At 34.5% G+C, this 209,130-nt stretch overlaps 2 protein-coding genes across 4 annotated transcripts; both read left to right on the top strand.

The window, feature by feature from the left end:
• The first annotated feature begins 41,427 nt into the window (after nucleotides 1–41,427).
• LOC118206011 (inhibin beta E chain-like) lies at nucleotides 41,428–62,491 on the top strand. The gene is made up of 2 exons (XM_085807335.1): nucleotides 41,428–41,977; nucleotides 59,117–62,491. Exons 1-2 carry the CDS (start codon nucleotides 41,545–41,547, stop codon nucleotides 59,857–59,859), a joined length of 1,176 nt encoding a protein of 391 aa, XP_085663461.1. The 5' UTR covers nucleotides 41,428–41,544; the 3' UTR covers nucleotides 59,860–62,491.
• A 10,471-nt stretch (nucleotides 62,492–72,962) lies between these two features.
• Nucleotides 72,963–189,374, top strand: LOC118179673 (protein O-glucosyltransferase 1-like). Of its 3 annotated transcripts, XR_015038428.1 has the most exons (10): nucleotides 72,963–73,212; nucleotides 73,470–73,569; nucleotides 92,988–93,125; nucleotides 139,729–139,861; nucleotides 144,439–144,557; nucleotides 163,074–163,233; nucleotides 178,452–178,678; nucleotides 178,760–178,816; nucleotides 180,959–181,085; nucleotides 189,188–189,374. XR_015038428.1 is itself a non-coding variant. In XM_085807338.1 (9 exons), exons 1-9 carry the CDS (start codon nucleotides 73,104–73,106, stop codon nucleotides 189,330–189,332), a joined length of 1,188 nt encoding a protein of 395 aa, XP_085663464.1. In that variant the 5' UTR covers nucleotides 72,963–73,103; the 3' UTR covers nucleotides 189,333–189,374. The 3 variants fall into 3 exon arrangements, 2 of the variants coding, with proteins under 2 accessions (XP_085663464.1, XP_085663465.1); XM_085807338.1 differs by lacking the exon at nucleotides 180,959–181,085; XM_085807339.1 differs by lacking the exons at nucleotides 72,963–73,212; nucleotides 73,470–73,569; nucleotides 92,988–93,125; nucleotides 180,959–181,085 and adding an exon at nucleotides 135,063–135,763.
• The last annotated feature ends 19,756 nt before the right edge of the window (nucleotides 189,375–209,130 follow it).

The raw sequence follows: 209,130 nt of genomic DNA on the forward strand, positions 1-209,130 counted from the left end.
TGTTTCTGTCTATGTGTTGAACACTTCCTCCTACAATCAAAACACTAACGTGTTAAAATTCAACATACGAGACCTCTTAACACACCCTAATTTCAACTCTAGACCCTGAGGTACTATTCTGAAAGTGGCTAACTCTAAAGTGTAGCGTCAGAGAGCCTAACTACATCATTCAACCTTTAACACATATTCACCATGATTTAATCTTTACAGTCACACGAATAACAAATTTTTTTAACATTACTTTCACTTTTACCATATCACGGTATTTCTAAACATTCAAAATAACAGTTCACATGTATACAAGAACATATCAAGATGCCGTTAATTTTACACATTTGAAAACATACATTAGTAGTACATTGTTAACTTCTATTCTTTTCAAAGCAAGTGCCAATTCTTTCTACATTGAAATAATACTACATTTCAAAAAGTCTTTCAGACTAAAACTTCTTTCTTGTTAGAATGTTTTAAATAAAATTTATACAATAACTTTTTACAATATTTAAGTCTTTAGACAACGCTATTATACATCAACTTTAGTTTTACGCGCGAGTAATTGAAAAACATAATAAGAAAATCGGTCACAACTCATTTCTCGCCCTTTTGGCGATAAAGGTAGACCTCGCATGAGGTAAAACTTCTTCAAATCTGCCACTTGCAGTAAGAATGAAAGATTAACTTAAGTTTGTAAAGTAACACAAAATTTTACTTATCTTTGTAATATTCAGACATCCTTTTCTGGGCCCAGTCTTTAAAGGTGCTGCAAACCGTAGCTTGGTTGATCCTCCTTCTTGTACGGGCTCGCCCTTCAGTGCTTTCCTCTGGAAGCTTCCGTTTTTCACCACTACGGCCACCCTTGAACATCTTCCTTTTGTGCTCTGCTTGTGGTCTTGGCCGTTTGAAGGCAGCTGGTCTTGGTGGAACCGGGAAACTTCTGTCGTGATCCTGCTTGGACCTCGTTGTTGGCCGTTCAAATTTTTCTTGTACTTTTTCCTCCGCCGCTGATGGCCCTTCCGCAGTTCGGCGACTTTTGCTACGGAGAGTTCTGTCGGATGAGTCAATCTTCCGTTTCACAGCCGGGTTATAGTTGCCGTCCTTTCTCCCGGTCTTTTCCACATACGTCGTCCTTCTCCCTTCTTCATTCTGGGGGTGTTCGTGAACTCTGTTTTTTGGACGGTGGAACGGCTTCTTTTTCTTTGTACCTTCAATTTTTCCGCGGGGCAATTTTCTTTTCACTTGCTTCTGTCTCTCATTGGCTTGCCCTTGTACTTGTCGTTTTCCCACCTCTGGAACTTGTACCTGCGGTGTCTGCCGTACCGGATCCTGCAAAAGATCTGAAAAGATTTGCATTTTATTACGGTCATAGAATGGTTTTATCTGGTCAATGTTTGCGGAACAGGTTTCACCATTTCTTGCCTTTAATACTACAACAGCGTGAGTTATTTTTTCTATAACATATGGTCCTTCAAAGCGTGGGAAAAATTTGGCAGTTTTATCTTCTGGTGCTGAAGAAAGTGAATGCTTAATTTTTAGTACTTCATCCCCTACTTTATAAGTTACTCCCCGTCGTTTCAAGTCATAATACAATTTTTGTTTTCTTTGTGCTACTTCTGTATTCTTTTTTGCTTCTTTTATTAGTTTTTCTATATCACCCATTTTAAATTCTGGGGCTCTTTGTTGCACATAAAATAGTTTATCTAACGGTGTTATAATCTTTCTGCCTAGAAATAACTCAGCAGGAGTTTTTCCCGTTGTATCATGTTTTGCGGTCCTAAGGGCGAAAGCAAATTCATTGACATAGTTATCCCAGCTTTTATGAAAATTTTTAACATAACTACGGATAATTTTCACTATATTTCTGTTGACCCGTTCCGCTATATTTGATTGCGGCCGATACGGGACCATTTTTAAATGACGTATGCCCAGTTTCTGGCACATGTCTTCAAATATATTACTAACAAATTGAGGACCATTATCCGATATAACTTTTAGGGGCTCCCGTATTTTAAAATATATTTATTTAAAATAGAATCAGTAACTAATTTCGCGGAGGCTCGTTTTAAGGGAACAATTTCGGTCCATTTACTAAAATGATCAACTATAACAAGGAGATAGCGACTTTTGTTTAACTGACTTTTTGGGAAAGGGCCCAATAAATCGATACCGATTATTTCATTTGGAAATTCGGATTTAATACTATTTAGAAACCCGGCCGGGCGGAAATTAATATAATTAACGGCTTGACATGTTGGGCAGGACTGGACATACGCCCTTGTTAACTTTTGCAGTTCAGGAAAGTAGACTGCCTCGCGTACGCGTTGAGTAGTTTTTCGAATACCAGCATGAGAAGCTAAAGGGCTGTCATGGAGCTCTTGCAGGATATTTAATCTAAGACTAGCTGGGATAACAGGTCGAAATTCGTTGTTGGAATTCGTAGTTTTTGTATAAAATAATAGACCATCTATTAGTTCGTAATGGGCCGCCCTATTTCTTATCGCCACAATATCTTGGTGGCTAAAATTTTCAGGATCCTTCAAATACTCATAAATACTTCCAAACTCAGGATCCTTACCCAGTTCGGTTATTACAGTTTCTCGGGAATTTATTGTACACGCTGTCAGCATTGCAACTTTTACGGTATTACCCTGTTCGTCTAATTTAATTCGTGACAGGGCATCTGCTACGATATTTTCCTTTCCGGGGGTATGCTTGATTACCAGATTATATTCTTGCAGCTTGAGTGCCCATCTTATTAACCTTGGGGATAAATTTTTTCCAGAGTACAATCTAGTTACCGCCGCATGATCAGAATATACTGTTATCGGCGCCTTTCCAAAATAGACTCGGAACTTTTGCACTGCTAACAGAACTGCAAGTGCCTCTCTCTCGGTCGCGGAATAGTTTCTTTGTGTTTGATTTAAAGTTCGGCTAAAAAATGCTACTGGCTGCTGATTTTGCGAAAGTACCGCTCCTACCGCATAATCCGAAGCATCCGCTGAAATTTCTAAATTTTCATCCTTTTCAGGAAATTTCAACACAGGGGCTTGCGTTAATGCTTGTTTTAATTTTTCGAAAGCACTATTGGCTTCGGCCGTCCACGAGAATCTTGCCTTTTTCCTTTTTAATTTTAACAATGGCTCAGCGATAGCCGCAAAATGTTTTATAAAGGACCTATAATATGAACAAAGTCCTAGAAAAGAAGAGAGCTTCTTTGCCGTGTTTGGAGTCGGATACTTTTGTACAGCGATTATTTTTGATTCATCTGTCTCGATCCCTTTTTGCGATATTTTGTAACCTAAATATTTTAATTCAGGGGCTGCAAATTTGCATTTTTCAACATTAACTTTTAGACCGGCCTCATTTAATAAAGAAAACACCTGTCTTAAATCCTGTACATGTTGGTCTAGATTATCACTAGTAATAATGATATCGTCTAAATAGATAAATGTGGACTTTCCGAGAACAGGTCTTAACACAATGTCCATGCATCGCTGAAATGTTGCTGGGGCGCCTGAAAGGCCAAACGGCATTCGCAAAAATGCATAAGTGCCAGACTTGGTTATAAAAGCAGTCTTAGGCACGTCCTCAGGCCTGATCCCTATTTGAAAATAACCATTCGTTAAGTCTAAAGTTGTCATAAATTTGGTTGATTTTATGTTCCTTAAAATTTCTTCTATAATCGGTAACGGATATACCGGATATTTCGTTATGGAATTTAATTTACGGTAATCAATAGCGAATCTCCACCTTTTTGGATGCTCCAAAGGATAATCATTATTTTTCTTACATAAAACCACCGGACTAGCATAACTACTTGAGATAGGCGTTACGATCTTTTTACGTAGCATATCGGTAATATGCCATTCTATAATTTTTTCCTTATTCTTATCATACCGGTATGGTTTTTGACGAACCGGCAATGCATCTCCGGTGTCAATACTATGGTTAGTAACCTGGGTAAATCCTGGAATATCACTAAATAAGGAAGCAAATTCACTTACCACTTGTCGGATTCTATCTTGCTCGTCATTAGGCAGGTGGTCGAGATTTACCCTTGGCGGTTCAACCTTTTCTACACGCACTGGTTTCATCGTCAGTTTAAGAGACGCTTCATTAAAATCCAGTGTAGCTTGTGCGTCTGAAAGAAAGTCTATTCCTAGTATTAAGTGTGCTTGCAAATTCTTTACTATAAAAAACATCACCTTTACTTGTTCGTCCTTGATACGGATGTACAAAGGTACTTTACCTACGCACTTACATTGTTCTCCTTGCGCCGCTAATACTGTTGTATTATCCGCATTATATATGCGGTATTTGCGAAAATACTTTCTAAAAAAAACTTCTGCCACACAGGAACACTGCGCGCCGGTATCCAGGAGTGCGGTGGCCGGGATATTATTTACCAAGACTTCAATCTTCGGAAGAGTTAAATTTTTCACCATTACTGTATTTAACTTGTAGGAAGAGGGGTTTTCGTGGCCTTCGGATTTCCGCACCCTCTCGTCAGCAGAAATCCGTTTTAGTTTAAATTATTTTTTCTTTCGGTGCTTTCCTTCTTTCTCCACTGGCCTTGAGACTTTTTTCCTGGGTTGCTATTGAACTGTCGACGTTCGCCGGCTGTTTTTGAATGCTCGGGTTTCCTTGCCCACTGATTCGCTTTTTCTCCGTAGCCATGTGCTTGAGTTTGCTGTAGTCTTGGCGTACCAAATTGGTTTCGCTGTTGATATTGGCGTCTTCTTTCGACGTCCGCCGTTCTTCTACTTTCAAACTGGATTGCTAGCTCAAATAATTTTTCCAGTGTAGTCGGATTTCTCAATTCAATAAAGTCTTGCACTTGGGGTAGTAACCTCGGCAAAATCACTTGAATTATTTCAGGATCCGGACGGTTTCCATACAAGAGCTTGAAAACGTGAATTTTTCTTAAAATAAAGCTCGAGAGGTTTTCGATTCTTTGTTGATATATACTGAAAAGTTCTGTTTCTAATTTCGCACGATCCCTTACAACAGGGAAGGCTTTTAGTAGGGCAGTCTTGAAATTTTCGTAGGTATAGGTGGGACTTCCTGCTTGACCCAAGAGACTTCTGCCGATACATTTGAACCAGTTAAGCGCTTGGCCCCTCAAAGCGCTGGTAGCTAAGGTAACTTTTTGAAACTCGTGCACGGGGTAGAGCATGAAGTGGTCATCCAATTTTTCCAAAAAACTGGTTACCTGTGAGTTTCCATTAAACGTTGCTTCTGGTTTCATCGAAGCGCGCATGGTCTGGACAATATACCCAAATCCTTCCAGGGCGGCAGCTGGCATTTCTGGATTCTGAGCTGTTTCTGCAGGCAGCACAGGTTCTTCTTGAAACTCGGCCATGGTTATTCTTCGTCGGGCGCCACTATCAGGTTCAATGTTTCTTCTTACCTTCTTCGGAAACATACAATGACCTGACTAGAACAGAGAGCTTACTAAAGCTATGTTCACTAATTGTAGTAAGTAGACAGGATACAGACGAAGGGTATACAAAACCCTTTATTTTTTTTCTTTATATACAATGACTTCCGTACTTCGGAATACAATGACCCTCCACTCGGGGTCTAACTTAAAAGATATCAAAATAAAACTAAACTCTAATTTAACTTTAGAATAAGATTGGCCTTATAATAACAGAAAGCGTATGTAGCACAGAGACTGTGAACACTACAATACGTTTAATTTATCAAGAGGATTAAAACCTCTGGCCTGGAAGGCAAAGTAGCAACTGCGTAACTTCTAAGGTAAGCGGCCTGCTTCGAACTCACGGCTTCCTCTCTTCTGCTTGGCAAAAAGGCCACACTTAAATACTTGGCGTTCGCCAGACAACTTTGCATAAACTCCTTCACGCTTATAATTCTGGCCGGAAGTAGAAAATAAGAAGTGATAGTAAAGATTTAAAATAAAATAAACGTTAGTAAAACTTAAGATCCTTACAGTGTGTTCTGACTTTTGGGTAAGTTGTAGATTTTAAAATGCATCGAAATCGACCCAATATATGTTACAAATTTATTTTAATATAAAGTAATTAAAAAGATTTTCCTAACTCATGTCGAGTAGCATTTCGTATTTTCAAAGTAATTCTGATGACAGATGAAATCTCGCAAACATTTTACTTTCTAGAATATCACTTAGTAAAGATGTTGTAAGAGATAAATTTAATGCAGTTGACTTGTAGAAAACAGATTTTCGTGATATTAAGAATCTTCAGAGTATCATCTTTAGCGATTTTCATACCTGGGTATAAACGATTGCAATTGATTCATACCATAATTATCATTCAGGAGGAAAGTGATTTTAACTATACTTCTTAATGTTTAACGAGACTCGCGATAATGCAGAAAAGACGTGAAACAGTACGTCACTCAATTTTTAACTTCTTTACGTGTACTAAGAAGAAAGTTAAATAGAACGGCCATATTAAAATTTTACATTTATGCCATATATCTATAAAAGATGACAATTTTTAAATTTTTATTTATTTATTTTTTATTTTATTTTATTTTATTTATTTATTTATTTATTTATTTTGTTAAACTCAATTAATTTTCTGACATTTTTCGGAAAAAAATGCAAAATAAGTGATATTTCAAGGTATTGCTGCTTACTTTAAAAATTCAAACTCTTTAATGGAATTAAAAGCATAATTAATTTGTAATATCAAAATAACTTCAGATGTTCAAAGTGATGTCGAATGACTAATGATACTAAATGATGTCCACTTTTAAATTTATACAAAATTCATCATATCTCCAGAGAAATTTCACATGTACTTTCAAAGAATTATACTGAGATTTCTCTTCTTTAATAAGGCAAAATAGCCTGGGGTATTATGGCATGTTTCTTTCATTAAATTCATAACAAAAACAGATAAATAAATAAAAACTTACGACAACGCCGTGTTTCCTCGCAAGGACTATTAATTTGTATTATTAGATCGAAACGTGTTAAGTCCAACGGTAACCGGAAAATGAACACTTTTTTTTTTTTTTAATATAAGAAGACTCAAAAACTAGAAGGGAAAAAACACCTCAAAATCAGATTTACTCTTTTAATATGAGAAATATTCACTTATATACATGTATGATGCAATAATTGGTTACAGCAGAAAACATCGCTGCAAAAGCATATTGGACAAAAACGTCGCGGAGGAAACAACGCAAGGCGAAAACGTCGTGGTACAAAACATCCTGGGAGAAAAGAAAGCAAAGAGAAAACATCGCAGTTCTAGAACATCGTGGTGGAAAATAAAACAGTTCAAAAACTTCGCAGTTTAAAAACATCGTCGTCGAAAATATCATGATAAAAATTAAAGTACCTGCAAATTATCGCATGACGATAACATCGCACACATGTGTTTTTTAAATCCCATACTGACATATTATGTAACTAACTTTCGTCATAACTAACAAATCGACATCCAAAAAATTGATTGCACGCTATACATGAAAATGTTAACGACACGTTAAGAATGAACGGAAACAAAACAAAATATAATTTTCACTAAAACTATATGAGATTAAAAAATGTGAAAGAAAATAATTTGATAATTAACTAAGCAATTTTTATAGAGGTAACCTGATGCAATTATTTACACTGGTGAAATAAATAAAGAAAATTTTCATATTTGTCCTACGATCTCCAGAACTACTGGACAGATTTTAATAAAATTTGTTATGAACATAGGTTGATATAATACAAACAAAATAAACATTCAACAGTTATAATAGACACACATGTTCGTGTGTAACACTCATGGGAGTCTGAAGGTCTGAAACAGCCGTTGCAGAAGAGACAAAAGAAATGAGTTAATAGGGGTTATGGTCCCCTCTTACAGCCATACAGGCCTCGCAGCGTGATGTCACACTGGAAATATGGCAGTTTATCAGTGCCTGGGGCAATTGGTCCCACTCATTCAGCAACGCAGTTTTCAGTTTCTGGATGGTTCTCGGAGGGGTTGCGAGTTGCAATTGCCCTCCGCCCAGAGCGTTCCAGACATGTTCGATAGGATTGAGGTCTAGAGACCCGGCTGGCTAATCCATCCGGCGAATATCCTCACTCTCGAGAAATTCGTCGACCAAAAGAGCTCTATGTGGCTTCGCGTTATCGTCCTGTATGATGAACTCGGGGCCCACTGCACCCCAGAAATGGCGAACATAGGGCTCCAAGACCTCACCCCTATACCTCATGCCAGTCACAGAGCCTCTGTGAAAGACGTGGAGAGCTGTGCGGCCACCCAACATGATGCCTGCCCAGACCATTACGCCGCCATCGCCATAATTGTTGATATCGCAGACATTGGAGGGTAGGTAGCCGGTCCCTGGCTCTCTCCATATGAAAGGACGGAGAGAATCGGTGTTTAGGCTAAAACAGGATTTGTCGGTGAACAGAACGGTCTCCCATTGTTCTGTACTCCAATCACTATGCTGCCTGCACCTTGCTAATCGGACTCTTCGGTCCGTAGACGTGAGCGGGATGCAAACAGCCGGTCTTCTGGTAAACAACCCTCTCTCATTCAGTCTTTTGGGAACAATCACAATTACACGGGTTCCTGTGGCTGCATACAGGTTCTGAGAGAGCTGAGAAGCTGTAGCCCCTATGTTTACGCCTCGCTAAAATGGACAAATAGTGATCTTCTCTGGCCGTCGTTTCTCTTGGATGACCTTGTCCAGGCTTTCTCTGGATGGATCCAGCATCCTGGAACTGTTTCCATAGGTTACACACGACGCTGGGCGTTAAATTAAACTCTCTGCATATCTGGACGTGCGATTGGTCTGCCTCTAGCCTCCCCACAATTCAGCACCTCATTCCATCATCTAAACGTTGGTGGTTACTCATTTTTACTGTTTCGATGTGAATTCAATCGATTGCTGCAAGATAGCACCAAGAAATTCGCCGAGGTGTGCTAGCGAATGCAAACCCTCCACGCGCTTATAAAGCCTGTTTCTCTGCTGGCTCAACCTACGCATATGTGTACGCTTACGTATTTGCCGTACAAGACTTGAATTTTTATCTAGAAGCAGTGGTGTTTCCTACAGTTCAGTTATTTTCATGCAATTCGATAAAATATACAAATTCTCTTAATTTATTTCACCAGTGTATCTTTCTTTTCTTAAGTACTTTTAGACTGTATTTTTCATAAAAAACTATCAGTGAAACTTCATAAAATACGGTTATTTTCTTAATTACCTTTGTTAATTAACTATGTAAATTTAATATTCTATTAAGTTCTATAAGTTGCATCAATTTTCTACTCATTTTCAATTTTCAATTTTCCTTCTTAAATTTTCAGCATAAAGTTATTAGTTCATTCAAAAACATGAAATGTAGAAGTAAAAGAATCCCTCTCTCCTTCTTGCACTCCCAAATCATTATGCGAACATGCATTTACAACTTTTAAAACGTGAAAACGCATGTGTGCGATGTTATCATTATGCGATGATTTGTAGGTACTTATATTTTATCACGATATTTAAACCGCGAAGTTTTTGAACAGCTTTATTTTCGATCACGATATACTTTGTACCATGATGTTTCAGAACTGCGATGTTTTCTCTTTGTTTACTTTTCTCCCACGATGTTTCGTACCAGGGCATTTTCGCCTTGTATTGTTTTCTCCGCGATGTTTTCGGCGGACACCCATTAACTTTATGGGAGTTTTAAAAATTCATAGTTCTGTGAATACATATTAGAAATAAAAATAATACATTTTAGCAGGAAACCATGCAAATATTTTGCATATATTTAAATTTATTCAATACCCACATTCCCGCCTAATTAAAAATATCTTTGCAGTTTAAACAAAGTTAATAAAAGCACATTATAATCTATATGTTACTATAGAATTTTATTGCCACATTTTGATTTTATTTTTATGCAAAAGATTGTATACATATAGCCATGACATTAGACAAAAAGTTTTTTTTAATTAATTTGCTAATGATATAGGTGGTAATAAAAAAAAATATTTGAAAGACGTTAACATTCTGTGAGTAAACAAGAGAGTAATCACTGCATAAAATGCAACATAAAAGGTAATATCCCATTATAAATCTTATCGCCATCGAAAAGGGTCAAAATATAATTAAAAAGGGCTTATTGTTTCGATATGGTAGAGTTTCTTGCACTCAAGCATTCATAAATAAAGTATTATTGCTATTCGAAGTGAAAATGAAAAATTTAATGTCAGGCAAATTGGCAACAGCTTTAGGGCATTACGTTAAGTGGAAAAAGTCAATAATAGTTACAGATTTGGGAAGGAGGGCTTCATCTATTGAGCGCATCCGAAGGAGGGAGGTAAACAGAAGAGGAAAAAATTGTTAAGGCTTTAAAACATTTTATTATTAACTGAAGTCAATGAATTTTGATGCAGTGAAAAGCTATGTGAAATTTATGTCGACTGAAATCAACTGAAAAAGAAATTGGATAAATTTTAACATGAGAAAAATTAAGTAAAAGATTAAATGGTTTGCAAAGGCACTTTTTTTAACGTTAAAATTCATGATCTTCAATGCGAAATTTTAAAGTTGTTTTACTTTGACTGACGCACGATAAGCCACAATCACTCTGAAAAGAAATTTTTCAAACCCTCTATAAAATTACATCGGCTATAAAGTATTTTCTCCCTCCTTCCAGCTCGCCTTCGTGGCATAACGGTAGCGCACTCGGCGCGTATTTGAGAGTAAAGATTCGAGTCTCGACGAGGGTGCTACTCATTTTTCCCGACTGCTGCTACGCCCCCCCCAAAAAAAAAACACTTTATGACTCTCCAAGGGTTTTTAATGCCCGCAATACAATTTTATTAATTAGGAAGAAAATAATCTGGAATTTGAATCAATAAATAAGCCATGAAATTTTGTCAATAATAGAAGGGGAAGATCTCAGATGGTAAGATTATTACAATTGGTTTTAATAGAACAGGGTTACAATTAAAAGAAAGCCTAAAGTTTTCAAAAAGTTTATACAAATGGAGTAGACCTTCTATCAGTACTAAACGTCCTCAAATAATAAAGTTTATAATTAAAGGCAGATAAAAAATCTAAACATTAAGAAAAATGCTAAATATTAGAACTTGAAATTAAGAAAAATATTAGAATTCTTGGTTGTTTTTAATAAAATTATCAGATTTATTATTATTATTTAGGTGTTCCGGCCTAAGGGACTACAAGGAAGGGTGGGATTTTTTTCAAATCTCTGATGGAGCTGTCCGCGTTCAGAGACTTTTCCGCTTGGCTGCTGTGAGCCAAATCATAAGATTTGGCAAACAGAAAATCTTTTTCAATAAACTATTATAATTCACAGATGAAATTAAATTTATTTCAATTATTTGAAATTCAAGTAAAGGGGGAAAATAAGACATTTCGTATTTTTGAATATGAACCGAATAGGGATATTAGTGGAATTCGTATTCAGTAAGACATTCTTTTGAAAAATTATTTTCTTGCCATCAAAATATGCATAAACAATATAAAGAATAAGAAGCAGATATTTAGATTTCTTTAATATTTTGGTCTCTACTTTTATTCTAGATGGAATATTTAGAAAACATCTTAAAAAATGAGTACAAATAAATACTTTAAACACAGAATATGAAACTTCATATAGTGGAACTGGAAAATTAATCATTGTTAATAAAATTTCTCCAAATTAGGCAGATGTTTTTAACCGCATGCACTATTTTTATACAAAACTGTACAAAACGCTTTTTCCATTTTTTATTTCCAAAAAATCTCATGATTTTCACATAACACAAATTAGTTTAAAATGAAAAGAAAGAAAGAGATTGTGAAATAATATTACGTTGTTGTTTGCTGAAAATTGAATTTGATGTAGAGAATTTTCTAGTGATGGCCTACTGCTTATCAAGATCTTATCAGGTTCAATGTTCCGTCTTACTTTCTTTGGGAACACGCACAGACCTGACTCGGAACAGGGAGCTTACTAAAGCTATGTTCAATAACTGTGGGAAGTAGACAAGATACACAGGAAGGGTATACAAAACCCTTTATTTTTCACTCTTTACAATAATTTCCGTACTTCGGAATACAGAGACCAACTACTTGTGGTCTGAACGTAAGAATACAAAAATATAACTAAACTCTAACTTAAATTTGGAATAATCAACAAGGACCTAGGTTTAAGATTGGCCGGATATTAACAGGAAGCCGTATGTAGTACAGAGAACTGTTAACACTACAATACGTTTAAAATTATCACGAGGATTAAACCTCTGGCCTGGAAGGCAAACAGCAACCGAGTAAAACTTCTAAGGCAAGCGGCCTGCTTCGACTAACTCCTTCATCTCTCTCGCTTGGCAAAAAGCCACAACTTAAGTACTTGGCGTTCGCCAGACAAATTTTGCATAAATAAGTTAACGCTTTTAATTCTGGCCGGAAGTAGAAAATAAGAAGTGATAGTAAAGATTTAAAATAAAATAAACGTTAGTAAAACTTAAGATCCTTACAATCTACACTCACGTTTGTGAAAATTGCAACACCAAGAAGGAATCGTCATAATTGAATGCAATTTAATACACAGTTGAGTGGTAGTGGTACAAATAAGTGATTAAATGTTCAAAGCAAACAAACAAGAACAAGAGATCAGAATCAGTATTTTGTGTGGCCACCACGCGCCGCAATAAGTGCTGCTACACGACGTGGCATGGAGTCAAACAAAGTTTGAATGTCTGACTGAGGAAGAGCATTCCATATCGTTTGTACGCGTACCCAAAGTTCGTCTGCAGACGCAACAGGACGAGGATCACGAGCAAGACGCCGACCAATGACATCCCACACATGTTCAATTGGCGACATATCCGGGAAACACGCAGGCCAAGGAAGAAGCTGTACCTGCTGCGCTGCAAAGAAGGATTTAACAATCCGAGCAGTATGAGGGCGGGCATTGTCCTGTTGAAATACAGCGCCTGGCAAGCTTTGAAGGAAGGGAACAGCTTCGGGCTGTAGAACTTCACGGATATACCGGTTGCTGTTCAGATTGCCCACAATTCGTAGCAATTGAGATCGTATATGATATGCTATGGCGCCCCAGACCATAACTCCGGGTGTTCGTCCACTGTGGCGTTCGATAATGCACTCCGGAAGGTGGCGTTCACCGGCATAGCGTCTGACACGAATGCGGCCATCATGGTACCACAAATTAAAGCGGGATTCGTCAGAAAACACGACATGCTGCCAATCAGCACGCCAGTCTCTATGCTGATTGGCCCATTGTAGCCGCAGGCGGCGATGGTCGTGCGTTAGGGGGATCCTGTATAAAGGAGTCCGTGCGCGCAGTCCACACTGCAGCAGACGTCTACGAATTGATGAAGCACACAATGAAACACCTGTAGCTATTGACCACAGTGCTGCCAATTGTCTAGAGGAAGCTGTACGGTCCGTCCGCGCCATGCGGACCAGGTGTCTATCATCGCGAACTGACGTCACATTTCGGGGTCCACTCCCGGATTTCCGAGTTGTCCGACACTCATCCGTCCACTGCTTCCAAACGCGCATCACTGTGCTGCTGTTACGCTGCACACGAGAGGCTACTGCACGATACGACAATCCAGCTTCACGAAGGCCGATGATTCTCCCTCGTTCAAACTCTGTAAGTTGTTCAAATCTCGCTCTCTTTCGTCGACGAGGCATAAGTACAGATTGAGTTAACGTTTACCACTAGCAGATAACCACCGATAACCATACACGCCTCGCTACAGCCGTCTATTTATTCGGATCCATCAGCCGTTCAGAGGGCGCTGCTCAGCATACGCATGCGCTACGGATTTGCAATTCTAATCATTTGCATATCATGCGCTACTTTGCATTTCCTGAAAATTTCAGCTCACTCGCGTAAGTCCTTCATGGTGTTGCAATTTTCACAAACGTGAGTGTAGATCAAGTTTTGTGAGCTAAATTTCTTTCTACTTCACTGGTAATCATTATTTAAGGAAGAATCACAAATATGACGATTACCCAAGAAGTTACAGGTTGAATTTAATGAAACTGACCCACAATATACAACACATAGTAAGATATAAAATAACACGAAAAGAAATTACTAAATAGTTATAGTATTATAGAAATTAGCATATGTATAAAATGCACAAATCGGATGTGTCAGTTTGGTATAGGAAAATTACCTTCAATATGATCTTGCCTAGAAGTAATACAACACATACAGCGATGTGTGATGCTGTCAGTTCCATAGGAAGTGAGAGCCATTGCTTTTGCAAAGCTACTGGAGATTTGAGGGTTTGAGGAGGAGGCTACAAAGGGTTTGAGGAGGAGGTTTAAGAGCAGTTACATGTCTTTCTAAAGCATGCCAAACATACTCGATAGGATTCATGTCCGGTAATCGAGCTGGCCATTCCATGCGCTGAATTGTTTGCTTCTGAAGATAAACATCCATGATGCGAGGCCCCGTGTGGTCTAGCTTTGTCGTGCTGTAGCAGGAAATTATCACCTATTGCCCCGGCAGAAGGGCTCACCATAAGTATCAAGGACGTCATTTCCTACTGGCCTGAGTATTCGTGGTTCCGCGTGGAAAAACATAGGACATTTTGGGTGGTGCATCCACCCAAAGAGATACTACCCCAAAGACAGACACTGCCTCCTCCGTCAGCATCTCTTTCACTGATGTCTGATGGACGATAACGGGTTCCAGGTTTTCTCTAAATCACATAACGCCTACTATCGCTTTGGAGGCTAAACCTAGACTCATCCTTCAAGAGAACAACCCTCCACTGCTCCGCCATCCAATGGATATGTTGACGTGCCCACCTCAAACGTTCCCCTCTATGATGTGACGTGAGCGGCACGCAAATAGCTTGTCGCCTGACATACAGACCTCCTTTGTGAAGCATCTTATGCACAGTTGACGCTGACACCAACCTTCCAGAGGCTGCAGCAATGGAGGATCTGATTCCGAGTGGAGGTTCTATTCGTTCGTGCGTATAACAACAAATATAGGTCATCAGCGCTCGTGATAGCGCTTGGTCGTCCTTGGCTGAACCTCCTGGATACCGAATCTGCTGTTAAAAATTGTTGCCAAAGACTATGAACTACAGAAAGACTCACATTTATCCATCTTGCCACTTCTATCTGACTTTGTCTTGCCTCTAGTCTGACAGTAGCTTTTCATCGCATTTTTCGGGAAAATGATGCCTGGAGGTCATTGTTACAGTTTGGCTACCCCAGATTTTTTATCTTATTATCACAGCGAAATTTGAAGTCTTGCTCTGAAAAATGCAATTTTATGCTCCTCTCAGATGACGCATTTCGATTGCAGAGCCACCAATTTCATATTGCACTTTTACTCTGCAATTCTTATTTGACAGCATACTCAACTTTATACGGATTGGCTTATACCACTATTTTTGTGATTTCTCCTTGATTTTTGGAAACCAGTGTATTAACAAGTACCTGTGAGCTTGACTTAATGTACTCAAATTAGGATAGAGGGCTTCTTTCTAAAGAAGTAAGATGTTCTTATAAATCATAATTTTCTATTATTTTATAACTACATATGCAGGCCTTGCAGCTATTTGTATGTAATATATTTTTAGTTTATGTAACATTATATTGGTCACAAATGAACTTAAGTTGCATCTTATTTTTATTACAGAGTTCCTCACTTTTATCCTGCTAGATGAAGTGTCGAGGAACCTAGTGAACTGTTAAGAGAATTATCGCTTAGTTCAAAGAACATAAAGCATAAACTCAAGGTTAACTACCCTTTATTCATTCAAAATAAGATTAACAGTCGGCCTCTTTATTTGGGCTTACAGCAAAGCCTCTACTTGGGCTTAAACTCAAAAGTAAGAAACAAGAACTAACTATGGACTAACTAAGAGATTTAGCCGCGAAGTTAACACAATTTTAACGTACGCTCATGTCCATAAATTAAGGATAATGTAAAATCAGGCAAATGAAGAGTTAGAAGCAAAACAAATTTGACTTATTTGTAAAGCTTATTTATTAAACAAAAAGTAAAGAGCAAAAAATGATGCTATATGTTTGATATTATTAAAAAAAATTAGCGATATTTTCTCCCTGGAGCAAATTACAAAAAAAAAAAAAAAAAAAAAAAAACCTATTTACAAAAAACCAATATTACATGGTTGGTATGATTGTTAATACATTGTATGTCTCCCAGACGATGCAATACAGTCCGTACAACGCCTAGGCATGCTGAGCATCAAATTATCGATCTGATCTTGGGGGATATTACACCACTCAAAAAGCAATGCTCTCCGAAGTTCCGGTAGACATGTAGGAGGAGGTTGACGGGCTGCAACTCGTCGGCCGAGCATGTGCCACACGTGCTCTACTGGATTCAAGTCCGGTGAGAATGCTGGCCAGACCATACGGGTGATATCCTCCGATTGAAGGCATTCGCTTACGATGTTTGCACGGTGAGGACGGGCGTTGTCATCCATAAACACAAATTGTGCGCCCATGGCGCCCCGAAACAAAGATACATGCTATTCCAGAATGATGTCCCGATAGATTTGGCTTGTCATGGTTCCAATTTGAACACGCAGGTCAGTTCTGGAAGCCAGAATAATTCCACCCCAAACGAGCACTCCTGCACCACCGTAACGGTGTCGTTCAATGATTTTTTCTTGGTGGTAACGGGTACCTGGAGCTCTCCATATGAAAGTACGGCGAGAATCAGACTGCAAGCTAAACCTGGACTCGTCGGAAAACATCACACAAGCCCATTGTTGCGGTGTCCACAATGCATGCTCTCTACTCCAGGCTAACCGCAGGCGACAGTGAGTTGCACTAAGTGGAACGCATCTGACAGGTCTACGAGCATATAGACCAATCTGCTCTGAGCGTCTGTACATGGTCTGCCTTGAAATTGTCGTACCAGTGGCTGAAGAGAGCTGACGAGACGGGTCTGAGGCTGTGCTCCGCCTGTTCCTATTGGCAGTAACTGTCAAAAACCCGTCCTCATTCGGAGTTTTAACTCTGGGGCGACCTGTGCCGTAACGTGTACTCACATTACCATCATCTTGGAATCGTAAAAGCCTGGAGATGACAATCTGGGCAATTCCAAGTTCGTCTGATACTTCCAGTTGAGTACGCCCACATTCCAGACGGCCGATAATTCTACCACGTAAAAAATCATCCAAATGCCTCCTTTGTGTCATAACTATTCGGTTATTGCACTGAAATGCTTATAAAGCGCCTGTGAACAATTTTACTTCTTTGCCTGTATTCCTTATATATCACTCTCTTACACTCTCGTCATTGTGACGTACCATCGGTGTCATCTGGTTACTTCCTGAAATTTGCATATGGTTCTTGAAGATGTATGTAGTGATTTTACAGGTGATATATTTATTTTAGAGTTCGATATCCGCGTGACTCCGAATTATCCTTAATTTATGGACATGAGTGTAGTTGGCCCGTAATCTGAACTAGCCGGCTAACTATCAAAAGGCACACATTAATTCAGCCGAGCGTAACAACAGCTTATAGAGACGTAGCCTAAAGGCAAACGCGCGCTACTTAGGATTCCTAACTCTCTCTCGTTCTCTCTTGATATCAGTTGAACTTTCCTTAAATGCTATCTGTTTATCATTTGCATTCAACGTGATTCTAAAAACTCATTCAAGTAGAGCGTTGTAAATTAAAAGAAGGTAAGATAGGAAAGATTCACAAAATTAAAATAACTGTTATAAAATTAAAATATATCTTACATTTTATTTTATATACTTACTGATTTATTTTTTCCCTATCTATGGCAATGTTAAATTTGAATTCAGTTTGAGTTTAGCTGAGTATAAAAACTCGTCAGCGACAGACTGCAAAAATCGAATTTAAAGTTAGCTGCAAATAGGAATGAAAACAATGCTATAGCTAAACGTTAAATCACAATTTAAAAAGTATATCTGATATGCATGACTAAAACACACATAAATGAATATTAGGAAATTATTTGCAGTTTAAAGTTGTATCAGAATGTGCGTAGAATTTCTTATGTACTAAAAAAATATCCGATAATGTATAACTCACAAAAGCTAATATTATCAAACTCTGAGCAGCAATGGGTATTTTCAAGAATTTTCGAAGAGGGTCCTTTAAATGTGCCAAACATATTTGAGTTTTTATTTGTATCTTAAATCTATTGAAAATGCACTTTTACAAGCTATAGGTAAAATGAGTAATAATATTGGTTAAAGAGAACTTTACTGATGAAACATAAAGCATATAAGCACACAAAAATATCCATGTCTTTCCCTATTATCAGAAGAACGGGTGAAAATATAAAACGCCTGTTTGCTGGTTATTTTTTCTGTCCTTTGTGAAAGCACAGAAAGATCGTTAGTAGCATATTCATAGAGGCTGTGGGGTTTATCTATTTATTTTTAACTAATAGTTAGCTATAAGTTTTAGCTCTTTCCTATCACTCCCTTTTTCACCCACGCTTTTCATACCAGAATGTAAAAGAGACAACGATCGTTTATTCAGATTAAGGTAGAAAGAAGTGCAATTTAAGCAAGAGTTTCGAAAGTTAGTGTTAGAGCTTATCTGCTCATTCCAGGTCACATTCTGCCATGATTATTAGCGATTTGATTCTGTAGTGTTGAGTGCTTCTAGCCATTTAGCTTGTCTCGCCGGTGTTTCTACAAACCAGAGCCTTTTCTGCGCGTTAAACTATTCTGTGAGCCGTTAAGCTACTCTATCACATTTTACATTGTTCAACGTTACGTACCTCTGTTAATACAGAAATGCTTGCCTTGTGTAATCCCAAGTTGGGTAATTGTTAATTTTGGTGTTCGAATAAAACACCCTTCTTCTGACTTTGTTTCACAAGGCTAGAAGATAATTCTTCAATAATCTTTATTAACGTCTATAGTGTATGCTGTCTAAGAAAATTAGACTTTGCTAAAGCACAGCAGCCTTTAAGTTGGAGATTGTGAACATTGTGGATAAAATTGAAGCTGAGGTATAGATTGTAAAAGTTGAGGTTGGGGAGAATAATACCGCTTGATTTTTTAATCACGTTACAAAAGACTATTGTATTGAAGGAATATTACATCCAGTTTAATTTTTTTTTATGAATTTGCTGTAATTAAGCTATTGAAAATGAATAATTGAAGCACTAAAAAACAATATTTTTTCAAATATCTATATTGAGGTCTATTCTTTTTGCAACTTTAAATTATTACTCATAGCATCATTGATTATAGAATTCACTTATAGAGTTCAAGTGGATTAACTTCTATCTGAAATTGGAGTCGCAGGAAACTACACAGGAGAAGGTTAAAGTACCCTTTATTAACTCTTTAAAATTTACAATGCGTCAACTCGACGCTAACAAACTTCGCCTCTGCTTGGACGGTAACTGAAAATCACGGAATTAAACTAAAATTTGAAGATATTAACAAACGATAGACCTAGACTACAGGGCTCAGCGAGATCCCGTAACTTAAACCCCCTTTGAAGCTAGTGGCATCAGATAAATGCACTTAAGCCACTTGAACCAGCAATAAGCAAACGTACCTATGGCAGAGACGGCAGCTAGAGCCTAACTCTCCCTTTCTCCTACCGAAACTCGGCTTTTAACTACTTAATTTAAAGTAGCAAATTTGCATTTCCTTCCGCGCGCTACAACATTTAACTATTCTGGCACTGACATTTAGGGGAATGAAGGCTTACAGGAAAGGTCTAAACTCTAAATTGATAATTAAAGTAAATATAAATCCCTACACAGTAATTATTAAACAACCGCTATTAATTCATGCCAAAATTAATGAATAAGTTTATGCTGTATTTCATGATAATAAATTGACGAATCACTTAGCAAAAGACTCCGCTGAAAGTTATAATGTAGTAAATACTTCTATTGTTTTATACCCTGGCCCAAATTAAGTCTTAAAAAATATCTTACAACAATCTCACTAAAAGAAATGGTATACAGAATTGTAGATTTGTGAACAGGGTAGACCCGCATTTAATTATCTCTCAAATCTGATCAAAATCGAAAAATTTCACTACCACAATTTCCAAGATATTTAATTGGAAACTGTCCTTTCGCGCTTGTGATTATAAGAATTGATTACTCTACATGTGCAGACATACAGTCTCCGTATCATTATACACTGGAATCAAATATTCAAAAGACAGTTTGTAGAGACATTAGGTTATTTCGAAGACGGAGATATGAAAAATGTGCAGTGTCCCCGCCGGGGCTCGAACCACGGACTTCTCGAATACGCACCGAGCGTGCTGACCACTACACCACGAAGGCATGTTAAGAAGGCGGGGTAAATACCTTATATACTGCAATCGCCAAATCCTGGCGGTGGAAAATCATCATCTACCACCTCTTTTAGTTCAGGCGCCACTGTAGAGACATTAGGTAATTTTGAAGAAGGAGACATGAAAAATATGCAATGCTCTCGCCGGGACTCGAACCACGGACTTCTGGAATACGCGCCGAGCGTGCTGACCACTACACCACGAAGGCATGCTAAGAAGGTGGGAGAAATACCTTCTAAGTTTATTAAACAAAGATACCTTGTTCATAAGGTATGCAGAGTAAATAAATATCAATATACTGTCGTAGTATAGTTGACTCTATCATTTAAAGTTTCATTATACATATTTGTTGTTCTTTCGATATTTCATTCCTACACTGACACAATGACTTGGACAGTTTCTTCATTTAAAACATTTTAATAGGTGAAAATACACGCAAAATGCCGAGTCCATCAGCTAAAAAAGGTTATTAATCCATAAATATTTTTACCAATTAATCCAGGAATGGCATATCACATTGACTGGAGGCATTACTAAAACTTAACAGCATTTAATGCGAAGTATTCAAATTACATTCAACGACGTGCATGGGCAATTGAAACGTTTGTGTGCATGCTCGCATTTAATACAGAAAATGCTCTGACATCTTATGGCGACAACTAGCGAATAGTCAGAATGTTAAAAATGTTAAAAATGTTCAGAATGTTAAAAATTTACAGGCATTTAACAGATATTGCATCACACATACACGTTTTGAAATAATGTTTGATAGCTTTAAAATTCCACTCTGTCGTTGCTAACTCTAATCACATATTCTTCAAAATACAATCATTGCTATTGCAAGACAATGATTCAACTTTTGCCTATTCGCACCTATATGTGCATATATAGTCACGCATAGTGAATTTTATATAACGTATAAAGACTTTAAATTAAGGGTCCTAAGGATTTTTATGAACTGATGAGCTTGTAGAGACATTAGGCTATTTGAAGCAGGAGATGTGAAAAATGAGCAACACCTTCGCCGGGAATCGAACCACGGACCTCTCGAATACGCGTCGAGCGTGTATACCACTGCACTAGGAAGGCGGGTTTAGTTTGGTTTGGTTTATTTAATTATGGCAAAGCACACTAGGGCTATCGGCCCAGGGGGAGGGATGCCTTCGTGGAGGACTTTGGAAAAAAAACTGACTCGTATACACGTTCCACATGGGGAAAATCACGCAGACGCCTATGCAGCCAGCCCGTTCGCGGGATTCGAACCTCGGACCGAACTACCAGTGTTCAGCGACTTTATCGCTCGGCCGCTGGTGGGCGAAGGCGGGAAAAATACCTTATAAGCTTCACAGATTTATGAGCTGCGAACTTTTATGAAGTCTATAGGTTATTACAATTTGTTTTAGTTTATTTAACATTCTTCATTTGTGTATCTTTTTTTTTTAAACTTAAGACCTTAAACTGTATAATTGAATTTTATTAAAGGGGCAAATGTTTTCCACTTAGCAGTAATAAATTCTAGTTAATAATAGATGTGATACAATACCAGTTAATCCTCAGTAAATACAAGATATCTCAATTGATATCACATTTATTAGCTGTTGTATATTAGTTGTCGTCGTAGTTAGTTGATACCAGATACCACAGCATATTAATTGTCTCAATTTATTAGTTGAGCTAAGTTACTGTTCAGCTCAACTTTTCTAATCGATATTTCCGAATTGGATCCAGTTTCTGCCGCTATGCGAATGAATACAGGTAATCAGATTTTTTTTTTTCCTCCTGACGAAGAGGGAACTGCACCTGTTGCCCTTCCAAATGAATACAGTTTCGAACAAGATTGTTCCAAATACAAGGTTGTTCTTTTCCTTAAAACGACGAAAAACTCGATTTTAAGATTCGTGATAAGTTTTATTACATATAAATTTAATAGTTTAGAGTTCGTACAAATGAAAATTTGAAAACCATGTTTGCTTATTTGACATATAAAATATCTTTTAGAAATTTTTATTCGAAATCCTAGTAAGCATAGTTGTTTTGCAATGTTCCTACGTGATCCCCAAAATTTTAGTCAGTTTCTCGAGTAATTTTGGTCCTGTGAGTCTGAATACTTTAATTATTTGACTAACTCTGCTGAAATACCTTTCTCAGTGGCATTTTATTTTAAGGACTTAGTTTTCGCATACTTTTTGTGAAATGTATCATATGATCAGTATTGTAGTGGTTTATTTCATTCATTTCATTTGATTCATTTCTTAAACTCCGATCGTAGTTCTCTGGCCGTCGTTCAAGAGATATTTAGTCGTGCAGTCTTTTTCAAATACGCATTATAGATTTCCGATTCAGTATAGTAGATATTTTGCTTAAGTTAGTAAATAAAATGAATATCAAAGCCTGGTTAAAATGAAATAGAAATTCAATTATATATACATCCATTTATCCTTTCCTTAGATAATATTTCATCTCCCAATTTGGGTCACTCAATTTTGTCTTTTAAGATATTCAGAGAGAACGTAATTTATTTATATTTGCTTGATATTTTTACGATTATTATCACATTATTATCACATCTTATGTAACAATTTCATCAACTCATTCTTATCAGCGAATTATTACAAGGATGTCTTGTCAGAAATTACAACACACGTTCTAATCATTTTTAACCGCTTTGATTGTGTTGATAACTCGTAAAATTTGTTTGAAATGCGGAAATAATTTAAAACACTTTTCCTCATCTACCCTTAATGAGATTGTAAGACGCAAAACATACTACGCATCACTTTCTGTGCTAGTGATTAGAGGCATTCTTTATTAGCAGCTTTGTTTTTCTAAGCTTTCATTGCAGCTTCTCTAATAGCTTGTTCATTATGCACTTAAATAAATTAGAGATATAATTCTCTGTTGAATGAACAAAATCTACTTAACTCTCGATCAAATAATGAGAGCTACTTACTGCATACTAAGGTATCTCAAGAACTTTACTAGTGGTTCAGTCGCTAAGACCGTCTGAGAAACGACAGCTCATCTTTGGTCTGGTTTTCAGCTAGCAGGTTTGGCTGGAGGGAATTCTTCTGTTTAACATGAAAACGAGGCAGTTTCCCTTAGAAAGGTACCCAAGAAGACATTCATTCCCTTAGATAGATAGATCTCGGATACTTCCCCTTACCCAAGTAACCAACTAGCCTCCCAAGATTACTTGAGAATTTTTAACGAACTTAAACCAAAATAAAATTCGCCGCGCTGTTCTCGAAGCTCCAAATAATGAGCATCTGTAAAAGTTAAGAAAACTGGAAAACAGGCGTTATCACGTAATATGCATAAACTTTCCGTTTTGAGCAAGTATTCAAATCAACCAAGAAGTATTTCTTAATCATACAAAAGCTAGATTTGTAAGATCTGTTTATATTATTATTTATCATTTACCTTTTTATAATTACTTAAAAAATTCTTATATAAATCCCAAAAATTTATTTTAAGATTATTTAGATATATGAAAACTGTTTTAAAAACTTCTACCATTTACAATACGAGCAAACAGGGAGATCAAAAGCTATTGATGAATAATTAGAACTGCTCATTTAACAATGCCTAGAATTAAAGATTGAGAAGGAAGGGTGGTACTGTATCTTTCCTATTCCGGTTAAATATTTAAGATAATATTTCCCACGCAAAAACACGTCTTATAAAATTTGATACTTTTAAGATTCATTCCTGCAATATTTTTTAAAACGGGTTTTCTTTCTTCTCGCGATATTTTTAGGACAATTTTAAACGTGGGAGATTTTGCCGCCTCTTTCTTTTCTACCACGATGTTTTTGCTCGTTGATGTTCTTTCATAGCATTGGTTTTCCAGCGATGTTTCAATCGGCGGTAGACATGAATCGCAACAGAAAACAATTGTTCTTCGTCGGAAGTTCAAGTTCTCTAAGAGTTACATATTCTTTGGACAACGATATCTGTTTTTTACTGGTGAAACAAAAATGTCACCCATCTTCAGAACAGCTCATATCTGACTTCGCAGCAAACACTAGCCTGTAAGAATAATTCCTGCTCACCGAAAAATGCATGAAAATAACCTGAACGCAATGTATCCAATGTGTTGCATCCCTCTGTTTGTCTCTTCCAAACAGACAGAACTTCGTTAATGTTACCTGGGTCACAAATGAAACTTAAATGATTTGGATTTTTTTATTGATGAGTCAAAATACTCAAGAAGCACTGATTTGTAAAGAGCGTTTGTGGAAAAAGGATCTAGTTTACTCAGCGTTTCAATGAATATCCATGAAAACCAGAGTTTTCATAAAGGTGGCCTTTTTATCTGAATCGGAATAAATGGCTGAAATTATCTATGTATATCCAACAGAGTTTCTGAAACCAACCAGGGGTACAACGAAAAGGTGCTACATTACGAAATAAGACTAGAGGAGTTACAGGCTCGGAGTTTCCCCAAGGAAGGCTAACGTTCGACTTCATCGAGCTTGTCTAGTAGATGAATGCATTGAAACTTAAAATACCTTTCAATTGACAAGTGTACTAATCGGACCTCGGGCGTAAAGAACATATGTAGATTGCCTAAGACCCTCACTTACAGCAGACTGTTCCAATCAATATAATGTCCAGGATTTGTCATTTGATCCCGGAAAGTGCGCGTGGATTCCTACTGGATCTAATTTCATATGGTAAATTCCCTGGAAAAATGTTAGAGCCCTGAATTTTAACTCATAATGATCAGGCACTATGACAACTGTTTCTACCTGGAATATTAATTTTTAAATAATGCATGCATTTCGCAAAAATAATGTCGAGGAAAATATATTGTCCTTAACAATTATTTATTGCCAAATCCTGAGGCATTTGACAGCATTTTATGTGTACATTAAAATTTGCTCGAAAATAAAGCATATTTCTTTTCATACATAAGTCCTTTAAATTTTGTACGTTATCCTTTTTTATATGTACCGATATAGAAAACCGGTAAAGTGAGGTTTGCTTTCTGTCATCCACTGTGAGTGAGCTGAAAAAGAATCCTTACAGTGAATCTAAAAGGAGCTTGTGATCAGGGTAACATCAGCAGAAACCTTTTGGACTAAAACACAAGTACTATATCTAGGCCAGCGAAACAACTACTAGCAAAAGAACACAAGTACTATATCTAGGGAGGAAGCATTAACTCTATATTTGATTTTTGATTTGATTTTTGATTGACTGTGAGTGAGCTGAAAAAGAATCCTTACAGTGAATCTAAAAGGAGCTTGTGATCAGGGTAACATCAGCAGAAACCTTTTGGACTAAAACACAAGTACTATATCTAGGCCAGCGAAACAACTACTAGCAAAAGAACACAAGTACTATATCTAGGGAGGAAGCATTAACTCTATATTTGATTTTTGATTTGATTTTTGATTGACTGTGAGTGAGCTGAAAAAGAATCCTTACAGTGAATCTAAAAGGAGCTTGTGATCAGGGTAACATCAGCAGAAACCTTTTGGACTAAAACACAAGTACTATATCTAGGCCAGCGAAACAACTACTAGCAAAAGAACACAAGTACTATATCTAGGGAGGAAGCATTAACTCTATATTTGATTTTTGATTTGATTTTTGATTGACTGTGAGTGAGCTGAAAAAGAATCCTTACAGTGAATCTAAAAGGAGCTTGTGATCAGGGTAACATCAGCAGAAACCTTTTGGACTAAAACACAAGTACTATATCTAGGCCAGCGAAACAACTACTAGCAAAAGAACACAAGTACTATATCTAGGGAGGAAGCATTAACTCTATATTTGATTTTCTTTCCCTCATTTTAGGGCATTTAACAATATTTACAATTATAACAAAGACAACTTCAAAATGTTTTTTTATTCACATATTTTTGTACAGTGTAAAGAGCAAGTATTTGCATGTGGTGGCATCATATAGTAGTTGCCACCACATGCAATCATATAACATTTGCAATCATAACCACATGCAATCATATAACATAACTTTAATCAATCATATAACATTCATTACTTATCATTATTTCAGATTTAGAATGACGCACATCAGAAAGAAAGTTTAATTACGAACATTTTACTGTTTTTTGGACAGGAAGGGAAACAGCCAAACTGAAAAAACTTTCGGGGTGTTATAAAATAAAATTTGAGCTTATCTATATATGAGTAATTGCAACGTATATGTTACTAAAACGCTTCATACATATCTTAAGAATATACTGTGCATAAGAAGTTTAATTAAATATTTCCCCATCATTATGCAGTTAAAATCTTTATAAGATGTTTTCTTCCGTCTTTCCACATGCCTTGAGGTGTAACTGGAAGCACGAGCGCATCCAAAAAATTCTAAATTACTCTGTAATCTTTTATATATATTATTCAATTTTTATTGAGCTCGCTACTTCAAGTCACATCCTATTCCTGTCAGCATGCTAGATTGCTAGATTTAAGAAATTCAAAAATTTTAGTAAATATCGACGGTGATGACAACATTAAAGCTGAAATCTGTTACTATTGTAAGCTTCTTACAAACAATATGTCAGTTCATTCCGTACATTAAAGCAACAAGCCAAATTATGTATTTGATCTTCAAAAATTTTGATCAGCCACCGCAGTGTCATGGTCTGCAAGAGCTCTCGGGATATGTGTTCCATTACTGGAACATAAGGGTCTACAATAGATATGCCAACCAGGATATGAGCCAGAAAAAATATTTTGTACAGTAAAATAAGAAGCGAAATTACATATTTCATCTTCTAAAATCTGAAGCATCCAAAGCAAAATCATAGTGTGCAAGAGTTCTCAGGGCTATATGCTCTGTTATTCGAACAAAATAGATATGCCAGCCAAGATACCACACAGCAGAAATACTTCGTACTAACTTAAGTAACAAAACATTCAGGAAAAAAGTATTAACTGTAAATTTGCTTTCGTTTCAGTCTCTTTAGGGCCTTTTATGATATTACTGGCTAATTATTATAGAGAAATTTAACATAAACTCATACTGTTCGTTATAAAATTTTTTAATTTTCATATAAAGATTTAACTCATTTTATAAACAATTTTATAAACAACTTATTTAATAGCTTATTACGTATATTCTTATATGCAAAAAAAATTAAGTGTTTATTCATCATTTTTAACAGATTTTTGTTAAATTAACTTTTAAGGAAAAGTAGAATCTGTCGTTGATGAATGGTTTATTTTTCTTCTGTTAAAAGGATTCATTTTCAAGGGAATTTGTAGTTGATTTCTTTTCTTATGCATTGTCATTTCTGAAAATATACTTTCAGTTGGTTGCTTATGGAAACGGAAGGCACATATAGATTTAAATGATATTATGATTGCTATGGGATATTTGTTCTCCTTCAGAATCTTCTGTTTCAAAAGCTTCATGCGAAGATCTGATCAGTTCTTGAATGCATGTTTCAGTTTTTCTGTACTCTCTACTATTCTTAGATGTCATTTACTATCAAAATCCTCATATTAGTTTCTTCAGTAAGATCTAGGAAAATCGAAACTAATGGCAATGTAAAATTGGAAGAATTAGAAGAGACTGATCTTCATATTTCAGAATTCAGTATTGTTAAATTTTTAAATACAGTATCTTTGACATAACTCGTTTGAGTAGCTCCATAAGAACTCACCCATAGCTTGAAAAATATTTCATCTTAAATTGCTTTTCTATCTATTCTGGAACCTTATTTCGATCTAAACTCATTTCAGAAAATTTCTCTTAGGCTTACATTTCCTATATTTAAATTTGTTTGTTGTGGTCCAGATTTATTATCTCAATCTTTCAGTTTCTGTAACACGTTTAGATATTTATAATGTAGTTCACGATTTTATTTTATATTTGGCTGATAAAATTTGAAGACAGAGGCGATATTCTGTAATAGTAGTAATCAAAATTTAGATATACTACTTTTAGAAAAGGGAATATTAAGAAACGAAAATGCGCGTAAGGAGCAACGTAATGAAGCTAAAGATGTTCGCTTGTTAAATACCTTCTTCTACTGCACTCATATCAAGGTATACCTAATTCTTCGATGTTATTTATATTATTGGGAAAAAATAAAGTAATAGATCTTACAGTAAGTATATTGTTGCGTTCTACGGTTCGTGGATTTGGAGTGATTGATGATAACACTTGATGAAGAATCAAAACACAATTTATTCGTCAGTATTGCACAGAACATTTCCAAAGGCACGTTACAGTCGCCGAAAAGTTACGATAAACACGCTGAAGGAATCAGCAACACAGCCTTAGGGCTATCAGGCTATAACGGTGAAGACAGCCTCACGGCAAGGCAGTAAAGTACCACTCCGACTCGGCCGATTACTCTCAAGCTCATCTCTGAACTCAAAGCACTACTACACTCAAGATATTCTTTACGCTAAACTCAAGATACACTGCTACTGCCAATGCCAATAAGGAAAAATTTCGAAGTCCCTATGGTAATCAAACCATCTACCTCCACATCAGAAGAGTAATGATAAGTAGGGCTTGGGGAAACCAGAATAGAAGGGAAGGAGGAGAGGAGGAAAACCTACATGGTTGGTAAATTCATGATACAACAGGAGATCCTCGTTCAGAGTGAGGTGAGAGTTAGGAAAAAATCATAGCTGAGTGAAAAAGATGATGAAGAATCATTGGCAATGGCAAATCTAAGAAGAAGGGTGGTAGGATGAAAGAGAAGAGTGAGATAGAACAGGCAACGTACTGGAGCGGTGCCGGCAAAGAATCTCTAAGGAGAAGTAAAGGTTCCCCGAGGCAAATGTGGCTCCGTCAGACCGAAGAGACACATTATGTATATCCCTGAAGCTTACTTTAAAGGGGCAAACCAACCCAAAGCTATCCACCCTCCGTACCTCACTGCGCATGTGAGAAATAACATCAGGAGGCAACAAAGCAGCATGCCGTCGGCCATATTAGCAATCTTTTACCACGTTGTTCGAAAAGGTTGTTTGTTGTTTAGTCAGAGATACTTGGTGTTAGTTATGTGAAATTCTTTTAAAGACTTTTTAAATCTAATGTAAAATGGTTTTGGGTATTGGGTGAAAACTTTGCTCTTGGTTTTCACAATAGTCATTCCAAATAATTGGATTTCATGGTCTTTGAAAATTTGCATTTTATTACGGTCATAGTATGGTTTTATTTGGTCAATGTTTGCGGAGCATGTTTCACCATTCCTGGCTTTTAACACCACTACAGCCTGAGTTATTTTTTCTATGACATATGGTCCTTCAATTCGTGGAAAAAATTTGGCGGTTTTATCTTCTGGTGCTGAAGAAAGTGAATGCTTAATTTTTAATACTTCATCTCCTACTTTATAAGTTACTCCCCGTCGTTTCAAATCATAATAGAGCTCCTGTTTTCTTTGTGCTACTTCAGTGTTCTTTTTTGCTTCTTTAATTAATTTTTCTATATCACCCATTTTAAATTCTGGGGCTCTTTCTTGAACATAAAATAATTTATCTAACGGCGTTATAATCTTTCTGCCTAAAAATAACTCAGCAGGAGTTTTGCCCTTTGTATCATGTTTTGCGGTCCTAAGGGCGAAAGCAAATTCATTGACATAGTTATCCCAGCTTTTATGAAAATTTTTAACATAACTACGGATAATTTTCACTATATTTCTATTGACCCGTTCCGCTATATTTGATTGCAGCCGATACGGGACCATTTTTAAATGACGTATGCCCAGTTTCTGGCACATGTCTTCAAATATATTACTAACAAATTGAGGACCATTATCCGATATAACTTTTAGGGGCTCCCGTATTTTAAAATATATTTATTTAAAATAGAATCAGTAACTAATTTCGCGGAGGCTCGTTTCAAGGGAACAATTTCGGTCCACTTACTAAAATGATCAACCATAACAAGGAGATACCGACTTTTATTTAACTGACTTTTTGGGAAAGGGCCCAATAAATCGATGCCAATTATTTCATTTGGAAATTCGGATTTAATACTATTTAGAAACCCGGCCGGGCGGAAATTAATATAATTAACTGCTTGACATGTTGGGCAGGACTGGACATACGCCCTTGTTAACTTTTGCAGTTCAGGAAAATAGACTGCCTCGCGTACGCGTTGGATAGTTTTTCGAATACCAGCATGAGAAGCTAAAGGGCTGTCATGTAACTCCTGCAGGATATTTAATCTAAGACTAGCTGGGATAACAGGTCGAAATTCGTTGTTGGAATTTGTAGTTTTTGTATAAAATAATAGACCATCTATTAGTTCGTAATGGGCCGCCCTATTCCTTATCGCCACAATATCTTGGTGGCTAAAATTTTCAGGATCCTTTAAATACTCATAAATGTTTCCAAACTCAGGATCCTTACCCAGTTCGGTTATTACAGTTTCTCGGGAATTTATTGTACATGCTGTGAGCATTGCCACCTTTACAGTATTACCTTCTTCATCTATTTTTATTCTGGATAGGGCATCTGCTACGATATTTTCCTTTCCGGGGGTATGCTTGATTACCAGATTATATTCTTGTAGCTTGAGTGCCCATCTTATTAACCTTGGGGATAAGTTTTTCCCTGAGTACAATCTAGTTACCGCCGCATGATCAGAATACACTGTTATTGGCGCTCTTCCAAAATAGACTCGGAACTTTTGCACTGCTAATAGAACTGCAAGTGACTCTCTCTCAGTCACGGAATAATTTCTTTGTGTTTGATTTAAAGTTCGGCTAAAAAATGCCACGGGCTGCTGATTTTGCGAAAGTACCGCTCCTACCGCATAATCCGAAGCATCCGCTGAAGTTTCTAAATTCTCATCCTTTTCAGGAAATTTCAACACAGGGGCTTGCGTTAATGCTTGTTTTAATTTTTCGAAAGCACTATTGACTTCGGCCGTCCACGAGAATCTTGCCTTTTTCCTTTTTAATTTTAGCAATGGTTCAGCAATAGCTGCAAAATCTTTTATAAAGGACCTATAATATGAACAAAGTCCTAGAAAAGAAGAGAGCTTCTTCGCCGTATTTGGCGGCGGATACTTTTGTACAGCGATTATTTTTGATTCGTCTGTCTCGATTCCTTTCTGAGATATTTTGTAACCTAAATATTTTAATTCAGGGGCTGCAAATTTGCACTTTTCGACATTAACTTTTAGACCGGCCTCATTTAATTATGAAAACACCTGTCTTAAATCCTGTACATGTTGGTCCAGATTATCACTAGTAATAATGATATCGTCTAAATAGATAAATGTGGACTTTCCAAGAACAGGCCTTAGCACAATGTCCATACATCGCTGAAATGTTGCCGGTGCCCCTAAAAGGCCAAACGGCATACGCAGGAATGCATAAGTGCCAGATTTGGTTATAAAAGCAGTCTTAGGCACGTCCTCCGGTCTAACCCCTATTTGAAAATAACCAGTCGTTAAGTCTAAAGTCGTCATATATTTGGTAGACGTTATGTTCCTTAGAATTTCTTCAATAATAGGTAACGGATATACCGGATATTTAGTTATGGAGTTTAATTTACGATAGTCAATCGCGAAACGCCACCTTTTTGGATGTGTTAATGGATAGTCATTGTTTTTCCTACATAAAACCACCGGGCTAGCATAACTACTTGAGATGGGCGTTATGATCTTTTTATGTAGCATATCGCTAATGTGCCATTCTATAATTTTTTCTTTATTCTTATCATACCGGTATGCTTTGTGGCGAACTGGCATTGAATCTCCGGTGTCAATACTATGGTTAGTAACTTGAGTAAATCCTGGAATATCACTAAATAACGAAGCAAATTCACTTACCACTTGTCGGATTCTTTGTTGCTCTTCCTTAGGCAGGTGATCAAGGTTTAACATTGGCGGTTCCGATTTTTCTTCTCGAACTGGTTTCATCGTCAGCTTAAGAGACGCTTCATTAAAATCCAGCGTTGCTTTTGCCTCTGAAAGAAAATCTATTCCTAAGATGATATGTGTTTGCAGATTCTTTACTATAAAAAACATAATTTTTACTTGTTCGTCCTTGATACGAACGTATAGCGGTAATTTACCTATGCACTTACATCTTTCTCCCTGCACAGCTAACACTGTCGTATTGCCCGAATTATGTATGCGGTATTTACGGAAATACTTCCTAAAAAAATCTTCTGCCACACAGGAACACTGCGTGCCTGTATCCAGGAGTGCGGTGGCTGGGATGTTATTCACCAACACTTCAATCTTCGGAAGAGTCAAATTTTTCACCATTACTGTATTTAACTTGAAGGAAGAGGGGTTTTCTTGGCCTTCGGATTTCCGCACCCTCCCGTCAGCAGAAATCCGTTTTAGTTTAAATCCTTTTTTCTTTCCATGCTTTCCTTCTTTTTCCACTGGCCTTGAGACTTTTTTCCTGGATTGCTATTGAACTGTCGACGTTCGCCGGCTGTTTTTGGATGCTCGGGTTTACTTGCCCACTGATTCGCTTTGCTTCCGTAGCCGTGTGCTTGACTTTTCTGTGGTCTTGGCTCACCAAATTGGTTTCGTTGTTGATATTGGCGTCTTCTTTCAATGTCCGCCGTTCTTCTACTTTCAAACTGGATTGCTAGCTCAAATAACTTTTCCAGTGTAGTCGGATTCCTTAATTCAATAAAGTCTTGTACTTGGGGAAGTAACCTCGGCAAAATCACTTGAATTATCTCAGGATCCGGACGGTTTCCATACAAGAGTTTGAAGACGTGAATTTTTCTTAAAATAAAGGTGGAAAGATTTTCGATTCATTGCTGATATATGCTGAAAAGTTCCGTTTCTAATTTCGCACGATGCCCTACGACAGGGAAGGCTTTTACTAGGGCAGTCTTGAAATTTTCGTAAGTATAGGTGGAACTTCCTGCTTGACCCAAGAGACTTCTGCCTATACATTTGAACCAATTAAGCGCTTGGCCCCTCAAAGCACTGGTAGCTAAGGTAACTTTCTGGAACTCGTGCACGGGATACATCATGAAGTGGTCATCTAGTTTTTCCAAAAAACTGGTTACCGGTGAGTTTCCATTAAATGTTGCTTCTGGTTTCATCGCTGCGCGCATGGTCTGGACGATGTAACCAAATCCTTCCAGGGCGGCAGCTGGCATTTCTGGATTCTGAGCCGCTTCTGCAGGCAGCACAGGTTCTTCTTGAAACTCGGCCATGGTTATTCTTCTTCGTTGGGCGCCACTATCAGGTTCAGGGTTCCGCCTTACTTGCTTGGGGAACATTCAAGAACCTGAGTCGGAACAGGGAGCTTACTAAAGCTATGTTAAATAACTGTGGGAAGTAGACAAGATACACAGGAAGGTTATACGAAACCCTTTATTTTTCACTCTTTACAATAATTTCCGTACTTCGGAAAACAGAGACCAACTACTTGTGGTCTGAACGTAAGAATATAAAAATATTAACTAAACTCTAACTTAACTTTGAAATAATAAACAAGGGCCTACGTGGAAGATTGGCCGTATATTAACAGTAAGCCGTATGTAGTACAGAGAACTGTTAACACTACAATACGTTTAAAATTATCAAGAGGATTAAACCTCTGGCCTGGAAGGCAACCAGCAACCGAGTAAAACTGCTAAGGCAAGCGGCCTGCTTCGACTAACTCCTTCCTCTCTCTCGCTTGGCAAAAAGCCACAACTTAAGTACTTGGCATTCGCCAGACAAATTTGCATAAATAAGTTAAAGCTTTTAATTCTGGCCGGAAGTAGAAAATAAGAAGTGATAGTAAAGATTTAAAATAAAATAAACGTTAGTAAAACTTAAGATCCTTACAATATTCACAATGTGTTCCTCCTTTAATTTTAGAATAAGCCATCCAAAGGTATTCAAATAATAATGTAAATTTAAATTTCCTGTTCATATTTTCATTTACAAATGGAGAACTTGGAAATACATATTTTGCTGTTGGATTCCAAGTGTTGTCAGAAAATTCAGTTTTCCTTTCTCAGTTAATTTACGATGTACGAAGTTTGATATTCCGTCTTATTTTTCATTTTGGAGAGGAATTTAATTTCAGGTAAAGGTTCCGTAGAAGTTTCTGAATTAGAATCAAAAGTACTTGTAGAGCTTTGCGAATGAGTTTCACTTTCAAATTGCTGTTAAGTCTTACATTCATCGCTTAGTATGTGATAGTTCTTTACTCACATTTCATTTTTTAGTTCAGCTTTGTGGTAGTTTTTAAGATAATTTGAGAGGGTATGATGTTTCTTCTTATTCATTCTGAAATTAGTGGATCAACCCATATTTCCTGAGTGCGTCACTCTGTCTGGGTTGCTCGACCATAAGATTAATGATATTATCTAATCGTGTTACTCTTAACTAACTCCACAAGTTACGAATAGTTCGAGTCTTGAGTCTAAGTCTAACGAAAAGATGAAATAAATGCGCTCGTATTAGCAAACTGCTATCTGATATTTAGAAAAGTTGTAAAATGAATGACAGAAAAGAAAGCTAAACTAATAACCAATACCGTTTAACTAAGAATAGCATATGACATTTCTTTAGAAAGGCATATGGGATGAGAGAAATAGAAGGATTGTTGAAGCAACAGGACCTTGCTTAAAGGAAATCAAATGTCAGTTTATCTTTTTCTAGGGACTGTTTTGACAAATGATCTGTCATGTGTAGGTTGGTGAGTCGACTTAGAGGTTAGCTGCATAGCCATGATCTACCAATACATTTCAGATTTGGATTGGAAATTGGGTAAAACTGACGCGACTCATCACTTCTTATAGCGCTTTTATAGCAAATGCGAATAGCAACTTCCTTACCTATATTCAACCGTCTTCCTACATTCATTAGCTTGACCATTACAGTGGCTATACGGTGTTTAGTGAATAACAGGCATTAGCATTAACATAATAGGAATATGTGACCTCTTTCGATAACAGAAAATCCAAAAAGCAACCAAAAACGAATTCCTTCTATATTAAAATTAGAAAAAAATGTCATCTTTATTTTTTATAAACTATTTATTCACAAAAATATTCTGGAGGGTGCGTATGGCCCTTCATCCCCCCCGGGTACGCCAATCTCACAAATTGCTTTAATTCATATACTTGTAGTTTTACAACCATGCCTCAGTTTAGACCTTAATGCATTCAAATATGATTTGCAGATATTATGCAGTCAGATATGAACATGTACGTTAAAAATATTTGAAAATTAGCTTCATAATCTCGGAACTTATCCGAGAACGTAATTTTTTAGTGACGATGAAAACATTGTTACCATAACTAGTTTCCCCAAAAGCTGGTGATTCTTTAACTAAAACTGCAAAACTCACACTAACAATTTATTTTCCCTGTTTGAGAGTTATTAACTTCCGTTAGACTTAAAGTTCAATGATATCGTAAGATAACATCTTCACAGTTTTAAATTCCATATTTCCTTTATGTCATCCGATAACAATTTCTTTGCATAGTGACTATAGCTTAATGTTTTCGCCCTTGACCTTCAAATAACATTATACACCAAAACGAAGAGCTCACTTTCTTTGTTGAGTGATTTAAGTTAATTTTTATGATAATAAAAGTAGAGATAACCTTTATTTAATCGTTGCATGCCCTAGCTGGATTTACATTTAAAGGAATTTGAAGTTTCTGTAAAAAACTGTAGAGGAAACGATATAATAAATTAAATAAAATAAATATCATTGAAAAATAATTTTAAATATTTTGCTTGCATATGTAGACTAAGAGGAATGATAGAGTTCGAAAAAAATTACTGATAGATTCAAATATGAGTCTGAATCAACTTAAACTGAGGAGAATAAAATGAAACTGCTCAGCAACAAGTTTGTGACCTCGTAAACGTCAATGGTTAAAATAGTATAATGGGAGTTTCTTTCGAATTTGTATTCATATTTTCTTGTTCTGTAACTGAAACTAAAAAACATAAGTACTTGACTTTAAAAGACTTTTTATTACTTTTAAAATACAATTCTGTTTATTTTAATTTAAAAGCAAGCAAAAAGCAACCTTAGATTGGTATAGATTTTAATTAATATTCTATAAGTTTTGAGAGTGATCAATTATAGATCCATCTTCTTCAGAAGAATAAATCTTTTGCAAAAGTCATACCTTGATACTGCTGTATTTATTTGACGTTCTGCTGTTTTTGTTGCTCTTTCCAGGACGTTCAAATAGTTCGGGTGCGGAACTGATATATTGCTCTTATGTGTTGAACCTGATAAAAAGCCCAATAATATAGTAGAATTATTTCTGCAATTGCGACATAAGCAATAATTATACATATAGAAAGGACGATGGGAGGAGAAAAGCACCACATGTCGCGGAAAACAGCAATGAAACGTGAAGAACTAAGATGTTAGAATTTTAAAAGCGTTTTGAAGAAATGAATTGTAAATAATATCATGAATTATTTAATTAGGTAATAAATTAATAAAAAAGTTAATTATGAAATGAAGACTTTAACATTCACAATGTTTACTTAGAGAAAGCTAAATTTTTGTGAATCTGAAAGGTTTCTAGAACATTCAGTTCACCAATTTGAGAAGCTTTGTGATAATTTTACCGAACCTAAGTCAAAATTTTGTTTAAGTGAATGAATTTTGATTACCTATCGAAAGTCTGTTTACATCTCCTTTACGGGCATAGGATCCATGTCTTAACTGCGAAATTCCCCAAGCTCATTTCATTAGGGCGATAACATATAGCAAATTACATTTACAAGGTATGCTATAATTTCAATAAGAATTAAACTCAGATATGGAATCATTAAGATTTAAGCAACGAATTTTAGTGACAGGTGTATGGTAGGTCGTAAAAATAATTTTAGAAGCCAAACTCAAACAAACCTAAACAACAATAAAAATCTATTTTGTTTTCTTCTGTCCTCTTTTGTTTCATACTGCAGTATCTGGATTACCTCGAAAAATGTCATCAGGTAAACCTTTGAGGTGTGAGTTATGAAGTAAAGAATTATCACATTCCCTCTTGCGTGTTCTCGTTATGTAAATGGTAGCTTGTAAACTAGCAGTTGGAAGATCCATAGCGCCTGTCCACTAGCAATTAGAACGCCCAATCATCCATCCATCCTTCTTGAAGAGAGCACATTCGATTTTTTATAATTGCTACTCCGAAAAAAACTTCATGTCTCTATAACATCAGAATTTAAAAGGAGATGGGCAATAATTCGTTACTACCTGAATTTGGGCGGCTGGATCTCGTACAATTTCCCAGTACCAAGAAAAAGTTTAGAATTTCTCGTAAGTTTCCCACCAAATTTTATAAAATTTAATATTTAGGCATAATTTTAGTATTAGAATCGAAATGCGAAAAAAAAATAGATATGGCATTTCAGAAAAAAAAATTGTGTCAAAATACCTAGGTTAGAGAAATGCTATATATAAATCTAATATGTATCTTATGCCGCGCTTTCGAGACATAAAAAACGCAAGTTAAATTTCGTCAATCGGCTTAGTGAAACGGCGGATATAGAACTGCTTGCTCCCTCCCCCCTTTTTTGCGCCAATGTGTCCATATCCCAAACTCGGGTTTTGGGGGATTGCGCTTAAACCGACACAAAATATTCCATTTCACTGCACATTCTCTTACTTCGATTCTAAGCATCCAGGATTGCTTTTCATCATCATAAATTTAAAAATATGATGGTTATAGAAGCTCATTACCACTAGTTTTTCTGAATTATTTGCATACAGGGAGTATAAATAGTCTTTGCTTATTATTAAACGGACTGTTATTATTACGACCTTATGACTAAGCATTGATTAGGAGCCACATTCTCAAATGAATAAATATATACGTACATCAGCTCAAAAAAAGTGTGTGACAGTTCTATATATCCCTTCTACGAAATTCGATTTACGTGTTTCATGTCCCAAACGCGCGGTTTAGGATACACATTACATTTGCATGTAACGTTGCTCTAGCCTACCTATTTTGATACCAAACTGAACTTTTTCTGAAATGAAACGCCATTTTTATGATTGAATTATATGTCTCAAATTACGCCAAAGTTTTGTAAAATTCGAAACAGCAGGGTTTTTTTTTTTTTTTTTTTTTTTTTTTTTTTAATTAGCAGTCAATATTTATCTCCACAGTGTTAACTGAATTCCACATACATTTAATAATATCAACTTTTAAATTAAATTTCGAATTATTAAGTTCTTGCCATGTTACCATGATTTCAAAGTTGATGTATTTCTAGGAACACGTGCAAAAAAAATTAGTTTTTTATCCAAAATTCATTGAAGTTTGCAGCCTTCAAGTGAATTGCAACAGTTATTTTGAAACTTAAGTTTTGCTGAGGATTATTCATACAGATTCATATGGAATTTTTTTATTCAGAAAATCAAATGTCCTTTCAAAGGAAAGTTTTTTACTCACATGGAAGAGATGAAAGGAATGCCACATTCAATTCTTAAGCCGTGCCGAAAGGAGACCTTGTAGAGCTATTAGGTTATTTGGAAGCAAGAGACTTGAAAAATGATCAACGCCTTCGCCGTGAATCGAACCACGGATCTTTAGAATACGCGCCCAGCATGCAGACCACTACACCATGAAGGCATACTAAGAAGGCGGGAGAAATACCTTATATACTTCCCCTTTTATAGGGCGATTGGAGATTTTTGGGGATCCAGTCGCCAAGTCCTGGGTGTGGAGAATCATCATCCAGCACCCTTTTAGTTCGGGCGCCGTTGTAGAGCTATTAGGTTATTTTTTAAAGCAGGACAGATGAAAAATGAGCAACACTTTCCCCGGGAATCGAACCGCGGACCTCTGTTATACTCGCCCAGCTTGCACTACGTCACGAAGGCACGCTAAGAAGGCGGGAGAAATTCCTTATAACCTGTACAAGCCTTTTGTTTAATTACTTGTCCTATTCCTATTAGGACAGGAAATTAAATCAAAATAAACTCTGCAACTTTTCTACCTTTTTAACCCGATGGACACATGGAGGCGTAATTTCAAAAATGCTAAAACTGAATACAAATTCTTAAAACTTATTTAAAAAAATTATATTTCCAAAGAAACATGGAGCATTATTCAATTTCAATATAAGAGTACATTTGACTTACTGAATAAAATATCTTATTTCGAAGTGAAGCCACTTACCTTTGTGAATTGCAGCTGCAGGAACACTTTCTAAAAAGTAGTCAAAATAAATCCGTTTCAACAGCTACTAAAAATGAGCGCTAAATCCTTCAGCAACTATTAAAATGACATAAGGATTTGTAAACCCATTTATTTTCACGACACAATACTTTGAAAACTTAAAACAGTATCTTATGACTTTGTTTCACTTTAAAAAATGATAGAAAACACTCACCTTTCAAAATTCAAACTAATTTTATATTAATCCGTTTATCACATTTTTTTAATGAATGCAAAATATTTCATTTTTAAAGTATGCAAAAATGACAAATAGCATATATCAGATCTCTTGAATAATACACTGCATGCTTGTCATTGCTTGCAAAGCACCTAAAGTAAAAAGTAATCACGATAATTACTGTATGTAATATGGTTCATAATTAAATTTAAAAACCTGCACAGAAGCACGTGAAATTAAATAAAAGGAGTCAAACTAAAAGAAGCATTCAAAAGTATTTTAATATCTGTTATCTATAACTGGAGTTTTTATGATACACTTAAATGGATTCCAGTAAATCATGTATTTGCTATCTTTGTTTAGAGACTATGCCTTTCTAATAGAAACTTTCATTCATGCCACACTGAGAAGGAGAAACATCATGCATTCAGCTCTTACTTCGAGAGCTAAACTCAAGTCAAGCTGGAAATGTTCAGTGATTTTGTCGCTCAGCCAATTTGTAAGCAACCTGGGTAGGAATCAAAATTATAAAATTCCTAGGATAAAAAGTGAAACAAAATTATGATTATCGCAAACGCATTGTTTCAAATTTAATATGTAGACAAACAAAAAATAATAACGATGAATTTATTTTGTAACAAATAGTTGCCTTCCACAAAGGCAACAGAAACAATTTTTGGCGAAGACATATTTTCATGAAATGGCAACAAAAAATGAATAGGATATTTGCATCTGTCCATACAAGCTGTGACGACGATTCATGTGTAATTGGAAGTCACATACGGAAAACGAAATCTGTTCGTGATGAGCAGTATGCAACTTTGTACTTTATGTCCGTCTGCAGAAAATCTGTCACAAAAGCATGACTTTTTACAATAGGCATATACTGAAGATATAAGCAATAAGCATTTCAGTGCTTTAAACAATTTAAGGAGATTTGTATCTTGTTTTCAAAGCAGGGTAGTTTCGGAACTGCTGCCACTGCAGTTAACAAGATTATAATTAACATAACTGCTGCCACCATCTATGAAGATCGCTGCTTAACATTCTATCGACAAACCAAGCGTTCCCAGGTAGTGCACTTACCTTTCTGCGCAACACACATGTCTGTGCAAAATGGGTGTCGAGACTGCTAATGCTTAAATAGAAGAAGGGATGGGTGAAAGTGTTTCAAAAGATTCAGAATATGAAAGGTGCAACTACGTTTTAATTTATAAGAGCTTCGGGAGTTAGTCTGATTTGTGAAGATATGCTATAAGTTCTCAAAGTGGAAAGCATGTGGAATTTGCAAACTTCGAGAATCTGCTTTTGTTTAGACAGAACTATTATTTTGTTAAACTCAACAAAACTGTTTTGCAATAATAGAATATAACGTTGACATCTACATTTCATAAATGCAAACTTAGGTGAAATATTAAAGAATATTTTTTTCCGTGATTATTCACTACTTCTACAAAGCCAAACATTCACTGCAGTCTCAGCACTCTAGACACTTCGCAATCGGATGTTCAAGAAAGGCGTTAGGAAAGCCAAACGTAAAACTGATGAACTGATAACGGGCGTGATAAATTTTTACCAATCCACGTATAAATGAAACCTCTTCTACAGCTTTCATCAGAGTATTTTAAGGTGCATTTCAAGTTTTATTTTAATCTCAATATTTTAAAACGTGAATTTTTTTGTTGTTATTGTTGTTACTCGATACTCTGTCTTTAGAGGGTTTTTTTTTTTTTTTTTTTTTTTTTTTTTTTTTTTTTTTTTTCCCCATCTACGGTTTAACTTCGCCCTTGTCATAGCTGTAATCTATGAAACTTTGTACTCGAAAGTTTCGCACTTAGTTTGCATTAATTTGGCTGATGAACTACCTCTTATCTTTACTCGGCATTAACCTAGCGCAGTTTTCTAAGCAATATTGAAAAGGAGAATTTAATTTAAAAAATAAGCAAAGAGAGCGTTAGATGAATTGCTTTTATTGTAAAACAATGGCTCAAATTTATTACTACTGCCTTACACCTGCATTAATATCACTACTTTCATTCCTCGTGGCTACTGAAATGTCTCCTATTTTGCTATCGAATCAATCTGGTGTTCAAAGTTACAGTACTCAGCAAATCAATTTATCTACAGATGAAGAAAGGATATCATTTGAAAACGGCGATCTTCAATTAAATGCCGAAATTATCGAAAATGTGAAAACTCGTTTTTTAAAAAGACTGCACTTAAGAGAGGTGCCAAAGACTCATCCACCAGTTCCAGTTCTGCAGTCACTGCAGTTTCAAAATAATATGGAGAAAAATATTACAGTACCAAGTGGTAGGAGAGGAGGACAAGAGGAAGACAAGAGAATTAATTTCCAAGGAAGAGAAGAACATTTTCTTTCATCCGAGATAGGTATGTATACAATCACAAGCAATTTAATGATGCATAGGCTAGAAGTGTAGTTCCTGACTGTGTGTGTTGATAATTAAATTACAAAAATAATGATATATAAAAACTGCCAAGCAAAGCAACTACCTAACATTCTCAACTGATTAAACTGCAGAAAATGAAATTTAGATTTAAATGAGTTGACGAAAGTCGGTAATAGATAGTTAACAAATTTACAGTTTGGTTTCCTATCTCTCTTTCTGAAGTTTCTCTCTGTAGTTATGCATTGCTTGATTTGATAAATAATATTCGAAATTGAGCTATCGGTCTAAAATTAACATCGAGTTTTCCCTTAATCAGAAAAGTACAGGATATAATAGTCTGAGTTTTTTTCACGTTATTTCCTGACATAAATTTTAAAAGGCTTATCTTTTACAAAAATTCAACAACAGTTCAAGCACTTGAAAGAATTAAATTTACTTTTCACTTCTTTGAAAGTATATTTTATAGTCGGCTGGTATTCAAATATATCATAGTGTTCGATTTGCCTATGCTTAAAATAAGTTTCATCAGTATCTAAACTTTGAACTGGACTACTTAGTTTAAACTAAGAATTCTGCCTTCAAAACTATTAGAAATTTAATGAAAAAATAAGCGAATTGTCTTTCGAAAAGACCAGTTTCAATTGTCATATTTTTGCCTGATTTTGCTTAAAATTACCTCTTATCTGTCTTTCGTAAATTAACATTGATATTTGTTGCAGAGGCATTATTAAAAAGTCCGATTTTTTACTCAATTTTAATGGCTTCAGTAATGGTTAATTATTAATTATTTTAAGATTGATTTGATTACGGCAAAGCATGCGAGGGCTATCTGCGAAGAGAAGCGATAGTTTCATGAAGAAGTTTTTAAGGAAAAAGGCTCGTATTCGCATTATATATGAAAAAGTCCCCCTCCCCATGTAACCGGGCCCGTCCGTCGGGAGTTCAGCTCAGTTCGAATTACCAGTGTTTATAGATTTTACTCCTCAGCCACTTGGGCATTAGGTTCAAAAAAAGAATTATTACTGAACGTTGTTGAATTTCAAATATTTCTAAAATATAATATGCGCTTTCAATGAAAGCTTATAACTGAAAATATCTGGAGGTTGCTCTTTTCCTGGCTACACAATGGTCGACTAGTTAAAGCCGTGAAACACTAATAGTTCTTTCCAGGCTGTTTTCCAGGGTTAATTCGTGCTGACGGCATGAGCTGTTCGAGTTTTTACCATGTGCTATGTAAATACCAACCAGTTTCCCTTATAAAATCTTTCATGAAATAGCAGATATCTCTTTCATCCCTAGCTTTAACTAATAAATTAAATTCGCTTTTCCTTTGAGAGATATTCTGTCTTCCTTTATCATTTCTTATTTTCCATAAAACTTCAATTTATTTTTTTTATCTTACAGGTTAGGTTACTTATTATGGCAAAACATCAGATTGAGGTTGCGTATTTCTGTTATGATACTAAAAACACGCCAAATGTTTTAGTGTATTTGTAAAGCCGGAATACTATTTTTCCACTTCTCAATTTTTTAAATCATTTGTAAAAGCATTTGTTTCAATAATTAAATTCAGAGCTTCAATATTACAGACATTTTTATTTTAATTTCTAGACTGTAATTCCATTTTGTTACTCAATTTTTATATAGCATGAGTGCAGTTAATATGTCAGTATCGATTAGTAGATTAAGACAAAACAAATCGATGATTACCTGGCTAAGGGAATAGATAACTTCGTGGAACACTTTCTAATGGAAACTTGGGCGGATTCACATTACATATGAGAAAAGTCAATGTAGTTATTGTGATTCGGAGAAAGAATTAGCGATTTCACTGTAGAAATTGCAATGATAATGCAAAAGATGGCATAAAAGAAGTATATTCTTTCGTCTAGGTGCTGTTGCTTGGAAAGTGACTAAAATTAACATAAAAATTGAAAGTAAACAGCCAGGTATTTAATTATACCTTCTATTTCTTTGACGTTGTCTGAGAAATAAATGACTCCTTTTTTACTCTCCGCCCCATTTTTTTCTTTTGGTACTGCATAATTACTTCTTGTTTTTCACTTTTGCTAGTTTTTAAAAGCATTTAGTTCAAAATGCATATAAACAGCAGCTTATTTCTATTCTTGTAATATAATTAGCGAAGTTTCTGTTTGTTCAACTTTGGTAAATAATGTTAACTCCTAAATACTGTGCGAGCACTTTTGTATGCCTGGAAGCGTCATCTGGGGGTTGTCAATTTATGTTCCTAGAATGTTAACAAGCCCCTTCACATCCCCCAAAACAAGAGTTGTTGCCTATGTATTAATGAAACGGCATTAAAAATTCTTAGATTTTTTTTCCAGAGGTATCACGAGATTGAAGGTTTTAGTCTTCAGCCCCTTACCCGAAATCAGCTGTTTTATATTCTTTCGTTGCATCTTCAGTAAGGTTTTCAAAAACATGCAAAATAAAATAGTTAGAGAAACTTTTAACTCAAAACTTTTAAGCAACATAAAAACTCTATTGCATTTTAATCTGTTCGCTAGTGGATTAAGTTTATTTACCCCACTTTTCACCGCGTAAGTCATCTTTCGAGTCTAATTACATTATTTAAAAATAAAATATTCTCTCATTTATAGAATATCTGTGCTTCTTGAAAAAGAGGGTTCTCGGACCTTTCTCCCTCGAAATGCGTGCAGTCTTTTTTTTTTTTTTTTTTTTTTTTTAATAATAAAGCTGGCGTTATTATAATGTTTCGCTTTGCCTAAATTTGAATTTGAAGCTGACATTGGTGCTTCAGTTGTCTATTAGCGTTATATTGCTTCTTCCTATTATTTATGAAAATATACCTTTAAAACCACACAGTTCTTCGCTTACTTATTTTGTATATATTAGCATTGTTAATAAGTGATATTTTAAGAGAGCATAACCCCACGCTTAAGCGGGGAACTTAAGAAATACTATTTTAGAAGTAACTCTAATAAGAAGTGATTTACTGGTTTTCCAACAGTTATCCGCTAAACATACTGCCTACCAGTGGCTGAGTGTTTAAGACCATTGAATAGCGGTAGTTCGTTGCCGATTTGGTTAGTGGCGAAGGACAAGGGAGGATTCGGGTCTCGGTGTTTCACTGCAAAGATCCTGCGTGAAGACAGCCCAACTGACGCAGATTGACCTTGCCTGTTTTGCCGTAATCAGTTAAAAATCTCCAAATATTAGAAGAAATTATAGTTATCAATGCTACGCAATTCAGTGCTACTTAATAATAAGACAGTTAATGCTGCTTCATAACGACAAAGTTCATACTTGCTTAGGAAAATGGGGCACTAAATCCTCGTGTCATCCGTGGAGTGCCCTTGAATCAAAATTGAGATGGAGTTCAGACAGCTAGCCTTTATGACCGTTACCTAAATCAAATAAAACGAGCCAATCTATTTCAAAATTGATCTATTCAAATGTTTTTATGAACACTCAAATGTTTTGATATTCAAATGTTTGGATGACAAATCTGCTGTTTTAGGGTAACAATATAAGGTATTTCTCTCGCCTTCTTAGCGTGCCTTCGTGGTGTAATGGTCTGCATGCTGGGCTCGTATTCCAGAGGTCTGTAGTTCGCTTCCTGGCGAAGGCGTTGCTCATTTTTCACATCCCCTCCTTCCAAAATACCTAATGTCTCTGCAGTGGCGCCTGAACTAAAAAGGTGGTGGATGATGATTCTCCATACCCAGGATTTAGCGATTGGGTCCCCTAAAAACCCCAGTCGCCCTTTAAAAGGAGAAGTACATAAGGTATTTCTCCCGCCTTCTTAGCATGGTGGTCTGCATGATGGGCGCGTATTCCAGAGGTCCGTGGTTCGATTCCCGGTGAAGGGGTTGCTCATTTTTCATCTCTCCTGCTTTAAAAAAATACCTAACGTCTCTACAACCAAGTGTTTGCAAGTAGAAAATATCAGGGGGAATAAATCATTAAGTGCTAAAAGACAAATCTGAACATCTTGCGCTTCACGTTTTGAAGTTTGCATTCTTTCACTTCGTGAACTCAAAAATTTCGAAAATAAGTTGGTTCTTTCTTTAAGTAAACATTCTTTCTTCCTGAATACTGAAAAACGCAAAGCCAACTGGCACTTTTGAAATTTGAATACTGCGTCAGCGTTATAGCTTATTGCGGTTGGTGTGAAACGGAATAGTAGAGATGAGGATGCCATTTCATACAATCAGTTTCGTGTGAGTATTGAAATATGCAAAGATGTATTACCAGTCTTCGCAGTTGTTGCGAAGCAAGATGTGTGACATATGTTCAATGCTACCTTGCTGTACGAGATGTCTGAAATACCATGGACTTTGAAGGCTTATCATATGTAGTCAAGAGCATCCAACAAATCATTTCTGATGAAGATGAAGCAACTGATGAGGACATGTGGAGATGAGCATACGGCATTTTCCAGACACCCTTACAACAATGCATTGCTATCGGCTAATATAATTTTCAGAAAATAAGTTTGCAATTTTTAGGTAACAAACAACATTTGCAGATATGCATGCCATCAGATTGATAGAATTTTCGCAAAAATAGCTTACAGTTTGTGGGTTAATTATTAGCATAACTTGAAGTATTTCTAAACAGTTTCGCTTATTTTTCTTCGTTTCCAAATATATCTATGGCCATTTTGAATGTTTCACTCTGCTCTGCACCACCTTGCACATTGGGAAAATATCACTTTTAAAATATGCTATGCATAAACTTCTGCGGAGGTTCCACAGTTCCATGCCAAAATTCTTAAATTCTGAAGATTTATTAGAAGTTGTTAACAATCTCGAATATTCAATTTTTCCGGAATGTATATTTGTTTAGCTCTTAAAAATTTTAATATGACAATATTTGTTCTAAATTAAAATCTTTGAACATTAAAAGCTTTGATTATTTAAATTCGTATCTCGAATTAGTTTTCTTCGAGATTAATAAGTTAATTCTATGTATCAAAGAATGGTAAAAGTAGTAAAAGTAAAATATATTATACACCTTTTCCAGATGTCGGCCTTAGTTCTTTAGAAGAGTAATCAAACTTGCTGTTTTTCGTTAAATAAACCTCCAAGATAATCTAGCTTCTTTCTAAAACTCGGCATGATTAGACTCTAATTGTACAGCTTGCATCTGAAAGTGTGATGTTTTGTTTGGAATGTAATTAAAATATCACCATTTGATGAAATTAAAGCTTAATTTATTGTAATGGAGGGTATAATTGATAAAACTTGTCTCATGATTTTAATGTGAACAAAGGCGATTGGGTTTTAGTAAATGATTTCACTGAAATATGAGGTTTTCCCTAAACACGGTGCCACCAGAGTCTAAGTAATTTCTTCATAAAAATATGTTGCTATTTTGTAGAATCTAGTCTTTCTAGCTATCATAAAATGTGACTAGATCTATTTAACTGTTAATCCTTTCGAATTCTCGCGCAGGTTTGAAGATGAACACAACGAGGGTTAGGGTGTAAGAGGCCCTTTTATTGAGCGCAATATAATTTACAGACGGCACGAACTTACGTGCTTAGAAAAACTGGCCACTTGCGTTCAGACCTTAAAAGAAACGTAATATACTGACTACCAATAAGTATTTGGACACCTATGCAAATGACGATATCTGCGGTACGTCTCGGACTCCGCCGGTATATATCGTGTAGGAAAAAGCATCGGCTTTAGTCGCATGCAAGATGCCTCGCAGTTCGGAGCTCTCTGATTTCAAGAAAGGTATAATTATCGGGTATCACAAATGTGGCCGATCCTTAAGGGACATATCTAGCGATCTGAAGTACCCAAAATCGACAGTGGCCTATGTGATTAAGAAGTGGAAGGTGAGCGGTGATTGTCGGAATGTGCCCCGAGTCGGCAGACCAACGAAGCTGGGAGATAGAGACCGACGAGTGCTGTCCAGAGAAATTCGAAAGAACCGCACCCAACCGATGGCCCTCATCCGCGAAGAGCTTCAACAGGCATCCGGGAGTATTGTTTCAATTATTACCATCCGTAAGGAAGCTCATCTGCTTGGTTTTCATGGTCGTGCTGCTGCCCATAAGCCTTTGATCACAAAGTCCAACCGCGCTGCTCGGTTAATGTGGTGCAAAGCACATAGAAATTGGACCGTAGAGATCAGTAGAAACGGGTTCTTTGGAGTGACGAATCAAGGTTCACCCTTTACCGTTCGGATGGCAGGGTCTGTGTCTGGCGTCTACCTGAAGAACGTCTCCTGCCAGAATGCATGGTGCCAACAGACAAGTTCGGCAGAGGTGGAATTACTGTCAGGGGTGTTTCTCCTGGTATGGGCTGGGACCGTTGGTTCCCATTCATGGTAAGCTCAACTCCGATGCCTACTACATTATTTTGGATGAAAATGCGCTTCCTACGTTGGGGCAGTTTTACGGGTGGGACCCCTGTTACTTTCAGGACGACAATGCCAGTTGTCATGTTTTGACGTCAACCAAGGCTTGGTATGGTGCCAATGGAGTTCATCGAATGGACTGGCCTGCCCAGAGTCCAGACCTGAACCCTATCGAGAACCTCTGGGACGAGTTGCATCGCCGAATTCAGGGGTGCACTACTCGTGCAAAATCGGTGAATGAACTTCTATGTCTTCTCCAAGCCGAGTGGAAGAAAATACCACTAGCTGTCATACAAAGACTTGTGGAAAGTATGCCCCGGAGGGTCCACGCTGTAATTACCTCTCGTGGAGACTCTAGCAACTGTTGATTTTGAATAAAGTTAATTTTTCTTTTCTACCACAGGTGTCCAAATACTTATTGGTAGTCAGTGTACTAAACGCAATACTAAATAAAGGAGTAGTACAGGACTACATGATTTGATTTAAGGCTAACAGGGTGACTCAGAAGCTACACCTGCAGAACCGTAATTCGGCGGAATAGTAATTCACATTAAATGCGCAGCCTATATTTAAAGTAAACAGCTGGAAGAAAGTAGCAACGTACGCTCACACTAACGAAATCATGCGCTGTTTAACTTTTCGCTTCAACAGTTTAAATACTCTTGTTCAACTTAATACATTAACATCCTCGCGAGGAAACGGGATGGGTATAGGATAAAACAGAAAAGGCTCACAAATTAAAATATATATTAGTAAAAATAAATGAAACCCTACAATTTTACATAAAGCAATTTATTAACCATTTGTACCTATTGTCTTATGATGTTCTTTGCTTAACTTCAATGATCTCAACCTTAGATTTGAGTAGAGTTCAGGAGTGAGTAGAGTTAAATTTTTCAAAATAATCCTGCAGGGGTCTCTTTGACAAGGAGCAACGATGTTCTGCCAAAAGAAAAGAAGCTATCCTAGCAATTATAATTCAATTTATATTATAAAAGAAATATTATCAGAGAGAAATAGTATAAAATATGCATTTTTGGAAAATTATTATCAGAACGAAACATTCCCAAACTAGAGATAAATTGATAACGAGACTGAGAAAAAGAGATTTCAGCTTTAGAATTTTTATTTAGATTTAAACTGATAACCAGCTTTCTCTGAGAATAACATAATTTTCGTAGCCTAAGCATTTTCTGAGTGTTATTCTTTTAACTACAGTTATTATCCCTTTGTTTCCTTGCGCTCTGATAAACATACTCATTGAGAATAAAATTTTAATATTTAGTGAAAAGATTATAAATTTAAAAAGTAAACAGAATGCATGGAAAATTATTCCATATAATTTCACTATTATAGTATCCTGCGGTATGAATTTTAATTCAATATAAAAAGTAAACTGCTTGCACAGCAGAAGACTGTTATACTGCAACAAAATTTGCATTTAATATTGCGTAAAATTATCGATATATGAAGCATATTCTTGTCAAAAAATATCTTTGTTGAGAAAGTAATAAATGCAAACGTTTATACTAGAGCGTATAGTCATTAGGCTCATTTTGAAGCAGGAGACGTGAAATATGTGCAATGCGGGGACCTCTCGAATACGCGTCGAGTATGCTTTCAATTACACCACGAAGGCATACGAAAAGGAGGGAGAAAATACCTTATAATGGTATAGATAATAAAATGTGAATTGTGAAACTATTATCAGTGCCATGTGTATAACTGTAATATTAAATAAAAGGAAAAACTCAGAAATTAAAAAACAGAATGAGGGCTATAATGAAAAATCACTAACTTCCATTTTCCTCTGCAAATACACTCGTATAAAACAGAATTACGTACTCATAATATTTATGCAGAAATGGTTGTACAGGTTACAACAGCAGAATACTTCAGACATAAAGAATAATATCCTACTAAAAACCGAAACTTACTGTATAGTAAATAGAAAAGTATTATTTTTATAAATATACTTCATTTATGCAAAACAAAGAGGCCAAACAATGTTTTACTAAGCAAAAGATGGCTTTAGAAACACTTTTTGTTAACTATGATAATGCTACAAATATTGATATAAAATTTTCAGTTACATGTTATAAATGCATTACGTATATTATTTAAAATACAGTAAATATTTCAGTTATTAGGAAATAAGTTTATTGCGTTAAAGTCAAGGCGACCTAGTACACTGCTTGACAATTGCTAAGGAACAGTTAAATTTTACGGAATCATTAATAATAGACATTTATTGAAGAAATTAAACTAAGTACATATTTAGAAGAGATCGTGTTCATTTATTATTATTCAAAATGGTATAGATATCGCCACATCAAAAAATAAGAAAATTAAAAACAAAAAAGATGCTCCTTGGACAATTTTCAAACAGCCACATGTGGGATTACCTCGGGCACTAATGCGCATTTTGCAACTATTATTCAAGCTTTCCACTTAACTATTGAGGAGTCCTTGGAAGATATTTCCCCCTCCTGTCTCAAGGTGGCTGCACGCTTCGGAGAGGGAGTTACGAAACAAGACTGCCAAAGGCATCCTGGGCATGTCCTATAGGATTTAGTTTCGTGGAGTTAGCAAGCCACTGTATACGGACAATATCTTCACTCTCTAGTGTGTCCGACACCTCAGCGCTCCTGCGTGGTCCCGCATTGTTATCCATAAACAGAACGTGTGGACCTACCGCACCACTAAAAAGACGAACATGATTCAAAATAATCTCTGTGCAATACTGCTGCGATTTTACGCTATCTCCCTCAAAGATGTGAAGAGGTGTTCTGCCATCGTACATGATGCCTGCCCACACCAGCACGCCTAGGCCATACCGATCACGTTTATGGACATACTGTTGGGCATAACGTGTTCCCCTCTCTCTCCACACTAACTGGTGGCCAGAATCACTTGTCACAGTGAAACGGGATTCGTCGGAGAATATCACTCTGGACCGCTGTTGACGACCCCAATCAGCATATTCCTTACATCAACGTAATTTTTCTCGATGATGGCGTAGTTGAAGCGTGATGCATGGAACAGGCTCCCGTGCACACAGACCAACTGCATTTAATTGCCATGAGATAGTTCTGGCAGAAACATGTGTACCGGTAGCGACTGCAAGGTCTGACCACCGGCATGTTTCACATAGTATTTCCACCCTCAGCGGCCGCTTTTGGAAAATTTCACCTTTGTTTGTGATATCCGAAAACCTTTAAAATTAGCGGCTATCATCATCAAATTTAGCTGTCCTTCAATACACATCATGAGCTTGGCAACTAACGACAAGTTGTTCCGTTAAATTTATCTTCCTTCTATCGCGCGCTAAGACAATTAAGCCTGAATTGTATTAGTTATTTTGTTGGGAAAATCTTCAAATAATTTGTCGAAGGCGACTAAGAAAGCCGTCTTCAGAAACTCACCATCAGAAAGCAGGGTTCCCATGCTGTGTTGTGCAGCACTACATATGGAAATCCGCTTTTGTGATATATTATTCTTTGCCTTGATAAAAGTTCAAAACAACTTGTTTGCTTTGAATATTGTTTCACTTTTTGTGCAATGAACTCATCTTAACAATATATCGGCCCTTATTTACGTAACACACGGAACACATGAAATCATGTACAGTTAACCTGCTCAATAGCAGGGAGCAAGATCAAAGAGTGAACTATCAATATTTGCTGGCTGCAAACACTCAGTATTAGCTCCACCTCCCTCGAATTAGGATGATATTTTTCCAAGAAAGGCTGAAACAAATAAAACTTGAGGATTGCTTCTGAGTTCTTGGTTTTAAATATCCAGCTTCAGAAAGAACAAAGAATTCTATATGTTGGAAATTTGCGTTCGTGTTCGCCTCGAAACTGAGGATGAGGTCTGAGGAATAAGTGCCTGTAAGCGGAAGCAAAAAACGTTTCCTGTAGAAATCTAGATTATGGCAAATTACTGGGGTCCCCGTCTTCCGTTACGTGTTACCTGTAGAAAAGAAGTTACGTGTTACCTGTCAGCCCCGTCTTCCGTTACCTGTTACCTGCAGTCTTCACTGAGAAGTTTACAGAGACAATGTTTCAGATGGTTCCCAGAGGTTGTAGGTGCTTCTAGTGCTATGTTAGCCAACTCAACTGGAAGATCACTGTTTCTTTTCCATTTCAAAAACCTGTAAGAATGAACGAAGATTCCCGAAGAACGATGGATAGCTGAGGAGGCAGTCAGGAATTGTCATCTCCACTATGGCTTGTTATGTTTCATTTTCGAACGTATACTCTGATTTTCTGGGTTGTTTGCATAGACTTTCCCTTTTTTATTATTTATTTTTTCCTACATTACACACAAGTTGATCAACAAAGATTTAAAAAATTTATAAAAATCAAGCAGATTTTTGTAACTAGACTCGGTTTGCCAGCAAAGTTGCAAGAAGTGAGATTTTAGGCGAAAGGCAAAAATCAGTGAGCTTTTACCGAAAACCGGCTTTATAACATCAACTATTTCTGTCAGAATTTCATTGACATCTCAGTATATTAATAATTATCAGATTTACTATTACAAGATTTCCTTGAAATTCTATTGTTGGTTCCATTACTTAAACACAATTTTACTCGCATTGCGTGTCTAAGTGAATTTCTTTCAAACTATTTCATTGCATACTTTTTTATTAAATTCAGTAAACTGGAACCTCCTTCACAGTCAACATTAGACCCCGAAAATGTTCTGCTGATATCCATTAATTTTTATTAAAGTTTGGAAAATCATTCTTCTGTAATGGAAACGTAACCAAATTTGTAAAATTTTGTTATCAAATTATATTTGACTTTTTGAAACACGTCAAATTATAAGTCATTATATTGTTCTAGTACACCTTTTTTGTCTGTTAGTGTGTTATTGTATTTTACGCATAATTTGTCGGCTAATTCTGAGCCATAACTGAAATTACATGCACTTAATGTTGTCAAATCAAGCGCTGTCTATTCCTGTACTTCATTTTCAGGAAATCATTATTCTAAATGAGAGCAAAGTAAATTTATAAATATTATCATAGAATCACTGTCAATTTCAATAATTTTCTCCTCGCCTATATTACACCACGTAACGCTGGTGTGATTAATATAATGCTATCTAAGTTTATTTATTTTACCACGAATCAAATGAGAGTATTAAGGGATGTTAGACTGCGCCACTGAAACAGTTTGCTCAGTGCTGCAAGTTCTTCAAAAACGTCTTTCATAATATATACTTATATATGAAATTCAGTACTTTCCACTTTCCGTAAACAGCATATTAAGTCAGGATTACTTGCTTCATCGTCTTTAAAATATTTAATTAATACTGCGTAACTTTTTAATTCTTGTTTTCAGAGCAAAATGTCTATACATAATCAGTTAACTTTGTTTAATGGTTTAAAAGTAATAGCTTCATTTTCTAAAGCAAGTGGTAATATCTCGAAATTTATCTCGCTTTCTTGTAGATGTAGAAAATATGGCGTATGTGATTCTCATCATTAGTTAAATATCTTTCATTTATTTAACTTCTTTTCAAGAATGTTAAATACCTAAAACTTCGTGATGTGCAGCATATAGTGTTGTTGAGCCAAAATGTGGTATATTTTCATTCAATTTTGCTGCTGCTCCATTTATCTTACTTAGAATAACAGCAGTCCCATCAGAAGTAAACATAATAATTTTTTGTAAATCAGTATTTTCTCTATAAAATTCTTTTGTTGCAGAAACAACCAAAAAAAGCATCACAAGATGTCTGAATTTTTTCACCAAAAATAATTTTATACTTTTTATTCTGTTGACATCCAAATTTTAAATATAATAATTAGCATTTCGTGATAGAAATGTTGGTACTTTCAATTGACGAAAATTTAATGAAACTACCAACAACTATTCACTACAGAAAAAATTCCTGATAGTTACGCTAAAATTAATAAACACAATTCTCTTATTTTAACTCACCGTAATGAAAGAATAATTGTTGAACACTTATCTTCAGGTACGACAAATTCGAAGGAAGCTCTATTGAATAGTTTTCTAATTCGAAATATGCACTAAACATCAAACAAAATTACAAATTACGAAATATTTTAAATGAAGATAAACATCAATAATGTGCAACATTATGTTTTATTACTGCATAAAGAAGATTTAAAATCAAATACGTATATTATGTTGCATAGTTATAATAGGTGACAGTAATTGATGCAAATATTGGGTTGTTGATTGCGGAACAAAGCAAGCCCTGAGCTTTAAATTTGAAAGTGCGAAAATTAGATGCCTTGAGTTCTTTTATCGGTTTTCACCATGGAATTAATAATTTCTAAAGACGTGAAAGCATAACTCTTACTTCTTCAATTTTCTGGAATTTTAACATATTTTAACATAAGATCATTTATTTCCTAGACTGAGTGCAAAAAAAAAATGTTTATTTTAATTTCTAGTAATATATTATGAATAAATATTTTTACTTCACCCGAATGGATGTTTCCTTTTGGCGTTCATCGGGGATCTTATTTAAAAAACGCACTAATCTTGTTGCCGGTAGCAAGGGATATTTCATCTTAATAACTTCACCGTCCTACAAAACTCAAATACTTGCTATCTTTTTTCCCTGCAAAAGATAAAATTTTTAACTCTATGATGTTGCGTGGCCCCAACTTGTCCGCAACAGTAGTAGTGACTGCATATGAACTGTAAACTATACAAACTCGTAAGAAGGGTTTAAATCCCTTTTTATTTCACTTTAGAAATCACAGTTGCGTTCACTTGACGCTCACAAACTACGCCGACCCGGCGGTGTAACGAAATAGAAAAATACAACTAAAAATAAATGACAGGATGAATAAATAACGAAGTCACTATCTACGAGGCTCTATAATCGTAACTAACTTAACCGCGTTCTAAGATACAGCTGAGATTCAGCAAACTTACTGATCAAGAAGTTGAAAGATTCAACGAACTGCCGAAATAGGCACAGAGGCCGAAACGAGCGGTTCTTAAAATTTTCTACCTAGCAACCTTCACGCTCGCGATTCAAGAAACACACTTACAATCTCGTTTCCCTTCTATTTAAACTCAACTTACTTCTCCTAAGATTTGAATACTCTGCGCGTTCTACTAAAATTTACATACTCTGGCATTGGCAATTCTAGGGGAAAGTAAAGGCTTGACAGGAAAGATAGCTTAAAATAAATGTTAGTTAAAATAAATATAAACCCTACAACTCTAAAACTGCCCTCTGTTTACAATAGAACTGTTCCTTATCCCCCTTTCACCAGGTCTCAACACCTGTTTAGAAGTTCGCGCCAAATCGACTTCAGCAACCTACTTGTCACACTCAAGGATGTTGAATAGCGTCACCTTATGCAGCAAAATAATTCTTTTCTGTTTCTTGTCTTTTATCTAAAATTACCAAAAGCGATTCCCTATTAGGCAAGCTTTCAAACTAGCAGTAGTTATCATTGAAATGCCGAGGTTCAAATGCGAAGTTTCTATTTCGCGTCTTTTTAAATGAACTTTGCTTTGTATGATCCTTATACATCCTCCGCTCTGGAGAAAGAGTGACCTAATCACGCCATAAATCTTTTCTTTTCATTTTCGTCGCATTCTGGGGATTGGAAAACAAGAAGCGACAGTCTTTCTCTGGGGGTAACGATCCAAGCCACATTTAACACGGAAGATTGAGTCTTGTTGCAGACGCCTGACGACCCTTTTTGAATCGACGAGTCTGTCTAGTGGAAACGGTGAAGTGGTTAATTTTTGTACTCTATCCAGATGAGATTTATTATTTAAATGTCCTCACAAAACTATCCAATTTTTAATTATCTGCCTATTCCCCCCCTCTGTCAAAATCAGTATTTCCATGTACATCTCGACAGTAAATACAAATATCTCCATTTTCTTCATCGTATAAAAATATTTCCCATAACGGAATTCATAATTTATTTTTAGAGTTTGGTGTCTTTGTTTCAATTGTTTCATTAAAGCATTTGATTTTAAAATCACTTTCTGTTTTTCTTCTTTTTACAAAGTTTTCCAAGATTTATATATGTAAGATAAAAAAATATGTGAATCAAAAATATAATTTAAACTAAAGGTAAAACATGAATTCTCACTCTCTATTCTAAAATTCGAAATAACTTCTTTGGATTGCGTCATTTCTCGATCATTCTATGGCCTGCGCAGCTCTGACGACGTAATAATTGGGAACTGAAACAACCATTGTAAACCAAAACTTTTCTCTTCGCGTGCTTCCATCCTTCATAACTACGCACTTGAGCTTCTGTCTGTGCTGTGCTTGAACGCAATTTCGCTACGCTGTTTCCTATTGCAATAATATCGATAATGTAAATGTCCTTGAACAGGCACGATTAGGGTGCCAAGTGATCTGTGGCCACATAACGTCAATTGGAAATAAAAATGGAATTAAAATCGCCTCGACTGCCAAGTTCTATTTACGAAGTCAACACATTAGCTTACGACGCAATCAGAATACTTCCCCTTCAATGTAGGATAACTACGCATCGACAGTGTTTCGGCTTTTCCTTTCATTTTCTTTTACTATGTCAATTATAAATATGAACATACAATACAATGCATAAACGTACAGTATATTGCTAGCTACTCTTGCGAACAACGTACCACTTTGCTGTTTAACAACGCTCGCTTTACTTACGTCATTGGGAGATAGCGCAAACGCCTCAGCACCATTTTCTGCAGTTGTATGGAGCAACACAAGCGTGCGTATTAAGTACTAACAGAAATATAACAAACATTTTTAATATGATTTATTTTAAAATTGATGTAAAACTTTAATTATTATTATTGTTATTATTTTGATTAGTCGCGTGTTTGTGTGAGCGCTTGTTAATTATCTTTGGGCTCTAATTTTTTAAAAGGAGTGAGTGCGAACACGCTCACAGCTAGAAGTATCTCTGTTTGTGATGTACTTTAAATAAATGAATGTCTGTTAAGCCGTATGTATCCGATTGGTACAGGAACCAGCTCCCAAAACTCTTTGCATGCCTACGTTTATCTTCCAATATTATGCAAATCTTCTAGTTTCCCCCCGAAAGTCAACATATTTATTTTTCGACGAAACTTTCTTGCTGTTACTTTAATTTTAAAAGCGTGGCTTTCAACTTCCGTGTATTTCTACAATTAGATTTTTCATAAATTGCTTTCTTCGTCTCAAGCATTAAACAGTTTCATTTAAAAAAATGGTCTAAATGCAAAAAACGATCGACCCACCAGCGGTCGAAGAGTAAGGTTCCTGAATATTGGTAGTTTGACATGGATTTAAGTGCCGGCGAACATGTTGGAGCTTTTGTGGTGTTCCCCAAGCGTAATATGAATATGAGCCAGTTTGCCTTAAAAAAGTTCTCCACGGAAGGAAACTCCCTTTTAAGCAAATAGCAAATGTGAGCTTAGTCGTGCTCAATTAATGTAACCTAATCCTGACAGAATGTCGGTAGTAGGTGCTGTTGTGTCAAATGGCCGGACAATTTAATGCATTCGTCGAAAATGTCCAATATCCTTCGGTCATTTAAGCGTCTCATCACCGAAAATGTTGCCCAAGATGCATCACAGGGTGAGACAAATTTTACATTCGTGAGAACGGAAAATTTCTATTTCAGTTTGAATGGAGAATGCTCTTGGTGATGGATCCAAGTTTTTTCCCACCTCTGTTTACGAAGCCCGGTGGTGTAGTGGCTAGCGCGTTGCGTAACAGCACCACAGGTCCAGGGTTCGATCCCCGGGCTGGGCAAGGTCGACTCAGCCTTTCATCCCTTGAGTGGGTCGATAAAATGAGTACCAAATTCGCTTGGGAACTAAACACCAGGGGTCTCGCGACAAACTGACCACTTGCTCAGGGCATGTGCTCATGCATCCCGTGACCCATGGTCAAAAAATAGATATGAGGGCAATGCAGGCCTTGGCCCACTAGGGCTGTTACGACACTGAGTTTTTCGCCCACCAGCGGCCGAGCGGTAAAGACGCTGATCACTGGTAGTTCAGTTCAGTTCGAATCCCGCGAACTCGCTGGCTGCATGGGCGTTTTCGTGGTTTTCCCCATAGCCAGTTTCCCTTAGAAAGTCCTCCACGAAGGCATTCCTCTCTTTAGGCAGATAGCCCTGGTGTGTTTTGCCATAATTGAATAAATTTAATCCATCCTCTATTTCCAAACCACGAAGCCTTTCCAGAGAACTTTCGTCTTTCCAGTATTGTGAGTGCCCCCAGCCACATAGACAATATACGCTTATAAACAGGGAAGCCTTCTCTGAGATTCAAACCCAAGCCACATCAACCAAGCCCGCTAACGACTAAATCGATCAGGACTGCAGACTATCGGTAGAAAGTTATTAACCTGCATAAATCAACTTCAGCGTTAAAATGCAAAACCTCTTGAAATTCGCAACGCAATGATTTTATTCTGTATTATAAACGAAGATCATTTTTCAGAAGTATTTAGTATAAAATACAAAACATTAAACACTTCATTATAAAATCCCTAAATCATATTCTTCCATTTGACTCCTAGATTCTTTTATTCATAACAGCTGCTAAATTTGTTCTATTTCGATTTCAGTCATGTTATTAAAATTACTTAGTAGTTATTAAAGTTTGCATGAATAATAAAATCATACGAGCTAAAACTTTTTTTTATTTATAAAATCTATTTTATATAGTGTCAGATATGTTTTTGAAATGCAATGAAATTTACTGAGCCGTTTTTTCAGGTACTAATATTTAGTTTTAAATTTCAGGTAACTGCACTAGCAACTCAAGTGATGGAGACCTATGCCTAAAATTTCGTATCAAATTATCGCTTCCAGTAAGAAACAACTCCGATTACCATTTTGTTGAACTATGGCTATACAAAATGTATGGAATAACTGAATTCAATATCACACAAGTCATTGAATCTCCTCAAAGCAATAAGTTTCAGAAAGAAATTCTTATAAATTGCCAAAATAAATCAGCTGGATGGACAAGATTTGAAGCTTCAGGATTGCTAACAGCACTACAATCGAATATAATCGAGTTTGAAATCCACTCTAATTCATTAAGCATGCCCATAGAGACAAGTCTAGAGAAAAGACCATTTTTGTTTGTATTGATCAACACCACTGAACATAACAGGAGAACGAAAAAATCTATAACTAATTGCGATAATAACTCTACGTGCTGTAAAAAAGTTCTTCATATTTCATTTAGTGATATTGGTTGGGATGAATGGATAGTGAGACCTGAAAGTTACCAAGCTAATTATTGTGCAGGTTCTTGCAACAATGATATTAATTTAGCAAGAAATCATCATAGTAACGTACTAATGACGCTTTGCGCAAGCAATCCTGCAATCGCCAGAAGACACGGTCTTCAAGATGCCTGTGCAAAGTGCACACCAAGTGCTTATCGGTCAATTTCAATTATATATTTAAGTGAAGAAGGTGTAAACGTCAAACGAGATCTCCCTGATATGTCAGTTACAAGCTGTTCTTGTGCTTGAACTGCATGGATCAATGGTTTAACGTTATACTATGAACATAAATTTAAACAACTCTATAATTTCTAAATATTGCAACTAAGTGCTTAACAACAGACTTTTCCAAGTTAAATTTGAAAGTAAATGTGATGTTATTTACGTTATTATAATTTAATTAATCGTTCTTATTCACTTTACCTATTGACCACTAACTGAAGAATTTCTGTTTAGCTAATATCTTGATATATAAATTAATTTTTAAAATTTAGAAAAAAAAAGGAGTTTACACATCACACATTACTTCAAAGATTATGCTTTTTTGAATACGGCAAAGCATTCTAGAACTACAGATGCCCCATTAATATTGGTACAGACTTTTAAGGGGAGGTAGGACACATCAAATGAATTGAGAACTGCAGAGCAACCCATGACCAGAAAAGTGATGTGAAAGTGCTATCAGAGGTACAAGAAATGAAAGTATACAAAGATTACCAGAGGTATTTATTGCTCATAAATATTACGTATACTGTAGAAAACGATACCATTTTAAAATATTACAAAAGATGTTCAATGTTTCCACCATTACAAGCGATACATACGTTACACCGAAGCACTATGGATTGCGAATATGGTCAAAAACACTTGGAATTGCCCCCGATATCTGCAGCAACGCAGAGCATTCTTGCGACCAGATCCATTTTTGATTCGACAGGTGGTTCATCTACATTAGCTTTAAGTGCTCTCCGCAGAAAGAAATCCAGGCTTCTTAAGTCTGAAGAGCATGGAGGCTCAGGCAACCTGTCCACCATACCCAATCTATTGTTGACCAAGCGACACTCTCATATTTCTTCAAACACATCTTGCACAATGAGGAGGCGCTCAAACATGTTGAAAACATATATTGCATCGCATATTTTGTGTCACAGGGCGACATAAGCTGTGATAAAACCTGTTCTAAAAAGCTTGAATTATTTGCTGGTGTCACAGGTGATGGCAGCAGGTAAGGCTCATTAAGCAGCCGCCGACCAAACCAGCCCGCTGGACATCAGGCGGTTTCACTCAGTGGCGCTTGGCGTAATGCGTACTGTATTGGTTAATCACACCATCTTGCATGAAATATGTTAACAAAACATAACATGGGAAATGAGCATCTTGATCACATTATTGAAAATACCACTGCGCAAAACGCATACGTGCAGAAGGATCTGTGAGTAGCAGGGACTGTGCCTTTTGGAATGATACGTGTTTACGGATTCGGTTTGTAAAACACGATGTACGCTATTCCGTGAACCTCCTACGGCAGCAGAGACGTCACGTATGCTGGTACTCGGTATAATTCTCTCTACGGCATCAAACACACTATGTTTCATGAATAGAGTACGAATCGCTCGTGGCCTGCTTCTCTACTCTTACTACTTCTTAAAGACCTATATTCACACAAATTGTGATGCACATACGAAACCAAACGGCGGTCCGGTGTGTCTGTCTGTGAGAACTGTTTTCGATATAGTCGCTGAGTTGCTCGTGCATTCCCATCAGCCAATTCATCCATTAAATGCATATCTGGCAGCTTCTTCTTTATATAGCGTCTCATGCTCTTGTTAGGGCGATTACTGCTCGAATGATGAAAAATCGTGTAGCTCCTCTCCAACGCCGTCGTGAGCAGCATCACTTAGCGGTGCACGATGACGTTTGCGGTCATAGGTAGCTATTCTCAATCCATTTTCTGTGCCTGTCTCCTCTTAAAAGTCTGTACCAATATTTATGGGGCACTTTGTACGTGCCAAAGCGGGGGTATGCCTTTCTTGAGGTCTTAACATTAAACTGGTTTATATTTAGGTAGAAACACATGGAGAAAACGGCGGAAACGCCCAAGTACTAAACCCATTCTCTGAGGTTTAAAACCAGATAGAACTAAACGGTTTTAGCAGTCTTTTAGCATCCAATAGGAAAATGGTGAAACTTTCCAGCTACTTAGCACTTTATCTTCCCGCATGCTGATTTCGTATCTTCTACAGGAAAGACAAGAAATAAATTACCAGTGTTTGTGTGTTTCTTTACCTGAATAAGAAATACAGTATCGTCATACACAAGTAACTAACCAAATTTCTCTGTCATCTGTGGAAATTTTTGTCCGTCATCTAATCGAAAAATAACTGGTTACTTGTTTTATTTAAAAATTGTGTTTACATGATCGCTGTATTTGCCTCAAATTTTTATGTTGTAATGGAAAAGAATTATTTTGTTAATACTTAGTTTGCCTGTAACACTCAAGAACTGTGTTTTTTGTACAGTTTTTACTTTCTCACCAAAAATAACTGAAAAATGCTGTGATAAGAGAATGTTGCGAATATATTCTTTCAACCTGAAAATTTCTCATGGTAATTTTGATGATGAGTGTGTATATATTTATTTTTACTTTTATAAAACGTTTTAAAAGCAGGGAATTTTAAAATATGTATTGTTTAATATATTTATTTCACTATAATTTAGTGGTATAATAGGTTATGAAAATGATGCCACTTCTATATCATACTGTACTTCATACAAACTTCTACGTATATTTCAGTATATGATAACAAAAAGTATATGAATTCATTTGATTTCAGGCGTATCGCATTCTGTTATAATTTCAGTACTTTATCCACTGATAATAAATAAGTTAACAAAGTGTGTATATGTTGTTTTTCAATAAGCAATGATCCGAGTATATTCATTAAATATGAAACTATGCTATGATTTTACTTTTGGCCTTAGAAGTACTCAGACTGACCTGCGCTAGTACGCGAAATTTTAGTCTATATCTTTAGGTTCTTTAGAGACTGAGAAAACTAATAGATAATTGCTAGCCTAAGCAATATCAAAGAACTTTAAAAAAGTAAACATGTCATGAAAGCATAACATGCATACAGATATTAGTTAATTTTTTCGTTTATTACCAAATATTAAACATGAATGTTTGAAAACTGTTCAAATTTATCAGAACATTAACACAAATATTCCTGCAGATTTCACATAGTGTTATTCGCAATATGGTAAATTTAAAGAAACTTAAAGTACTGTATTATATCATATTAAGATAAAATGGTCTGCCATGCAGATATATATATATATATATATATATATATATATATATATATACAACTTATTAAGCAAGTGTGAACCTAGAGGTGCGATATGAAAATTAATGAAGATAATACACATGCATTATATAAATGCCAAAAAATAGTTATTATGTAAGTAAAGATACTACAAATACAAAGTACATGTCAATTAAGGCATACAGGTACATTAATCTGGTAAGTTGCCAAGTATGGTCATTAGTCACTATACGAAGGGTCGTTTACATCATAATCATATAGCCTGATGACAGGATTATTAATTCGTTTTTGATCACTAAAGACTTGCGAGCGGTACGGCAATAGAATGACTTAAGCTGCTCCATACGTAATTTGTCATATTAGTTTAGATTTCTCACGTATCACGGAGAAGCAGTAATCTGCGGCAGTACACAATTCTGAGCAGTTTGTAGCTTTGTTCTGGCAGATTTGCATGAGTACGCCCAAAGCGAGCAGGCATAACAAAGTACGGGACATAACGTGGATTATAAATGGGTAACATGTTGTCTATAGAAAGTACTCTGTTTCGAGCAATTAAGGGGAACAGTGAACGTTTACCTACTCGAAACGTTTTAATGATAGATGAAATGTGTGGGTGCCATGAAAAGGTTTTATTGAGGATCACCCCAAGATAAAGGACGTGCTTGGGCCCAGGGGATAGATACTCCATATAACTGCAGGTTCTTTTTGAACTTCTTTTTCTTCGTGAAGAGTACATGTGTCTTATCGACGTTCAATCTTATCTCCCACTTGATCAGCCAAGTCTCAAGTGTGTGTATGTAATCTTGTAGAAAATACACTTTAATTACATTTAAAATACTCTTCCTTTAAGTAAAAATTACATTAGAAATTTAATTTTAAGTTGCTAAAAAGGTGCGACAGAGATTACACCAATACTCACCAAAGCGCCATCCGACCACGCTCTGAAAAAAATAGCTGTGATAGCATTGGAAATATGTTAATGCGCAGATTTTGGAAACATTTCTCTGCGCAACTTGTCGGACGTTTAGCATTTCCACCATGGAGGTAACAAGGTTTCTAAAATATCCTAAGAAAGTATTTTACTGATCTTGGGAGGTAAGAAAGGAAGTGGCCAAACCGGCACTTCGAAGCAGGTGAAGCACTGTTTCGAAGCTTAGGTCACCAACTGGGGTGTTTTTTGTTTACATGCAGAAGCTCGCTTGACAGTGCTCTGATAGTATTTCGACACACGACAGTTCCATACAAATCGAAAAACGGGACACTTTCGCATGAAAGAAACATTCATAGTGTGATGGATAATAGCAATTTGTATAGTTTAGTGACTTTTACCTAAAAATCACATCTTGGTTATTTTTCATAAATTGGTTATTTTTCGATAACTAACAACAGCGATTTTGTTTATGAATTTTTTTTATAAAATTTTTTTTATAAAATTCTAAGCTGTTGAACTACAAAAATATAGATTTTAGCAAAAATGTTATGCTTAAAGAATGAAAAATACCTTACGATACCTTTAAAATTGTATACATTTTTCGATACCCTTGATAGAGTATTCGATACTTTTATTTTATGTTCCAAACCCCAAAATGTTTTAAATAAAATAATTTTTTTCACATCCACATATTATTGTAACATGTACTTTTTAAAATTTTTTAGAGGAGAGGCTTTACTGTTGCTCGTTTTAAACTCATCATTTTATTTTTATATATTTGAAAAATAATCACTTTGGGCTTACACGTTTTACTTAGTTATTATTATTTATTATATTATCAGAGAATTATTAAACTGTGTAAAATCGATAAAAGAGGTATTGTGTGCTCTGCTAAAATATATTTACCAGAAGATTTGAATTTGATGATGAATGTATCCTAAAACGTGTTTTAAGTCAAAAGTTTGAAATTTGATGGCTAAATGTAAATATAAAATTATGCATGTTAAAATATTTGTAATTAGCCACATAGGTCAGGTTAAGTTTTTATTAAATAGAGTAAGGCATGGAAGGGCTATCTGCCTAACGGAAGAGATGCCATCGTGGAGGAATTTTGAAGAAAAACTTACCTTTCAGTGGGTATTAAAAATAATGTATATAATTTTCATTCAAATTATATTTACACATATTTCTTATGTAAAACTTTCGGGTATATGTTAAATTAGTGTAAATTACTTTACTCGAAAAGTATAGTGATTGCACAGAAATTAAAGATTTGAACATACCTGAAATGAAAAATATGAAATACGTGTGGGTATTTATGCATGTACTTGCAAAAAGCATGTATATGCCTTTAACACAACACGTAAATATTTATTAAATTATTTATAAATGTGTTTGAAATGAAGGATTTATTCATTCATAAACAAGTGAAAGGTTACTGTGAAGAAATCTAATTATTAAAGGTATCTAAATTTATAATGATTATAAATATCATCTAAATATATAATAAACTTAGCATTGAATTGTAAACATAAATTGAAATCCTGTTGACAAATACGTTATAAAACTATTTAAGCAAGAATTGTTCGTACTGGAAAGCAATCTGTTATTGTAAAGCAAATTCTATGAAATGTGTACTTAAGTAAGTAATACAGAAGAGTTTTTGGAATATGTATTGTTGAAATTATGGGTAAAAAAATCTGATAAGTATAATTAAAATAATTATTCCTCTTACATTTTATAACTCAGTTACAAGTTTTAAATAATATTTTTTAAAAAATCCTTATTTTATTCCCTTTCAGAAATATTCAGAGAAAGTTAAGTACTATTTAAAGTATTTCGTTTTTAAAATAAAAGGTGTTCTAATTTGAAATGGACCGAATAGAGCATTAATTATAAATTGACTTATAGTTTTGCATTTAAAAGATGCCTTAGAATCTAGTCATACTTGAGAAAGTATTTTAGGAAGAAGCTCCATAAATAGAAAAGAAATAATACATAATTTTAGTATTAATAACACAATAAACTTTGATCTTAATTTTTGTAATCCTTAGCCGAATAAAATCGAATTACCTTACAAAAATTTTCTAATCTAATTAACGAAAACATGTGAAAATATTTCATTCAAATTAAACCATTCTGAGTAAACCATTCTCTGAAAAGTGTAGCATTTAATCCCGTTCAAAATGAAATGTTGTTTAAAAATGTATTCTTTTCATATACGTAGGACTTTTCATATACGTAGTACTGTAGAAAAAGATATATATATTATGTATGTGTATATTTACGACGTAATTACAATATATTTACATCTGATCGTGTCAAAACCCATTAAACTTAATGGTGAATTACCCAATGTTTTGGTCACCACGTAGGGATCGCGAGTGCTTCAGAACAGGGTATGGGGGAAACCGGTTAGGGCCACTTCATCTTACTTCCTACCTCCATGATTTCCACTGCAGTTTAGCTAACCATCCGACGTCGAACACGTAGATACTTCGTTCTACGATGCATAAGTGTAGTGGTATTGAGCATCAGGGTGCCTGCGCGCAGTACACTGCCCCTTCTAGAACTAATTTTAACTTTACTAATTAAATTCATGGACTAACTTAAAAAGAGTTAATAATTTTTTCTACAATTAATTAAAAAGGGATTAGTTAATATTTTCGGATAAAGAATAGTAAGAAGATAAGCAAAATTCACCACAAAGCCGTGCGAGCGAGGCAAATTACATAGAACTGGTACTGGTTAAGGCTCTTATATACCAGGCTGAATCACCAACTTTTCCCTCTTGGCGAGAAAGGGAAAAGCGCTGCCAGTTTTGGCGCGTTTACCGAAGACACTGGCTCAATGTCTTTTTTAAAGATTGATTTTATAGACACGCGGAATTCCTCGCATATAAACTCTTCGGATAATGTAATAGCTCTCGAATAGTATACACACGTTTCCACTTAAATAAAAATTTCACGTATATTTTCTAAAACATATAAGGTATTTCTTCCATTTTCCTAGAGTGCCTTCGGGGTATAGTGGTTCTGCTCGCTGGGCCGGTATTCCAGAGGTCCGTGGTTCGATTCCCGACGAAGGCGTTGCTCATTTTTCATCTCTCTTGCTTCCTAAAAACTCCTAATGTCTCTACAGTGGCGCCCGAACTAAAAGGGTGTGTAGATGATGATTCTCCTCACCCAGGATTGGGCGATTGGGTCCCCTAAAAACCTCAGTCGCCCTTTAAAAGGGGGAGTATATAAGGTATTTCTCCCGCCTTCCTAGTGTGCCTTCGTGGTGTTGTGGTTCTGCACGCTGGGCCGGTATTCCAGAGATCCACGGTTCGATTCCCGGCGAAGCCGTTGCTATTTTTCATCTTGCCTGCTTCCAAAAAATACCTAATATCTCTACAAACATATTCCAAATAACTTATGCTTTAGATGTTTCAGTTTAGTTAGCAGAGTAAAATAAATAAAATATGAATAAAAACGTTCAATAGTGTCAAATGCGGAAACAATTAAAATAGAGTGTGCAGATAAGGTTATCTTAATGATATTTTAACAAAATTTGCAATAAGAACACTGTAAATTCGTATTCAAAAACTAACTTTAAAACATGTTGTCAATTAAGTATGATGTAAAACAAGCTTACAATCACTTTCGTTTATGGAAATAATTGTACAAGACTCTGAAGAAGCACTTCGTTTTAAATGTTGGAAGAAAAAAGTACAGTATTCTGAGTTTTGGTTACTTTTCTCCAAACGTAATATAAATACGAAATAGAAACCAGTAACAAAAAGATCCTTCCCCTCCAGCCAAATCACCCTCGTGTAGCATTGTATTTGTAATTCCAAAGAAGGAAAAAAAACAATTTTTACCTAAATTAAAAAACAATTATTAGATAAAAAAGTAATAAATTTCAATGTATAAAAATGAATTTCTGTAATTTGAGTTATGATACAAAATAATTTAAAGTTTATAAATTTTATACAAGTAATTTAGATAAAAACCTGTCCCTATTTCTTTTACAATTTAAGAATGTGTGTTCAGACTTAACCGCATGTAATTCATTTCAACGGATAAAAGAAAGCTTATTTTTGATTTTACGTAGCAACAGCAGTTTCATCCAGTCAAGTTTTTATAATTGCTAGATATTACACATAATACTTAATTTGAAAAACATTCTTAAAAAGGGAATTGTAATTGTATGTCGTTTGAAAAGCATTTCTTTGTATATATGCCCATTTTTGTGGGGGGGAGACAACTAAGAAATACACAACCACGAGGTGCGTTTTTTTTTTTTTTTTTTTTTTTTTTTTTTACGTTTTTATGACAGCAAAATAATGAAGAAACGTATTTTTTAGATATATTTACACTAATTATTTCAAAATTGATAGTTTTATCATACAGCACAAATAAATTAAGGAAAAAATATCTAATATAAAGAAGATAATATGTGGAACCATGTTAATAATCAAAAACATGAATTACTGAAATATTTCAATGATTGCTTGAAAAAAACACTCTTATTTTAATAATTAATTAAACATTTTAATTAAACATTTTAATATTTTTCATAGATTCGAAAACAAGAGCTGACAATGTAATATCATTTTAAAACATGACTGTATCTTTGATATCTTTTGACAAAAGCTCTGGACTAGCTGAATCACCTGATGATATTGCACATCAATTGTTTAGCATGAAAAATATATTTGGGAGAAAATGAGCAATAGAAGGAACACAAATTAAAGAGTTTTTTAACCTTTCATTCACAAAAAGATGACTTAACTATAGGAGCCTTAGTATTGGTATCAGATACATTAAATAAAAATTAAATTTCACAATATAGATAACATAGAGCTACAATATCTTTTTTTCACAAATAAGGTCGCTTGTTATTCCTAGCATCATTGTAGTCATAACTGTAAATACTGATGGGAGGATTCAAAATACTGCGTTGTTTAACATGAAAATTCTTAGCAAGGTGATTAAAATAAGTTCTTATTTGAAAATTTTTTAATTCCTCGAGGAGTTTACCATTTCGCACATGCCGCGGGGCATTCATGATTTGAATTACGGTACAATTCTGTGCAGTTCGCAGTTTTTCCCTGCTGGTCTTACATGAATAAGCTCAAACCGGACAAGCATAACACAGCATGGGACAAAAGATTTTTTCCCCGATGGCGGACACCTATTTATAACGGTATTGGCCACTCGTCTGCTCAGCCGGGGCTGCCCAGGGCTGCGGCCTGGTAGCTAGTGGTTGACACTCGCCGAGTTGGTAACCAATTCTGCATGGATATATCTATACCTGGGTCGGAAGCCAACTCAGCGGCTTACCTCCCCTAACCACTATACCATCTGGGCACCCGTATTCAAGATATATTTATAAATAATTTATTATAAAGAGGTAGAACTATGTTCCGTGCGATTAGGGGGAAGAGGTGAGCTTTGCGTGCACGACACTTTTGAACAATAGGTGTAATTTGTGGGTCCATATAAGTGTTTTAGTGAGGACCATCCCAAGGTAGGAGACTTTCCTAGACCAGGGCAGAGTTGATGCATAAAATAGCAGTTTGTCAGTGATGTGTTTTTCTCTTTGTTAATAATATCACAACGGTCTTATCAACATTGACTTCGATTTTCCACGTTATCAGCTAGGTCTCTAGTGTCTTAATGTGAAACTGTAACAGTTGAATTACAGGCTAATAGATGCGCTTTGTGCAAGGATCGCTGTGTCATCAGCTAACATTGCTAGTTTAGTATTGGGTGTGCTAGGAATGCCGTTCACATAAATGGGAAAATTGTGGGTTCGAAAAGTGACCCTTGTGGGACGCCAGATGAGATACCACGGTGTGTGGAATGAGTGTTAATGAGGCGAACGACAAAGTCTGTACCTGTAAGGTAGGATTTAATTGTTTGTGTAATGTGATCTGAAAAATCCAGATTGTGTACCTTGTAAATGAGTGCGTCTAGTTAGAAACAATCGAAAGTCTTAGCTGTGTCTATGAAAAGTCCACCAGTAACGAGTTTTGATTTGTAAGCCCTCAGCGATGTGTTCAATACCGCTGTAGAGTTGCTGCGTGGTAGATAGTTTGCTCCTAAATCCAAACTTGTGTGGTGTGATAATCTTATTTACCTCCAGGTGATCCTGAATTCTTCTCAGGATAATTGCTTCAAACAGTTTAGTCTGGCAGGGCAGCTGACTGATAGGCCTGCACTGTACAAGGCCACATCCGAGGCAGGCTTTCCAGGTTTTAGAATAGGCGTAATAGATGCCGTTTTATAGTCATTGGAGAAATAACGACAGCGAAGAATTATGTTGAATAACTTGGTCATCAGGAAGACTATCTTGATCGGGAAGAGTTTAACCATCTTGTTGAGTTTAATCATCTTTTCATCGTCACCAGGACTTGATCCAAGCCCAGACTCTTTTTAGTCTTAAGTTTTTTAAATAACCAAGAACTTCTGAGGGTAGAACTGGAATGTTGTTAGTGAGTGGATTTGTAGTGTAAATGTTGTAAAATCAAAAACAGTGTGTTTAGTTGTTGTATCACGTATGTTGTTTGTGCAAAACTGAGATTCCTACTTCGTTCTATTTGCTTTGCTATTCATTTATGTTGTCTCATTTTTGCGCGTTTTGGGCAAAAAGACTTAAAGGTTGCAAAAGAAGGCTACTCTGTCTATGAGAAATTCAGTTCTGTTACCTGGCAACAGACCAAGGAGGTTAGAATAGAAGGAGGGAGGGTTCGCAGTTTCCTCCACTATCGGGGAATGAAACTCCGCCGAACAAGCGGCGTCCATGTTTGTGACTTCAAAACATTGCATTACGGCAGTGATATGTACGTGTTTCTAAACTGTTCTGTGCATTTATTTTCCAGTAAAAATATGTTAAATTTATAATGAAATCCCTCGCTAGTGTTGAATTTTTTGTATGATACGGATATGCTTAGGTTAGAAAATAAATCTTAATAAAATAAAACAGATTTATGTGAATTCATTGATTTCAGTTTATGCGCATTTCATATTTATTAATCTCAAAGAAACTGCCTTTAATAAAGTTGAATTACAGAAATACACCTATATAAGTTTTTGGATACATCTTTCCACATGTTCAATGGTGTAAATATTTTACTTAATTTTATCACTATACTGCCCAGAAATTTGTAAGTTTATGCAAAAAAGTTTTAACAACAGAACAGTTTATCTTAAAAAATGAATAATAATTAATATATAAAGAAAAGCATTGCTTTATTTAACACCTTTACAATTAATAAAAATAGTAACAATTGATTTCTTACTTTTCATGAAAGTTATAAAACGAATTAACTAAAACGTTCAAATTATACAATTTAAATCCTACCATATAGCATTGTATCTTAAGGAACGAAGATACCAGCTATAAACAGAAACATTAAAATGTATTTAATATATTTTGATTATAGTTATATTAAATAACCTATTTTAAGTCCTTTTTTTCACATCTGGAAAGAAAACCACATGACATTGTGATATTTTTTGACATAGTTGTCATATTACATAAAAAAAGAAAATTAATACTTACGTGTGAAAAATAATGCCCGGAATTTTTTTCGAGAATCTATTTGTGCATCCATATGCAATACAAGCTGACATGCTTCAAAAAGAAAAGAAAAAAATGTTGCAATGACAGACTTCCTTGCACAAGTCACGGTGATAATAGGAAGATGGCCGCCAAGCTTCACCGTTTAAGTTGAACCTTCCCTCCTTCTATTCTAACCTCCTTGAGACAGACAGACAAAGTAGACAGATGTCTTGTTTTGCATCCGCTAAGTCTTTCTGCACCGATGAGCGAAAAATCAAGCATAGGTGCGAAGGAAAGATACATAGAAAGGGGGCAATTTCGTATTTGAGGAGAGTAAAAAGGAACTTCGTACATTTTGTACGAGTTCAAAAGGCCAGAAAGAAAAGATGGGACAAAATAAAATTTAAAATAAATGGCCCAAAAATAATAGGGTAAAAAAGGGCCTATAGAAAGAAAAGGAAAAGAAGTAGAAAATATCCTAAATATGATTGTGTCCATCAGTGTAGTTAAAACGAGCTCATTTGCAAAAATTAGTGTCTTTAAGAAGCAAACTTTAGCTAAGTTAAAAAAATAAATAAATAAATGAATTCCTACATGGTAATGTGTATGCCCTTATCTTGTGACCTAACTAGAAAAGACATATATCATCACAGAGATGTACATAATATTTTAACTAAAGTTATATTAACTATTACGGTTCCCAAAAAATTCATGTATTAAGACACAATAACACGCCGAATAAATACTAATTCATGTATATTTCAGAAAAACAGTAATTGACAAAATCATAAATCCATACACAGTGTGAGAGCATTTCAGCAAAAATAAATTATACAGTTTATTCTTAAATATTAGTTAAATATAAAATTAATTTATTAATTTAACCGTTGTAGTTTATTATAGTACAAGTTTAACAAATTCGGCCACACTGTATTTATATATGCTCATAATTCTAAGTTTGATACCTGGAAAAAAAAGTCGGGGATTTTAGTTACAAAAATCACAATCTATACTCATCGATTGTCAAGAGATCCCCATTTTTCCCTCTCAAGAAATTCCTAAGCACGAAAAGGGGGGCCTCCGAGGGATGTGAATTGCTGATAAGAACGGACTACTGATAAGGAATGTGGCTTCTCTACGGAATAGTTACGAAGAAAAAAACCACATGACTTGCTACTATTATTAACTATTGTATAATGCTAGAATCTTATGAAAATAATAAATAAAGAAATTTAATGGCACTTTAGTGATAGAGAATAAGATATTGTATAGAGAACAGAATGTTACTTATCTGAATATTCCGTGTCAGGGTTTCTTTGGGATTTCTCGTGTTGATAGTGAACAGCGAACAAGAAATTTGAAGTTTCGAAGAAGCGAAGTTTCGTTTTTAAATTTGATGAATGAGACATTGCATAGGAAAGGCACATTAAACTTTTTTTTTGAAAACATTTACTGAAACACTTACTTAAAAATTTCGGAGCTATGTTTAGACACTGCCTCCAGTTTTCGTGATCGCAGCGCCTGTTCCTCACCGTTACCTGGCAACATCACGACGCATTTTATTTGGTTTCATTCGGTTTCGAATGTAAAGCGCTGAAATACAGTTGGTGATGGAAAGTTGAAGTCTTTAAAAGTCGCTGTTTTATGAAAATAATTTATTAGTAAATTTCTGTGCTGAGTGCAGAATGCTAAACTTAATTATTCTGACTGTGCTTCCATTCATGCGTGTTTGTTATGGGTACGCTAATGAAAATGGGTTTTGTGATGCTCACAAACAGAACTGTGATATTACAAGTAATTTATACGCGTTGATTTTTTTAATTGTCATCAGAGGCGGATTTATAAGGTCGCGATCGAGAGGGCCTCTGGTTCCAAGGGGCTCCAAATCACTAATTGATCATTAAAAATAGTAATTATACCTTGTGTCTTAAGATAGGGAACCCAACTTCGTAAATTCGCCGCTGATTGCATTGTAGTCAATACATCTTAATGCTCATTGTTTAAAAAAAAATTAATGTTTCATTCTGAATTGTGATGTTTTCCTCCACTAGATAATCCTGCTCTTAAATGGAAGAAAATAAATGCCGTTATAAACAGAACGCTCACTAACTATGAAGAATGTTCATCAGATTCGTGTGCTTGTTTTTTAAGGTAACTTTTCGGTTTGTAACAATAATCATAAAATTGCATTTCAAAAAAATTCTTGCACCCTTATTTTGGAGGTTGAGATGTGCCATTAAATAAGACTTTTAATTAGTAAATATACTTGTTGAAGTAAGAGGTTAACTGGGTACAAGCTGTGTGAATGGGTATATTTAATAAATTAAAATAATAATGCAAGAGTATATGTTCGGAAATCTAAATAAATTTCAAATCTTATTATCAGTTTCAACAACTTTTAACAATTGTTATATCTCTTATATAAAGACAAATAAATAATAATCATAGGAATGACACTAATATCTGCAGTCTGCATAAAATTTTTGAGACATTCTTTTTTATTTTATATCTGCATTACTGACATTTGAATTCTTTTAAAAAAGGAAAATTATTGCCTTTTCGATCTCATATAGATTTTTCAATTTATTGGGTACAGTTTCAAAAGTAAAAAACATTCTTTTATCCCTCTGTTGAAACTCTAATTGAATTTAACATTTCAATAATATTCATTTCTTTTTGCTACATGCATTTTCTCATAAAGCCATTGACGTCCACCATTCAAGTGTAGTCACTGACTCAACTGCCTCATTTTCGAAAAAGTATTCTGCTGAAAGTAGAGTTCATATTATAAATTTCGATGTAATGCTGAGCACACTGTCCATTTTTCCTCTTAGTCCATTGTGCTTTTGGCTATGTAGTAAGGCTTCAGCTTTTATTTTGGTGTTAAAATATGTGCTAAAAAGTGTATTGATGACAGTAATTATTCAAATAATTCTTTAAATAATTGGGTGCATGTTTCATCAAGAATTTTTAAGCTGTTTTTAAGACCTTTTCATACTTTGTCAGCTTCAGCAATGCTGCATTTGTTCTTTTAGATTTTACTCGGTACTTTTCCATTTTGCCGGCGCAAACGATAAAATCGCCAATAATGGTACAACTGATGCCAAACGCAATATCTTTGCTGGTAACCTTTTACGCTTCATTTTCAAAACAAGTCACAGCCATTTCTTATCAGATTGATTGTTTCTTTCAATACTGGCATACAATTACATAGAATTTTTACAAGATAGTTAAATTTTATGCCTTAAGACCATTCGCGGTCATTAAGTCAATTAGGATGCATTCACATTGCCCACCGGAAGGCGAAAATGTAGAAAGGCAAAATCAAGGGTTAAATTCATCAATTCTAATGAGAATGCACTAGCGAAGTAAAACACTGTGGTTTTACATAATTTCTGAGTAAACTATTTGTATGAATTGAAATAATTCTTACATTTAAACTATTATTCCAAATTAAGATTTAAAATTAATGTAGATAATTAGAGAGAATTAGATTTTTGTAGCGTAGTTTACGTGAGATGAGATCACTTGGGAACTGGCAAATCAGGATGTTGAACCATGAAAGCACAGTAAATTCTTAAATTAATGTCTTTTTACAAATTCATTGTCTTCATTTATTGGCTTTTTACAAAATTTTAAACCATATTAAAATCAAGCCATATCAAAATAAAAAATTCTTAGAACTAACATTTGTTAACATTTTTTATGTGTACACTGTATGCTGTCGCCAACAAAGTCTGCTTGCCGAGATTTGCACTGGCGAAACAGAAAAGTACCTTTTATTCAAAGGAAGTAAGAAATCTGCATTTTATTTGACTCGCATGTTAAGAACTTTTGACTGAATATTCTTGTCTATTTCATCTCAGTTCTGAATCTCAGTTAGCATGAAAATTGGCTCAGTTTTTTTATAAAGCTTTCAAGAAAATTACATATTGACTTCCAATATATTTAAACTGTTTCCAGTGGATTTATTAAATTTGGCTTGGACAAGCTGATGATTTCAAAAATATTGTATGACTAAAATAACATGTTTGTAATAGTTGATATATATAAATCTTTAGCCAATAAATTAAGTTTTGGGGTTGAACAACCACGAGAGATAAGCTAAAAACTGTTTTCTGATTCTTTTCTCGGCTGATCTTTGAAATATGGTAACTGGTAGTTTGGCGACATTTTGGAGGCGATAAAGGTTACTACCTAGGACTTTGGTAATAATGTGAGAAATACTTAGTTCCGATTACGCATTATTTTGTGTGAGGGAAATGAGAGATCAAGAGATATGTCATGTGACATTAATGGACGAATTACAGTTCTTTAATTGGAAAAGGGGGGGAATTTGGAAAACTGTAGTACTATATTATTTTGTATTAAGCTTCATTGTGTGTTGTGTGAAATAGTGGAAGTGTGCATGCCACGTAATGAAGATTCTGAGGACTAGGTAAGTTAGTATTTTTAATCATTTGAGGATATTATTTTTATGCATTGTTCTAAATGTAAGGAGTAAATAAATTAATATGATATTATTGGAAAATTGTTATTAGCAATGATTTAGTTTAAAGTAATTAGGATTGTAATCTAATTTTTATTAATTTAATGTATGTGCTTATTTATATTTTAAGTAGTGTTTTTTAATTTAATTATATTTTAATTTAATGATCGTGATTTTGTGAGTTATATGTTTGAGTAGAATACGTTGAGTATTTTCATGCATTTTCTTGAAATTTTTCTAATTTATGAGAAAAAAAGCAGTGTACATGGAACATGGCTATAGTGAAGAGTGTGTGCAGTGCCATTTTTGTGCGATTCTGGGATGTTTTTTTAAGTAAAAATAAGTCGACGTGTACATGGTTTAGTGATATTTTGATTAAATGATAGTTATTTTGTGAATTTTGTGTTTGTAGGAATTTGGTATACGTTTCAGTTGAAGTAAACGTGCATGGAAGTAATTTAAATATTTGACACTAAGTATTTGTAACCATTTGTAATGTTTGCGGTATTAATTCATTGGTGACGTTTATAATATAATATAATAGATAATTTAGAGGTAAAAGTTTTTGGATATTTTATTTATTTTATACGTGGAAATGTTCATCCTTGGAAAGGGTATATACTTTTTCGCGATCAGGTAATTTCATATATGTGCTTTTTACCGAGTTTAAAGATTCACAGAATTTTTTTGCATTTTCGTGCAAATTTTTGTAATTTATGAGAAAATAGCAGTGTAGATGGATAAAGTTAAGAATGTATGCAATGCCATTTTTGTGCAATTCTGGGATGTATTTTTAAGTAAAAATAAGTCGACGTGTAAATGGTTTATGTGTATGTGCTATTCTGAAAAACGCGCAAGGAGTTTGCGATTGTGCACTTTTTCCCAATTTTGCAGTTAATATTTGTCATGATTAAGCAGTTTTGTTACATAAAATTTCTAGCATAAGTGTAATTCGGCTAGTAGATTGTTGGAAAAAGTGTTCAGTAAATAAAAGGAAAAGAAACATGTCTTTACTTCATGAAGACAAAATGGCGGCGAAAAAAAAAAAATAGAGGGTTGCTGTAGCAGAGTTGGTCGGCAAAAAATCGCCAAGTTACCATAATCCAAAGATCAACCCTTTTCTCATTTTTACCATATTTTCTGTACTATCGGTTACAAGATTACTGACTTGGTACGTATAGAATTGGTTTCACTGTTTTTAATGACTGTGACAGCAAGCTTAAGCAAATTTTCATTTGTATGTAGAATTAATGATCTATCAATAATTAACAATAAATGTAAAATCCAATCTGTTGTACAAATACTCATGCAGATTGTTGGCTAATTATAGGCATTATACCAGCAGGTACTGTTTGATTAACTAAAACATACTGCATTTCACTGTTTGTTATATATGTTATTTAATAATTTACCCCTTTTAGATGGAAGCAGCTTTTATCCAAGATATAGCATCTCTGTTAACTTTATGAAATGAGGGTTTTCTATACAGAATGATGACAACATATACTGTATAGTTGTGTATATTCAGCAGACCACACATTTACTTTCCTAAGCAAAACTTCTTTTCTCCTCCATAAAAGGTCAAGGCAACATCCCCTGAAGTATGCTCAAGAGCTCGGGGCATAATTTGTGGTATTACTGAAGTAGAGAGTCTTCTGTCGTCACTGTAGATAGACAGGCCTTCTTAAAAATGCATTCAGGAAATCTAAATTTAAATTGATAAAAATTGCCCTTCTCTTTCCCTGCCCCCAAATCTGATTGCTGAAAAAACTAACATTTTTATATTCATCTGAGAAATTTTATTTGTTGGATATTTTTATTAAAAATTACTGAATGTCTTTAAAAAATTATGGTTAGGCAGAATGACTACGGAGCACCAGTTAATGAAAGAAATGTTATCTTTCTCATGTAAATCAAAATTGGGAAGCAAGATGTGTTAGACAGATATCAAACTATAATCAAAGATTTATTAGACGGAAATCAGAATATAATCAAAGACCAAAAATGCATGCAAAATTTGGCTAATCTTTATTATACGGTATCCCTCCTTGGTTTTTTCCTGAAAAAATCGCCAAGGCGTATTGGTTGTTTTCCAAATCTGGAAGCCCACCGCTCGAAGTAGATTTTTCGGGGACCCTAATGTTAGTAATGTTAGCGAAACTACTGGTTACCATGATAGTTTTAACATTATTTTAGTTTTCTGATTTTGGTAAAAATATATTTACAGGTGCCCCTTGGAGAAAATTGGCAATTTTTGGCGGTGCATGGATACTGAGTTTGTATTATTCTTTGACGTGTTATTTTGGCTTTGCGTACCGGCAGTTTTTGCGCCAAAATTCGTCACTACACAAAGACAAAATAACAAGTCAAAGAATTGCACAAACTTAATATACATGTGCACATCAACCTATTTTCACTTTAAAAAAAACGAAGACGGAGAATTGCACAAACCCTTGACTTTATCTATGTACACATTGACTTATTTTCACTTCAAAAAAAACATCAGAGAATTGCACAAACTTGGCATTGCACATTCCCTTGCCTACTTGCTCAACTTTTTTGTTTAAATTTCAAGTATTACAAATGCAAAGGTTGTGTGTATATGGATGAATTTTAATGCCTAGCCTAATCAATTATTTTTCAACTGTGTATTCCATATCCAGGATAATGTGCTGAGAACTGATGATTACAATTACTGCCAATTACATGATTGTTGCATAAATTAGAAGTGACTTTAAAAAAACGTTTTGGCAATGTTCATTTATATATATATATACACATCAAATATGTCACATATTTACATACACATAGAGAAAGAAATGCAATGGTTTAGAAGTTGATGATGTATATTTATTAGTATTAATGTAATCAATAAGTTTTATATTAATGAATGTGCAGATAAATGTTTTTCATCAGACATAATAATAAATCCATAAATTTTCAATGTTTCAATATGTAGCATTTATAATAAAAATATAGTTTCTGATGTATTTATGAAAATCTGTCGTTAAAAACATAAAAATAATAGCTTACAAATTTAATGTGTATTCTCATTATTACATAAGCTATGCTTTCTTTTTTTATGCACTTTTTATGTTGTTTACAGTATGTTGCTGATTATACAATAAACAATTAAAAAGGTTAGTAATTAGTGAAAAAATGAAGTTGCATGTATACAGACAGATTTTAAAAAATTATTCACCTTAGATTTGATTAAAAAAATTCTATTATATTGCAGTAACATTTCTTTTCACACTATCAGCACAAAATATGAAAAATTTGACTATGAATAATTTGTAAATAAATCATCAAAAGTACAAGCACATCATAAAATACTGTCTACTTCTGAAATGTCCATGATTATAAATTTAATAAATATATAAACATTTCTTAAATGACTCAGACAATTATACTACAACAAAACAGCAATAGTAGCTGCAACATCGCTTCCTCACCTAGACGGGACATCGCCTCCAGTCATGCTGGTTTTTCTCGGAACCCTCCCGTTTAAATCAATGCTACTAGAATCTTGCTTCTCGGAAATGTACCACCTAGCCGTGCATGTCGCTAGATGTCGTAGGGGTTTTATGATGTTCCTACACCCAATCGTTAGGTTTTCTCGCAGGAGTGAAATCTCGTTTTAAGTTTAAATAAGCTGGAAAAACGCCTGAATCTTCTTTGTAATGTGAACAAAAACCTTTCCACTCCGAATGAGTTAAAAAATGCACCTCTGGGTACCATACAGTACAGGTACCCTCCAGACAAGTGGCTCCATGTTTACACAGATGGTTCAGCAGAAAATGTGATAAAAATGCCGGTGCTGGAGCCTATTCAAGTAACTTTAATATTGGCTGTCCTGTTGGGAAGTATTGTGACAATTTTGATGGAGAGATAGCAGCTATAACATTTGCAATTGATAAATTAAAAAATAGCCTAGTCAAAATATTGTCTTTTTCATTGATTTACGAGCTGTTATTTTGTCACGTACCAGCTGTAACTGTAATGAAAATACGCAGGTTCATGTTTGTAAAATGAAATTTATTGAGCTAAGGAAATACAGAAAGAGCATTGCCTTTTAAATGCTTGGCATAATTTGTGGCTAGCTACCGTATTTCAGGATAATAATTAGATAGCTGAAATTTTGAAGGTTTTCAGATATAAGCAAAAGGCAAAATATTCCAATTAATGGAATATGTGGAAACGTGATGATAAGTGAATGATGAATGGCCCAGTCATCAATCAGCTGACAGAGAGTGAAATCTGAAGCATTATTTTACATACAGAAAATATTGCTATCAACATCGAAAGAAGTGATAGAGAGGTTGTTGTTGAGAATAAAAGATTTTTTTTTTTTTTTTTTTTTTTTTTTTTTTTTTTTTGATAGTTTAATGGAAATTCTTGCCAACTCAGTTACAGGTCTTGAATAATGGACTTTTATAAATGAACTTAAAATTATGTCCATATGAGATTAAAAACAAAGTTCTAGCACAGAAGATAAAACAGCTTAAACAACTAACACCGAAAGAAATGTTAACAAAAAAATTTTAATGAGCCTCTTTTTTGTATATTTTGATTAAGGTCATAAATGCTTCATTATTTCATAAACAGCTATCAACTTTCATATTTTTAATTTTACACTATCTTATTAGATTTAAACTGGTCATCTACAGTCAGAAAGTTTCTGAAATCTGGAATTGCCTGAGGATTCCAGATCTTGGGCTTTGTATAGTGCTGTATGAAAGCACAATAACAATCAGCTTCACTTCAGTAGGTCTAAAACATATTTGTAATTTATGATTTTTAGCTGAAGTTTTAGACACATTGAAAAATTTTATAATAATTTTCCATTGAAGAATTTCTAAATGCTTGTGCTAAATATTTTATAAGAGATTTTTAGTTATGTGTCTAACCTAGTTACTTTCAAATATTTTTTCATGGGGTGCCATGGAGAGCAGTATTGCCTTAAAAGCTTTCTTTATGCTAAAAGGTGTTTCCCTCCCCCTTTTTTAAATTCTGTAATGAGTAAAAGAACAAAACACGTGCTAAAAGTTGTTTAAAATCACAGTATATACTTCTTATTTTGAATTTAATGGTTTTAAGAATATTAAATTTAAAGAATTCTTTTAACTTTTTGTTTTAGTTGTGTTCTTGTAAGTATAGCTAGTAAGCCATTCCTTCAATTATTTTTTATCCCTTTTAAATAGGTAAAATTTGCAGTTTTGGACTATTTGGAGGAAAATGATCAGCAAGTTTGTAAAATTTCTAGTAAAAGTAATATTTAGCAAAGAAATGCATATATTCATTAGGATACTGTAACATATTTTGCAGTATTTAACAAAATAACAGATGATCTTCTTAGTAAAACATAAATTTTATTTTTAGTTTACAGAGATAGATAATTTGAATACAGTCTTTTAGTTACAAATTTTTTATACATCTACTAGCTGGTAAAACTTTCAGAAATACAATTTTAAACTATTTCTTACGTTGCTAAGCAACAGTTACATGATGCAAATATGGCATTGCCACTCCAATAATAAATACAGTTATTTGTTAAATAATAAAATATTACAATACTTTTAAAAATATGAAATATTTGAAAATGATTATCCACTTAGAAGATTAGCTATTTGTTAACTTGACTGAATACTTGACTGAAATTCTACCTCTTCTAGAACTGATATATCTTCTTTGGCCTATGCACTGTGGCCTTAATAACAATCGGAGTAGGTTGATTAATTCCCATCTGTCAGAGGCAATTTGTTTCCAAATAAGTTTCTTGTAAAGTCTGGGCAGGAATGTCCTGCAACAAATTGTGGGTAACTTAGTCTGCTAGTGGAAAAAATAAATTTGGAGAATTCCACAAAATCGTAATCACACACAAATTTCAATCCATAAAATTCAATCTTTTAAGGAATACAGCTTCATAAAATGCAAATTTTTGCATTCTATAATGTATAATTTACATGCATAATTACTGTTATGCAAAATGTATGTTTCTGAAAAAATGCAACACTTCCTTTTCGCAAACTCCAAAGTCCCATTACAATTCTCTTCAAGGAAAAAAAAAGTTTATTTAATGCAACAGAAACAACATTAATGGCCATCAGATTTGAAGGTGGAAATCCGTGTTCATCTGTTGCGTGTGCACTTACCCGAGTTATCATATAAATGCATTTTATTGATGTCATGGATTCTCTAGTTTGGCAACATAGTGTCTTACCTCTTGAAATTTTTTAGAGTGTGCGGTTAAGCAGAATGAACTGTTAATTTGTTTTCATGTAGGTTGACGTAAGGTTAGGATTGCCATCTAGTTAGATTTTGTGCTGACATTTATATTTGGTGCTAAGTAGCTCACCATTTACAGAAAAGCACAAAAAACATTATTAATAGAAAAAGGCAATGTATAAATTGATCATAAAACTTTATCCCTGCTTAGTTTGTTATTCTTCGTAATCTTTAACTGTCAGAAAGACTCAACTAATGTAACTTGTCTGAATTTTTGACCCATTTGGGTGCTAATTATTACAGCAATCCTACTTTTTTTTTTTTTTTTTGAGGGGACGATGATTTTGAGTTATCTGTGGAATGTGATAACTAATGTTACCAGTTTTATAATTTAATTTTTTTTTATTTTTATTTTTTGAAGTTGATGTGTATTGTAAAAATTACAAATTACATAAGCATGTGTACTGCACACATTTATTTCTGTCTGCATAAACTGGAAATCATTTTATACAGTTCATCAACAGTTCTTGTTATGAATGCTTTTTGTAAAACCTTGAAAAACAAAATCTGGTGAGGGGCTGACAATGAGCAGAATGGGTGAAGAACATCGGAAGTCTCTTCTGGTAGGGCCACCCTAGGCATGAAGGCAGCTAAAACTAGTAGGTGAAGTCGGGGCGAAGTCAGCCTTCTACCTTTTGGAGCTCCACATCTCTCGACAAATAGAATCTTTACTACTTCCTTTTTCCATGAAACATAGGTCCAGTACAAATCATACTGCATCGCCTGTTATGCAGGTTATCGATGGGTGCATTTGAGGCTTAGGAAGAGGGCCCAGTCCAAAAAATAAGTGACAATCTCCATCTAAAAGAATACTAAGTATTCTTTAAAGTAATATCAACGGCTTATCGACAAGTGTCACTAGGACCTTAGTCCTATTAGATGCACTCCTGGATGTTGCGAGGAAAAAATGGTGTTCAAATCATTGCCTTTCAAGAAACAAAGCTTAAAGAAATTTCTTCTCTCAAAGACTATTATGTCTTGAGATCGGATAGATAACATAATGATAGTGGAGGTTTAGTTTCTCTTGTTAGAAAAGTAAATTAGCAAGAGCTTGATCTCTCACTGGTAATAAATTCAAGGAAAAGGTAAACCTAAAAACAAAAAGCATCTTAACATCTTTAACTTGTACCATCTGCTAAATCAAAATAGTGTCTCTAGATGATCATGCTTTTTTGTCCCTTAATGATGGATCAAAGACCTTCTCATCTTTGAGTTACAATACTGAAGATATTCTTGATTTAACTGTGGTCAGTCCTGACCTCATACCCTACTACTCTTGGACAGTGCTTCATAACACTAGAAATGAACACCTGCCCATTTTAGTGGCAATCAAGAGAAAAAAAAAGGAAAGTGAATAATACTAAGAATTTCTGGAATTTTAAGAAGGCTAACTGGGAGCTCTTTCGAAACCTTACCAATCAAAAACTTACTACAGAGCTATCTTGTTAAGATCTTGATACAAAATGACTGTTTTATAAGGAAACTATGGTTTAGGCTGCAAAACAACTATCCCAAGATGTAAAACTGAGTCCGTTTTTCATGCATAACTCTCTGCTGTTGAAGCCTCTCTTGGAAAAGAGGATACAACTAATTTATAATCTGAGAGATACAGGTAACCCTTTGATTAAAATCAAACTCTCCAAAATCAATGCAGAAATGAAGAGAACCTATGTCCTGCTTAAGAGAAAAACTGTAACAACTTGTGTACTAATATTGATGCTCAAACTCCTAATACAAAACTATGGAAGCTAGTAAAGAAATTTAGTAATAAACAACCCCAATATGAGGTTTGTAACTCCATTTATGATTACCACAGGCAGGTTGCCCCTAGTGATGAGCCTGCTGCTGATCTTTTGGTCACCACTACCAAAATATAAGTAAACTAATTACGAGAGAAGATAAAATGCTGAAGAATAAAGCCAGGTGCATTGTTCATGGTTGCCGAAGTAAAATACATAAAGAGGGCATTTTCAATAGAGAGTTCATGCTGGAAGAAATGGACAATGCCTTGCCAACACATGATCCATTTAAATCTCTGAGTAATATTCATGGTAAAATGATATATAATCTTAGCCCTAGAGGTAAGGAGTCTCTCTTGGAAATTTTTAATAAATCCTGCAAGCTAGACTGGAAACACGCTCTTGTTTTACCATTTAGAAAGCCTAATAAACCAGATGGATTGCCCAACAGTTTTAGACCTATTGCATTGTTTTGTTCCCTTGTAAGCTAATGGGAAAAAAAATATTTTTACACAGACTGACATTTTACTTGTTTTCTAATGATTTATTGCCAAGAGAACAATACAGTTTTAGGAGGGGATACTCTGCTATCCATGAAATCCTATTTTTTAGACAAAGAATCAGAGATTCACATGGCTTGAAATATACCAACCACACAGTGGCAGTGTTTTTAACTCTTTGAAGACCATAGCAGCCCAGATGGTCTTTCATTCAAATGACCACAACCATCCCAAACGGTCGAAACTCCAATGTTGTTTTCTTCCCTCCCCTAAGGTATACAATAGCAGATGCAGTTTTCCCAAATGCATTGTATCAGTTTATTGCAGACAGCTTGCCCTAAAAGGATTTATTTGTGGTTTCTTATCTTGCTTTGTTAGAAGAAAGGATATCATTTGAATCTTCACTCTTGTTTGTGCGTTAATGGATGGGGGAGAAATTGCTGTGACACTTGAAAACCATTTCCGGCAGTTCAGTATTTTAACATACAGGTTAGCGAAGGCTTCGATTTTCAAAGAATTAAACCTAACAAAAGCTTTTGAATGAGTCTGGATTAATAAGCTGATTGTAAAGCTGTTTGATACTTTTAAATCTGATGGGAAAGCACTTGTCTGAGCTGAGGATTTTCTAAGGGGCAGATCTTTCTTTGTCAACCTTAATGAATCCTGTTGTAGAGACTATAGACTAAGCCAGGGTCTGCCTCAGGGCTGTGTGATTAGTCCCCTGTTATTCTCATTATATTCAGCAGCGACTGACACAGTTATTACCCAGAGATGTGAAACTGGTCTATTTCCTGATGATCTTCATTTTATGGAACTCTGGTCCAGTTATTTAAGTGATTGAAAATAATATCAATTCTAGCCTTTGTCAAGTGAAAGTTTTCGCCACCCACCATAAAATAAAATTTAACATCTCTAAATCGTTTGTGAGCTTTTTTTACCACAATACCAAAATTAAATAATTATCATCTGCATATTGTTATGCTGGATCAGTCTTTACATTAACCACTTGTGCTACGACTAAACTTCACGGTTGCGGTGCCGTGCGCTACAATATAACAAGCGGTAAAGTGTCTCATTTACGCCGCTCCGCATCTGCGAGTGAAATCCAGAGCTGTAACTCGAGAAATAAACAATCTCGTTGTTAGGCGACGTGTGCACCACATTATTTTCATTTTTGCGATAAATGCCTATCGACGTGGTGTTCCCATCGCTCGTGGTTTGAGACAAAAGCATCTCGATGTGCGTGGCACGTCTTTTTAGCTCAAGTGGTTAAACATCCTAAATATTTGGGCTATACGCTTGATCCGGAGTTGTTGAGTAATACACACATTGAAAACCTGGTTTTGAAAGGCAGGAAAAGGCTTAACATCCTTAAATGTATATCTAGTACCAAGTGGGGGATGGATTTATCTACTCTCAAATCTACATATATCACTAATAAGACCCATTTTAGATTATGGTTCAGAGATTTACTTCTGTGCTTCTCCTACAAATTTGGCTAAACTTGAAGCATGTTCAGTTTGGTGCAGCCCACCTAATTGCTGGCTTATGCAACAACTGCCCAGCTGAAATAACACTCTTTGAATGTGATATACAAGCATTGAATTTGAGACACAAAGCTAAACTGTCAGAATACCTTAGAGTTTACTCTACAGTTATGATACTCATAACTGTACCTGTAAACTTTGTCATGATTGGGTTTCTAATCAAAGATTGGAAAGAAACAGCCCTTTTTCTTTGGCTTATCTCATGGGTTTAATAGATACAGCTGTTGAGAGATACTCACTGAAACTTCCTATCAACCCATTGGAAGGACTTTCTGGTATCTATTTTCACACAGACCTAACCTCTTATACCAATAAAAAGACAAATATACTGTATTATCTTTGGCAGATTGCACTGGAAACTTTAAATGGCATTCCCTTTAATGCCCTTCAGATTTTCACTGATGGCAGTAAAAAATGAACTATGGGAATTGTGGTAGTGGAGTCTTCATTAGAACAGTACTGAGAACACATTAATTTTAAGACCAGAAACCCTGATCACTACTCTGTTTGTCATTCTGAGCTTATAGCAATTGAGGAAGGTCTTAAGGCTGCATTCACTTGCATTGCAACAAAGATATTTGGATTTTGACTGACAGTTGCAGTTCTATCCAGCATCTGCAAACTTGACCTTGTATTGGTGATAAGACTTCACTCTCTATTTTGGCTGTACTGCAAAAACTCTCTTGCCATCATGATGTACATCTAAAAGGGATCCCTTCACATATTTATCTCAGTGGTAATGAATGGTTGATGCCCTGGCTAAAGAAGGTACTTCAGTGACTCTGGCCCCCTGACCTTTTTGGAGATCTGCTCAAGAGTTAAATCTACTATTGTCTCTTCCTGGCATTCTTCTCCACCTCATGATTGGTACTTTGGAAGGCGGTTGTTTGCTTTTGATGGTAATCGTGCTAAGTGGGCACCTAAAATGCCTTTAATTTGACCTGGGAAAAAGATCTACCCTATCCATAGGAAATGTAATACTGATCAATTCACTCCTGGACATCTTCTCACCTCTTTGGGACTAGTAAAAGAGGACATATTAAGAAGACCTACCTTCATACTGAAAATATTGAGGGCTCTTAGACTTGTTATGAACGCATTCTAGTTCAGGAGGAGTGGTGCTGCAGTCACTCTTCCCCACTGCTACATCAGTGGACAAGCCGCCAGTGCACACACCTGTACATGCTCTTCTGGTAATATTTATGTTGTAAATAAAATACTGTATTATAAATTTGCTAGTTTTCATCTCATAGCTGCATCTAGGATCACAACATGCTCATAGACACATCAGGATCACAACAGACTCATGGATTTGGTCTAGCCTGATGCCTAACCAGAAGATTTTTAGTTGACAAAAGCCATTTTGGTCTTTGTTGTAATCGACACAGATATTCTTTGTGCCAACTCTTCCAAAATTGTTGAACTATTTTTTGAATATGTTGCCATCTAGTGAGATGGGAAACTTCAATGTAATTTGGTTCAAGAATGCTTGTTAATGATCTACCAATAAGAAAATGACCAGGCGTCAGTGCTGATAACTCATTTTGATCATTAGATAAACTTGTTAAAGGTCAAGAGTTAAGACAAGCTTCTATTTGTGTGAGAAATGTTTCAAATTCTTCATATGTCAATCTCGCCTCGCCAGCTACTCGTTTTAAATGGTATTTTGTTGATTTTATGCCAGCTTCCCAGAGTCAACCCATATGTGGTGCACCTGGAACATTTAGATGCCATTTAATGCCATTATCAACCAAATATCTACTAACGTTTTGATTATAAGATGCAGATCTAGCAAGCCTTTCAAATTCCATGAGTTTGCGTTTTGCTCCAATGAAATTGGAACCGCAATCACTATATACAGGGTGATCAGCGAATAAGCCCTGATTTCAAAATTAAATATCTCTACAACAAAGATCAATGGAATTATGCGGTAAACTGTACATTCATTAGCAAAACTGTAAAAAGGGTGTACAAAAGTTTAGAAAATTTGGTTACGAAAATCGTTAACAGATGGCGCTCTAATCGCAATGACCTATCAATAGCCTTTAAAAATGTGCTTCAAATTCAAAAGTGATCAGTACGACTGTTGGCTAGTGAAAAAAGGCTAGCATAGAAAGTGAAATAATGTATTCCATTGAACAACATGTTTTTTTGGTTCTGGAATTTCACCGATTAGAACACAGTCCTACGGCAACACGTCGCATTTTCAAAACCGATTCTATGTTCCAGTTGGACCCGATGCGAAAACCATTCGCATGCTCTTCGCGAAATTCGAATGGACTGGCAGCGTAGCTGATGATCGAAAGGGAAATGTTGGGCCTAGGTAAACTGTAGTCACTCCTGAAAATGCAGCCAAAGTTTCTCGAATTGTTCAGTAAAATCCTAGGAAAAGCATCCGACGGATTGCATCAGAGACAGGTTTGAAGTACTTGATCACGCAAAAAAATATTAAAAAATAGCCTACAGCTGTTTCCATACAAAATCCAAAGTCATCAGGCCATACCCATGAAAGCTGTGCAACAAAGGGTTGACTTTGCAAATCAGATTCTAACAATGGTCGACAACGACAGATTTGATGTGAGCTGCATCTGGCTCACAGATGAGGCACATTTTCATTTGAATGGAATCATTAATAAACAAAACTGGAGATTTTGGGGTACCGAAAATCCTCATTTGTGTGAAAAAAATGCACTGCATTCGCCTAAAGTTACTTCATGGGCTGCGGTATGCGCCAGAGGCATTGTCGGACCATTTTTTGTACAAGAAACGATAACTGCTGAACGTCACGTTTCAATTTTGTAACAATTTATCAGCACTCAACTAGTGTTGGAGGATTGACCAGATATCGACTGGTTCATGCAAGTTTGGGGCTCGACCACATCGAACAGATAAAGTTTTCGCTTTCTTCATGAATACCTTGGAAATAGAGTAATTGCATTAGATTATCCGCAATTTACTGACACAGGAATAGCTTGGCCTCCATATTCTCCCGATCTAAGTCCTTGTGACTTCTTTCTGTGGGGCGCATTGAAAGACACTGTTTATCGAAACAATTCCGCTACTCTAGATGAGCTTGAATCGTTGATTGGTGTTGCATGTGATTCCATTTCCGTTGAGACATTGCAAGACGTGATGTCAAATTTCATTGTTCGTTTAAGCCACCTCATTGTTTCGAACTGAACATTTTGAAAAAATTGTATTTTGATTGCAAAGGCTGCTTCACTTTATTGTTTTTTTTTTTTTTTACTCCTTTCAGAGAAAGAATTTTTAGCAGCGAGCGCCATCTGTTAATGATTTTCGTAACTAAATTTTCTAAACTTTTGTATACCATTTTTTATATTTTTGCTAATGAACGTACAGTTTACCGCATAAATCTATCGATCTTAGTTGTAGAGATATTTAATTTTGAAATCAGGGCTTATTTGCTGATCACGCTGTTTATCACTGCCTAGCCATTTGCATTAGCATTCATTATATCTTTGCCAGAATTACTAAGTTTTCTTGATTCTTCCTTTAAAGAAATTTTTAATGCATCCAATTTGAAAAACAGCTCATGCATTTCTATTTCATACTTATTAAACTCTGCATTAGAACAAGTACCAAGAATGTTATCGTTTAAACAGTTCACTTCAACACTCAATGCACCAACATAATTTTCGTACACTTTAATGACAGAAAAAGAATGTTCTTGATTTTGTAAACCATTTACTTGTGAAATTAAATGAGTCAACTTACCCTTAATGATTCACTTTTGCTTTAAAATAGACTCCATATTCCTGCTGCTGTTCTCACAATCCAGACAAAATAAATCCATTTACCCTGCACGAAATGTCCTTCTATATCAGAATGTTAAAAATGTCTTGACACATCATCCAACTATTGCGCTGGCCATAAATCCATTTACCCTGCACGAAATGTCCTTCTATATCAGAATGTTAAAAATGTCTTGACACATCATCCAACTATTGCGCTGGCCATGTTATTGGATGGAAAGTAGACACAAACGTTCGTTATTGCGTTTATTGGCTGTGAGAAGAACAAGTTCATACAATAGATATACAGGTAGTTCGGTGCTCGCAGATGCCCTCTTCCAGAGAACAAAATCAAAATTTACATAAGGCGCGAACACTTACCCATCCACAGGCGGTACTGGGTGACCTTTTTTATCCTGTACTTTAGTTTATATATGTCTAGTGTTCTTGTTTATATATGGCTGAAAATGACAATATAACTATAAAATCTGCTTTTGCAGACAAAACCTCTGATATAAACCTTTCTTCTCAAAACAAGGAAACCCAGAGGAAATCGATCAAAGGAGCAGAAAGGAATCCTCCATCGAGTGAGGTAGAAATTACCTCTACTCAAGTTAGTCAATCACCATCTGGAGAAGGGCAGGAAGCTAATAAAAGTATGACTGCCTCTCTAGATAAAATCAAAATGAAAAAGAGAATGTCTTGAGCACGAAAAAAGGAAATCTGCCCGAGAAATGGAAATTGTGAAAGGTACTTAGGTTGAAAAAAAACCGGAGGAAAAAGGTGAAAAAAGACAGTCTCAAAGAATATAACAGAATACAGCCCTGAAGACTGCCAAAAGAGACAGACCTGAAGGTTATACCTTCAGGGAGGCTCTCATGGTGGTCAAGATGGCTGTAATCATTTAGGGACATCCTGAAAAATGTTTATTGGAGGAACAGGTCAGTGATCTTGGAACTTCTGATAATGTTGATTAGTTTAGGTATTCTCAATACTAAAGAGTTACACCTGAGCTCTTTTAAGAGGCTGTTAGACTTTATAAACAATGTGGGTTACCCAAACAAGTGGAACTAGAAAACATTGGGTTTGGTGCATTTGGCACAAAATGCTATTTAGCAGAGGTGCCTGGATACCCCTCAAACTCAAGAAGAAGTAGGTTATGTTATTTGAATATGACAAAGCACATAAAGGCTATCTGCCTAAGGAGAGATGCCTCCGGTGAGGACTTTCTAAGAGAAACTGGCTTGAATTCTTATTACACATGGAAAGACTTTCTTCATCGACCTCCCCTTGCATTTTTCTCTATAATATACAGCGTACAACATAATCATGATAAAAATAATTCCGCATAAATAACTTCAGAATTAGATTAGGAATAAGAACCAAAGTTTTGAAAAATGGTTAATTAGATTTAAGTTTTATTATTTTTAATTTTACAACTATAAAGTTTTCGGAAATAAAATCACAGATTGTAACTGCACAAAAGTTTGATTTTAATTAATGTGATGGCTTTGTTTAATGTATTGATGCAATTTTTATTACCTGACATAAAATTCCTTAACTTAATAATTAACTCACCTATTTTCAAAAGTATTCAATCTGTTTCTTGTTGTCTGTAATAAATTATTGACACAGACAAAGCCTACTTTTAGTTAAACTACTACTAGTTAAATGTTGGTTCAGTAACAACTTTTATTATGAGATATTTCTCTCGGTTGACTTCCAGAGCATATCCATGTGCTATGAATAAGACATGTGGCTTGAACATCCTCCTTTAATGCAATGAACTTTTCTCACATCATAATATCAAGATCAGACATACTACAGTTAGACAGTTCTATGAGTCACACTGGCACATTCAGCAGTGTCTTGGAAGTGAATATTGAAATTTTCTTTTAAATTTTGCAAGTGGCTTGTATATAACAATGTATCTTTTGAAGAAGTACAATCCTTTTCAATAAAGAACAGTCACATTAAGTCATCAAGGTAATGGAATTTTTTTCAATTGAGTGTTGATTTAAAACAAGTCAATTGTAGAATGAAAACCAAAAATAATCTCAAGGATAAGCTTCTAGTTTCAATGAGATTGATGTCTCTTTGCAGTTATTCAGCCAAGTAGAATGTATGCTTTTTGAATTTTATTAATTATGTCTCTAAGGAGTTGTCAGCTTTTTAGAAATGTCTATAAAATGCTTCAAACAGTTACTTTCAGAGAGTCTGTGTACCTGTGGGTGAAGCAAATTGTTATAACTTTATCATTGTGATCACATGTTTATGCAAAAAAGATGGTCATTTAAAGCTTTAGCTTCCCCCCCACACACACACACACTGCTGTGATGCATAGTATTAAAACAGTCTGAAACTGTTCCTGAATATTTTTGACCATCATAAGAAGCTGCAGTAATGTTGAACACAAGAATATTATACTGCTGGAAAGTGTCTTCTAAACAAGTGTCTAAATTTGCTCCTCGTGTGTATATTTCAAAAGGCTTTGTGCAAAAAAACTTCTATTCCTTTTTTAACATCACTGCAATAACTTACATAGGTCATTAAAATACTGTTCCTTCTAAACGTCAATTCATCCAGCTCTATGGCAAATTTATCAACCCTTAATTCGTAGATCAGCTATAGTTCAATCATTTTTGCTATTTCACATCTACCACATTCAATGATAATGTTATTAAGCAGCAGATTTTGTAAAATTGGATATGGATTCATTTTCAGGACTCTAGTTGTTACTTTCAAACTACTGGTAGTAATAAATTTTCACCAACTGTGTATGGATACTTAATTTTCCAATTGAATAGGAATATTATATGAAGCTTAGCCTCCTTGTTCATAATTCATAGATGTTGATGTGTCAAAAATTATTTAATTCCTCTCTCTGAATGCATTAAAAATTAATCTTTGAGGTTTTTAAAGCATTCCAAACTGTTTTCTTTCCATGTATGGATTCTTGTTAAATGATCTTTCATTAAAGGCTGGTTGAAGCCTAAATGATCTCTGCATTTAAGATATAATAAAATGTTTCTAGCATTATTTTTTTTAAATAAATAGGTAATGAATGCATCAGTTGTATATAAATCCCTTTACATTAATGTGGATGTAAGAAAGGATTTTTCATAATTTTGATAGCTAATTTACTGTTTATAAGCTTCTGCATTTCATGTATTATGAGTATATGAATTCTTGTCTTTTACTCTAATAGTTATTTATTTGTATAAAATTTCTAATATTTTTTTAATTCTTTAAAGTGTTATAAATGAAGATCTTCAGCCATTTGAAAAAGGCATAACGAAACAAGATATTTTTGAGAGCAAAAGCAGAGGTATCCATTATCAAGTAATAAAGCATGAATTATATCGTGAAAATGAATGCATGTTTCCTTTCAGGTATTTGTCCTATTATTTTAATTTATTTATAATTAACTTTCACGCTATATAATAAAATCTTTGAACATTTACTGGCTTTTATTCCTTACTAATATTAAAATATTTTACTATGTTTCATTAAAAATTTGATAAAGAGATCATGAAGTACTCCATTTTAATATTTTTTAGCTAATCGGTTGCAAAATGATTTTTGGTGGATTAATGAAATTATTTTTACTGAAATTTGCCATTTTATTTGATGTGATACATTTCGAAAGCCTACTTTATTTGATTCATTTCTTTAATTAGAACCACGTTTTTGAAACAGTTCATTAAAAAACATAACTTACAGAGTTGTTTTGAAATACTCATTAAATGCTTTATATTGACCCAGTGACTCTGTTGTATTTTATATATGTTGGGTATGTGCTCAGTGATGATTACCAAGATGTACACAAACATCGTTTATTCTACATTGCTCATCTACTATTCTATATTACAGTTATGATTAAAGATAATAATAGATACAGTTACAACATCTCCCTTTTTTATCAAAAATAATAATAATAGTAAAATTAAACATATTCTTTTAAATAATAAGGTTTCTTAACAGTCCTACCAGATTGAGTAACATAGTTATGTCCATTTGAAAAAGTTGATGATACTATACCTTTTTCACTATTTGGTGACACAACACTTCTGTTAGGTTTTGAAGGACTTACAGGCACATCTAAATTTGTATTGCTCCTGTTACTCTCAGGTATCTCGGTTTCATCTATAACTTCATTCTCACAGTTGTTTTGTATTGCAAACTCATCCCAATTAGTTCCTTTAAGAAGGTCTCTTCTGTTCCTTTCTACAGTTCTTCTATCTGTTCTTATAATCCTATATGAACATGGTCTTTCTGCTTCTTCTATAATTTTCCCTCTTTCATTTAGTTTTTTCCCTTTCTCTTTTATGTAAACATGATCTCCTCTTTTCAGTGGTTTTTAATGGTCTTGCATTCCTATCATAATAACTTTTTTGTAAGGTTTGTCTCTTCAGTAAATGTTGTTTATGGTCTTCATATTGTTTAGCTTGGACGAAATTCTGTTTTATAGGCATCAATCCATTTACTTTTCTTCCAAACATCAATTCTGAAGGTGATTTAATTTCATCTGAAATAGGAGAGTTACGATATTCCAGTAATACTAAATATGGATCCTTATTGTCAACTACAGCTTTTTCTAACATTCGCTTGACAGTTTGAATATGTCTTTCAACCATTCCATTAGATTGTGGGTAATTTGGACTTGAAGTTCTGGTTTCAAAATTCCATCTTCTTGCAAAGTCTTTAAATTTCCTGCAATTAATTATATTGTGGACCATTATCCGAATATGCTATTTTCAGAATACCATGTCTTGCAAAAATTGATTTCAATTGCTTTATCACTGTTACACTTGACAAATCTTGCAAATGTCCAATTTCATCATATTTGCTAAAATAATCTATAACTATTAGATAATCCCTTCCTTGAAAGTAAAAGGGATCTGTTCCCAATACTTCCCATGGATCATTAGGTATTTCTTTAGATATCATTGGTTCTTTAGTATTAGCTTTTTGTAAACTTAAACATGTTTGACAATTCAGTACCAACTCTTCAATGTCTTTCGACATTCCTGGCCAATATAATAATATTTCTCTTGCTTTGGTCTTGCATTTTACTATTCCTAAATCACCATAATGAATTCTGCTTAATATATCTTTTCATAAACTTGGTACAACAACACAGGAATTTTTAAATATTAATCCATTTGCTTCTGATAGTTTGTCTCTGAAGTTAAAATATGGTTTTGCCAGTTCTGGTACCATACGTTTTTCATCTGGCCATCCAGTATTAATTAATTTTCTTAAAACATGTAGTTCTTCATCTTTTTCTGTTTCCAGTTGAAAAACTTCCATTTTACCATTAGGCATTGGTATACATTCTACAACTAATCCAACATGAGCTTCTATGTCTCCTTCAAAGAAATCAGATCCTTTATCAGTGAATGATCTTGATAATGCATCCGCTACAAAAAGTTCTTTTCTTGGTTTATATTTTATCTCAAACTGATATGGCTGTAATCTTATACGCATTCTTTGTAATCTTACAGGGCATTTATTTAATGGCTTTTTGAAAATTGATTCCAGTGGTTTATGGTCACTCTCCACAGTAATATATTTTCCAAATATATACTGGTGAAATTTCTCACACGCAAATACAATAGCTAAAGTTTCCTTTTCAATTTGAGCATAATTCCTCTGCATACCTGTTAATGCCTTAGATGCATATGCTACTGGTAAATTATTCTGCAGTAAGACTGCTCCTAGTCCTTGAGATGCATCTACAGATAAAACTACTGGCATCTTTATATCATAATACTGTAAAACTGGTTTATTTACTAAGACATCTTTTAGTCTTCTCAATGCTTTTTCATGTGTTGCATCCCAGTTCCAGATAACTTGTTTTTTCAACAAATTTCTTAAACATGATGTCAATTGTGATACATTAGGTATAAATCTAGAAACATATGTAATCATTCCTTGGAAAGTTTCCAATTCTTTCATATTTTTGGTGGTTTTATATCTAGAATAGCCTTAATTTTGTCTTCATCTGGTTTTAAACCATCTTTAGAAAATATATGTCCCATATATTTCACTTCATTCAGCCCAAATTTACATTTATTTAAATTAAATTTAACATTCTTTCATCTGGCTCTGTCCAACAACTTCTTTAATCTTAAATCATGTTCTTTTTTATCTCTACCCCAAACTAATAAGTTATTTATATATATTTGAACTCCTTCTAAATCACTAAAAATTTCAGAAAAACTTCTGTGGAAAACTTCTGGTGATGAACTCAGTCCATATGGCAACCTCAAAAAACAATATCTACCAAACGGAGTGTTAAATGTAGTAATGGCAACCTCAAAAAACAATATCTACCAAACGGAGTGTTAAATGTAGTAATGGCAACCTCAAAAAACAATATCTACCAAACGGAGTGTTAAATGTAGTAAATTCATAACTTGAATCTGACAGTTTAATTTGCCAAAATGCTTTGTTTGCATCTAAAATACTAAAGACCTTTGCATTTATCATTTGAGATGAAATTTCTTCAAAGGTTGGTATGTGATAATGTTCTCTCAGTATATTTTAAGTAAGGTGCTGAGGATCTAAACACACTCTTAAATTACCATCCTCTTTCCTTACTACCACTAATGAATTCACTAATTCTGTTGGTTGGTTAACTTTCTTTATAATACCATCTTTTTCCATTCTTGATAATTCCTTTTTTAATGGATTTAATAAGCTATAATTTTCCTACAGGGTTCTATTTTACCAACAGCTCCTGGTTTTAATTTAATATGATATGTATATCCAGTTAAATTCCCAGTTCCTTTAAACAAATCTTGATATCCTTTTAAAGATTCTGGTAACTTTTCATTAGAATCAGGATTTACTGTACAAATCCTTTGTATAGGTTTAATTTTTGCAATGTAGGTAAACCTAAAATAGCTGGAACAGTTTTATCACATGCTACGACTTGAAATTCTACTTCATCCTTGTTCCCTTTTGATGTTTCACATAATAATTTACATTTTCCGACTACATCAATTGTAGTACCATTCTAATTATTTAGAGTGACTTTTGATTTAGTCAAACATTTATCTCTTAAATTTAATTGTTTCAATTTAGGCAATGGTAGCACATTACACTGAGCTCCAGTATCCAACTTAACAAATAAATATTTAGATATGTTTACTTTTAGTTTTTCAAACCATTCAGTTCTATTTTTAGAAAATGGATCTGTATCTTCTACTGACCCTAAAATATATTCATTACTATTATTATGCAACTCATGCTCTAAATTATTCTGTGCAACATTAACATTTTTATAAGTGCACATTTTAGAAAAGTGATTTTTCTTTTTACAGTACAAGCAAATCTTATTATAAGCAGGACAGTTGTATAACTTATGAAAAGTTCCACATTTTCTACATAGTTTTGGGTTATTGTATTTATTTCCTTGATAGTTTGAAGAAGATTTAGTACTTTGTTGCTTTTGTTTTACATGATAGTTTTTCTTACAAGGCTGACTTTTTTCCTTTGCAGGTAGAAATTTATTATGTTTGATCGCTTCTATTTTATTTTCTTCAGTTAAAGTTTTCAGCTGAAGTTCTGCTAATACAGAAGCTTTACACATTTTAATACATTTCTCCAATGTTAACTGATCTTCCCTTAATAATCTATCTTTGAGATTTTTATTTAGAATTCCACTTACTATTCTATCTCTTATTAAAGATAGTTTTATCTTCTAATTCTGCAAATCCATAGTTGCTACTTAATTTCTTTAAATCGGTTAAGAAATCATCAAATGATTCACCTACATGTTGTGTTCGACAGAAAAATATGTCTATCAACACTTTCGTTTGCTTTCGGTATGCAAAAATTTTCGAAAGCTTCAATTACTTTGTCAACATCCTTATCTTCTTCACTTAAATTAAAAGTATTCATCTTTTCAAGTGCTTCTTCACCTATAATATGCAATAAAATAGCTACTTTAATTTCAGGTGATTTAGTAATACCACCAGCTGCTAACATATAAATTTGGGAATTTTTGTTTCCATTTCTTCCAATTTTTGCTTAAATTACCTTCAAAATTTAGATTAATTGGTGGCTTTAATCCATCCACATTTAATTTAGGGCTTTAAATAGTTTATATATACCTATTTTTAGCCACTTCAAATAAAAATATACAACGCACTTACCAGCGATAGAAGTTTCGATTTCACTGTAAACAACTTATCATGTTTTTGTTTAGAATATCTTTACTGATGCTACATGGTTCTTCAAAAAAGATTTTCTTTTTTAATCTACGACCGGCTGCGCCATGTGTTGTATTTTATATATGTTAGGTATGTGCTCAGTGATGATTACCAAGATGTACACAAACATCGTTTATTCTACATTGCTCATCTACTATTCTATAGTACAGTTGTGATTAAAGATAATAATAGATACAGTTACAGTTACATATATAACAGTGACCAAGTGCATAAAAAAGCTGAATATTGATAGATTCCTGGATTTGGTTCCCAGTAACTATACTGGCAGAATGTTTTCCCCATGTACAATGTGAATATGAAGGTAGGCAGCCTTCTGTACTTTGCCATATGCTTTTTCCTGCCTAGTAGGTAAATTTTTAATTCAAAATCTGTTGAACTAAGATTTTTTTTTTTTTTTAAGTTTGGAAATTTCATTTTTGACTTCTGTCATATCTCAAAACTTTTCTTCCACTCAAGAAATATCATAACTACCTGAATAAATGGTAATCAGAAGGTGTGATGTCACGCTTATAATTTGGGTGAGATAACACCTTCCATCCCAGTTTTTTTTTTTTTTTTTTAGTTGTTGTTGTTTTATCCAGAGTCTCTGCACAGTGTGATCTTGCGTTGTCATGCCTTGTGCCTTTTCTGTTAATAAATGATGGGATACTTTTTAGTCAATGCTTGGTTTACTCAATCCAGTTGTTAACGTTAAAGGTCCTTAGTTGTAGTTCAACCTGGTTCTGAAATCCCAAAATGGATTATACCCTGAGTATTCCATTCTGTAATCTCAAAATGGATTATACCCTGAGTCTTCAACCAGACAGACAACAGTAACTTTGTGGTTGCTAATGGAGTTTGATTGGGGGAGAGCCTTTATCTTTTATGTTTGGGATTGTCATATAGGACCTAATTGTCATCTCCAGTCACCACACAATCAAGAAATGCTTCTGTGTTATGTCAGTATAATAACAAATTACAAGTGATTGAATGATTTGCTTTGTTTTCTTCCAACAGAAAGTAAGGAACCCAAATACTTCTTCTGTTAACTTTACCAATCTGCTTTAATGTTCTTGAATGTGTTGAGGTAAGTTAAACTTATCCAGTAACTCTTTAATCATTTGACAAGGATCTACTTTCACTTCTGCCTGTAAAGCATCTTTATCAAAAGATACTAGTCTTTCTGAACAAAGTAGGTCACAAAGATCAAAATTTACGAGACTTGAACCTAGCAAACCAGCTTTGACATTTACAAACAACTAATGTTGTCGGATAGATCCCAAAGCTTCAAACTTCTTTTTGGATTTTTTTTCTTTTAACAAAGAAAAATTGTTTGCATTTTCCAAAATTTATTTAAGTCCACAATTTATGCACAATATCCAGTTTAAAGTTTTTCTTGATTAAAGGAAGATTTTGCATGCTTTTTTATTATTTCAAATTTGCTGAATCTTCTTTCATCCCAGCAGTAGTTAGTGCCAGCATTAAAAATATCTTTAACCGAATTTTTAAATTCAGATGAAATTGAACTAACTTGTATTAATGAATTATCTTTAAAAGAAATAGTTTTTAGCGTCCAGAATTATTGAAATAGCCTGGTTTTTATAACTACATACTTTTTATTAAATTTCTGGAATATTTGTACATAGCTCCCTACTCTACTGCTGTGGAAAAAGTCGTAGAGTTTAGTGAGTTGTAGAGAGATGTAATTAGTGAAAAGTTTCAGTTCTTTGAGTTAGTGAAGAGGTGTAGCAGGACAGAGTCCAATGAAGATATTGATGTAAATCCCAACAATTGTATAAATATAAGTGTACTTTGATTCATAAGGTATTAGACATTAATAACTGATGGAATAGAGTGATAGAATATTCTCATTTGTCATTTTGGTGTGATCTGGCCAAAAAGGAAAGTTTACGAATTTAATTGCAGGTAAAGCATAATAATAAAGATAAGGTACCGGAGATTAATTTTGTTTCAAAACCAGCTTGAAACAAGGTGAGTGATACAGTTCCTATTTGCATGCTATTTACGAGGGCTATCCAGAAAGTAGATTACGTTTTGGAATAAAAAAATAAACAAAGTATAGGAAACAAATTTTATTATATACAGATGAAAGCCACACTCAAATACTACTTTTCTACATAGTCACCATACAAATTAAGGCATTTATCGTAGCGATGTACGAGCTTGGAAATTCCTTCGTCGAAAAATTCGGCCGCCTGCGCCTTCAACCACTTCGTTACCTCTTCTTGCAGCTGTGCGTCGTCATCAAAACGCTGCATAGCCAGCCACTTCTTCATTGCTGGGAATAGGTGGAAGTCGCTCGGTGCCCGGTCGGGACTGTACGGCGGATGAGGAAACAACTCCCACTTAAAAGATTCAAGAACTTTATGAGTGACATTTGCCGTGTGGGGCCGGGCGTTGTCGTGAATCAACAAGATCTTAGAGCTCAACATTCCTCTGCGCTTGTTTTGAATTGCTCTTCTGAGTTTTTGGAGAGTTTGGCAATACCTTTGAGAGTTTATTGTAGTGCCTCTTTCCAGGAAGTCCACCAAAATTACACCTTTTCTGTCCCAAAAAACAGTCGCCATCATCTTCCTTGCCGACATTGTTTGCATGCATTTCTTGGGTTTTTGGGGACAACTTGTGTGCCCCCACTGCATTGATTGCAATTTCGTTTCACAGTTCACATGTTTCACCCATGTTTCGTCACCAGTAACGATGCGATCGAGTAAAGAGTCACCATCCTTATGGTAAGCGTCCAAAAAGTTCAACGCTGCAGCCATTTGCTGATTTTTGTGGTCCTCTGTCAAGATTTTTGGAATCCATCTTGCACAAAACTTGTGGTAACCAAGCTTTTCGCTGATGATTTCGTGCAACAAACTTCGCGAAATTTGTGGAAAACTCAAAGAAAGTTCCGTTATTGTGAAATTTCGATTTTCACGGACTTTAGCATCGACTTTTTCGAGAAGTTCGGCGGTCACTATGCTGGGTCTCCCACTTCGATCTTCGTCGTGAACATTGGTTCGGCCATTTTGAAATCTTATGACCCACTGACGCACTCCACCTTCAGTGATAATGTTGTCCCCATACACTTCACGAAGCTGCCGACAGATTTCTATCGGTTTACAGTTTTTTGCAGTCAGAAACCTTATTACTGAGCGCACCTCGCAGCTCGCGGGATTTTCAATTAACACAGACATTTCAAACCGTCACAGTATCTGAACGGAGCACAGCACGAACCTCTCACTAGCACGGCTAGATGCAGACTGAGCTGCGCAACGCTCTGACCCCAAGATGGCCGTGCTAGCCCCGCCCCTAGCGGACACAGACGGAAACGTAATCTACTTCCTGGATGGCCCTCGTATTTATCAACATTAAAATCAGTTTTGAAGAAACAGGAAATGAAAATGTGAAATAGGAAAATTACAGTTTTGAACCAATCTAAAGAGAAGCTCATTTATTAAAATATTATGAAATTATAAATGCACAAAGCATTGTGCAGGAATTAGAACATTCCTTAGAATACAGCAAAGCTACAATTAGGTGTAAATTGAAAGTTACTAGATTCATTCAAAATGCTGTTAAAACTGAACAGATTCCACAAATTTATGAAATCAAAACTAATTACAGCACTAACTTACCATGCATTACTTAAAAGGCTTTAACGGTGATTTATGTGAATTTATGAAATTTTAGGCTTGGTGTAAAGCTGCTATTCTCAAAAAGAACACCTTTCAAGACGTTGGGAAATTTAACTATGTGAGATCGCTACTCACCAATTCATGTGCAAAAGCCATAAGGCAATTAATTACCTTTAACCCTTTGAGATTCGGTGTGTAAAAAAAATTTTGGGGGGAAAAACAACTTTACACATGGATAATTAGCCCCTAATACAATGTTATTTCATGAAAAAAAAAAAAAAAAAAACAGTTAAACCTTTAAGGTAATTCATAGTGTGGTGAGATACCACTTGTCCCACCGCTCATCTAGAGCAATAAAATGGCATCTTTGCCTGAGCGTAAATTCTCCTAATATGCTTATCTAAAGTGGTAGTTTTAGCAACCAATGAAAATGCAAGATATAAAAAACGTTTTTGAATAATTATCTAGAAAATATATATCATATTCGCAAAATAATATTTTTTAAATTAAGTAATTTTAAAAAAAATTGCTCTCTGTACAACTTTTTAGATATTTTTTAATGATTTCATAATAGATTTGAAACGGAGAAGATTTTCACTCCAGTACTTTAGTTGTTACAGGTTTGAAAAGGAAGATATTTAGAAGGCCGTCATTTTTACTTACATTTCTCCTCTCTTTCCTCTGCTTAGGATATTTTTTATGGTGAATCACACTCACATACCCATTCAGTATTCAATGACATTTCATGTTATGGAGTTATATTTTCATTTCTTTCAGAAAAAATACTAAATATTTTTCAAGTTTCAACATTATTCCAATTTATTAAAAAATATAAATTTGCATTATAAACATATAAAATGAATATGGTACTTGAATTTAAAAATATTTGAACAGTGTTGCCATCTAGTAGCAGTATTTCCTACATGTGCGGTGGGACATATTTGCCCCACCTTTCAATTTCAACCATTCTTAATTAATATATATGAATTCAAAAAATAATTTGTATTAGAAAAGGAAACTTTCACATAAAAATATTCATTCTAACACCAAAAGTTGTTGTTTAGACGATTTAAATTGCATTAGAAATTAAGAAAAAAATCTGCTTCAAAATTAGACCTGCAAAGAATTTTATTTTACATTATTTCCATGAACGAATACTGTTGCTGCCATCTGTTATACATTTAGAGAACTAAAAGACATAATTGTATGTATTTTAAATGGAATTTTGCAATTTTCATCTGGGAGATAAAAACTGATAAAAAAAAGGTGGGATGCCTGGTGTCCCACCGCCTGTCAAAAGGTTAACTGGAGAAAATTATAAAAAAGGCCATCTAAATTTTAACTGACCAATTTGGAAAAAAAAGAAATATTAGTGCCTATATGAACATTCTTCTATCCATGGAGCCTGTAAATCATTCAAGTGATGTATTAAGTTTAAAGAAATAAATTATATGATAATGTAACAGTTCAAACTAGAAGTGTAGAAACATTAGATATTAATTTTTATTCTTATGGTAATCTATTACTGCTCGTTTTATATAAATGTAGACCACAAGATTTAGTATCACAGTTTAGTAGAGAACAGAATTCTGCCAATGGGTTGATATTCTCATGTTTATTGTCATTTCTAAAGAAAAAAGTAGAAGTGGTAGAAGAAAATGGCTTCAGTGGTGATGCTTAATAGATCAGTTGAAAGGTGTATATGTGATTTTTGTTCCTAATCTCATCTTCCAAAGACTGAAGTATTACAAAGAAACATAAATCATTATACAACTAATTCAAGTGTCATTAAAAAAATCACAAAAAAGAACATTTTATAAGGTGAAATTCGTTAAATGTAGCATTTGCAAATCTCAGTTTCATCTAGAAAGCATGTGTGACTTATCAAACATGCAAGAAAATAAAAGCAGTAAAAATGAGTAGAACACAAGCAGAGTAAAAGAAACAAACATTAGCACACTGTTCCTCGAAATTTCTGAGTAAACAAATTCCTAATGATTTGATTTATCAAACTTTGAGAGCCCAACTCATTGGATATTATGTCAGATTAAGTGTTAGAATGTTGTGTTATCCTGCATCTGAAAGATCTTATATATGTCTATTTCTAGAAAGGCAGAATTGCTAGCTATTGTAGAGAAAGATTAAGAATTCGCATCTTTGCATCTTCAAATCTGCCAGTGACAGAGTTTAAAAAGAAAAGACTTACTCTAGAAAATAAAAGTGAATCTACCTTGATTGTCAAAGCACTCAAAATTAAAACCATATGTTCCAGCTCAATAGTGAGGCCAGTCAGAAAAGTTATAAGTATGTTACACAAGGAAAGATTTGATTTATCTAACAATAGTGATAGTGACATAGCAGAAGTGCAGATTTTAATGGGAAATTATTATTTTAACTGAAAAAGTGCATTGTTTAACTAAATATTAGTATTGCATGAAGGGATATTTGATTGAGCATTGAGTGACAGAGTGGGGGGAGACTGTAAGTAGCAAAGTTCTTCCGAGGAAAATTTGATGGGTTTGTTTATACAAGTTCATTCAGTAGAGGAAGAAAATATTGAAGACATTTGTCAGCTGTGTTAAGTTGAAAGTCAGGACTTGCTAATTGTATGTCAAAAAGGAATGAGTGCAGTAAACACACTATTAAGCAGTTTGAAGATAATTTGCATTGTGTAGATGGGAGGTATGAAGCATGCTTGTTCTGGAAAAGAGTCCTTACAATTTGGAAAATAGTTTAGGTTTAGTGAAAAGGCAAGTTAAAAGAGTATAGCAAGAGTTTAAAAAAAAATGACAGCTTTGTGAGGGAACACATAATAGAGATAATTAAGTATCAAATACAAAAAAGCAGTATTCAAGAGTGTAGGGATACAAAAAAGGGATATTTATATTTTGGACAGAGGTCCTTAAAGATTAAAAAGGTACTCAAATTCAAATGGTATTTAATTACAGCATTTGAGAAAGGAATCTATTGTTAAATGATTGTTTAGAAAAAGGCCCAAACCTAACTCTGAATATCTTGGATATTTTTTTTTAATTGAAATCAGATTTTATGACAGCATAGAAAAGGGATTGTTGATGAGTGGGATAACAAAGAAGGACTGGCAGTATTTAAAATTTTTGTGTTTTCGTGATAATGGTAGTGAGGACGAAAATTATGCAAATTAACACTAAAATTATCAAATAAGCAGAGTATTATTTCTGTTCGTTGCTTTCATTGAGTGCAACAATCAAATATTGTTTAAACAAATGCTCCAAAGCAAATAAAGAGTATTTCAAACTGTTAAACAGCTTTTTCAACACTACCCGACATTGAGGATGCAACACCAAGAAGGAGTGGCTAGAAGTGATGAAACTTTGCAAACCCAGAGAGAGACAGCAGCGAACAATAAGTGATCTTTATTTCAAAGTGGTATGCGTAATTCACAGCTGAGAACAGTATCAGCTAAGTACGTTGTATGACCACCTTGGACGCTGATACACAAAGCAACATGTCTAGTTACAGAGAGTACAGATGGTGTCATGAGGAATGGCTTGCCATTTCCTGTCAACCATTTGCCACAGTTCATCTTAACTTGGCAATGGCAGGGTATGGAAATGGCATCTAATCGCATCTCAAATATGTTCGATTTGTGTGAGACTGGGAGAGAACGGAGGCCAGGGAAGCATTTCTACACCTTGCAGAACACGTTCGCTGATGCAAGCAATGTTTGGTTGGGCGTTATCCTGCTGATGAAGGACACTGGGCATCCCTGAAGGTAGGGGAGTATCACAGGCCACAGCACATCATCCACATATCATAGTGCCCCGAATACGAACTACAGATGACCTGTAATCATTTGCATTTGCACCCCAGACCATGATGCTGCGTTGTTACGCAGCAGGCATTCCACAATTGCTGCCGGAATGGACCTGTCTCCACATCAACGTCACATTCGTATGTGGCAACTGTCATTGGAGAAACAGAAACATGACTCATCAACACGACTGTGGGCCATTCCATCATCCATATCGCTCAAACCCTGCACCATTGCAAATGTTGGCAACTATGATGTGGAGTCACTAGCCACCAGTCGGTGGCAAATGGTGTCCGCCGATAACATCGCGGAGAAAACAACGCAATGCGAAAACGTCGTGCTACAAAACATCGTGGGAGAAAGCATCGCAATTCTAAAACATCGTCGTGAAAATAAAGCGGTTCAAAAACTTCGCAATTTAAAAACATCATGGTAAAAAATAAAGTATCTACAGATCATCGCAGACATGCTTTTATTGCAACTTATAGCACTTGATAGAATTTTAAACTGACATAGCTAACTAACAAAGGCCATTAATAAATCATTTTTATAAAGTTTTTACTGGTAATTTTTCATGAAAAGTATAATCTATAAGTTGCATTTAATTTTCTATTCTTAAATTTCCTTCTTACATTTTCAGCAAAAATTTATTAGTTAATAAAAAAATGTGAAAGTAAAAATTATCTTTCTTTCCGTCTTGCGCTCACAAATCATTATGGGAACATCAGGGTTGCCACGCTATCTGGAAAACCGGAAAAAGTCAGGGAATTCGGAAATTGACCAAAAAATTCAGGGAAAAGTCAGGGAATTTAAGTGTTTTAGTCAAAATCTGGAAAAGTCGTCAGGGAATTTCATACAACGATCCCGCCAAAAAAGGCGAGTTTCGCGCCGACGTTGGAAGAGATCACTTTTTTGGCGAATTGTGTATCACGTGAGTGTCATTCGGGCAGCTGGCATAGAGCCAATTTTCGCAGCTCCTATTTGATTGTCTTTTAGAAAGGCAAATCAAGTTTCCCGCAACTTTTGGTTTCCAGTAACCTCGAGAATCGCATGTGCAGTGCATGAACTAAAGAAAGTACCTGTTCTCGTATAAAACAAAATGGGTTTAATCCTAGTATACGGTACCATGAAGGTTAGAATTAAAAAAATATGTATTGTAAAGAAGGAAAACCTCTCTGCAACAGACGTGGCTCGGTTCCATCATAGCGAGAAACAGCTGTGCATGCGCGATATATCTGTCGCCAAAGCTCGAAACCGGTGTCGAAGGTCACGTTATCAAGAGTTCATAAAATGAATATCGTTTAAAATTTCTTTAAACTCTAAAGGAAAAGAAAATATTTTTGGCGCAAGTGAATTAATTCATGGATTAGTTATTTTGACAAGGGGAAAAAAAATCTACGAAAATACGTTTTAAAAATTATTGCGAAAAATCCAAGGAAAAACATTCTTTGATAAAACGTTTTGTTGGAAAATATAGCTTATTTTTAAACCTTTTACTGCATCATCTCTCCTCCTTGAAATGTTTATTTAGTTTAGTCCTTATTTTAATGTAATATAGTAGTTACTTCTACTTCTTTTTCTTGCTGCCACTGTTTGCATTGAGAACGGACTGTTTCAACCTAATTGAGATGCAAAAACGAAACATGATGTTACGTCATCTGAAAAACCGATTCGTGCCGATAGCTGATTGGTTGCCATGAGATGACGTCATTCCTACTTCTGCTATAAGTATATCGCGTCGCTCTAGCTCAACCCTTCTAGTTCCTGCTTACCCGGCACTTGAGTGAGCGGTTTCCAGCCCCTTTAGAAGGATGCATGCAGTCCGGTGATTAAAGTGCATTGGTTCTGGTTTGCGAGATGATGGTTCCAGAGGCTACCATGTGAGTGACTGCCGTGGGCGGCATCCATGTTCTTCAATAAAGGCGGCAATTAAAAATACGTGAGCGGCGACTCCTTGTGCAAACGGGGTTAGGCCTGTTTTAAGTGATTTCAAGAACTTCATTTAAATTTTCAGGTGTTTTTCTTGACCATTGATTATGGACTTATTGAATGGGTAGCCAGCTTTATTTTTAGGCCGCATAATTACTGTTTAGGACATTTTTGTTTGTATAGAATGCCAGTGTTTTGGAGACCAGGTAAAAATATTTGATGAATGATGGTTATATTATATTTTTCCTAAGACTCTAATATTGTTGACATTTATTTTCTGTGTTTTTATTCTTTATTATATTGTTAATAAATTGGTTAAGTTCAAAATCTTTTATTGTCTTCAATGTCTGCACAACATATCTCAGGGAGCTTTTATTGCTACTACTGCTAAATGTTTAATTTCTTTAAACTTTAAACTTTGCTTTAGCATCATTTTGGTTATGGGCCACCAGCTCCTGAGTTATTTTTAGTGCAGACTTTTGAAGTTTAAAGTTAATTTAGGACTTAAGAGATTGGGGGGTGGTTTTTGTTAAAATTCAAATATGGCTACTGTTAGTGTCATGCATAATATTGCTAAACTTGATGCATGTAATTATTTTACATGGTCCAAAGATATGAAGTTTGTCTTGAATGAAAAAAATGCATGGCTTTTGGTCAAAGGTATTGAAAAATGTCCTGATTTAGATGATGTTAAGGGTATTGCAAAAGAAATTATTGCCGACTATCAAAATAGAAGTCGATTGGCATTATCGTTAATTTATATGAATGTAAGCCCTGAATATAGAAATTTGATATGTGAAATTGATGACCCGGTAATGGCATGGAATACGCTTGCCAAATATTTCCAGCCAGATTATTGGTCAAGACATATGTCCCTGTTTTCAGAGTTCTTAAATTGCAAAATTAAACCAAATGAAAGTATTAGTTTCTTTTCTTCTAGATTAAAACGGGTTACTGAACAGTTAGCTGATATTAATCAGGCTGTAAGAGATGTATATATATGTTTCCAGTTTCTTAGGTTCCTTCCAGATAAATTTGATCAAGTAGTTCAGAATATTTTGAGGTGGCCAGATGAAAAGTTCATTTTTAAAAATGTTGAACTTGAAATTCTAGCAGAGGAAACGCGTCTTAATTTAAGAGAGATAGATAGGGAAAACTCTAAGACTATAGAAGTTCAAAGTACTCACTGTGAACCCAAATTTAAGCAGATTAAAAGGCTCAAGTGTTATAAATGTGGCCGTCCAGGTCATATTCAAAAATACTGTAGAATGAAAGGTATTTTTTCCAGATCACCATCACCTGCTTCTTCTGTTTCCTCAGCCATATCTAGTAGTAATAAAACATCTTCTAAGTGTAAGAATAAACCCAAGTTGAGTAAGAGTAAAAATAATTCCCATGCACAGTCCCATTTTATAGCTCAAGCCAATGTTAACAATTTGGAAGAAAATGATGATAGTTGGATTTTTGATATGGCTGCATCTCATCATTTTTGTAAAAATCGTGAATTGTTTGATACTTTTTCTCCTGTGAAAAATGAGAATATGCTAGTAGCTATTGATGGGGTAACTTTTCCAATTCATGGGAAGGGTACTGTTAAAATGAAATTTGGGGATACGGTTATTTTGCTTAAAGATGTGTTATATTCACCTGAACTGAGACGAAATTTAATATCTGGACCTAGGGTGGATATCAATGGAGCAAGATTTTATGGTAAAAATGGGCAAATTAAAGTTACTGATGATGAGAATTCAACTTTGTACAAGGCTAAGTTGATAGGAAGTAACTATCATGTGTTCCCGAAAATAATCAAAAAGGGGGGCAAATCTGTAAAATTTGAGGCATCCACAGTTCAACATAATAATAGTGAATTATGGCATGGTCGGTTTGGTCATATAAATTATGATACTGTTGTCAGGACTAGTAAGAGACATTCAGTTCGAGGTCTTCCTGTTTTAAAGCACTCACCTAATTTGTTTTGTGAACATTGCCAAATCAATAAGCAAAGACGAATCTCCTATAGACCTTTAGAAGGTATTCAAGTAAAGAGACCGCTTGAAAGGGTTTTCTCTGATGTATGGGGACCTATTAACATTCCAGGTAGGAATGGTGAACGTTATTTCGTTTCCTTTATTGACGAATATTCTCGTTATGTGGTAGTATACCCCATTGTGGAGAAAAGTCAGGTGTTTGAAGTATTTGAAAGGCATATAGCATGTGCGGAAAGATCTTTGAACCTTAGATTGAAATACTTTAGGACTGACAATGGGCGAGAATATGATAATGATCAATTCAGGTCATATTGTAATAAAAATGGTGTAAAGCACGAATTTACAGATGTCTACACTCCAGAACAGAATGGAGTTTGTGAGAGATTTAATCAGACAGCTCTCAATAATGTACGTGCAATCTTACATGATAGTGGAATGAGTTCCGAATTTTGGTCAGATGCAGTAATGTATTTTGCATATTCATTTAATAGAATTTGTCATAAGGGCCAAGATAGAACCCCATTTGAATTATACACTAAGCGGAAACCATCAGTACGTCATCTTAAGGCATTTGGAACGATTGCCTATGTGGGAATTCCAAAGGCTAAAAGAAATTCTAAACTTGATCCAAAGGCAACAAAGGGCCGATTGATTGGGTACAGTGTACGAACAAAAGGGTACAAGATTTGGTTGGAAAATGAGCAAAAGGTAGTAGAAACCCTAAATGCTACTTTTAAAGAGTCAATTGGAATGCAGAAAAGTGGCAGTGGAGCTGCACTGGGCACCCTTCCTGATTTGGAATCTGAAGAAAGGGTAGAGTTCCAATCTACTGACACTCCAGTTGGCTATTTTCCTGAAATAGAGGAAAGAACCGATACCAATGTACCTTCTTCTACAATTGGCACTGACACTCAATCTACATTGAGACAAGTAACTTGGCTTCGTAAACCTGTTCCAAGGCCAGACGGCACTCGTACGGATGTGTATTATTTTGAGAGGGGGTCTAATCAAAGACTACGATCACCAAATGATGTAGAAAGGTATTGCACTGAACATAATATTCAGTATGATCCTACCTTGTTTGATTTCACGGGAAGCAGTACTTATAGTGGTGAAATCGACCCAACTGGTACTCTTTCAACGTCGTATACCTGAGATAGCTGACTAGATGTTTCAATTCCAAACACTTATAACCAGGCAATGAAATCTGCAGAAAAGCTTAAATGGATAGAGCAATGGAAGAGGAAATGGCCAACATGCGAAAGCATAAGGTATGGCATCTTGTTCCACTTCCTAAAGACAAGCCTCCACTAGGTTGCAGGTGGATTTTCAATATTAAACGTGACGAATTTGGAAACATTGTTCGTTTTAAAGCTCGTTTAGTGGCTCAGGGTTATCGGCAAATTAAATACGATAACTATGATGAAACCTACTCTCCTGTAGTCAACTTTTCAGTAATAAGGCTCTTTTTCTCCCTTTTAGTTGCACACCTTGGATGGGCAAATATACAGTGTGACGTGAAAAGTGCCTATCTCTACGCTCCTCTATCAGAGGAAATTTACATGTCCCAACCTCAGGGTTTTGTGGAGCGAGATAAAAGAAACTTTTGTGTGTCGCTTGGATAGAGCCTTGTATGGTTTGCATCAGAGTGGCCGATTATGGTACTACGAGTTGGATAGAACACTATGTAACCTAGGGTTTATCAAGTTTGAGTGGTGCAATTGTGTCTATCGTTTTAAAGATTTTGTCATTCTGTTGGTTTATGTTGATGATATAGTTGTGTTTGGAAAAAGTGAAGTTCAGGCCAAAAGGATATTAAAAGTCCTGAGTTCACATTTTGATTTGAAAATTTTAGGTAAAACAAGAAAGCTTCTGGGTGTGGAGTTTGAATATGAGAACAATAGTGTTTTAATTCATCAGCAATTATATATAGAAGACATAGTTGATCGATTTAAGTCTTTTAAAATACAAATTACTTCCCTTCCAATAGTTAATACACTAAGCGGAAACCATCAGTACGTCATCTTAAGGCATTTGGAACGATTGCCTATGTGGGAATTCCTAAGGCTAAAAGAAATTCTAAACTTGATCCAAAGGCAACAAAGGGCCGATTGACTCAAAGTCTCAAAGTCCCAGTACACAGGAAGAAACGACTGAAATGATGAATTATCCTTATAGAAATGTTTTGGGATGTCTCTCGTTTCTTTGCAATCGTACTCGTCCGGATATAGCTTATGCTGTTAATATATTTTCTCAGTTCCAAAGCAATCCTGGTAAGTTTCACTGGGAAGGATTACTTAAACTGTTAGGGTACGTTTCCAATACCAGACAGCACAAACTCAAACTGGTATGCAAGGAACTGAAGCTCAATATATATTTAGATTCGGATTTTGCTTCAAGCAGGGATGATATGGTGTCTATTGGTGGACAAATAGCTTTGTTGGGAGAATCACCTGTATCTTGGCGTACATTTAAAGAAAGGGGAGTGAGTTTATCTACTATGGAGGCTGAATTTATCTCCATGACTGAATCAGCAAAAGAATTAGTTTGGTTTAAAAAAAACATTTTGGATGAATGCATTCAGTTTAAGATTGCAAGTAACTATGTTTCGAGGCCAATATTGTTTGCTGATAATATGGCTGCTATATGTTTTACAAAATCACCCATTGAAAACTCGAGGACAAAACATATAGATGTGAAACTATTTTTCATTCGTGATCTATTGAACAGGGAAATTTTTGATTTAAGATATGTCCCAAGTAAAGATAATCTGGCTGATCCCATGACAAAACCGCTGACTAAGCATAATCTGATAAGATTTTGTGGAACAATTTTCTTATGAAATTTGTTTTTGTGTGTATTTAAATTAAGAGTTTTGTTAATTTGAAAATATGTTATAAGTCATATATGATGGATATTAGGTAAATGTAAAATTGTATAGTGTAGAATGTTGTATGAGTGACCAGGGCCCTGGATTAAAGTATTGAGTGTGTGATCATATATATGTCTTTGTATTGTTCTGTAACATGTTGGACTTTCTTGCTACGGTAAAATTTTTGAATAATGGGATAAGATTTTCCCAAAGAAAAATTTTCTTAAAAATTTCTGAATGAAATTGTGATATTTATTTATTCTTGTTTTGAATTTTGTAAAGATACTGGCATTCGGTTTTTATTTCAGGTCGGAGATGATGATGTGGGGGGCATTTGTTGGAAAATATAGCTTATTTTTAAACCTTTTACTGCATCATCTCTCCTCCTTGAAATGTTTATTTAGTTTAGTCCTTATTTTAATGTAATATAGTAGTTACTTCTACTTCTTTTTCTTGCTGCCACTGTTTGCATTGAGAACGGACTGTTTCAACCTAATTGAGATGCAAAAACGAAACATGATGTTACGTCATCTGAAAAACCGATTCGTGCCGATAGCTGATTGGTTGCCATGAGATGACGTCATTCCTACTTCTGTTATAAGTATCTCGCGTCGCTCTAGCTCAACCCTTCTATAATGAAAGCTCAAGACCACTATGAGCTAAAAGTTGACAGTATAGAAACTCATAAGAGTTTAACTGCATTACTTAATGCCAAAGGAGTGAAATATCACTCATTTATTTTACCCGAAAACAAGAAGGTTAAAGTTGTTATACGCAGCTTACCGATCGACACGCCAACCTCAGAGATATCTGATGAACTGATAGATAGAGGTTTCCCAGTTGAACGAGTCTCGCAATTAGTAAGACGCAGAAATGGAGAAAAATTTAATCTGCCCCTGTTTCTAGTTATTTTGAAGAGGAATGAAAAAGCGAGAGGGATACATAATATAACTAAATTATGTTTGCTGAATGTTAAAGTAGAAGCTTACAAAGGAAGGAAAGGGCCGGTACAATGCTTTCGGTGTCAAGCATTTCATCATGCCCAGGCAGGATGTATGCATGACCCGAAATGCATGAAATGCGCTGGCGATCATTATTCAAAAGACTGCCCCAAGCCAAGAGAAGATAAACCTAAGTGTATAAATTGCCAATTAGATCATACAAGCAACTACAGGGGTTGCCCGAATTTTCCCAAAATAAATACTCAAAATCCGCCTTTGAAGAATTTCAGTGATAGAGTAATTATCAATAAATCTTATGCCGCCGCTGTTGGCGGGCAAACAATGAATACTCTAGATGAAGCTAGAAGTATTTTTGAAGGGCTTAAAAACCTTGTTGAGGCTATTAAGGCTTCCGGCATTCTACAAGTAAATTTAGCTCCTAGCGCCAATGCTAGTAGTTTCAACGCGGTCAATAATGAACCCAATCATGGATAGGAAAGATAATAATTTTAGGCCAATCAAGATGTTAGTGTGGAATGCTAACAACATAAGAGGAAAGAAAGATGAGTTGGAGGACTTTATGTATGAGAACGACATTGATATTTGCCTGATCTCCGAGACGCACATCACCCCAGGAGACAGAGTTAGCATCAAAAATTATAGAACCTACCGATGTGATAGGTTACATCACAGAGGAGGTGGAGCACTCATCTACGTTCATTGTAAATATTCATCTTGTTTAATTTCGACTGAAAGAGACAAGGGCTATGAAATTGTGATTGCCTCTATTAGCTTGCCTAAGATTGGAGATACCTTATTTGCGGCAATCTACAACCCCCCTACTAATAGGCTAACTGAGGAAATGTTACAAAATATTATTCCGGATTCTTCAATAATGATTGTTGGTGGCGACCTCAATAGTAAGCATAAAGATTGGGGCTGCCGTAGCACTAATCACAATGGTAAAGTACTGAGAGAGTATATCAGTAACCACCCAGTTGGTATATTTGCGCCTGACGTACCGACGTTCAGGCCCAGCAACATCAGGTACACTCCTGATATTCTAGATATCATCTTGACTAATACAGGAATTAATATGGTGCTGGAGGTTCGAGACGACTTAAGCTCTGATCATACTCCTGTGATTGCTACACTAGGGGTCACCAGTATTAATTATACGAATGTTAAGACCCATACCGACTGGAGAATGTACCACAATGTTGTGAAAGTGAGGCTCCCTAAATTAGGTGCTATGAAAAGCCCTTCTGATATTGACAAGGAGATTGATAAGTTTACTACATGTCTTAATGACTCTTACTATGAGGCCACCAAGGTTACTCAAAGGTCTTGTAAAATCGCTAAGATTCCAAGGTACGTCAAATCTCTCATAGCCGAAAGAAACAGGCTGCGAAGGAGGTATAATATCACCTGGGACCCAATTATTAAAACGGAGTTAAATAGGATCAGTAAGCATATTAAGCTTGAAATGCATAAATTAAAGTGTGAGGCTTGGAATGTTAAAATGGAGGAGTTAAACTTAGACAGTGATGCCTTCTGGCAGTTTACAAAAATGTTAAAGAGGACGCATCAGTGTGATAGGCCAATTATTGACAACGGCGTCACTGCTTATTCAGATACTGACAAATGTCAGATTTTTGCTTCACATCTTGAAAAGCAGTTTTCTCCCAATCAGACACCTCGTAATATTCACTTTGAGACCCAAGTCAGAATGAAAGTAGAAGAATGGCTAGGTGCTCCCACGGCTCTAAATGCCGATGGTTTAACTAATCCAAGAGAAGTTACGGATATTATCTCCAAATTGAACCCCAAGAAAGCCCCAGGTATTGATGGAGTTACAAATTTAATGATCAGGAACCTCCCGCGCGGTGGAATCACAAGACTTTCCAGCATTTTTAATATATGCATTACGTTATGCTACTTCCCGGACTGCTGGAAGTACGCAAAAGTTTTCCTACTACCGAAGCCTGCAAAAGACATCACTAAGGCGGAAAATCACAGGCCCATAAGCTTGCTCTCTAATATAGGCAAGATCTTTGAACGAATAATTTTAAGGAAATTCCAGCCTTATTTACAGGTACTTCCGGAAGATCAGTATGGATTTAGGAGCGAACTTTGCACATCTAAACAACTGATTAGGCTTGTGGAATTTATCGGCTCTGCTCTGCATCATAAGAGTTGTACTGCAGTGCTCATGCTGGACGTGGCCAAAGCATTTGACCGTGTCTGGCATGAGGGCTTAATATATAAATTGATAATGATGAATTTGCCTAGAGAACTGATCTTACTCACCAGATCTTATATTGCAAATCGTTACTTTACAGTTAGCTGCAAGCAAAGTCATTCTGGATACAAAACTATCGCTGCAGGCGTCCCCCAGGGGTCCTGTCTTGGCCCAGTACTCTATCTTTTCTATGCGGCTGATTTCCCGCGGGATAAACTCAACAGAAATACATTGCTGGCCTGCTATGCGGATGACACCGCTGTAGCGGTCAGATCTATTCAGCCTAACAGGGCAATTTCTGTTATGCAGGATATAATTATGGACATTGAGGAGTGGTGCTCCAGGTGGAAGATTTCCATCAATGCGACTAAATCACAGCTACTTCTTGTTAGAAGGAAGAAAATACTGGTCTCAGTTCAGCCACTTTACCTATTCGGCCAACGTGTCCCGATGGTAAACAAGGCCAAGTATTTAGGTGTTTACTTGAATCGAAGACTCACGTGGAGTACGCATGTCAATTACATTGCAAACAAGACCAGAGGAATTGCTCAACAATTACAAGTACTGCTAGGGCGCAGCTCGCAGTTAGATCTGAGAAGGAAAAGACAGATTTATATTTCCATTTTAAGACCAATTATGTGTTATGCGTCCCCTGTCTGGGCGACTGCTACGAGCTCAGATATCAACAAATTGCAGGTGACTCAAAACACAATCTTACGCACCATGACAGGAGCGCATTTTTACATCCGTAACAAACTCCTGCACGATGATTTACAAGTTGAATATATTGACAAATATCTGCAAAAACTTAACAGCAAGTTCTTTGACAAAGGCTTGAATTGCAGTAAAGGAAACTTTAATGCTGTACTGAACTATGTCTGCATTCCTGAGGACTACAATATCAGGCCTTTTACGGCTCACAGAATGAGGGATCACAATTTTGTCACTTAGCCCACTCGTTTTCAAATATGTAAATAACACATTTTTATGCGTACATTACTTCACTTTCATTTGTTTATTACATGTTCAACACTGTATCCTATGCACATTTCATGTATTTTCATTTCTTTTGCATCTTCATAGCTCCATACACGTGATTATTACTCTTGTCTCAGGGGTAAGAGTTAAGTTACTTTGATGATTGGACTTTGTCACTATGGCCGATGGGCCCTCTTTTCCTTACCCGCTCCGATTTCCTGGCTGGGAACTAGCTGATAGTTGACATTCTGATTGTCCTTAGGGGATTAGATCAATATAGCTTATTAAAGCCCAACTGGGCTAATATAAGCATAAGCAATTAGCATTTAAGCAAGCAAGCTCAACCCTTCTAGTTCCTGGTTTCCCAGCACTTGAGTGAGCGGTTTCCAGCCCCTTTAGAAGGATGCATGCAGTCCGGTGATTAAAGTGCATTGGTTCCGGTTTGCGAGATGATGGTTCCAGAATAAAGTTCTTTGGTTCCAGAGGCTACTATGTGAGTGACTGCCGTGGGCGGCATCCATGTTCTTCAATAAAGGCGGCAATTAAAAATACGTGAGCGGCGACTCCTTGTGCAAACGGGGTTAGGCCTGTTTTAAGTGATTTCAAGAACTTCATTTAAATTTTCAGGTGTTTTTCTTGACCATTGATTATGGACTTATTGAATGGGTAGCCAGCTTTATTTTTAGGCCGCATAATTACTGTTTAGGACATTTTTGTTTGTATAGAATGCCAGTGTTTTGGAGACCAGGTAAAAATATTTTATGAATGATGGTTATATTATATTTTTCCTAAGACTCTAATACTGTTGACATTTATTTTCTGTGTTTTTATTCTTTATTATATTGTTAATAAATTGGTTAAGTTCAAAATCTTTTATTGTCTTCAATGTCTGCACAACATATCTCAGGGAGCTTTTATTGCTACTACTGCTAAATGTTTAATTTCTTTAAACTTTGCTTTAGCATCACGTTTCCTCTTGGATTTTTCGCAATAATTTAAAAACGGATTTTCGTAATTTTCTTTTTTGTCAAAGAACGTTTCTTCTTAACACGTGTTTCTCAATTTCCTGTACATATCGCGGAGAGGGAAATTCTAGCCGTTCCGTCGTCAAATCCCTTGGCAAATTTTCCCTCCGCTTTTTACATAGACGTTCTTTGGTCAGAATAATCTCCATGTATGGTACAGCGGGATTTGGCGACATGATGATGAGCAGTAAACGGGTCATTTTGTTCTTGGCGACAATTTTCAAAATCATGGGAAGGCCGTATCGTATACTAAGATTTTACCGCAAAATCTTTTTTTTTTTTTTTTTTTTTTTTTTTTAACCCTCTGGCTGCTCATCCCGCGATTTCCACGGGCAACTCAAATGTAGCAAATTCTGCTCATCCCGCGATTTCCGCGGGCATGTGTTTTTCTTCCTTTATTGCGGAGCGCATCCCGTTTTTTCCACGTTTAAACACTAAAATAACTTATATACAATATTAGACGATAATTAATTTACGTTTTGGCTAACAGATATCGTTAGTTGTCCACTAAATTGCGGCGTTTGAAGGCACGTGGGTATTGCCGCTCAAACTCCACGTTTTGCCGCCCTTTTCTTTCAGAAATGGCTGCTAGAAAACATTCAGCGGTTATCTTCATTATTTAATTAAATTATTGAATTATTAATTAGATTTATTGAATCTGGTGCAAAGACTGTGAAGTTGGACTTTGCATTGAACCCCGTTTTGAATTCTATCATGCTAAACTGCATTTCTAAGGTATTTATCCTCAGTGCTTTATATTTTCTTAAATTTTATACATTTTACTTTTTTATATTATGCAATAAATAGAAATTAACTGTAATTCGACTGAAAACTATTTAAAAAGTTTTTTTTTTTTTTTTTTTTTTTTTTTTTTGAAAACATTTGAAACTGGTTTTTCTGGCAACTTAGTTTCTCATGATAAAAATCTATATAAAAAATATTTTCTAGATAGGAAAACTGCATTTTTCAATTTTCCAATATATATGGATTTAACATATGAAAAAAAATTACACAATTTTTAAAGCGATTTTGGTCTAAAAATTGAGCAGTCAGAGTGTTAATAAATACCTTGTCATTTTGCAGTAAAATAAAAAAATAGTAATCAATCATCTAGGATAACCATATATAACTATATTCGCTAAAATATCGTTGATTATTCTAAATAAATTTTTAAGTAATTATCTTTACTTTTATGTTATTCATATCATTTAATGTTGCTTCTTCCCTCTAAATTTATTTATCATTAGTAAATAATATTTCCAAATTTCAGGAAATTTTCTCTGGCATAATTCTGAAATTAATTCTAGCAGTATGATGACATCACGAAATTTAATGCACATATTTTTTCCTTATGTATGCTGCGAAATAAATATAAAATACCTCAATTTAGTAACAAAATATAATTAAATAGATTCTTTCTTTCGTTTAGCTGCAGAATGTCTGCAAAAAAAGCCTTATTTTATTCCAGATTGGGCAGATTCTAATTTCAATCTTCAGTGGAGAAAACAACTCCTATTATAATTATATTTGTGTTTTCAAGTGTTAAGGTGCCTTTTAAGAATACACCTCACACAAATTAAATTTACCTAAAATCTAACCTAACTTTTAGCATTGCTTTGTGATTTATAAGAACCGGATTAGCCTCGTGTTGAACTGGGGATGATCATGAGTAATAATTAAATAAAACGTACAGTTGTTATCCAATGTATATATCTTAAATTTTATTAAGTTTTTTAAGCGGAAAAGTAAACAAAATTATCAAACAAAGTGTAACAAGAATAATTAAGAATAAATGTCCTCTGGGATTTATTGAATAATTAAGTGAATTTGCTACACAGTACAAGTAATACCATAATTAATTTACCTCTTAGCACAGCCAACGTACATTACGCGGATAGACTGGAATTTTCTCGAAACATACCTGGAAAACCTGGAAAAGTCAGGGAATTTCATTCTCCTCTTTGAGTGGCAACCCTGGAATATCCATTTACAGTAACTAAAGCCTGAAAAAAGCATATCTGCGATGTTATCGTCATGCGATGATTTGTTCGATGATACGGGATTTCAAAAACGAATGGGTGTGATGTTATCGTCATGAGATGATTTGTAGGTACTTTATTTTTTACCACGATATTTTCGACGACGATGTTTTTTAATTGTGAAGGTTTTGAACCACTTTATTTTCGAGGACGATGTTTTAGAACTTCGATGTTTTCTCCCACGACGTTTTCGCCTTGCATTGTTTTCTCCGTGACGTTTTTGCCACGATGTTTTTGGCTGTAACCGTGGCAAAAAGTTCTGGTCAATATGGGAACATCCAGGGTGTCTTGAACATGCTGCAAAATGGAGGTAGAAGTGGCTTCCGGGTGCTCCACCACTTGCCAAGGGATACATCGATCAATGCACGCAGACGTCACTGTGGCTGTATTTACACCCCTGATACTTGCCACATTTCCTTGTTCCCACCATCGGCGCCACCGCTGGTGCACTGTGGACATGTCCATGTGTGTGTCAGCTGAGATTTGCCATATGAATCAACCTGCTCTTCTCAGTCCGATCACCATGCCCCTCATAAAATCGTCTGTCTGCTAGAATTGCCTCCATTGATGATAGCCTGGTATTCTTTGCTATTACACACGACCTCTAAGACAAGAACACAGAGTTGCCAACTCTCCCGATTTTCGACCGCTCTCCCGCCAACCCGATTTACAATATATTTCTCCCGACTTTTTCTTATTCTTAATATTTCTCACGATTTTTATGGAACTTGGCTTAATACTTCGTTATATGAACACACACAAAAAAAAAGTGATTTTGGACGTCTGAAAGCAACTGAATTTTCTCTAGATTATATCTAAAATGAAACCTTGCGAATCAGATGAGAATTTTTGCTTTGTGATCGACAGCATACGTATCCAGAAACTTCGTTCTCCAGTTGTCCAATGGGCATCGAGCTCCACTGCGTGTCATCTGGCATATATTAGCCAATGAGCACAAAGCAAGCTCAAGTCCGTTGGCCGTTCTTTGGATGATCTTTCGCTATTTCGTTCATCTTGTCCTGAGTTGTGTGAGTACATGTGCCTTTAGGAAATAGTTTTAGAAATTATCGTCTTTTGATATGTCTGCGAGAAAGGTGAAATACTCGTGCACGTTTCAAAAATCGTACACAGTTGACTTTCCTTCCATTATTTCTTCAAGGAAATGTAATAAATTTGCGAGGTGTACCATCTGTCGTTGCGATTTTTCGATTTCGCTTGGTGGAAGGGCAGATGTTCTCAAACATGTGCGTACACAAAAACGCAAAAACAACATGAGTTGTTTTGAAAAAACGAAAAATTAAATTTTTCTTCGGAAACAAAAGACCAAAAAGTGATTAATGCAGAATGTCTGTTCTCTGCCTTTTTACTGGAGCACAACCTGCCACTGAATGCATCGGATCACGCTGCAGCTTTATTTAGAAAAATGTTTCCCGATAGTGAAATCGCTAAGAAATACTCAAGTGCAAGGACCAAAATAGGTGCAAATGTTAAAGAAATGGGTTTGAAAAATAAATCTTCAGTTATTGATTGCATTAAAACAGCTCCGTTCTGCCTCTCTACGGATGGAAGCAATAATACCAATTCAAAACTGTATCCAATGTTGTTTCTTTTTTTAATCCAGAGTCTTCAGAAATTGAGTGCAGTTTACTTTCTGTCCCCACTTTAGAAGGACATTCGACAGGCTTTAATATAGCACAGCTAATTATTAAAACTTTAAAATAAAATGCAGTCCCTCTGGATAATTGCTTAGCGCTTGGTGCCGATAATGCACCAGTAATGGTAGGCTTGAAGGCTGGTGTTGCAGGCATCTTAAGAAAGGCAAATTCAGATTTGCAGATTATGAGGTGCACCTGTCACCTCTTATATTTAGCAGCTGAAAAAGGGGCAGCTTCTTTACCATTAAATGTGGATGAACACATTGTTGATATTTATTATTATCTTGAAAGGAGTTCTAAAAGAAAGGAAAAATTGAAACAGTTCCAACAGCTGCATAATACTGAAATGAGAAAAATTTTGATTTTTTGTAATTTCTGCATCATTCAGCAATTCAACTGGCAGTTCTCAAATTAATACTGCAAAATATAAGCGTAAAGCTGATACAAATTTCTCTCAAAATAAAAGAAAAAATTGCTCAACACATGAAACTTTTTCCAATTACTGTAAGTTTATCTTGTGAAGAACGAATATTTATGTTTTTTTCTTCGGACCTTAACAAAGCTTTTTGCTTTTTTTGCTCTGCTCTAGCAAATGCATCTTTTTTTTATATAAGGTACTTTTTGAATAGATTTCCTGTGTTACTTCGTTTAGTCATGAAAGATGATGATATTGATGTTGCTACTGATATACTGCAGTCGCAATTTTGCAGTTTACAATTAGAAAACTTGGATGAAGTTATAAAATCAGCTAGGATTGACACCCAGTGGAGGTGAATTGGAAAACTGAAAGGTGCTGATGGAATTTTAAAATATAGTGAACTCTCTAGAATTATGTTGGCCATCTTGACAGATCCCCATAGTAATGCAGAGTGTAAGAGGATTTTCAGTGTTGTTGCGAAAACGAGGACTAAATTTAGATCTAATATTAGTGATGACACATTAGAAAAACTTTTATTAGCGAAAATATATAAAGTTTTTTATAAAAGTAAGGCCTACGTGGCAATTGCTATGAACAAAATTATGAAGTTTCTTTCTTAACGAGAGCAAAATCTGCCACTGTCCATAACATTTGTATAAAAACTGATTAAACTGCCTTTTTTTTTTTTTTTTTTTTTTTTTTTTTTTTTTTTTTTTTTTTTACGATGAAAGTAATAAAAATGTTTTTTATGTTTAAGGTATTTTTGTTTTGCTTGCATTTAAGACTTAGTAACTATTTAAAGTTAATTCATTATTAAAAACTATATTTTTATCATTTAAAAAGTCTTTTTAACATTGTGAAAAATCTCCTGATTTCTTAAAAAAATCTCCTGATTTTTGAGTGTCATAGGTTGGCAAGTATGACAACACATTTTCTACAATAATTTTCCCAGCTGATATAATGACAGGGAAATTGAATATTCTGCAGGTTCCTTTCCGTATATGTTCTTTAACATGCGCTAGAAGAGCTGTGCGTTTCACATCATTCACATAACTCGGTGACATGTATTTACCCTGAAATTTGCATAATTTTCCGGCCACTTCTTCTTGATGTTGCATTTTCAATGTCGGGTAATACACTGAAGTGACAAAAGTCATGGGATACTTCCTAATATTTTGTCGGTCCTCCTTTCGCCCGGCGAAGTGCAGCAACTCGACGTGGCATGGACTCAACAAGTCGTTGGAAGTCCCCTGCAGGAATATTGAGCCATGCTGCCTCTATGGGTGTCCATAAATGTGAAAGTGTTGACAGTGCAGGGTTTTGGGCACGAACTGACCTCTCGATGATGTCCCATAAATGTTCGATGGGATTCATGTCGGGCGATCTAGGTGGCCAGATCATTCGCTGGAATTGTCCAGAAAGTTCTTCTAACCAATCGCGAACAATTGTGGCCCGGTGACATGGAGCATTGTCATCCATAAAAATCCCATCGTTGTTTGAGTACGTGAAGTCCATGAATGGCTGTAAGTGATCTCCAAATAGCTGAAGGTATCCATTTCCAGTCAATGATCAGTTCATTTGTACCAGAGGACCGAGTCCATGCCATGTAAAAACAGCCCAGAGCATTATGGAACCACCACCAGCTTGAACAGTGCCTTGTTGACAACTTGGGTCCATGGCTTCGTGGGGTCTGCGCCACACTCGAACCCTACCATCAGCTCTTACCAACTGAAATCGTGACTCATCTGACCAAGCCACGGTTTTCCATTCGTTTAGGGACCAACCGATATGCTCACGAGCCCACGAGAGTCGCTGCAGGCGATGTCATGCTGTCAGTAAAGGCACTCGAGTCGGTCTTCTGCTGGCATAGCTCAAGTAAGACAAATTTCGCAGCACTGTCCTATCGGACACATCCCTCATACGTCCTACATTGATTTCTGCGGTTATTTGACGCAGTGTTGCTTGTCTGTGAACATTGACTACTCTACGCAGACATCGCTGGTCTCGGTGGTTAAGTGCAGGTGGTCGGCCACTGCGCTGTCCATGGTGGGATGTTATGCCTGAAATTAGATACTCTCGGCACACTCTTGACACTGTGGATCTCGGAATGTTGAATTCCCTAACGATATCCGAAATGGAATCTCCAACTACCATTCTGCGTTCAAAGTCTGTTAATTCTCGTCGTGCGGCCATAATCACGTCAAAGCCTCTTCACATGAATAACTTGAACACAAATGAAAGCCCTGCCGAAGCACTTCGCATTTATACATTTTCTACGCGATCCTACTGCCATCTGTATATTTGCATATTGCTATCCCATGACTTTTGTCACTTCAGTGTATATGTAGACAATTTGTGTTAGAATGGAAAGCGTTAAGTTAGCTTTCAATCTTTCATCAGACATGGTATCTATTTTGGGTGATGCAAGTTTTGATTTGAGAAAGCTGAATACTAATTCTAAAGAGTTGCATGACTTTTGTCTTCAGAAGGGGTAGTGTGAAGAAAGTAGTGTCCAGAGAGATAGTAAGTTAAAAGTATTAGGGCTAGTGTAGAATTTGGAAAGTGTTTTAAGACTAGACATTACTTTATTGTTGAGAAGTTTAAAAACATTGCAAAATAATAAAAGATCGGTGTTGAGTACAGCAGCTAAGGTGTTTAATCCATTCAGATTTATTTTTTCTATTTGTTGTTTGAATTAAGAGACTTTTATGGGAAATATGGAAGAGAGGTTTGGACTGGGATTCAGAGTTGCTAGCAGAGTTACAATACAATTGGATATAGTGCACAGAAGTTAAAGAATTAAGTGACTTGAAAATAGAGAAGTACTTCTTCGCGAAAGTTCAAAATAAAAGTCCATTTTTTTAAATTCATATTTTCTGTGATGCAGCAGTGATGGTATATAGAGCACTGGATTGGATTGGATTGGATTATTTAATTATGGCAAAGCACATGGGGGCTATCTGCCTAAAGTGAGGGATGCCTTCGTGGAGGACTTTCTAAGGGAAACTGGTTTGTATACATGTTACACATGGGGAAAACCACGAAAACGCCCATGCAGCCAGCCCGTTTGTGGGATTTGAACCTCAGACCGAACTACCAGTGTTCAGTGTCTTTACCGCTCGGCCGCTCGTGGGCCGGTATATGGAGCAATGGCATGTTTTAATTATGAGACTGAGAGAGGAAAGGTATATACAGCATTTATAACGTCGAAAAATATGATAGCACCATCATAGAAGAAGTCGCTTCCTATGCTAAAATTAATAGGTGTCAGGTTCATGAGGATTCTGCGTAATTTCTCCTCCAGCTGGACTTTGTCAATAGTGGATGGACAACCAACATGAGGCTTGTCTTCAAGGCTCTCATTTTTGGAAGGAAATTGGCTGAGGCACTTGAGCAGTCCGTTCACTAAAATGAAGTCTCTCCAAACACAGAACGTATTCTAACAGCCTCTGCAGCTTTGTTTCCTAATTTGTATTCATAAAGCAAAATAGGCCTCAGTCTCCCTTTCCAATATCAGGTTCTTTCGAAGATTGTGCTTCCTGCAAAACTGATAGCGAAAGGTTTGGGGCACTGAACAACTCTCTACTGAATAAGGTTTGAAAGAAATGTAAACATATGTTGTCATTTGAATCAATTTCACCACACTAGCATACCAAAAGTTACTGTTCTCAGAAGCTGCTCAAACTTTCTTGGTTACCTACCTCGATATACATGTGTTTATGCAGGGCTTCTTCCATGAAGATTGCCTCTTCTTTGGCCCACTGTTTCCATATTTGCATCACTGTCATGATATTCCATTGGAAAAAGACATGAATTTCTCAAAAAAATTGCTCTGTCAATACGCCAGAGCTCATTTATGATCATGCAGAAACATGCTATCAAATCAGAAGCATGCTGTATGGCTGCTGTTCTTTTTATGAGGTGTAACTTAAACTACCTGTGCTGATGAAAGGCAAACATATACTATTTCACTACTCTTGTTTTCCTTTCTTATGCAACTTCTGAGGCCTATTATTGGCAGGCAAGGTTTGCATATTATGTGCTACATTTCTAATTTTTTGCATGTCTTCCCATCATCAAGTAAAATCTCAATTTGGGGGGGGGCAATTTTTTTATTGGCAGTATACAGTAATTTAAATATTAATGTCAAAAAATGAGATAAAATGAAATTATGATTGAAGCTTTAAAATACAGTTCTTCATAAATATTTACCCTAATAACAAAACAATGTAACTCTTAATTAGATACAGTAAATAAAACATACATTATACCATATATGCCTCTACTCATTAAGTTTTGAACCTTATATAAACATTTAATACAGGTAATGCACGTCAATGTGTGCATCCCTGATAACATGCAAAATTTCAAGCCGATATTCATTCTCTTGCCACACATTCTGCAACATGTCTGGTGTGACTATGCTAGTGGCATCTCTAACACATTGGTACAATGTCACAATATCATGAACTGTTGTTTTGTACACAATATCTTTCACATACCCCTAAAGAAAGAAATCTAAGGGAGTAATGTCAGGTAATCTCGGGACTCATGGATTAGGCCGTCTCTGCCAATCTGCCTGTTGGGGAAGGTTTCATTAAGAAAATCATGGATTTCTAGAGCCAAATGAGGGGGAATGGCATCTCGCTGAAAGATGATAGTGTCTTGCATACCCTGTACAGAGTTGCCAACTCTCCCGATTTAGGTGGGAGACCCCCGATTTTCGACCGCTCTCCCGCTAACCTGATTTACAATATATTTCTCCCGACTTTTTCTTATTCTTAAAATTTCTCACGATTTTATGGAACTTGGCTAAATTACTTTGTTACATGAACAAAACAAAAAAAAAAAAAAAAAGTGGATTTGGACGTCTGAAAGCAATTGAATTTTCTCTAGATTATATCTAAAACAAAACCTTGCGAATTAGATAACTTTTGCTTTGTGAGTGAGAGCATATACGTATCCAGAAACTTCGTTCTCCAATGGGCATCGTGCTCCACCTGCGTGTCATCTGGCATATATTAGTCAATGAGGACAAAGCAAGCTGTTATTTGGATGTTCTTTAGTTACTTGTTCGGTAGCTTCTTTAGTTACTTCCAGGGGGGGCCCAAGAGCGATGCGCAGTGCAGGGAGAAAGTTATGCCACATACGCATGACGTCATGTGGGTGACAGAGTTAGTTCTTGGCGTTTGTTTACTTTCGTTGCATCAACAGTTTGATTTGATTTGTGTTGTTAATTTGCTATTATACCTAAGCGGAAGTGGCAAATTGTGCTATAGCGTTGTGTCAGAATTATACACGTTAATACTTTTTTTGGCGGAAAACACTTTTTACAATCAGATAAAATAACTATTTTTTTAATGAATTTATGTAGTTTTCATACATAACTGTGATGTAATTTTACATTTATTTTTCATTTTACTGCTATTTTACATTTAAATTGAAAAATTTCTCATTTTAAATCATTTTTTATCATAATCTTCATTTTGTGTATGAGACTTACATTGTAGTGAGATATTTAAACTCAGTGTCATGTTTACCAATACTGAGTACCTAAATGATTAGTTAATAAATTTGCGTATCCAACTTCATTCACATGTTTTGGTTACTTTCTTTACATCCCAAACGTAACTCTATGTATTGAAGCAGCGTCTGGGTTAAGCTTTGCGAACTAAGTAAACTAATACATGCCTCACCGTGAGGAAAGGACAATTTCTCGACCACACTATGCTGCAAACATCGAATGAGTGAGTGACATATTTCCTTCAGTGTTATTTAACTGATGCATACAGGTATGTGTGATGTAATTTAATTGATATAACTTACACATGCTTGAACCTGAAGGAAAACAAATCTGTGTATAATGCTAGAATACAAATAGCGAAAGAGAAAGTAAGATATTCTGTTCAGTGTTATTTAACTGCTGCATATGTTTTAATTTTGATTCCATATAACTTGTTTTTAATTATAAGAGAAAGAAAAATAATTCAATATTGAACACATATTTCGAGTATAACAAAAGTATTTTAAGAAACAAGCTAATAAAAATACATTAGTAATTAAAAATATTTAATTTGTGTACAGACTGAATTGAAATTAAGATGTGGTGGTGTATTTAATTATGGCAAAGCACACTAGGGCTATCTGCGTAATAGGTGTGATGCCTTCGTGGAGGACTTTCTCAGGGAAACTGGCTCGTATACACGTTACGCATGAGGAAAACCACGAAAACACCCATGCAGCCAGCCCGTTCGCGGGATTCGAACCGAACTACCCAGTGTTCAGCGACTTTACCGCTCGGCCGCTGGTGGGCCGAAACTAAGATGTAAGGCAAGTTTATTATTATTATTATTGTGTGTATATGTGTAAGAAAATGTATTTTAATTGTTCCATTTTTAATGTATGAAAGGAAGAATAGGATGCCAATATCGAAGATTATTTACTATAGCAAATAATCACGTCAGGATAAATGTTATATAGAAATCTTGGGAGTGTAAGGGATTATAAGAGTACTTTTAGATTATACTGAAAATATACGCACTTCTGCTAAAATCTGAAGTGAATCAGTATGAAGTGACTTTTCACTTTAAAAAGAATGTGATAAGTATACTATTTAAAAGTATAATGACGGATATTAAGAAATTTGTAGAATTTTATGGTATTTAAATATGAATTTGTTAAGTCAAATCTTTTTATATATATTTTTGCTTGAGATATGTAATTTGAACTGAAAATCACGATCATATATTTCTCATGGAAAGTGCATGAGCAATGAAAATAAATAGAATAATACTTTTTGATTATGTTTCTACCATGGTCTTAGCAGTTATGCCATCATGTGTTCTGTTCAACAAGATTTATTTAGTGCAAACAATACTACGAAAAATATTGAAAAATACCTTGCTTTACAATATTTATTTCCCTTAATTAACTTAAATATCGTTTTTCATTTTCTAATGCTTTCCTTTAAGAAAAGAATTTAATGTTTACAATTATTTTCAGCATTCGTACGAATTCTGTGCATAAAATAAACATTTTTTTTTAACAAAATACTTAATCGGAAAGTATATACCCGGTAGTTCCGGTATATCTACCACATATAAAATGATCATTTTGCTTTAGTTTACATTTTTTCCATTACCAAAATCATGTAGCAGACGCGTCGGCCGATGCGTCTTGTCTCCCGGGTGACGTCACTACCAGCAACCAATGGCACGCTTTTTCCGTTCCTGGCCTAACCTTAGTATATTAAAGAACCTTGAGTTACTTCTTCTCATTTTGTCCTGAGTTGTGTGAGTACACGTGCCTTCAGGAAATAGTTTTAGAAATTATCATCTTTTGTTATGTCTGTGAGAAAGGTGAAATACTCGTGTACGTTTCAAAAATCGTACACAGTTGACTTTCCTTCCATTATTTTCTCAAGGAAATGTAATAAATTTGCGATGTGTACTGCCTGTCGTTGCGATTTTTTCGATTTCGCATGGTGGAAGGGCGGATGTTCTAAAAAATGTGCATACACAAAAACACAAGGACAACAGGAATTGTTTTGAAAAAAACGAAAAATTAAATTTTTCTTCGGAAACAAAGGACCAAAAAGTTATTAATGCAGAATATCTGTTCTCTGCCTTTTTACTGGAGCACAACCTGCCACTGAATGCATCGGATCACGCTGCAGTTTTATTTAGAAAAATGCTTCCCGATAGTGAAATCGATAAGAAATACTCAAGAATCAAAACAGGTGCAATTGTTAAAGAACTGGATTTTAAAAATAAATCTTCAGTTATTGATTGCATTAAAACAGCTCTGTTCTGCCTCTCTACGGAAGCAATAATACCGATTCAAAACTGTATCCAATTGTTGTTTCTTTTTTTAATCCAGAGTCTTTAGAAATTGAGTACAGTTTACTTTCTGTCCCCACTTTAGAAGGACATTTGACAGGTTTTAATATAGCACAGCTAATTATTAAAACTTTAAAAGAAAATGCAGTTCCTCTGGATAATTGCTTAGCACTTGGTGCCGATAATGCACCAGTATTGGTAGGCTTGAAGACTGGTGTTGCAGGCATCTTGAGAAAGGAAAATTCAGATTTGCAGATTATGAGGTGCACCTGTCACCTCTTAAATTTAGCAGCTGAAAAAAGAGCAGCTTCTTTACCAATAAATGCAGATGAACACATTGTTGATATTTATTATTATCTTGAAAGGAGTTCTAAAAGGAAGGAAAAATTGAAACAGTTCCAAGAGCTGCATAACAGCAGTTTACAATTAGAAAACTTGAATGAAGTTATAAAATCAGCTAGGACTGACACCCAGTAGAGTTTAATTGGAAAACTGAAAGATGCTGATGGAATTTTAAAATATAGTGAACTGTCTAGAATTATGTTGGCCATCTTGACAGTTCCCCATAGTAATGCAGAGTGTGAGAGGATTTTCAGTGTTGTTGGAAAATGAGGACTAAATTTAGATCTAATATTAGTGATGACACATTAGAAAAACTTTTATTAGCGAAAATATATAAAGTTTTTTATAAAAGTAAGGCCTACGTGGCAATTGCTATGAACAAAATTATGAAGTTTCTTTCTTAACGAGAGCAAAATCTGCCACTGTCCATAACATTTGTATAAAAACTGATTAAACTGCCTTTTTTTTTTTTTTTTTTTTTTTTTTTTTTTTTTTTTTTTTTTACGATGAAAGTAATAAAAATGTTTTTTATGTTTAAGGTATTTTTGTTTTGCTTGCATTTAAGACTTAGTAACTATTTAAAGTTAATTCATTATTAAAAACTATATTTTTATCATTTAAAAAGTCTTTTTAACATTGTGAAAAATCTCCTGATTTCTTAAAAAAATCTCCTGATTTTTGAGTGTCATAGGTTGGCAAGTATGACAACACATTTTCTACAATAATTTTCCCAGCTGATATAATGACAGGGAAATTGAATATTCTGCAGGTTCCTTTCCGTATATGTTCTTTAACATGCGCTAGAAGAGCTGTGCGTTTCACATCATTCACATAACTCGGTGACATGTATTTACCCTGAAATTTGCATAATTTTCCGGCCACTTCTTCTTGATGTTGCATTTTCAATGTCGGGTAATACACTGAAGTGACAAAAGTCATGGGATACTTCCTAATATTTTGTCGGTCCTCCTTTCGCCCGGCGAAGTGCAGCAACTCGACGTGGCATGGACTCAACAAGTCGTTGGAAGTCCCCTGCAGGAATATTGAGCCATGCTGCCTCTATGGGTGTCCATAAATGTGAAAGTGTTGACAGTGCAGGGTTTTGGGCACGAACTGACCTCTCGATGATGTCCCATAAATGTTCGATGGGATTCATGTCGGGCGATCTAGGTGGCCAGATCATTCGCTGGAATTGTCCAGAAAGTTCTTCTAACCAATCGCGAACAATTGTGGCCCGGTGACATGGAGCATTGTCATCCATAAAAATCCCATCGTTGTTTGAGTACGTGAAGTCCATGAATGGCTGTAAGTGATCTCCAAATAGCTGAAGGTATCCATTTCCAGTCAATGATCAGTTCATTTGTACCAGAGGACCGAGTCCATGCCATGTAAAAACAGCCCAGAGCATTATGGAACCACCACCAGCTTGAACAGTGCCTTGTTGACAACTTGGGTCCATGGCTTCGTGGGGTCTGCGCCACACTCGAACCCTACCATCAGCTCTTACCAACTGAAATCGTGACTCATCTGACCAAGCCACGGTTTTCCATTCGTTTAGGGACCAACCGATATGCTCACGAGCCCACGAGAGTCGCTGCAGGCGATGTCATGCTGTCAGTAAAGGCACTCGAGTCGGTCTTCTGCTGGCATAGCTCAAGTAAGACAAATTTCGCAGCACTGTCCTATCGGACACATCCCTCATACGTCCTACATTGATTTCTGCGGTTATTTGACGCAGTGTTGCTTGTCTGTGAACATTGACTACTCTACGCAGACATCGCTGGTCTCGGTGGTTAAGTGCAGGTGGTCGGCCACTGCGCTGTCCATGGTGGGATGTTATGCCTGAAATTAGATACTCTCGGCACACTCTTGACACTGTGGATCTCGGAATGTTGAATTCCCTAACGATATCCGAAATGGAATCTCCAACTACCATTCTGCGTTCAAAGTCTGTTAATTCTCGTCGTGCGGCCATAATCACGTCAAAGCCTCTTCACATGAATAACTTGAACACAAATGAAAGCCCTGCCGAAGCACTTCGCATTTATACATTTTCTACGCGATCCTACTGCCATCTGTATATTTGCATATTGCTATCCCATGACTTTTGTCACTTCAGTGTATATGTAGACAATTTGTGTTAGAATGGAAAGCGTTAAGTTAGCTTTCAATCTTTCATCAGACATGGTATCTATTTTGGGTGATGCAAGTTTTGATTTGAGAAAGCTGAATACTAATTCTAAAGAGTTGCATGACTTTTGTCTTCAGAAGGGGTAGTGTGAAGAAAGTAGTGTCCAGAGAGATAGTAAGTTAAAAGTATTAGGGCTAGTGTAGAATTTGGAAAGTGTTTTAAGACTAGACATTACTTTATTGTTGAGAAGTTTAAAAACATTGCAAAATAATAAAAGATCGGTGTTGAGTACAGCAGCTAAGGTGTTTAATCCATTCAGATTTATTTTTTCTATTTGTTGTTTGAATTAAGAGACTTTTATGGGAAATATGGAAGAGAGGTTTGGACTGGGATTCAGAGTTGCTAGCAGAGTTACAATACAATTGGATATAGTGCACAGAAGTTAAAGAATTAAGTGACTTGAAAATAGAGAAGTACTTCTTCGCGAAAGTTCAAAATAAAAGTCCATTTTTTTAAATTCATATTTTCTGTGATGCAGCAGTGATGGTATATAGAGCACTGGATTGGATTGGATTGGATTATTTAATTATGGCAAAGCACATGGGGGCTATCTGCCTAAAGTGAGGGATGCCTTCGTGGAGGACTTTCTAAGGGAAACTGGTTTGTATACATGTTACACATGGGGAAAACCACGAAAACGCCCATGCAGCCAGCCCGTTTGTGGGATTTGAACCTCAGACCGAACTACCAGTGTTCAGTGTCTTTACCGCTCGGCCGCTCGTGGGCCGGTATATGGAGCAATGGCATGTTTTAATTATGAGACTGAGAGAGGAAAGGTATATACAGCATTTATAACGTCGAAAAATATGATAGCACCATCATAGAAGAAGTCGCTTCCTATGCTAAAATTAATAGGTGTCAGGTTCATGAGGATTCTGCGTAATTTCTCCTCCAGCTGGACTTTGTCAATAGTGGATGGACAACCAACATGAGGCTTGTCTTCAAGGCTCTCATTTTTGGAAGGAAATTGGCTGAGGCACTTGAGCAGTCCGTTCACTAAAATGAAGTCTCTCCAAACACAGAACGTATTCTAACAGCCTCTGCAGCTTTGTTTCCTAATTTGTATTCATAAAGCAAAATAGGCCTCAGTCTCCCTTTCCAATATCAGGTTCTTTCGAAGATTGTGCTTCCTGCAAAACTGATAGCGAAAGGTTTGGGGCACTGAACAACTCTCTACTGAATAAGGTTTGAAAGAAATGTAAACATATGTTGTCATTTGAATCAATTTCACCACACTAGCATACCAAAAGTTACTGTTCTCAGAAGCTGCTCAAACTTTCTTGGTTACCTACCTCGATATACATGTGTTTATGCAGGGCTTCTTCCATGAAGATTGCCTCTTCTTTGGCCCACTGTTTCCATATTTGCATCACTGTCATGATATTCCATTGGAAAAAGACATGAATTTCTCAAAAAAATTGCTCTGTCAATACGCCAGAGCTCATTTATGATCATGCAGAAACATGCTATCAAATCAGAAGCATGCTGTATGGCTGCTGTTCTTTTTATGAGGTGTAACTTAAACTACCTGTGCTGATGAAAGGCAAACATATACTATTTCACTACTCTTGTTTTCCTTTCTTATGCAACTTCTGAGGCCTATTATTGGCAGGCAAGGTTTGCATATTATGTGCTACATTTCTAATTTTTTGCATGTCTTCCCATCATCAAGTAAAATCTCAATTTGGGGGGGGGCAATTTTTTTATTGGCAGTATACAGTAATTTAAATATTAATGTCAAAAAATGAGATAAAATGAAATTATGATTGAAGCTTTAAAATACAGTTCTTCATAAATATTTACCCTAATAACAAAACAATGTAACTCTTAATTAGATACAGTAAATAAAACATACATTATACCATATATGCCTCTACTCATTAAGTTTTGAACCTTATATAAACATTTAATACAGGTAATGCACGTCAATGTGTGCATCCCTGATAACATGCAAAATTTCAAGCCGATATTCATTCTCTTGCCACACATTCTGCAACATGTCTGGTGTGACTATGCTAGTGGCATCTCTAACACATTGGTACAATGTCACAATATCATGAACTGTTGTTTTGTACACAATATCTTTCACATACCCCTAAAGAAAGAAATCTAAGGGAGTAATGTCAGGTAATCTCGGGACTCATGGATTAGGCCGTCTCTGCCAATCTGCCTGTTGGGGAAGGTTTCATTAAGAAAATCATGGATTTCTAGAGCCAAATGAGGGGGAATGGCATCTCGCTGAAAGATGATAGTGTCTTGCATACCCTGTACAGAGTTGCCAACTCTCCCGATTTAGGTGGGAGACCCCCGATTTTCGACCGCTCTCCCGCTAACCTGATTTACAATATATTTCTCCCGACTTTTTCTTATTCTTAAAATTTCTCACGATTTTATGGAACTTGGCTAAATTACTTTGTTACATGAACAAAACAAAAAAAAAAAAAAAAAGTGGATTTGGACGTCTGAAAGCAATTGAATTTTCTCTAGATTATATCTAAAACAAAACCTTGCGAATTAGATAACTTTTGCTTTGTGAGTGAGAGCATATACGTATCCAGAAACTTCGTTCTCCAATGGGCATCGTGCTCCACCTGCGTGTCATCTGGCATATATTAGTCAATGAGGACAAAGCAAGCTGTTATTTGGATGTTCTTTAGTTACTTGTTCGGTAGCTTCTTTAGTTACTTCCAGGGGGGGCCCAAGAGCGATGCGCAGTGCAGGGAGAAAGTTATGCCACATACGCATGACGTCATGTGGGTGACAGAGTTAGTTCTTGGCGTTTGTTTACTTTCGTTGCATCAACAGTTTGATTTGATTTGTGTTGTTAATTTGCTATTATACCTAAGCGGAAGTGGCAAATTGTGCTATAGCGTTGTGTCAGAATTATACACGTTAATACTTTTTTTGGCGGAAAACACTTTTTACAATCAGATAAAATAACTATTTTTTTAATGAATTTATGTAGTTTTCATACATAACTGTGATGTAATTTTACATTTATTTTTCATTTTACTGCTATTTTACATTTAAATTGAAAAATTTCTCATTTTAAATCATTTTTTATCATAATCTTCATTTTGTGTATGAGACTTACATTGTAGTGAGATATTTAAACTCAGTGTCATGTTTACCAATACTGAGTACCTAAATGATTAGTTAATAAATTTGCGTATCCAACTTCATTCACATGTTTTGGTTACTTTCTTTACATCCCAAACGTAACTCTATGTATTGAAGCAGCGTCTGGGTTAAGCTTTGCGAACTAAGTAAACTAATACATGCCTCACCGTGAGGAAAGGACAATTTCTCGACCACACTATGCTGCAAACATCGAATGAGTGAGTGACATATTTCCTTCAGTGTTATTTAACTGATGCATACAGGTATGTGTGATGTAATTTAATTGATATAACTTACACATGCTTGAACCTGAAGGAAAACAAATCTGTGTATAATGCTAGAATACAAATAGCGAAAGAGAAAGTAAGATATTCTGTTCAGTGTTATTTAACTGCTGCATATGTTTTAATTTTGATTCCATATAACTTGTTTTTAATTATAAGAGAAAGAAAAATAATTCAATATTGAACACATATTTCGAGTATAACAAAAGTATTTTAAGAAACAAGCTAATAAAAATACATTAGTAATTAAAAATATTTAATTTGTGTACAGACTGAATTGAAATTAAGATGTGGTGGTGTATTTAATTATGGCAAAGCACACTAGGGCTATCTGCGTAATAGGTGTGATGCCTTCGTGGAGGACTTTCTCAGGGAAACTGGCTCGTATACACGTTACGCATGAGGAAAACCACGAAAACACCCATGCAGCCAGCCCGTTCGCGGGATTCGAACCGAACTACCCAGTGTTCAGCGACTTTACCGCTCGGCCGCTGGTGGGCCGAAACTAAGATGTAAGGCAAGTTTATTATTATTATTATTGTGTGTATATGTGTAAGAAAATGTATTTTAATTGTTCCATTTTTAATGTATGAAAGGAAGAATAGGATGCCAATATCGAAGATTATTTACTATAGCAAATAATCACGTCAGGATAAATGTTATATAGAAATCTTGGGAGTGTAAGGGATTATAAGAGTACTTTTAGATTATACTGAAAATATACGCACTTCTGCTAAAATCTGAAGTGAATCAGTATGAAGTGACTTTTCACTTTAAAAAGAATGTGATAAGTATACTATTTAAAAGTATAATGACGGATATTAAGAAATTTGTAGAATTTTATGGTATTTAAATATGAATTTGTTAAGTCAAATCTTTTTATATATATTTTTGCTTGAGATATGTAATTTGAACTGAAAATCACGATCATATATTTCTCATGGAAAGTGCATGAGCAATGAAAATAAATAGAATAATACTTTTTGATTATGTTTCTACCATGGTCTTAGCAGTTATGCCATCATGTGTTCTGTTCAACAAGATTTATTTAGTGCAAACAATACTACGAAAAATATTGAAAAATACCTTGCTTTACAATATTTATTTCCCTTAATTAACTTAAATATCGTTTTTCATTTTCTAATGCTTTCCTTTAAGAAAAGAATTTAATGTTTACAATTATTTTCAGCATTCGTACGAATTCTGTGCATAAAATAAACATTTTTTTTTAACAAAATACTTAATCGGAAAGTATATACCCGGTAGTTCCGGTATATCTACCACATATAAAATGATCATTTTGCTTTAGTTTACATTTTTTCCATTACCAAAATCATGTAGCAGACGCGTCGGCCGATGCGTCTTGTCTCCCGGGTGACGTCACTACCAGCAACCAATGGCACGCTTTTTCCGTTCCTGGCCTAACCTTAGTATATTAAAGAACCTTGAGTTACTTCTTCTCATTTTGTCCTGAGTTGTGTGAGTACACGTGCCTTCAGGAAATAGTTTTAGAAATTATCATCTTTTGTTATGTCTGTGAGAAAGGTGAAATACTCGTGTACGTTTCAAAAATCGTACACAGTTGACTTTCCTTCCATTATTTTCTCAAGGAAATGTAATAAATTTGCGATGTGTACTGCCTGTCGTTGCGATTTTTTCGATTTCGCATGGTGGAAGGGCGGATGTTCTAAAAAATGTGCATACACAAAAACACAAGGACAACAGGAATTGTTTTGAAAAAAACGAAAAATTAAATTTTTCTTCGGAAACAAAGGACCAAAAAGTTATTAATGCAGAATATCTGTTCTCTGCCTTTTTACTGGAGCACAACCTGCCACTGAATGCATCGGATCACGCTGCAGTTTTATTTAGAAAAATGCTTCCCGATAGTGAAATCGATAAGAAATACTCAAGAATCAAAACAGGTGCAATTGTTAAAGAACTGGATTTTAAAAATAAATCTTCAGTTATTGATTGCATTAAAACAGCTCTGTTCTGCCTCTCTACGGAAGCAATAATACCGATTCAAAACTGTATCCAATTGTTGTTTCTTTTTTTAATCCAGAGTCTTTAGAAATTGAGTACAGTTTACTTTCTGTCCCCACTTTAGAAGGACATTTGACAGGTTTTAATATAGCACAGCTAATTATTAAAACTTTAAAAGAAAATGCAGTTCCTCTGGATAATTGCTTAGCACTTGGTGCCGATAATGCACCAGTATTGGTAGGCTTGAAGACTGGTGTTGCAGGCATCTTGAGAAAGGAAAATTCAGATTTGCAGATTATGAGGTGCACCTGTCACCTCTTAAATTTAGCAGCTGAAAAAAGAGCAGCTTCTTTACCAATAAATGCAGATGAACACATTGTTGATATTTATTATTATCTTGAAAGGAGTTCTAAAAGGAAGGAAAAATTGAAACAGTTCCAAGAGCTGCATAACAGCAGTTTACAATTAGAAAACTTGAATGAAGTTATAAAATCAGCTAGGACTGACACCCAGTAGAGTTTAATTGGAAAACTGAAAGATGCTGATGGAATTTTAAAATATAGTGAACTGTCTAGAATTATGTTGGCCATCTTGACAGTTCCCCATAGTAATGCAGAGTGTGAGAGGATTTTCAGTGTTGTTGGAAAATGAGGATTAAATTTAGATCTAATACTAGTGATGATAAATCAGAAAAACTTTTATTAGCAAAAGCAAGCCTACGTGGCAATTGCTAGGAACAAAATTATGAAATTTCTTTCTTAAAGAAAACAAAATCTGCCACTGTTTATAACATTTGTACAAAAACTGATTAAAGTTTTTTTTTTTTTTTTTTTTCGATGCTAGTAATAAAAATGTTTTTTATGTGTACGTGTAGCTTGCATTTAAGAATTAGTTACTATTTAAAGTTAATTCATTATCAAAAACTATATTTTCATCATTTAAAAAGTCTTTTTAGCATTGTGAAAATCTTCTGATTTTTGAGTGTCATAGGTTGGCAAGTATGCCTGTAGCTGTGGAGCAGCATAATTCACCAACATGTCTAGGTAAACATATTCACTTGCATAGTTTTCAAGGAAGAAAAATGGGCCAATCACACATTAACCTTTGTACTGTTCCAAATGTATTCTCATATGGCATGAAGAATTTCTGATCCCCAGATCCATACAATATGGCAGTTAACTGAGCCAAAAAAGGTGCCTCATCAGAAAAACACACATGCTTCAAAAAATCATTGTCCTCATCCAAATTTTCAGCATGTCCTTTGCAAATTGTTCATGTTTTGGGCAATCATCTCTTTGTAATGCCTGATCAATTTAGACCTTGTACGCATACAATTTAAGATGTTTGCGAACCTCTGTATGCATTATACTCTTTATTGTTTGAAGCTTCCACAAAGCTTGTTTAATCGATTTCTGTGGCAACTTCGTGAATGTGGTTTGAACAGCCTGCACAGTCTTCCCTAAAACAGATGGTCTGCCACTGCTTGGTCTATTTCTGAACCAACCCCACTGCTAAAAAAATTTCCATCCATGTTCTGATTAACTTGACATCAGCTGGTTTCTTTCCATAATGGGATCTAAACTTTTGCTGCACAGTAATTGGTGATTTGGGTTCTGCTAGCCTCACAACATATTGAGCCTTCTTCCGGTAGAAAGGCATTTTTATGATATATCTCACACAACATTCCTTGTGGTGAGAATGTTGAATGAGACACAACTGTACAGAAACTTCGTGGGTTCCCTAGTAGACCTGTAATAAAAAAACATCATAAATATAATTAATATTTTGTCTTGAAATCATGGTGAACATTTATAGACACCCCGTATGACGAAGTAAGTAGACCTGTTTTGAAAGATGCAGAAAGAAATTCTTGCTTCATGATTTCAGCATGCACCATGATATAGAATGAACATGATGATACCTGGGAACACAGAAGCAGGCTTGGTAGTTTACTAATAAATGTTTTGTCCAGTATGAAACCATTCGAATGAAAAATTTGCTAATTTGTACAAATTAGCAAATTTTGTTTTGTGATTGCTTATAAATTTGTTCTTAAAGCAATAAATTATGTAGGTAATAGGCTGACTAAATTAGTATATTTGTTCTTTAATATCTCTCCAAATTATGCATAAGTTAAGAAACTTTTAGATTTTAAACAATTTAGGCATATTTTTGATGTGTGAAGACCTAATGAAAAATAAGTTCCCAACTCCAGGAATCTTTCCATTTCTAGTGTTGAAATTATTTATATAAAATTTCACATCTTTTATTTTTTAAAAAATTTGCTAGAAGTAAATGTGCATCAAAAAGTAAAGGCCATAGCCATTTTTTATCAAACCTTCTGTATACATTTTGCAGTTTCAACATTCATTTGCTATGTTTTTGATTTTATTCCAGTTTCTTGGTAATGTATTTCAGTGAATTTAATTCAGACTGTGAATTTATATAATTATAAAAAAAAATGCTAAAAAGTGTTTTTATCAATTTATAGGTGCAGTGGTGTTGAACATTTCATCCTTCAGTTGATAAATGAGCTTCCTGATATGGAATTTATTCTTAATACCCGTGATTGGCCACAAGTGAATAAATACAACAAGCCTTTACCTGTACTTTCTTTTAGCAAAGTATGATAATTGATTTTTTAAAAAAAAAGAATTACTTTATTTAACTTTCTAAATACCTTTGGGAGGATTTCACATTTCTCCTTTCTGTGTTCTGTAATGCGAACTTAGATCTGACAGCGTCTTCTACTTCATCTAAACTTTATGTATGTATGGAGATGTTGCATTTGTGTACTTTTAAGAAATGGTCCCTAAGATGCCATCCCTGATGACATAGTAGTAAGCGGATACTGTCAAAACAGTGCCAACGAATGTCAGTTCAGTTTCTTTGAAAGGCTTAGTTGTTTGTGTTGCCTTTTTCCCTTTCTTGTGAGTCTTTTCTCTGAGCAAAGTTCTTGTTGATGAGGAAATGAAATGTGTTGTAAGTTTGGACACCGAGTACCAAATTTGAAAGTGCCCAACTGTTAGAAAAAGACAATTGCTTAAAACATTGTAGTTAAATGGGCTAAACATATCTTTATCAACCTTCATAGTTTCAGATTTAATGCTAAAAGCTGCATCTCTCCATTTCTATGCATATTCATTTTGTGATTTCTTTCACTTGTCTGACAGTAACATCTGAAATGCATGAATTTTATCATTGTGTGGAGTCTGTCATTATTGTGGGCCTCGGACATCTTATAAATGACAGTATGACTTATAAATGACAATTATATGTGTAGTTCCCACTGGGTTTTGAAAGAAACTCCCTCAGGAGCAGGTCCAAGAAGCTCCCATCCCATTTATCCCTACACCAAGGCATTCAAGATGCCTATTGGCTTGCTGTGTATTTTAAGTGCCTTTTGTAATGTTAATTCCGAGTATTTGTTTCCAAATGAAATAAATCTTTGATAAGCAAATATTTCTTTTATTCAGGATGAAAAGCGTTGTCTTTCAACTGTCGCATTACCCACTTGGTGATGGAAATTAAAGGCAATAACAGGATTAAAAACATGTCAGTCACTCAGCAGTCATCAACTTCAGTAGCTCTGCGAGCAGGTAAAACTGAAAGTACAAAACCTTTATTTAAAGTCTGTAAGGTGTGTGCTGTACATGCTTGCAGTGTGCCAAGCTGGCGATGATGTTTACTTGATTTGTCACACCCCCATGCCATGGAAAGATGCTGTACATTTGCAAACATCCAAGCCATCTCCTTGATTTGAGTCTGGGCCCAGCAATGCTAACCATTATCCCAGTCAGGGTGCCATGTAGGTTGAGTGTTACAATATTTACCTTGAAAATTAATGCACTTGAAAGACATCAAAGTGCTTTTTCTTGACGATCTCCATATAAGTTTTGAAAGCCCAGTTTATTGAAAGAAAGTACAGTTTGCTCCTCTGTGACTGTGAAGTGATCAAGTAGCATTAGTTTCAAACTTTGGAACCAGGAGGGATTGCTCTGAGGCATGCCCCTTTGCCACAAAAACCAATCTCAATCAAGATTTAGAGCTCTTTCTTTGAAGACAGCAATTCCTGTCTGATATAAAAACCTGAAGTCTGATTTCCAACAAGATGCTGACTTTCTTTTGCCACATTTTATAATTAAATAAAAATTACTTACTGTGATGAATAACTTGTATCATTGGATACTTTCTGTGATGCTGCTTGATGCAAGATATTCTACATTTGTGAGGCTCTTGTTCGTTTTGAAACTGTTTATGGATCTACTCAGATGTCTATGTTGATTAAACTTGATCCAGACATCTTCAAAACCTGTGGATTTATATTTGTATCTTCAGAATATCTGTGCAGAGTCTTTATACTTAATGTTTTCAAGCCATCAAATCTTCAGATATTAGCAGCTGTCTTTTTATGATTTTAGTATATGTGTCTACCCATTATGTTCAATTTGCTTGGCGTGATGAGATTTATCATTTAAATAAACTGAGTGTAACATCTTGTGTAATCTTTTGAGGTTATATATTCAGTCTCTGGTTCAAGAATATAACCTAGGTGATACACTAACCATTCAGTGAAGCCATTTGTAATATCTCCCTAGATTGACATGATGATCTAAATGTGTGTTACTGTTTCAGTATTTCGACATGAGCGATAGCACTGGTGATTATAGACTTTTTTATTGTTAAGCACTGATATGGATTTTTTAATTGTCTTATAATCTGTATTGAGGGTTTAAGACAAAAGGCATTACTTTGCAACTGCAAGGGATTCCTGGTATCTTACATTGTCATTGCATCTTCCTAGACATGATACAGTCTTTCTCATGTGCAGTTTGGTTACAAGGAGTGGGGAATCTTACTGATTTTGAAAGTAAGAATTCATTAAACAAACGAATTTCATTTACAATATATAGGCTCACCAGTGGCTGAGTGATTAAAACTGCTAAAGGCTGGTAATTCAACTTGAATTCTGATCCCAGCAAACGGGCTGCGGTGTATGACTGCTGCATGCAGGTTAGGTGGTTTTCCTCATGTGTAACATGGATATGAGCCAACTGTCATTAAAAATCCTTCATGCAGGCATCTCGTCCATCAAGCAGATAACTCTTGTATGCCTCTCCATATTCAAATAACCATTTATATCGTACATATAAATCAGAGTTATTCATAAGAAATTTTCTTAGGAAATTTTTAAAAATAATATAAAAATTTAAAATAAGGAAATAATTAAATGGAAAATAAAATGTGTAAAAAATTTAATTTCTTGCACATATAAAAAAGAAGAAAAAATGGAAAGTAAAATCTAATTTTTGAAGGAACATGAAAAATATTAAAAGACGGAAAAGTATTAAATAAAGAAAATTAAGGTGGAAAAGCTCGTAAGACATAATTCAGATGTAATTTAATAAAGAAATTTTTAAATTTAAATTACAAAACTCCTATTTATATAATGTAAAATTCTGTTATTTAAAATGTTTATAATTTCTTTGAAGTATAATAATATGTTTGTAATTACATATTTATAATTACATTGAAAGGTTTTAAATTTTCTTGTCATTATCAGTGAAAATGAAAGAACAGTTGTATTAAATTATATTATTTATTTATGTAAAATAAAACAGCCTGATAAAAATATCTTCTTTTTTCTGAAGCAGAAGAATAAACAATTTGCTGAAGATTGTAATGTGGTAGCCTGTCCTGCCGAAGATAATATAGTTCTTGTCCCAGTCTAAAGATAATATAGTTCTTGTCCAAAATAATATAGGTCTTGTCCAAAATAATATAGGTCTTGTCCATAAGTGTCTACTTATGGTGGATGCACTATAACTGTGACAATTATGCTAGGTGTATCATTTATATGACTAGTCATTACCCCGAATGCAGTAATGCAATCTTTGTAAAACTTGCTGAATTAGTTATACCATCATTGGATGGGTCTTCGAGGCACGCTTACTTTGTAATTCAAATAACATTATTATGCAAGTTGTCTGAATTCGTACAGCGGCTGAATATACCACCTTATATGCTTTTATGAATTTTGGGGTTGTAACACTTCTTTTTCTCTTTAACTCATTATGTGCATTCATCAGCTCTGTGTTTTGTATCATTTGTTTGTTTGCCTAAGAGGTATTTGCATATTAAGTTTTGAAATTGTTGGACTGCATTTCTCCTTCTGTGCTTCTTCAGTTTTTTAGGATTTTATGGAAGATTGTTGTTTGAATCAAATCATCCACAAACCAATATTTAAAATTTTCAGTGCTGTTAAAGAAGATACTGAGATTAATTTGCATCATACTTCTGATTGAAGTTCTAAGATCTTAGTTGTCTTGTGATTAGTTTCTTTTCCTGAAATATTAAATAGGGCATGTATAAAAAGTAAAGCAATCTATCAATATTTATTCTTAAAAATTGTGAATTCATAAAATGACCTAACATTTATTTGCTGATAATAGCCTCCTTTGTCACATTAAGTTTCCTTAAAAAATATTTCTGATCTTGTTATATGGTAAATACATAATTTCATTGCCATGTATGATGATCGCATACTTGTTTGTTTTGAATTCTTTTAACTTTAGAATGCATTTGATACTTTTCTGTTAAAAGAAGGAGCATCAATTTAGTAATTTTCTCTCCTAGATTTTTAGTTGCCTAACCAAATGAATTGGCAGTTGCTAGATATGAACATCTGCAAATTAACCAAAAACCCACTCACATTATTGATCTTGATATAGGATGCCATGTGCAGAATGATAAAATAAACATCAACCTGCAATTTCTTACCTGATTGAAGTAACATGTCTGCAATTACATGGAATGATGCAAATGTTTTAACATTGTTATATTAAATCAGTTTTATATCTTATATAATTTAAAATTGATCTGATGAATCTGTTTTAAATTTGTCTTTATTTTTTATTTATTCTGAATTTAATAAATTAGTCATACTTTTGATGAAACTTGACATATTTTTAGGCTCACCGCCATCTAGTTATAATTCATGCTAGTGTTTATGTTAGGTGCAAAGTATTCCCCATTAAACAGAAAAGTACCTTGCATTTTACAGAATTTTAAAAGTACATTAGTCATTTGGAATGCATTTTGAGCTAAGCTGTAATGTAATAGTAGATGTAAGAATTGGACTACCTTTCAAGACTTAATTTCATTCTTCTAACTCAAGCTACTTCTTAACCCTTTTTTCTAGACTGATCAGTTCTGGGATATCATGTATCCTGCTTGGACATTTTGGGAGGGTGGTCCAGCTATCAGTTTGTATCCAACTGGTTTAGGAAGATGGGATTTGCAAAGAGATCTAATTAATAAGTGAGTGGAGTATTTTATTTGTCTTTATAACAATGTTTTTATGTGTTTAAATATATTTGATTTAAAAGTGTATTAAACATAGAACAGTGTTAAAAATGGCAGTAATCAAATAAATAACTAACTTTGGATGTATTGGTTTTTAAGGTTGGGTCTTAAGAGGATGATTTCAGGTGATGAATTTTTTTTTTTTTTTAGTTCATTTTCTTATGTATAAAGCAGGGGGGGGAAATCGGGTTATATTTACTGATGTATTCATTCTAGTAGAAGTATTGATAGAGTCATAAACTTGCTTGAGTATGCATTATGTAAAGCAAGTAATTATTTCATACTAAAATCAGTGCTTGTAGTTTGGAGATTGCTTGACCTTGCATTTATCTCTTGAAGTCTATTATAATGTCACTAATATTGAAGTAATTCCTAAGTTATGTGCCTTCAGAAGAGTAATTTATATTTATCAGCTTCTGCATTTTATTTAAAAAGTGGTGAGCATGAATGGAAATGGGTGATAGAATTATCATCAGTGTATTATTCAAAAATGGTTCTCTTTAAGGTTAGGAATATCATTCATATACAGGGTTCGTACGGTCCTTAAAAGTCCTTAATTTTTTCAAAAATGATTTTTGGTCCTTAAAAGTCCTTAATTTTGGCCAAAATGAATATATGGTCCTTAATTTTGCTCATTTGACATTTCTTATCATTTCTAATGATTGCCATTCTATGTGTGAATTGTGATTTCTCATGATTATGGAATTAAAATTGCACGGCTCTTAACCAATCTGTTGGCGGATTTGCGTTGCAAACGATAAAAAAAAAACAATTAGCTACCCGAACGAAAGTATCGGTGTCTGATTGGCTATTCACCCAATCTTTCGAAACAGGTGTTATCCATAAATTTAGGCAGATTGTGACGAAAGCGTGAAGCCGGAAGTTCTTTAAGAGGCGAAAGTGATGATGAAGGTGCTCGAAAAAAAAGGGGGGGATTCTGAAAATATTTGCCAAAATTAGAGCAATTCCAACCTGGAAGGACACAACCCTTCCGGCGCCACTAGGAACGAGATGCCTGGAAAGTGCATTTTCAATAAACTGTGGCTTCATCAAGCTGACTACAAAGACTGGATATTGATGGATGGCAATCCTTAAATATAGTCTTTGTCTGAAACAAATTGAAATTTCTAGAATGGGAGAGTCAGCGCTGAAAATTAGGTTTCGTTTTATCAATTCAATTTGTTTTTGCACGGTTTTGCTTAGCTTAATTTCTGTGTTTGTTTCAATTAAGCCATAAATTAATTTTTTATCACCTTCTACGGAGTTTATTCTCTTTTGCACATACTAATATGTATGGGATATCGGGATTATGAGTTTATTTCTGCAGAGGGTCTGTTATCGATTTCGCGGGAAATCTGTTGGCTCCATTTCGATTTTAGGTCGCCAAGGGCAAATTCGGTAATGCTAGCCGAGAAAAAGTGAAGTTCGGAAATACGTTTTGAAGCTTCAATAGACAATTAAGTATTTGGTGTAAACCTAAGTTGTTGATATAATGCATAATTTTTGCTAATGGTGATACAATTATTATTTGAAAATAACTAATTAAAAATTTTTTAATATTTTTAAAGCTGAAAACAACTAATTGAAACTAATTCTCCTGAATTAACTAGACGCAAAATTAACTTTCATGAATTACTAAAGTTATTGGGTAGAAGTTTAAGTGAAAATATACATTTCGTATTATATATATATATATATATTATACAGTTCAAAATCCGAAGTCTGGACTCGTCGGGACTTCGGCGATCCCAGATTTGAGATTTTTCCGGATATTAGATAATTTTAAATCTACTAAGATGGCACGTAGAAATAATAAAATTGAAAATATGAAATCGTGATTTATGAAATAATGAAGCATTTATGATTTAAAGGGTATCAAAATTTACAAAAGAAAAGAGCTTAATATTTATATGTTTACTTTTTAAGGTTTATATTTATTTTAACTAACATTTATTTTAAGTTTAAACTATCTTTCCTGTCAAGCCTTACTTTCCCCTGGAATTGCCAATGCCAGAGTATGTAAATTTTAGTAGAACACGCAAGGATTCAAATTATCAGCGGAAGTATTCTGAGTTAAATAGAAAGGAAACGAGTTCGAAGTGTGCTTTCTTACTTCACGAGTGTGGAGGTGGCTAGTTAGAAATTGAAGAACCACGCGTTTCGGCTTGTGTACTTGCCTCGGCAAATTATTAATCTTTCAACGTAATATTCAGAGTTTGCTGAATTATCAGCGGTATGTTAGAACGCGGTAAGGTTAGTTACGTTTAGAGAGCCTCGTAGTTAGTCACTTGTTATTATCTCTTTTCAGTTCCTTATTTTTATTTTACCGCCTGGTCGGCGTAGTTTGTGAGCGTCAAGAGCACGCATTTGTAACTTCTAACGTTGAATAAAATGGATTTAAACCCTTCTCAAGACTTGGGTCTATTTACAGTTCTCAGCAGTCACCACTTTGTTGCATGCAGGTTGGAAGCACGCAACTTTACATTGGCGCTGGAACACTTCTCGAACTGAAATGGCCGAAAATTGGATGGAAGCCGCGGGACAACAACAAGAAGTGGCAAGCCAATTGGAAGGATTTGGATACCTGGTCCAGACGTTGAGAGCGTCAATCAAGCCAAACGTCAATTTCGACGGAAACAAATTCGGTGGCGATATTTCTAGAAAGCCTCGACCGATCACTTTCAGCTCTACCCTGTGCCTGAAAGACAAAAAGTTGCCATCTGCACTAAGAGGACAGGCCGCGCTATGGTGGAAGAATATAGGCAAATTTTTATTAGGGGAATTCGGAGGCCAGACATATACATTTGAAAATTTCAAAAAATCGTTATTAAAGGCCTTCCCCATAGTGAAAGATCGAGCAAGGCTAGAAGCCGAACTATATAGTTTCTATCAACGGAATATAGAAGAGTTGACGGACTTTATTCTGCGAAAAATTAAGCTGACGGATATGCTGTATGGGAAGAAACCCGACGCGGAGATTATTGAAATAATCTTACCAAGATTGTTACCTGCTGTTCAAGACTACTTCGAGATTAGAAACCCAAGCACATTGCAGGATCTCTTCGAATTGGCGGTCAAGTTTCAAAATCGCAGAATAGCTGGAAAAGCTAGAGGGGCATCATATTCTCAAAGTATCCGAAGGCAATCTTCAAATGGGCAGACCAGAAATGCAAACCGCTCTTATGGGGGAAAGAGCTATCAAGCTAACTCATCGAACCTTGAAGGTCAAGGCCCAAAAAGGAAATTTGAAAACAAACGTCCGCGTACCCAGAAGGCAGAAGTTGAAAGAAAAGCTTTAAACGAGTAGAAGGGCCTGTGAAAGCGAGGGTCCAGACCCCGGAAGTTTTGAAAAATCCCTCAAAAAGATACTTAAATACGGTCATCGTAAAAAACTCCTATCTACCAATTATACAAGTCCTGGTTGGCGATGTACCAGTAGAAGCCCTCATCGATACAGGAGCAGAGTAACTTTATGAGTGATACATTTTTCAAGAATTTTTATAGGTTACGATTATTTAAAAATAAAAACACAGAAATTATAGCGACGCAAGGAAAAACTTGTCAATGCATCGGGAAATTATCATTAAACATACAGGTAAAAGATGAAAGCCTCAAAGTATTAATTTTTGTAGTAAAAAATCTGCAAAATCCACTTATTTTAGGTATGGAGTTTTTAAGGGCCGCGAGGGCCAAACTGAATTTTCAAGACAGTTCTATTGTGCTGGAGATGGACCGCAGGGTGGTGGAACCAGTGGAAACAACCGCAAGTTGACCTTAGCCATTTGAATGACCATGAAAGTCAAGCCGTCCAGCAAGTGGTGAGTACTTTTTCAAACTTGTTTTCAGAACGGCCTGGCAGCTGTCAAATAGTTGCGCATCAGATACAGTTAACTGCCGACAAACCCTGTAGGACTAAACCTTACCAGTATGATAAACAGAAAGAACAAATAATTGAAGAACACATTCAGGAAATGTTGAAGAACCAGATAATAACACCCATAAATAGTGAGTACGCGAGTCCACTCGTACTATGTAGGAAAAAGAACGAGTTTCCTCCTTCAGATAAAAGGGCTTGGAGGTTTGCTATCGATTACAGAAAACTGAATAGTATTACTAAATTCCCAGTTTACCCTTTGCCGGTTATAGAGGAAATTATTAGAAAGATTAAATCTACTAGGTACATGACTACTTTGGACTTAACGTCTGGCTACTATCAAATAGCTATGAGACCCGAAGACATACATAAAACCGCATTTATAACAAAATCGGGCACTTATGCATTTTTACGCATGCCCTTTGGGTTGTGTGGGGCCCCATCAACATTCCAGAGAGCTATGGATATTGTTCTAAAGCCTGTCCTAGGAAAATCAACTTTAATCTATCTATATGATAAAATTATAACGAGTAGTACATTGGAACAACAAATTAAAGATTTAGAAGAGGTTTTTAAAGTATTAAAAGAGGCCGGTCTTACAATTAACGCCTCAAAATGCAAGTTTGCAACTAAAGAACTTAAATATCTGGGTTATAAAATTTCGCAAAAGGGTATAGAAACTCAAGATTCAAAAATAAAAGCCATCAAGAATTTCCCACCTCCCAACACCGCCAAGAAACTTTCTTCTTTCCTTGGGTTATGTTCTTATTATCGGTCATTCATAAAAGATTTCGCTAATATTGTTGAACCCGTGTTAGTAATTAAAAGAAAAAAAGTAAATTCACGTGGACAGCGGAAGCAAATACCGCATTTGAAAGATTAAAAGAAGCGCTCATCAATGCCCCTGTTCTGAAATTCCCAGAGGGGGACGAAAACCTGGAAATTGCAGCAGATGTGTCGGACTATGCTGTGGGTGCGGTTCTTACGCAAAATAGCCATTCTTTGGCATTTTTTAGTAAAACGTTGAATCATACACAAAGGAATTATACAGCTACAGAGAGAGAAACATTAGCCGTATTAATGGCTGTACACAAATTTCGAGTTTATTTCGGCAAAGCGCCAGTAACAGTCTTTTCGGATCATGCGGCTGTTGGTAGACTTTACTCGGGGAAAAACCTAACGCCCAGGTTAATAAGATGGGCTTTAAAACTCCAAGAATATAATCTAACAATAAAATGTAAACCGAGTAAGGAAAACAATGTAGCTGACGCACTTTCTCGTATAAAACTGGATGATGAAGGTAATGAACTTAAATGCACTGTGTTGACTTCAAAAATTTTAGATTCTAGAGATACAATTATCGCTGAACTGAAGGCTGATCCTGAATTTGGAAGTATCTATGCATATTTGAAAGACCCCGAAAGCTTTGAACATACAGATATCGATGCGATAAGAAGTAGAGCAGAAAACTATGAAATAATAGATAATTTATTATTTTATACGAAAACAACAAACGAAAATCTCGAGTACAAACCAGTCATCCCAGCTTCGCTTCGATTCAGCATTTTGAAGGAATTACACGACGCGAAAACAGCGGGTCATTTAGGGGTCAGAAAGACTTTAAAAAGGGTACGCGAGGCGGTATATTTCCCGCAATTATACAAAACAGTAACTGCGTATGTCAGGTCCTGCAATCAATGTCAGTTAATAAATGATATTAATTACAGCCCAGCCGGGTACTTAAATAGCATTCGCGCTACATTTCTGAATGAAATTTTAGGCATAGCTCTTCTTGGTCCTTTTCCCCCGGAGTGAGTTAAATAAAAATCGTTTTCTTTTAGTAATTGTAAATCATTTTTCGAAATGGACAGAAATTGTTCCACTTAAACACGCGTCAGCCAAAACAGTCGCAGATGCATTCTTACACAGATACATTTTAAAATACGGTGCACCGATAAAAGTCATTAGCGATAACGGTAAACAATTCATTAGTCAAATATTTGAAAACATATGCACTGGACTTGGCATACGCCATATCAAAATGGTTCCGTATAGACCACAGGCAAACATAGCAGAAAGAGTTAATAAAAACATTGTAAAAATAATTCGCACACATCACAAGCGCTGGGATGGCTACATAAATGAGTTAGCTTATTCTTTAAGAACGGCAAATCACGATACTACGGAAAAACCCCAGCAGAATTATTTTTAGGCCAAAAGTTAATTACGCCTTTAGATAAATTATTCTTTGTGCAACAAAGAGAGCAAGAATTTAAAGAGAAAGACGTGCAAACGCTTATTGACCAAGCGGTTAAAAGCTCGGATACGGCAAGAAATAGGCAAAAAGTATATTATGATAGAAAACGCCGTGAAGCAGATTTTAAAGTTGGGGATAAAGTGTTGAAGCGCAAATTTTCTTTATCAAGTGCCCCAGACAATTTTACTGCAAAGTTAGCTCCAAAATTTGAAGGCCCCTATGTAATTCAGGAAATCAAAGGAGTCGTATTGTACCTTAAGAACGAGAGAGGGGAAATCTGTAAAGCAAGTCCCGACCAGGTGAAAAATACTATAATCAAAATGATTTTGAAATCCTTAAAAGTTTCTTGCAGGACTCGAGCGTAAAAGAAGTAGAAGGTCCAGAAGTAACGTCATCCGTTCCACGTCCAGAAGTAACGTCACCCGTTCAAGAAGCAGAGAACTGAAGAGAAACCTAGCCCTTCTACAACCCATGCCACGGTACCGAAAAGATGAAACGAAAACTTTCAGACTCCAGCATTTAAGAAAAACAAGAAAGGAAAGCCGCAGCGTAAAGAAACTTTGGTAAAGAGGAAAACACCACTTACAACGTATCGCAGTAGAAATTATACATCGAGGAGAACGCTCCCAGGGCCAGAGAGTCAGGTGCAAACAAGGCCGCCGTTCCTGAAAAAGAAAAGACAGCAGGAGGAACGAAAAGACCACCACCAACAGAAGAAATTCAAGAATGACTCCAGACCGGAGGACGCCAAAACTAGAAGGGGAAAAACGGAAAAGACAGCAACCCGACAACTACCACTCCAAGAGGCCAGCATGCAGAAGGCGAAAAAGAAAAATTAACGTGGACGACACTCAGAGGTCATTAAGGAGAAGACTGACGTCCATGAAACCTATAACGTGGGAGCAGTTTTGCCAGAAAAGAATGATGGAGTTCCAATCATCGAAAACTCAAAGATAAGTTAAAATCTTCTATAAATTTTTTTTTTCTTTTGTTCCGAAATGTTATGCGTAAATACGAAGTTCTATGTTTTGACGGAAGTCAATGTGTCTCGGTTGAGACTTAGTTTTGTTTTATTTTATTTAGCTAAGGCAAAAGTATTATTTTCTTTAAGCATAAAATCTAAGAAAAAGCAGTTTCTGTTGGTCGAAAGACTAATTTTGTTATGTTAAAGCCAAAATTTGGCCGAAGATAAAAATAACTTCGTATTCTTGTATTAATAAGAACTTTAGTTTCAGTGCCGCCAGCTTGGCGAAGAATGAGTAAAGTAAAAATTTATTTTTCTCTTATTCATTTTATGGTAAATTGTAAAAATCATATGTATTAGAATTTTGTAAATATACGTAAATACTTGAAAGTTATGTAAAAGTAGAATTTAGTCTAGAAGCATAAAATTTTAGATGCTAAAAGTAAATGCTCAAAAGCAATGGATTCAAATTTAAGTATTAAACTGTAGATAAAATCATGCTTTAGAGCGAAAGCCTGCATGTCTAAAGATGAATGAGGGGGAAGTTAGAATGAATGTGTTTTGTAGGGTTCTCCACCTACACTTGAATTTTAAGAATGTTAAAGTAGCTCATCGAGTTGTAGAATGTCGAGTAAGGTGTGTCTATTTGGTCGTTGAATTCTAACAAATCATTGTGGTTATGGGAAGTGTTGCTATACTAAAACACGAATATTCCCGTTTGACACCACACATGGTGGAGAGCCAGGGTAAAGTTAAATTCATGTTTGAATACTTGAATGAATGTGAATTAAGCAGTAACTAAGGAAAACAAATCGTTTAAAAAAACAAATACTTATTCAGTGTGATGAAAGTGTAAATTATAATGTATTTAGAAAGATACTGATACTTATTCCTTCCAGATGCTGGAAGGAAGAGACCAAGATTGATTGCTGAAGTCCAGGAAAATTTGCTGTAAGAAGAGAGATTTAAATAAGTATACACAGAGGTTTATTATACCTTTTGTGAGATAACAGATTTTTTTGTGTAAACGAGGCTCTTAAGGTTTAGTTCAGAATTGTAGAAACTTTTCAACAGGTCGTTTGTAGGACCTGGTTCCAAGTTTTCCAAATTCTGGCAGCGGCAAATGTAGGGTTTATATTTATTTTAACTAACATTTATTTTAAGTTTAAACTATCTTTCCTGTCAAGCCTTACTTTCCCCTGGAATTGCCAATGCCAGAGTATGTAAATTTTAGTAGAACGCGCAAGGATTGAAATTATCAGCGGAAGTATTCTGAGTTAAATAGAAAGGAAACGAGTTCGAAGGTGTGCTTTCTTGCTTCACAAGTGTGGAGGTGGCTAGTTAGAAATTAAAGAACCACGCATTTCGGCCTGTGTGCTTGCCTTGGCAAATTGTTAATCTTTCAACATAATATTCAGAGTTTGCTGAATTATCAGCGGTATGTTAGAACGCGGTGAGGTTAGTTACGTTTAGAGAGCCTCGTAGTTAGTCACTTGTTATTATCTCTTTTCAGTTCCTTATTTTTATTTTACCGCTGGGTCGGCGTAGTTTGTGAGCATCAAGAGCACGCATTTGTACCTTCTAAAGTTGAATAAAAGGGATTTAAACCCTTCTCAAGACTTGGGTCTATTTACATTTCTCAGCAGTCACCACTTTGTTGCATGCAGGTTGGAAGCGCACAACTTTCTTTACAACTTTATTAAACATTTCTTTCAATGTGAGTTGTTTGATTCGTTTTCTCTGCTAATACTTTAGACAAATACTATAGACATATAATTTCTTGTTCAGTTATTAAGCTCCATTTTTCAAGTCCTGTAATTGCTGTGTCGAGAATTCCGAATAACTTGTCAATCAAAATTTTTTCTCGTTCAGTAACCTCTGTGTTACTTTCTTCACTATCGGGAGCTGTATTTTCTGGATTTAGAACCATACTACAGATATCGCCCTCCATTGATTGATGATTGGGCATTGTCACCGCAATGAAAAACTTCTGTTTAACTTCGCTAAATTCTGCCGCCTGGTGCGGCCATGCGAGCTCTGGCACTGGTTCTGGCTTTATGTGAATAACAAATCAGTTATTCTTAATTCAAATAGCACTAAATATAATCGTTTGTCCTATGAGTATCATTAACAAAATCTATTTTTAGCATAAGGAAAGAAATTTCTGCTAATTCTCCCCTTGTCAACATTTTAGCGCATTAAACTTAAATCTGTAATCGGATAATATTCTGTTATTTGGCATCGCTGCATGATTCATCACTCAAGTTGTCATCCGTTGATAAACATGCAGTGATGAAAGCAAAATACAATAAATAATGATTCGCGATTTCGGCATCAAGGATATAAAATATTAGTTGGTGTAAAATTAACAAATGTTTCGGTTTGAGATTATGCCAAGCAGATACGCAGCTATAGAGTCAAGTTACTAATCACACAAATTTATGCTAAAATAATTATTTCTTCAGTAATGAGATATTTTATTTAGCGCCAAACTGAGATTAAGAATCGGGATTTCCGGCATGTTTTTTTATGATGAGGAAAAAAATCTAATGCGCGTGCATAAGGCATACCCCTTCCCTTCAAAAAAGCCCTAAAAAATTGGTTGGTGGTGGCTTTGAGGTCCGGATTTTAGATCATTCCAGATATTGGATGTCCGGATCTCGGACTTTGTACTGTATATATATACATCTTTTAAAATATAACTTACCAGTATGAATTCACTCTTTTAAAATAATTCTACTTTAATTAAACTTAGGAGATAATATAATCAATTAATCAATGTTGTTTAGGAAATAAATTACCGTATATACCCGCGTATAAGTCGAGATATTTTGGACCAAAAAAAAGACTTCAAAGTGGGGGGGTCGACTTATACGCGGGGCCATAAAAAATGAAAAGAATCGGAAGTTCAAAAATTTCTTTGTATAATGCAGTTGTTTTCTTTCCGCACTCGAATTAGACGACTTATCAAATAAGTCACTTACTTGAAGTAATTTCATGACTTAAATTATATGACGAACTACAGTGGTGGCCAAAATTGTGGACACGTTTGGAAATTTTTATGTTTTTGCCCCTGAAAAATGCGAATGCCTGCGAAATACCCTCTGAATGATTATAAAATAATTTAAAAAATGTTGTATTAGCAATGAACTAGACGGCACGGAAGATGATACTGTCTTTGAAAGTGAAAATGACGACGAAGGCTGGAGTAGTGATTGTAACAATACAGAGTCCAAGATTGAAAGTATGTATGATGACGAGCCAATGACGACAGAAGAGTTCTATGAAATGTTTGGCGAATCTGACTATGAAACAGACGTTGAAGGATTTTGATTTTGTTTATTTACCAAGGTATTTTTTATCGTATATTTACTTTTTTTTCTCAGATGATTTTAAATAAATGTAGTACTTAAAAAAAATTTTTCGAAGTTTCCCGATCGATTTCGGAAGTGGGGGGTCGACTTTTACGCTGGTTTCTTATTTTCTACGAATTTTTTATGTCGAAGTGGGGGGGTCGACTTATACGCGAGTATATACGGTATATATATAGTAAAAAATGTATATTTTCACTATTCAAGTATTCACTGTGACAAGTATTCTTATCTTGTCGCATGAACAGGCCTCTGTGGAAAGGGGCTTCTCTGTAAATAAAGCAATTGAAATTGAAAATTTAATTGACTCATCAGACATTTTTCAACGCACAGTATTTGATTACATAAAATTTTCTGGAGGTGTTCTTAATATTGAAATTAATAAAGAAATGAGATCAGCAGCAGCTTCTGCAAGAAGTGGTGTTCGTTATTTAGAAGTTCAGTATTTAGAAGAACAAAAATATTTAACTAAATCTGAAAATTCAAAGAGGAAAAGAAATATTATTGAGGAAGAAATTGATTATATGAAGCAGAAGAAAAAATTTCTTCAAAGGGACATTAAAGATATTAATGAAGAAGTAGATGCTTTAGCAGATGAAGCTGAGACCAGCAGGAACATTGATTTGTTTATCAAAGCAAATGAACTTAGAATAAATTAGATGTTAAAATAGCTGAAAAGATTTCAGATTTAAAAAAAGCACAAATGTTTTGTATCTTTTATTGTACAGTTTATTATTCTAGTATCTTTCAAAAAACCAAGGAAATAAATTGTATGTTTACAAATCAGTTATTTTAATCTGCAAAATATTCTTACATTGTGATTATAATAGTAGTTGATTGTGTTTAAATAAATATCAAATACGTTAAATAATAATCATGTAAATCTCTGAAATAGTGACTGTTATTAGTGTAAAATACACTTATACATGTTTTTCAAGAAATTATGTTCCTAATTTAATGTTATCTTCTTCATAACTTGTAGTGAGTTAGTTTAATTTTCAAAATTATTTTATGATAAGTATGAAATTGAATTTAATAATAATGCATAATACACACTTCTGTTAGTTTCTTAAAGTGAAATTACAAGCAAGAAGTCGGTTGTATGGATAATTGCTTTATTCTATTCATTTTTTTTGTTTGCTGATAGGTCCTTAATTTTTTCTTTGGTGGTCCTTAAAAGTCCTTAATTTTCATGTAAGGAAATGTGTACGAACCCTGATATAGATGTTAAAATTCAAGGAGGCCAAACAAGGAACTTTGAGGAGCAATCTGCCATAATATTCTTTTTACACTGAATGTTAGTTTGCTTCATAAATTTCAGTGCAGAAATAAGCCTTTCTCTCCTTATTTTAAATTGTAGACACATTAGGTATTTTTGGAAGCAGGCAAGATGAAAAATTAGCAACCGCCTTCGCTGGGAATTGAACCACGGACCTCTGGAATACCGGCCCAGCGTGCAGAACCACTACATCACAAAGACACGCTAGAAAAGCATAAATACCTTATAAAATATATTTTAAACAAGCTTTTTTTTTTTTCCACAATGTGTTTTGATTCATTTATGTGTCTGCCTGAAAGTTATCAATGTTATAAGCTTTAAAGTTAATGTGCGCATAGTGCGTTGTCGCATTTTTTGCATGAAACTTATGTAAAATTTTTTCAAAATTCAGGTAATACAAACTGTTAAATGGCTTTGAATTTTAATTTGTAATAGATGGTAGTCTTATTTGCTTTTCTCCCTCTTGCAACTATAGGGATAGCATTTATTTTGATTTTTGTAGAAAACTGTTTTGAATCATTTCATCGAAAAATTTGTCTGAAACCTTTGTTTATTTATTTTTAAACCATGAGCGAAATTAAAATGTTAAAATCTATAGTCTAATAATTAAAAATAATCTTTGCAGATATTAGATATTGGCAATGAGATCTGCATAGCCCATTGCAGTCTAGTTAATTATTTCATGCATAGGGTCGATTTTTCATGGAATTTTTGGTGTATTGTTAAAAACAAAAATTTATGATTTATTTTTGTATACATTATTTCACATCCATATTTCTTAACTGAGCCCTAATTAAAGTGAAGATATTTCGTTATTCTTTCCAATCTGATTTAGTGGATACATAATTAACTAATTTAAATCAACTAACAGTTTTACAGTTAACAGAGCAGCTCTAAGTCTGTATTATTTTAAAACATGATGGTTCCTTCTTACTGTACAGATTTTTCTTTCATGTGTATGTATAACTTCTTTCACAGAGAATCAGTGTAAGACTTACTATGTAACACGCTCCTCTTTTTAGAGTGTTTATATGTAAAAATTCAAATCTTATTCAGTTAGACAGGGAGATTTTGTTTCTTTGAAGCGGAGTCCATGTCTGTTCATTTTTGGAAGCGATAGTTTTATTTAAAATGTGCACCATTCATTGATTGCTCTTTTTTTTTTTTTTTTTTTTTTTCATTTTACTTTATCATGTTCTTTGTCCACCTAGATCTTATGTTATCTCTATATCATGGTTTAAATCGATGTTCTTCAAACTTTGTTGATTTGGCGCACCCATAAAAGCTTTTTATTTATTTATTTATTTCCTACTATCCTCAGAAAAGTGAATGTTAAAAAAAGGTTTGGAAATATATTGCAAAACTGCCCACCATATCTGTAAAATTCAGAGAACTCTAATTTTTCATATTGTCTTTCATGCCCCTGGGAAATCTTCCAGGTTTTTAGTGTATCTGAATTAAGATATTCTCTTTCAAATGTAGTTTTACAAGAATTATTGACCGTTGAATGCCACAGGAAAAGAAGCAGTATAAGGAAAATATTGATGAATGAGTTTTAAAAAGTAAACTTTATCATCTGTTAATAACATTTTGATTTATAAAAATGCCCCCCTTTTTTAGTTTACTTTTACTTATTACATGCTTTGCCCTTAAGCACTACACGAAAAGGGAGGGATGTCCCCTGGAGGTCTTTTTAAGGGAAACTGGCTCGTATCCACATTACACATGGGAAAAACCACGAAAACGCCCATGCAGCCAGCCCATTCGCCGGGATTCGAACCCCGGACCGAACTACCAGTGTTCAGCAGCTTTTAGCGCTTGGCCGCTGGTGGCCCCCTTTTTTAGTTCCAGCATAATTTCTGTGATTAATTTCTACTCAATCTGATCTTTTTTAGCCCATTATAGAAATCTGCAAAGCATTTGAAGATTTAACTGATGTTTGATAGGTGGGTTTTAGTATTCCATTTTTCTTTCAATCTTTAAATAGTATTTTACTAAGTTTATCCTTTTGATTATGTGCATACCACAGAGTTGAAAACCCTCCACAGGAGACCTTTGATTTTTCATTACTTCACTCTATATGTCCCCTAATCTCCCAGTTTTTAGCTTTTCTGAATTTAGATTATCTTTTTCTAGTATAAATGGAGAAATATTCATAACTGTCATACAAGAAGAAATTTTGTAAACAAAATTGTAATTATAAATTATTTAAAAAAAACTTTTTTAAATGTTGCCATTCATTTTTCAAGTATATTGCATAAAATAACTCATGCTTTGCCATAATATAAAATGTGATCAAAAAGTTTCCATTAGAGGGCTGTACCACAAAGTAGATTGTATCAATTTATTCAGAATCCCCGCAGACATTGAAATAGTTATTGCATTGTCAAACACAAAGTATGCCCATTTTGATAAAATTCTTGTGTCTGCTATCTGAAAAAGGGCAATACTTCTTTCAGGAACTTTTAAACCAGCCAAAAGCAAGAAAGCCATGTGAAGGGAGATGTGAGGTATAAGATGGATGGTCATTTTGGTAGTTAACTTTTACCCTGAAACATTTGTAACAGGTGAACACACATTACTGTGCAAAAGAATGATCCCCCAGTATAGAGTTTGCCAGGGCATTTTGCTTTACTTGCCCATCGTAAACTATGTAGTTATTCACCAGCACTTGAGAGACAGAACTGCTTCATATAGGTAATTCAGCTAGAATTCAAATCTAGGCACAGGCTGCATAAGAGTTTTCATGGATTTTCCCATCTATACATGAATGTGAATTAGTTTAACTTAAAAGTCCTCCACAAAGGCATCTCTTTTTTCCCGAAAGCAGACAGCCCTTGGATGTTAAGCTATAATCTAGATCAGTGCTTCCCAACATGGGGCCCATGCCCCACAGGAGGCAATTCGAAAATGGACTCCTTCAGAATTTAAGGGGAGAAGGGACAAATTTCAAATTTTCTTCAAGAAGTCGAAATTTCGTTTTTTATTCCCAAAAATAAAGAATAATGTAAGTGATGTATACGTAAAAATATTTTTAAATTGTGGTGCATTTTAAATATTTTGTAAAGAATTTTTCCTGTAGGAATGGCAACAGCAGCTGCTTTTACCAGCCGTTTATATACAAGCAGCTGCTTTTATATTAGCAATGTGACAAAGTTTTTAATTGATCTTATTTTTATTTCTATCAGCCCTTATGAGTGTTACATGCAAAAAAAAAGTTTGTCATTATTGGGAGCAATATTTAAAATTTGGTTTCATACCCGCTGTACACGATAAACGGTCACCTTTTTGTCTTCTATGCCAAGAATGCTTGACCAATGAATCAGTGTAATGAGACTGTCTTGAGGCACATTTGAAGACGAAACATACTGTTCATATTAATTCAGATAGGAATTATTTTCAAAAATTAAATAAGAAAAATTTTGGAAAAAGAGTAACATTAAAGCCTGTGTTTACTGCTCATAATGCAATTGTTAATCGTACGCTTGAGACTAGTTATCAAATTTCATTACTCATCGCTAAATCTGGGAAAAGTCATACTATAGGGGAGAATTTAATCAAACCATCAACATCAGCATTTCTTAAAACTGTTCCAGAAAAAGATGTTAAAGCTATGCCGCTAAATAACAAGAGAAGAGTAGATGAAATGAGTGAGAATACTGGAATGCAACTTTTTGAAAAGCTGAAAACAAGAAAATTTTCGGTGCAAATGGATGAATCAACTTTGAGAGACAGGCCATACTTATAACTTACGTAACATAAGGTGATTTTGCCAAAGAAATGTTGTTCTGTAAATCATTAGAAAGCACCGCTATCTCCAAGTTATTTATAGTAAGCTGAAAAATTACTTAGATGTCAAAAATATGCCAATGAAATATGTAACATCTTATGCTGCAGGTGGTGGTCTTAATATGATGGACAAGAAAAAGGGCTGCTTAAAATTGATGAAAGATGAGAATCCAGAAATGCTTCATGTGCATTACGTTATTCATAGGGAAAAACCTGGTAGCTGAAAACATTTCATCTTTTATAAATAAAGTACTAAATTCAGTTATAAAGTGTATGAATGCTACTGAAGTGCCAAATTTGAATGTCTCTTCAAGTTATTTTGTGAAGAGTGAAATGAAGACTGTATGAGACTAATATAATAAATATACAGTCAAAAGTCGTTAATCAGGACTCGTCGGGACTTCGGCGATTCCGGATTATAGATTGTCAGTTTAAATCTGGTAAGATGGCATGCAGAAATTATAAAATTAAAAATATGAAACCGTAATTTATGAAATAAAGAACAATTATGATCTAAAGGGTATCAAAATTTACAAAAAAAAAAAAAAAAAAAGCTTAATATTTATTTGTTTACTTTATTAAACATTTCTTTCAATGTAAGTTGTTTAAGTTGCTTCGTTTTTTATGGGATAATACATTCTCTTTAATTCTTTAAACAGACATAATTTCTTGTTCAGTTACGAAGTTCCGCTGTTCAAGTCCTATAATTGCTGTGTCGAGAATACCGACTAATTTGTCAATTGAAATTTTTTCGTTTTCAATAACCTCTGTCACTTTCTTCGCTATCGGAAGCGAATTATAATGATGAGGAATTTGATTTAAATCATATCAAAGATGGAGTACATCGAGATGAAATACTACATTTAGTAAGGAATTATAATCCTAATAAAATAAAAACATCTGCCCTGAAGATAAGGATAGTGCTGACAGATCAACTTCCAATTCATTGCGCGGCGCCACGGCGTTAAAGATAAACAAAGTTTAGATAAACAAATGTTAAAGTTTAAATAAACAAAGGATATGCCTTTATCCATTTTTTGTAGCAATTCCACTTTTTGTTTAATGAACTTCGAAACATACTTTTGCTTTGTATATCATTTACATATTAATAAATATATATCAGAAATTCTATTTGACATAATCGAAAGTTCAAGCTTACTTTTATAACATTGCTCTAACAGTCTGCGAAAAATAATAAGCCGGATCCAATTTGAAGATTAAGGAACAACGCAATCTGTAACATTAACTGAAATAGATAATTAAATAATTTTAGCTTAGCTTATACCGTCCGTTTTATACATTAAACGCGCACTCGTAAACGTATTTTGCGCACGTGCACAAGCATATTCTCAGCCCTAAAGGCCTTACGCGCATGCGTCAATGCGACACATGTGCAGAAAGTTTGAAGCTTTGAGGTCCGGATTATGGATGTCCGACTTAACGACTTTTGACTGTACTAATTTGAAAAACTGAATATGTTAAATAAACACTTTCAAGGAAAAATTCTTGTCAATGCAAAAGTGAAGATATTTGGTTTCCTTACCTTTATTGAATTACCGTATTTGACAGCATTTAACATGCACCCTTATTTAGACGGCTACATACTAGGAAAAAAAGTTTCAATAGCGTGGTTTCTTTTAGTTCTCACGTTTCATAAAAGCCAAATAAACAATTGTTGAATGCAATTACCTTCACGTATAAGACGCGGGTAACTTTTTTGAGACCAAATTTAGGAAAAAAAGTGCGTCTTATATGCCGTCAAATATGGTATGTCAGACATGTATTTACAACAAAAATTTTGAAAAGTTTCATTGGCTTCAAAAATGTGAATGACTGATACTGTTATACATGTTATTGTCAATCATCTGAAAAAATTTATCGGCTAATTTAAAAAAAGGATTTTCTGATTTGAAAAAAATAAATTTCCCAACTTGGATGATGCAGCCAGTGTTATTGGTTTTGACTGATATTTCAAATATGCAGTATCAAGCAGTACTTGTAAATGTAAAATGAAAATGACGAAACACAAAATGAGTCAGTTAAAACTTTATTTAATATAAAAGGAGCGATGGCATGGTTTGTGAGGAAACTGAAATCAAATATCCAAATGCAACAAAATGTGCAAGAAAATTATTGTTTCCATTTCCATCTTTATATTTAGTTGAATATGGATTAGCGCCATAAATGATTTGCTGCCAAAAAAATTTGGATGGATGTAATAAAATGGGAAGACTTGATATTGAAGTTAGCTAAACTAGACCCTAACATAAAATCTCTTTGCAGCAAGCATCAAGCACAAGGATCTCACTAAATTCAAATGATAAATAATTATTAATACTTGAAATAATGTAGAAAAAACTTTCATTAAACTTATTTTGTACTTGAATTTCAGTTCTCCATTATATGTTCTAAAAGTTTCTCATTGTGTTTGCTCACAAAATTTCCTAGTGATGTCTTCCTAAAACCTATCATTAAAGTTTCCTTTGTGAACATTTCAATTTTTGAATATTAAAAATTATGTATGTGCTATGGAGAGCATGAGAATTTTAGAGAGGATTAGATGGGCCATAGCACAAAAAAGGTTGGGAAACACTAATCTAGATAGTCCAGTCCAGTCCAGTCCAATCTTAATTATGTAATGTTTCCCAATAATCTGGCCTAACAATTATGACATGTAGTTCCTTGAATTCTGCAAGTTGTCAGCTATTGTAATCAAAGAATAGTTACCAGTTCTTTCATGCAAGTGGATGGGTATTCTCGGTTCAAAGTGAAAATGGCAACATTGCATGCCTTTATCATGGCTTTAATATATCATCACATAAGACATGATAATTTACATGTGTGCAGCTGTAGTACCCTCATATGAAAACCGTTTGTGTTATAGTATTTTGCATCAGAATTTATCATTTTAAAAATCAATTTGTTCAAACTTTACAGAACAGTGGAAAAATGGCCATGGCCAAAGAAAAAGTCAATTGCTTTCTTTCGTGGATCACGCACAAGTGGAGAGCGAGATGCATTAGTGCTTTTTTCAAGAAAATATCCTGAAATTGTGGATGCTCAGTATACAAAGAATCAGGCTTGGAAATCTGATAAAGTAATGTCTTTATTGCCTTATAGAAGTTTTATTTCCCTTTTATTATAATAATCTATTTAGCATTTTGAAATTTGATAGATATATTTTTTACTTGCATGTATAAAAATTAAGAAATGTTTTGATTGTATGACTTAATTTTTTAGTACTTTTACAGTGATATATAAAACTTTTCATGTTGTGCATGCATTTATTTTAAACTTCCATCTTTCATGGAGATGCTGTTGTCATGAGGAAAACTCAAAATTTTCTTATTGCTAAATATTATTCTTTATTCACCTAACTGCAATGGTTCAACATAGAATGTTTAATCAAATATGACAAAATAAAATAAAATCTGATTTTTTTAACATTTAATACAATTCTTTTTATACAGCTATATTTACACGTTATTCACACCTGTAATAGCATAAAAGTTTTAAATATCTACATGTCCAAATTATGCCTGGCACTCGTTTATTTATATTTAAATCCTGTAGAATTCCAACATTGCAGTTTTAAAAACAGGGGATCTTATTTTCTGAATTCAACTAATTGAAAACTTCCCAGTTTGTGTGTTGGATTTCATGTCAAGAAGCATAAAAGAGAAGATGTTATATATTTGTTAATTGCATCCTGTTAATATTATATAGTGCATTTCCATGACAACAGAAAGTTGTCACTAGCAGATTGTCATTTGAATGTTACAGTTGTAACGGAATATTTATCTAAATATCTCTGCCAACTTAACACAATGGGATTAAGTTATGCACTTACAGCTACTTCTTAGATTCTGTTTTGTAATGTGTTAGTTTGGTTTGTAGGTGTCTTTCGTGATACCAGTATTGCTAAGAGAGTCAGTGCACTGATGCCAAGGACATCAGTTCTTATGCACTGAAACATTGATCACTTGGTAATTGAGCATTATTTAGAAAAAAAAAAAAAAAAAAAAACCTCTCCTCTTTACCATGTTATTTTTTAACATCAGAAATTAATGTCTTGGTTAGAATTTTTTTTGTAAAAGTAAATGGCAGATTCAGGGGGAAAATCTGATGCTACTTAACAAGTAAATTAAAAACAAGTAGTTGTTAGGTAATTAACAACGATGTCAATTTCAAAAACAGAAATATGTTGAATCAGCTAGTAACTGATACATTCATTCGAAATGCAAAATTTGAAAAATTGTACCATTAAGTTAAAAGAAGGTCAAGTTGTTAAAGGTTTTACTATACTATAAATAATAAATTAATAATAATAATAATAAATTATGATTAAAGGAATATAAAATTGAGGGTCAGGCAGATTTAAATTAAACAGAGCAGGAAATTAGTCGCAGACAAGAGGCTGTAAAGATGAAATCGCAAAATGGATAGGCAGATTATAAAGGAATATAAAGTTGAATTCTTATATTGAATGTAATTTTAGTACTTCACAAAATATAATTTCTCTTTAAGAGCTAATTTTGAATCATTTGGAAATACTGTTAAATTGTCCCAATTAGAAATGTCTAAATTTATAGGGAACATAGTGCATGGCTAGATTTATGAAATTAGTTTGAAGGAGCAATCTAAAACAATAAAACCTTGATCAAGGTCAAGAAATTCAGTTATTTAATGTTTTATTTAATAGGAAATGCTGTAGCTGTGGTTTCAGGATTTTCATTGAGTTATGAAAGCTGCACTTGTTTCGTAGCATTGCTTACATAGTTTATGTGGTCAAACTGACCTAATCATAAGTTCTGATATAAATGTCATATTGTGTATTTTCCTCCCATCTTTCTGGCACATGGTTCTGAAAATTTTTTAAGTATTCACATAATTTTTCCTTTCATCAAGGCATTCATAAAGTGAGCTCTTCTAAATTTTAAAATAGATTAGGCCACATAGTGGTTGTTTTCATCTCAGTAATTGATTTGCTCATGAACTTTGGGATTTTCTGATTGAGAGAGCAATTACAGTGAAGAGCTTCTAAATAGTGACATCTAATGCTGTTGATGGTTCTGAAGCTTGTTGCACATGGGAAGACATTGAACATTGATGAAGATGTTGATGATGGAAACGACTTCCAAGCTATTACAGATGACACAAACAGCAGTTCTAGCAGCATTGAATAATTTGTAGCCTGAGGAGCATCAGTAGAAAAAAATAAAGAGTGGGCTAGATTCAGGACACAGGGAAATAGAAATAAATATTATTCTTTTAGATATTATGATGATATTACTATGCATTCTTATTAGAATTTCAGGCTTCTTTTAAATAAACTATACTTTGATAGTTATAGGTTGTTACCCATGAATAGTTTTCATTTGGTTTCTGCTGTAATCACATCCTTTGGAAATTAAATTATTTCCATAATTTTCTCCTCTTAGTAAAAAAGGTTAATACGCTAGTAAATACAGTGAACTGTTAGCCATTGAGCCAGTAAGAAACTTCCATAATGTGAAAGTGTTGAGAAAGTTACACCATGAGTACTTAATGAAGTTACGAACTTTTCTTCTTAATGTCACAGCAGGTGCTTATGGGAATGTATTTATGCCCCTTAATTTGATAAAAATTTCTTGAAGAGCTGCGTTTAGAATGCAGTAGGAAAGGAGAATCACATTTAGGTTATAACACAAGGAAACTTTTGACTTTAGTAAGAAAAGTAGTGGAATGTAGAGGATCATCCAGCTTGTTAGTTAATTTTACATATAGAAACAGTAATACTAGAGTAGGCAGAAAATCATCAAACAGGTATACACCTTCAAAAGGGAATATTGCAAGTGTTGTCTCATCACAAAGTCATTGAAAAAAAGCCATATCTTTCATAAAGTCAAAACTTTTGGTCCAGAATATTGCCCATAGACAAATCCGGCTCGAAGACAAGCAGCAAAAGTACAAGAATCATCTAAATTGTTTAATTTTGTGATAAGGTACTGAAGAAGAGTGAGTGTTGTTCACCAAAAATGTAGCAGCGAAAACATTATGGACAAAAATGTCAACAGAGAAAACAATGCAAGGCAAAAATGTTGTGGGAGAAAAGAAAAAGCAAGGAGAAAACATTGCAATTTTAAAACATCATGGTACAAGACCTTGTCTTCTAAAAAAGTGGTTAAAAAACTTTTACAGTTTAAAAACATCGTCAAAAATATTGTAGGAAAAAATAAACTACCTACAAATCATCGCATGACGGTAAAAATCACAGATATGCGTTTTTCAAGCTTTAAAAATTTGCATATTCATATAATGATGTATATGTGCTAGAAAGAATGAGGAATATTTTTACTTTTATATATCATATTGTTTTAATTAACTAATAAATTTTCCTGAAAAAATGAGCGGAAAAATAATGCTAGGTATAGCAGTCACTAGAATTTTAAATGTATATAGTTAACTAATAAAAGTTATTAATTAATTAACCTCTTTTTTAAAGTTTTATTGGTTATTTTTCATGAAAAATATGGTCTAAAAAGATTATAAAATGGAAGATGAGTAACTGCATGTGGTTACCTCTATTAAAATTGTTTAATCAATTATCAAAGCAGAAAATTCTGTTAACTGCTTTAAGTAGCATTAATTTTCTACTCATTTTCAGTTTTTGAATGCATATGTTTTCTTCTTAATTTTGCAACAAAAATTTATTAATTAATTCAAATATTAAAGTAAAAACATTCCTTATTCCATCTTGTGCTCACAAATCATAAAGCCTGAAAAATGCATGTCTGCGATGTTATCATCATATGATGATTTGCAGGTGCTTTATTTTTTTACCATGCTATTTTTGACAGCAATGGTTTTAAACTTCGAAGTTTTTTAATCGCTTTATTTTCAGCGAGGATGTTTTAGACCTGTGATGTTTACTTCTTGCTTCCTTTTCTCTTATAATGTTTTGTTCAATGACTTTTTTGCCTTGCATTATTTCTGCACGATGTTTTTGCCTGTAACCAAGTGAGTCTGTACCTAAAGCAGAAAATACATCAACTTTGGTTTCTAATTTAAATTATTCACAGAAAGAGAATATTTTACTTCAAACTAGTAGTGCTGTTTAAAAGTGAGAAGAAAACAGGAGTTAGTGAGGAATTTATGTGATTCTAGATCTCAGCAGTGCATTTGTTCAAAAGAAAATTGTGAATGCTTTAGCACTAGAAGCAGTTCATAAAGAAGATATCAAGTTGATTTGGAGCATCAGAGTTCTTCTTTGGTTTACAATGTAATTCATTTGAATCTTCATAATTACTTGGCATTATAGATTACAATTGAAGCTTTAATTACCAAAAAAATTACAAATGGGTAAATAGCAGTTCCAACTAGCTAGGGGAAACGAGTGGCAAACTCTCTACACCTGCGTAGTTGACCACCACATTAAAATAGCAAATATTAGAATGCATTTAGATGTTGATGTTTTAATAGAAATCAATAATTTGTTTCAGATTTTACATGCTAAATCAGTAACATTAAGCAAGAGATTAATTGCTACCACTTATCGGTTTCATAATTCAAGGAAGAACATCTATGAATCAAGCATATCTACAGAAATTAAAAATATTAAAATATAGCAGGGGGAACATATTAGCAGTTTGGAAGTAATAAAAATATTTCATGATGCTTTTAAAATGTGATGAATATACTCTTCCTAATGATTGGAATGCATTCAGCAAGGAATATTGGATAACGAGTAATATTTTTTAATGTAGACTAGCACAAATTGAATAGAAAGTTTCCTACTTGTTAAGAGGAAAATCACTTTTTCTATCAATAACTGTTTTGAGCACCCCAAAGTGTATCTCAGTTTCAGGCACTAGACAAAGGCATCTTAAAAACTCAAAAGCCATTAAGGACATAATATACTGTAGTTTTAATTATAAATCAAGAGTTAAGATTGGATGGATTTCAATAAAATTGAAAATGTGTGTTAGCTGAATGTAAAGTTGTCCTACATATCTGAGTGCAAGAAAAACATTAATTGATATAGAGTTTCTGAAGAGAAATACTTTTGAGTGTGCAGCTGAAAATGCCAGAAGCTGCTAGATATTATCAAAAGTTTAAACAGTTTATTGTTTAACTTAACGTATCTGATGAGGTAAAAATGAATACCAGATCATCATCCTTTGAAAAGTAGGCCAAGGACGATCGTCCAATCATTCAAAAAATACTGTGCCAATTGTGGTATGGATGGAAGTGAGAATGAGATGAGATGAAATGGAGGATGACAAACAATGTGAGTGGTGAAATGGAGGATGATGCTATTCACCTAAACTTGCTTGTAGCAGAGGGAGACTTCTGAGAATTCGTCGAAAATATCGAGGCATACTCTGGGATTGAGAAGTTTAATTTATATAAGGGTTAAATAAAATTTTAAAATATACTTTTTTCAGTTAATTATAATTTATTAATTCTTTTCCAGTTACTCATTTTTGTGATTGAATTATTTGTAAGTCAGTTTAACCTCGTACATAAACAGGCTTCCAAACTTCAGTAGCCAAAATGTTGCACAAATTCTCACCTCAGATATGGAAATATGTGGTAATTCTGAAATTTCTGGAGTGCATAAAGGGGAAATAAAATTTTACAGTAAACGTATTACTGTTTTCATGAAATACTAACAGCAAGTGAGTGGTGTAATGATAGAAACAATAACAAATTATCTTCATAATACAGATTTCAAGAAATGCTTTGTACTGATGGAAGCATTTGAGTATAAGGACAAGGTGGGGAAAAAAAAGATTGGAGCACTTTAAAGAAGAAAAGTTATGATGAATGTTGAGTACAGTTTTCTGTAATTTATTTCAGTTCAAGATTTAGTGTTTATCTCTGATCATATTATGTGCCTGGTGGTGTGAATAAAATCAAAGTAGTTGTACTATATCAGGTGCACCATTGTGTATTAGATCATAACACATGTTCCTTATACTCAAAGAGAAGTTATTTGCTTAAAAAGTCAGTAGTCAGCTTCACAACATAACAGCTTTTATATTTGATAAAAGTTAAAAGAATGCATGCATCTGTATATGAACACCAGTGGAACCACACTACTTACTAATTGATATACATACATGATTACAGTTACACTCGCAGTTTCTTTATGGTTAAGGTTACAGTTTTAGGTATAGGAAATAATACAATTTAATAAACAAAGTAAATAAGAATTATGGTTACAGTTAAACTGCCACATAGGCTTAAGTCAGTGGTTCCCAAACTTGTCCTAGTTGTGGTGCCTTTCTTCAATTAAAATTCTTCCATGGCATCCTACCTCAAGTAGAAAGTATGACTGATTATATGTAAGATATAAAAAAATAAAACTTGTGTATCTTCATTATTTAATATCTTTTTTTGCTTTATTAACATTAAATTAATAATTAGCATGATAGATGAGCCACAAATCACTGCACATTTTCTCAAACTGTGGAGATAAACTGGAGACACCCACCCTCATTTCCTTTTCCACATTTATTTTTGCTCTTTACTTGCTTTTTATTCCAGCGACTGCCGAAAACCAAGCTTCTCACAAATACGGCATCGAAAATAAAATTAAAATTGCTAAGCTTTATCCTTTAGAAGGAGATATTCATCTTTTATTGAAATCCAAAATTCTGTCAATTTCATGCTGCCAAATTTTGCTTTCAAACTGTTTTCACATGGTAATTCAATAAGATTATCCTTTGCAAAAGTAAATTCAGATGGAACATTTGTGTTAAGTGGATCTTTAATCCATGCAAACCTATTGAAATTTTCATTTCGGAAGTTTTTCTCAAACCATATAGTTAGATGTGATAAGTGCCCTTCAAACATGGTTTTTATATCTTGATGAAGATCAAATCATTTGATGTCAACATTTGCTGCAATGTTTAAAAAATAATCTTTGTCTGCATTTTCATTCAATTTCCTTCTCCGTAGTATGAGTTTTTTTTTTTATTTTTTTTTTATTTTTAGTCCAAAGGGATTTGAATCCCGAAGGACTATTAGTTTCGTTTTGGCATTTTGCGTCGGACTCATAAATGTCGGTTCACTTTTCAAACTGTTGCCACAAAATGTTAGAGTCCTGCATTATATTTGAAGAAATTAAATAATGAAAAATCTGCATAAATGTATGTATATTTCTCGTATTGTGATAAAACAATGGTACATAGAGTCATCGAATTTTGAATAACGTAATCCTCCAACGAATATGAGCATGTGGAAGACCAAATTTGAAATTTGAAATTTGTTTTATGATCGATTTCCTATTTTTTAAAACTTTGACGAATTTTTATTAACAAACTCAAGGATTTCAAAGCGAGCAATGGCAACGTTGTGCAGAAAAAACATTTTTATCTCCAGCGCGTGAGTCTCTGTATCGGAAATTCTAAAGATGTGCTCGTTTTAAAACTATTTTGCAATATTGCTGTTGCACTGGATCTTATGGTTTAAGTGCGAGGAACATGATATTTAATAAAGAAAGGTAACACACAAAATGTTAAAAAACGCCCCTTTGGATGTAATTTAAAATCTGAAACATTTCAGATTTTTTATATATTTTTTTTATTTATTTTTATGAAAGCTACTGTTTTTTCCATTGACTTCAAAAGATGTATGTTGAGAAGAGAGATTAAGAGAATTAAGCTCTTCAGAAGTGTCTTGTAAAATGCCAGTTTTATTAAAACATTGGCATCAGCAAAATCTTTTGAAACTCTGTATCCTTCCTCTTTAAGGGAAATAAAAAATTCTTGCCGCATTTTTCAAAGGTACATGATAAAATACTACCACGGGAAAGCCATCGTGCACTACTGTAATGCAACAAAGAGTTCTGCTCCATTATTCTCACACAGCTTTTTAAAAAACCTAGCTTTCAATGGATGAGATTTTATAAAATTTACGACATTCACCACACACTCTTACACCTGATTCAGTGCAGGACTCAGATACAATGGGTCCACACTGCATTTGGTGATTTGCTTCAAATAATCGAATTGTATCAAGAATCTCAAACAGGGTTTGAGCCTTTGTTCCTGCAATAATAATATTATGAAAGAGGTCTTCTTTAATATTATTTCCATCTATAAACCATACATAGCTTATCAAATGAGCATCCATATTATTATCCATAGCCTAATGTAGCTGTAATCCAAATTCCATTCCTTTAATTTTTTTCATTTAAATGATCATTGATATCTTTCTCTATATGTTATATTCTCTGACTAATTGTGTTACAGCATAAAGCCACTTTCCAACAGATTCACCAACCATGATGTTCACCATATCTACAACAGTCGATAGAATAAGTTCTCCAATGGTATGAGGCTTCTTACATTTCACAATTCTGTAAGCCATCTTGTAAGATGCTAACAAAACGTTATTTGGCATTGATGAATTCATGCATTTTTTTCCCCTCTGTTTCAGTTTTTTTAACTTTGTGGCAAAAAATCCTCAAGGATTGCCAACAATGCTGTGGTGATTAGCTTTTAAATAGCACTTCAGTTATCTTGGAAGCATACAATCCACTGCCAAAGCTTTCATACACATTGTGGTCTCTCTTCAGTATTCATTTCTGTTGACGTAAAAGCAAACTCTAAATAACCATCATAATATTTACAATATATTTTTTTCTTCATAGTCAAGCCACTGTTTGAAGACATACTATCTTTATCTGCACTATTATGTTTATTACCGTCCCAAAATCAGTCCATCATTGAGGATACAACAGCAAAAAAATCACAAGACTATTTTTCAAAGACCATAAACAAGAAGTTATATAACACTAACTATACTATGTGAACTAATTTAAGTCACTGTTTGTTTCTATAAAGGGCTGAGTTTAATTTTACTAGACTTATAAAAAAACGTATAAACTGACTGAATCTAGCCACTGATGCTTGGTTATATACTTTCCACAAGATCTTAGAGAACAGTCCAAACCTGTAGCAAATGGTATAAGCACTTCAACGTGTCTATATTAATGGTCAACCTATGTTGAGAACACTGGATATAGTAGAAAGTGTATGCGTTCACTGTAGAATATAGTTCTACCACTTCGAGATGTCGTATTGTAAAATTTATGCTATGAAATATAAATACTGTTAAACAAAGAGAACAGAATGAAAAATAGATAGATTATGTTACATCCAGTTTTTTAGTTAAAAAATTCCTAATGTCATGTCAATCATCCGATGACCAATAGGAAGACATCTCCTCTTTTGGCATGATCGGCAGAACTTCAAATTCCAGCAACCCCAACTTTACCCCGATCTCAATGAGAAAAGCAATTAAAGCATTCACTCATTCACTGAGTGGGAGGAGAATAGAGCAATTGTTATGTCATCTGCTTCATTAACATATGTGTATGATTTTGAAACCGTATAAGGCTGGAAAACCACTATGTAGTTCCGCTAAGATTATTGTTATGAATGCTGTTGTCAAAGAGAGCATTTTTCTAACAAATTCAGTCATTAAATTGTTACTTTTGATTTGACTGGCATTTCTGTGACAAGCATCAATTGCATGAAATCCAATCTGAAAGAAAATGGTAGATTTTCGACTCCAAGGGGGAAAATGACCATTGAAAGTCGGTACATGCAAATCTGAATCAAATGACATGATGGTGTATTTCCAAACCCTATCCCACTTTTCAAATTTTTGACGTCATGGAAAAATCACCTAGTTTCGCCTAGATGGTAATTCTTGAGCATGCGCTGAAGGGCGAGAAGTAACAGAAACAGAACTTTGGCTTGCACTTGTAAACAGTATTAAGTAAATAGTCTGAAAGTGCATTTGTTTATGTGATTGCATAATTTGACTGTTTCTGTAATAAGAAAACTTCATTCAGATAAAATTAATTTTAATATTATTATCTGGTTATAGAATTATACGAAATGCTCAATACTACATGTACTATCGTAATCTTCACTTAACCTTTCACATTGGATTTTGCCTTATCATTGTAAAATATATTGTATTATAAAGATTAAATCAAAGCAAATTACTGTGTTAAAAATGTGAATGTTCTAACTGAATTTTCTTTTTATCATTTAGTATTTATTTCTGCTTTGAAAACACATTCATATTTAACAAATAATTATCTTCACTGAAGATTTTTTGAATGTGTCAATAATGTAAAAAACTCACTAATCTAGTGCTTCGTAGATCAATATGACAATGAATTCAAAATGTTTTAAAAACAGTTCTTTAATCTTTAGTTTGTAGTAGATGCAGCTAAATGGCACAGAGAAAAAATATTTCAATAAAAAAATTCTTTAAGTTAATTCAATAGCAAAATTATTTCTATTTCAGTGAGAAATCCACTTTATAATAACAGAGAAATAAAACATAAGCATTTTGGAAGCTTTAAAATATAATTACTAAAATGTCTCAATTCATTGTTTATCTAATATATGTTTTTGAAGACGACACAGTAGAATATTTTTTGTGTTGTAATATTTGGGAAAGAAAAGCAACTAGAGAGAAAATATTTGAAATTATTAAAAGATATTTTGAAACGAATAATCTTACCTAGACACAATGTGTACTGATGATGCTGCAGCGTTAACAGGTAATTATTATAACGAACAAGAGGGTTAATAATTAAAATTGCTCCCCATACAATATTTAACCATTGTATGACACATAGACAAGCTCTTGTTGCAAAAGATATTGATGAAGAATTGCACAAGATTCTGCAGGGTTATTACTGCAATTAGCATATTAAAAGGCAAGATCCTAAACAGTTGTCACTTTTTAATACGCTGTAATGAGATAAGTTCTGTGTATGAGACATTATTACCAAAGTCAGTTGCTTCCACACAGAAAAATACTGCGGCATATTTTCAATTTGAGAAATACAGTTTACATATTTAGTATCTGATATGACAGATACTAAAGAATACAAAACTAACTAAGAAACAGTATCTTTTGATAATGCTATTGTTTTTTAATCATTACCATATTTTTCTCCAAACATAAATGATGTCATTTTAATTGCTGAAGGAAGAATGAGCGATTCTCCAATTGTAACAAGGTTTTAAATTTTTTGCTATTAAATATGAAAATTTTAAGGATGCCCGTAAAGCCTTCTCAGGAACTGTTGTATATTTTTTCAAAAATAATTTTAATTTTTCATGCTTTCAGCTCATTCCTTAAAAAAATTCTTCAGATTTACTTACTAAATCTTTTATGTTTAGTTTCTAAATATGTTTTTAATTTCGCAGGTTTCATGCTTTCCATGTGCCAAGTTTTCACTGCATTTAGCACACAATGGATATTCATTTTCCATTGATAATGAAACATGTAAAACAGTATAAAAAAACTCTTCTTGATATTTACTCAATTTTTTATTAGAAGTAGAAAGAGAGCCGGTGGATTCATGTTTATTTGATGTTGGTCCATCCATCCCACTTCTCTTGTAAACATTGGGTATCTATTTTGGGCCATTTAACCATCATGAACAAAATTGTTTTTATTATCCTTCGAGAATCTGCTGAATTTTCTACTACTTAGGAAATGTTATGCGCTTACTTGACAACAAATTTGATTAGAAATAAGAAACATAGTTCATAAATGATGCATATTACAGTTATAAATTGCATGTAAGACACTACTAAGCTAGCTGAAAAAACTACGTCTTACGGATGCGCGTATGCAGTTGCTTTGAAATTCGATTCAAGCTCTTTGGAAATCATCAAGCATAAGACACAAATCAAGTGGGGAAAATATGAAAATGTTTAATTTAAAATTCCGGGCAAATGTTAAAAAACATCCAAAATTTTCTTGAAATTCCATATATCTTTTATTGTCAAATAAATTTCTTTTAATTTGGTGATCCCCCACAAATTTCTTCATGACTCTCAGGTTTAAATTTTTAAAAAACAATACAAGTTACCAATTGCATTTTGAAAAAAAAAATTATTTCAGACTTGTATTCAACAGAGTATTTTCAAAGTTACGGGGAAGTACGACTTATGTGAAAATGGATAAACATTGGCTGTCCAATGTGAAAAGGGAATTACGGTTTGATATGTTATGTCCATAGCTTGTGTATTTTGATAATCGAACTAAATACAGAATGATCTGTTCTTTCAAACTTCTGCCGGAATAACTGCTAGAAGATCCCACTTCAAGTGAACAGAAAGCAAGTGTTGTATTCTTGTTCAACAATTACAGTTCTCTCGCATAATACTTACAAGGAATGTGCAATGAATTTTATTCCTTATTTACACGAATGACATATCACACAATACTGTGTAGGCTAGTGATCTAGCGATCATCACTCAAAATGCATCTCTGTGTTCAGGCATACACTCCTCGCAGGAATATAATCATGCACTAAATTCCTAGCTTCAGCAGGTACGTTTTGCTGTGCTATGCAATCTCTGTAGGTCCTAAATTCTAAAAACGTTTCCACTCCTAAATTCCAAACATTTTACTCCTTGATGTTTCTGTAAAATCCAAAATTTTGCACTCCTACCATAACCGCACTGGCTGTGGCCTCAATTATCCAATGTTCTAACAAAGTCAAATATTATAACGTTATTTTAGACCAGAGTTTCTTAAACTGTGGATCGAGGACCCCCATCTATAGCAGGAAGTTGCAAAAAATTTTAGCAGTTTTGGTATTTCTGTAACTTAATATAATAATTTTACAATTACCAAATATTTTTACATAATGTATCTGAAAATAAATAAAGATAAGGCAATACAGACAAAGAGAAAAACAAAAACACTTCAACTCATTCTTTTTATAATAAAAATGTTTATTTTACTCGCTTTGCACATGACGCTGTCATTTTGTCTGTTACTTAATAAAAATTTTCGCATTGCTCTATAATTAAAATTAAATATTAAAGTTAATGACCTAAAACTGAAATAATATCTTATAGTACAAGTGAAAAAAACTGACAGTTTCACTCACGCGTGTGTCGGATTTTCGCAATGCTTACGGTGTCCCACAAAATTTTCATGAATTTGGGGGTCCTGGGGTTGGGAAAAAATCTCAGTGATGAAACAGGGTCATGACTAAAAAAAAGTTAAAGAAGCCCTGTTTTAGTCCAATCAATTTCCTGACGCCAACCCATTTTTTTTCCTGTTTTGTTTCTCAGCTGAATTATGTTTCTGTGGGAATTTTTCTCTATATTTACTGTTTCAGCTGAATGGAAACACCCACTAAAATGTTTCAAATGACTGTTAGGGGAAGAGGATCAAATACCTCACATTATTATTACTATCTCTGTTTATCTCCTGTTTCAATTCTGAGTTGAATTATGTTTTGGATAGAATTTTTCCGTATTACATATTTCAGTTAAAAAAAAATCAACTTTTAAAATATTGAGGAAAAGCATGTACTAAAATGTTTCAAAATGAAAATGTGGGATAAATAAATACATAAATTAGTTTTTTTCTAGGAGTGTAGGAGTTCTTATATACATATATATAATGAAATTTAGAACCAACTTTTCACAAAGACTAAAAAATTGGAATTCAAATGAAAAGTATAAAAGAACAAGAAAGATGAGGAATTCAACCAACTTCAACATAACATTGTCAAGAGGAGGTATGTCGAATTTAATTACATTTCATCTTCTAAAATAAAATCCTTGCTTTTCTGTATCTAGAATCAGCTGATAAACCATTTCAATATATTTTTTATCTTAATAGTTCACCCGAAAATTCTGGTCCTCCTCAAAGAGAAGGAAAATGGCAAAAATACAAAGTAAAATCATTAAAAATATCTTCCAATTTAAAAATATTTTTCTAATCTAAAAAGAATCTTAAAATAATGAAAACATTCCCTTAAAAATGTAGAAAAAATTAAAATCCATCAGTGAAAAATCTTTGAAAGTTAAAAATAATCTTAACACAAAACTTTATTTGAACCTATTATCAAACACCAGTAGCAAAAGAAAATAGAGGGGAAGTAAAATTATTAAAAATATTTTAAAATTTAAAAAGATTTTGCTAGTCTAAAAAGAATATTTGATATTCTACATTTACAGGATTTTATCAAGTTAATTTCAATTTCAATTTTTAGTCTTTGTGAAAAATTGGCTCTAAATTTCATTCTTTATATATTTACTGATCAATTTTTTGAAGCATAATGCTCAAAAATTCTTGTAGGATTATAAATTTTCCTTTTAAAAATTTATTTGTATATACATAGTCCAAACACATCTGTATTTATCTATTGCACATAAATCCCTTTCTTACATAAAATATTATGTATGTATAAAATAACTAAATAAATTGTAAAGGAAGTCAGGATAAAAAATATCCTCTTCTGTTCGCTTAATTAGCAACTATGAAATTTTAAAAAAGTAGTATGAAATGTATAATGGCAAATATTAAAATAGAAGTAAATGAAATTTAAATTATAGAATGTACTTTATAAAATTAATAATAAAATTAAATTTTTATAAAAAAATAGTGGTTAAAAATATATTTTTTAATTACTTAAAACATGGAATTTATTTGGCAGAGATTGTTGGATATAAAATTGAATTCAAATTTTCAGATTACTATTGTTCATATGTAAAGTCTCAACTTGCAATCTTAATCCACATAACAGCCATTGCAAAAATAATCGTTATCATGTTTCAAAGATCAGCAGCATACATTTTTTTCAAAATCTTGCATAATATTAAATATTGGCTTTTGATGGTCAGGTTGATACAAATAAGATGAACTGTTTTTATGATTTTAGACTAGTAGTTTATTCTTTCATTCACTTACTTTTCTACAGTATTTCATTTTTTATATGCTCGACTATCCAAAGTTTCAGGAACTTTCAGGATATTTTTTTTTAGTTGAGTTTTTACTGTACACACATTTCAGTATTTACATCGTCAGAAGTGCACAGGCACATACTTGAAGTGAATTTACTTTTACAGCTAAACACAGGAACTGGAAAGCAAAAGGTACTTATTTGGAGATTGTATTACTTTTTCGTTCATGAAAATCAAAGTTCATCTTTTGAGGTATACTGACTGATTTGTATAAAGTGTTTATTCACTGATTTATGCAACTATATTGAGATCTTTTTGGGGGAGATGTGTGTCTACATTACATGAAATATCGGACACTGAAAGGGATCTCTAATTTACTGAGATTGGTTAGAAGAGTAATATTTTTATGTGTACATACATATGCACTTGTGAATGAGAAACACTAGCAAGAAAATTTCTATTCAGATAAATATTGTATCATTAGTCTGTGGACCCTTTTCAGTCACTGTTGTATTCATTTATATTACACCTATTTATAAATGAAGTACTGATACCTGTATTATTTAATTATTTATTTCAGGATACACTTGGTGAACCACCAGCAAAGGAAATATCTTTAGAAGATCATTGTGCTTACAAATATTTATTCAATTTCAGAGGTGTGGCTGCAAGTTTTAGGCTAAAACACTTGTTCCTTTGTAGATCACTGGTTTTTCATGTGGGCAGCGACTGGCTTGAATTTTTTTATCCAAGTCTTAAGCCATGGGTGCATTATATTCCTGTTCCAAATGACATGTCGAATATTAGGTAAGCATTATTTTCTTCAAAATAAATTACTGTGTTTTTCCTCATTTTGGATATAAATGCTTATTTTTCTAATCATTGCAGTGATCTTCTAAATTTTGCTAAGGAAAATGATGAAGTAGCAAGAAAAATTGCTCAAAGGTTTGTTCAGTTATGCTTCTTAGTGCATTATATTGTCATTAACTATTGTTTTATCTTCTGTTCTATGAATCAAATTATAGCCATAATCTGATCATCTGCCATAAAGTATTTATAATTAAATATAGTGCAAATTAGTATACAGAACTTATTTTAGCAATTAAATGACATTTAACCCATTCCTTATCAAAAGAAAAATTATTGCAAAACTGATATTAAATGCTGATTTTCCAATTATTTTTGTTTTGGCAGCCTTATGCTTGATTCTACAACCAAATAACGCATTTTTTCTTGTTAAAATACAAATACAATACAATGTCTGATTTTCAGAGGCTCATCAGTGGCCGAATGTTTGCTGAAGACTTGTGTTTTGATCTGCGTTCGATTCCAAGCAAACGGAGTGGCTGCATGGTCATTTTCATAGTTTTCTCCCATGTGTAACATGGATACAAGCCAGTTTCTTAGAAAGCCTTCCAATAAGACATCCCTCCTCTTAGGCAGGTAGCCCTAGCATGCTTTGCCATAATGATATAAAACCAAAATCCACAATTGTTAATACAATAAAATACCGAAAATCTGCCAACCTGAAATCCGCGTTGCTGCTCAAAATATAAACAGTTAGTTTATAGGTTCCGGAAACCACAACATGGAGTATGAAATATCGAAGAAAAAATACTTACTGGATAATGACATCATAATTACTGAATAAGTCATAACAGAAATACCAAATTATTGACATCATGGTAAGAGTTTTCTCCCCTCCAATCTGCATCGAGGTAAAAAAGCAGATGATTAACTCAACTCTTCTTTCAAGTACACACTTCACGTTGTTGTAGTTTTTGAGCTTTGTTATTTCATGAGATTCTTTAGTTATGTCGTTTTTTTTATCCGGATATTTTGTGGATAAATTAAGAATATTTTAAAATTGCAAAGCTTTTTTATATAATGGCAGATAAGAAACGCACTTGTGATTTTACTGCTTGCAACGTTGAAAAACGTAAACACGTTGCATTGATGGTAATGAAAAAAATGGAAATTCTGCTAAAGAGGGAGGCAGGTGCTACTGCCCGGAGTGGCTGCATGGTCATTTTCATAGTTTTCTCCCATGTGTAACATGGATACAAGCCAGTTTCTTAGAAAGCCTTCCAATAAGACATCCCTCCTCTTAGGCAGGTAGCCCTAGCATGCTTTGCCATAATGATATAAAACCAAAATCCACAATTGTTAATACAATAAAATACCGAAAATCTGCCAACCTGAAATCCGCGTTGCTGCTCAAAATATAAACAGTTAGTTTATAGGTTCCGGAAACCACAACATGGAGTATGAAATATCGAAGAAAAAATACTTAGTGGATAATGACATCATAATTACTGAATAAGTCATAACAGAAATACCAAATTATTGACATCATGGTAAGAGTTTTCTCCCCTCCAATCTGCATCGAGGTAAAAAAGCAGATGATTAACTCAACTCTTCTTTCAAGTACACACTTCACGTTGTTGTAGTTTTTGAGCTTTGTTATTTCATGAGATTCTTTAGTTATGTCGTTTTTTTTATCCGGATATTTTGTGGATAAATTAAGAATATTTTAAATTGCAAAGCTTTTTTATATAATGGCAGATAAGAAACGCACTTGTGATTTTACTGCTTGCAACGTTGAAAAACGTAAACACGTTGCATTGATGGTAATGAAAAAAATGGAAATTCTGCTAAAGAGGGAGGCAGGTGCTACTGCCCGGATTATAGCAGAATCGTATTGATTGCCACACGAACTGTGTATGATATATGGATGGAGCAATAAAGAAAAGCTGTTGAAATTTTACAGCAACAGTGATTCTAACACCGGAATCCGAAACCAGAAATCTTTACATGAGGGAAAATCGACAAACCTCGATGCTGTCTTGTACAAGTGGTTCCGGCAGTGGTGAAGTGATGGGGTACCTATTTCAGGACTACTCCTGAGAGAAAAGGGGAAGCAGATTCATGGTGATTTAAAAATAGAGGAGCCTAATGTAAATGAATAATATAATATAATCAGTTTATATATGTAATAATAATTTAATGCATATAATTAATTATTGTAATGTATATAATAATTTAATTAGATGTATCTAACACGCCTTATTTATTTTGCACTTTTAGTTTGAATATTATCTTTTTTGTCCTGAAATCCTAAAATCGCCACAACCTCTGGTCCCAGGCGTTGCGGATTTCTGGACTTCTACTGTACTTTGGCTGTTCTGGATTTTAGATCATCAGTTTAAATCTAGTAAGATGACATATAGAAATTATAAAATTAAAAATATTCTTTATTAATATTTCTCTACAAAAGATATATTTTTGTAACAAAAGATTTTTCTCTGAATCACCACCACATGAAATTAAAATTGAAATTCCAGTATGTCACAAAGCCAAAATGGTGGTATTTTCTGGATTTAAAACCATACTACAGATATTCACCATTCCTTTAACTGATTGATGATTGAGGTGTTCTTATCACAGTGCAAGTGTTCAATTTTATCATCTTCATTTAGCATTTCTTGTCATATACCTTTGTACAGAAAATATGTCATCTTAAGATATCTGAAAACCTTCAATTTCACAGCTGTCATCATGATCTTGAAATTTGGTAGCTGACTAATTATGCCAAGCATTTTTAAAAATATCTGCAGGCATGTCCTGTCATGATTTTGCAGTGCCCATACATTGTGCTTGATTATTTTAAAGATTTCATATTATTAAAATTTATTTAGTATTTTTATAGATTTTATGTAAATATTTTTCTTTAATTCTACCGACTTGCAACATCGGTTTTTAAAAATATCCGCATTTCGTTGCGCACAAAATTCCGATATCCATTGGTTGATTGACAGATATGCAGTTTTGGGGAAAGAGTAAAATGGAGACAATATTATTCATTAAAAGCATAACATTCATTATTGTTTTCACCACAGTGATATTTCCTAGCCAGCAGGTGTTTAGAAAGGGCATACAAGAGTAACAGTTACCAGGAAAAAAATCACTTTTATGGCACATCTGCTTTTTCTAGCATATACTGGTTTCCATTTCTGGAATATCATGTACTTTATAAGAGAAATGATTTCTTGATTCCCCCCCCAGTGGCTTGCAGGTCTGTATTTTGGACTTTGTGCTGTAAAATTTTGAAATGATGTGAAAGCCCAACATCTTATTCCCATCATGTCACCATTGTTTGTGAAAGGCCTGCAAAACAACCATATTTTCTATCCATGGCTCTTGTCTAATTCAGGCCTGTCCAACCCTGATAGGCTGCTTTGGAAATGCATTTTATTCTGGGGGCTACAGTGTATATAATTATAAATATATAAATTTGGGGGGGGGATTTGAAACAGAATACATTGTAATTATAGTTTTTAATATTATTCATAAATTAAGAATAGAACAGTTAAACATTTATGACTACATGTAAATAATTATAATAATAGTAATCAGTAGAACTATCAAATATTATATTTAGTATAATCAATATGATATTTGTTTCTGTTTTCTTTCATTTAGTTTCTACAGTCAGTCTCAGCACTTATATTTGTACATCTTAATTGACACAGGTTTTCATCAGTTAAAGATGCCTGTGATTTATATTTCATGAATTTCTAAGTTGATCCAAAAGCACTCGCACCTTTTCTGCTTAGTTTTCAGATTGAACATTTTTTCCTCATGTTATGTAAGCGTTATAAAAATCAGTTTTTGATTCTGATGTTTGAAAAATGAGTTCCAGTTCCTCACTCCAGTGTAAATCACTTAGTTCCACTTAAAGATTTTCTGGAGCTGATCAATGTGGAAGGGAGTTTTATACACTAATGTTTGTGAAAATTCCACCACCATGAAGGAATTGTGTAAACTGAGCCAAACATAAAGTAAGGTAACACATGTGAATGATTAGAATTACAAAACAATTGTGCATGCATGGAATGAGAACTGGCCGCTTGTTCCATGTACGAAAAGGATTGTAAAGTTGCACTGAAATCTATTTATTATCCTCTATCTATGGTGAACCTTTAATTAGTGGTCAGTATGCCTCGTCAACAGCAGAGGGCACCATACCAACAACTAAACGGAGTTTGAATGAGGTCCATCATCGGTATGCAAGAGAGTGGACTTTTGTATCAAGCAACTGTAGCCCACACATAGCATAATGCCAGAACAGTGATGTGTGTTAGGAAGGAAAGCTACAAAGGAGAACCAAACAAGGCAAATTCCTGGCAGTGGCGCATGCTACAGTACAATGTCATGGAACGACAGACACCTCATAGGCATGGCTTTGACAGATTGTACAACACCCTCTCGTGTGTTAGCACAAAATTGGAACATGGCTATGGGTGTTTTGTTGTCTAGCTCCATGGTTCGTAGCCATCTGCCGCAGCATGAACTGCATGCAAGAATTTCTATAGGTCAAGATTCCCCTGTTGCTGAATCACAGACACCTCCAACTTCAGTGGGCACTGGAACACACTGCATGGCATATGCCTTGCAGCAGTAAGTTGTTTTCTGCAATAAATTTCACTACAGTCTGGAGTACAATAATGGAAGAGTAATGTCAGATATTACAGAGGGGGAACGTCTGCCCCCACTGTGTGTTAACCAGCATTGTACCACACAATTGCCTGGCATCATGGTGTGTGAGCAGCTATTGGATATAATTGTCAATCTCATCTTGTGCAGATTGCAGGCAACCTCAACAGTGATCGCTACATCAAGGAAACTGTGGAGCCAAAAAAGGTCCTCCCCATTCTTCGTTGCATTCCAGGCACTGTGTTTCAACATGATAATGCCCATGCACATGTTTCTCACACTGCACAAGCCTTCTTCAACGCACGAGAGATTTCGCTTCTTCCACCGCCTGCTTATTCCCTGCATGTCACCCATTGAGCATGTCTGGGATTTCATTGGTCAGTGATTTGCTCATATGGCTGGGGGGGTACACACTAAGAGTGATCTTTGGTGTCAAGTCGAAGTCATGTGGAATGCCATTCCCCAGGATTACAGTCAGAACCTATACAATTCAATGCCACAACATATGCAGGCTCTCATTGATGCTCTATTAATATGAAAGTACGTGTATAATCAAATATAATTTACTCTTTTATGACCACTTACATAATTGGATTCACCAGCAATACTTGAACACATAAATGTTTTTGATGAATCAAACAGTAGATATTAAACTAAATCTTCAGTTTTAATGTTATTTAATTCTAGTTTATTTATTGGAGATTTTACAGTTTCCTTTTCTATACAAATCATAGTTGCTGCATCATCAGTTGATACTCTAGAAAAAATTTCTAAATGCAAGATGTTTTTCCATTAACGGTTTTCAACCACCTGAAACTATGTTCTCCTTCAAACTGATCAGATATAACATTTAGATAGATTACTTGAAATGATTCATTTACTTCACAAACAAATACTACAAGTTTTATCAACTTGTAGTATTTGTTTGTGAATGTGCTCACACCATGCGTCTGAAATGTGTGTACTTTTATCAGTGAATGTGTGTACTTTTATCAGTGACTTTACTTGTGAATGTGCTCACACCATGTGTCTGAAATGTGTGTACTTTTATCAGATACTAAAGACGAGTATTTAAAATCTCAAATTAGATGGCACAGATTTGCAACAGTTTCATTTTAAATGGTGGTAATTCAAAGGCATATTGTGTGCCAAGGTAAACTAATATTTGAAAATAATTTACTTGTACCAGGTGCATTTTCTGTAACAGCTTTCTTTTACAAACTCACCATCTGAAAATGGTTTCATTTTTTTAGCAATTAGAAAGGAAATGGAATAACTACTTGCCTTCACACTATTAAATGGTTTTTGTAATGCTGAGCTGAACATTCTTTGATAAGCTTTTTAACTGAAATATAAATTCTGTCAACTTCGATTCTTTCTCCAGTATCATATAATCACCATGTTTTGCTTCAGAATGCCTTTCTTCATTGTGTACTTTAAATACAGTGAGAGTTTCTCAACTAATTAAACACATTAGTTTGGAGTTTTCAATAATAAAGCAGAACTCTTCTCCCCTTTGTTCACCATATTGTCTGCTTTACTCAGCAATTTTTCTTTTCTTTGCATTCATACTGAAAATTTTCTGTACTGAAGAACCAAGCACTCTGTCTGTACTCATGTACATGAGGGTTTAATATGTTGTTACTGCTTATTTGATGAATTGGTAGTTGTGATGTTGCAGCTCCAATTGCTGACAGCAACCATCACTGTCTATGTTCTGTTTACTCAGAAAGCCAAAACAGATTTCTTAATTTTTGCTTTGTAAACAGGAGATATCAAATTATAGATTTCATGAGTTCTGCCACGAGTTGCCTATCTCTGATCTGATTGTTAATGCATAAAATTTTTTTGAATTTTAGAGCTTTTCTCAGTCACAAGGCTTAATTTATTAGTTTCTATTGCAATTGCAGTTTGCATTTGTTTGTAACAAATTTGCTATATTCTGCAATTTGAATTTCTGTTATTTGGGGTTGCTGTAAGTGGATATATGACTTCAAATGTGGTATTGTAACAAATGATTGAAACTAGACCACAGCAAAGTGCATCATTTCTATCATCAAGAGGAGGGCCTTCATAATGGCTTTCTGAGGCCTTTTGCCTTGTATTATAATTATATTATACATTAAAAAAAACACACAATCTGCAATTGTCGTGATTGCAAAACCAAGCTTAAAACACCATTCTTCAGTGGTCTTATCACTCAGCTCCTGGGTGAGCATTGAGGAGGAATGATAATAAAACTTTTCCTCCCATCTGGAAGCTCTTTGAACACTTTGCAGTTTTTATTTAGTGTGTTTTTGTTTTTAATAAACTTTTAATTCTACATTTTTATAACATTTAGGTGAGGTTGCATTACGCATGTTCTATCATCACTGATTTTTCTTCATTTCAAAATTGGTGATTAATTTTCCACTCTTTGAACATTTTGCTGTTTTTATTTAATGTTTTTCTGTGTTTTTGTTTTGAATAAACTTTTAATTCTACAGCATTTTTATAACCCTTATAAAAATAATATAACATTTTTATAACATTTAGGTGAGGTTGCATCACGCATGTTTTATCATCACTGATTTTTCTTCATTTCAAAATTGATATAGTGATTAATTTTCCTTATGACTATGACAGTCTTTACTGTAGCTTTTCTCTGCTTCAGATTTCATAAATTATCATCACTGAGTGCATTATGCTGTGCAAGTGCATGGATATATTTGATTGATTATATGTCTCTATTCAGTTCATGATACTCTGTATGTCTTTTGTGTCTATAGAAACACTAGTATTTGGCTGTGTAACTAAATTCCATTTCATGTTTTATAATGATTTATGATTTTAATAAATTAATATTAATAAGCGAATTCATGCAGTTCCTTCAAACGGGCCATTTTGCAGAATACAATCAAACTATTCTGTTGTTGGGTTACTTTTATGATTGGGCTTGTGGTACAGTCTGTGAAGAATAAAGGCTTAAAAAAAATCTGAAGTGGACAGGTATCAAAAATTTATTAAAAAGGTATTTCTAGTATTCTGTGTAGACTAAAATTATTTTTGACATACATTGATTTATCAGTCTATCTGACATTCCAGTAAAATGTAATAGTGGAGATTTTACATTTTATTTCTTAATAAATATCTTGAAAACAGTACATCAAGAAAGTATGGATTAACCCTCTTTGTAAAACTTATGAATTTATTTGGTGTCATTGCATCTTCTTACCTTTATATGTTCTCAAAGGTTTTTTTTTTTTTTTTTTTTTTAAGAAAAATTGTTGTATTTTTTAACTGATCCAAATATTATTACATGATAATTAGCAGTGCTTTATTAATGATTAATTCATTTTGCTGTTATGTTTTGCTGTTGTGTTGTGTAATTTATGAATGAATGCAGGATTGTTGCAAAAGAAGTTAACAGATTGTATTAAAAAAGTAATGCACTGAAAGGTATTTTGATGAAATGAAGAAGTATGTGAGTAAAGCTATTTTCTCACAGCATTTTATATATTCACATTGGTAGTCACTATGTATCATGCAATTCAGTGAACAATATAGCCGCATATGAAGTGGAAAATGCTTGCTCTTCTTTGTGAGGCTCGTTTAGGTATACAGAAATTTCAGTTTCATTCAATAAATTATGCACATTCTCTGTTTTCCAAACTGTAAGTTAAGTAATCTCAAGTTCTTGTTAAGTTCAGAACTCACATTCTTTGTTCATTTCCTTGGTTTTTGTTGGAAGATGCCACGAAACTTGAAGAGAGAGACTTTCTTGAAATAAACAGAGCAAAATTCAGAGAGTGCATCTTTCAAAGATGATCTCAAATTCATTATAAGAATAGGTTATGTAAAATTTTACAGGCAAGAAAAATTTTTAAATGTCATAAAAGACTCAAGTACCTTTATACCTTATCCAACAAGCACCTGCTTTTAGTTGTTCACTTTCTTATTACCATGCTTTATTTCAAATAAAAATTGCTTTTGAAGCCTTTTCATTCTTCAGGTTTTCACAAGAAATGGTCCTCACCTCTTAATAGAAATACTGCTGTAAAGCCAAACAACTGAACAAAGTTGAAAATCCTGAATTTTTTTAATTTATTAATATTGGCCAATTAATGTAGAAATGGACCTGTCTCTGTCTGGACAGATTTGTTGGCCTTTTCTAGCTCTTTATATTAATGCTTTAAATAATATAAAATATATATTCAATTCATTTTCAAATACTGTTATACAGTTTAGTGAAAGTTTACATACAATACTGTAACATGTTATGTCATTCCTGTTTAATAATGTAAATATAACAAAGTAGTGTTTTCAAGAAACATATATGTTGCATTTTTGTGTTTTCATAAATATATTTTATTTAATTGATATTATATTGGCCTCTGTACTTATTGTTGAAGCATTACTTAAAAGCATCCAAAAAAAAAGTCCTCTTTTACTTCTGTATGTCTGTAGGTTCTTGGCAGGCAAGTTTGACATGGTTAATGTCTACAGTTAAGCTGCACAGATAGCATGTTTCCTTTATATTTTACATGTTCAGATATATGGGAAAACCCAATGTCCACTTAAGTCATAGATTAAGAAGAAGTTGCTCATTAATCATGTGACTTTTAGAAAAACTGATAAATTGTACAACCTATTTCTAAATTCTGCTATCTTTTTTGCCACTCATGAATCACTTTAGTCTGTAATGAAGACGTCACAAAACTCTGTGGGAGATTAGTCTCTAATAATGTATCATCCTGGATTACTTGCTTTGCAAATTCATATACTGTTTAATTCCCAAGAAATCCAGTGTGTCCTTTTAGCCAGTAATAATCCAACTTAGAGTTTAATTTCTATTACTTGAGAATTCTCAGCTGAAAATTACTCGAATCATTTTAAAAATGGCATTACAATTATGCAAAGTATCAGAGAGATTTCTATACCTTTCTTAGATTGCTAATCTAGTAACAAAGAATCGATTTGATAGCTTTTTTTAAGCTTTCAATTCATTATCTGTGTTCATGGATATTTTTTTCTATTATGCACAAAACATTTAAAATGTTATACTTGAGAAAATAATCATGTGGTTTAGAGGATTTGAAAATAATCGTGTGGCTTAGATGCAAATGGAAAGCTACTGTTAAAGCATTTCACTAAGGATTTATTTTAACACTACTCATACTGCTAAAGGTCAGTATTTACATTCAGTGCCATTTGAGAAGTGGAAGATAATTAGCGCATTGAATTCTATTAACTGGAAATATCATTAATTGTGTCAAAGAAAACAAGACATCAGTAACATTTTCAAAAAGCTATGAAAGGTAATTCATCAAATGAAAATCAGACAGAACTACTTTTTAAATTAAGTAATAATGATGTAGAAGTAACTAAAGTATTTCTGCCCTCCTTTTTTTTTTTTTTTTTTTTGAATAAATTTTAATTTTAGCTGCTCTTTAGAAGTCACTGACATTATTACACCTCTTTTTAATGAGTATGAAATATGGTTTATGAAGACTTGATTTTATTATTCCTGGTAGGATGAAGGAATTATTTTTTCAAGCTCGTGATTTAAATTTAATTCTTGAACAGAGTGGTATTTCAGTTTGCTTTTGAATGTTATAAAATGATAATTTTATAATTATCTGTGTTATCAAATTATGTGTAAATTTGTTGGTATACTTTGCAAGATTGCTGTATGATGATAATTTTTATTTGACAAAAAGAAAAAGTAAATAAATAAATTCATATTTTTATTTACTTGTAAGTATGTATTATTATGGTAAGCATATTTTGTTATGTTATGAATCAATCCTTTGTTGAATGTTTAAATTTTATTTTGTTTAGAGGATTTGATTTTATATGGAATCACCTTAAAATGGAAGATGTCCTTTGTTACTGGAAGAATTTGCTGTTGAAGTATGCAAAGTTACTGAAATATAAACCAGAAAAGAATCATAGCTTTAAATTAATCAAACCAAAGAAAGATTGATGTAAAATACTTTTTAAAGTCATTAAAATATTTTTAAGTATGCTTTTGAAGTACAATTTTTAAGATTATGAAAATATTTCATTATTCTAGAGTAAAACTACATACTTCAATTGTACCATTTCATATAGTAATACTGTCTTATTTAACTAAGCTTTTAACTTAACTAGCACTTTTGTTTTGTTTAATTTATATTCAGTAATAAAATCTAAATTCGCTTTCTTTGATAATGCTTTTCATAAATTTATGTACAATTTATATTTTTGTAAGTGTCTTGCCCTGTCTTATAAAATGATATCACTCTTTAGTGAAATCTTATTTAGCTTTTAATTATTTCATATAAATTCATTGATAAAAACAGTTTCAATCGTTTATTCCATTCCAAGACAAAGCAAACTAATCACAATTTTTGGCCCTTGTTTATCCTTATGCACAATTTAAAATGTGGAGTTTTAAAATTTTTATCTGCTCATCGACTTTCACATAAGCAATTTCTAGTACCCATGTTGAAAAAAGTATAATGTTTGTGAAAAAATATAATTTGTGCTCTAGTTGACTTAGTGACAGTCATCATATTATTAGTTCTTTTCATAAATATAACTGCAATGTTCTTTAAAACATAATATATTGCTTTATAAGAATGATGAATCAGCTTTGATTGCATGTGCAACATCTGCTTCTGTGCCGCCCAGATGGTATAGTGGTTAGGGTAGCCTGACTGCGATACCGAAGGGCCCGGTTTCGAATCCCGGAGGAGGCATGCATGAAAAATTGTCTGTCCCTTCATAGGAGGTAACAATGGCCTCCTATTATGTGCCTCTACAATGAAATAGCTACCACTTTTGGCCTTAAGAGTGGCCAATGCGTTATGGGCAAGTGCCCGCCATTGGAGGGGGAGAAAGATCTGCTTCTGTGAGATCTCTCCTTAATTTTTGTTTGTTCTTACTCACTTTTGCTCTTATTCTTACTCACCTTTGCTCTTGGATTTCTTTGGTTATTCCATGTGTGTGCATACTCATTTACTAATTTCCTAAAAATACCATCATTACATGTGGGTGAATAGCCATGTAGCATTTCAAATGGTGTCTTCTTAGTAGTTTTGTTTATCTTGTTATTCAATTTTTTTCTCTTTTAAAGCCCAATCTTTGTGCTGCGTATCTATCAGGCTCGTCATTATCATTCCTAAAATTATTCTATTGACAAGCTCTGCTATTTTGGATGTTTAATAGAACTCAAAATAGGAAAATCTTGTTTGCTTTAAATTGCTGCTCAAATCAAAAAGAAGCAAACAGCATCTTCCATAGCTTATTATTTTTTGTCCTTAGAAGATAATCTTTCAGAGACTTTGAAACATATTTCTTCCTCACATTTTAAATTGCAAAAACTACCACAAATATTTTATAAGTTATCACTAATAGTTCCTAACAATGGAACTTTTCCCAGAAAGACCAAATGATCCATATGAATAATAGCAAAAGGTCTTTTACTAGTTTTCATAGGATGTAATAAGCATTGTCATTTGCCAGCTGTTGCATTATTCATAATGAATTTAGAACATGCTGGCATCTATCTTCTTTCATACGTTTTCATGCCTCGAAACCAATACAGTTCCTTAATATTACTTAACTGTCATATCGACAGAAGTGCTCTCTAATTAATCATTAAATTTCACTATTGTACATTTCCTTTTGCTTTTGCACATACATCAGTTTCTGTTTTCCATTGACCTTTTTCTTTTTTTTTCCCCCCCAAAAACGATGTATCTTTTAAATACATAGTTTCTATTTCTAATTACTTTTTTCTCCTCTTCAGTTAGTTCTCTTGTTTCTCCTTGAAAATTACAATATTTTTCTCCGTTGTTAATCAGTATGATATATCAAATATTTGTTTATCTACAGTTAGAGTTTGGTAAACTTAAAAAATTTCAGTTTTGTCATCCTGTTATGAGCTTCCAATACTGGGGCTGTAGTCAAAGTGTCCCTATGAGACAGTTACTCACTTGGCTTATGTTTTATATCAAAATCCTATTCTGGGATTAAGCTGCTTCAGTGGGATGTTTGGGAAGATGTAGAGTTTCCCACAAGCAGTCAGTGATAACTGTAAATTTTATTCCTATTAAAAATTGGCTCAATCTATCCGAAGTCTATGTCTCTCATTATCTCCAATTTACTAGAGTGACACTTTACTTCTGAAGTTTCCTTACTGACGATAAACAAGATGGCATTTTCTATCTTCACCATGTTGGATTTATAGTCCACTCCAGCATTAGGGACTTGCATCGCGAAGAACCTCAATATCTGCATTCAGATGATTAGTGAGCTAATACTGTCTCATCTATCAGTTGTTCCCTTATTAATTCGGAGGATTTATTTTGTTATTTTCTCCCTAAGTCTTTATTCTTCTGTTATAATTGGGCCCACCAGCAGCCGAGCGGTAAAGTCTCTGAACACTGGTAGTTCGGTCCGAGATTTGAATCGCGCAAACGGCCTGGCTGCATGGGTGTTTTCATGGTTTTTCCCATGTGTAACGTGTATACGAGCCAGTTTCCCTTAGAAAGTCCTCCATGAAGGCATCCCTCCCCTTAGGCAGATAGCCCTCAAGGCTTTGCCATAATCACACACACTTCTGTTATAATCTGGTTGGTGGTTCACCCATTTCTGCATATTTTGAGACAAAACATCTGAAAAGTCAGTGAGACCTAAGAATCTTCATACTCAGTGTACATTTCTGTGTTATGGAAACTCTTTGGTAGATTTTTTTTTTTCCCTAGAGGATTTGAATCCTTTTCCATTTCACGATGAAGCTCAAATATGTAATTTCAGAGTTAAATTTTCCATTTGAGGCAACATCTTTTAGTTTCTTGATCATCTCTTTTCAGAATTTGACAAGAATAAATATGTCATCTTAATAAAATTATGCCTTAATGTTCAGTAAGGGGCTATACCTTAGTCGCTACAACTCAAGAGGCGTTTTTGCTAAACCATAGGTATTTTTTTTAATTGTCCTGTTTCATCTGGTTTAATGAACAGTTTTCAGTGTAACTTTTCACATAGCAATATCCGCTAGCTCCCATGGACTAAATTCAAGGTAGAAAACATTTTATGTCCTCCTAAACATTCTAAAAGGTCATCCCTCCAGGCCAAGGAAAATTTATCTTTTTTAGATTGATTATTAAATCTGCAGTAATCAACCACCATATAATGATCTCCCATTTTCTTTTTTACTAAGACTAGACTTGAAATAAGATGATGTAATTTCTATTAATTATGTAAAGTTTTTATGTTATTTAACCATGTTTCGTTATTCTTTTGCCTTTACTTTTCATCATCTCCCACCAGAATGTTTACTTAATGCATTTAAGCCCAGATTTTCTTAAAATTGGGAAAGAGCTTTTGGCAACTTTTGTTGGCCAATCATTCTGTTAAATCTTCCTGCAAGTTGATCTGAGAGAAAAATACTAAATGCCTGTCAACACTTTCATTTACATTTGGTATGCAATTATTTTTAAAGTTTTAATTATATTGTCAATATCTTTTTTATTTTCTTTTCTTGATTCAAACGTCAGGGTTCATACGGTCCTTAAAAGTCCTTAGGTTTTTTGTAATCGATTTTTGGTCCGTAAAAGTCCTTAATTTCAGCCAAAATCAGCAGAAGGTCCTTAATTTTAATCATTTGAAATTTCTGTCATGTTTTTATGACTGCTGTTTAGAGTGTGAATTATCATTATGCATGAATATTTTTGACAATTCACTGATAAATATGATTATCTTTTGAATGGGTTCATGGGTTATAATTTTTTCCTATTTCTAATGTAAAGGGTGGGATACTGGAGTTTCTGAGCAAGGAGTCAAACATAAGCATTTCAAAGTTTTTTTTTTTTTTTTTTTTTCCTAATGAACAGTATTTAAACAACTGTACTTTTGGGGATGTGAATTTTTTTATTAAACGGGTTTAAATTTGACGACTTATCAACATTTTGGCGATTTTAAGATTGATTTCTAGAGAAAATTTTTAATTCGGAGATTTGGCAATTTTTCGACGATATTTTTTGGAAACATTATAGCAATGATAAATGTAACTAAAATAATGGTAATATATTTAAATTACATTTAAGGAATAACATTAAAGTAAAAAGTTTTTATTTTATTTTACTGTCATTACTTTCCATTTTGGTGGCTTATTATGTAGTATTTTAATTTGAAAAATAAACAACATAATAACTCCTATAAAGCGCAGCTTACGAAACAGTTCATAGCAAAAGCAAAATAGCTATATAATTAATTAAAAAATTCTTCCTTTTAATTTTTTCATGGTAAGAATTATTCCCATGTAATTGTCTCAGAATCATCGGAATATGTATCAGTTTTCTCTATAAAATTAATTTTATACTTTTTTCCCCTAGCCCTTTTTCTCTCGCATAATTGATAGGGCTAATTTTTCAGGATTTTAAACATTGCAACTTGGAAAGTTTAGAAGGATTTGAAGGCAAGATTTACAGATTCACAATTCTAGAAGGCTCCAGAAAAAATTGACAAAATGAAAATGTCTTCATTATATTAACACATAATGGATGTATTTTACGGAAGGTTTGAGATGAATTTCTTACATTTTGAGGAATTTTTGGAAGGACAATGGAAACATAATGTTTGAATGTTGTACTTCTGATACTAGAAGTCTTTCTTAACATTTTCCCTTTATTTTCTCAACTTTTCACTAGACACAAGTATGGAAAATACCAAAAATTTTTCTAATCTCTTCGCATGTGCAGGCATTTATAAAAAATAATTTTTCTATTAATAAAGAATTTGAAAACTAACAATTTAAAAGATTCACCTTATATATCTCAATGGATCATACACAGGGCTGGCACAAGGCATTTTCCCACCTGATGCAATCTCTGTGGATCCTAAATTCTGCTCCCACTGCCTGTCCTAAATTCTAAAAGTTTTGCCATTTCTAGATTTTGTTGCTCCATGTATCACTAACTTCTAAAAATTCTGCCTCATCCGCCCTGAAACAAGTCCTTACTGTACATCAACAATTTAAAAGATTCACCTTATATATCTCAATGGATCATCCTGTAAATGTATCTCAATCCTGTAAAATGTATGGTGAGCATACATTTTACAGGAATATTTAATTTATAAAATGTTGCCTTAATTTCATCTATAACAAGTAGCACGTTATCATATTTAAATGTAGAACAGAATCAATAGTAATATAATTTAGCATCCAACATAGATTATTTTCTGATGCCATGTGCCTTAAAAATGCTGCAGAATCTTTTTTTTTTTTTTTTTTTTTTTTTTTGTAACTTTTTTTCCATGATGTTAATGCAATTGCAGCAAATGTCACATTATATTATGTAAATGTCTTATGAAAGAAAAAGCATTTTATTAAAAAAAATAAATATTAAAGAAGGAAAAATTAAAATTTTGTGTAATATTGTAAGGGATTGATAACTACACACCCATACCTATAACTTTTGTTTTAAAAAAAAGTCTTTTTCTTACAGATAAATCATTTAATTAAAATGTAACTGTTTTCATTTAAATTTTCTAAATGTAAATGCCAAACAAATTTATTATTGCTACATATGTTTTAAGATCAAACAGAAATAAATTGGATTTAGCAATTCTGAATCTGATGAACGTAACAAGTGGTAAGGAGGATGATTTCCTTTGCACATAGCCACACATAAACACTTTTACTGAACACTTATCGGATTAGTTATATAAAATGTGGACTGAGCTTTAACTTAATTAACATACAGTGAAAACTCGGAAAATGCAGAATTCTGGATAATTGAGCATATAGAAAATGCAGTTACAGTTTGAAAGCCAAATGAACGGAAGAAAAAAAATGAGTTTTTTAAAATTATAGAAAGAAATAATTTTATTAGTTATTAGTTTTATAAGATTTCATTTAGTTAGATAATCAACATATACAAGTTACAGATATAACATGCAAAAAAAAAAAAAAAAAAAAAAACTTAAATTATCTCCCATAATTTTTCATGTTGCACAGCCAGTGTTTATCCATTTTCACCTAAGTCGCACTGTTCTTTATGCTAGTATACCATAATTTTGAAAATACTTTACTGCACGCAGTTTGGTTAAATTCAAGTTCCAAATTTTATTCATTTTTTTTTTTTTTTTTTTTTTTTTTTTTTTTTTTTTTTTTCCCATGATGTTATTGGAAAGCAGATAAATAGCAATTGACTTATATAATTTTTTTTAAAAAATTAAACCGACTTACCCAGAATTTATTGAGTTTACATAAAGGACAAGACGTAAGATATTGTGATGCCCCACTTATCTATCATTGATCACACTGCTTGGCAGCAGTTTATGTTTGATCCGAGTCATGGTCCTGCTCGCACTCTTTGAAGAAGTTACAAATTTCTTATTTGTTTAATTTTCGTAAGGGAAAAAAAGTTTCCAAAATCCCAAAGTATTCCAATTAATCAAATGCCAGATAGTTGAGCTTTTACTGTTCTAAAAATTTAGGTTATACGCAAACTGTTCTGTATTCAGAAATGAAAAGAAGTACTTATCATAACCACATAGTTTTTTATAGCTGACTATTAGAAACTAATTAACCTACTTCACCAATGTATAATAACATATGAAATTACAGTGGTATAACAAATCTGAAATGTCTTCTCCTACATAATACGTAGTTAAATGAATCGTCACTTTTCAGCACGAAATAAATTCAGTAGGGCATTTGCATAAAATTATCTAATTTTTCCATAGTGTAAAGTAATTTATGTAATGTTTAATGTATACTGCATATGTAAAGTTTGACAAATACAAATATACTGATTTTTGTTCTGATAAATTAAGGTGTACGGTACACAAAATGTTGTAAAAGATGTACTTAATTTTTAATGTATTAATTTACACATATAATAGTATACAGTAACTGCTATAATGCATAAATAATCATCCTCTCGCTCTTTCATCTTCTGTTCTAGATAACACGAAATACTAATGGCACAATTTCACAAGACAAAGTGATACCTGATTAATTGCTCAGTCAGCAATATGAAGTTTGGCTAACAGATCTTTATTCTCTTAGAACTAACTGAAAGGTACCACATACAGAAAATCTAAGAGGAATATATACTTTTTCTGTAGGAGTTAAATAGCAATGAAACAATAATCCACAAATCATTATGCTAAATATCATCTACAGGTCAAAGTGCGTAATCCGGACGTCCATTATCCGGAATGATCTATAATCCGGACCTCAAAGCCACGAACTTACGCATGCGCGTAAAACCAGTAAAGCGTTTATACATGCGCGCTTCCGATAGTGAAGAAAGTGACAGAGAACGAAAACGAAATGTTATTGTTATTGAGAACGGAAAAATTTCGATTGACAAGTTAGTCGGTATTCTCGACACAGCAATTACAGGATTTGAACAGTGGAACTTTGTAACTGAACAAGAAATTATGTCTGTTTATAGAAGAGAGTATTAAAGGGAAAGTATTAGCACAAAAAACGAAACAACTTACATTCAAAGAAATGTTTAAGTCAACAAATAAATATTAAGCTTTTTTTGTAAATTTTGATACCCTTTAGATCACGATTGCTCTTTATTTCATAAATTACGGTTTCATATTTTTAATTGTATAATTTCTGCATGCCATCTTAACAGATTTAAATTGATGATCTATAATCCGGAAAAAAACCCTAATCCGGAATCGCGAAAGTCTCGACGAGTCCGGATTACGTACTGTGTACTGTATATGCGATACCACCTCTTAATTCAAATAGTATTGTTGATAAAAATCCATATCATATCAAGTATTAAGATCTTGTCTCGATTTGGTATTAGAAGTCGAGATCTCGCATTTGATAAATTCAAGCTATTCTGCTATCAAGTAACTTTCATGATATCCATTTTATCAGTAGGTTCTTAACATCTGAGTGGAATGCTGCAAGTACCAGTGAGCCTATGAAAATTTTTCTTTGCAAATTATCACAGTTCAAAAGAATGTTCTTTGATTGAAGTTATTTATAGTTCAAGAAGTTTTGTGAATCATGAAAATCTGTGTGACAAAAATACCTAAATATCAAAATAAAAGTTATAAGCAAGCAGAGAACTAATAATGCTACCCATTAAGTCAAATTTAATTTAGAAATGACCTTGTATGTTTTACATTGCTTATGTTATTAATGTTGTAATCACATTCATTAATACAATCATTGTTAATTAGGTGATATTTCTGAGGTGTGCAATGTTCAATTGCTCATGTATATTGTTGTTCCACATATATCAAGGTGCATTACAAATTTGCCACAGAATAGAATTATGCACAGTCTGTAATTGTTTCCCATAAGTACGCCCAGGTAGGGCAGGCATAACGTAACATGGGACACGAAATGGTTTTGTAAATTAATAGTTTGTCGCCTATTGATAAAGCACTGTTCTAAGCAATTAGGGGAAGAATCTTGCTTTACGTGCCCGAAGCTTCTAAATAATAGATGTAATGTCATGCATCAGGAACTAGCCCGGGAACCCCATGCTAGTCCATTTATACACTGACTACCAATAAGTATTTGGATACTGTGATAGAAAGGAAAAACTAACTTTATTCAAAATCAATAGTTGGTAGAGCCTCCATGAGAGGTATTTACAGCGTGGACCCTCCGGGGCATACTTTGCACAAGTCTTTGTATGACAGCTAGTGGTATTTTCTTCCACTCGGCTTGGAGAAGACATAGAAGTTCCTTCACCGATTTTGCAAGGGTACTGCACCCCTGAATTCGGCGATGCAACTCGTCCCAGAGGTTCTCGATAGGGTTCAGGTCTGGACTCTGGGCAGGCCAGTCCATTCGATGAACTCCATTGGCACCATACCAAGCCTTGGTTAACGTCGAAACATAACAACTGGCATTGTCGTCCTGAAAGTAACAGGGGTCCAACCCGTAAAACTGCCACAACGTAGAAAGCACATTTTTATCCAAAATAGTGCAGTAGGCATCGGAGTTGAGCTTACCATGAATGGGGACCAAGGGTCCCAGCCCATACCAGGAGAAACACCCCCAGACCATAATTCCACCTTCGCCGAACTTGACTGTTGGCACAATACATTCTGGCAGGAGACGTTCTCCAGGTAGACGCCAGACCCAGATCCTGCCATCCGAACGGTAAAGGGTGAACCTTGATTCGTCACTCCAAAGAACCCGTTTCCACTGATCTACGGTCCAATTTCGATGTGCTTTGCACCACATTAACCGAGCAGCGCGGTTGGACTTTGTGATCAAAGGCTTATGGGCAGCAGCACGACCATAAAAACCAAGCAGATGTGCTTCCTTACGAATAGTATTCATTGAAAAAATACTCTCGGATGCCTGTTGAAACTCCTCGCGGATGAGGGCTATCGGTTGAGTGCGGTTCTTCCGAATTTCTCTGAACAGCACTTGTCGGTCTCTATCCCCCAGTTTCGTTGATCTGCCGACTCGGGGCACATTCCGACAATCACCCCTCACCTTCCACTTCTTAATCATATAGGCCACTGTCGATATTGGGTACTTCAGATCGCTAGATATGTCCCTTAAGGATAGGCCACATTTGTGATACCCGATAATTATACCTTTCTCGAAATCAGAGAGCTCCGAACTGCGAGGCATCTTGCATGCGACTAAAGCCGATGCTGTTTCCTACACGTTATATACCGGCGAATTCCATGGCGTACCTTGGGACCGCAGATATCGTCATTTGCATTAGGTGTCCAAATACTTATTAGTAGTCAGTGTATTTCATTCCTATAAGTGATTGTCTCGGGGCTTCAGCACGCTGGTTTGCTCGGGGACCGATAATGCTGTAAAGACGGCACTATCACTGTGAGAGCATTAACAAGGATCATTCCGAGATAAGTGACTTGCTTAGCCCATGGAAGAGTATGGCCTTAATAGCTGTACATTGCATTTAATTTTAGACCTTCTAGAGAACAGAATTGCCACTAAGAACAGAATTTTTCACTTGATTAGCCAGGCCTCAAATGCGTCTATGTGGGTTTGTAAATATTGTATAAACTGGTCTAAGAAATGCGTTTATTGCAAGTATCACTGGGTCATCAGCATACATTGCAAGTATAATGCTTGGTGTCTGTGGAATGACGTTCACATAAATTTTAAAGGAAATGGGTCCTTGTAGGTAGGGTCTAATGATGTCCTTTGAATTCCACATGTGATATATTCCACAATATTGTTGAAAGCTGTCGTCGGGAACAGAATTGGTTTGGAATGTTGTTTTCGCCCATAAAAGAGTGATTCTGTTTAGAATTATTGCTTCTACAATCTTGCTAAGGGAATGTTAGCAAGATTTGCACTTTTGCGGTTTCTTTATTTCAGAATTGGTGTCACCATTGCAGTCTTTCAGATGTTAGGTAAGTACTGATGCTCTATAATAACATCATAATTTTGGTGAATCTGAGTGCCAACTTAAGTGATGTTTGTTAAACATCTTGTTATGGATGTCAGGACTTTTCTTAATCCGAAGATTCTTAATATGCCATATAGCTCTGACTCGAAGATTGGATTAATGTTTTGTTTGACTGGGAAGGTGTGGTATTACACGGTGAGAGCGTAAGACTTCTTGTTCTGTTCAAGTTCCAGAAATGTTGTGTAACTAAGATCCCAGATGCTCTGTTAAGTAGTCTGCTTTCTCAGGTTTGGTGTAATGGATCCTTTGAAGCCCTTTAACGGACGGAATGGTGTTCTGTCATTTCTGATATCCAGCCTGCCCTTCGGAAGGTTATCATTATTAGACAGAAAGGTAACATAGTTAAACCAGTCCAGTTGTGCTTGTTTATTTGTTTGTAACAACTCTACTTTGTAAAGGTAGTAATACCTCGAGGTCGTAAGTGATTAATGAAATGTAAGAAGGAATATAAGTGGAAACAAAAGTGCATGTAAGTGTTGTGTTTGTAGCGAGTGCTATCGTTGAGAGCCGTGGAATTCTAATAAATTCATGGGAGATGTAGAGTTTAATTAAAAGAGCTGTTCTTCCACCTCTGGATCAAGTAGTATATCTAAGACGGCTAATGCGAAACACTGCATAGTTTTGGATATAAATTGGGGAATCTGGGCTCCGCTTGTGTTCCTGTAGGAAGACCATGTCAGAGGCAAGCTCATTTACAAAGTGTCTAAGTCAGCGGTGCCCAACCTTGTGCTCGCCAGCCCGATTAGGTAATATGAACAAAATATTTTAAAAATAACCATTCATTTATGTTTCTTATTGTTAAAATTAATAAGCATTTATAGTCGTAAGAGATATCTTCCAAGAATCAAAATCGTAAAAAACAACCTTGTATTTAGCGTAGGTATAATGAAACACTCAATCGATTTCGAGGGCAGCTAAAAGTCCCTCCTCATCAGGAGAAAGAAAAATGCTTTCTCATCAGGAATCCATCTCATCATGATTTCTTTCTCCTGATGAGGAGAGACCTTTAGCTGCCCTCGAAATCGATTGAGTGTTTCATTATACCTACGCTAAATACAAGGTTGTTTTTTACGATTTTGATTGTCACATTAGCGTGTTTCTCTTCTAGTCTATCTTCCAAGAAGTTATAAAATAATTGATTGCTGACTGATGAACTTGATAGAGAACATGGAATCTTATTGCTTCATTCCAATGTTAGATGGCTCAGCAGGGGAAAAGTACTTCAACGATTTGTAGAACTTCTTTCACCAATAAAGCAGTTTTGGAAATCCGGAAACAAAAGTTATAAAGAATTGGACGATAATAATTGGTTATCCGATCTGTATTTTCTCAAGGATATAACAGCTAAACTGAACGAAGATCTCCAGGGAAAAGAAAAAAAAATCTTTTTCAATTGACTGGAATTGTAACTGCTTTTCAGATAAAGTTAAATTTGTGGATAAATCAGATGAAAGAACAAAACTTCCCCCATTTTCAGAATTTATTAAGCCATATTAATAACCACAAGGCAATTGAAACAGAAAAATACTCGGAGAACCTAAATGCACTGAAAAATAATTTTGAACTTCTCTGATTTCCATAAAGTTCAACTAATATTATTATTCATTCAAACCCATTTGCTGAAATTAATATTTCAGATGTATCACATAAGATTGGAAATATGTTTAACAAAAATGTTGATGTTTTGGAAATGTGCTCGCGATAGGCCAAAGATTGGGCACCACTGGTCTAAGTTCATTGAGTTTGTGAAATAAACCATTAGCGTTCCATTTTATAATGCTGAGGGATTGATATCAATTGCTGACAATTATTTTTGTTTTCAAAATAGCTAAACACATTGGGAGGAGAACAAATTATTTATCAATAAATTTTCAGTCCCTTCGGACATTCGTCTTGCAACTTTTTTTCATAACACCTATGAAATTCATTCCATTAAACATATTATCCACATCTTTTAGTGTTCATAACTTCATAAATAAAAATTAAGTTATTACCTTATAAGGTATTTCTCCCGCCTTCTTAACGAGCCTTCGTGGTGTAGTGGTCTGAATGCTCAGAGCGTAATTAAGAGGTCCGCGGTTCGGTTCCGGAGAAGGCGTTGCTAATTTTTCATCTTTCTTGCTTCCGAAAAATACCTAACGTCTCTACAACCTTGTCTACTTAGGTTTTATTAACATTTAGGTTTTGAATCTGCTGTTAAACTTTTAACACTTAATGACATAGGCTGTGTGTTTTTTACAGTGTTATTGTTGCTTCACAGCTCTCCTTGTTAAACGCTGCATCCCTCACTATCAAATCACAATTCCACAGCTTTCAGCCATTGAAGCTACTGTCTGTCTACGGTAAGAACAGCTTCCGCCACGGTATCTGGCGGGTGGCGGTCGCTATAGCAACAGGGCTAGTATATTTCAAATAGGGACGAACCAAGGTTTGCTTTATTGTTATTTTGTTTTTGGCGACTGTTGGCTTAAGGGAAAAGAGTTTATCATTCGTCTTCTCGGTTTCATTCCAGCTGCAAGTATCTTTTCTTAAGCTTGTAGTATTACTATTAGCTATTTTTATTCTCGTTGTTATATCTTTTGTACTGGTATTTGTTCAAATCTGCTTCTATTTAGCTTGATTTTCGTAGTGTTTTGTTAATCGCCAATTTTTTAAAATGCCCTTCCAGTTTAAGAAAGGTCAACCTTTAAAGTCTCAGTCACGTCAAATCGTGTATAATGTCGTAGAATTTTGCGCTTCTGAAGCTTCAACGAACTCTTTAGTAGTTCATCTTCCTTAAGTTTTGAAGAGAACATCGCAAGCTACTGGAGTATCGGAGTACACAATTAAAAACATTAAGCGCGAAGTATCAACAATAGGTGAAAATAAACTTCTGAATTCATTTGGAAAGAAACGTAAATGCCCTGCTAATCATAAGTGTGAAATTGACGATTTTGACAAATGCGTTATACGGCAGACAATACAAGACTTTTACATCAAAGAAAAGAAAGTGCCATCCGTGCGGAAACCCCGGAGGCTTTCCGTAATCATATAAACCAACCGAAACAACTGGTAATTAAGAAAAAAGCAGTTTTGATTCTAATTCACCTTCGCTTCCTTCCGCCATTAAATTGACCAGCTTTTGGTTTAGTTTGAAGGTATGGGAAAAGAAGATATGTTCGCAAAAAGTATTTATTGAGAGCATGGGTATGTAAATAAACGCTTTTACTTTCAAGATGATTCCATATACATTTAATGATGAAATTTTTAGTCATTATTAAAGCACAAGCAATAAATTAGCAGAAAATTTTGAAATAAAAACGTAGCAGAACGTCATTTAAAGAATGAAGAAATTGCTTTGAATGTTTACAGTAGATTAGCTAGAGAGGAGAACTATAAAAATTTAATTTACTTTACATTTATGAAGTGCGTCTATACTATATTACAGAGAATGGGGCAATCAAGTAGATTTCTAAGATGTCATCTAATATTTTGCAAGCAAACAAATAAACAAAAAAGAAGCAAAATAACAGTATGATTTTTTAAATGTAAACATTAAAATTTTTCTTCAAAAATAAGCACGGATTTTTAATTCCCTACAAGTTATTTTGATATATTTTTACTCGTTGTACATCTAGAGGGATGGTAAATTCAGCGACTTGTACCTCACACTGCAAAATCAAAGACCGTTTCTTGACTGCAAAAGCTTTATCTACGCCATCGAATTTTCATTTTCGGAAATTGGATGTCGGAATCGACGCAAAGGGTCAACGAGCATTTTACTTGAAATTAAAACAAAATGTAAATATCGCCAAATCATCTTTAAATGCGCCAAGGTGGCAAACCCAGAAGTAAGTCTTCAAGACACCCCTACGAAAAATGGGTTAGGGCTCATTTCTACGGCAACAGACAGCTGCAGACAAACTGGCGAGAGCTGTTCTTACCATAGACAGACAGCTACTTCTATCACAACAAACACAAACACAATATACACATTTGTCTCCACTTACATACCACCATCAAAACTCCGTACAGCTCTTGAGGCTGATCTCAACACATTACTCACACTTGGCACACACATAATCGTAGGTGGAGACCTGAACGCTAGACACCGCGCGTGGAACTGCTATAATTCTAACACAATTGGCAATGTTATATTCAATTTGGCCCACATGGTCCCTTTCCAGGTAGCAGCTCCAACTACCCCAACACGGTATACTACTAGATCCACCTGTATCTTAGAGTTGTTCCACGTCAGAAACACCAGTGTTCCGCTGGATGTTTTTCTGTTGGACGAATTATCTTCCGACCACAATCCGGTCCATTTGGTACTGGATATCAGTAGTTATACTACACCAGTCAAAAGAGCCTTTAAAACTGATTGGCAATATTATTCCAAAGCTCTAAGCAACATCCAGTACACTATCCCAACGATACACTCAATCAATGACATTGATAGTTTAATCAAGGAGTTTAGTTGTTCAGTGCAAAATGCTTACAAAAATGCTCAGAGAGAAGTGAAACAGCCTAAATTTGTCAGATCCAAGGAACTTTACCAGCTCATCAAAAAACGCAATGCTACCAGGAGGCAATTTCAGAGAATCAGATTCAGGCCGGACAAAATCATCTTCCTGGATATAGGCTGTGTGACGTAGTCAAGTCTCGCACTAATTATTATTCATAACTCCGCTGAGCTAACTACCTGGACTCCCTCTCTGCAGATAACAACTCTATATGGTTAACGGTCAAAAGGTACAAAAAATGCCACAACAACATTCCGCCCCTTAAAGGCCCTCAAAGGATCCATTACACAGAAACTGAGGAAGCAGAACTTTTAGCACAGCATCTGGAATCTCAGTTTCGCACAAACAACATTTATGATCCCACAACAGAGCAATTAATTATTGACTTTCTCAAAAACTATACGACAAGCCCACACACGGACAAGACGACCTTAGTCATGCCGTCGGAGGTTTGCTTGTATGTAAAGAAGCTGAAAAATAACAAGAGCTCTGGGTACGATGTTATTAGCAACAGGATGATCAAAAGATTCCCAGTCAACATTTTACTTTACTTCACAAAGATTATCAACCTCTTTCCGAAGAATTTTTAAGGGAGATACAGATACCCTACAGATTCTTTGCTTTTACTTAGATGGCAGCACTTTCCGGAAAGTTGGAAGTAGGCTCAAATTACGCCGATTCTGAAACCCAAGAAGCCGGTAAGTTCACCAGAATCATACTGTCCAATAAGCGTATTGTCCTCACTTAGCAAAATTATGGAGGCGGTACTACTCAACAGGATCAGCCAACATCTGGAACAAAATAGTGTGATCATACCTCACCAATTTGGGTTCCGAAGCAGACATTCGACGGTCAACCAACTATATCGGGTTGTGGAACTCATCAGCGAAGAGCTGCATAATAAGAAAGTTACAGAAGGTCTAATTCCTGGATATAGCAAAGGCCTTCGATCGTGTATGGCTGGAAGCACTCATTTACAAACTACACAACCTCGGCTTCCCAGGTTACATCACAAACGTAGCTAAATCCTACTTAACCGGTAGACATTTTGTCGTTCGCGTCTCAAACACACTATCAACACGTAGGGCAATATTTGCTGGGGTCCCCCAGGGAAGTTCACTTTATTCAATATTTACTTGAACGACATTCCCACCACGCAGAACACAACACTTGCAATGTATGCAGACGACACTGCGATCCTCTCACAAGGTGCATTCATTAGCCCAGCAATACAACAACTACAAGACTACATAAACATACTCGATACTTGACTGACAAAATGGAAAATCAAAATTAATGTAGATAAGACTGTAGCAATCCTTTTTACCAAGAACAAATTCAATAAAAACCTGCAACTTTACGAAGAAGATATCCCATGGGCCAAGCAAGTCCTTTATATTGGGATTATCTTCAGTAAAATTTTCTCATGGTACCCACACATAACTTCTATCCTTAAAACGTTTCGAGTTAGTAAAGCTGCACTTCACCCCTTAATTTCTCGAAACAGTGTACTTTCAATACATAACTAGTTGCTTATTTATAAAACTGTATTGCGTCCCATACTATGTTATGCCTGCCCGGTTTGGGCATATTCATGCAAATTATATAGGAAAAAGTTACAGCAGGCACAAAATTGTGTCCTAAGACAGATTAGCAACTCGCCCTGGTACGTTCGAAATCAAAAACTTCATGATGAATGGTTACAGCCGAAAACATCGCAGAGAAAACAACGCAGGGCGAAAACATCGTGCTACAAAACATCGCAGTTCTAAAACATCGAGGTACAAAACATCGTCGTCGAAAATAAAGCGGTTTAAAAACTTCGCAGTTTAAAAACATCGTCGTCGAAAATATCGTGGTAAAAAATAAAGTATCTACAAATCATTGCATGACGATAACATCGCAGACATGCTTTTTTCAGGCTTTAATAACTGTAAATGGATATTCCCATTGCTGAAAAAGTAAGAAGGAAACTTAAGGGGGATTGTTGACAAATGTCTTCCTATTCTTTTAACATTAGCAAATTTATAAACACAGTATCACATGAAAAAAGCTCAGTGAAGTAATGAAAAAGTCTGCTGCTACATAGAATACATCTTCAAAATTCTGCTACAGTAAAAAAAAGGGCATGCTTTATCCTATTATTAATAAATATTTGCCGAATATCACTTTTGTTTTTTTAACGTTTTTTTCGATTAGTATCAATATTGAAAAATAGAGGGCACCACTACTCCATACGGACTGATTGTCAATTTCTATTTTGGGGAACATTTAATTTTTTCTGCATTAAAATATAATTTTTTACTTCAGGGAACGAAGTAACATTCACCATCATACAATTCATTCATTAAAATGTCATTCTTGCGCAGAAAAATATGCATGTACATCAATTTTGTCTAAAACTTAGCAAACCTAAAACGTAATTGCATCTTTTTCACGCCATTTGTTGTCGATCGTCTCCAGCTTTGCGTCTGCAGAGCTGAACAGGTTTCACTAATGTACCCTCTATTTTTGCCCTCTCCCCCAAGCAATTTAGGTCGAAACATTGAATGCTTTCAATAGCCATTTGCAGAATCAGTGGAAATGTTTACTTCCTAGGTCCTTCAGCTAACGAGTCACTCATTGAACGAAAAATTTCTCAAGCGCAATGTTTGTCTGCTAAATATAATTCAAATAATAAATTATTTTACTAATACCATTAATAAATAAATATTCATCTCAGGGTTATGAGAGAACGTCGAAAAATCATTCGATATTTTTTTATGAAGCGTTAAGATTACCTTTAAAATTCAGTTACCAAGTTGAAATCATTCTACATAAAAACTTGAATGCTGAACTGATATTTATTTTCGGGTAATTTATAGAACTTAATCATAGAAACTGGAGGCCTTCAAATTATACGTATATTTTCCGAATAATCTCGTCATATATTAGGTCAGCACTTCACACTGAATACGTTGAAATTAAGCATAACTGAAACGCTTTTAAAATAGTCTCCAGATATTAGGGATAGTGTGATATACGTTAAATTTTGCCTCTTCAATAATTCTTATAATATGGCGCTTCTTGTTGAATATTTCAGTATTATTTCGTGCATCACATAGTACAAGTTATCTCATTGCGGAAAGGATGGCATAATTTGATGGAAATTTAAAAGGATGGAAAATTAATGGAAATTTCTAAGGATAAATCGCAAAATTCTGCGAATATTTCGCAGCCGACGAATTTCACTTGCACTTCCAAAGAACTTGTCAGATAATGACGCATTATGTTAAATTTATTTTCAAACAGCCAAGCTTTGTCAGTACTAACAGAACCGTTATAAGCGATCAAGATCTTGATTTAAGCTGATAGCACAATTTAATAAGTTTACGTCACATCAATAAGTTACGTCACCTTTTTATTTGATCATGGTTGATTGGTTATCATGGTTGATTTGGTTTATTTATTTAATTATAGAAAAGCACACAAGAGCTATTGCATAAATGGAAAGATGCCTTCCTTGAGAACCGCTACGAACGGCAGAGCGGTAAAGTCACTGAACACTGGTAGCTCGGTCCGAGGATCGAATCCCACGAACAAAGCGGCTGCATGAGCGTTTTCATGGTTTTCTTAAGTGTAACTTGTACACGAGCCAGTTTCCCTTTGAAAGTCCTCCACGAAGGCATCGCTTCCCTTAGGCAGATAACTCTCGAAGCTTTGACGTAATTACGTAAACCAAACCAAACCTTAGTTAAGAACTTTTTAAGTGAAACTGGCTTGTACCCATGCTAGAATCACGAAATAATCCATTCAACCAGCCCGTTCGTTGCTATTCGAGCCCTTCGAACTACCAGTGTTCAATGGTAGCAGCTCCTCACCGGTACCGCTCGGCCGTCGGTGAGCTAGTCTGCTGTTATGTAACGTGGTTAAATTCGAAAATGGATTGTTCAAAATGTCAGCAAATATTAAAAGCCTTTCGAAATTTCCATAGAAATCTACAGAAAATTCGTGATTTTTTTTAATGGTGTAAAATTACTAAAAATCCTTAAATTTTGCAGAAATTCCTGCTGTGATAAAGTAGGTCTTGTGGAAGAATTCAAACAATGAGTAATAACTTTACTTTAGAGGCATTTTTTCAATTTTGCCAGATCTTTGAATCATCGAATATTAATTAATGTTAAAGCAGATGAAAGATCTTTATCTAGGTAAGTATACGTACCTAAATTTCAATGACCATTTAAACTTCTCACTGTACATATTAGATCAGGGATGGGTAAACTTTTTCGGTCGCGGGCCAAAGATCGAAAAAGAAAAAAAAATTTGAAGGGCCAAGATAAATTTTTCTAAAATTTTAAAAACAATATACAAAGTACTACAACTTAAATATGTTCATGAGATGAATGAAATTGCCATTTCATTTTTAAAAGTTCCTCATATTGAGGTTCGAAAGGAGATGTACTAATTCTAAGGAACGAGGCTAAAATGCTCGTCGGTCAGTCTACTTCTGAAATAATTCTTTCTAATTTCACAGTCGAAAACACTTGTTCACATGTATAAGATGAAGAAAAACCTAGCACTGATTTTCTGGGGATGAGATAATAGATTTTGGAAACTTATTTTCGATATGCAAAACTCTAACTTTGGCAACTTTGGCTCAGTTAGAAACAACCGCTCGAGATGATTGTTAGACTGTAACTCAATTTATTCCAGCTGAAAATCTGACCTCACTGCTTCACAGTTTACTTCAAAGGCATGGTAAAAATATCCAATTCTGTTTGAATGATACTGAAGTCTTTAAATCTGCTTTCGAACTCAAAATGCAGTTATTTCAAGCCATCTTCATAATTCTTTCGATTTA

Source organism: Stegodyphus dumicola, chromosome X1 (assembly GCF_044657685.1).
Source record: "Stegodyphus dumicola isolate Sdum_Otavi_A_Nest chromosome X1, ASM4465768v1".
Classification (NCBI taxonomy): Eukaryota; Metazoa; Arthropoda; class Arachnida; order Araneae; family Eresidae; genus Stegodyphus; species Stegodyphus dumicola.

Bases quoted from the DNA above. Each gene is read 5' to 3' on its own strand.
- LOC118206011 (XM_085807335.1), top strand. From the start codon at position 41,545: ATGAATTGCTTTTATTGTAAAACAATGGCTCAAATTTATTACTACTGC. The intron at 41,978-59,116 runs GTATGTATACAA...TTTAAATTTCAG, and splicing joins TTTTCTTTCATCCGAGATAG to GTAACTGCACTAGCAACTCA.
- LOC118179673 (XM_085807338.1), top strand. From the start codon at position 73,104: ATGCTAAACTTAATTATTCTGACTGTGCTTCCATTCATGCGTGTTTGT. The intron at 73,570-92,987 runs GTAACTTTTCGG...AATTCTTTAAAG, and splicing joins TCGTGTGCTTGTTTTTTAAG to TGTTATAAATGAAGATCTTC. The intron at 178,817-189,187 runs GTTTGTTCAGTT...TATTTTGTTTAG, and splicing joins GCAAGAAAAATTGCTCAAAG to AGGATTTGATTTTATATGGA.